Source organism: Muscardinus avellanarius (genome assembly GCF_963383645.1).
Source record: "Muscardinus avellanarius genome assembly, chromosome: 10".
NCBI lineage: Eukaryota > Metazoa > Chordata > Mammalia > Rodentia > Gliridae > Muscardinus > Muscardinus avellanarius.
Window position 1 is genome coordinate 9,186,221 of NC_137796.1, and position 288,358 is coordinate 9,474,578.

Genomic DNA, 288,358 nt, shown 5'->3' on the forward strand with positions numbered 1-288,358 from the left:
GAAGGCTCGCCCCTTGTGGGTGGGATTAACACCATTATAAAAGGCAAGTCCAGCCTCCTTCCTTCCTCTGTTCTCTTTTGACCTTCCACTGTGGGAAGATACATGTGAGCTCGTGCATGCGCGCACGCACACACACACAAAACACACACACACACACACACACACACACACACACACACCTCACCAGATGCTGGCCCGGGAATCCTGGACTTCCAAGCTCCCAGAACTGTGAGTCAGTCAATTTCTATTCCTTTATGCGGCCTGTGGTATTCAGTTTAGAAACTTAAGACGGGCTGAAAGAGAGACACAGGTGACTGGTATTCTCGATGCCTGGTTTGATTTGGGCTCATGGAACTGGCTCCTTATAGGCAGCTGCTGCTTGTCTGGAGACTAAGTGATTGTGTTGGAGGCCACGACTTTGGTTCTTAGGTTAACTTTGGAAGTCGAAGCTTTGTAAATATGCTGTAGGATGTCTTCTGAGTCTCGTCCGAGTAGTGGGTTGATGTTGTGTGATGTTGTTGGAAGAGGTCGCTTCCGAGTAGTGGGTTGATGTTGTGTGTGTTTGGGCTTTTGGGCGGTGGCATTGATGGCACCAGGTTAGAGGTAGTAATAGGAAGCATCACTTTGACAAAGATGTTGGTGTGGTGTGGGTTTTCCTTCGTGGGCTCTGGGCAGGACAACCCAGAGAGCTTCCATCTCAGCTCAGCTGTTGGTTGTTGAGCCCTGTACTTACTCTTTACCATTCAGCGCCAAGACCCTATCTCATGCTGAGGCACCAGGGTTGGGTTCTTCCAGGCACAGTTCTGATATACTTTGGCTGTTTTGTTATTGTTTTCTTTTTCTTTTCTTTTTTCTTTTTTTTTTTTTTTGGTGGGGTAGGGGTGCTAAGGAATGAATTTAAGGACATTCTCTGCCTCTGGACTATACCATCAGCCCTAATTTGTTTTTACTTGGAAACAGGGTTTTGCTAAATCGCTGAGAGCCTTACTAAATTGCTGAGGCGGGCTTCAAATCTGTGATTGTTCTGTCTCAACCTCCCAAGTACTGAGATTACCACCATGCCCAGATTTTATTTTATTTAAAAAAAATATTTATTTTTTGCCAGTCATGGTGGGGCATGCTTGTAATCCCAGCATTGGGGAGGCTGAGACAGGAGAATCGTGGTTTGCAGATAGCCTCAGCTACTTAGTGAGGCCCTCTGCAACTCAGTGAGACCCTGTTTCAAAATAAAGAATCAAAAATAGGGCTGATGGTGTAGCTCAGAGGTAGAATGCCCCTGGGTTCCATCCCAGTACCAAGAAATTTATATATATATATATATATATATATGTTGGTACTGGAGATGGAACCAGAGGTATTCTACCTCAGCCTCCCAAGTACTGGGATTACAGGCATGTGCCGCCATGCCTGGCTTTATTGTTTTTAATAGGCAAATAAACTTTTTAAGAATGCCTGGAGGAAAATAATAGATTTGTTCTAATAGAAAACATACACGTTTCTTTGGAAGCTTTACGCTCCTTGATTCGTGACTCAGTGGTGAAGTTCTTCAGGTGGTTTCTTCGTTAGTTACATAATGCTTAACGCCCCACTCAGAGCCTGCGTTGTTGCACTTTCTGTTTACCAAGAGGACTAATTACTTGCATTAACTCGTGTTTTCAGTCAACAGTTTCTCATTAGCCCCTACTAAATGTCAGACACACCTGTGCAAAGATAGCAATGAGAAGAAATGTCCAATTCCTGAGCTATTGGGTTTTAGGGTGTGGAGAGAGAGGTAAGTATAAGTGTAAAAAATATAGCTTTAAAGCTAAACATGCAGGAGGTATATGGAGCAGTGGGAATTTATAACAAGGATATTTTACGGTGGCAGAACATTCCTTAAGAAGACAAATTTCGATCTCTCCATCTTTCATGGTAACCGAGTCCCGATTTTGCTCAGAGTGACAAAATCCACAGCAAAAGCGTCACTTTCCCAGCCTTTTGTAGGGTTAGGGCATCCATGCAGCAGAGTTCTGACCTATGATTCTTAAGTGACAATCTGTGTGTGTGTGTGTGTGTGTGTGCACGCGTGCACGCATGCCCTACGGGGGATTGAGCCCAGGGCCATTCTGCTTTTAAGCTACACCCCAGACCTTTATTTATATTTTTATTTGAAACAGGGCCTCACTAGATTGCTGAGAGGCTCACTAAGTTGCTGAGGCCGTCCTTGAACTTGTGATCCTCTTGTCTCAGCCTCCCAAGTACTACAATTACAGGCATGTACCACCGTGCCCGGCTCTATGTACATTTTTTAGTGCTGTTGTGGAAGCTCAGAGAAAATTTCCCCAAAGGAATCTGGATTAACTGAGATTTGATGAATGGTTAAGGATTAACTCGATGAACAAGAAGAGAGTCTAAGCAGAGAGAAAAACAAGCATGCGTGCTTGTGCTAGGTGGGAGAGAGGTGCCTGCAAAGAGTGGCAATAAATTCTAGACCATGTATTCAAGCATTTTCCAAAAGCAATTTTTATTTTTCTAAGCAGTTGGAAAGCCATCGAAGGCTCTGAAGGAAGGGGGTAGTGTGCTCATACCTGTCCATTGTTAGGCAGATACAGTATGTGCTTGTGAATTATATAAGGTATTAACAATGCACAGAGGAATAATGTGTTTCAGGTGCTCAGGAAGGTCACTATTGTGCTGAATCTCTTAGAGGGAGAATTCCATCAGATACAAATGGGAAAAAAGGGCTCTAGACAGAGGAAAAAGAGGTACAAATAGAGTGTTTCTGGTATGCATTCACGGTGCGTTTCAATGCCCATAAAGTAGCTTAGTCCGTGTTATGGTTTAGATATAGACTGTTCTCTAAAGAGCTCATGTTTCGATGTTCAGAGTTGATCTGATTAAATCAAGAGGGTTGTAGGCCAGGCATGGTGGTGAACGCTTGTGATCCTAGCATTTGGGAGGCTGACACAGGAGGATCGTGGTTCGCAGACAGCCTCAGTTACTACTTAGTGAGGCCCTTTGCAATTCAGTGAGACCCTGTTTCAAAATAAGGAATCAGAACATAGGGCCTGGAGTGTAGCTCGGAGGTAGAATGGCCCTGGGTTCCATCCCCAGTACAGCAGGGAAAAAAAAAAAAAGGTTGTAATCTTATCAGTGGACAAATCCATCAGTAGATTTGCTGGGTGGTAACCTAGCAGGCTGTGTGTGGCTGGAGGAAGTGGGTCACTGTGGGTGTGGTCTTGGGACCTGTGCTCGTGCCCTTGAATCCTCCTTGCTTACACGCTCTTGCTTCTGGACTCCGTGAAGAGAGGGCAGAGCCTTTCTTCTCTCCCTTTTTCTACCTCCCATCACTGGTGGCCTGAACTTCACTGATGTAACCAACCTAAAATGGACTTAAACCCAGAAACATAAGTCTCCTTCTTCTAAGTTGTGTGGTCAGGCTTTTTGGGTCATAGAGGTGAAAATGCCGAGTAAGACAGTCTGACTCTAGGGTGGGGTCCTTCTATGGGAGGAAGAGAAGATGAAGCTTACGATGTAGGTGCTGGCAAGATGATCAGGCCTTAAAAACAAGGCAGGCCTGGGTGGTCCTTAGGACATCCATATAATTTATTATCCAGGCTGGGACCATTCGAGAGCTAAACGTGATGCTAAAGAATGCATAATTGTCATTCCTCAGCACTCCCCAGGGAAAGTTGAACAAAATGTGTAGTGACCCTACATGGCTGAATAAATATGTTGGACAACTGGAACAACTGGTTTTTAGTAAGTCAGAGTTTGTACCTGACCTCCTGAGAGACACTTAAAAATGAGTGTCCCGTCTCCCCTAGAAAATGCACAGATGCTGAGAACCTGCATTTGGGATTGCATGCCATATATCTGATTTGTAGAGCTCAACAGTGTGATTCTGACTTCCAGACTTAGAAGGGATGGTCTCTGAGCTTCTCTTGACCAGTTATGAGCTTCCCCCACCTCCTGCATTGCTCCCTAATTTTATCTTATCTCTATGAACACACTTTCTCCTTCAAAGGGACTTCTAGCCTCAAGTCTCTTCGTAGTTTGTATTTATCAGGGTTATTTTGATTGCCAGTGACATACCCAAATTTGGAAGGCATTATGCTGGTCACCAAGCATTCAGTATTTCCCCCTCCTGGATACCTAGTGGAATGCACTTGATAGTCACAGAAGGATGTGATATTTACCATTTTTGTCAGATCATTTAATGGCTGTGGCGACTCTTCAAAGCAGCTCTTGTCTTCCACTGCCAAGGATGACAACATTTCACACGGTTTTTTCCTCTGTCGTCTTGTCAGCATGACCCATGGAAGAAACTCCTTTAGGGCATATAGGGCTTGAAAGTAAGTGGGAAAAGTGAACCATTGCTGTTGAAAACCACACAGTGTCTTGATGGTTGTTATTGCAGCATAACCTAGCCTATCCTGGCTGATGGGCCAACTCAAAGTAGCCAAAACGCAAAGGAGAACGTGTCTTGTGTAGTGCGGAGGAAGTGTGGGGTAGCTCAGGGAATTTAAAGAAATAGAGACCAGGGCCTTGAGGGTTTGGAATGATGAATTGAGCATGAGGTGAGCATGTACACGTACATGTACACACACACACACACACACACACACACACACACACACACACTTCCTCCTTGCCACTCCCATCTTTGAAGACCCAAACACTGACACCAACATGTAAGCCTTACAAAGGCGGGAGCAGAAGCCACCTTTCTCTGTGAAGGGTGTCAGGACGAATGTTCTCTTAAATTCAGCTTCTTGCCCAAATTGTTAGGCTAAATGAGAAAATTGAGAAATGGATTAGAACTCAAGCACACCCTTAGCTCTAAGCGGCTTCTTCACCTTGTTACCACTGCCCCATGCTGGTTGCTGAGGGTGTAGACCCTGCATCAGCTCTGTGCGGCCCTGTCTCAATTCCACAACTTGCTGGTGTGTGCTTCTGACAACTTACCGCATCGCTCTATTTTATTATTTTTCTTTTGTAATATGGAAAAAGTGGAGAGGCTAATTTTCAAGGTTGTTCTGAAGAAGATAAATGAGAATCTTATCAGATTCATCACAGCACCTAGAATGTGATTTGACGGCATTGATGGCTGGGCTTGGTGACACACACCTGTAATCCTAGGACTTGGGAGACTGAGACCAGAGGATCGTAGGTTCAAGGCCAGCCTCAGCAACTTAGCAAGATCCTTCAGCAACTGAGACCCTGTTTCCAAATAAAAAATAAAAATAGGACTATGGATGTAGCTCAGAGTTAGAGTGCCTCTGGGTCTAACTTCTAGTACCAAAGGCGGGGAGGAAAGAATGTGCTAACCATTATGTCTACTCAATATTGTCATTGTCTTATGAAGACCATGCTTATGTTGGGGCTGGCCAGGGTCAGCCATATGTGATTGCAACTCCAATATATTTTAAAGTTCTCCATCCCCCAGGGTACACCTCTTTATTGCCTGGTAAAGTCTGTTCTCCAAATATGTCTGCACTACCAGTTTGATTAAATCCAGAATATTTCCTGTCAAATTCTGCCATTTACACAAATCAACCTAGTTTGAATAACTGTAATGAACATACACGTGCATCCACATTGACCAGAATTCAAGCTTTATTACTGTACAATAAACAGAACTAAAACTTAATTCCAAACATATGTAGATAAAAATTTTGCAGAGTGGGATATTATTCTGCACCCAAATATAAAGGCAGAGGGTACTTATATGAAAGACAGAATATATTTAGAATTGTTTGCTTCTAAAAAGCCCACTTTTTCCTGAGTCTAAACTTTGTAATTCCATCTTAAGCAATGAAGTTATTTTATACAATCGTGTTAATGGAAATAGCATCTGGCAGGATAAAAAGAAATTGCCTAGGAGTGTAACTCTAAAATAGTATTATTTAAATCTAAATTCCAACTTCCAAAGATAGGTGGCTTCTAATTGACTTAAATATATAATGTTGCTTGAAACAACATTTGAGTATATAAAGAAAGTTAAAAAAATTCCTCGCATATATAAAGGAAGACGGTAAGGATGCAGAGCAAATAGAAAATAGATTCCCCCTACCCATGTGCTTTTCCCATACAATCTGCCACTCTTGGTCAGCTGTAGAGTTACTCATATAAGCTAGAAGTCAGAATGTAATGTTGGGAGTAGAGTTGATCAAGTATGCTGCCTCATCTTTTTTGGGGGCGGAGGGTGATCCTGACTGGGAACTTTAAAAAACAATCTGGGGTCAGGGAGTCGGAAGAGTGCAGAATTCAATAGAACCTCTTCGGACAGTCTTGTTCTGATGGGGCAGACAAGATGCAGAGCTGGTCAGGGGATGAGCTACTGCTCACAGAAAGGGTCACGAGCTAACAAGGTGTACCACCGTGATGGAGCAGATCAAGCATCCAAGTGAAAAGGTTTTGGATAATGTAGCACCTGGAATCTCTGATTTAGGAACTTTTCATTCATTGAATACACACAGCCATGCATCTCATAACAACGTCTCTATCAGTGATGGACTGTGTACAAGAGGGTGGTGGTCCCATAAGATTGTCATGGAGCTGCAAAAGTACTACTGCCTAGATGCTGCACCTGTTCCAATGTTGTAGCACAAGGCATTACTCGTGTGTTTGGGGGATGTTGGTGCGAAAACCCCACTGCTCTGTCAGTTATATAAAGTATACACATATATAGATACACTGCATAATACTTGGTACTGATAATATACGATTGTGTCGCTGGTTTATGTAGTTACTATATGCTATGGCTGGAGGTCGTTTAATTTTGTCCCCTCCAGCAATTCCCAAAGTGGCGGTGTTGGGAGGTACTGTGGACATTTAAGAGGTGCAGCCATATAAGAGCTTCTTAGATCATCAAGGGCATGTCTTCTCAAGGGTTTGTGGACCTTGCCCAGCCCTGGTCTGGTGTGAAATGCCACCTTCCACTTCTACTTGAGTTCTTCCCACGGTCTGCCGTAATCTGCCACCCTCAAGCAAGCCAAGCCATGGGGCTCGGTAATCTTGGACTTTGAACTATCCAGTGATCTGGGTAAACCTCTCTTTACTTCTTATATAGCCTCTGTCGGGTATTTTATTACAGTAATGGAAAGCTGACTTATCAACTATTTTTATTGCTATTTTAGAATGTATTTCTATTTATTAAAAAGCAAGTCTATTGTAAGTCAGTATAAACCAATATGCCATGTTACACCAGCAGACTGCTCAGGCATCCTGTTTTCTGTATGTCATTGTATCATGAAGTCATGACATGTTACACCCATGTCATCTAGGTTTGTACAACTACGCACCTGATGTTCACCCAACATAATCGCCTAGTGATTTCTCAAAATGCATCCCTGCCATCCAGCAACAGATGACTGCACTAAACTTTTGAGAGAAAAATCTTCCAGGTTACACAAGCTTGGTTCTCTGGATTGAAGAAATTCATGGGTATTATATTTTTAAAATAGACTGAATCTATACAAGCCAGGAGAACAGAAAAGGGAGAAAGAATTTGATAGCTCATTTACAGAAGTCACTAATAGTGTGCACAGACCTGGATCACTATTTTCTGTTCCTTTATGTCCCACGGAAGGTCAAAAAACATCACAAATTTGGAAGCAAAATTATCTGACTCTGTATAGCCGTGGGACATGTTGCAATTTTGTAGTTATTAATTACAATTTTGACTTGCTCCAAGGGACCATCAGCCTATATGTCACCTCCGATCTTGCTTAGAGAAGGTCCCGTTAAGGGATGGTAAACTCACATATGTACCTCTTGCTGCTACGACAGACCTCGTCGCTCCATTTGCCCTGAGCTGATTGGGAAAACAGGACACAGTTTTCCCGCTTGCCACCATTGGGCTGTGCACGGTCCCAGTTGAGGAAGGAGACGGCAAACCCGTGGACATCAAGGAACTTGCCTTCTGTGACCATGTCGTTGATGCCCACCCAAAAGTCATTGATGCCTGGCAGGCTCCTCTTGCCATAATCTCGGAGGGCGTTGATTTCGTCAGCGTTCCTGGGGACCACCAGGGTCCCCCCCTTGGAAATACAGTCTTCGTTGGCTTCATGGAAGTGCTTCAAGCCTTCTGAAGCGAGGTAGCATTTCCTGTGAACCTTAGTGCCTCGGAGACAGACTGTAAAGGTGTGAGATTTGTTAAATAAGACAAAATATTAAGTTGTCTTTTGAGGGTGATGTGCTTAATACTGGATGTGACGCGTAGTGATAAATACTGGTGGAACGAAGAATGTGTGGGGATAATGAGTTAACACTTGCTGATGATTTTTTTTAAAGTGCCAGACATTGTGTTAAGAAATTTACATTAATAAACTCATAATCCTGAAAGCTCCGGCGAGTGGTATTTTATTACTCTCATATTATGATTTGGTTCTGGAATCCCCCTCCCCCCAAAAAAGCTCATATGTTGGCACAGCGGCAATATTCAGAGGTGAAATAATTGAAGTGTGAGGGCTCTAACCTTGTTAGTAGATTAATTCATTGGAAAGAGGAATTTGTTGGGTGGTAACTGTAGGCAGGTAAGGTATTTCTCTATGATCTACTTATATCTGTCTGTCTGTCTGTCTGTCTGTCTATCTATCTATCTATCTATCTATCCTCTCTGGCTGCCATGAAGTGAACACTTTTATCTGCCATAATATTTCAGTCTTGGAGGTGGCTACTGATCATGATTCCAACCTCTGAAATTTTCCTCATCTAAGTTATTATTGTCAGGTATTTTGGTCATAGTGAGGCAAAGCTGATGAATATACCCCCATTTATCAGGATACTGAGGCTTACAGAAATTGTAACAACCCAGCATGTCAAAAACGTAACTTGGCCGGGCGTGGCGGTGCACGCTTGTAATCCTCGCGCTTGGGAGGCGGAGACAGGAGGATCGCGCAGGTTTGAAGCCAGCCTTGCTGGTTTAAGAGACCCTGTTTCCAAATAAAAATATAAAAAATAGGCCTGGGAGTGTAGCCCGGAGGTAGAATGTTCCATTCCCAGTACCACACACACAAAAAAAGTAACTTGCATTGCATGTAAAATTAGGTCTGCATAAGCCCACGTCTGTTCCATCCTCAAAATATGACCTTAAGTTTCCTGCTTTGATATAAAGATGCATCCAAGTTGTTTCTTTAAGTGCTGAATTTCTGTGGCATTTTTTGGAATTGGGTGGAATTTCATAATCATTATTAAAACAAACAAAAAGCAAAAATATGAGTTTACATGTGGAGAAACTGTAGTTATGTTAAGCAGATAATTGAGACATAATGTTTTTAGGTCATTTGGGTAAAGCCAATAGAGTTTTCGGGAATGGTATGGAGTGTCAGGGCCAGGACCACAGAGCCCGGATTTCTGTTTCCTCTCTGACATCTACTAGCTGTGTAGATGACAAATTATCTGATTTCTCTGTGTTCCATTTTTCTCATCTGCAAAGTGAAGATGATCATCATAGCAGAAATTATTGGAATCAACCTAAGTCATTGGAGGAATGGTTTTCTAATGGTATAAAGTATCAATAGTATCAGATAGTGGTTTAAAGGTTGACAAAACTCTTTCCCCTTCTACATGGGCATGTGATATTATTTGAACTTTCTAATTTTGTACTCCCGGAAATCTGATAAAGGGGATATGTCATCCATTTACTAGGTATCATCGCTTTTAGAAGTGGCCCTGGATTGGTAACATATATCCAGCCTGGAAGTTATAAGTATTTGATGGAAAGCCATAACTTCAGTCATCCCCAAAGGTGGTACCTCGTACTTGGGCCGGTCTCTCATGAGAACCTGTAACACTCTGCTCTGGGAGTTGGTACAAATGATATTGGCTCCTAGTATATAAGTCTGGAAAGCTATATATACCCAGAGGAGCTCCTGGATAGTAGTCTGTGTGGTTATAGGAGGTGAGAGAAGAGAGCTCTTCCATGAAAAAGACAGGACACAGCCCAGTTGGCAAGCGGTGGCTCTGACCAGGTCTTTCCATGTTTCTTTGATGGGAAGCAAGGCCTGGGAGAGTCCTATGTGTGCAAACAGTTGAATCTCAGGGGCTTCCCCAATGGCGCTTGGTTCCTATCCAATCAATGCTTCATTTTACCCACTTAATACCTATATTACTCTGTTTTTCTGTTTCTCCACTTACTAGAGAATATAATTGTGGTCTGATTCCTAAACTATCCTAAAATGTATTTTTGAGCTATTGATTTTTATTTTTCTGCTGCCCATGCATAGTAGAAGGGGTTGGTAAATCAAGCTGACTTTTTTTTTTTTTTTTTTTTGCAGTACTGGGGATAGAATCCAAGAGCATTCTATCTCAGAGCTATAGCCCCAGACCTATTTTTTATTTTTAATTTTGAAACAGGATCTCATTAAGTTTCAGAGGGCCTCACTATGTAGTGGAGGCTGTCTGTGAACCTGCAATCCTCCTGTCTCAGCCTCCAGTGTTGGGATTACAAGTGTGCGCCACCATGCCCAGCTTCAAGCTGACTTTCTAAAACAGTCATCTACCAGCTTTTGGGTCCTCTGACTTAAGACACATCTCTGATTTATTAATGTTTCTTTTAAGCCATCACCCAGAACTCGACATGTGGCCTAGATGAATCTACACCACGGGCTGTGCCCAGCCCTCCTCCGCCCTTCAGGGTGAGGCACTGGTGGGGCGGGGGTGGGAGGGTCTCACCTGTCTGCAGGGCTTGCATCTCCTTCAGAGCATTGACTTCTCTCCAGAGCTTTTCAACCTGAGACTTGAGATCTACATCCTTTTCTGGAAGACATTGTAGGGTGGGGTAGATGGAAGGAAAAGCATATGCTTAAAATAAAGTTTATGAAAATTTAGAAGGCAGAAGCCAAGGCAACGGTGGCTTTGATGAGATCATGCATGAAAAACGAGAAGATTACAAAGGTCGTGCCTGAAAATAAGAGGATTCATAAGAGCCTGCTGAGGATGACAGCACTGGAAGGCCCTCCTAGGGATGGAGCTCTAGCCTCTCCCGCCAGGCCCCTCCCATGATGCTCCTCCGGGCATTGGGCTAGTTGGCTCTCAGACACTTGGGACAGCACACCCTGCCTCCTGTTCCTGGGTGTGTCCTCTGCCTGGATCCCCAAAACCCTCGTCTCTCTCCTTATCAAGGTCACCCATCTCCTCTTTTGCAAAGACTTTTCTGATTCTGCTCCACGTTGCTATCCCTTCTGCCAGTCTCTTATCTGAGTCTTATTTATTTTCTGTGGAGCATCTTCTCCAATCTATATTTTACCCATTTAGTTTTTTGCAGCACTAGGGATGGAACCCAGGGGGCATTCTACCTCCGAGCTACACCCCCAGCCCTATTTTTTTATTCTTTATTTCGAAACAGGGTCTCACTAAGTTGCAGAGGGCCTCACTAAGTAGCTGAGGCTGTCTGCGAACCTCCTGTCTCAGCCTCCTAAATGTTGAGATTACAAGCATGTGCCATCATGCTCGGCTTTACTCACTTAATTTTCTGTCTGGTTCTCTGTGTTATATCTGATGTCTAACATGAAGCTGGGTGACTATTTATGACATGTACTTTGTGGTATATAAAGCACTTTTATGTTATTTTAATGTGCTCTTCAAAAACAGCTCTGAAGGTAAAAACCTGGAACTGAGATGCTCATTAAAGAATGAGGATGGGCCCACTGAGCTAAGCGATGTGGCAGGTGTGTGCCAGGACTCATCGATGCTCAGAACGATTCGGGTGTCCATGTCTCCTGTCTCTAGCATCACTACATAACCAACACAGCAAGTGATCATGACTTAGAGGGGAGAACAATACAGGATTATGTAAAAAAAAAAACAAAACCTTCACCTAGGTTAGAGATTTGCCACTTATTATGTCTTGAACGTTCCTGGCTGGGGCTACGGATCTTCCTGACTGCCCTTGACCCACCGTGACTCCAAGTAAGTGACAGAAGATGAGCAATCTTGGCTAAATCGAGATTCTAGAACTGATGGGGACCGTCTTTGAGGCTGGTCCCTTGAGAACTCTTCAAAGGCAGGAATTAGAACAAATCATAATAAATAGCAAAAGCAAAAAAAAAAATTATTAAAAGCTATCGTATACTGTATTCCAGATAAATTCCTTGCAGAATTCCCACGAGATAAACATTATCATTATCTCTATTGTACAGAAGAAACACAGGCAAAGGAAACACCTGAACCAACACGCTGAAGGTCACCACACCAGGACGGTGCAGAGCTAGGGTGGAGTTTTGCCTGGCTCTTCCCGGCCTGGTCCTCTTTGTGCACTCTGATCGTCTCTACCTCCTTGGTCCCAGGCATGTGGCCTTTGACACAGCAGAGGCTTAAAGCATGATATGAACTGTTCCCAGCTGTCACTTTTGTGGGGATGTCATACAGAGGATATGTTTTGTTTTTTTTGTCCTGAGTCTTTCAAGATAGACCAAAATCTAAATGTATTAATCTGCCGTCCTCTTGAACATGCTTCACAAGCCTTGTTTCCACATTGGGGTTAGGAAATTGACTTCTGAGGTATCCCGGGCTCACCCCAGCTGAACATCAATTCTAAAAGCAGTTAACAGCTCAGCTCAGAAATACAGCAACCCCTAAATTTCTCTCCTCTCCTCTCCTCTCCTCTCCTCTCCTCTCCTCTTCTCTTCTCTTCTCTTCTCTTCTCTCTCTCTCTCTCTCTCTCTCTCTCCTGGGAATTGAACTCAAGTGTATTCTACCTCTCACTACATCTCCATCCATTTATTATTATTATTATTATTTATTATTTTATTATTATTATTATCGTATTGGGGATGGAACCTAGGGGCATTCTACCTCAGAGCAACAGTACCTGGTCTATTTTTTTTTTTTTTTTGGTGGTACTGGGGTTCCCGGAAACCCTTCTACCTCCGGGCTACACTCCCAGACCTATTATATATATATATTTTTTATTTATTTATTTTTTTGGTGGTACTGGGGTTTCTGGAAGCCCTTCTACCTCCGGGCTACACTCCCAGACCTATTTTATATTTTTGAAACAGGGTCTCTTACGCCAGCGCGGCTGGCTTCAAACCTGCGCGATCCTCCTGTCTCTACCTCCCAAGTGTGGGGATTACAAGCGTGCGCCACCATGCCCAGCTATATTTATATTTTTAATTTATAATTTTTTGTAGTGCTCTGGATTGAACTCAGGGGCATTCTACCTCCAAGATAAGCCCTCAGACTGATTTTATTTATTTTTCATGTGGAAATAGGGTCTCTCTATGTTTCTGAGAGCCTCACTAAGCTGCTGAGGCTGGCTTTCAGTCTGTGATCTTCCTGTTTCAGTCTCCCAAGTAATGGAGTTACAGGCATGTCTATCATGTGTGGCTGCCATTTTTATTTTGCAACAGGGTCTCACTAAGTTTCTGAGAGTTTTGCTAGGTTGCTGAGGTTGGCCTCGAACTTCCTGTCTTCCTGTCTCAGCCTTTTAAGTACTGGGATTACAGGTGCATCACCATGCCCATCTCAAAGATATTCTTGATGGCACCATTCAAACTGGAATAAATGAAAGGGCACATTTAGAATGCAAAATTACTGGGACCGGGCTCGCAAGCGCTGCCGAAAATGTGGTTTCAAGTTTCAAATTGTCAACTGGACAAATGTGATCCATCCCCCATCCCTCTCAGCTTCCTGCTCCATCTGTTTAAATAAGTGGCCTCTACTGGGAGACTATAAACATTGTAATTACCAGAAAGACACATGAATTAGTATTGAGCTCCTGGGAGATCATCATGGAAGTCATTATCCAGGTGACTTGGCTTCTATTTGCATCCATTGTTGCTGTTGTGGGTGAACAAAGGGATTATATTGAACAACACTTTCACTGTAAAAATTGCATTTTTCGCTGGGCGTGGTGGTGTACAATTGCAATCCCAGTACTTGGGAGGCTGAGACAGCAGGGTTGCAGGTTCCCAGCCAGCCTCAGCAACTTTTGAGGCTCTCAGCAACTTAGCGAGACCCTGTTTCAAAATAAAGAATAACACAGGGCTGGGCGTGTAGCTTGGAGGTAGAACGCCGCTGTTCAATACCCAGTACTGCAAATATATTATATTTTATTCATTAATGCAACACATCACTTTTTGAAAACTGTGAAGAGCCAGGGGAGTCCTGTGCTTGGGATCAAACAATTCAGTTGCCATTTTGAATCTCTTAAAAGCTTCTCTTTTATTTTTTGATGTCACTCTCCAGAATTGGATCTAGACGTGCAAAATAAATTTCCAGAAAAAGAATGACCAATAAAACCACAGTATGATGTTGGGTTATCAGTTGTGTGGGAATGGTTATTCTTTTACACTGAAGATGGACCATGGACTGCTACTATCATTTGAAGAGACCATTAGAGAGTCTGATTAGCCGGCAGTTTTTCTTTTAGAAATGTACCATAACATCCTAGCACGGGGATCAGTAGATGTGTACAAGGCATTCCTCGGGAGATATCGTATCATACTGAGATGCACTGGAAACCAGATAAAGGTTTACCAGGAGAGAAAGAATTAAGTCATGATTCACCCAAACAATAGAACAATATCCAGATGGAATAAAATATGCCTTCATTGATAGCTGTCCAAGATTGAATGGAAGGGATAAATTTGTTTGCCCACCAAATATTTTGCACAGCCGATATGAGAATATTATCACTTAAGAGTTAACAGTGAATAATGCTGTGCAGAGGCCTGGGAGCTTGCCTTTTTTATTTCGTAAACGTAGGAATTAGCCGAGCGTAGTGGCGCACGCTTGTAATCCCTGCACTTGGAAGGCTGAGACAGGAGGATCGCACAGGTTCAAAGCCAGCTTCAGCTACTTAGTGAGGCTCTCAGCAACTTAGTGAGACCCTGTTTCCAAAGAAAATATAAAATAGGTCGGGAGTTTAGCCCAGAGGTAGAAGGCCCCTGGGTTCCATCCCTAGTATATATATATGTGTGTGTGTGTGTGTGTGTGTGTGTGTAGGGGTACTGGGTGTTAGGGGTACTGGGTGTTGAATTCTGGGGCATTCTTTCTCCAAGATATACCCCCAGCTCTATTTTTTTATTTTTATTTTTTATTGGTGCATTGTAGTCATACATCTTAATGGACTACAGGACGGTGGAGGCATACATGCACGCATCACCTAAATAGCCCTTACCCAATTTCAACCCCAGGGTCTCGCTAGGTTCATAAGAGTCTCGCTATTTGCTGAGGCTGTCCTCTAACCTGCGAAACTACTGTCTCAGCCTCCCAAGTACTGGGATTACAGGTGTGCCCCACCATGCCCGGCTCAAGGTGCTTTAAAGTATTAAAAAGAAGCCAGGCATGGTGGCACACTCCTGTAATCCCAGTACTGGGAGCCTGAGACAGGAGGATTACTGGTTTGCAGTCAGCCTCAGCAACCCAGTGAGACCCTCAGTATCTTTGTGAGACTCTGTTTTAAAATGAAAAATAAATAAATAAAATAGCACTGGAGATGTAGCTCAGAAGTAGAACACCCCTGGGTTCAACTCCCAGTGCCACCAAAAATATATTGTATATACACATATATTTGAAAGGTATGTGAATAGGTGGGAAAAGAACTGCTTAGCAAATCTAGGCTTATTGCTGTAACCTCTACTTTCATAGACCTGATGGAAAAAATTATTTTGGGGAGGTCCTATTTAAGTATATTCAATCAGTAAAACAGATAAAAATGGGTGTGCAGAGAGAGAGAGAGAGAGAGAGAGAGAGAGAGAGAGAGAGAGAGAGAGAGAGAGAGAGAGAACATCCCCATACCCATCCTGCCTCCCTGCATCCCCGTGGGTGGTCACCACTCTTGGCTCCTTCCTGGTGGTGGAACCAGGTGGCAACACAAACATGCCACGTCTCGCCTCTCAGTGCCTCCTGTCCCTCCTTCCCCATCCTCACTGTCTGCAGTGTCTTACCTCTGCCTCGAGAACTATTTTAACTATTCATTAAAAGAGGGAAACAGGAAAGTTTTTTTTTTTTTTTTTTTTTTTTTGTACTGGGAATAAAATCCAGGGGCATACTACCTCTGAGCTATACCCCCAGTCCTATTTTATTCTTTGTTTAAATTTTGAAACAGCGTCTCACTAAGTTGTGGAGGGTCTCGCTAAGTTGCTGAGGCTGGCTGTGAACCTGCGATCCTCCTCCTGTCTCAGCCTCCCAAGTACTGGGCTTATAGACACGCATGACCATGTCTGCTGGGAAGTATACTGTTTTATAAGGAAAAGACTCTGTTTAAGAAGTCTTCCATTGGACCTAAAGTTCATAAACAAATACCCCTGGATAATCACCAAAGCAAAACCCAAGCCATTCCCCCTCTGGATCCTGTCTCATGTCAAATCTAGACCTTAACCAGGTTAATATTTTTTTTGGTGTGTTTCTTTCTAACAAAGTGAAATTGGTATTAGTGTCATTATATTTATCTTGACATGTCCTGATACAAAGATGACTAAGAGGATGAGTTAAAACTTTTCCCTGTGTCTTGATGCGCTTCTCTTCTGTTTTGGCTTCCACATCCAGCGAAGTCATCATTATCAGTCATTCTTTACAACTTAAAAAAAAAACAAAACTCTTAATCCTATTCAAACCACCCAAGTAGAGAATTGGTCGGAGAGAGTCAGTTTTGTGTCTCAAATGTCTTCAAACACTATACAACTTTGCATGTTGATGTGTTCCTAGGTTAAAGAGAGGTCCCATTCTCTGTTTATGCCATGAAAAATTAATAGATAGTAGATACTCAAGACTGCCAATTATATGGAAATATACCTACATAATAGCCAATGACAAAAAAGTCACAGTTAGCAGTAGTTTTATCCTTTACCATACATTTAATAAGATTATAGAGATCTTGCATATGTATGTGTGTGTGTCTTTTTTTTTTTTTTTTTGGTGCTAGGGATTGAACCCAGGGTCCCTCTAACTTCAAGCTATACTCCCAGCCCTATTTTATTTTTTATCTTGAAACAGGGGCTTGCTAAGTTGCCGAGAGCCTCAACTAAGTTGCTGAGGCTGTCTGCAAACCTGCAATCCTCTCGTCTCAGCCTCCCAAGTACTGGGATTACAGGCCTGTGGCTCCACACCTGGCTCTTACATAAAGGTTTGAATAGAACTATTCAATAGCTGGGTATGAAATGGAGCACCTACCTACCAACCAACCAACATGTTGGGGTTGTCCATTGCTCCTCTACCATGTTCCACGTGAGTTTCTTCTGAAGAGCATTGCACATATCTAAGCCCACCCAACAAGAGATAGGCAATCCAGAAACTTTTTTTACATTACAATGTTTTTCTTCCATTTAAAAAAAAAAAAAAGAGGCCCTCCACAACCTAGGTGTGGTGTTACATGCCTGTAATCCCAGTACTTGGGAGGCTGGAAGAGGGAGATCGAAGGTTCAAGGCCAGCCTCAGCAACTTAGCAAGGCCCTCCACAATTTAGCGAGACCGTTTCCAAATTAAAAAAAGAGGGCTGAAGGTATAGCTCGGAGGTAGAATGCCTCTGGGTTCAATCCCCAGCATCCTCTCTCCATATACACATGCCCTTCTACATGATTACTTTAAATATCACACTGTCCCAGAGAGTCAAAGGCCACTGAATCCCCTGCAAAGCCACACACACACACGCACGCACACACACACACACACACACACACACACACACACACACGCTGGCATGGTGCCAGGATCAGGGCCTGTCTCCTGGAGGGTAGAGTGAATGTGGTCCAGCCCTCCCCGCGCTCAGGACTCCTGGAGGTCTGCTGGGCCGCACAGCCCCTTACCTTTAACTCGGCGCTTGCTGTGCTTCCTGGCTTTCAGCCTGGACGCGTGGCTGGTGGTCTGGTCCAGCAGTAAGGTGATGACCAGGATGCAGATGACCAGTCCCTTCTTTGCCATGGCTCGGGCAGGCCAGCCAGGCCAACTCGCCAGCCCCTCAGAGGCAGCAGCTAAGGAGCTAGTGGACGGCACGGCTGCATCTTGCATTGCATGCCTGGGGCCAGCTTTATAAAGCCAGCCAGCCCAGGAGCTTGGCTGCCATCCTGCTGACGGGATGTTTGGATGCCTCCGCTGCCCACGGCACAAGGCGGCTCCTTGTTCCTGGGCTGCGCGTTGGGCTGCTTATTTATTTTTATTCTGTCACTTTTGCCTTCTCAGGGGGCATCAGAGTGGACCCAAAAATGTGTCTGCTTGCCTGTCTTTTTTCTTTTTAACTTAAAGTCTGGGGAGCTTGGGGTCTCCACAGAGACCCAATATGTAAATCTTTGGAGATCTGAAGTTTGTTAAGTGTTCTGGGAAATGGATTTGACTCTCTTTTAGAGTAAGGAAATCTGTCTGTCTCTCTATCTGTCTCTCTCACACACACAGTAACTTTCCTAGCATTATTGTTTCATGAATTGTGCATGTGAGAGAGAGAAAGAGAGAGAGCGGCCACAGCACTATGCATTTAAATCACTGTGTGCACACACTCATGGGTCCGTATGGTTTGTGCAATGGAATTTATGGAGGCGGAAGTGGATACTTCACGATAAATTTTATAAGGCCTCCCTCAGGGTTTTGTGAATGTACCAAGAATTACTTTCTTGGAAAATGCCTTAGAGTAAAAATAAAATTTAAAACATGAATTACTTCCATAAAAATTAATATATGAACAGTAGTTATTTTTCAAATCTCCACTATTCAATACTTTTTTCCTTGAAGCTATTCCAAACACATTAAACCTTCCCCTCCTCTCCTTCCTTCTCCTCTTTATTTCTCTTTCTTTCTTTCTTTCTCTCTCTCTCTCTCTCTCTCTCTCTCTCTCTCTCTCTCTGACTGAACTTAGAGGGAATTTACCACTGAGCTATATCCCCAGCCTTTTAATGTTGAGACAGGGTCTTCCTAAATTTCAGAGGCTGAGGGGCTGGGCTCCAACTGCGATCCTCCTGCCTCGGCCTCCCAAGTAGCTGAGATTACAGGTGTGTACCACTGTGCCCAAGGGATAAATCATATTTTCGAGTGAATTACGTAAATAATAGGAAACCATAATGCAAGGCTGTAATTATTCTTCTCTTAACCATAGGCTTAAAGAGCAAGTGCTTGGGCCAAGTGTTGCATCAAAATTAGCAGGCTGTTCTTACCAATAAAAAGGCCAAGATGGAGTGAGTGAGGCCCAGGAGAAGGCTTCTAGATATTCCACTTGGGTATGTGGGCAACCAGGTGCAGACAGAGGCTGCTGGCTGCAGAGTTAGAAGGAATGTCTAAAGGCCTTCATCTCACTCTCTTTTTTTTTTTTTGAGACAGTGTAGAAGGAGTTAGGAGACTGCAGTGTGTGTGTGTGTGTGTGTGTGTGTGTGTGTGTGTGTGTGTGTGTGTGTGCTGGGAATTGAACCCAGGGACATTCTACTTCCCAGCTATACCCCTGCTCCTTCCTATTTTTATTATTTTAATTTTGTTTTAAATAAAAATAGAGCCTTTCTAGGTTGCTGAGAGAGAGTCTTGCTGTGTTGCTGTCCTCAAACCTCCTATCCCCCTGTCTCAGCCTCCCAAGTACTGGAATAACAGGCACGAGCCACGGTGCTCGGCTCTCCTGCATCTTAGCGAGGATCCAGTCCAGACCCTCTTTATTTCCTCCCGACAAAGATGGCTTCATAACCTGTCTGTGGGTTAACACCCAGGGGAGGCCACTGATGCGGAAGTCTGACCTGGTTCAGCACTGCAAGGGTGAAATCACAAGTCCAGATGTCACCTACTATCTCAGTGAAGACGGGCCGTCTCTGAGCGGCTTTGTAAGTGTTCTGCAAGCAGGCTGAGCTTCATGTGCTAGCATCGCCAGCTCTGGCTCTGAGTCCTTGTGCAGGGCACTTCTGTGAGCCTTCTCATCTCAGCAACGGGGCCGGGAATGTTCACTTTCCTGTAGGAAGGTTTCCATGAGCTCATGGCTTAAAGCACTTGGCACAGTGTCTACTACTTAATAATAAGGTCCTCACCGCCCATCACGATGGATACAAGTTGTGGATGTCCAGTCATTTTCATCTTTCAGAAGACGATGGGTGAAAAATTCCCTCCATTTTATCTGCAATTGAAAATGAGCCTCAGTCGGGCGTGGTGGCACATGCCTGTAATCCCAGTACTTGGGAGGCTGAGATAGGAGGATGTAGGTTATTAGCCAGCCTCAACTACTTAGTGAGCCCCGCTGCAACTTAGTGAGACCCTGTTTCAAAATAAGGAATAAAAAATAGGGCTCAGAGGTAGAATGCCCCCTGAGTTTCATCCCTAGTATCATGCACACACGCACGCACACGCGCGTGCACGCGCACACATACACACACACACACACACACAGAAAATGAGACTTGAAATGTTCAGTAGTTTTGACGAGGATCCCAAAGGACTGAGTAGAAACTACAGTCTATTTCTGTTTTGTTTTAATTTTATTTTTTAATTTTATTTTTTGGTGGTACTGGGGTGGAACCCAGAGGCTTTCTACCTCTGGGCTATACTCCCAGACCTATTTTTTATATTTTTCTTTGGAAACAGGGTCTCACTAAGTTGCTGAGAGCCTCACTAAGTAGCTGAGGCTGGCTTCGAACCTGCGCGATCCTCCTGTCTCAGCCTCCCAGGCGCGGGGATTACAAGCGTGCGCCACCACGCCCGGCTCCTGTTTTGTTTTTGTGTCGGGATCTCTGTGTTTCCCGGCTTGGTCTCAGATTGTTAATCTTCCTATCTTGGCCTCCTGAGTTGCTGGCATTATAGGCATACACCGACATACCTGGCTTACAGGCTATTATTATTATTATTATTATTATTATTATTATACCCAGGGGTATTCTACTTCTGAGCTATACCCCCAGCCTATTTTATTTTACTTGAAACAGGGTCTCACTAAGTTGTAGAAAGCCTCACTAAGTTGCTGAAGCTGGCTGCGAATCTTTGATCCTCCTGTCTCAGCCTCCCAGTTACTGAGATTATAGACATATACCACCATGCCTGGCTATTACAGCCTCGTTTCAATTGACTCCAGAAGACCTGGGCTGTGAACGTGTGGTTTGATTTGAATATGGGGGAAAAATATTAATGTGTAAATCGTTGCTCTTACGATGGATAAAAATGCTCTTTGTCATCTTTCCAAGTTCTTTACCATAAGAACAAAATTTAAAGTTATAAAATGGTAGAAAGCCAATAATTTTTCTTAGAACTTTAATGTGTTAGGCTCAGATTAAACCTATAAGAAAAATGTCTTTTTTCTTCTAAATTAATCTATATTGTTTTAAGCCTCTTTTTCCTTTCCAGTAAGGCCTCTGATGACTTTTTGCTTTTCCCCCCTTTAGCCTGATCCTAAAGCCCATGCTTTCTTCTTTGTACATTAAAATAAACTAGTGTTTTGTTTTAGTGTAAATACACCAAACTAGTGTACTTTCAGTGCAAATACACTAAACTACTATGTTTGTTTAGAGCATTTTTTTTTGCGTGTGTGTGTGGTACAGGGGATGGAATCCAGGGGCATTCTACTTTTGAGTTACACACCTAGTTTGATTTTATTCTTTTATTTTGAAACAGGGTCTCACTACGTTGCAGAAGGTCCCACTAAATTACTGACCTTGAAACTGCCTTAGAGCCTGCGGTCCTCCTGTCTCAGCCTCCCAAGTACTGGGATTACAAGCGTGCATCACCACACCCAGCTAGAGCAGTTTTTAATTTACAGAAATATTGAGCAGAAAATACAAAGGGTTCCCAAACACCCCCTCTTCCTGCCCCACCCCCATAGTACTTCCTACTATGAACACCTTGAATTACTGGGCTGTATTTGGTACAGCTTATGAAAACACGTTGATATATTTGTATTTACTAAAACGTGTAGTGAACAGCAGGGTTCATTGTTAGTGGTGAGCATTTTGTGGGTTTAGACAAATATATAATGACATGTATCCACCGTCATAATATTCTATATAATGACTTCACTAAATCCCACTCTTTAGGTTCTAATTGAACATTTGAGAATTTACATCTTCCTGACATCTTCTGCCTGGTGCCCCTCAGACCCCTCTGCCGGCTGCTTGAGTCCCCGACCCTCTCTTTAGACAATTGGATTCCTTCTCCTGGTTTCAAATTCTCTATCTGGGACTCTTCCACCTAGCTCCCTGATTGGATCTCCTCTTTTTGGGCTCAGAAGTCCCAATTCTTCACTTGAAAATTTTAGCTGGATGTCTCAGAAACACTGCAAATCTATGATGGTTAAAAATTGAGTTCTGAGCTGGGCATGGTGATGCACACTTGTAATTCCAGTGCTTGGGAGGCCAAGACAGTAGGAACACAGATTTGAGACTAGCTTCAGCAACTTAGTGAGATCCTGTTTAAAAAATATTAAATAGGGGCCGGGCGTGGTGGCGCATGCTTGTAATCCCAGCTTTTGGGAGGCTGAGACCGGAGGATCATGGTTCGCGGACAGCCTCGGCTACTTAGTGAGGCCCTCTAAAACTCAGTGAGACCCGGTTTCAAAATAAAGAATAAAAATAGGGCAAAGGGTGTAGCTTGGAGATCCAATGCCCCTGGGTTCCATCCCCAGACACACACACAAAAAAAAAATTTAAATAGGGCTGGAGGTACAACACCCCTGGGTTCAATCCCCAGGACCCCACCCACCCATGCATACACACACCTTGAGTTCTGGATTATTGTCTTATGAATGCCCTATGAATTAAAAAGTCTCATTTCCCCCGAGCCTCCTCCATCACAGTGAACGTCTCCATCATCCACTCAGTGCGCCACTCTGAGTGTGTACAAATGACCTTACAAGGGTGTACGACCCTCACGCCCTTGCCCTCATCCCACCCAGAGGCACCAAAGCTTCTGCTCCACACCCATCTTCCTTCCGCTTCTGCTCAACTCAAATGAGAGTCCTGCACGTAGCTCACATGCCACCATTTTCCTACTTAAAACCCTCCAAATCTTTCCATTGTGCTAACAGCAAAACCCAGACTTCTTATTGTTTCTGTGGCCCTCCTACCTGCTAAGATCTTACCTGGTTCTTCCTGGTGACTTTTTCCCATTGCGGAGACTTTTTGCCATTATTTGAACTATATCTAAGTTGTTCTGGGACTTCCCAAATGCTCTTTCTTTGCCCCTCTACCCCACCCCTCTCATACTTGAACTCTTGGTGTGCATTAGTTTGACGATGACTGACTCCTTCTTTTTCTGCCAGTGTGAATTCCACGTCACCGATGCCTTCTCTATTTAGATGTTCTAGAAAGTTCTTACACTGCCGTTCGCCATTAGAATACTCTGCTTGGTAGTCTTGATCACGACTTGGTACTCCCGTAGAGGTGTTTTCTTATCTCACATGCTTGCTGGCTGTTGGTCTGGAAGCTCCTGGAGGCAGGGGCTCTGTCTGGTTAGCTTGACCAGGCATGTAACGTAGTATCTGCCACATCACATTTACTTAATAAATATCCACGGATCCCTGGCAGGACAGCTTTGACTTTGCTTCCCGGGGATCCTGCCTCCTTTCTAAGGCTCTGGCTACAAGGTACCAGACCAACCAGGGAACACAGAAAACCCATAAAAGAGTAGAGAGGCCAAGATTCGTGTGTGTGGATACGGGAGTCCTGCTAAGAAATGGTCACTCTCAGCTCTGGGATGTTCTCGTTGTCATGCAGGTGCTGGGCCCTGAGGCCAGGCAGAGATGGATACGTTCCTTCAACTTTTCTTTTTTTCTGTAGGAACTCCAGATCCAGCCCAGCTTCCTTCAGATAAAAAATATCACAGAAAATAAAAACCAGATGCTTCCCCTAATTAGCAAAAACTAGGAGGAAAGGGGTAACAGGAGCAGGTCGAGTTGTAGAAAGGGCCCTATAGCGAAGCAATTAAGGTGACCAATCAGAGGGGATGGGATGGGGGATGATGGAACCGCTTTAAAACTCAGGAGGTACGTAAACAAATGTATCAAAGATAATCACCAATCAAGCATGGGATGGAGGGAGGGGGAGGGAATGGGATGGGGATTGGATGATGTGTGCTTGTATATCCTCTCAAGTCTCGTATTCCAATGTGATGTATGATTACAATGCACCAAAAAAAAAGAAAAAAAAGCAGAAGAATTAAACTAAGTGGCTGGCACAATTGGCTAGGAGAAGAAACAGGATAGAAGTCTAGGGGGTTGAGTTGGACCTGAGTCCATTTTCAAGTTAAGGACTTTTGTCACAAAGACACCAGATGTATGTAGCCTGTCCTTATAGGTGAGCCTCTTCTCCCAAAACCTCAAAAGGAGAAGGCCACGGATGGCAGTGATCTGGGAAGAATCACATCAAGAACTACCCATAAACCAGGTGTGGTGGTGCACACCTACAATCCCAGTACTTGGTAGACGGAGACAAGAGGATCCCAGACTCAAGGCCAGCTTTTGCAATTTGATGAGGCCCTCAGCACTTTAGTGAGACCCTGTTTCCAAATGAAAAATAAAGTAGGGCTGCAATTGTATCAGAGGTAGAATGCCCCTGGATTCAAGCCCCAGAACCCAAGAGAGAACTCCCCACACATCAAAGATAAGAGGCCAGGGTGGCCCCTTCCCCTCTTTGTCCTTGGGAGGGGGGGCAGCAAGCCTGTGTTCTATCAAAGACCAAATAATTTCTTTTTGTGTGTGTGGAACAGGATGATGTCACCAGCCTGTCTCCCGGGCTGGACCTGAGCTTCTGAAAGAGCCATTTAAGAAGAAGTAGACATTTATAAGCCAGGGAAGAGGAACTATAAAAATATTACCTTTAGCCAAAACGTGTTTTGACGAGGACTTAAAAAGTGTCAGCAGGGCTCTAGTTTCTTTCATAAATGGTGACTTGCAACACGCCTCTTGACCACCCTGTGTAACTGGTGTGTTTATTCCACCGGTTGCTATTTTAAAGTTGCTCTAAGCTGTTTTCCAGAGTCTCGAATTCTAACTAACAAATCCATCCGGCCTCAGTGCTATTTGTCTATTAATACTCAAGGCTGGGCCGGCTGGACGGCTGTGTTCAGGGCTCAAGGGCAGCGTTTGGGGGAGGTCACAAGACTGAACTTGGATGGGGCAGCCGGAATGCACAGAGGAAAGATTTGTCACGGTATAGGCGCACAGTTGCTTTGTTATTGACCGTGGCTATTAATCGTAGCTGTGCCTGTTGGAAATGTCACGGGATTTGAAGCATTGGTGACTGGTTTTGGGGAAGAAGGTGACGAGACTGATAATTTGGGGAAACATTAAACAGAGCAAGAACTTGGATAGTTGGAGTTTAAATTTTCTTTTTTTTATGGTACTGGGTGGGGATGGAACCCAGAGGCATTCTACCTCCAAGCTACACCCCCAGCTCTATTTTTTATTCTTTATTTTGAAACAGGGTCTCACTGAGTTGCAGAGGGCTTCACTAAGTAGCTGAGGCTGTCCACAAACTGCGATCCTCCTGTCTCAGCCTCCCGAATGCTGGAATTACAAGTGTCCACCACCACGCCCTGGCTTGAGGTTGTCATCTTTTGAACCCTGGTGTCCTCGCCTGTTTTGCAGAACGGTTGAGAAAACTAAAGCATGTGTATATAATGTGCAGAGCCACGTATTGTCACAGTCAGTGGTCAGCTGGAGGGGGACTTGGCTTCCTTTGCTATCCTGTGGATACAGAGACATCATATCAACCCAAGGTTCTAAGACAGACCTGTGCTTTAAACCCAGCCTCACAAACTTGGTCTTGTTGATTCCACAGTGATCATTCTTCTATCATAGAACATCTAAAACATGTACTTTTAATTAATTAATCAACTAATTAATGTATTTATTTTTGTGATACTGGAGATTGAACTCATACACATTCTACCTTTGACTACTACCCTAAGCCCTATTTTAATCTCTATTTTTAATTTTTATTTTTGTTGTACTGGGGATTGAACTCAGGGGCTTTTTATCTCGGAGCTATAACCCCAGACCTATTTTTTTATCCTTCATTTTGAAACAGAGTCTCCCTAAGTTGCAGAGGGCCTCATTAAGTAGCTGAGGCTGGCCATGAACCTGCGATCCTCCTGTTTCAGCCTCCCAAGTCCTGGGATTACAAACATGTGCCACCATGCCTGGCTCAATTATTTTAAATGTATCTTCTCCTCCTGCCCCATATTTGACCTTAAACATAGACCCTGTCTTATTCTCTTCTGATTTTCTAGACTAGTACTGTCCAACATAAGTGCTTAGTAGCCAGGCTGCCATATTGAATAGCATAGTTCTAATGTCTGACAAAATATCTAATGCTTAGTGGGCCTTTCCTAAATGTCTATTACATGAAGTGGTTCAACCAAGAGGTTTTGTAATGGAGGGATTGCTAATTTAGATTCAGTGGCTCCTGGGTGTCCTGCTAGGATTTTTTTTTTATTTCATGTAAATCCAGTAAGGAAGTCATTATCCAGCTTTATGAGAGTGAAGTGGCTTTGCTTAGGCTTCTTAAGTTTTAAGTGTTGGTCCAACTTAAATCTCTCCTTAGTGCTTACTAAGAGGTGTGGTACACCTGGAGGTGGAGGGGATTTGAGTCTTCCTGGGCTGACCCAAAAGATCAGTGTAAATGTTTCTGGTAAAGTCAGAGTCGTGGGATAAGAACAGCCATCTCAAGTTCAGAAGAGATAGGCAGGCATCAAGCTGGGTCTGATATCTAAATTCCTGATGTATAATCCCTGGCAAGTCTCTGCGCCCAATCTTCCCATGATGGAGGATTTGACACCTGGCTAGGCAGCTCATGCCATTGCTAAAAATTTCTGCCTTGCCCAGCAGGATTCCTCCTCCTCCTCCTCCTCCTCCTCCTCCTCCTCCTCCTCCTCCTCCTCCTCCTCCTCCTCTTCCTTTCCCAACTTCTTAAGAGGAGTCCTCTTTCTTGACCACCTCCAAGGGAAGATTAAAGCCCCCAGTTTAATCCAAAAATGACCCTTAAACAAAGGTCACTTTTCCCTCTACCACAACACCACGCTCTTTGGATTCTCATGATTAATTACCCTCTGCACTCCGGTTGAGCTGCACACACCTGGCTATGGCTTTTCTGGACTGCTTTCAAATGTGTGATATCATCTTAAACTAGTTCCCTCTCCTTTTAGGACCAAGTGTTCCCCAAGCTTCTAACCCTGATGCCTGCTTGCAGGACCTCTGGGAGGCGGTGCTGAGGCCACTCTATCCTTGGCCCCAGAAAAACCAGACACCTCATTTATTTCCCCTCTATCCACACCAACATGCAGTAGTGGAAAGTGACCAGACGACATTACACACACTGGAATTGAATCACGGCTCTCTCATTGGCAAGTTCTGTGATTTGGGCAAGCTCATTGACCTCTCTGGGCTTCATATTCCGGTAGGGTTGAAAAAATTTCAAAAGATGCCCTGAAAACAATTAGCATAGTGGCTGCTACTCATTACAGATGTTTAATATGTGGACTTACTATTAATAAAAATATCATCATCATCATCATCATCATCATCATCAAAGAACTATCCAAGTACCCTTACCAACTCCACACACACTGAAGCTCATTCCTTTTCTACCAACTAACCTGTATCCATCTGGCTACCCCCATTTCCCAATCCTTCAAAAAGTAACTCCAATGAAAAGTCCACTTTTTTAAGAAGGCAAATATTGGGCTGATCTGTTTTTTCCTGGGTGTACAGACAGTTCAAATTTATTGTGCGTTTTGCCTGGTCCTGCTGCCAAGATAGTTCAAGAATACAAAAAAGTCAGTATTCACTAGCCTTCCTCCAAAAGCCCAGGCAGCCCACAGTGGAAAGACCTGCACAGTTCCTCTCTGTGGGTCTCCCAGGGTTGGACTTGGCGGAAATAGCTTTCAACCTTCAGGTGACGGGAACAGCAAGGTCCTTGTTCTTCCTTGGGATTCAGAAGCTTACTGACTTGCTTATATTTGGAGCAGAGTGACGAGAGTTTGCAGAATGAAGCATTGGGAAGGTTTGCCTTTTTGGGCAATAACCAATTTTACTTTCTTTCTCTTTTTTTTTGATACTAAGGATTGAATTCAAGTGCATTCTACCTTTGAGCTACACCCCCAGCCTTTTATTCTGGGGAAACTAAGAATTACTTTTTGGTTACCATTCCAGCAAATGCCTCCTGAGGCTAAAACTGAGCGGAAACGTGAGGAAATGTCCTTATGGGTAAACCAAGGAAACTGTGTCCATGACTCCCTGTTTCTTTATATCAGGCATATATGCTTCCCTTGAATCCGAGTTTAATAAGGATAAGAAAGAAGCAAAGCGGCAGATGAGGGAACAGAGGGATGGAAGCAGGTTTGGTATTGTGTAATTTGGCTTTGAGTTTTTCATGGGAGACTCAGCTATATGTGTTTAGCTGATGACTGGAAATAAAGGTTAGGCACTTGAATAATAGAAGAGAGTTGTGTTAGCCGGACATGGTGGCACAGGCTTGTAATCCCAGTTCTTGAGAGTCTGAGACAGGAGGATTGCAGGTTTGCAGCCAGCCTCAGCTACTTAGTGAGGTCCTCCACAACTTCCTGAGACCCTGTTTCAAAATAAAGAATAAAAATAGGGTTGTGGTGTAGTTTGAAGGCAGAATTCCCCTGGGTTCAATCCCTCATACTGCAAAAGAGAGAGTTGTGTTAAAGAAAAAAAAAATCACGTGTTACTAGAATGCCAATAAAACATTAATTGTGTGAAATTCTGATAATGAGTATAAAGCCGTGACTCTTCTTTCTTTCTCTTTTTTTGTGATACTAAGGATTGAATTCAAGTGCATTCTACCTTTGAGCTATACCCCAACCTTTTATTCTTCTTTTTCTTCTTCTTTTTATTAATTATTAATTTGGTATTGGGAATTGACCCCAGAGGTATTCTACCCCTGAGCTACACCTCCAGCAATTTTTTTTAGTGTGTGGTACTGGGGATAGAACCCAGGGATATTCTACCTCTGAGCTACACCCCAGCCCTATTTTATTTTTTACTTTGAAACAGGGTCTCCCTAGGTTAAGGAGTCTCACCACTTGCTGAGACTATCCTTGAACCCGTGATCCTCTTTTCTCATCCTCCCAAATACTGAGAGAACAAGAGCGTGCCACCTGTAATCACACCCGGCAACACTTTTTATTTGGAAACAGGGTCTTTCTAGGTTGCTGAAAGTCTTACTAATTTGCTGAAGTCAGTCTTGAACCCATGTTACTCCTGGTTCAGCCTCCCAAGTACTGGGATTATGGGCATGTGCCACTCTGCCTGGCTTGAAGTGAGGACTCTTAATATAGAGAAACAAGACTGCTCAAGGACAAATCCTGGGACCCAAATGTTTAGGGAGTGAGAAGAGAAAAGGAAATACATTCAGTCATGAGGAAAGTATTTTATTTTCAAGCAAAGATGAAGCTTTTTCGGAGAGAAAGGAAGAGACAGAAGAAGCAAACATGTCCAAGAAGTAAAACAGGAAAGATACTAAAATAAATCAGAGATTTTTGAAATTAGAAAGTTACTTCAAGAAATTTCTATAATGTATTAGATATAGAAGCCAGATTACAGGGAGGAAAAACAGTAATTAGAAGAAATACACTTAATTTTAAAAATGATAAAACGATGGTATAGAAAAACATTTTTTCTGAGCTTGGGGTGGAGAAGATTTTCCAAAAGAAGCCTTCGAAAGGAAAAAAATACAAAAAGGAAAATTAAGAAATTTGACTGCATCTGGACTGAAATGTTTGAGATGACAAATTTTTATTAAAAAATGAAAACAAATTAAAAAAATAACTGGGATGACTAGGCATGGTGGCTCATAACTGTGATCTCAGTACTTGGGAGCCTGAGACAAGAGAATCACAGGTTTTGAGGACAGACTTAGCAACATCGCAAAACTCAGCCACCTCATGAGACCCTGTTTAAAAACAAGAAATAAAATCTAGCCAGGGGTGTAGCTCAGAGGTAGAATGCCTGGCTCTTTATTTTTACCTTTTGAAAGAGCATTCCTTCACATCTCTCTATAACCTGTAATGTGAAAATAAAAGATGTAATATGCAATCATGGGTAGATAGTGATAAGGTTCTGAGATATAGGTTTGATTCAAGAAAGATACGTTTTTGGCGAGGGTCTGTGGTCCAGCCCAGCACATTGCAGAATTCTCTGCAGTGGGGTTTAAGACACATGCTCTGTACTAGCAAAGTAGGCCCCTTAGTCCATTCACCCCTTTTTCTAGTGCCTGGAGGGGGAGAGGGTTGCTTGAACCAGAGTTGTCCTCAGGTGCTTCTGTGTTCTCTAATCACGATGCCATTTCTTAAAGCTCTCAAATGCCACAATCACACATAAGTGTATTAAAAAAAGAAGATCCAGGCATTGTGGCGCACGCTTGTAATCCCAGCATTCGGGAGGCTTGGACAGGAGGATCCTGGTTCGCAGACAGCCTCAGACACTTAGTGAGGCCCTGTGCAACTCAACGAGACCCTGTTTCAAAATAAAGAATAAAAAATAGGGCTGAGGATGTAGCACAGAGGTAGAATGCTCCTGGGTTTCATCCTAGTACTGCAAACAAACAAACAAACAAAAGAGAAAAAATAAAAAAATAAAAAGAAAGGATATGCATGCAAATTTTCCCACTAAGAAAAAAAAATAGAGGTAAATTTCAGCTTTGTTTTCTCAGAGCTATGGACCATCCTTTAGACGAGGCATGCCTATGTGGGCTTAAAGAAGGGTAGTGCTGTCATCTAGAAAATACTGGCTTTTTTTTTTTTCTCCCCAGAAGCAAAAGTTTTCAGGGCTTTAGAAAATGAAGCAGCTTTTCTTTCCTTTCAGGAAACCACCAGCACAACCTTTCTGAATGTCTGGTAAACAGGGGAGGAGGCAATGTTCTATTAGTGTCTAGTTTTCATCCCAGGAATCCTTTCAGTTTCTGCCTTTCCCCACCATGATCAGCAGAGGGCCATCCAATTTCCAGTGGATGCTGGGTTTTGCTCAAGGGCTCCTTCAACTTGAAAACCAGACAGGAAATACTCCCAGAGCCTGGCTGCTTAGATGAGGAGCCAGAAAGTCCGGGGACAGGCTAATGCTTCTGAAAGTCCCCCATTCACCATGCCTCCCTCCTTTTCTAATTTATTCCTGCCTGAGGAGATTCGGCCACTCTCCAAAATATATACTAGATAGCCGAGACTGTTGTTGAGCGACTCAGTATTTGCCTTGAGTGTCTCTTATTGAAATAAAAGGGTAAATATCAGTCTTTGGTCTGAGTCTGTTCATGGGTGTTTAGGAGTCCGTGACATAATTATTTCTAATAACAAAAAAAAATCAAAAGAGGATTACTCAAAGGAGATTATTGTATTCATCTTCTAGTCTATTCTGCTGTGAAAGAACATTGATCAACACAGAAAATGCCCATAGAATATTGGAGAAGGAGGGAAAAACCAGTTGATAAAACAGGATGTATAGAATGGAAAGTCAGGAGTGATGGCGCACCCTTGTAATACCAGCATTTGGGAAGCTGGGACAGGTGGATCTGGTTTCATGGCCAGCCTCAGCTACGTGAGGCCCTCCGCAACTTAGTGAGACCTTGTTTCAAAATAAAGAATAAAAAATAGGCATGCGGGCAGGGCTCGGAGATAGAATGCTCCTGAGTTCAAACCCCAGTGCTACAAAATAAGACAATGAGCCGGGCGTGGTGGCGCACGCTTGTAATCCCAGTGCTTGGGAGGCTGAGACAGGAGAATCGCACAGGTTCGAAGCTAGCCTCAGATACTTAGTGAGGCTCTTGGCAACTCAGTGAGACCCTGTTTCCAAATAAAATATAAAATAGGTCTGGGAGTATAGCCCGGAGGTAGAAAGCCCCTGGGTTCCACCCCCAGTACCACCACCAAAAAAATAAAAAATAAAAATAAATAAATAAGACAATGTATGGGATGAGGAGTAAGGGCTCTGGAGAGATGTGGGCATCTGTGTATTAGAGATGGGACAAAATGATAATAATAGTTACTTTTGGGTGCAGAGATTATTTTTTTCTCTCCTGCATAAACATGTATTAACTATTTTCATTGAAATGAAATATACACAGAAGCATGCTCCAATTTGTGTGTGCATGTGTGTGCGTATGTGTGTGTGTGTTACTAGGGATTGAGTTCAGGGGTGTACTACTTCTGAGCTAAATCCTCAGCCCTATCTATCTATCTACCTACCTACTAATTTATTTTTTATTTTTCTTATTGCACACAGGCCTCGAACCTGTGATTCTCCTGTTTCAATCTTCCAAGTACTTGGGTTGTAGCCATGTGCCACCATGCCTGGCGCCCTAAGCATTTGACTTTCTGCTTTTTCATCAAATAAGCACACTGCGTTACTCATACTTAGGTCAAACAGGCAAAGCATCCCAGCTCCCAGGTGCTTCCTCAAGTCCAGGTTTAGTAACGACTCGCAGAGGGTCAACCGCACTGGTGGCTTTGGAAAGCTTTGGCTCAGGCCGGCTCAGCTTGGCTTCCCAGAATCCCCTTCTGGGAATGTTTCTGCTGATAGCAAAGCATCAGCTTTTCCAGTCTGGTGGCCACACGGTTACAGTAGAAGGTGGTGAGAGACTGATGAGGTACCAGCCCATACCCATGGGTCCTGCTGGTCTCCTTTCCCTTTCCCCCTTCCAGCCCCTGGACCTCAAGTTCCCCCAGTAAATGGGGATCTAGTAACCTTACATGGTTAACCAACTCTCACAATTATGAGAGGTCTGATCTCTGCCATGAACCCTCTAGTGTGTACACATATGTGTGCACATGCAGATACCTGTTTATCCCCCAATGGTTTTCCTCTTCTGATCAAATGCTCTTTGACACAGAACCAGAGGGTAGGCGATGGTGGACACTGTCAGAGTTGGCTCACAACAGCTGGACCTCATTCCTTGGGATTTGTACACTGGAGAAAATCTGGTCTCTTCTGCCACTGAACAGGAATGGCCGTGACCTTGTAGAAATTGTAATATTTGGAGCCCACTTTGCCTGTCTGCTGGTTAGAGCTGATGCTTGTACGTGGTTGTGTGAGGGTCAGAGGCAAGGGTAGACTAGACAGGAAGGCTATGTGCAGAAACTAAAATACTACCAAAATGGAGACCATTATCACGTGGAAAACTGGGTAAGAAGTTTGTGATGGGGTTTCTACTTCATGTCTGTCTGTGTGTGTATTTCATAGGGAATGCATGAGAAATATCTGTGAAGTTTATAATACAGTTTTACCCATCCTAGATTTTCTGAATATGAAACTTCAGGACTGACTGAACACTGGGATAGGGGTATGTGAAACCTTCCCCCCTCCCTCGTCATGAGTGAGATTTAGGAGAGCACATTGAAGGGGCGTCATCAGATGTGGGGCCGTGTATAAGTCACCCCACCCCATCCCACTCTCTGAGCCTGACTCACCATTCAGAATGACATTGCTGAGGATCTGTAGGGATCTTTTCCAGTTCTGTAAGATGAAGTCTTATTTACCTCCAGGGCCCAGCAGAGGGCCTGACAACACTGGAGTGCTAGACAAACTAGCTGGCTTACTTAAGACGTTTGGAATGAAGAGGAGGTTGAGATAAAGGAGCAGAGAGTCCTTAACTGACCACTAGGTGGCAGGAGGCTTAAAGCAAGTCCAAGCTGGGTTCCTGGCTGCAGGGTCTAGGGTGGGTGAACCGGACCTTCCTAGGGAGCCTAGACTGTCCTTGCTGGGGCCTAATCACAGGGCTGTGGGTGGACCTTTTTTATAGAGGGTTGTTTTGCACTTAGACTATTTACCTTGTCTTCAAATGCATTCGTTTATGTTGTCACAGAAATTCAGAGATAGGATTAAAAAAACTTTTACAACACTGTAGGTCCGTATAGCTTTGTAAATGTGACATTTGTAAATTTTAAAGAAAATGTGTGGACAATTCTAAAACAGAAATGGTGTTATAGTTTGGGGTTGGAATGTTCCCCCAAAGGTTCGAATGTTGAAAGCCAGTTCCCAATGCACAAAGGTTCAAAGGTCAGGCCTCACGGGAGGAGGTGAGCTGCGGGGGAGGGGCCCTTGGGGACTCTCTATGTCTCTGGTAGCTTCCTCTTGTGGTCTCTGCTTTCAGCCACTATGACCGAGGGCAACTTGCCTCCACCATGGTCCCTGCTGTGTGGTTTCTGCCTTGGATCCTGCTGGCCACAGACTGAACCTCTAAACTCATGAACCTAATAAACCTTTGTTCCTCTAAGTTATACTTTGGTCACAGTGATGAAAATACTGAGTAATACAGGCTGCAAGCTCTCCTCCTTTCTCTATCCCAGGCCCTCTGAATGCTGCACCCCTGACCTACAGGCTGGGTGCAGAACAGGGGCCTCCTTGCTGCAAAATGATGCTGACTTGTTGTAGGAGAAGCTTGACTTCTAGCAAGTATTTTTCAAACCACAGCTGGATCATCTGGGGCTAGTACGTATAAAAGTGCAGAGTCCCAGGAGCTACCAGATTCCCTGAAGCAGAGTCCGCACAAGTGCCTTGGTCTGCGGTTGTACTGGCTTTTCACAGGCTTCCCAGGTACAGTGGAAGTTAGAAGAACATGCCCTTAAGATTTCCCAACACAGCTGAGTGTGAGAGCACATGCCTGTGATCCCAGGTCTTGGGAGGCTGAGCCACAAGGACTGCAGGTTCAAGACTAGCCTCACCAACTTAACAAGACCCTGTTTCAAAATAAAAATAAAATAGGGCTGGGGTATAGTTCAGAGGCTTCCTTGGAGTCAATCCCTAGTACTACACATACAGCAGCCTTTCTGGGCTCTTGGTAGGCCTCTCAAAGGTCCAGAGGGGCTTCAGTCATCTTCAACTACACACACACACACACACACACGCATTTATGCAGAGGTTTTTTTTGTCTTCTGTATTACCTGCATGATGCATATTTATTATACAAATGCACAGATTATGAAAATAAACACAGAAAATAGAAATCTGTACTCTTTAGATCAGAGAGAGTTACAGTTAGTAATTGATATTTTATTGCCTCCAATCTGGAACTCTTTTCCTATTTAAGTACTAATATATAGCAAGGGATTTTATTTTATTTTTTTTACTCTAGAGGAGCTTCAGAAAGCAAAACAAGGGTGTTTACCACCATTTAAGAAATATATCCTGGCTTCTTTATGATAAAATCTAGAGATTTGTTTTTTCCGTCCTGAAGAAATCAAAATTGGATCCATCTCACTGTGGATCTGTGGTACTGGGGGGTCAGAATCTCCCCCCTGAAGTTGAGATAGGGCTCTGAATTTCTTTCAGGATTTCGAAGGAGGTGTAACAGAATCTGTAATAGAGGCCCAGTGACTTGTTTAGCACATTAGCCTATGTTATTGGGAAACGACAGAGTCCAAATTCTGGTACTTCTATGACACAGTTTCTGCTTTATAGGAAAGTTTAAAGTTTGTAAAATATATGCTTGTCATTGGGATCTTTTGAGCTTTCCCTCTTATACTGAGGTTGACACTCTGGTATGCTAATGAGTCAAGTTTTTTCTATGAGCCAATCATAAAGTCAAGTGCTTTGTGTACATGGTATCAACTAATCCTCTTGACAATTCAGTGGCTGGAGTTGATTATTATCTTCATTCTACATATGAGGAAGGTGGTATAATTATGTAAGATTATGACAAACCTGTCCAGGAACCCACAGGTGAATCATGATGTAATGTATGACATCCATACAATTTGACCTAATCTATATAGTTGACCTGACATTCAGTACTTTTCCTTGCTGCCCATGGCAAATCATAAATCTTTACTATTTTTTCCAATGGCAAATCATAAATCTTTGCTATTCTTTCCAAGGGAATATTAATAATCCTTTTTACTCATTCTGTAGAATTTCTCAATTCTCTCAACCTTATTGCAAGATGGGTGTTAGTCTTCTTGCCTTGCAGATAAAGGAACTGATGCTCAGATAGTATGATTGGCAGATTTTTTTTTGTGTGTGTGAAACTAGGGGTGGAATCCAGAGGCTTTCTACCTCCGGGCTATACTCCCAGACCTATTTTATATATTTTATTTGGAAACAGGGTCTCACTAAGTTGCTGAGAACCTCACTAAGTAGCTGAGGCTGGCTTTGAACCTGTGCGATCCTCTTGTCTCAGCCTCCCAAGCATGGGGATTACAAGCATGCACCACCACGACTGGCTTGATCGGCAGAATTTTAAACTTTTCTATTGGTATCCACACTGTGTAACCCCCCCCCCCCCCACCAAGTATGATTTGTTTCAACTCAATGGATTATATAAAACAAAAGTGAAAGGATTTTGCAAATATAATTAAGGTCTTTAATCTGTTGATTTCGATAGAACATTTGTCCTGGCTGGGACTGGCCTAATCTGGTGAGCCCTTTAAAAGATGGACTAGGCCTTCCCTGAAGAAAGAAATGTTGTTGGATGGCTGTTAGGCTCATGAGTGTAGAAAGAAACCTTGGGCTCCAGCAGGTAATCCAGCCTGCTGATACCTTGATCACAGGCTTGGTATCTGTTTTAATCAGAATTATCACTGCTATAATCCAAAATGACTGACCACACCACTTAGAAGGAGGCTGAGGTCTATGAATCTCAGGCCATGGTGGCAGAAATCCAAGAGAGGAAGAGCACACAGGCTGTGATCCTCAAATCACAGTGGCCTGCAGCAAGAGAGAGCCAGCCAGCAAGGGGATTCAAAGACACCAGCACGGTCCCTACAGCCAGCCCCCAAGGAACTCACTTTCTCCAGCTACAGCCCATCTGCCTAGGTTACCACCCAGTAAACCCACTAGGCTGGATTTGTCTACTAATTGAGATTACAACCCTCATGACTCAGACCAGTTTTTGAGCTCTTCAGGGGACATACTCTATCTAACTATAGATAACTATAGTATGCTGTGCAAAGAAACCAGCTCAGCTGTGTTCATATTCCTAATCAATGGATACCAGGGCTTAATATTTGTGCCTGCATTAAGCACCTTAGTATGTAGTCATTTATTTGGCAGCAAGAGAAAATGAATATGGAGGTGTTCTATGAATTATCCAGCATTCTATAGCACAGCTAAGGGGTGGAGTCTTCAGGTAGAATACCGTAGCATCAGAGAACCAGAGCTGATATCCAACCTTATGTCATTATCTGGGCCCTTCCAGGTGACTAGAACATAATAAAAAAAGTGCTGGATGAATAAAGCCAGAGTTTGACCCATGACTGTCTGTCTCTACAGAGTTGGCCCCGCCCCTCCCATCATAGTTCTGATCTAACATTACGAGTCTTGTTCTGCACTGCAGCTGTGTATCTGTCAAGAAAACATAGCTCACCTTTGAATTTCATCTATCAGTCAACACACCTGCAAGTATTTACTGAATGTGATTCAATTCTCTGCTGCACTTGGGGAAACAAGAAAAATAGGCCTGGAATGAGAGGAGTTTTTTTTTTTTAACAAAAGACCATGAAGCTGTATAATTACAAGATAATTACGAGATGGGGTGTGTTTAGGTGGTGCAGGGTGAGTGGAGACCATTTGCCAGGCTGAGGGTCTGGGGCTTCTAATTAATAGACCTGGTAGACCTCAGCCTCCTTCTAAGTGGTGTGGTCAGTCATTTTGGATTATAGCAGTGATAATTCTGATTAAAACAGACACCAAGCCTGTGATCAAGGTATCAGCAGGCTGGATTACCTGATAGTCCTGGTAGTCAAGATAGTGCTGTGGAAATTAAATTCTACATGTCCATTCATGTTTGGAAAAGGGAAATGAAAGAATTGCTGGGTGCAAGGTTTTCTTTTTTTTTTTTTTGGTGGTACTGGGGTTCCTGGAAGCCCTTCTACCTCCGGGCTACACTCCCAGACCTATTTTATATTTTTGAAACAGGGTCTCTTACACCAGCGCGGCTGGCTTCAAACCTGCGCGATCCTCCTGTCTCTGCCTCCCAAGCGCGGGGATTACAAGCGTGCACCACCACGCCCGGCAAGGTTTTCTTTTTTTAATGGTAGACTTTCTCAGGGTCTTTCTTCTACAGTAGCTTCCCTGGAATCTTCTGGAAGGAGTTCTAATACTCTGTGTGTGTCTGTGTGTGTACGCAAGTGCATGCAGTGCATGCACGCGTGTGCTGCAGATTAAACCCAGGGCATTATACCTCTGAGTCACGCTCCCAGCCCTCTTCTATATTTTATGTTGAAATAGGATCTCGCGAGATTGATGAGAATCTCACTATTTTCTGAGGCTGTCCTCAAATCTGTAATTCTCCTGTCTCAGCTTCTCAATTACTGGTATTATATAGACCTGTACCACTACACCTTGCCCCTGTTCTTTATAATCACTTGTGGGGTTCTCTGCCATCTTCCTAAAGCATACTTTACCCAACCAGCTGCCTCAAATTCTGAAATGATCTGGAAAGTGTTAGGTGTGTACACTTTTGTGGAAGGTTCCAGAAGATCTAGATCTCAATGATAGAGCTGATTCGTATAGCCTGATTGTTAATCTACTTATCTTCAGAGCCAGAGGTTGGGTTGTGAATTTGGGTCCTACCAGGTACAGAATTTCAAAATTTAGTAAAGAGAGATACAGAATGAATATCCAATTGCAGTGGAATTCAGATAAACAGCAAATACACTTTTTTATGTAAGTATGTCTCATATAATATTTTTTGGTACTAGAGATTGAATCCAGAGACTTTCTATCTCCGAGACATATCCCCAGCTCTTATTTATTTATTTATTTATTTATTTATTTATTTATTTATTTATTTTTGTTTTGAAACAGGTTCTTAATAGGTTACTTGATATTGGCCTTGAATTTTTTTTTATCTGTCTCAACTTCCCAGGTACTGGGATCACTGGCCTGTGCCACCACACTCAGCTTCGTGTAATATTTGGAATATACTTGTACTGAGAATACTCATTGTTTTGTCTGAAATTTCAGTGTAACTTGGGAGTCCTGTATTTTATGGGGACAACCTTCCGGCAAGCTGCCTATTTCATTTCCTGTGGGGTTGCTTAGTTTAGTGGTTGAGAGTTGTTCAGCACATGGACCTCAGAGACAGATGACTAGGGTCTAATTCCTGGCACCACACACTGGCTGTTGAACCAGGGGAATTATTGGTATTATAGGCCTGTACATTACGCCTTACCCTTGTTAGTTCTTTCTAATTGTTTGTGTGATTCTCTGCCATCTTCCTAAGGCATACTCCACCCAACCAGTTGCCTCAAATTCTGAAATTATCTGAAAAGTGTTGGGTGTCTACACTTTTGTGGAAGATTCCAAAAAATCTAGATCTCAATGATATAGTTTATTCCTATAGCAGGATAGTTAATCTACTTCTCTTCTGAGCCAGGGGTTGTGGCTCAGAACTTAACTTCCCCTGGTCTTAGTTTCTCTCTCTGTAAAATGAGACCATAGTCTCATATGATGCGAGAATTAAATAGAAGAATTCTTGCAGGTGGGTTTGCAGGGGACTTTCCTTTTGCCCACTGATAAATACTATTTGGGATCCCTAAGACTCTTCCCAGTACCACCCTAAAAATTTGATGATGTGGTCATGGAAGTTGATGCCAGTAAGATTTAGCCTTTGCAACATCCTGGGGGTCCATTTTGGGGAACCCTGTCTCAGTTCAGGGACCACAGGTGCTTGACAGCTGGAAATGAATCAGAGGAGTGGCAGACAGATGGTTTCTCTTTCTGTCAGAATCCCCTGGTGGGAAGGAAGCATAACTTCTGTCCCGCTGATTCTGTGGAAGCTGAGTCTAGCCAGTATTTAACTAGAAATGTCTGGCTATAGCCTTTAAAAATATTGTTGCCACCCAGAAGGGAGATGTGCTTTGGAACAGTTGTGGGAAAAGTGGATTTCTTAATGGACAAAACCAAGGTATTAAATTATATACACTGGCACAGCACGTTGTCTGTCAAGAATGCTGTAGGGAAGTCAGACTGCCCTGGCCTCAAGCCTTCCCCAGCTTCCAGCTGCTCAACAGAGCCTGTCTTCTGCAAGCCTTGTTTGCTGGATAAAAGTGTTCTCCAGAGTTTAATACTTATCCTCCGAGGCACACACAGCAACACTGGGGACCCCAGCGGGGATGCTATTCCCTCTCTAATGCTCTTGATTGCGGTGGCAAAGAGGCATTCTAATTTGATACGGGCATGTCTTTTAAAATCTTTCTCAAACTTGCTAATCTCTTTTTTATTAACAGGAAGCTGGCCTCAAGCGCAGAGACTTCAATGGCAATAGTTTTTAACAAGACATTCATATTTTTTGCATTACTTTTGTTGGGGTCTTTTTGGTGATTTTCAATTTTAATATAATTTCAAACTTAGAGAAATGTTGCAAAATTAGCATCAGGAACTCCTGTACACCTTATACCCCGACTCACCTACTGAGTAAACTTTGGCCCATTTGTTTTATAATTTTTATTTAATCTCTCTGTATTACTATTTTTTGAACCCAGAGAAAATTTTGGAGACATCATTCTTTATTGCAACTAAATATTTAAATGTGCATTTGCTAAAAAATTTCTTACATACACAAATATAATTATCAAAATTGGGCAGCATAATATTTATAAGATGCTAGTATATAATCTGCAATTCACCAAATTTTATCAATAGTCCTAAGATTTCTTCTTTTTCTTCTCCTCCTCCACCTTCTCCTCTCTTTCTCTTCTCTCTCTCTCTCTTTTTTTTTTTTTTTTCAGAACTAGAGATCGAACCCAGGGCTACTCTACCACTGAGCTACACCTCCAATCCTTTTTACAATTTTTATTTTGAGACACATTCCTAGTAAGTTGCCCAGGCTGACCTCAACCTTGTCATCTTCCTGATTCAGCCTTCTGAGTAGCCGAGATTACAGGTGTTCAGCACCACTCCCAAACCAATAACTTTGATCAAGGTTTTAATGTGCATAAACAAGTATTTTATGTGCATAAATTCACTGAAACATTTTTAGTTGCATATCATTATGGGGTATACTGTGGTAATTCAATACCCGTATATAACATGTAATGATCGCAAAAGAATGATTATCATCCTCATCTCCTTATCCTCTTCTTGTGTTCAGAGTCTTCAAACTCCTTTTCTTCTAGTTCTTAGATTTTATTTTTTATAAAATCTCTAATAAATTGTTGCAGCCTATGGACACCCCATAGTTTGTTGAACAATAGAACCAGGAATGGTCTTTAGAGTTCCACCTGCCACCCTGCCTCAGGCCAGAGTCCAGTCAGTATCAAGAGTTGCACTTGATTATCACGTCTTGTGTTGCCTTCCTCTCCTTTATTTGAGAACAGTCCTTCAGCTTCTTTTGGCTTTCTTAATCTTGCCATTTTTGAAGAGTACAGGCCAGATTTTTACATTTTTGAAAATCACTTTAGAATGTTCCTCAGTCTGGGTGTGCCTGGCATGTTTTCCTGGAAAGATTCAGCTGTGCACAGATGGGCAGGACTCCTCCAGAAGCAAAGCAGCTTTCCTGGGCCGTCACATCCAGAGCACAGCCTGGTGGTTTGTCTGGATGGCTGATGTCACTTGTGATCACTCAGTGACGGGATCGTCTGCCCAGTGTCCCCACTTAAAACTACCAAGGGTTCACTTTGCAATTAATAAGTAATTTCAGGGGAAATGTTCTGAGACTGGGTAAATCCTCTGTTTCTCAGTAAGTTGTTTTTTTAAAAAAACATTTCTATTTGTTTTTATTCAATATATTCAACTCTATCTGTAGACTCCTGAATTTTTATTTATTTATGGGCTATGTTTGCTATCATGATTTATTTTGATGCTCAAATTGCCTCACATCTGGCCAGGAGATCCTCATCTTGCTCCTTGTCTGTACTGTATTCGTTTATGATTTCCCTTTCCTCCTTCCCCTCCTCTCCTCCTCCTCCTTCCCCTCCTCTCCTCCTCCTCCTTCCCCTCCTCCCTCCTCCTCCTTCCCCTCCCTCCTCCTCCTCTTCCTCCTCCTCCTTCCCCCTCCTCTCCTCCTCCTCTTCCTCCTCCTCCTCCTTCCTCCTCTCCTCCTCCTCCTCCTTCCTCCTCCTCCTCCTCCTCCTTCCCCTCCTCTCCTCCTCCTCCTTCCTCCTCTCCTCCTCCTCCTTCCCCTCCTCCCTCCTCCTCCTTCCTCCTCTCCTCCTCCTCCTTCCCCCTCCTCTCCTCCTCCTCCTTCCCCCTCCTCCTCCTCCTCCTCCTCCTCCTTCCTCCTCCTCTCCTCCTCCTCCTTTTCCCTCTTCCTCCTCCTCCTTCCTCCTCTCCTCCTCCTCCTTTTCCCTCTTCCTCCTCCTCCTTCCTCCTCCTCTCCTCCTCCTTCTTTTCCCTCTTCCTCCTCCTCCTCCTTCCCCCTCCTCCCTCCTCCTCCTTCCTCCTCTCCTCCTCCTCCTTCCCCTCCTCTCCTCCTCCTCCTTCCCCTCCTCCTCCTCCTCCTCCTTCCCCTCCTCTCCTCCTCCTCCTTCCTCCTCCTCTCCTCCTCCTCCTTCCCCCCCCTCCTCCTCCTCCTCCTCCTCCTTCCTCCTCCTCTCCTCCTCCTCCTTTTCCCTCTTCCTCCTCCTCCTTCCTCCTCCTCTCCTCCTCCTCCTTTTCCCTCTTCCTCCTCCTCCTTCCTCCTCCTCTCCTCCTCCTCCTTTTCCCTCTTCCTCCTCCTCCTTCCTCCTCCTCTCCTCCTCCTCCTTTTCCCTCTTCCTCCTCCTCCTTCCTCCTCCTCTCCTCCTCCTTCTTTTCCCTCTTCCTCCTCCTCCTCCTTCCCCCTCCTCCTCCTCCTCCTCCTCCCCCCCCTCCTCCTCCTCCTCCCCCCTCCTCTCCTCCTCCTCCTTCCTCCTCCTCCTCCTCCTCCTCCTCCTCCTCTCCTTCTCCTCCTTCCCCCTCCTCTCCTCCTCCTCCTCTCCTCCTCCTTCCTCCTCCTCCTCCTCCTCCTCCCCCCTCCTCTCCTCCTCCACCTCCTCTCCTCCTTCTCCTTCCCCCTCCTCTCCTCCTCCTTCTTCCTCCTCCTTTCCTCCTCCTCCTTCTTCTTCTTCTTCTTCTTCTTCTTCTTCTTCTTCTTCTTCTTCTTCTTCTTCTTCTTCTTCTTCTTCTATTTCTTTGTGGTATTGGAGATGAAACCCAGGTCCACTATAAATCCACAATAGTAAAATGATAAAACCAAGAGTAGGTGTTTTGTCAGATGAGTGGATAATGAAAATATGGAATGTATACACAGGGGGATTTGACTCAGCCATAAAGAACCCGATGATCTAATTTGCAGGAAAATGGATGGCGCTAGAGAATGCTTTGCTGAGGGAGATCAACCAGTCTCAGAGAGCCAGGGGTCTTATCTTTTCTCTCATATGTAGAAGCTGGAACAAAACTAGGGAACGAAAGGGACGTTAGTTGAATGAGAGGGGAAACAATAGAAGTGGAAGGAGATGTGAGGAAGAAGGTGGGGAGAGGAAAGCTGAGAACCGAGAAAGAGAACAGTTCAAATAAGGTGATGTTCATACATGAAGGTGTCACTGCCAATCTCTCTAACATGTGTGGGGAGAGAGGCAGGGGGAGGGAGGTGGAATATGGAGGAAAAATAAATCAATAAATGTTCTTTTATACTTAAATAGTGAGTTGATTTAAAAAGAAATATTAATACGATAATTATACATACCATATAATTATATATAATGTGAACAAATATTAAATGATACTTGGGAATGAGGTATGACAAAAAAAATCTAGAAAACTTTTTATGCAAATAGCTGAAATTTGGAAAATGTTATTGCGGTATTTTATTGTGATTATGCCGGCTCTAGTGTTTTTTCTTTCTTACACTTCAAATATTTCACCACTTTGTCCCAACTGAAAACTTGGAATGCTTCAGAAGTATCTATATTCTGGCATTCATACTGTTTCTTACACCACTTCTTGTCTGCGATGCAATGAAAATTCTTCGCCAGCCTACATGTCCTGACTTTGCTTTATGACATAAAGGGTACATCTATATGAATGCAAGCAGGAAGCGGAGCCATCCCAGTGATAACCCAGCCAGTTATTCAAGGCACATTTCAAAGGAGGTCTTTTCGTCAGATAGGGCTCTTTGGTTGCATGCAACAGAAATCAGTCTAGTTAGCTTAAGTTTATAACTTAAGAATCCAATGTGGTCGAGAGAAAACAATAAAACTGGGAGCAGCTTTGGGGATCTGGGTATCAGGGACTCATGGGGAGTCTCTCTAGGGTACCACTTTCAGAATGAGAATACCCATCTGGCCTTCCCTGGGTCATGAGCCCATTTGGTTAGGGATAGGCAAGATTCCTTCTTTAGCAGAGTCATTATGCCAGGAATAAGGTCCTGCTCCAAAGCAGGATTGAGTGCAATGGATAGAAACCTCACAGTTTCTAGTGTTTGTTATGTGACAGGCACTTATTTAAGCGCTTTACACCTGCTGACTTGTTCAGTGTATACCACAGGCTGGTATAGTGAAAGGTATACCTGGTCTACCACAACCAACTTTAGTTAGAGGAAAATGTTGGCTTAGAAGTTGAATAACTTGTTCACGACCATGCAGCTGGGCACTCTAAATCTGTGCCACATCCCCAGCCGTTTTTATTTTTTTTATTTGAAACAGGATCTCACTGTGTTGCTGAGAATCTTGCTATGTTGCTGAGGCCATCCTTGAATCTGGGATCCTTCTGTCTCTGCCTCCCAAGTAGTGGGGTTATAAGTGTGCATCACTATGCCTATCCTAATTCTAAAATGTCAAGATTTAAACCCAAGCCTCTGTCTTCAGAGTCCAAGCTTCGGCTCACAGAGCTATAGCGTCCAGTCAATTCTTGGCAGGAAATCTGAATCCATTCCACTCTCCTCATAGACTTTCCTATTCTTTGCCTTCTTATAATCTCTCCCAATTTTAATTTTTTTTTGAGGTACTGGGAGTGGAACCCAGGGTCTTTTCTACTTCTGGGATATACTCCCAGACCTATTTTATATTTTATTTGGAAACAGGGTCTCACTAAGTTGCTGAGAGCCTCACTAAGTAGCTGAGGCTGGCTTTGAACCTGTGTGATCCTCCTGTCTCAGCCTCCCAAGTGCTGGGATTACAAGCATATGCCACCACGCCTGGCTCTCTCCCAATTTTACATGCCAGAGCCCCATGCATCTCTCTCTGCTAGCTCTCTCCTGGTGAAGGGTATCCAATCTCCCAGATAGTGGGCTCTTTGCCAGCTGTGTCCGGGCCATGTTTATCTCTGAGTCCTTCAGGACACATCAAGCAGAGCCTTGCATATAGCTGAAACACAGTAAATATTTGCTGTATTGATCAAATCTCCTTAATAATATTTGCCTTAATAGGGAGAGAGAGAGAGAGAGAGAGAGAGAGAGAACGCACTGTTTTGCTAGACTCTTAATTCATCTAGTTAATAATCATATGCTCTGAGTGTCAATTTGATGGTGCCCTGACTTCCTGGCATGCTGAGTGATTAACCTCAAAGAACTATTAGAGATTCCCAGACTTCTGCCCCTAAACAAAGACCATCATTAGAGTAGCTCATAATAGCAGCAGCCAACCTGAGGATCAGCTAGGGCGCAGTCACTAGACGTTTATGCTTGTTTTGCAAAGGGCGAAGAGACCAAATATATTGTATCTCTTTATATTGGTCTGATGCCATTTCCCAGCTCAACCTTTTAGCTCATCAGGGCTGCTGGGCTCCTCCTGCTAGCCTTGGCTAGAGTTCTCAGAGGTTGGAAAAAAACAGCAATAATCCCTTCTTACTCCCTGGGAAGGCTTTGAAAAACTGAGAAGGGCTGGCCCCAGAAGTCCTTTTAATTATGACACCAGCTTAGCTTTTGAATAATTTTTTCCGACTTAAGTGGCAGTATGTATTTTCAGTGACTTGGCTGTTAGAAAGAGAGCTTGGCTTGAATTCTGGGCCCGGAGTCTGAAACTCGGTCGCTAGCTGTATAGTTTGGGGTATTTAATTTAACTTCTCTGATCTTAATCATCAGTAAAATGAGGATGATAGCCTTACTTTTGGGGGTCATTGTGAGTCGTCGGTAAGTGAATACAAATGCGATCTTATTTGGTGTCCACTAAAGACAAGGATTTGGGTGAAAGTGGCTTATTTGGAATGTAATCTCAGGAAGGAGGAGTGGGGGGCTTGAAAAATGAGATAAGCAAAAAGAGAAAAGTCAACGACAAGGGAGATGCCATTGTGGGCAACCCGGACTAGACTCTTAAGATCCTACATGATCCATGCTTCCAAGTCATGGCATCAGTGCTACATTTGATTTTTACAGCAATTTTAGGACAATAGATGAGATTACTACCCATCTCATTGTAACAGAATGAATGCCAAGCCATGTGTGGACGCTGAGCCCTGGTTCCTCTCTATGTTGATATCGTGCTCATAGCCGCTGCACTGTGTGGGAACACGTGTCTGCTGTGCTGCTTCTCCAGTCACTCCTCCCTCTCCTACTCCTGGGTTTGGGTGTTTAGGATGCCAGTTTGAGTATTCCAGGGACATACTTCCAGCATCTTTGCCTGGCTGGCAAGAGGAGCTTTACTCATGGCAGAGAATGTGAAACATTTATTTTTCCCCCCACAAACAAATCTGAAAGCCAACATTGAGATCTATGTATTTTCAGTTATTTATGAAAGGAAGGAGGAAGTTATTGAGTAAGTCACAGGTATCTCATTCTTCCCAGCCTTGGCAGTGTAGGGTAGGGGAAAAAAGAATTGTGTTTACTGAGGGCTTAGTGTGTGCCTGGTCCTGTGATGTGTGCTTCAGGAACCTGAACATCATGGACAACTTTCAGTTACCTTTCTGGATTTTTCTCAAACAGCTCCTGCTCCATGTAGACTTTTCTTCTTATCCTCTTCTTTTTTTTTCGGGGGGGGAAGGGCGGGTGTTCCTGGAAGCCCTTCTACCTCCGGGCTACACTCCCAGATGCGTTTTTATACTTTTTTTTAATTTGGAAACAGGGTCTCTGAAGCCAGCACGGCTGGCTTCAAACCTGCGCGATCCTCCTGTCTCCGCCTCCCAAGCGCGGGGATTACAAGTGTGCGTCACCACGCCCGGCTTTCTCATCCCCTTCTTGATAGAGTTGATCTCTTGGTAGAGTTGATACTCTACCTCCCTATTATGCCCTTTATATTGAGTCTTTGAAGCTATGGTGTATATCTTGGTGTCTAATTCTGCCCTTTCTCTAGACCTGCCTGTCCAAAAGGGTAGCCAATAGTCACAGGTGCTCCTGGGCCTTGGAAGTGTGTCTATTTCAAACTGCTCTAAGTATAAAATCCATACCGTAGTCTTGGTATGAAAAATTAGTATGCAAACTATCTCATTATCTTTATGTTGATAATATGTCCAAATGATAACACTCATTATACATTATGTTCCACAAAATATATTAAATACAATTTATTTGTTCCTCTTTACTTGTTTAATATGACTACGAAATTTAAATGTTCTCAAATTATGTTTCCATTAGATAGCACGGCTATAGACTCTTGAATTTCTTGAGTAAGTGTTTTTGTCTCCCCACCCCCATGACGCATAACAGGATCCTGCACTTTGGAAATGTTCCTTTAAACCATCTTGGTAAGTCAGGTGTAATAGTACACACCTGTAAAGTACTTGGGAGGCTGAGACAGGAAAATTAAAGGTTTGAAGCCAGCCTCAAATTAGCAGGATCCTGTTTCCAAGTAAAAAAATGAATAGGGGCTAGCAGTGTACCTCAGAGGTAGAAAACCCCTGGGTTCACTCCTGAGAGGGAAACGTGTGGTACTCTAATAGAGAGCTTCACATTTCTTTTTCAGACCTTAATGAAGAAGAGACTTGAAATTTGGCAGGAAGACCCCAATGAGTTGACACATCCTGGTGAGATAGATGGGGAGACATTTTGAGTGTCTCCTCTAAGTAGAAACTCTACTCTTCAAGTGAAGAGACCAATAAACAGAACAAAATACAAAAAAAGAAAAAAAAGGGGGGGTGATCTGAGCTAACTGGATACCAGAGGAGGATAGTGACAGAGTTGTTAATAAGATTCGACTATAGCTTGAGTAAACCCTCAAAAGCTTCCTTTAGAATAAAAGTGAATTCCCTAGACAAGTTACAGCATGAGCTGTGGGCACTGCTTCCATACCCCTTACTGTCCTTGGACAGGCCAGCAGCTTCTTGTGGCTCCCTATCAGAGGCCATTGTCCAGCCATAGCAAGATGCTTGGTTCCTACTGGGGCCAAGACAGGAGTGACAGGGATGCAGGACCTTTGTTGGGGGTAGTTTTTGCCTGTCAATGTGGGAACTGATGACAAGGGTGACGTCCTTCTTGCCCATCGGTGGACACAAATCTGGCTCCAGGTTACGTTCTCCCTAGTGGTGAGTGAGCAGCTCCTCAGAACCCCCACGTGGGCTCTTCCTTTGGGGTTTTCCTTTCCTACCTTTCATCAGCGCTTCTAAGAGTTGATCTCTCAACACTACTTACATCCAGTTCTGTGTTTTGGTGTTTGATTTCGCAGGACCCGCTCCAGGGCAAGAGCAGTCAGGGCATTTGATGTCTGAGAATTGCAGCACATGCCGGTCAGAGACATAGACAGAGGTTTGTTTAGGAGGGTAGGAAATATATATTCAGGGGAGAATGGGAGCTATCTCAAGAGGGATATGCATTTTGGGAGTTCACGGCTCTTCTTTGAAAGGAGACATGTGAGAGGATGGGAAGGCATGTGAGGGTGAATTCCTTCCTGTAGTCTTGAGGCAGTTTTTTCTGGGCTGGTCATCCTTGGGGTCCTGGGGTTTATTGAGGTCCTCTAAATTATAGATTTCTCAAGATAACGTAACTATTTTGCTAACAGTACACAGGGAGATTATATTTTTATTATTAATTCTAAGATCTACATATTCCCCAGAAATTTGGGCGAGATAGGTCTGGGAAGGAGAAGTGGTTTGGGGAGTAAAGGTTGAGACGCTTTAGCATCAACTTCTTATATTAAAGTTATATTTTCTACCTATTTATTTCTTCCACATCATTCTTCCCATCTCTGCCCTGAGGCTTCAGTTGCTTAATCTTAATGGCTAGTGAGGGGTGAACTTCTGTCTTCTATAGCTGTTTTGGGCTGGCAAGGGATCAAAAGTCTTGTCCTAACTGATCTAAAAGAGACAGAAAGAAATTGGTCTCAGTTGTTGAGGTGGGTTCTTTACGGTTTGGTAACAAGTTAACACACCACTGAAGGACACAGTCTCAGGAATGTGAGGCCAATTTTTTCCATCTCCCTTAGCGCAGTTAGGGTCGATACACCACTCCTCGCCAACTTGAAGTAGGTACAGAATATAGAACTTTGGCCCTCTGACTCTAGATCCTCTTTGGGCTCGCCACCCTCCCCCACTGAGCCCTGCGTTTGCTCTTAGTGATCTCCTGCACGTCCCACGTCACACAGTTGCACATCCTCATTCCTTTGCCCAAACATCCCTGATTGTCTGCTTAGCATTAAAAGACTCTCAAACCTGGTACCAACATTTTTTTTTTGGTGGTGGTACTGGGGTTCCTGGAAACCCTTCTACCTCTGGGATACACTCCCAGACCTATTTTATACTTTTTATTTGGAAACAGGGTCTCTTAAGCCAGCACGCCTGGCTTCGAACCTACGCGATCCTCCTGTCTCCGCCTCCCAAGCGTGGGGATTACAAGCGTGCACCACCACGCCCGGCTGGTACCAACTTCTCAGTGGAGAAATCCACTGAGCTTCATCCTGAAGCTCTTCTATTTCTGCAACACTGTTTTCTACATTTCTTAAATATACCCTTCATGTTTCCCACCTCCTTGTTTTTACACAAATGTTTCCTTGTAACTCTAATGGCTTTTGAAATGTTTACCTCCATTATTACCCTAATCTCATCCAAATGTCTAACAAGGAAAAAGATAAAAGGATAAAAAAGGCCTTCTTCGTGGCCTCAGAGTTATTTTAAGTCAAGATGTGGGTTTCAGAGCTGGGCATGGTGGTGCATGCCTGTAATCTCAGTACTTGGGAGGCTGAGACAAGAGGATCACAGGTTCAAGAGCAGTCGAGCAGTCTCAGCAACTTAGCAAGGCTCTCAGCAACCTAGTGAGACCCTGTTTGAAAACAAAAAAATAAAAAGGACTGGGAGTATAGCTTGGTAGTAGAATGCCTCTGTGTTCAATTCTGTCTGTCTCTTTCTCTGTGTCTCTGTCTCTGTCTCTCTGTCTGTCTGTCTCTCTCTCTCTCTCTCTCTCTCTCTCTCTCTCACACACACACACACACACACACACACACACACACACACACACAGATTTCAATTTATATCCCATGTTTGTTTGCAGACTCTGTTTCAGTGTGGTTCAGTGTGGCAGTGCACCAGTATTGGTCATTTATATCCATGAGATTTATACCGAGAACACACGCATCACAGGAAAGTACAGGAGAGCCTCTTTAGGATGGTGACTTTTAAGAACTTCACTGATAATGTCGCAGACCTTTCCACTTTGTCAGTTCAGATTGTTCCAAGAGGCATTTTATCCAAATGGAGCCTGCTTCTAGTTTGTTGACTACTTGCTGAGAAATAGGTTAAAACACAGTACAGCTGCCCGGATGATGAATTTTTCTTCCGTGAGATCCTAGCCCTTGGAAATGTACTTTTATGTATCTCTTTGATAACCTTGAGAATTTTTGATCCTGCAAATGAAAACTGTTAAGATGTGTCATGGGACGCTAGGATGGAGGGCCAGGGAAGAATTAAGCTTCTTGACACACAGATTAGTTGCTACAAAGCGGAACAAATCTACAAGCATCACCTTGAAATCAAGGGATGCAGATTCCCTGAAGAACTTGCATTGAGCCAGGGGTGGTCACAGGAAATGATCGTCTTCTGCCCTCTTTGAAAGTGCAAGGCGGCGTATAGGTGGTTGAGAGCTTGAGTTCTGGTGGCAAAGGCTGGCTTGGATTGGTGGAGTTCCTGTGCCCGTCACTTAGGCGACAAGCAGAAGAGACCCTTGTGCTTTGGTCTTGTCAGCTGTAGATGGGCATAATGCTAGGCCTCACCTCTTAGTGCTCTTGGGAAGATGGATAGATTGGTACATGCACAAGTCTTCTGGCAGCACACAGTAGGTGCCTTTGAATGTTTGCCATTATGATCATTATCATTATTATTATTGATAGCTATATCATCAGCAGCAGCACATGATATTGTCAGGGCTTCTATTTTCTAACTGTTTTACTTTCTTGCTTGGGGGAAACTGAATGCCTTTGTGTTTAAAAATGTGTGTGTGTGTGTGTGTGTGTGTGTGTGTGTGTGTGTAAGATAGATAGATAGATACCGGTGAATTGAACCTACCTTTGTGCTACATTTCCAGCCCTATATTATTTTTTTACTTTGAAATATTTAGTGTCTAAGTTGCTGAGGGTTTTGCTAAGTTGCTGACACTATCCTCAAACCTGCCATCCTCCTGTCTCAGCCCCCCAAGTACTGAATACTGAGATTATGGTTGTGTACTACCACAATCCAGCTGTCTTCAAGAGTTTTTTTTTTTTTTTTTGGCAGTACTGGGGCATTCTACTTCTTAGCTATACCCCCCCCCCCCCGCCCTATTTTTTCTTTTTTCTTTGAAACAGGGTGTTATTGAGGTGCAGAGGGCCTCACTAAGTAGCTGAGGCTGTCTGCAAACCATGATACTCCGGTCTCAGCCTCCCGGATGCTGGGATTACAAGCATGCGTCACCACTCCCAGCTCTTCAAGACTTTTTAAACTGACAACATAATTGTATATGCTTATCACGTACACCGTGATGTTTGGAATACAGCCACACTACATACAGATTTGCATATTCTGATTCGCATATGCATCAGCTCACATACTTATTATGCTAAATGTCTTTTTAAAGGCGCCTCTCATTTCAGCCCCTGCTTCTCTGTGGGGTCTTTAGCTTTCACTTAGGGATGCCATCTCCTCCAGTTACTAGGGCTTGGATCATAACAGTGGTCTGCACATCCAACAACTTATTATTATTATTATTATTATTATTATTATTATTATTTTGTGTAGTAAATGATGTCAGAAGAGGTTATGCTATGCTGAATACTTTATTTATATCTTTTATGTAAACATAATTTGCTTTGTAGGCACAATATAACAAAAGCTCTAAAGCCACAAACACATTAGACAATGTTTCTGTCCACTCCCATCAAACAGAGAAGCCTTCACAGTTCCTTTAAGGCAAACTGAGACATTCCTTACTCTTCCTTCAGAAAAATAACCATGAGACAGGGGAGAAGGTGCTTGAACCGAGGGTGCAGGGAATGGGGGATTTAAAAGTCTCCTTCCCCTACTCTTCATGGTAGAAATTGTGTTACGGTCAGACTCTGTTTTCCTTATTCTGTCTTCTCAGGAGAGGAGGAATTTTTTTTTTTTTTTTACCAACTGGTATACCATGCGATGACTGGATTTATTTTGCTTGTTAAAACAGGTCTGGGGAAGGTGACTATTCATGTCTCTTGTCTACTCTTAAAAAGGACCAATCTGGATTCTGACTGTGGCCAGGTTGCCTCTCCCCTGGGGAAGGAGATCCCTCTTAGGGCCAGGGACTCTTGACCCTCTAACCCTAGAAAATGACATCTCTGTCCCCCTTTCTAGGACTGTCATTGGGATTGTGGTTCTTATGAACCCATTTTCAGCAGGGCCATAGGAGAAACATGACCCATAAAAGAGTGTTTGGCAAAGATATTGGAGGATAAGCAGCCCATTATTTCTCTAGACCTTTCTCTGGAGTTTAGGGTAGGAAGAGAAGGTGAGATTGGTATTCTCTTTTGAGAGACTCTCCTGACTTGGCCTATCAGCTGGCAGCAGCCTTTCCTGTCTTCATATTTTACATACATTCACAGTGAGGAGGGAATCCTTTCAGATAAATATTTGGCATAAATAAGTCCTCATGACAAGCTTGGAGCGAGGGGATCGTGATGGACGGGGTGATAGTGGCTACAACAGAACTTTGGGAACCAGATAGGTCATTGTTGAAACGCATTCATTCCCATCTCTAGGGGGAAGGATGGGGTCCATTTTAAAGCTTGTTGGTAGAGGACCTGGGCAAGTCGAGAGCCCACTGACGTCTCCCCAGATGCAAAGAAAGTTGGCTTGCTAATTACAGGGTCACATGGGAACCCACTTGATCTTTCATAACACAAAATATCAACAACTAATTGCATGGGCTCCTTGTGTTTCTGGCTTGGCTTGTGACAGGTAGAGTTAACCATTTGGCTGAAAGAACTGGATAGAGGGAATGAGGAGTGTCCTTGGACAGGCACTGGGACTTTTCTTTCTCCAGGGTAACTGTGTCCACCTCTCAAGCCCAGTTAAACCAGGGAGGGCTGGGGTTTCTGAGGGGTTTAGGAGCTGGCAGATTGAACATACAATCAAGCACGTAGGTCCCTGATTTCCTTTGAAAATCAGGGCCCAGCAGAATCCACACTTCAGTTTTTATGTATGGGGAGGAGATTGCACATTTGGTGTCAAATACTCAATGGCAAAAAGTTTTCTTTACATGCTGGAACATGCTTTGGCAAGACAGAAGATACTCACTGATTTTTTTCCCCCCAAACAAAGAAGCTCTTCCTTGGGGGAAGGTGAGGAGCTACAAATACAAGAGTTGGAAATACTGATACCGAGTACAGAAACGCAGTGAGTCTCAGCGATGGCATCTGAATTAGTCCTACACGTGCTAAGTTTTCTGAAAACAAAAACCTATATGGTGGTGAGAAGGATTCTGCTCAAGAGATAGGGCTTCAGAGGAGAAATCTCTGTTCTGGTCCTCAAGTGCAATCGTTGACCCATCTCGTATTATGAGAAATCCAGACCTGGCCCCCTGTATTTATGAATTAGGACCAGCAAAAATATGTACCGCCAGAGGGTCAGAAGAGTATAGCCCAAACCTTACAGTCTTGAGTGAAAAGGGTAAACATAAGGGCTTTGCTTTTAAAGGGAGAGAGAAAAATACTGTTGGGGGCGTTTGTAGAGTCCTGGGCTCATGAATTTCTCTCCTGGCCTACCCTCTTTCTGCCGGCCAAATTAGCAAGTGCACTGGGCAGAGGCACGGGTGGCTAGTGGCAGAGAGTGTCATTGGCCTGGAGTGTGCTGGGCCTGGGTAGTGTTCTGTGATGACAATCTTTTGATCCAAATTCATCCTCGCCTCATATCCTGTCTCTTAGGCTTTGGGCCTGGGGACTTGCATTATTTTGCAAGGCTATTCTAGAACCATCAAGCAAGACCCAAAGATGGATGACCATTATTCAAGGGTGAGTGTTAATGCACAGACCGGGAAGGGACATAATACCACGTGGAATGGGGTTGGCACTTAATTCCAAATAACAAAACAACACAAAACAAAGAAAACACAATAGCGATCAACACAGCTTCTTAGCTCAGCTGACTGCAGACAAACACAACACGCACTCGACTACGGCGTTTGTTCACTGGGGCACAGAGGGGTTTTTGCAGCCGATCCTCTTCCTTCAAATGGTTGCTCACGTTCTCCCGGTCGGTCGGGATCCTGCGTTACTGGATGAAGGGCATCCGCTCCTTGTTCTCACTGTCGCCCTCGTGGTCCTCTTCCTCCTCCCCGGCCTCGCTGGTCTCTGTGCTGTCATTGGCCATCTGTAAACCAATGGAGAGCATTGTGGAATGGACATCGGTGAATCAACAAAGGACCTTACGGGGGGCTCCACTACCCACCGACACCTTTTCTGAGCATCTTTTAAAGTCACCCAGGGAGGACTTCCTTGAGAGTGGTCACTCCCGGAAGAGGAAGGGCCTCTAAAGAGCTCTCCAGAGCCAGGAGTAGTAGTACACACCTGTCATCCCAGTACTTGGGAGGCTGAGACAGGAGGACCACAGCTTTGAGGTCAGTCTTAGCAATTTAGTGAGATTTTTAGCAATCTAGCAAGACCTGGTTTCAAAACAAAACAAAACACTAATCAAACAAACAAACAAAGAAACAAACATTAAAATGGCTCGGGGTGGTGTAGCCCAGAGGTAGAATACCCCTGGGTTCAATCCCTAGTACCACAAATAAATAAAGGGCCCTCCAGTCCTCTTCACCAATACCTGCTGAACTGCACAGGAAGTCACACATCCCTGTGAGCTTTGAAATTGTGCAATTGACGTGCCCATCAGATACTAACTCTAGTAGTGACCTCACTGGCCATCGTGGGTCTCAGGATGTTGTAAGCGAGGCTGACTTCCTGCCTACCCTCCCTCCAAGCCTACTTTTTCATCTTAGAAGGGCTGTGGCTTCTCCACCCTAAGCGTGATGCTAAAACCTATCCTATATGTCACTTTGTTCAGAAATTCAGGCGTGGTGACACACAGGCTTGTCATCCCAGTACCTGGGAGGCTGAGACAGGAGGACTGCAGGATCGCAGCCAGCCTTACTTAGGAAGGGTTTTTCCTTTTTTTTACACCCAAGTATTGGACCTCTATCTTTTTCAAAAAAGAAATAACTAGCATGGGATGGTGGTGCACACCTGTAATCCCAGGATTTAGAGGGGTCATCTGCCACTTAAATCCTGTTTCCAAATAAAAAATAAAATAGGACTGGGGGTATAGCTTCTAGGGTTAATGGCAGAATGTCCCAGGGTTCAGTTCCCTCACCACACCTCTACACTCAGTCTTTAGAGGTTCAGAAACAAGGACAATAATGACCTACGTCTGGGAGGTCCCCAATTCTTAGCCTAAAAGGTGGGCTTTTTAGCACCTGCTGTGATGAGAAATCCCAGCATGATTTCATGTGTAACAGAGGGAGTGCCTCTGGGGTCGAAGTCAGTACCAGTGCCCATTACTTGGCTTAAAAGCAATAGCTGGTCCAGGATGGCTTTAGAGCCTACCTCCAGCTACGGGGAGGCTGAGACAGGAGGGTCGCAGGTTTGGGGACAGCCTCAGCAACTTAGCGAGACCCTGCTTCAAAAATACATGAATAAATAAAATGGATAGGGCTGAGGGTGTAGCTTGGAGGTAGAATGACGCTAGGTTTTTTATTTATTTATTTATTTTGTGTGTGTGTGTGTTTGTGTGTGGTACTGAGGGTGGAACCCAGGGGCTTTTCTACCTCTGGGCTACACTCCCAGACCTATTTTATACTTTATGTGGAAACAGGGTCTCACTAAGTTGCTGAGAGCCTCACTAAGTAGCTGAGTCTGGCTTCTAACCTGTGCGATCCTCCTGTCTCAGCCTCCCAAGCGCGGGGATTACAAGTGTGCTCCACCATGCCTGGTAGAACTGGGTTTTGAACCTACTCAATAAGACTGTGCGTGCGTTGAGCAGTACCCTACACAGCCTCCCTCTAGCAGCCCTTGCAAGGGCAGATGGGCTGAGATGCTTCTCTCCTAGTGGTCCTGCCTGGATGTGTAAGGGTTTTATCCTCACAAAAGAAAACAGAATCAATGGTATCCCAAGGGATCATCACAGAGGCAGCATCATCATTCTGTAGGGTGCATGGATGTGAATTTCTTAGAACTTACCAGGACCCCTCCCCTTTGGCGCAGTCGGGAGATGGCACCTGCAATAGGTCTGGTCCCCCCCCCCCCCCGCCCCATCTTTTCTGTCTTTGCCCTTAGACTGCTCTTAGGATGCTCACACCAAGATATCTGCCTACCCTCCTTGGCCTTCCTCTCACTTTCTCATTTTGGAAGCATCTGAGTACCCTGGCCTCCTTCCAGCCCACAGGCTGCCTCTGTTCCCTTCTGTTCCAAGCGTGTCTGTACCTGATAGCCGCCCTGATCCACCTCTTAGGTGGAGCTGAATGATGTCCTCTGTTTTTTAACTCACCAGTGGAGTCGGGGTCTTTTCTACATCCAGAATCAACTTCCCGATGTTCCCTCGGTCATGGATCCGCTGCATGGCTTCCTTTACCTGAGAAAAACAGGTGAAAAATAATACGTAGAGAGATGCCGCCCAGGTGCAAAAGGGCCTGGGGAAGTCAAGTCACCAATTTCCCACCAGAGGGCGCTGCGGCACAAGCTGTTTGTCGAGGCGCAGATAAATTTTAAGTGTGCAGTTCACACACTCCGGTCTCGGGCACGTTTCTCCTGGGTTTAAAAAATGGGAGCGGTTGCTTCTGAAACAAATTAACGAAAACTTCTTGTAAGAAAAGGGTAGGTGGAGGGAGGGAGGGAGGCTCTCTGGAAGTTCCTAGAGTTACCTGCTACAGGGTGGCCGTCTAAATCACAAACTTGTAAAGGAATCTCTTGGACTGAATTTTGAGCAATAAAAGTATTTTTTAGTGTCTCTCAGCCTCGCTTCCTTCAGTGTCATATAATTCTGATTCACAGTTTGGCTACATAAACCCATTGCCCAGGGCTGAAGTACACTCCAGCAATTTTTCATGATTCTTAATTATTGGGAGAAACTTTGTTTTCACCGAGGAGAAGTAGCCTTCAGAACCAGGATTTAGAACCTTAGAAGACTGTTTCTTTTCCTATGTCGAGGATGTCTCAGATCACTGGATTGTCTCCTAGAACCCATGAAAGAGTGAGGGAGCACACAGTCCAGTTTGTAGTTCATGCTGGGATTGTGCCGAAAACGAACTGTAGGGGGCGATATGGGGATTCAGTGAGATACAGAAAGGTCAATGTCAGAGCCCAGTTCTGGGAGGGGGTAAGTCCTCTGTATCTTAGTGAAATCTAAATGGAAACGAAACATCTCTCTATTATAAAAAAGGAAAGCATAATAGATCTAGCCCAAATATTTTTATGTAATGAGTCTAGCCCTATTTTTCTCTTAATGCCCTATATTTAAAAAATTTTTTTCTTAATTCATTCAGTCCACATGTATTCAGTGAATGTGGCTTCTAGGCTAATTTAAATTTTTAATTAAAAATATTAAAAACAGTAAGCCACAGTGCCCGCCTTTGAGGGGCTCAGCCAGTGGCGGATAGAGCAGCCTTTGTTTATATAAAAACAAAACCTGCTACTCCTGTAGATACATATTTGATAGAGCCACGAAAATGTTTGTATTTGGGTTGCTTTTCCAGAGACATGATTCAATTTCTGGGGGGAAATACCACCTAAAAGATATCCTACCACAGCTACATCTTTTAGTGGCAAAGCTCTGAAATATCTCATATCTCACAGAGTAAAGGGATGCTTAAGCAAACAATCAGCTCCTTCGTTTATCTGCTGAATGAAAATGTTATGTAGCTGTTAAAGAACATAAAGTTATCCACAGCTAATCGTAAAGAACGCACAGCGGGATCCAACACGCTTGTAATATTGCTAAATGAGAAAACCGACAGGCATATTTTTATATGCATCTCTTTAAAAAGATGGCTATTCTAAGATAACTGGAAAGGGATACCCATATGGGATGAAATGGCACGTAGGGGAAATGGGTGCCTGGTAATTCTAGTGTCCAAGCATTGCTATTTGGTGGCATGTTCTCAAATCAACACTTAACATAAATGCAGTCTTTGGATAACTTAGCATGGGTTCGTCTCCACCTCTGTTTTACAGACTGATAGTGCTGTGTCATTGTTAAAATTTCTGATTCTAATACCCAGTCCCGTAGAATCCCAGGGATTCGATTTCTTTTCTTTTCTCCTTTGCATAGGGATGCTTTTAGACCTTTACTGGTTCATGGCAACTTTACATCATACTGAGGAAGAGAGTGACGGAATACACAGGCGCACCGCTCTTGGGGTGCTTTCTTCCAAATCTCGCCCTCTCCCGCCCCTTCCCAGTACCCATCATTGAGATTAGTATTGATAATTTCAGCATTATCTAAACTGTTACCTTCATTACATCTCTAGGCCTCCTTCTCCATCCCCTGTCCCCCCTCTGTCACTCCACTGGAGTCTCTATTCCTTTATCTGAGGGATCTCTCTCCTCTCTCCTTTCCCCTCTCTCTCCTCTCCTCTCCTCTCCTCCCCTCCCCTCTCCTCTCCTCTCCTCTCCTCTCCTCTCCTCTCCTCTCCTCTCCTCTCCTCTCCTCTCCTCTCTTCTCCTCTCCTCTCCTCTCCTCCCCTCTCCTCTCCTCTCCTCTCCTCTCTCCTTTCCCCTCTCTCTCCTCTCCTCTCCTCTCCTCTCCTCTCCCCTTCCCCTCCCCTCCCCCTCCCTCCCTCCTCTCTCTCTCTCCCTCCCTCTCTCTCTCTCTCTCTCTCTCTCTCTCTCTCTCTCTCTCTCTCTCTCTCTCTCTCGATACTGGGATTCCTGGAACCCCTTCCACCTCCAGGCTACACTCCCAGACCTATCTTATACTTTTTATTTTTTTAATTTGGAAATAGGATCTCTTAAGCCAGCGCTGCTGACTTCAAAATTGCGCGATCCTCTAGTTTCCACCTCCCAAGCCCGGGGATTACAAGCGTGCGCCACCACGCCTGGCTCTGTGGTGACACTTTTGAAATGCTTTTAGAGCCAGCCGTGGTGGTGCACCCTTGTAATCCCTGTGCTTGGGAGGCTAAGACAGGAGGATCGCACAGGTTCGAAGCCAACCTCAGCTACTTATGAGGCTCTCAGCAACTTAGTGAGGCTATGTTTTCAAATAAAGTATAAAATAGGTCTGGGAGTATAGCACAGAGGTATAAAAGCCCTTGGGTTCCACCCCCAGTACCACACATACAAGAAAAAGAAATATTTTTTATAAAACTCTATAAAATATTTTTATAAAATTTTAAAAGTTTTTAAAAAAACGTTTATGTTTGGCGACAGCAATAGCTGTCCTAATGTCCTCCACTATCTGTGGGGCATTGGTTCCAGAACTCTCCGTGGATTACAGAATCCGTGACTGCATGCCCCTTGTAAGAAATGGCAGAGCATATATTCACATGTAGCCTACACACATTTCTCCATGTACTTTAAATCAGCTCTAGATTCCTTACAGCACGATGCCAGTGCAAGTAAATAGTTGCACTGCTTAGAAAATAATTACAAGAGGTAAAAAGTCTGTACCTGTTCAAACAAAGTTTTTTTCTTCTGGATATTTTCAGAGAAAAATCTGGCGGACTTCGTAGAAGAAGAGGACTGGCTGCATGTGGTGGTGGCAGTTTTTAATGGCTCTGTCACCACTTCCCTTCCTTTACTCGTGTCCACGTGTAATCCTTTCCTCCTGAGTATAGGCTGGGCCTAGTGACCAGTGTCCAGCCAACAGAACACAGCGGGCCTGGCCAAGACCAGGTGGTGGGATACTGTAGCTTCCATTCTGCAGCCCCCTCCTTCTCTGTTTCTTCTAGCATTTCACTCTGATGATGCAAGCTGTCATGTCGCGGCTGCCCCATGGCCCACGTGGCAGGGAGCCGAGGGCTGACTCCAACCAAGAAGGATCAGAGGCCCTCATCCCCAAGGGCCTCCAAGAATTGAATCCTGCCAACCCCAAGGGAGCCCGGAAGCAGATCCTTCTCTGAGTATCTCTAAAGGAGACCACAGCCTGGCTGATTCAGGGGTGACAGTCTTGTGAGAAATGAAGGGATCCCCCCCCCCCCCGACAAAGCCAGCCAGGTCCTTCTCTATAGATCTGGGAAATCACACATACTATTTAAGTCACTAAGGCTTTTTTTTTTTAAATTTTATTTTGTGGTACTGAAGATGGAACCCAGCGGCATTCTACATCTAAGGTATACCCCCAGCCCTATTTTTTATTCTTTATTTTGAATCAAGGTCTTACAGAGTTGCAAAGGGCCTCAATAAGTAGCTGAGGCTGTCTGTGAACCGCGATCCTCCTATCTCAGCCTCCTGAATGCCGGGATTACAAGAGTGCGCCACCACGCCCAGCCTAAGTCACTAGGTTTTTTTAGGAGATAAATGCTGTGCTAGATATTTAATTCTTACCTTGCATATAGAATTCTTAGCTTGAAAGATGCATATTATCCCCACTTTACAGATAAGTATCCTGATGCTAAAAAATCCAAGCAAATTACCCAAAGATTATGTGGCTATAGGTACAGGACTGGGATTCAAAGTCAGGCTTTTGGATTTCAAAAGTGATGCTTTATGCCGGGCGTGGTGGCGCACGCTTGTAATCCCCGCACTTGGGAGGCGGAGACAGGAGATCATGCAGGTTCAAAGCCAGCCAGGCTGGCTTAAGAGACCCTGTTTCCAAAAAAAAAAAAAAAAAAAAAGTATAACATAGGTCTGGGGGTATAGCCCAGAAGTAGAAGGGTTTCCAGGAACCCCAGTATCACAAAAAAAAAAAAAAAAAGAAAAAGAAAAGAAAGAAAAAGAAAAAAAAAAGTGATGCTTTGTGGATGGTCTTGCCTATACTCCTAGTACCTGGGAGGCTGAAGCAGGATCATAACAGGTTCGAGACCAGTCTTAGCTACTTAGTAAGAACTCCAGCAACTTGGTGAGATCCTGTTTCAAAATAAAATGGGCTGGAGGTAGAGCTTGGAGGTAGGGTGCCCCTGGGTTCAATCCCCAGTACAAAAAAAAAAAATCCAGAATAAAACAAAACTTTTCTTTAATTTTGTCCAGACTAAGCGGCTCCATTTGGATCTTAAAGGCAAAGGAGCCCGGCAGGTAACACTTCACATAATGGCTCCCCACAATTCAGCTGTTTATTGTCCTGGCAAGTCATTAAGCATTTGGAAATTCCGTGGAGATTAGGGACTGTTTTTTAAGCTGTTTGTCTAATAAGATAGAGCTCAAGGAAACAGAAAAGCTGTTTTCTCACCAGTTAGAGCTTATCGTGAAGCTAGGAAAGCCCCCGGCAGGGCCGCCTCTAATCTGCATATTTGGGGACATTTCTTTCTGAAGGCAGCTGATTCCTTCAAGTTTCCTGCTCTAAAGATGGATAAAGGGCCAGCAGTATGGCGCAGGGGCCCTTTAATGAGTCCTCCCTCTCCAGTCATGCAGTTAGAGTGTCCATCCTCTTTGGAGGCTGCGTGCAGATGCGAAGGAGCCTTTCTGATAGCAACTTAGAGGGAAAGAAAGCTTTGGTTTTGATCGATTCTTTATCGGGAAGGGTGTGCCGTGTTTTATGGGTGTTCCCGAGTTATTCCACACAGGGCCTCTTAGGAGAATATCGGCATCAGCCCTTCACAGGTGAGGGATCCAGAGACAAGACACCCCGGGGATCTGCCCCTGACCACCACCTGAAAGGAACCCTGAGGCTAGGGAGAAGGCAGCTCCCCCTTTTCAGAAGTCTGGACAAAACCCAGGCCAGGCTTCTGCTAGGTTCACCCCAAAACCCAGGCCAGGAATCTGCTGGCCACAGCCCCAAACTGTCCTCAAATGGCATCCTGAGAGAGTGAAACGTGCAGACAGAGACTTAGCTCCCCAGCTACCAGTTGATAAGAGGGACCCTGGTGGGTGACATCACTCAGAGACAGGCTCCAGACAGCTCAGCTGCACACGGAGACGGGAGAGACTTGTCTCCCTCATACTGTCAGAGAGGATTTTATGAAGTTTCCTTCTGCTACCAACCGTCCCCCTGGTAGTCAAGAGGGAAGCCTGGTAGACTCACTGAGTTGGCTTTCAGGACCAGGGTGCTCCAGGACGAGAGCTGGGCCATAGTGGAGGACCCAGGGGGCCACTCCAAGGCCGCCGGTCACATGTGCAGCCCAGCCCTGGAGTGGGATGAGGTGAGTACAAATCGTCGTGTGCTCTCAGGGAACAATATCCCCAGACCTCAAAGACCTGGTGATCGCAAAAGAGGACACCAAATGGGTCAGCAGGGGTTGCTGACAGAGATTAAACGTTGAAATGACATTTAAAATATAGTAGATCAAAGCCTGGTGTGGTGGAGCACGCTTGTAATCCCAGTACGTGGGAGGCTGAGACAGGAGGATCACAGGTTTGTGGCCAGCCTCAGCTAGTTAGTGAGGCCCTCTGCAACTTAGTGAGAACTTCCTTCAAAATAAAAAGAATTAACATAGGGCTGGGGGTGTAGATCAGAGGTAGAAAGCCCCTTGGTTCAGGCCTTAGGCACATGTATGCACACGCACGCGCGCACACACACACACACACACACACACACACACAGAGGATCAAATAAAGCATATCAGAGTTAATTTCTCACGCTTCTCTGAAGGTAGCTACTGGAAGATATTTTTGGATTTTTAATTTAATTTAATTTTTTATTGGTGCATTACAGTCGTGCATTTTAATGAAATACAAGGTGTAGAGGCGCACACGCACACATCACTCATTTAGCCCTTCCCCAAATCCCTCCCCCTTCCCTCCTTCTCATGTTTGGCTTAGTGACTGACTTTGATATGTTTGTGAACGTACGTCATGTACATTAGGGAGTCTCCCTCTCCCCCTCCCATCACACTCAGTCAGGTCATTCATTCCCCTCCCCAATGATCATTTTCTTCTTTATGGATTTAAAATAATGAGTGTCTGCGGGGACTATGGCTGGGCTGGGTGCTCTAGGAGCTGAGGTCTGCTGTGTCTGTGGCTTTACTGCTCCACTCCACCCTCACAGCCCCACCCCACCCCTCGGGATGTCTCTGAGCCCCCCCCCCCCCTTCCCGCCGGTCCTCGACTATGTCCCAGCCCCCTTCCTGGAACACCCTGGTCCTGAAAGCCACCTTGGGTTTGCCCTCAGCCATTGACTTAGACGTGAGCTCGTCCAGTCACTGGCCAGTAATGTCCCTTCACCCTCAGCCTTGAAACAGAAACCTCCGCCTCAGCCTCTCCTCTGCATTGCGAGTCGGCGGAGCCGCACCATCGAATACAAATACGAAGCGAACCGTGAGTGTAACCACAACTGTTCTAGCTAGCCGCACGAAGAAATGTGAAAAGAAATGATGAAGTGCGTTTTAATCATGTCTTCTCTTTAACCAAACAGATTCCCGTTTGCTTTGTAAGGTCATGTGATTTCAGGTCCTAGTGATGGAGAGGTAAACATCTCGGGGGACCATTATTATGCCTTTCATGGGTTTATATCTACCCCGTAGACAGGTGTTAAAATCGACGGGGATGATGTGCGCTCGGCGTTCGGCATGGTGATGGTCACAACATAAACAGACGGTCCCTAATGGTCACCTTCTGTCTGCTCAGAGCAGATACTTTGTTCTCCATTAGGAGAACACCTGAGGACCAGGCCTTCTACTGGATTTCTGAAAGACATCCATGTTCCCTTCTTCTTCAGCCCCAAGGTTATTCCCTTCTTTGTGGAATGCCCCACCCACAGTATGTCCAAGGTCACTTAATAAGATGTCTACTTTAGCTGGTTCATGTCTGAATCCACAGTCAGAGAGAGGCTACACTCTGAGGCCAGGCACCCCTCTCTCTGGCCTTTTCCTTCCTGCAGTTCCAACGGCAAGGTTAGAATTCTATGGGGCCAGAGGCACTGCCACCCAAAGCCAAGGTTAGGATTCTATGGGGCCAGAGGCACTGCCACCCAAAGCCAACAGCTTCCCACCAACAGACGTACTTGTGGTCCATGCTCTGGGTTCCTGAGTTTCTAGAGTTTTCTGCCCAAGTAGCTTCTGAACCATGGGGACTTTCCATCACATTTCTTGGCGGTGAAGGTGGGGCCGGAGGGAGAGGAGAGAAGGGAATGCCTGTGGGCTGGGCCTCCATGTGCACTCTAGTAGGCCTCGGGTCCTGCGATGTGACAGGCAGGTCTGGCACTGGACACAGTGTTTGTGTAGTTTGACTAGCATGACCTGATGGCCGAACACAGAGGCTGAGGGCAGAAAGACTTGAGGATAGCTCACAGCTGACCCGCAAGAGGGTGATGCGCTGAGGTGCTAGGCTTGTCAGAATGGAGCGCCCACTGACGAACTTGTCACGGTGCGAGGTTAGTGCTGGGGTTAATAATAATCTATTCTGTTTAGTGCCCCCACTATTGTCCTCGAACCCTTTTTTGGGCACTGGAGATGGAACCCAGGGGCATTCGACCCCTGAGCTACACCCCCAGTCCTATTTGATTTTTTATTTGGTAACAGGGTCTCACTAAGTTGCAGAGGGCCTCACTAAATAGCTGAGGCTGGCCGCGAACCTGCGATCCTCCTGTCTCAGCCTCCCAAGTGCTGGGATTGCAAGCGTGTTGCACCACACCGGGCTTGTTCAGGTGATTTAGTGAGGGCTGAAATGGCCAAGTGTAATGGACAGGAGCTAGGTCACCATGCACCAAGGACAACAGCCCTCTGTGGACCTCCTGGAACTACCATCTTCTGCATCTGTTGCCCCATATACTCACACCCAACAAAGACTCTTGTTCAGCAAGCCCATCCTTTGTGCAAATAGTCTCAGCTGGTTCCTTCAAGGTTACAGTTAAAGGCCCCAGCACAGAGGTCACAGCACCCCCACTGAGGCTCATGGAATAATTTAGTTAAATGTCTTTGGCTGTGTGTAGACTCATTAATGCAGAGTTCCCGGTTTCATTTGGCCCCGCAGCAATGCTGCCCAGCACGGATGGTCCTGTGTTGTTGGTTCATGGTATTAATGGGGTCTGCTGAGGTGCAGTGCTCAGAGCGTGACCCGGGGGAAGATGTAGCTGGCTCACATCTTGTACGTGGAGGAGCATGGTATGGTCATCCTCATTTCTGTCTGCAAGGGAACTAGAAAGGAAAGGGTTTGCGGAAGCCTGCGGAAGGGTCTTGGGCTGCAGTCTTGGTGTTCTGGTTATTTGTGGGATGTGGCTCTAGTCTTCCATCCTGGGCCCTTCTCCTGCGAACTTTACCTACTGGGCCCCTTGTCCAATGGCTTCCAGTTGCAACTGGCTGATGAGAAAACCTGGCAGATGACCAGAGGGCTGGAGGAAGAGCCCGGGTATTTCCTTCTTTGTCCTCACCTTGACACAGGTATCTCTGTCACTAGAGCTACTGCCTGGGCCCAGCTCCCACTCTGTCATCGTTTGATACTTCTTCTCATGTCTCTTCAGGTCCAGGGTGGGTAAGACCTTCCTACATTTGCTAGTTTCTAGGCATCTCAACATCCCTGTTGATTCCCTTACTACCGAAACTTCTTGGATACGCCCTTCACTGAAAATTCTTCACAACATCAGTTAAATGTGCTGCTTGTTACCTGAAAAAACACCGATCGATACACCAAATCACAATCTTCCTTTTTTAATTCAGCCAGTGTATTGGGCATGTACTCAGTGCTAAGTGTAGTAAGAGGGTGTTGAGGGGACCAGACATCTGTAAGATCCACTGTCCTGTTAAGCTTGGTCTTTGGGGACACAGGTTGACCTAAATAAGAAAACGGTAGACTCTAAGACCACCACTTGATAATTGATGATCGCTTAGCTGGTATTAAAAGAATAAAAATTCACCTATGGCACGAGGGAAGAGAGAGACTGTTCTAAGCAGCGGGAGAAGAATATTCAAAGAAAACCTGTTAGAAAAGCCGATGGCAACCAGGTGTGATGGCACACGCCTGTGATCCCAGTACTTGGGAGGCTGAGGCAGGAGGATTGCAGGTTCAAGGCCAGTCCCAGCAATGTAGCGAAACCCTGCTTCAAAAGTAAATAAAAAGGGATGGGGGTATATAGTTTGGAGATAGAATGCCTCTGGGTTCAATCCTCAGTACCAAAAATAAATAAATAAATAATAAAATTAAATATAAATAAATGGCCAGTGGCCTTGGGGACCAAAAAGCAAACGTGAGTGTGAAATATGATCCAGGGAAAGCGGGCTGTGGCCTTTGGAAATTCATCCCTAGTGTTGCCAAGGCTGTAGCATACAAATTTAGAATAAAGGTGTATCTCCACTCCCCTCAAACTTAGTGGTTCATTCCTTTATACTTGGGCAATGAGGGTTAAGAGTCCTCAGTCTTTGTTTGGGGTCTCATTGAATGCTTTCTGATACTCAGTGTCCCTTTAAATGGGTGTGAAAGACACAAAGCCATGAGGGTACAAACAGCACCACTTAATAAACATAGCACTCGCCCTGTGTGATGGATTGTAATAAGCACCGCCATCGGAAATAGGAAAGAAAATAAAGAAGGATAATTCCACGGATCACCGTGCCTATTAGATGACAAATTAAAAGCTTGGAAAACAAAGCAGCGGGTAATACTATAATTAAGAGGCACATCTACCAAAGTCATTTGTGGAATGTCACTCGTATTAACAATGTCCATCTCTGGGAGCGACTGACAATCGCTTAAAATCCAGAGTGGGTGTTTAAATGTAACCGGTTCATTTCAAGTAGGCTGGGAATGTGGAATTTCTGGGTTCTGCTAAGTAGCTGTAGGTGTCTTGAAGGTAAATGAGCTCCACGATTTTGCTGGAAAAAGAAAATGTTGGGCCCATAGATTGACTCATTGGGAAAAAAAAGGGAAGGATTCAAATACTCTGCTCCTTTTTGGGAAAATTGACTGTGAGGTCTTGGTGATAATGCAGGGCACAGACTAGGGTGGGCCAAGAGAGGAGACTAGGGTGCAAAATTTAAGGAGGTGGTAATTCTCAGAGTCCTGCAATGTGGGGGCAGCGTCTGAAGGCAAGTCTTGTCTTAAAGTTTGCACCTTTATTGTCTCTCTTAATTTTCTCTAGTCTTGGCACTTCAAAGATATCTATTCTTCTTATTTACTTTTAAATTTTTTTTGATACTGGAGATTGAACCTAGGGGCCTTCTACCTCCAAGCTAGATCCCCCAGCTCTATTTTATTCTAAAACGAAAACTTACTAAATTTCTGAATGCCTCGCTAAGTTCCAGAGGCTGGCCTGGAACCTACAATCCTCCTGTCTCAACTTCCCAAGCACTGGGATTACAGTGGCCCACCCTGCCGGGCTTTGACTATGAATCTTAAAGGAAGGGAAGAGTAAGGTAGCTATTATAAAGGAAGTCTCGACTTGGGAACAGGACAGCTGATAGAGTTGCTTCAAGAAGGCTTTCAAGGGGCCATTAATAGGAGCATGGACTTAGGAGATAGAAGGCACATTCTGAGAATAAGAGAAAAGGGAAAGCAAAAATCAGGCAAGACAGTTGGGATGGGGTAGCTGGTTCTTTTGCCCTGGGTGGCTGGAAGACACCAACTCTCACACTCAAATATACATCATAGTCATAAGATGTTCAGATAAATTAAACACTGAACACAAGGCAGAGGATTCTGCAGAAGCCTACTTAGCCCATAGGCAGGCCAAAGTGTACGGTCTTGTCCTAACTAAAGCATCAGATGAGAGAAAAAAATTCTAGTGAATCACCCCCAATATTTGTTCTGTTGGCAATGTTTGATGATGGTGAATTTGGATGGCTGGATAGGACTGAAGTAGACACTCACTGGATGTTGCCTGGTGAGGATAAGGGGTGACATGGTGCTTCTTCTGGATTCTCCACCTCTCAGAAAGAACTGAAGAGGAATATATTTGTTGTGCAGGTTTTTGTTGGTTTGTTTGCTGTTTGCAGTGCTGGGCTGGAAACCAGGGCCCCACACATGCCAGGCAAGTGCTCTGCCACTGAGCTGCATCCCCAGCTAGTTGTGCAGTCTTTAGAGAGATGCTCAAAGTCTCATGGGCACAGGAGAGAAGGCAACCTGTTTGGGGTAGGAACCAGAGAAAGCTATGGAGGAGAAGGATCTTTGAGGCTGGGACTTGAAGGTAGAGTAGGAGTTTGTCACTTAGCCAAATAGAAAGATAGAAACCATTGAAGGAAATACGGCTCTTCTCAGAAAATGTGGGGTTAAAATAATAACCTGAGCTCCTACTGCTCGGGAAATTCCATGAGACATTAGGAGGAGAACTTAGAGAATATATTTTAACTTGTTTGTGCTCTGAATCTTCTAGAACAATCTTCATATCAGAGAGAGGGATGCTACATTCCTGCTTGGAAACCTCAGTTTCTTACTAATGATGTAACTATCTTGTTTTATTTATGTTGGTTTTATTTATTCACAGATTAACAATCCTGTCATTTTATGATGCCTAAAGATTTTTATTTTTACTTGGAATTGTCGAATGTGAGAAGGTATGGAAAGGGTTGAAACTGGAAGGGGTCTGAAGGCCTTGCAAGTTTCCAAGTGGGTCCTCATCTTTGAAAGGGTGACGGTCAGACCTAATACTTGGAAAGGCCAATTTAGGTGACTTTTCCTAAGACTTGGGGGCAAAAAGGGACGGGATGGCAGAGATTTGGGGATATTTAGTACGTAAGAGCATTAAGATATGTCGACTCTGTCACTTAAACATAACTAAATACAAACAGCATGTCACACAGACATAATGGTAGGGTAACTAGTATGCAGAACGGAGGCAGATTTCAAACCTGGCACCAGTGGCCCGGGAACTGTGGAATGGTCTAAAGTATGGAATGGAGACAGCAGAGTGACCCTGTTTGCCTTAGAAGCATTTGCGACCCAAGTGCTCCTGTAGGAAGCGGGTCCTCCCTGCATGGGGTAAACAGAGGGTTCCTACTGGATCTTCCTGCTTGGAGAGGAAGGATGGAGCGGTTGAGAGACTCTGAACCTAAAAACATAGTCTTATGAAAGTCACCACCTGGCCATAGGTTGCAGAAGAGAGCTGAACCTTGAAATCAGGTAAATGTAAAGGACAGGGCAGGGGCGGTACACCCAAGGTTTGCTGGAGGATTTTCTCATCACTGTCACAGCAGCTGACATATGACAGGTGCTCAGCAGGTGCTGTCACCAAGCAAAGCCCCTTCTCTGCATCCTCTCTTTTTGTTACATCAACCCCGTGAGACAAGTGGGAGTTTGTCAGGCTGTCAATCAGGGCTGTGCACAATCATCCCCCCTCTTCTTCTCGAGTCTCTGTTGCACATGGAGGAGAGCTAAAAGAAGAGAGAAGTCTGGGGAGATGAGTTGCTCATCCAAGGTCAAACAGTGGAGTAGGAAGACGCTGGGCTTCCAGCCCAGCTTTGTGCAATGAATGGTAGCGGTTCAGGTACTATTGGCTTATGAATGGAATTGGGAGAGGAACAAAGCTTGTAGGATGCTAGTACCACATCGCGGGACCAGCAGTGCGCAATATCCTCTGTACTTTCGTATGTGCCACGAATATTCCTGGCTCATTACATGTGTTCTGTTTCTTCTTGCATGAGCACTCAAGTCAGGTAATTCTTTGTCAATTCTTTGTCTTGGGCATCACAGAATGTCTAAGAGCATCCTCAGTCTGTGCTCTCTAGATGCCAACAGCAATCTTTAGTTGTGATGAACAAAAATGTTTCCAAGCAATTCCAAATGTCCCTTCGTTGAAAAACTTCCTTCAGGTGAGAACTAGTGTCATGGGGACGTTTTGCCCATCTCCATCCTTTCCACGGGCCTGTGGGCTCCTCGCGGACAGGTGCTTACCTCATCTTAATCCCCACAAGTCACTGTGGTCGTGGTCCGGGACTTGGCCACAGAAGATTTGGTTTTTCCCTGTCCCCAGGGCTAAGAGGTGGAGACACACACAACTCACAGCTCAAAGGGTGCTCAGTACAGAACACAACTTGGCCTCTGACTTCAAAGTGTTCCTTGGTTAGATGAGTTTTTCTCAGAATATGGGCTGAAGGCTGCTCATATTAGAATCTCTCATGCTGCTTTAACCAAGTAACAAGCTGGTCTCTCCCAAGGCCCCTTTTTTGAGACTGGTAGGTGGTTCATTTCCTTTGAATTTATCATATACTGACTGCCCACCATGAGCAAGGCACTGTACCTAGCTGACTTAAGGGAGGAATAAGAAGATAAGCTCCCTGCTAAGATCCCCGAGAGGGTGAGGTGATCAGTATCTGGATAAGGTCTAGTTTAATGACTGGCTTAGTATTATACCATGTTGGAAAATAGCAGAAAACCATAGTTACAGCTCCTTCCACCCCAGGGCACCAGAGAAGGAATCTCAACTTTGGTGCCTCACAGACAACAAACAATTAGGTTTCTGCTCAGTGTACAAAGAAACCCTCAGGATATTGTTTTACTATTAACTAAACCCACTCACTGTCTATGCATGGCTCCTCCAGGGACCCGGTAGCTGAGCTTCTCCTGCTTATGGTTTGGGGGGACTGATCCCTGTGATGCTGGAGTAAAAGGATATGTGTGTTAAGTTAGAACTGGAGAATTACTAGAGGAAACCAGAAGTTATGATCCAGGTCATTCTGTGTTGTGAGTGGAAATATTAAAAGCAGAGCTGCATGCTGGGAATGCAGCAGGGTGGCCTGTCTCCTTTCCAGGGAGGAAACAGCAGGAGCTAGTGAGCCAATAGCTGCTCGAGATGCAAATTCTTAAAGTCAGAAATGCAAATCAGTGCCTTGCCAAGTGCAAAAAGAAAGTCCAGAAATAAATTTGTATTTGGCTATCACAATGACTAGGTAAGTACTTGTTTGCACATAGACAGGGTCTAGAAATAATACCTTGAAAGTGACACTCGGTGTAGAGCTAAAACACATCATTTGTTTCATTTTTAAAAAGTTATGAGCACAGGTCTTTCAGTCTACATCCTTACTGCTGCCATCCAAAACAACTGACCACTGCAACTTAGACAATGAAAGATTTATTTGCTCACAGTCCTGGAGATTTCAGAGGTTCAGTCCTGACATGGTCAGGTTACATTGGTGGCAGAAAACAGAGAGACAGATAGACAAAGAGAGAGAGAGAGAGAATGCTCAAAGGCTCTGCCTCTGCTTTCACATCAGCTATGAAAGCCAGAAGCCAGACAGAGCAAACAAGGGAAGGCAGGACCACCATATATAACCTCCAAGACCACACCCCCAGGGTCCTCTACTTGGCAGCCAAGCCACACCCAATCTGTCTAGGTTACCACCCAGTATATATCCATTACAATGAGTTTATCCACTGATGAGACTACAACCTGCATGATCTAATTATATAAACTCTGAACATCAATACCTGAGATCTTTCTGAGGGCATTTTATATGTAAACCATAACAACATGGTAATATCTGGGAAGTATATTGGTCTCCTAGGGCAGCTATAGCAAAGTACCACAAACCAGTGGCTGAAAATAACAGAAATTCATTCTTTCAGAGTCTGGAGGCCAGGTATTGAAATCAAAATGGCAGCAGGGCAGGTTCCTCCTGGAGGCTCTGAGAGAGGCTCTTCCATGTTTCCTCTCTAGTTCCCGGTGGTTGCTAGCTCTCTTTGACGGGTCTTTGGCTTGCAGATACATCTATCTTTATTTTTACATATTTTTCTCCTTCGGTCTGAGTTTCTCTTCTTCTCACAAGGACGCCAGTTTACTGTCTGAAATATCGCCACATTGAAACACATTTCTAATGATTCTCTTTCCAATAAGGCTATATTCTGAGGCTCAGGGAAGGACATACACTTTTTTTTTTTTTTTTTTTTGGTGGTACTGGGGTTCCTGGAAGCCCTTCTACCTCCGGGCTACACTCCCAGACCTATTTTTACATTTTTATTTGGAAACAGGGTCTCCTAAGCCAGCGCGCGTGGCTGGCTTCGAACCTGCGCGATCCTCCTGTCTCTGCCTCCCAAGCGCAGGGATTACAAGCGTGCGCCACCACGCCCGGCAGGACATACACTTTTGAGGGACCGCTACCAACCCAGTGCGGGGAGTAACGACTTTCAAAGTTTGTTTTCTTCTAATTTTTTTGATTCTGTTTTAGATTTTTAAAAAATCTTTTTATTATAAAATAAAACCTGTGTTTTATTTTGTAATAAAAAGTTATTTTTACTTTATAACAATAAGTTACATAGCACAAAACAGAAAATATGCAACATATATAACAGAAAACATACAACAGAAAACTACACAAGACACATACCTAGTTTGTAATCACCCAGGTCAAGAAATAGAACTTTGCTAGCCACCAAAAGCCCCTTGTGTACCCTGCCCTGCACCTCGCTCCTGCTCCTTTCTGAACGCCTCCACTGTGATCTGAACTTTGATGGCAATCAATGCCTTTGTTTTTTTAACTTTCACCCAATTGTGCGTGTCCAGGCACATACCATAGTTTTGTCCTGTATACACACACACACACACACACACACACACACACACACACACACACACAAAGTTTTAAGTCCTTTTAGATCTATAAGTTCTTCCATTTCATTGCTGTCCCTTACAAACTGTACTAAAAAGCTCAGGTTGTTTGATTCATGGAGTTTCCCAACTCTGCAGGTAGTGGGTGGCAGATGGCCAGTGAAGTCCAACCTGCCCCCTGTCCTCTGTCTTTTCTCCAAGTCGGTAGGAGTTTTGATCAGATGAAAAAGTTCCTTTTTACCAAGCCCATAGGCACTCTTGTGTCCTCTCTCCAAGGGGCGCACAAGAACTGGATGGCTCTCTTTCCATGAGAATAGCTTAGTATCTAGATCCATTAATTTATTTGGGTTTGTAAAAAGTGATATTATAATTCTAACATTTTGTTTACATGTATTAGCTGTAATAATTTCATAAGACATCAACTCTCCTTTCATTCTTTATTTGATTACAAGTGTTATACAGTTCATATAGGAAAGGCAGGATGGGGAATTGATTATTTCTTTAATGTTTATCAGTAACAACTGCCTTTTAAGTAAATAAGAGTGATGGAGTAGGTGAGCATGGTGACACATGTCTGTAATCCAAGTATTTGGGAGGCTGAGACAGGAGGATTGCAGCTTTGAGGACAACCTCAGCAACTTAGACTCTCACAAACCAAGAAAGACTCTATTTCAAAATGAAGGAAAAAATAGGTTCAGTGTTTATCTTGAAGGTAGCATGGTCCTAGATTCTAGTTCCAGTAGCAAAAACAAAACGATTCAAGAAATAAAAAAACCAAAAAATTTAAAACGTAAAACAAACAAAAAGAATTGTGGAGTAAAGTTTTATGAGTAAAACATTCACTAATAGCTATTTCCTTATTTGATATTTGAAAACAATGAAGTGGGAGCTAAATTTTCATCAGGAGCAGGACAATTCAGGGAATTACAGGATATTCTTGTAAGATACCCCTCCCCATATCTTATTGACATAATTATCAGAATACTTGTATTTTCAGGATGGATCACATCTATGTAAAGTATACATAAATACAAACAAGAAATTGTGTCAGCCTCATAACCATGGCTATATCTGAGTGGTAGGATTAGAGCTAATCTTCATTTCCTCCACTTTAATTTCTCTGTGCTTTCAGAAATGCTCACAATGAGCAGGTGTTCATTGCACACAGTTATTAAAGGGCGGTGAAGCAAACATGAACCTCACTTTGCTGGCTGGGTTGCAGAGCTGGGGCTGAGGGAAAGCTCACGGAGTAGGTTGGTTTGGAGTCTTTCCTAGGGGGATGTGTAATTAACTCTAAAATAAAACCAAGATCCAGCCTCCTGCTTCCTAAAGGGCATAACAAGCATCCCCGTTTTCATAATCTATGGCCTTAGGTGCCAATTCTCGTTTGTAGGATCTCCCCTACCTCCTCTCCCCTGAACTTACTCTCTTTAGGCCACCAGAATCTAAACTTGACCTAGTGTTTAGTGCAGAAGGATGTCTCCTGCTGCAGTCAATTACTGGGAAACCTGTGCTCGAATCCCTGAGCCTGTGTTTTCTCTACTCTCTGTCCCTGGCTGATTGAAGGTCTCATGATTGCTCTGCAGAATTCTCCTTCTAGCCTCCTCCTTGGTCCACGAGGTCCCTGCTCCTCCACATTCCAATCCGCCCCTATTCTGAGTCTTGATCCCTGAGAGCGTCTCATCGTCTTTCATGTCTCAGATGCTTTGGACTGTGCTATAAAGTCAGTAGTACTAGTGCTAATGTTAGTGATTGTTATGGCTCATTCTGACCATTCCTCACACCAGCCGGGCAGGTGCTGTGGATGCAAAGTTTCTCCTCTTACTGGGCTCTTGTCCAGTAGATTTCAACAAATGCAATCCAAGAGCTAAAGAAGGGCATGGAAACATGCGAGTTTATTTGTAAGGCATGGAAAGATGGAAAATAGAGAGACAGACTAGTTCTCACACAGAGGAGGGGCTCTCTAAAGGGCGTAGCTGTTGAAGATCTTGGGAGGTGAGTGTTTGTACTTTCTTCTGGTTCTCCATCTGCTCTTTCATTATTGACCAGAATTGGGTCTGGGGGCCCAAAGCCTTTTGCCTCATTTCAATCCTTTGTTTGAATCGCCTTATTGTCATCTTGTGGGCTGGTGGGCTCTCATTTCCTGGTGCCACTTGTCTGCCCACCCTTACCCAGATCCTTGTTTACATAGGTTGTCCTCAGGACACAGCCCACAGAATGAGTTGAGATTTTTTTTTATTTCAGTAGTCTTTGCTGGTCATTGTTACCCTTATAGCTTATTAATGCTCCCTGTTTTTGTTCTTTATACAGATGGCCTTTTTTAACCCTTCCTGTTCCTGGGTCTTCTGCCCTGCCCCACTGGTAGGTGGTCAGTGTGCAGTAATCCATGTGTTCCTCATTATACTGCTGTGATGGATGTAATAAATAATAATAATGATAATAATATATGACTATAATAATTCTCACTTTACATATATAAAAAGTGAGGATCAGGGAGGTTAGCCTGTCTATGGTCATAGAGATATTAGGTAGAAGGGCTAGAATTTATTGGGCTTGTATTGATTATTAGTAAGAGCTGTATTAACTGCTAATAAGAACAAGCTTTCACACTTAGGCAGAACAATAAAATTATTTTCTCTGCCTCTAAGCTGTCAGCCAAGAGCTGCAGTCAGGATTGACCTTGGTCAGCTAATACTTGTCTGTTAGCAAAGCTGAACACTAGAATTATATGAATTTTTACAATAGTTTAGGCTAAAGTTAAAGATGAAAAGGCAAGCTATATTAATACAATATTAATTACTAATTACATAAAATAGTTGTAGCTCAAAGACTTCGTACTTTTAAAAAAGACTATATTCCTGTGTCTTTCTTTTCTTTACTGTAAGACAAGTTTTTAAATGTAATAAACAACTTTTAGCAGACAGAGATAGGAAAAGGCTAAAAACTCACCAAGGACATAGGTGGACAGTTACATGCTTTAAAACTAAAAGTCAAAGCGGGCTTCTTCCATGTAGCCCCTTGACCTTGTTAACCAAGTAACACATTTTGATCAGTGATGTCAGACCTGTCTGCCCCTATGAGGTTGAACAAAGGCTAACATAGAGGGCTTGCACAGCAGAGATAACTGGCAGGCTTGCACCTGCATTTGGTGGGAAAAGATTATTGGCTAGACTATGTAAAAAAGAGAGATGGTGATTTCTTATAAAAAATGCTACATGTTCAGAGACTTCAGTGTCTTACCTTCAAGGCACTCCACTATGTTTTCTCTGACGTCGTGCTTTATGGATCCCTTCTTTCTACTTTTGTAATAATAAACTGTGCTTAAGTCTGCAGTAGTATAGTTCTGGCTGTTTTTTCTAAACTAGCTAAGAACAAGAACCCACGTCAACATCTCGAACTGTTGCAGATAATGATATATGCCTATAGTAATTCTCACTTCACGTATATAGAAAGTGAGGATCAGGGAGGTTGGCCTGCCTGTGGTCATAGTAGGTAGAAGGGCTAGGATTTCAACCTATACTGTTTATAAAATATTTACAAGCCAACCCTGGTGGTAAATTCCTGTATTCCTAGTACTTGGAAGACTGAAACAGGCCAACATCAGCAACTTTGCAAGACCCGCAGCAACTTAGCAAGACTCTGTTTCAAATAAAAAATAAAATAGGACTGGCATGTAGCTCAGAGATAGAATGGCTCTTGATATAAACCCTTAGTAACTCCCAAAGTGCAGATGAAATGATATTTTATCTGAGATTTACCCTACAATACTCCAAAAAAAAAATTTAGTGAGGACAGGAAGACAACAAAAGAAACACGAATGTCCATTGCGTTAGGGACCAGGTGATGAGGACGTGATGTGGGAAAAGGGGAGTGTATGTGGGGGGCGTCAGTATCCTTTTATTGCTTTTTTTGAGTAGGTTTGGGATTTTCCAAAAAGTTTACCAAAGGTGAACTTTAGATCTTCTTCTCCCAAACAGCTATAACAATCACTTCTAGCATCCAAATGTTCAACCCTTCTATGAGAGTGCCAGGGATCCAGTATATTTGTTGGGGGAGGAGAATGTAACACATGGAGGGCTTGGATGTCTTAGGAATTTGGTGCTGGAGAAGTTCAGTGTGTTCCTTCCACCTCCTCAGACAGAAGAATGTATCCTTTCAGCCAAACAGCCCACCTTTACAAAGGGAAAATCATCTGCCCACTGAGAGCCAGGCAGCCTGCAGAGGTGAACACAGGCAGCCCCTGCCCTAGAGTAGCCCACAGGCTGGGAGAGGAGAGGAGGGGACCAGGGAGGCAGGAAGTTCCCGTAGAGCGTGGGAAGAGCTGTATTGTAAGTATGAATGAAGAGGTACATGAGACCAAGGGAGGAAATGACTCTATGAGAGAAGAATGGCATTTGCGGTGGGTTTTGAGGAGTGGGAGGCAGTTTCCCAGAAGAGAAGCTGTGCACAGGGAACTCACGCACAAGAGCAGAGTTCTGAAGGGAAAATGGCCGGTTCATTCAGGAAAAAAGCCATTAGTGTGGGTGCCACGGTGGACCCGAGGACACTGCTCAGAGTTGCAGCTGTGTGGGTCATTTTCAATTGCACATCGAGGGCGTGATCCAGGAAGACAGCCCTGAGGGTGGTGGTACAGGTGGACCCTGGGTGAACAGAAACCTGGAGACCCCTGAAAATTGAGATTCAGGGTGCTGGCCAGGTGGAGTTGGTGTGGGCTATGGAAGCCCAGTGCATAGTCCCACTTGATTCAAAAGGGTCATTTTAGGCTGTTTGGAAGTCATATAATTCCCTAAAGGGTGGAAGGTCCTGTGCCATAAAGGATTCTCCATCAAGAAGATCAGAGATAATTTGATTTATCCTCATGCATTTTAATTAGCATTGGAAACAGATGGGCCTTCTAGCCCTGAAACCTTCCTCTTATTCCCTCTGTCAGTGTCTGTGTGACTCTAAAGTCTGATTTTTAATTACCTCTGCCCATTTGTGCGGGCATGGGAGGGAATCAGAGACACACTAATCTTTTCTTTCCCGAGTCTTTCCTACTTACCTGTCAGCTGAGTTTTTTTTTTTTTCCCAGACAGCACTGAAAAATATCTATTAGCCTAGAGGTTGTGTTACCATGGTGATGAGACCAAACCAGGTCCAATATATAGAGAATTAAAGCAAAGAGTAGAGGAAGATGCTAGCTTCCAGAAACTTCCTATTCCAGCTCAGAGCCCAACTGGACAAAATGTTTGGGGGGCATGGCCAGGCTCCAGCTATTCTTGTTCCAAATTGGGGTTCATTAGGTGGTCAGATTGGGCTGATCTCTGAGGCATGGTTTAATGGACAGGAGTCAGACCCTCTGAATTCTGTGAAAAGATGAATCTAAGAAGGTTCCCATAGCAGACAAAAGTTTGGTAGAAGAAGACAGGGGAGGTGGGTGGTAATTCACCCACAATAATAAGACACTGAAACTATATCTTCTCTGAGCAGTGTAGAACATGTTTGTAGAATCTTTAAAGGGTCTTCAAAGCACCTTGCAAGATCCTTAGAATTCTTAGACCTAGTAATTCTATTTGAGAACATATTCCAAAGAAATAATCTTCCATCTGGAATGTTTCTTTTTAAAGAAAGCTTTATATTCAAAATGTTTGCAGTTACAAACATAAAAATGAAACAGTAATCTAGATGTCCAGAAATAGGGAGATGGTTAATTAAACACTGCTATCACCATTAGTTAAAATGTTATGGAGGACAAAGGCAACAAGGATTCTGACAGGTGAGCCTTCTAGAAAGTTCTACTGGCATAGATAGAAAAAAAGAAAATGTAGCCACTATAGTATAGAATGCTTAAGAGAGTACACAAGAAGAAAAAAAGCAGTTCACAAAATTAATACATAGTATGATTATAAGTGCTTGCCTGGCAAGTGTACCACCTTGGGTTTGATCCCTAGTCCAAAAAGACAAAAAAAGACCCCCTTTAAAATATGTCAAACCCTATTGTTATCAGATCTAGAGTGGTCCCTGAAGAGCAAATGTATCAATGCTCAGTAATCTCATCAATGGGTAAATCCACTGTAATGGATTCACTGGGTGGTTACCTAGGCAGGTGACAGTGGCTGGAGAAGGTGGGTCCCTGGGGATGTGACCTTAGGGACTGTGCTTATGTTTTTGAATTCCCTTGCTTGCTGGCTCTCTCTGGGTTCTGGCCTCTATGATATGAGAGCAGAGCCCTTTCTCTCTCCCTCTCTCTGCTTCCTGCTGCCATAACCTGAGCTCCGTGGTCCCCGGCCTCACATGGACTGAACCCCAAATCTCCAAGAAAACCATGAGCAAATAAATCTTCCTTCCTCTAAGTTGTGTGGCCAGGTCTTTTGGATTATAGCAGTGTGAATGCTGACTGAGATAAACCCTAAAACAGAAGCAAAATCGAATCCTATATGCACACAAATAAAATGTTGGAAGAAAACACAGTATCTAAGGGTTATTGTTAGTAATGGTAATGCAGGCACATTTTTTAACTTTTCTTTTTTAAGGGAGTATAGTTTTAAATGCCTCTGTATTCTACCTCTGAGCTAAACTTCCAGCCTTATTTTTTATTCTTTATTTTGAAACAGGGTCTCACTGAGTTCCAGAGGGCCTCACTAAGTAGCTGAGGCTGGCTTTGAACCTGCACAATCCTCCTGTCTCAGCCTCCCAAATGTTAGAATTACAAGCATGCGCCACCATGCCTGGCAGCTACGTTTTTATTGACCACCCCCAGGAAAATAAGTACTCCAATTTGGAATTAGCCATATTCCCAGGTGAATAAATTTATGGTATTATTAGGTACAGATGCCATAAACCATTTTTCTTCTATGTACCAGGCTTTTTCTAGGCATCGTACAAGATACAAAAGCAAATGACATGAATCGAATGGTGCAGCTGGGTCATATGGTGACTCCGTTCCTTGTCCTTTGAGGAACCTTTATACTGATCTCCATAGTGGTTTTCCTAATTTACAATTCCACCAACATGTCTTCACTCCTCAGTATTTATAAAAAAGAATTGAAGTCAGCATGTTATAATGAGACACGTGTACCCATTGTAAAGGCACAATTTACAATAGTCAAATGAAGGAACAGGCTAGGTGGCCATCCATAGAAGTATGGATAAAGAATATGTGATACACACACACACACACACACACACACACACACACACACACACACACACACTGGGATTTTATTCAGTCATAAAGAAGAACAAAATTGTGTCATTTACAGGAAAATGGATGGCTCTGGAGAACATCATTACTAAAGGAGGTAAGCCAGACTCAGGAAGTCAGGAGTTGTATATTTTTTCTCATACTGGAAGATAGAAGGGAAACAAGGAAAAAAAAAAAGAAAATGGAAAAACATAGTAGACTAGGGGAAGGGTGTCAGGGAAGAAAGGAAGGAAGAGAAATGAGAGAATACAGGGAAATGAAATTGACCAAATTATGCTTTGTGCCTATACAAATACATCACAAACACATCACAATGAATCTCACAAGTATGGATAATTATAATACACCAATTAAAAAAAAGCAAATGATAGGGTGTCTTTGCCCCCATAGATTTGACAGTCCTGATCGGTTGGCTTTGGGATGGTTCCAGATTTGAGCACTCTGAGTGGACTTTAACTCAAGCCAGATGATCTGTGTGAACACACAACAGACAGGTTTTTCTAAAACACTGGGTCTATATTTAGCCTCATTGCTCGCTCTTCATTCTTTGGTATCCCAAGCAGGCTTTAAAGAAATGAACCCCTGGGTGAAGCGAGCTTGGGAGAGCATTCTGTTTGTCTCTGTGTTGTAGATGGAATTAGCAGAAATCTGCCCCCGTGAAGGTCCCATCTGCTCAGAATATTTTCCTTTCCTTAGCAATCAGCACTGAGTCTTAGCACAAAGAATAGACAGGTACAGGTGCCTCTCAGCCACCCACCACTGTCTAAGAGACTGAAATAGACCTAGAATAATGGGGTTGATGCACATAACTGTTTTGAGCTCTGGGGATTGTAGGCGAGAGTAATAATGTTGATGGTAATGACTGTGTTTACCAAGCACCTACCCCATGCCCGCAGCAATTGGTTAGCTGGTTTACAGGTCTCATATCCCCTAATCTTCACCATAACTATCTATGAGATGGGTGCATTATTTTTGTTTTAAAGGTGATGAAATTGAGGATCCTAGAACTTACTATGCCCAGGGTCACCACGTGCCTAAAAAATTGAAGAGATTGAATTTAAAAATGGTCATCTGTTAGGCACAGTGGTGCACTTGAGTACTTGGGAAGCTGAGACAGGAGGGTTGTAGGTTTCAGGCCAGTCTTAGCAACATTTAGTGTATCTGGGCATGTGCTGGGCCCTGGGGTAGGGCAAGTTTAGTAGAGACATAGTGTCTTTGGAGTTCAGTCCCAGCCTCCTCTTATCCAAACCGGGGAACCTTCAGTAGGTTGCTCAAACTCTGAGATAAGGGGGTAAAGCTATAAACATGTAACCTGGCATCTAAAGGTACTTAATGAATAATAGAATATTATTACAATATGCTCAAACTCCGAGATAAGGGGTAAAGCCATAAACATATAACCCGACACCTAAAGGTACTTAATGAATAATAGAATATTATTACAATAGAATAGAATATTATTACAATAATAACTCTCCTCTTTGCCTCATAGGGGAGGAAAGCTCAATGTCATGGCCAAGACAAGAGTGAGTTTCAGTAGCAGGGAGATGACTGGGGCTTCCTGGGAGCTTGACTTTATTAAAGGTCTGGCAGATAAAATAGTTTTTCTTTCTTTTTCCCCTTAAGTCCCACTGGGGGTGGGTTTGGATCAGAAGATGAGTATCAACAGGGAATTAAGGCCAGATGGGCAGGGCTTCAAGTGCCATAAAGTGTCTCAGGCACAGGTGGTAGAGGGGGGATGCTACGCCCTCTTATCTGACAGGATGCTTGAGGACCATGCACAGGCAGCTCTGGCATGGACCGGGGGCCAGACTTGCTAAGCCCTGCGTTCAGACTCCACCTGTGTTGATTATCAGCTGTATGACCTCAGAAGAATCCTATCTCCTCTCTGCTCTACAATGACCTGTCTGCAAAATGTTGATAACCATTTTCAGCAACCACAGCCTTGGGTGTTTGTGTGAGATGACGGGTAGACGTGCTCTGCCTGGTGCCTTCTGTGTGTTCCCAGACCTAATGCAGGCAGTGGCTGACTCCAGCGGTGTGCTGGAGCCGTCCACTCCACGGTGATGTGCTGTTTCTGAAGAGCTGACCATGCACATTTCTCCCCAATGCCGAGTTCAGTGCCGCCAGGTTGGCAGCTTGAAATGAGCCATGGAGGGAATAGGGATACCACGGAAATTGGCAGGGATTCAAACCAGCAATGGATACAAATGAACACATGCTGGAACATTGCTGTGGGGATATAAATCTGGGTGGGCAGGAGATGACCAAAGTAGAGGCAGCTGGTATACCTCACCTGCTCCCGGGCCACACTCTGTACCTGAAGGGCCCTAAAGCACACCCCTTAGGAGGCTGAACCTCAGAGTTTCAACTGCAAGTGACTTTCTACACCCAGGTATCACCTTAGTAGAAGAAGCATATTCAGTAACAAATAAATAGATTTTTTTTTTTTTTGTGGTGGTGGTGGTACTAGGAATGAAACCCAGGGGTATTCTACCTCTGAGCAACACTCCTATCCCTATTTTATTTTTTTATTCTGAAACAGGGTCCAAGTTGCTGAGGCCTTGCTAGCTAAGTTATTGAGGCTGGTGCCCAACCTGCAGTCTTCCTGTCTCGGCTTCCCAAGTTGCTGGGAGTGGGGGTGCGTTCCTAAAATCGAGTACTTCAGAGGCTAAGACAGGATGGCCACAGAATTGAGTCTAGCCTCAGCAACTTAGCAAGGCTCTCAGCAACTCAATGAGACTCTGTGTCAGAAATTAAAAATAAAATAATAGCCGGGCGTGGTGGCGCACGCTTGTAATCCCCGCGCTTGGGAGGCAGAGACAGGAGGATTGCGCAGGTTCGAAGCCAGCCGCACGTGTTGGCTTAGGAGACCCTGTTTCCAAATATAAAAATGTAAAAGTAGGTCTGGGAGTGTAGCCCGGAGGTAGAAGGGCTTCCAGGAACCCCAGTACCACCACCAAAAAAAAAAATAATAATAAATAAAAATAAAATAAAATAAAATAAAATAAAGCTGGGGATGTAGTTCAGAGGTAGATTGTCCCTGGGTTCAATTCCTAGTACCAAAAAATAATATAATAATAAATAAATAAAATCTGGAAATACTAGTAACATGCTTGCTTGCTTATTTATTTATTTAACCCAGGACATTCTACTCCTGTGCCCTATTTTTTATTCTTTATTTTGAAACAGGATGTTACTAAGTTGCAGAGAGCCCCACTAAGTAGCTGAGGCTGGCTGTGAACCTGGGATTCTGTCTCAGCCTCCTAAAGTACTGGGATTACAAGTGTGTGCCACTGTGCCTGGCCTAGTAGCATATTTAAAAGAAAACCCTCCCCTACTTCCATATTTGAAAAGAAAAATCAGCATTATTTTCCACAAAGAGCTCAACACAGAAAATGAAAAGAAGCAATTTTATCATATTCTAGCTGGATACTGTTGCTGGCCCAAGGACTCTGAGCCTGAGGTCTTTTTTCTCTGTTGAAAGGAAGAGGGAAAACATTCAAAAGGCATTACGGGCTTGATGGCATATGCTTGCAATCCCTGCCAACCAGCCTATGCCCCACAATGCTGGCCACTGAATAGTAGGACTTCTCACAATGGAGCAGTGACATTTTATGGTGTTTTACCACAAAGCACATGGTTTTATAAAAACATTCAAGTCAAAATATTCGTTAGAAGTGATTCAGAGATCCCAATCCATTTTCCTATTGTTTCATACTTCACAAGTCTAGAATATGTAGGAAAAGTGGATGGCTTGTCTTTTAAAAAAGGGGGGTTATGGCACCTTCTGGAGACTTTACTCTTGATGTAATCAGGAGGAGAAAGGGGGAGAGGAGGGAGGGAGGGAGGGAGGGAGAGAGAGAGAGAGAGAGAGAGAGAGAGAGAGAGAGAGAGAGAGAGAGAGAAAGAGAAAGAATATCAATCTTCCTGCCGGGCATGGTGGCGCATGCTTGTAATCCCCGTGCTTGGGAGGAGGAGACAGGAGGATCCTGCATGTTCGAAGCCAGCCGCTCTGGCTTAAGAGACCCTGTTTCCAAAAATAAAAAGTATAAAATAGGTCTGGGAGTGTAGCCCGGAGGTAGAAGGGCTTCCAGGAACCCCAGTACCACCAAAAAAAAAAAAAAAGTGTCTTCCTCATTGGTATGGACAGTGTGAAGCATCTCTCTTTGGGAAATACAGATGAGATGTTTGATGCTGAGAGATTTGAAGGCAGTGAAAATCCATTAATTATTATTATTATTATTATTATTATTATTATTATTATTTGAGCATGGATGTATCATTGAGCTGAATGCAAAATTTGTATTAACACCGTCTCCAAGTCAGTTTCTGCCTTGAAATACCTGGCTCATACTTGCTCATGAGAACCTACAGTTAAATTTTCAGGAAGCTAACAAGTCCATGGATAGCATGTTGGTGACTTGAAATTGTCCATGTGGGAATCTTTACACTTCAGGAATCATCAGACAATGCTACAAAGATCTCTACTCTTGAGATCTGGTTGTTAAAACAGTCACTAGCATATTATGGCTAACACTTTCATGCCATTCGAGCTTGCTAACAGGCTTGCGGCTATGGCCTTGCACTTAGAGTTATGCACTCTCTTTCTCCTGCCTTGGGAGACTTTGTGTGGACCTACTTGAGATGCACCCAGTGACTTCCTTAGAGTCTCATTATCTCATTTCCATTATTGCATCTTTAAGGAGAATGATAGAAATGACTGCTGAGAAATGTGCTGTAATTGATTATTGCAGATAAAGTAGGCTAACCGACCTCCTTCTCAGCCTGCTCTTTTTAATGAGCTACCTTAGTGCTGGCCCCGCTAAATGTTTGAGATTTATTGTACCCTGGAAACTCATCAATTTCTGAGGGTTTAATGACAATTAGGCGGAGGAAAAAGAAAAAAAAAACCTTTAAGATAAGATATAAGACAATTGACTGCGGACATTTAAAACCCTATTTGTATTCTCTCAAGTTGCTGTTATTTGATTTCCAGCCTTTCTTTGCATCTATGGCCTAGAATCTTAAACTTTTCAGTTTCTATTCTCCAGGAAGCTCAGGTTGATGGATATCAAAGGAGAGGTAGGCCTTTGGAATTATGCTCCTGTGTGATTTTGTTTTTTCCTTTTTTAGCACACAAATGTCACCACTGGCGTGACGGTGAACAGGATCTCTGGGTAGGAAGAGCCCTATTTGTAGCACTTGCTGACACATTACAGTCCTTGGTGTAACTGCTCCCCATCCTGAAGATTTCAAGCTCTGAGATGCATCACTGATACATGGCTGGAAAGAGATGTACACAATCGCCCCTCAGGCACTAGTGTATTCTGGCTCGCACACAGCCCTGAACATGGCTCAAATAAATCTCCAGTTTTCTCAGGGCTTCAGATAACATGTAAGCGCTCCAGTTTTCTCAAAGTTTCAGATAACAGGTACCAAGAGATGCAGGTGGGTATTTCCCCAGAATTGTCTCGGAGAGGTAGAGACCAATTCCAAAAGCCACGCAAAGGTTACCTCCATGGTGCCCCAGCAGAAAGCAGGAATGTGCACGCAGGGCGGGAAGCGGCCAGAAGGAGGACAGAGCCCTGGTCTGGGTCTGAGCAGTCCTGGTGGGTGCAGGTGGGAAGGGGTTGAAGCTGCATTTCAGTAGCTGGGAAAGGAGCAGAGACACCAGCCAACACAGTCTCTTCTTAGGTCCCCCCTTACCTTCCTCCATGTTTTCCTTAGCATTGAACACAATTTCTTTTAAAAAGGTGACAACTTACCTACTCATTATGTGAATCCCTATTTTTCTCCCATTTACTTACCCCACCTGTGACCTTCCCACTTGTCCAGAGTAGAATAGAAGCTCCCCCAAACAGAGTCTGTTTTTTTTTTTCTTCTAGTTTCATTGATGAGTATATCTCAAGTGTCTAAAATAGAGTCTGAAAACTAGTTGCAATTCAGTAAATACTCATCAAATCAGGATCCAAGAGGCAAGAAGGACATAAGATAGGAGCCACCAAGGAGCGGTTCTTGACTCATGGTATACATTAGGGCCACCACGGAAGGCACGTTAAAATGAAAGTCTCCCTGGGCATGGTGGTGCATGCCTGCCATCCCTGTACTTGGGAGGCAGAGGCAGGAGGATTGCAGGTTTGAAGACAGTCTTAGCAACTTAGCACCCTCAGCAAGCTAGCAGTACCTTGCTTAAAAAATGGTTAGGGGTGCAGCTTGGAAGTAGAATGCTCCTGGGTTCAACCCTAGTACTAAGGAAAGAGGAGGCGCTAGGGATTGTCTCAGGACTTCTGAATCCTTAGCTCCAAAGTGGAGCTTGGGAACTGGCCCAGTGGCCCGTGCTTGGAGGATCTGTCTCTGTAGCCAGAGGGTGTACCAGTACAGTGGCCAGGGCTCGGAGAAGTGGGCTCTGCTTTTCATGCCTGTTGTACCCTTTCTGGGCAGTGTCAGGAGGCCGAGTGGCCCCACCAAGAATACTCAGTCAAACAGGCGAGTCACGTTGTGATCTTTGCTTTGGTTGGGTTCAGGTCTCCTTCAGTTATTGGTCGGTGGCTCTTCTGGTCTTTCCCATAAACATTAAATAGACTTGCTAATAAAATATCTGACCTCCCCACCTGTTCTGAACAGTGCTTTTTATTTGCACCTTTTGCCAATTCTTACACCTTCAATGATTTGCTATCTTCTTTCAAAGCACTATGAATCTATCTCGTGGCTATGAACAAATTCCCGTAGGCAATTTCCAACTCTGTTTAAATATCTCCTGAATCCTCACTTAGCAAGGCATCATGGTTAGTTTAAGGCTCAGATTGTCTCCTGCCTTTATGTAACTCTGGGGAGCCAACATGCCTCATTAATGAGAACTTTCTCCTGGCCTCAGAACTTGAAACTGCTTTCTTTCTTGTGCTGTTGTGTGTGTGTGTGTGTGTGTGTGTGTGTGTGTGTGAGAGAGAGAGAGAGAGAGAGAGAGAGAGAGAGAGACAGACAGACAGACAGACAGACAGACAGACACTGGGGGTTGAACCCAAAGGCACTCTATCTCCATGCTATACTCTCAGCCCTTTATTTATTTATTTTTTGTTTTGAAAAAGGGTCTAGCTAGATGGATGAGAATCTCACTAAGTTGCTGAGGCTGGCCTTGGACCTGTGATCTTCCTGTTTTAGCCTCCCAAGTACTGAAATTATAGGCATGTGCCATTGTGCCTCATTGTTTTTGGATTTTACGTAACTGTGGGTGCCCCATGCAATGTGGCAGAAACAGTTGCCCAAATGGTTATTTAAGAAGATCCAGGCTTCTCTTACTGGTTTAATAACCCTGGGCAAGTCATACAGCCACTCAAAGCCTCAATTTTTTTCACTCTAAAATTCAGATACATATTGTCCCAGAGGGTTTGTGAGGATGAAATATGGCTACAGAAATAACAGTTCTCTGTAATCTGAAGTATCAATATAGCAAAATAATGTCCAACTTTCCCCTCTAGACTATGAGGCTGGAAGCTGTCAGTGCCCAGCAAGTCTTTCCCCAGTCAGTCCAGTCCATGAGAAAAATGTTAGGCTCTACTGGTTATAGTGGCACACATTTACAATCCCAATACTTGAGAGGCTAAGATGGGAGGATTGAAGGTTCAAGACCAGCTCTGCAACTTAATCAGACCATGTTTCAATATAAAAAATAGGGCTGCAGGAATATTTCAGGGGTAGAATACCCCTGGGTTCAATCCCCAGTACTTAAAAAAATATTTAGGTGCTAAAGATCTCCCTACAACTTTATCATGCCTTCCTGACTCTTCTTTTATTTCCAGTCCCCCTCTCCTAGGCATATATCATGGAAGAAAAATATCAAGGAGAATTTGGAGAAAGAAACAGAGGCAGGATGCTCTGGAAAATGAAATTAATACTTACTAAGCACTTACAATATTTTGGATAGTCCTGAGTACTTTTTATTTTATTTCTGTGGTACTGAGATCGAACCCAGAGACATTCTAACTCTGAGCTACACTCCCAGCTCTATTTTATTTTGAAATAGGGTCTCAATAAGTTGCTGACGGTCTCACTAAGTTGTTCAGGCTGACCTTGAACCTGCAATCCTTCTGTCTCAGCCTCCCAAGGACTAGGATTACAGGTGTTCACCTCCACATTCAGCTTGGGTGCTATTTATCATTATTATTATTATTATTATTATTATTATTATTATTATTATTAATTATTATTTTGGTGGTACTGGGGTTCCTGGAAACCCTTCTACCTCTGGGCTACACTCCCAGACACCTATTTTTTTATATTTTTATTTGGAAACAGGGTCTCTTAAGCCAGTGAGGCTGGCTCCAAACCTGCGTGATCCTCCTGTCTCTGCCTCCCAAGCGTGGGGATGACAAGCGTGCGCCACTACGCCCGGTGAGCTTGGGTGCTATTTAGATACATGATCACATAAGAATTTCCAATAGCTCTGCAAACAGGTATTTTTATTCTAATTTGAGGGATTAAAAATATCCAAATCTCAGAGGGCTTAGACATTTTCTTCGTGGTCATACTGAAAGTTTATGCCCCAGGTAGGGGGCTCAGATTTTGTCCAGCTTAACATCACCGCCAGAGCTGACTTCCTGGGTAAGTCTTTCTCCGGTGATGACGGTGTACAGGACCCAATGTCTGAACCTCTTCACCTTCCTTACATCCCTTGTGGATCCTCATTCCTTCCCTCATCTGCATCCTTCTCTGTCTCCCTGAGACTTGGGATCAGGCTAGATTTTTATTCACAATCATCACTGAAGGAAGAGTGGAGGAAGTGCTGATGACGAGCTCCTGCTTCCAAGAAGGTGTTAAGAGAAACAAACGAATAAGTACCCGGTGCTTCAAAGAGACTTCTCACTTCCCCCAAAGTCATAATTCTGTAGAAACATCAGTTCTGTGACCTGCACTGCCAATTAATTTCATTATCCCTAATAAACAACAATGACATTTTCTAATTGCACTCCATAAAAATCTCCACAATCACTTGAGAGAATCATGTCCGATTAGATGAACAGCCATTTCAGATGATCAGAAAGAAATTTCACTCCTTCAAGTGAATATTTTTTTCTATTTTTTCCCCGAGATGCTACATACCCTAAGAGTCATCTTGCTGGCTCCAGTAGAGAGTCAGAACCAAGTGGATAAAGCTACATTTAGTGGTGTGAACCGAGAGAGAGGGAAAACGCCTGCCTGGAGGGCCCCAGGGGGACCAGAAGCCACGAAGACTTTTTCTCTCCATTCTAAGATGAAAAGTAGACCCATCCCTTTTAGAGGCAAAATGAGACTTATATCCACTGAGCATTCATAAAATTGTTCCCCAACCTGCAAATTCATTCACCAGAAAACCGATTGCTCTTCCTCTTTGGTATTGTTTGGTTTTTGTGGTACTGGAGATGAAGCCCAAGGACATTCTATTTCTGAGTTATACCCGAGCCCTAATTATTTGGAAATAGGGTCTTACTAAGTTCCTGAGGCTGTCCTCAAACCTGCAATCCTCCTGTCTTGGCCACCCAAGTACTAGGATTATAAGTGTGTACCACCATGCCAAGCTTTACCTGCTCTTTTAACCTCTACCATCTTAGGCAGGACCTGCCATAAATTGCTACCTTCTTTTTGTCAGTGAAACTCAAGATATCACACATTTCAGCACTTTACCATTTTTTTTAAGTAAGCAGTAAAGTGCTCTCATCTCCCTCTGTCCTCTTTGTTGTAATTCCTAGTTCTCCATGGGGGTCCCTTGTGTACAGTGTTTTCAGGTTCCAAAGCACTGCTCCACATTCCACTGTATTAGTTTCTTGTTGCTGCTATGACAAAGTACCACAAACTTAGTGCTGACACCAAAGCTTTATGATTTTCTCATCTAGGGGCCAAAAATCCACAGTGGCTTTTACCAGCCAAAAGCAAGGTGTTAGCTGAGGTGTGTTTCCTCTGGATGCTCTAGGAAAGAATAGATTTCCTTACATTCCACCCAAAGCTCCTGGCTTCTTCCTCCATCCTCAAAGCCAGCAGCATCTTCAAACATCTGCCTGGCTCTGGCTTTGTGCATCCCTCTTTAAAAGACCCTTGTAATTCCATTGGGCCCACCTGGATATTCAGGATAATTTACTCATCTACTTTATCACAGCTGGAAAGCTCCTTTTGCCCTGAAAGGGAACATATTTATTGTTGCTAAGGATCAGATCATAGAAATCTTTGGGGACCATCAGCCTAGCTACCACAACCATTATTCTGCTTCTGCCATACATCCTGAATAGCAAATGGTACATGTAAGTTTTTAATAACCATCTGACCAAATGAGTAGATTTCTTATTCCATCAATCCTGCAAAGTAGATGCAGTGCCTGGAGTCAGGAAGATATGGCTTGGGTTCTAGCTTCCTGAGCTAAAGAAGCCATGGGCAAATGAGTTAACCATTCTGTACAATGGTTTCTTGATTGACCATGGGGCGCTCAAGTGCACTTCAGTTTCACTATAAGTTGAAGTGGGACAGAGCAGGTAAATTTCAAGGTGTGATTACTGGAGTATTCTGCTACATTAATCTCCTTCTCTTCTCTTGGTGACTGAAGTTACTACAAACTCAGGGGCTCAAGGTAGAGACAGTTACCCATATCTGGTTCTTTTCTTCCTCTTGGACACTCATGAGGACTACACTTCCCAGCCTCCCTGTGGGGTCATGTGGGGGTCATGTGACGAGATATAGCCAATGAGAGTTGTGTGGAGACTATTACCCCAGTCCCTGGAGCCACATCAGACTGCCCTTATTTGTGTGAAGTTCTAACACTCTCGGGAGTCCTAGCACTCATTATCCTGTGAGCTTTCCGAACACTTCTGGCAAACAAAAACTCCTTTAATTTTTCCTCTTTGGAGGCAAGAATTCAGTTTGTAGGCAGAGCAGAGAGAAGGGTTAGTTTGGGAGCTGCGGCAGCAAAAAGATTGGCCATATCTCAGGGACTGCTTCATTGGAGGCAATACTGTTTTCTCTAGATACTCTGCTTCTGCTGCGGATTCCAAGTAGTGGAAGACTGTCCTCTTTATATGTGAACTGTAAAACTTCCAGGGCTTGACAATTCGATGGTATACACCAGAATTCCATGTTTGCCAAGAAGTCAGTTTTCCAGAGAGTGTTCCAGGAGACACTAGCACTGCTTGGCATTTTATTCAGTGAGATATTACTAAGAAAAAGAATCTTCATGGTCAAATAAGTAGAAAAATGCTGTATAGTCTATCAGCAGAAAGTCCTGCAGGAAAGGAAACTGTTTAACCTAGTGTTTGTTTAGACTTATTTCAAGTTTGTAGGCTACATTTACTGCCTTCCTCTTCCCACTTTGCAACAGAAGAATGACAATCCAAACATGTCCAGCTATGGGCAAGTGAATAGAAACCGAAGGCATGATAAATCACAGCGGACCCCTTAGTCAACCGGGTAGAACAGAAACTCAAAATTATCATAGTAAATATACCAATTTGTTAATTAGGTCAGAAGACTCACATAGCTCTATAGATAACATTTTACTAATAACTCGACCATGTTCCAGGAATGTTCACTAAGACCCATATATTTCTTTTAGCTATGTGATTTTCATATCCCTTTGGGGGATTGTAAGGTGTAACACAGAACCAGGCTCTATGATTTCCTGCTAGAATTCCACTGTATGACATCCTATACTTACATGAATAAATCATTTGCCTCAATAAAATCATCTTCTAAAAAGTATAATAAAAAGTAATTCTCTTGCATGCAGTTTCTTTTTAAAACTGGGTTAAATCTCATAGAACCAGTGATTGATTGTTATACATCAGCAAATGTAGAATTTGATCCCCAAGCCCTTCTTTTCCTTTTTCTGAAGTATCTTTTAATAACTTTCTGTCCTTAATCTTCCATGGAGCACATATATTAGAAAAATCCGACATAAAGTTAACTCTCAGTAGGTCACTGTTGGCTTGTTATTTATTTATTTATTTTAAGAGATAAAACCTCTGATATCAGCCACGTTATTTCTTCTCTCTGGGTCTCAGGTTCCTTATAAGGAAAGGTTTGTTGAAATAATGAAAGCCTAGGATCTTTCCCTCCAACCTTTGTTGATCTGTGCATGCTGATGTGATTCTTCATGATTCTACATGCCCCATACTCATCCACCTGTCTCCACAGAAGAATGTTCTTTTAAGATAATAATTGTGATCTGATAGGCAATTCAATCAAAGGATGGATCTGTTGGCCCTAGAGATGTTCTGAGTTCAAGCTACAGTTCCACCATGGATTGGCTGTGTGCTCCTGAGCAAGGGACCACGATTTAGACTCATTTGCAAAATGGGGGTAATTCTATTACCCACCTCTAGAGTCCTGAGCCTTAAAGGAAATCGAATTTAAGGTTCTTAGTAATGTGCCTGGTACATCACAAGATCTCAATAGATTATGTTGATTATGATGTGTCAGGATGAGTCATGGCTAAGTCAGAGAGAATGCAGTAACAGAGACCAGCTCACCTTTACCAACCTGCTCTTTCTAGAAGGACAAATACAGCCAGGCGTTGTGATGCATGCCTGTAATCCCAGTACTTGGGAAGCTGAGACAAGAATATGGCAGGTTTCAGGCTAGCCTCAGTAACTTTAGACCCTTAGCATTCTTAGTGAGATTGTGTTTCAAAATGAAAGTTTTAAAAAGGGATTGGGGTATAGCTCAGAGGTAGAGTGCCCCTGAGTTCAACCCCCAGTATAAACAAGCAAACAAGTCCTCTAGGAGGGAAAGAGAAAGGGTGCCCATCTGCGTGTTTCCTTGGGCAGCTCTACTCTAGGGGCAGGCCAGTTGGAGATGCATGTCTCCTGGGAACAAGAACAAAGGGTTTTCTTAACCATCAAGGGTTTTAACACTCCAGGATTGGAAAGTCTGCATACAAAAAAGGTAGTCTATGCCTTGCCGAAAGTTTTTTACTGGCTACTAGGAATTCACCCTGATATGCAAACAAGACAAGAACTGGGAGCCCTTCTTGAACATGGGATCAGGGTTAGGGGCATGTTGCTGACATACCACCTCCTGGGAACCTCTCTTACCAGCCAGAGGGCCAGATTAGACTTTTTTTTTAATCTGACAAAAACAAATTTAATCCTTCTTAAACATGGTGGAGCTGCATGGATTGAGATGCTAATATAGCCCTCTGATAAGGAGGGCCAAATTAAATTTTTAATTTGGCAGAGGGCCAGAGTCAACATTTTTTTTAAACCCTGTATTCTGTGGTGAGAGAGATAGGACTGATGGATGGAGTAGGAGGAGGAGGAGACTACTGGGGGGTAAACAGCTGAGCCAGGGCTCCCAAAGAGCCCATCAGTGGTGACAGTGGAGAAAACCTAGTGGCTGCCACTGGGGGAACACATGGCCAGGGAAGATGGGCACTGTGGGCTGGGTATAAAATTCGGTGGTTCATTCCAGAAACAATGAAGAGTATGGGCTAGAGGGTGGGTGTTGGTGGTTCATTCCAAGAAGGATAGAGAATTGAGGCCACAGGTCTGGTTTCGAGGATGATTTGAAGCAAAGCCACTTTTCTGGGAGGAAGCATGCTATATTGTCTATGAGTAGTGGAATTGCTTTGCCGATTTGCATTGCCAGTTCTACTGTTTACCAGCTGCGCCTCCTCTGTCCCCTTGACTCCTTGTCATTCTTAAGTTATGGAATGAGAATGGCCCTAGATCCTTCCTTTGTCACCTCTCCTGTAGTGAAGCGCAGAGCAAAGGTGTCTTTGTTTCTTTCTGTACCTGGGGAGGGGTGTGTTCTAGCTCACCAAGAGTACCCATCCGACTCTCTCTCTTCCTCCTTCTCCATTCAGAAAATGGCATCAGCTTGAAAAATGTCTAGTATCTGGGAAAATAGGTCCCTTTCCTTCTAATCGAAAATTGCTTTTATATCTTAAATGTTCTCCGGAACACATCCATAATTTGCTGGTGCTGAGAATTGCCACTAAGGCTTTATTTATGAAGTCTTAAACACTGGAGGAAATTCACCATGTTCTGAGGCTCCTTAGGGAATAGCACAGATCTATGTACTTAAAAATGCATCCACAGAGAGCTGGAGAAACGTTCTTTCTACCCATGTTGAAAAATGTCACTGGTCCTCCCTCACGGATGATTTCCTACCTGGAAGAGAGGACTCCATTGTTTAGGTGGTGCCAAGTCAGGAGTATAATTATTGAAGGAGAAGGAGGGGAGTTTCTGGAGAGAAAGAACCAAGTCACGTTCTATTGATCTAAACAGATGCAGAGTTCACGTAAAGAGCATTCAAAGTGCATCAGCATAGCATGGCATAAAAAATAAAGAGTACCTTGCCTTTGCAATCCAGAAGCTTTCAGTGCTCATTTGTAAACGCATTTCTTGCTTCCCTGACTCCTCCATCAATTTAAGATATTTTACGCAGCTGCTTTTGTAACTAATTTTGGTGAATCACACCAAACACGTCACTGAAGAGGGGTTTTCATTTGAGTCGTACTTCTTCATTCGTAAAGATTTCTTTAAATAAAAGCCCCCTTTTCAAATGTCACACATGGGGGGGGGACTGTCCCCCACTGGGATGCTGACTGTCAGCTGATCAGGACAGGGCAGTGTCTCTGGGTAGAAAACAAAGGATTAGTCAGAGATCTAGTTGCAGGAGCTGGGTTTTTGTAATGATGATTGAGGGTGAGGCTGGATGAGGGCTGTGAAGGTGACCTTATTATTATTATTATTATTATTATTATTATTATTATTTTTAATTCTGAAATGCTCTTTGGAAAACCTGGCTCCATTTCCATGCGGTTAATTAGCCCACCACATCTTTGAGTGTTCTGTTTATCCCCCCCCCTCCCTTTATTTTTAATGGCGGGCCATTGGCAGGAAAGGATCAAAGGAACACGAGCCATTGATCATCAAAGGGCCGAATGAGGCATCTTGTCAGTTTCATGGTCAAGGGCTTTCAAAGCAAGAAGGGAGCAGACTTAAAGAAAGAGGATGCTTCTGGATTTTTATGTTGTTTTAGAGATTTCTGCAAAGGCACCATCCTGTGACCCAGCCGCGACTCTGCAGGCCCGCAATCTATTTTATTTTTTCAATTTCTTTTCCTTCTCCTCTTGACTTGACGTCATCCTCCGGGCCAAGGGAAAGCATAATTGATTGGAGGCAGAGAAACCGTGAGAGATGGTTCTGCACCAGTCTTCTCTCCTGCTGAGTTCATTTTATTAAATGAAGCAGAACAAACACTAGTACCTGGGAAGCTGAGATGGTCCCTTTTTTTTATACGGACTCTGGGCAGAGCAAAGCAGCGTTTGCTGAATGAAATTTGCTGTGAGCAGAGGGACAATTTAAATCCCCTTGACTTTCCTTTCCATGAGGTTTGATTAGCCTCATACTATACAGAGCAGGCTGAAACTCAAGCAATTTGATCAAGGTCAAATAGCAGCTGTTTGTTAAATATGGGTCAGATTTACATCTGTCAGATTCAAATCCCAGAAAGTGCAGACAGTGGTAGGCAATCTCGTCACCAGGCTCAGGACTGGGGTAAGACAAGAAAGAGACTGAGGTGTGCAAAATGAAAGGCGGGCCAAATTGAAAAGGTGCAAATTGTAAAGGCTGGATGGGAACTTCAGGGTGAGACTCTTCCTTAAATCGTGTATCCGAGGCACCCTGAATTGGCCTCACCCTGGTCTTTCCTGGATGTGAACCCCGAATGCTGGCAGGGGAAGAAAATTAGCTACTAACTTTGAATACCTCCCATGAGCCAGACACCCAGCCCACACCATCACCTTGACCAACACCGGTGAGAGGGAGCAGGTAAACAGGTGATTTGATAGAGAAAAGTTTATACATCAGAGTTCCTCTTATGGGGAGGACCTTATGTTTGGAAAAGCATCATTTAGCAAAATGAAAAAGGACAGAGACCGAGTCTCCTCTGCATAACCAGCTCGTAGGCTGCTCAGGGCTTGGGTGCTTGCTGATTCCAGGTCAGGAAAGGATGAAATTGCTATACAGAAGGAAGTGACTTTGAAGATCTTAGAGGCTAGGTTAAAGGAATCTGAAAAGAAGAGGAAGTGGGTGGCAGCTTCAAGAAGGCTGAGTGTGTGTGTGTGCGAATTAGATACATACATATATATTATACACATACAAATACATATATATTGTGTGTGAGTTATATACATATATACATACATATACATTTATATACACTATTGTGTGTGTGTGTGTGTGTGTGTGTGTGTGTGTGTGTGTGTGTGTTACTGGAGATTGAACCCAGGGGCATGCTGCTGAGATACATCTCCAGCCCTTTTTTAAAATTTATTTTGAAACCAGATCTTACTAGGTTGCTGAGTCTCATTAAATGGCTGAGGTTGACCACCAGCCTGCAATCCTCCCGTATCAGCCTCCTAAGTACGGGGATAACTGCTATGCTCATTTTGCTGTGATCCCTTTCTGCCCTACGTGTAGGGCAACATTGAAATGTTTGATATGTGTATTTTTGGGGGGATCTTCTGGGACATGTGTTAGGAGTTTGGTGCTGAGGTGGTTCTAGGTGCAATGGAGAGCCTATCATTTTACAGATTAGGAAGCTGAGGATCAGGGGAGAAAGAAAGCCAGGGGACCCTGTAGGAGGCTGGCTCCTTAAAAATAATAAAATCAGAGATGTTTCCTCAGAAGATGATTCTGTAAAGATGATTCTACAGAAACCTGACACAGGAGGCACTCAGCTAGTTATGTTAACTCCAGTTAACATAGAATCCAAGGTGGTGTCTGTTTGTGTGTTTTTTTATTTAGTTTTATTTTTTTGTGGTACTGGGAGTTTGAATCCAGGGACATCCAATCTCTGAGCTATACCCCCAGCCCTATTTCATTTTCTTAACATTTTCAAACAGGGTCTCTCTAGGTTGATGAGTCTCATTACTTCCTGAGGCTGTCCTCAAATCCAAGATCCTCCTGTCTCAGCCTCCCAAATACTGGAATTACTTTTTTTTTTGTGGTACTGGGAATGGAACCCTTCAACCTCTGGGCTACACTCCCAGACCTATTTTATATTTTATTTGGAAAGAGGGTCTCTTAAGCCAGCGAGGGTGGCTTCGAACCCGTGCGATCCTCCTGTCTCCACCTCCCAAGCGCAGGGATTACAAGCGTGCGCCACCACACTGGCCTGGAATTACTTTTTAATGGGTGCGGTTGGCCCTGCCCCTAGTACCCAGCTACTGTTACTGTTGATTAGTAAACCCACAGCTGCTCTTTCTCCTAGAACTGTCCTCTGGAACCTGAGATCCAGAAGGTCATGCAGGTTCCAGGAGCTGCTGGCATCGAGGGAATGTTCACTGTGGCCAGGCCTGCCAGCTTAGAGGGGCTGCCAGGTACTGGGCAGTAATTCTCAAGATTTAATACCTGTGGAAATCAACCAAGATTCAGAATGACTAGGTCCGGGTTGGGGCCCCGACTCTGCATTCTAATACTCCCCAGGAATTGCAATGCAAGAGGCTGCCAGGACACAGTGTGCAGGTTACCCATACAGTGACGGTCACGCAGCTTGGGAGGACAGATGAAACTGAGTCTGAATTCCAGCTCCTGCGGATGAGTTTCAACCCGCTACACCTTGGTTTCTTCACCTCCCAACAGGAAGTATTTTGGGATGTGCAAGCCACGTGAGGCTTTGTCCGCAGTCCGGTACCCAGCAATAGCATAGTCCACTGTGCCCGCCCCCTCCCCGTGCCCCTGGCTTCCAGGCTGAATTTTCCTTCTCCCTCACTGAGTCCCGTCCACGCTGTCACCTGCCCCATCTCCCTGCTCTCGCTAACACTCCCAGCCGTGACAAGCTGCCAGCAGCAGCCTGTCTTTTCTTTATAAAGAATTCATCTCCTTTCGTTTGGAGGTGAAGGCAAGTGAAGAATGCCCCCCTATAGCCATTAATAAGCTGTGCATTTTTTTTTTTTTTTTTTTTTTTACAATGGCTCAGGTTTCTTTGTCTGTTCAATGGAAACGTGTCTAGCCCGGCTGCCTGATGGAACTGGCCTGGGTAATTACTGTAATTCTTTATCTCTGAGTAGGTCATCTTGAACAAGTGCCTTTTAATTCCAAGGCCTAGTAAGAGCTGCATGAACCTCATGCGTGCATGTGTGCGTGAGCACACACAGATTCACAGAAACATGAACATACACACACATAGGGAAAGAGTCTTCATTTATCAAATATAGCATTCCACATGCTATATTTCCCTCAATAGGTGCTAATCTTTTTAAAAAACGTTTTTCTAAAATGCATGCAAAGTCTTGGTCATTATTTATTCAAGTAGGCTATATATTTGGTACTGGTACTGGAGATTGAACCCGGGGCACAATACAACAAATGATTTGCAAGTACGTGCCCAACCCTCTGTATTATTATTATTATTATTTTTGTGTGTGTGTGTGTGTGTGTGTGTGGTACTGGGGATTGAACCCAGAGACATTCTTCCTCTTAACTCTACCCCTAGTTCAATTTTTTATTCTTTATTTTGAACAGGGTCTCGCTAAGTTGCAGACGGCCTCAAAAGTTGCTCAGGCTGGCCTTGAACCTGTGATCCTTCTGTCTCAGCCTCCCAGGTACTGGGTTTACAGGCCTGTGCATCAACTACCCCTAGCTCTTTTTTACTTTTTGTTTTGATACAGGGTCTTGCTACGTTGCTCAAGTGGACCTTGAACCTGTGGTTCTCTTGGCTCAGCCTCCCAAGAACTGGCATTACTGGCATGTGCCACCACACCCAGCTACACTGTGTGTGTGTGAGTGTGTGTGTGTGTGTGTGTGTGTGTGTGTGTGAGAGAGAGAGAGAGAGAGAGAGAGAGAGAGAGACAGACAGACAGACAGACAGACAGACAGACAGACACTGACTGGGGATTGAACTCAGGGATATTCTACCTCTGAGCTACATAATCTTATGTTTTGTTTATGAAATGGGGTTTCTCCAGGTTTATGGGCTCACTCCATTGCCGAGGCTGTCTTTTAACCTGCAATCTTATTCCAGCCTCCCACGTACTGGGATTACGGGTGTGTGCCACCTGCCTATCACCACTCTGTATTCTTTGAGACAGGGTCTTCTTATGTTGCCAAGGCTTGTCTCAAACTCATGATCTTCCTGTCTCAGCCTTCTAAGTTGCTGGCATTATAGACATGCATCACATTGCCCAGCTCTTCAGCTAGGATTTGTGATCTTTTAGAAAAATACAAATGTCTAAAAGTCTCAAATGAAATGGTCAAATGAGAACAAAGAAACTATTAACAGAGGTATACAGTTAGGTGGGGGGTCAAGTCAGCAGGTAGGATAACTGCAAAGGAACCTGGGTCTGCATGCAATGAGTGTATAAATGCCCCCATACCCAATGCAAGGAGCCATTCAACTGTATTGCAGGATTTGTGGAGCTCAGAAAACTGGAGCAAACCGGTTTCTCAAGAGAAACACAGTTCTCTCTCTGACTGGATATATTTCTTCCACAGGTCCTTATAAAGAGAATCTCTGCAGCAGATAATGTTTTCAAACTCCCCTATGAGATACACAAGAGATTTTTTTTTTTATTGCAGTACTCCTCAGTGCAAGATAGGGAAACCTCAACACACCGTACACTAAAAGCAATTCCACGGGGAGTCCAAGCAATCATATCTTGATTTATAGTGTTCTTGGGCTCTGACTTGCTTAAATGAGAAAAGAGCAGGAAGCCTGCCTTGCTTCTGTGTCGAGTGCCATGACACTCATACTTATCAGTCATGGCCCTTCTTACGACAAAGCAAAGATTGACCTTAGAAACTTTCCTAACACAGATCTGCAGGTTGCACTAGCCACCCACTGAAACTGACACGAGATAAAACTGACTGCTACTTCCGATCTACTGCAGTAGGTATTTGTGTTAACTGCATGTCTGTGTGCATGTGTGTATATGTATTAACATTTTATATTACTGTCATGTCCCTTGAACTCATGTATTAATATATTCAGAGTTGATATAATTAAGTCATGAGGAATATAATCTCCTCAGTGGATAAAGCCATTGTGATGGATTCACTAGGTGGTAACCTAGGCAGGTGTAGCGTAGCTGGAGAAGGTGGATCCCTGGAGGCGTGGTCTTGGAGACTGTGCTTGTGTTTTTGAATTCCCTTCCTCTTTTCTTCAGCCCTGCTCTTTCTCCCTCTGTCTCCCACCTCCAAGCCCCGAGCTCTGCTGATGTAACGAGCCTGACATAGACTAAATCTCTCAAATCTCCAGAACTCTAAGCAATTGAATCTTCTTTCTCCTATGTTGGTCGCTTGTTTTAGATTGGAGCGGTGATTATAGTGATTGAAACAGATAATATACATCCATATATATATATATGTACAAACAGACATATTATGCACAGACACATACATTTAGAGGCTCCGTCTTCTGAGTCAAATTCAGTGGGACTTTTCAAGCATTAATGAAGCACATGGCACTACCTAGCGCCCACTACAAATGGCAGCGGTGTCTTGGTGTGTCCCTGTGAGGGCACTCTGAGGTCTGCTCTGCTTCTTCCTGCTCCCTTCCTGGGCTCCCGGGTATCACTGTTGGCAATGGCAAGTGAACCTGCTTCTATCAGTTTGTTTCCTCTGCCTTCTGAACCTCATATGCCATATCATATCGGCTTCGAAGCACCCCAGGCTTGCATCAGCTAGAATTGTGCAGAAAATCAAAGTCCCAGTAACTGAATAGGGTCTTGCTTGACCAAGCGTGGGTTTTGGTAGCTCTGTGCGGTTCCCAACAGAGATAACTTTTGGTCTTCTTTATGGAGTTTGGGCTATGTCTGGAGAAGGTTTGCTTTATATTTAAAATGAGATATATTAAGCCTGTTTTCCTACTATCTCTTACCTTCTAAACTCTCACCTTCTGAACTCTTGCTCTGCATACCGAGAGGCATAGGAGACTTGGGTAGTGGAGGGTATTTCATAATATTTTTCTCCGTCACAGCCACCTTTCCTCTATTTTACAATACTCCCTTTATCTCATGCTACCTGAAAAGCAGTACTTGAAAAAAATGGGGTCTGAGAGGGCAGTTCAAACTCGCATAAGAACACTCAACTATTCCCACATCCTGCCCACCTTGTCCCAGCGCCGTGAAGCTGGGAATGGGGTGTTCTTCCATTCCTTGTATCTCTATCTCTTATGAATCTTAAATTGGATGCCTGTCATTGCTGTGGCAGAACATTTCATGTTCCAGCCCCCACCTCTATTTCTGTGAATTGGAAAGTGTTTCCTTTCAAAGAATCAGCCCAGCATCCTTTCCAATCAAAACAGCAACCTACTCTAGGTCCAACACCCACCAGTAGAGGAAATGGTGTTGATTGCAAATCAGGAAGCACGAGGGCTTTCTGCTTCCCCCTAGACACCCTAGGCTGCAGGCAAAGCGTTGAGAAATACAAGCATGTGCACGCGCGCAAACACACACACACACACACCTCAAAGCTGCAAAGAGACTAATTTTAGTCTTTTAGTAATAACTGTTTTCAATGCCCTTCCCCTCCTACACCGGCATAGCCTCTGCTAGGAAGCAGGGATGGATGCCTTAGCATTGTGTATTTAACCAAGGTTCCTCTTAAATAAACAAGAAACTAGGTAGGAAGGAATGATGGATGATTCTTGCCTCCTGCTCAACTTAGTTTTAACTAATAGCCATACTAAACTCACAAGAGAAAGAACTTACTTCATAGAACAAGCATTAATTGGGAGCCTGGCTATACAGTCTGGACCCTGAAAGAAATGAGGGAAGGCTTCTGAATCCCAGGAGCTCTGGGATGGAAATAAGAGAAAGATAGGCAGTGTAAGAGGTCCATCTGGTCAGCTTGGGAGGAAGGGTGCATCTCCTTCCCATTTTAAACCCATCTGTTCAGGGACGAGGCTGGATGTTGAATGACCGGAAGAGGAGCTTTCCTATCCTCCCTACAACATGGGTCCGCCAAGTGCATCTTGGAAAGAGCCTTTACCCCAAGTAGGTGCTGGGTCCTAATGATCCAGAGTTGGTCACAGCAAGGCAAGGAGAGGAAGGGGTCAAGAGAGGGGGTGGAAGGCATGAAGACAAGCAAGCAGTGAAGGGACCCAACAGGGAAAACAGTGGTGGCATTGCAACAGCAGCTGCAGATAGAAAGGGCCAGATTCAAGACGCATTTAGAGGGAAGAATAAATAAAATATGCACTCGACTACGTGTGTGCAGGGAAAGAGAACCCAGCCTCGGTTTCCTACGTGGATGGTCGCACCATTAATTGGGATGTAATGAGAAAAACATTTCCCGGTATCTCCACCAGGGCTTAGCTTACTGAGCTTCCTGTATCCACTTTCTCTGGATTCTGAGACAGCACAGAATAATGAGCTTGCTGGGCTAGCGGGTTTGAGGAGAGCCAGGGAAACTCCTTATTTCTTGAGCCAATTAGCAACTTTCCCAACGCCTTTGCTTCATAGTTCCAGAACTCACCATCCACATACTTAGTGGACATGGAATTTTTCAAAGCGCATCTTTTGACAGAGGACATTCTGGCGTATCTCTTCTATTTCTCTGCCTAGCTGGGTGCCACATAATTGGTGGTTTCCCAGTGTGATGGGGAGGAACAGCCCAATCTAGCAAGTCTCCTCTATCAGAAGTTCTGTGTCGGGCTTCAACTGATTTCAATTCCTGGAACTCCCCAAGCCTAAAGGCTAAGGGCATCAGGGGATTTAGAATTCTTCCAAACCAGCTATCTCCCCCTCAAAGGCAGAACAGATCATACACCCGCTTCATCATTCCTGAGTGTTCCTTGATACTAATCTCTCCTACTTTCTGAGAAATTCATTGCAAGCAGAAAGGCAGGATGACCGAGCGGAGAAATCCTTAAATATTTTAGCTGAAGTGCAAATTTCTGCTCCACCCCTATCAATTATTTTTGAGCCTCAATTTTATTAGCCACGGCCCTGTGAGCTGCCTCATAATGGATGCGATACACAAATCAAAACACAGGTTAGTCCTCTGAGCTGGATTGGAAAGTACCTTCTTAATTACAACAATTTGAAATCAAACAGGGATCTTTGGGACTGAATTAGGATGGATTTAATTATCTCTGATAAATTTGCTGTGGGACCCGAGGCCTTTTAGTGTTTTTTTTTTATTAAAGGGGATATGATTAAAGGTAATGCTTTAATGAAAGGTAATACACTGAAATTACAAGGTAGGTTATTTTTTTCCGATAGCAGTCACATCTGAAGAGTTGGGGTTACTTTAAGCCCCCCTTTTCCCATCTCTTTTCTTCTTTTCTAATTTTTTCTCCCCTTCTGATTCCACCTCCTGCCTCTCATCTTATTCCTAGCCGGGAAGATGAGCTTAAATTTCTTCTGATCTAGTCCCCTTTCGACTCCTCTCATCCTTCCAAATGAGTCTTTAATTAATGAAGTGGGGCTTCCAGGATGACTTGTGAGTCACGGTTAGATTTTAGTCTGCATTGGGCCAGGGAGACAAAAGGCTCTGTCTGCACTATCATTGAAATCCTTCCGGTGCTGAGGGTGCGTAATAAACTTTGATTCACCGAGTAATACACAAAGTAGATTTTTTCTTTTAAAATCAAAGCAATGCTTGTCAGAACTCAAGTGTGCAACAGGGCTGTTACCATGCGAGTGATTTATATCTCTGGGAGAGCAGTCGGCACTGATCACAGGGTGTTCAGTGCCCAGGATGCCAACAACCAGGGGAAAAAATGACAGAGCTCACTTTGAAGAGGTGCCTTCCTTATAAAAACCAGAGCAAAACTCAGTCTAGCATGGGGAGGGCGCCTTTGGGGGTAGATGAAAACCCCAAACAAACCGACTTTGCTGTAGATCCTTCTGAAAAATCTTATTCTTTCTTTGTTGACATTTTGACATGTGATAAAAATAACAAAATGCTCATTTATAAAACACCTTTGTATATAGTCTGAAGCTCAAAACAACTGTATGGGGAGAGTGGAGCTCTTCTGATTTTACAGAAGAGGAGGCAACAGGAACTTCATAGTCATGCTGCTAAGTGGCCTGGGAGGACTTGAACTCTTGTCTTCTGACCCTCAGGCCCTTGCGCTTTCTGCTGGCCCATGCTGTAGGGATCCCATCGCAGTGAGAGTTCTAGGAAGGCAGCATTTTCCAGGATCCTTCTGTTCTTGAGAGTATGCAGTGAATCCCTAGTGTCTGGGGCACTAAGCCCACGCTGGCTCTGAGGACAGTGGAAGTCACTCCATTGTACTGGACCCACAGCCAGCTGCCATCTCTTTATCTGGGTGCCTTCCTAGGCTGATGCTGCCCCACAGCAGGTGAGGGGGCCAGGGCACCAATATTCCCCACACTGGGGACAGCTCTCGACCAAGGACTGGCGAGACTTAATCTTCAATTGGCCAGCTCCCTCATCCCCAGATGGGACCGCTCACAGCTGCCTCTCATGGTGCCCAGTGGGGCCGAGCAGCCACCCACAGGAAGATGGCTTCATGATGTCCCTCACGGCGGTCCTGCCCCTTCCTTTGTCTAGCTTTCCCATCCCTACTTCCAGGTGCTCTGGGGCCCCAAATATGCATTTTGCATTCGAATCCCTGTCTCTGGGTCTTCTGACTTATTAGACCCTCTTTCTAGCTCCCTCCCTCCTTCCCTGCTTCCCTCCCTCCCTCTCTCTCCTTCCTTTCTTTTTCTGTTTGCTATTTTTTTTTTTTTTTTGGTACTTGGGATTAAACCCAGGGACATTATACCTCCAAGCTATACTCCCAGTCCTATTTTATTTTATTTTATTTTATTTTTTGCAGTATTGGGGATGGAACCCAGGGGAATTCTACCTCTGAGCTACACCCTCAGCCCTATTTTTTTTTTTTTTTGTTTGAAACAGGGCCTCAGTAAGTCACCAAGGGTCTCACTAAGTTGCTGAGGCTGGCTTCTAACCTGTGGTCCTCCCGTCTCAGCCTCCCAAGGACTGGGATCACAAGTGTGGTCACCACACCTGGCTCCATCTCTCCTTTTCACTTGCCATTAGATCTTCTCTGGTTTGCCCACTGCCACAGGTTCCATCCTGGCATTTACAAAGTGCTGAAATGCCAAGAATGTTCTCTGCCTCAGGCCTTTGCATATGCCGTGCCTACCCAAGTTCTGAACCTGTCATCTCCTCTTCTTCCATTAGAGCTTTGCTAAAATCTAGTTTCTCTGTGAGGCTTTCCTGGGTGCCAAGGATACACTCACCAGGCCTTCGGCGGCATTTCCCCGCCTTAAACACGAAGTCATATAGTGCCTAGTCCCCTTCAAATAACATTATATATTTTCTCTTCCTCTAACCCTTCTTTTACCTATACCGTTTATTCCCCCTCTAAATCAACTTTAAGCTTCTGTGTATCAGGATCATGTTCACCGCCAAGAGGGCATAAGTAAACATTTAACCAGTGACTCTCTGAGAAAAAGGATCCATATACGTACATACAAAAGTTTATTACAAATTTTATTGACATGGAGATTGCGTAATGCACGATGTACAAATGATAACAAAATATACAACGCTCTTATTGTACTACATGGCTGATTTATTCTCAGAAAAGACTTTTATTGATTTTTGCCCAAACTCTTTGATCTGTAGCCAACTTATGGGTACAATTCAATCATGACTTGACAAATTGTGTTACACCCCAATCCAATAACTCCTTGCTCAAGAAATTTGATATTATTAAATTTGATATATAGCCGGTCATGGTGGCACATGCTTGTAATTCCAGTACGTGGAAGTCTGAGACAGGAGGATCCCAGGTTCCAGAGCAGCCTCAGCAACTTAGTGAGACCCTGTCTCAAACTAAAAAGTAAAATAGGGTTGGAAGTGGAGCTCAGAGCAAGAATGTCCCTGGGTTCATCCCTAATATATACATACATATGTATATATGATGGATCAGATACCAATCACATATCAGCTACATATCAACCATATATCACATCTGGTCCATGGTCAAGCTATATCTCACCCTCATCTGTTCAGCACACTACTGAACAGGATTGTGCTGCGCAGCAGAGACACATGCAGGGATTGAGATTACTCAGTTTCAGCACGAGACACGGCAGATTTTAAAGTTTAATTTGCATTATTCACCTTTCCCCCATTACTGTTTTACGTCTATTAGAAAAAAATCCAAATCATAAACTAAGCCCCGACTGTCGTGCATACCAATTTCCATGGTGTAAATATTCCTGCTAGCTATGGCTGATTTTCAAGATACCAAAGTGAATTTCTTGAGCATCACTTTGTAGCTAGGATGTGGTGCACGGTAGCAACCAGGGTACCACACTTCCATGTAGATACAATAGATGCAAGTAACAAGAGCACAGTCGAATGTAGTAAAATAATTAAAAAGTAATGAATTTTAAATATTAAAGCACTATTATTACCTTGGATTTTAATAAATAATTTAAATGATAAGTTTATATACTTTAATGTTTTACCTAATAGCCTGGCTGAATAGCTGGCTCACCAAATTCCTGGATATTTAGCGCTGGGTTCTTGTGAGACGGTGTGAGTCTGCCTCAGCCCCAGCACACCACTGTGTCTGCTTTAAAACTCAGAGTGTCTACTACAGTTCTGGGCTGCAGAAAAACTCTGTGAACCCTTGCTGGGCGAGTGAGCAGCTTTAGTTTTCAAAAGGGCAAAAGAACAAAGAGCTTGAGAAAATAAGACTGCTTTCAGACACTTTCTCAGTAGATGGTGTTACTAAATCACTGGCCTCTACAGAGAGGAAGCCCTCCTGTGGCTTTCTCTTCCTCAGGAAGCTCATAAACCTGTTTCTCAGTTGTTGTTGTTTTTATTTTTATTTTTTAGCTTCACCTACCTTACAGCCCCAAATTCATAGCATTTTGCATGCACTGGTTTACCTGATTTAATATCTTTCTCTGTTTCTACTAGGGATTGAATCCAGGGACATTCTACGTCTAAGATACACCTCCGGCCCTATTTGTTTCTGTGTGTGTGTGTGTGTGTGTGTGTGTGTGTGTTTGTGTGTGTGTGTGTGTATTTTACTGAAGATTGAATCCGGGGCATATTACCTCTGAACTACATCCCCAGCCTGATCTTTTTATTCTTTATTTTGAAACAGGATCTCACTAAACTGTGGAGGGCCTCTCTAAATAGCTGAGGCTGTCTGCGAACCTGCATCCTCCTGTCTTAGTCTCCCAAGTACTAGAATTATAAGCATGAGCCACCAGGCCCGGCTATTTGTTTCTTTCTAAATTTTAAACAGGGTCTTGTTAAGTTGCTGAGGGCCTCACTAAGTAGCCGAGATTAGTCTTGAGTCTGTGATCCTCTTGTCTCAGCCTCCTAAGTTTTGGGATTAAAAGCATGTGCCACCACACCTGGCCTGATTCAGTTTCTGACTATGGTCTCAAACTTCTTGCCATCGTGACCCAATGTCCATTCTTGTCTTGGGTAACTGCTGACTTGTTTCCTTTGTTACAATGGACACTGACACATTGACCATGTCTTCTTCTAGCCTTGCTGGGAGGAACCAGTGCAGTCTGTAATGTTCCCATAGGAGTTGCCCTCAGGAGGAGATTGAGCATGCGGGACTATGTTGAAGGGAAGAAACAAATGCAGGCCTGGAGACTGTTAGCATTTCAGTGACGTGGTTCAAATCCTGGCTCCATCACTGAGTGGATATGTGATCTTGGAGGTTCCACCTTCTTACCTAGTACCCTTGGGCTGGTTGTGAGTCCATCACATGACAATTCAGCACTTAGCGCTCCCCAAAATGTTACTAACCTCACTGCAGAGAAGCAAGAAAGAAAAGTACAGAAGGAGGTAGGACTTAGATTTATAGAAGGTCTTGAGAAAGCACCGTCACTGCCTCATTAAAAACAGTTGCTTAAATTTAAGTTATCTTTTGTGTGTGATACTGGGAATTGAAGCCAGGGTCATTATGTCTCTAAGCTACACTCTAGTTCTCTGTGTGTGTATGCACATGCACGATATACTGGAGATTGAACCCAGGGTCATTCTACCTCTGAGCTCCACCCCCAACCCTTTACCATTTGTTTTTAAATTCTGAGTCTCATGAAATTGCTCATCTTGCCTTGAACCTGCTGTGACTCTGTCTCAGCCTCCCATAAATGTAAGTTATTTCCTTACCTTTCAAATCTGTGTTACCTGCTGGGTGTGGTGGCGCACGCTTGTAATCCCCACACTTGGGAGGCAGAGACAGGAGGATCGCGCAGGTTCGAAGCCAGCCGCGCGCGCTGGCTTAGGAGACCCTGTTTCCAAATAAAAATGTAAAAATAGGTCTGGGAGTGTAGCCCGGAGGTAGAAGGGCTTCCAGGAACCCCAGTACCACCAAAAAAAAAAAAAAAAAACACCCAAAACCCCCCCAAAAAAACAAATCTGTGTTACTTTGGTCAAGCCATTGTTTCTCTGTGCCTATTTTCTTAGTTGTGCAACAGGGATAAACAATACCATCTGTTTCCTATGATTTTTGTGATGATTAAATAGAATATGGTGCCAGGTGTGGTGGCACATGTTTATAATCCCAGTAGGGTGAGACCAGAGAATCGCAGGTTCAAAATCAGTTTCAGCAACTTATCGAGGCTCTCTATATTATAGTAAAACCCTGTTTAGAAATGAAAGAGTACAATAGGGTGTAGGGGTGTAGCTCAGAAGTACAATGCCTCTGGGTTCCATCCCTAGTAACACACACACACACACACACACACACACACACACACACACACACACACAAGAATATAGTCCACATAAGGTGCCTAGAACAGTGTCCAGGATACAGCCAGCGTTAATGTGTGTTGACTATATTTACTAACATCATCTCTGCCCACATCCTTCAGTGCTCCCTCAGTCACTTCTCCTTTGCTTGTTTTAAGCCCTTGAAAAACCATGGCTGCCTACTCTTTTGTAGGTTTAGCAGGTATTTCTTTTTTCTTTTCCCCCTGAACTCTGACAGCTCCTGTTTCTGGGCTTTTCACTTGGCAGCTAATCACGGGGAGCCTTGTGATAGCTTTTCTCCTGTTGGTGAAGCTGCGACTCCAACCTTTCATTGCTTTTCTGTGCTTTTATTACCACTCTCCCTATGCAGGCACTAAAATCACGGAGAGTGAAAGATACAACCCTGGGCTTTTGCTTTCGCAGATGTAAGCAGCCCAGCTCAGGGTCCCCATGACACTTGGCACCACTTAGTACAGCACCGTGGGCGAGGAGGAAGTGAGGAAGGGGGTGGTATTTATGAGGCTGCAGGCACCTGAGACTGTAAATACAACGCTACAGATATGAAACTGAACACGTTGTTTGTGCCTGCCTGTACAAAGCTTAGAGTTTGGCGGGAAAGATGGACAATAAAAAAGGCAATTATTCTCCATGTCAAAGTACAGAGCATTGGGAAGATAGAGGTGGGGCTGGAGCTTGGGGATGGGTGTCCAAGAAATGAGAACTAAACAGAGACCTAAAGAATTATGCGGAAATGAGTCGGGTGTGGTGGCGCATGCTTGTAATCCCAGTACTTAGAAGGCTGAAATAGGAGGATCTCAGATTCGAAGCCTGCCTTAGCAACTTAGTGAGGCCCTGTTTCAAAATAAAAAAACTAAAGTTGGCCTGAAGATGTAGCCTCGGGGTATAGTACCACTGGGTTTAATTCCCAGTCACTCACACACACACACACACACACACACACACACACACCCCTCTAGAATCACCCCCAAATGGACTTGAGCAAGCCTGAAGTCTGCAGATGCTGAGAGGTTCTACTTTAAAAAATAGTTTATAGCCGGGTGTGGCGGCGCACGCTTGTAATCCCTGTGCTTGGGAGGCGGAGACAGGAGGATCACACAGGTTTGAAGCCAGCCGCGCTGGCTTAAGAGACCCTGTTTCCAAATAAAAAGTATAAAATAGGTCTGGGAGTGTAGCCTGCAGGTAGAATGGTTTCCAGGAACCCCAGTTCCACCAAAAAAAAAAAAAAAAAAAAAAAGTCTACAGCAAACCTTTTGGAAAGTTCTAAGATTGTTTCTCCCAGTTATTTTATACCGGGTGGTCAGTAAGAAAAGTAACCAGGGTGTTATAGTGAGATATAAGATGTCCCCCAGAGGGCTCACTTATCAATATTCAGGGCTGATATAGTGGAGTCACAAAGGGTGTGATCCCAACAGTGGATAAAATCCATTGAAATAGTTTTATCTGGGTGTTGGCCTGGGCCAGCAGAAGGTGGGTCCCTGGGGGTGCGGCTTTGGAGTTATATAAATGGTAAATGGTTCTTCCTCCTGCTCTCTTTCTTGCGTCCAGCCTCCATGATGCAAGCACAGCCCATGTGCTCTCCCTCTCTCCGTTTTCTGCCGCCATTCCCCGGGATCTATGGTCCCCGGCCTCACATAGACTAAACCTGAAACCCGAAGAAAATAAATGTGCTCTCACCTAAGTTATGTGGTGAATCTTTTAGCTTACAGCCGCCGCAAGAATGTTGACCAGAACACAGGGTTTCTGCACACGGTAGACTAGGAAACATGAGCTCTCTGCCTGGGGAAACGCACCACCTAAAAGCTCATACTGTCTGGCAACCCTGCAGCACATGGCTCCTGCGGGGCTTCTAGACACTTTAGAGGAAGCACACGCGTGGATGAGGACAGTTCAAGAAAGCGGGTAAAATTTGCAAACACAACACAACAGAGAGAGAAGTACCCACAACAGACTCAGCAGCCCTACGTGGCATCTGATGGTGTCAACAGGGACTAAAGGTGCAGGGAAGCCCGCCAACCCAGGAAACAGCACACGGAGAGTCAGCCTCAGAGTGAGGGGCGCAGAGGACACTGGAAGAAGGCAGCCCAGTGGAAACCAGAGCAGGAAAACAAGAACACAGACATGGACCCAGCTCAGCCATCTCAGCGGGACTAGCGGGAGGGAAGGGAGCCCTGCATTTGCTCTCAGAAGCTTTCTGCAGGGAACCCTTGACGAAACCTTCTTGTCAAACTGTGCGGCATAGAAGAAAAATTAAGGCTAGAATCTTGACAGGAGGAAAAGGTCAGAAAGAATAACTTCAGGCCTCTCTTCTCTGCTGTTATTTTTTTCAGTCTTGATGTGGCCTTAAATTCTTTTTTTTTTTTTAAAGGAGAAGTTGTTGACAACAAACTCAATACTATCTCTCCCTCTCCCTCTCTCTTTTAGCCATAGGAAACTTATTTCCAGATTCATAGTACATAAAACTTTTTTTTTTTTCAATATCAGGGGTTGAACCCAGGGACCTTCTCCCTCCGAGCTGTACCTCCAGCCCTACATTTTATTCTTTACTTTGAAAAAGGGTCTCACTGAGTTGCAGAGGGCCTCACTAAGGAGCTGAGGCTGGCCAGGAACCCCGATCCTCCTGTCTCAGCCTCCCGTCTGCTGGGATTACAAGCGTGGGCCACCATGCCTGGCTTAAAATGTTTTTCCAAAAATACTTTTATTGGCTGGGCGTGGTGGCGCACGCTTGTAATCCCCGCGCTTGGGAGGCGGAGACAGGAGGATCGCGCAGGTTTGAAGCCAGCCGTGCTGGCTTAAGAGACCCTGTTTCCAAAATAAAAATACAAAATAGGTCTGGGAGTGTAGCCCGGAGAAGGGTTTCCGGGAACCCCAGCACCATCACCAAAAAAAACCCCAAAATCTTTTATTGGTGCATTGTAGTCTCACAACATAATGTAGCTCCTGGTGATGGTGACGTCCGCGCACACAGCACAGGCGGGCTCCCCCGCTCCCTCCCCACACGCCTTCCTTATACAGGATATTGAGACCGACACTGGTGTTCTCACATGGGCACAATGGACGTGATTCCTTCCTTCATCCTCCCTCCCCTCCCCTGAACCTCCTCCCTGCTCCATTGGGATTTTTTCTCTCCATTACCGAAAGTCCCTCTTGTATCCTGATTACTCCCAAGGGTCAGCATATGAGAGAAAAACATGTGACCCTTCACTTTCTGTGACCGGCTGATCTCACTTAATATAATGTTCTCTAGGTCCCTCCATTTTCCTGTAAATGGCATGACTGTGTTCTTCATGGCTGAGTAGAATTACAGTGTGTGGGGAGCCCATCATTTTGTAACCCAGTCTTCTGCGGATAAACACCTAGGCTGGTTCCATAAGTCGGAGGACCTAAAATTTTTCATTGTCCTTACAAATTGCCAATGAGGGGCATGTTAATAAAGTCCAATACATGAACAGAGAGAGGGCAGTTTAAAAGTATCTTTCATAATCACATAGAGCTGAGTTGACATTCTTTTATTGGCCACTAGTATTTATTTATTTATTTATTTATTTATTTATTTATTTATTTATTTTTTGTGGTACTGGGGTTCCTGGAAGCCCTTCTATCTCTGGGCTACACTCCCAGACCGATTTTATATTTTTTATTTGGAAACAGGGTCTCTTAAACCAGCGAGGCTGGCTCCGAACCAGAGAGCGGGGATTATAAGCGTGCGCCCCCACGCCCGGCGGGCCACTAGTATTTCTTTTTCTTTTTTTTTTTTTGTGGTACTGGGGTTGCTGGAAGCCCTTCTACCTCCGGGCTACACTCCCAGACCTATTTTTTACATTTTTATTTGGAAACAGGGTCTCCTAAGCCAGCGCGCGCGGCTGGCTTCGAACCTGCGCGATCCTCCTGTCTCTGCCTCCCAAGCGCGGGGATGACATGCGTGCGCCACCACACCTGGCAAAGCACTAGTATTTCTGAAGATCCTCTTTTCTTATTGAACTTGCAGCACTGTGTGTGTGCGTGTGTGCGTGTGTAGAATGAGGTTATTTTTATTTCGCTCTTGCTGGATCATTTCTCCATATCAAGTGGACAGTTATCCGCTTAAAAAGAAAAGAAAAGAAAAGAAAAACAACCAAAACCATAGTTCTCACACTCTCTTTGGTTTGGGAGAGAATTATTACTGAATTTTAATTATTGATGTGCACTTCTACTTGACCAGCGGTGTTCTCCTTGTGGGTCTTTTGATTTTCTGTCTCTTCAGAACCTTGCCCCAGGCACAGAAAACATGGGGTCAATAAAGGCGAGTGGGTTTACAAGTGAATGAAAAAAGCCCAAGCGCAACTATATGCAAAACTGGAAGAAAATAATTTCTTAAGTTAAAACAAATGGGCCGAGGAATGATTTCATATGTCGTCCCAGTTATGTTTATTGTACATTTCTTTATCCAAAATTCTTATATTAGCTTGGAAGAAAACAAGGATGAATCTAAGTCTCTTCCTAGGGAATTTCAGAAGTGTTATAGATTAAATGACCGTGTTCCTTCCGGTTCATATGAGCAAATCCTAACTCCCATTAAGAGTATTTGGAAAGCGGGGTGTGGTGGCGCCCGCTTATAATCCCAGCATTTGGGAGGCTGAGACAGGAGGATCATATTTAAAGGACAGCCTCAGCTACTTAGTGAGGCTCTTTGCAACTCAGTGAGACTCTGTTTCAAAATAAAGAATAAAAAATAGGGTTGGGGTATAGCTAAGAGGTAGAATGCCCCTGGGTTCCATCTCCTGTACATACAGAATAAGAATAAGAATAAGAAGGAGGAGGAGGAGGAGGAGGAGGAGGAGGAGGGCTGCCTTGGGAAGTATGGGTGAAACTTAGGGTTCAATGAAACCCCAAAGGTGGGGCTCTCGCAATGACTGACTCAGTGCTCTGCTAAGAGTACATCCCCCCAATAAAATAAAAAAGAATACATCATAGAGGCAGGTATGGTGGTGAACACCTATAATCCCAGTACTTGGGAGGCTGAGACAGGAGAATCACAGGTTCAAGACCAGCCTCAGCAACTTAGTGAGACTTTCAGCAACCTAGCAAGACCCTGTTTCAACCGACCAACCAACCGACCAAACAAACAAACAAACAAACCAACAAAATTTAAGAAGGGCTGGGGGTATAGCTCAGAGAGAGAATACTCCTCGGTTTAATTCCTAGCAGCCAAAAACAAACAAACAACAAAACAGTATACACCAGACAGCTCCCCTCTCCTACTCCATGTAATCTAGAAGCCAGACAGAGAGGCCCCATCAGGACCCTCATCAGCCCTTGACAGGGGGCTTCCCAGCCTCTCTAAGTAAGAAAAACACATTTCTATTGTTGAGACCACCCGGCCCATGGTACTTTGTTATGCAGCCCAAGCAGAAAGGAAATACAGCAGCAAACCCCAAACATTAAAACTAAAAGCAGGAAGGAAATAAAGCAAAAAGCCCCAAACATTAAAACTAAAAGCTCTTAAAAAAGCAGAATGTAAATGAATTCAACCTCAGAAGCGATAAACCACATCGATAAACCATTGGTGCCATTTAATAAAAGAAGAGAGCAAATCAATAGCACTAGAAATAAATAATACATACCTAAGTGGGGTTTTAAAATGGGGAAATAGAGTTATTCTGTTACATGCTAGGAGTTGTTAAATGTAGTGGAACGGCGTGATTGTTTTTAAAACTATAAAATATTTGTGCTGACCTCCAAGGAACTGGGATTTTCAAAACTAGCTATAATAATTTTAAGATTTATTTTTGCCGTCTCTGGTTTTTTTGTGAGACATTTGTACCTGTGTTGTGGTACCGGCCCCCAATTTGTGAAAACTATGACCTGTCTAAATGCCTGGCTTAGAATACATATTCAGTAAAGAGCGGAGCTATTATTTTAAATATCTGTCATAAGTGTTGCATATATTGATTTTCTCTTTCGCAGAAGCTCACAGAGGTGTCATATACGCAAGCTACTCATTGCAAAGCGTATCTCCAAAATTGGTTTATTAGGCCTCGGATTTCAAATTAAAAAAATTACATTTTCTGCGCGTTTGCTCTGAGATAAGCCTGTTGTCTTGCGTTCACAATTAACGGGTGAGGAAACTACAGCCGAGTGAAGGTTCATTTCCTGCCCCCAGAACTTACTAATAAATAGGTCTGAAACTAAACTCAGGATGCCCATATAAACATAGATGCGAGATGTATCTCAGTGGCAGAGCTCTTCCCTAGCATACGTGAGGCCCCGAGTTCGATCCCCAGTACTGCAAACAAAACAAAACCCAAAGGAAAAATATAAAGTCTTCTTTTTTATTTTTTACTTTTTTTTTCTTTTTTTTTTTTTTTTGGTACTGGGGATTGAACCCAAGGGCATTCTACCTCAGATCTGCATTCACAACCTCGTTTAAATTTTTATTTTGAAACAGGGCCTAAGTCGCTGAGGTTCTTACTAATAAATTGAGGAGGTGGGCCTTGAATCTGTGATCCTCCTGTCTCAGCCTCCCAAATCCTGGGTTACAGCATGGGTACCACCACACCCAGCAACAGAGAAGCATCATTCTTGAAGAAATTTTTAAGAAAGAAAATGCCTCACATATAACAATATCATGTTACAAGAGTCTGGGGCATGAGCTTTTATTCTTTAATGTGTTTGTTTAGTTACTTTTTATGTGATTATTTTATAAATTATTTCCTTCCTCCCTTCCTCTGTCCCTTACTTTCTCACTACTGTTTCTCCTGGCATGGGCTGTCTTCACCTTATATAGCACATTGAAAATCTTATAATTTTCCACTAAATATATTTTTTGGCGTTTTGGTTTTAAATTATCTTTTAAAGCATTTATTTTTTTTCTTTTACATTTTTTATTGGTGCATTATATTCATACAACATATTGGGTAAAAACCTTGTGTGTACAAACATGTACTCATCACTGATTTAACCCCTACCCAATTCCCACCCCATTCCCTCCCCGTCCCTCCCTCCCTTGCTTGGCTTAGTGGTTGACTTCGATATGTTTAAGTACATTGTGAGCTTTAGAGATTTTCCTCTTCCCCCCTCCTTTCTCCTGAGAGTTAGGGAGAAATGGGTCATAGGAGGAACTCTTTAAAGCGTTTATTAAGAAAAAGAAAAGATTGCAGGTTGGAAACCAGCCCCAGCAATTTAGTGAGACTCTGTTTTCAAATAAAATAATGAAATAGGGCTGGGTGTGTAGCTTGGAGGCAGCTTGCCTCTGGGTCCAATCCCTAGTCCTGGAGAGAAAAAAAAATAAACTTAGTGATTGAATTAAAAAAATAGTTGTTGCATTTCACCAAATGCGTCAGCATCTATTGAGATAATTATACAATATTTTTATGAGAATGTGTCCAGTTATATAAATAACTGGATTCACTGTTGTCTGCTGTTGTGCACAGGTGATGTTAATTACTGAAAATGAATATTATCATACTTTTCTTATTTCATCCACAGTCCCTGATTTTTTTTTAGCTGATGAGAGAGGACACAAAGACAAGGAATCAGATGAACTGACCAGCCAGTAACCTATACAATGGTGTACACTTTTTGCCCTCTACTAGAGAAAATTCTAGAAAGTTATATATACATATATAATATATTATATATAAAATATATGACATATAATACATAATATATATTATACATATAATATATATGGTCAGCTCTCTGTTCCTGTGGGTTTCACATCTGCAGATTCAACCAACCATAGACTGAAAATAATTGCTCTGGTACTGAATGGATACAGAATAGTTTTCTCATCATTTTCCCCTAAACAGTACCTCAGAACAAATAGAATTTATACTGTCTTAGGTACTGCATGCAGTCTGGAGATGGCTTAAAGGATGCTGCAGGGGTCCCTCGGAGCCACCCCCCTTGGAGACCAAGGAACAACAGGACAGAAGAAACTTGGAGGCTTTTAATACATTGTTTTCAAGCCCTAAATTATGACTGGTGTTTATATTGTGAACACGCAAGATTAGAGTTTGAAGAATTGTGAATGGCTGTAGGCTAAAATCTTGTGGCTGACTGCTTTTCAAACGTGGCTGCTATGACAGCTGCTTCCTCGGCAAACTTTAAATGAGGTGACTTATCCTGGGGAAGATAAGGGTGAGAACATCGGTGGGAGTGCTTCTGGAAGCTGGCTGCTTTTGCTCAGCCCACTTTACCGGCCTAGTGACTTCACGGTTAGGGGCAGGGCTGGCCAGTAGCATTCATCTATTGCAGCCCCGTGGAGTGCCAGTGGTCGCCTGGAGTGTTCAGCTAAGAGGGCTGCCACCAAGATGGATCTAGTGGAAAAGACTGAGGCTGGCTAGGCATGATGGTGCATGCCTAGGATCCTAGGACTTGGGAGACTGAGACAGGAGGATCACAGGGTTGAGGCCAGCCTCAACAGCTTAGCGAGACCCTTGGCAATGTAGTGAGACCCTGTTTCAAAACAGAAAATAGGCCGGGCGTGGTGGCACACTCTTGTAATCCTAGTATTTGGGAGGCTGAGACAGGAGGCGTGTAGGTTCGTGGCCAGCCTCAGCTACTTAGTGAGGCTCTCTGCAACTTAGTGAGACCTTGTTGCCAATAAAAATAAAATCAGGCTGGGAGTGTAGCTCGGAGGTAGAATGCTTCTGAGTTCAATCACCAGCACCACACACACACACACACACACACACACACACACACACAAAAGAATGAAAGAAAAAGACAGACAGACAGAAAGAAAGAAAGAAAGAAAGAAAGAAAGAAAGAAAGAAAGAAAGAAAGGACAATGGTTTAGTCTAGGGTAGCATGACTGTAAGTGATCGTTTTTGTTTATTTCCCTTTGTCCTAAATGTTATATGTTGTGTTTTTATGATATTCGTAGACTTTATTCTCGTAATTGCAAGAAAAAATATGGTGGGGAAAAAGGCAAACACATAAGCAGAGAACATATCAAACACAACATCTATATAATCACATATCCACAAATACACATATACACGGACACACACAAATACAACATCTATACAAACACACACAGTCACAAATACACATATAAATGGACACACACAAACACAACATATAACAAACACATGTAACCACACATATACATATAGATATACATGGACACACACAAACACACATACACAAATACACATATACACTAACAAATATAACATCTATAAAACACAACACAATATATAGAAATGAACACAAACACACCACATACACAAACACATATGTATAGAAACACACATAAACACAATATATACACAAACATAAGCACAAAATATATATATACAGAAATACAACATCTATACAAATACCAACAAACACACATAGACACAAACACAGCATCTACACAAATATAAATATAGCATATATGCAAACACACAACATAACATATGTACAAACACATTCATGAATACAACATATACACAAACACACATACACAGATATACATATATACAAATACAACATATACACAAACATAGCATATACAGAAACATATACACAAAGACAACATCTATACAAACACACACATCCACAAATACACATATACAGAAACACACACAAACACAATATATACACAAACATAAGTGCAGTATATACATATACACAAACACAGCATCTGTACAAACATCCACATACACAAATACACATACACACACAAACAGAATATATATACAAACACATACACAAACGTAACTTATACCCAAGTAATATATACACAAACACACAAAATGCATATAAAGACAACACATGTACAAATATACACATACAAAACTATGTACACACAAACATACACAAATGCATACAAACACCACATATACATAGCCACATACAAATGCAACATAGTCACAAATGCATGTATATATATACACACAAACACACATCTGCACAAACACAACACACACACATAGACGAAGTTCAGAATAAGAAGCCGGGCTTGGATTCCTGATTCAACTCCATTGAACAAATCTGTCTTTGTAAAAATCTGCCCAGTGGTCTCTCGGCGCTGGCCGGCTGTGTCCCGGGTCCCCGGGAAGGCCAGTGATGCGCTGTGCGGTGGGAGGCCTCTGAGCACAGAGCCCTCGCCCTGGCTGTCCAGCGCAGCCGTGCTGCAGCAGCATGGGCGGCGGGGGCTCATCGGCCGTGCCCTCAACTGCCCTGCAGTAAGAACGCAGCGGAACTAGAACTCAGCGGGTCGGTGGGGCGCAGCCACTGGGGCGGAGGACGAGGCTCAAGTACTGGCCGTGAGTCCAGGGAGCTCGTGCGGCCACTTAGAACGGCGCGATCGGAGGAGGCAGCAGCTCTCAGCATCGCGTCTTCTCATCCGACATGTGGGCTGAGCTGAGCCAAGCTGAGTGCTGGGGCTGCGGGCTCCTGTTCTTGGCAAGGAGGCTTAGTCTCCTCGTCCCCAGCCTCACCCCCCTGGTGTTGTGCAAACTCGCTGAGTGATCACACATGTGAACGTGTAAGGGAAACTGTGAAAATGGCACATGTTTTGGAAGAGAAAGAAAAAGGAATAAACTAAAGTTGCTTCAAGCACCTCTGTGGCACTTACAGGGAGCATGCTGCTGGCAGCTTACAGGGTGATGCTTGCAACAGGCGCTGCAAAGGGCAGGGAGATCCAGGGTGATTCCCATTTTATTGGTGCAGAAAATTAAGACATAAGATGCAAGGTCACTTGAGTGTGCTCAGGGAATGTTAGGATGGATGAACAGGGTCTTGAAGCCTGGTCTTTTTCCATTATGGTTGGCTGTAGAGCTAAAGAGCTCATGTATTAAGGTACAGGGTTGACATAATTACGTCCTGAGGGCTGTCATCTCAACAGCGGGTAAATCTGGATTTGCTGGGTGGTAACCTAGGCGGGTAGGGTGTGGCCTTAGGGGTTGTGCCTGTGTTTTTGAATTCCCTTGCTTGTGGGCTCTCTCTTCTTCTGGCCTCCATGATGTGAGAGCAGAGCCCTTCCCTTCTCTGCTTCTCACCACCATGTCTTGAGATCCGGAGACCCCGGCCTCACATGGACTGGACCCAAGATCTCCAAAAAACTGTGAGCAAATAAATCTTCCTTAGTCTCTAAGTCGTATAGCCAGGTGTTCTGGATTTTATCAGTAAGAATATTGATTGAAACACCCCATTAAAACAAAATGCCCCCAGTCAGGGGCAAAGTCTTATGGCCTCAGAGCAAAGTCATCCCCCACTCTTGGAGTATCTGGAGGGCAGAGGGCTTGGGTGTGAGCATGTCTGCAGGAGAGAGCAAGACAGAGGCAACTTTGGGCTCTGCTGCTTCTGGGTGGTGTGATCCCCTTCCTCCTGGTCACTTATCCCTCTCTCTGAGCCCCAGTTTCCTTCATCTGTAAAATGGGGGAAATAATAGTCTCTTCTGGCTGGGATCAAGGATGCTCATAAAGCGCTTGGCACCGGGCCAGGCTCGGGGGCCAACATCACACCTCAGCGCCTCCCGTTACTTCGTCACTGGTCCGGAGTTCCATGGGCAGCTGCTCACTTGGTGTTTGTGAAATGACTAAGCAGAGCCTGGTACTTCCCTGGCAGCTTGTTCCCCAAACAAACTCACGGCTTAGTAATCAGAGACGGGCTGGCTGGAGGAAGGAGGAATGCAAACACCAGCATGTGTTTATCATTTGTGCCGTGAAGAGCTTCTGTTCAACAGCGCGGATCGCAGATGCCTTTGGCAAGGCCTGGAAGCATACGGAAAGACCACCAGAAAGCCTGGTGGGAGCAGCCGGTAGCAAAATCATAGAGGAAACTATGAGACCCAGAGATCTCAGGGCAGGACAGCAGACACACCCCTCCACTTCTCAGGTCATAGTGGGGAATTATTTCCTTTTTTATTTTTTTGGTACTGGGGATTGAACCCAAGGACATTCTACCTCAGGCTATACCCCCAGCCCTTTTCATCTTGAAACACAAACTCCCTAAGTTGCTGAGACTGGCCTTGAACCTGCGATTCTCCTGTCTCAGCCTCCAAAGTACTGGGGATACAAGTGTGTGCCACTGTGCCGGTCTCTCATGTCTCTATTATTTTATACTTTATTTTTTGGCGCGCTGTAGTAAGTTTACACCATGTTGTGGTCTAGAGCAACAGTAGCATACGTGCACAAAGCTCTTGGTCTACTATCTCCACTTTCCATAGAGAAAGCAGATGCTCAGAGAGGAGGATTGATTCCAGAAAGTGGGGCCAGAGGCAAGAGCCACGGCGTGTTCACCTGCCAAGACGTGACCTTTATTCCTGCATTCTCCAATTCAAATGCATGTTCTAGTGTTCAAATGACTCTCCGTCTGCTCCGCAGCCCTCCATTTTATCTATTCTAGTGCTTTGGCCAGGATCAATGACCAGCCTATCAGTACAGATACTTAATACCTAAAAATGGTCCTCTGTTGCCCCCTTGCAAATAAGATTCGTGAAGCAACTTCTCCAACAACTTCAAAGGCCAACTGAACATCTCTAGCCATTGGAAGCTGCAAATTGCTGGCCTGGGCATTTTACAAACACAGCCAAGAGCTGTCTGTGTCAGCAATGTACCTGGTTCATGAAGAAGTCCAGTCTTGTGATATATTTTCATCCAAGAGATGTGCATGAAGGCAAGAGTGGTCATTTTCTTCATTACAGGGATGTGTTCAGAACTGAGCTCTCGGGTTCTGAAGTAGATGCACTGGGCTCTGAATAGCCCGAATCCTGCAAGGCACTGTGCTCTCTGGTACAGATAGAACTATTTGGTTCCAGGCACAGTGGAAGATGCTGCACCAGGCTGATGGGAATGCACACCCTGAGGCCCCAGAAGTCTTTTGCAGGCTACCTCCTGTGTTCTTCTTGCTTGCTGCCTTGTGGACCAGCCCCTGCCCTCAAAGATCTCAACTCTACAGGGAGATACATTTGCAATGCACTCTAATGATATTGCTAACTTTGATCCTCCTATCTGTCAAGCAGTAGGTTTGGCACCTGTGACACAGGACATTGCATTTCTCCAATTAGGAACTGAAAGAAGGTGCCATTATCCTTTCCATTTCTCATAGGTGATGGTCTGTGGACACTTCAAAGAGGGAGGCAAGCCTGTGGGGTACAAAAGCAGAGCTTTCTGACCCAGTGCTGGGGTAATGGTGGGAGAGAAGGGTGTTTCTACAGAATTGCCACCATCAACATACCTGAGTCTTGAAAGGTGACCAGGTATTTTGCACAAGAACCAGGGTAGGGGGGGGGATCATGGGAGACAGGGTTAAGAGGAGGGACAAAGCCAGAGAGAGCCAGGACCACACATGTCCAGTAAAGCTGATAAAAGGGAGGAAGCTGTACAACTGGCAAGAGTTCCTATTGTCCTGTCTCCTGTCCCCTCCTCTCAAAGTTGGCCTCCCCAGCCTCCCCATTGCTCTATGAACTGGATGATTGTGACAACTTGTCTCTTCTCTCTTTCTCCAGCTCATAGGCCCAGCTGTGTGCTAAGCCTGGGCCTCACCTCCACCCTCACCCAACTCTCTTCCTTCATCTCTCTTCCTGTGGTGCAGCTGCCTGGCTGATCTCTCCTGCCATGGCACCTGCACCTTGAAGGCCCACCTGGGCCTCCTCATTTGCCATTGTGTTTTCAAAGCCCAGCCAATGGCTGCTGTACAACCAGCAGGCACTGAAGAAATAGTTGTTAAATGGATGACATATTAGTTTCCAGTTGCTGCTATAACAAACTACCACAGATATAGTGGCTTGAAGCAAAACAGATCTATTTTGTTGTAGTTCTGTAGGTCAGAAGCTTGAAATGGGCTAAAAGAGCCAGGCGTGGTGGCGCACCCTTGTAATCCCCGCGCTTGGGAGGCTGAGACAGGAGAATCACACAGGTTTGAAGCCAGCCTCAACTACTTAGTGAGGCTCTCAGCAACTTAGTGAGACCCTGTTTCCAAATAAAGTATAAAAAAAAATAGAGCTGGGTGTGGTGGCCCATTCTTGTAATCCCTACTCTTAGGAGGCTGAGACAGGAAGATGGCGCAGGTTCGAAGCCAGCCTCTGCTGGCTTAAGAGACCCTGTTTCCAAAATAAAAAATATAAAATAGGTCTGGGAGTGTAGCCCAGAGGTAGAAGGGTTCCATCCCCAGTACCACCAAAAATAATAAATAAATAAATTTAAAAAAGGGCTAAAAGCAAGACATAGGCAGGGCTTGTTTCCTTGCCCTCCCCAGATCTCATGGACTTCTCTCTTTCCTTGTCACATGGCCCTTCTCACATCCCTTTTCTTTTAACTCTGGTCCCTGGCCTCTTTACCAGGAATCATATGTTTTACATTGGACTCATTTCGATGATTCTAGGTAATTGCCTTATCTCCAAATCCTTAAGTAATCCTATTTGAAAGGTTCCTTTTTGACATAGAAGGTGATATGATTTGGATTCTCCTAGACCTCATGCCCTAGATAAGACAGACATGTTTGGAGGCAGGTCTTGGTTGCTTCTGAAGTGTTCCCAGGAGTATGGCCAGGGATGGTATTTTCCCAGGCCAGCTGCTGCAGCTTCCTATTCCTGTATCTCTTGTTTCCATGAGATCACACAATCTCCTCCCCTCCCCCTCTGCTTCCTGCCAGGATGCCCTGAGGACCTGCAGCTTTGGCTCCAACATATAAGCTGATATAGCATGGACTGAAATCTCCCAAACTGTGAGCAAATGAAATTCTTCTCCCTCTAAGTTTCGTGTGTCAGGTATTTGGGTCACAGCAATGAGGATGCCGATTAAAACACAAGGTGACATAATCAAAGCCTCTAGGGATTGGTATTTGGGCATCTTTAGGGAGCCATGATTCAGCCTATTACAGGGCAGTAAGTGGAACCAGAGCTGTGCTCATCCTAGGCTGTTGGAGAACGCAGAGCAGGGCTCAAGCAAGCTGGTACATGGTAGGGTTTGGGGTTGTGATGGTGTTGATGTGTTTGAGCAGCAGAAAACGTGTGTGACTGGGACATGCTGGGAACGTGTGCCTACAAATCAGGAATGTGTGGGGAGGGCAGGAAGATTATGTTGAACTGAACACACTGAGGATTCCATTTGAGAAACAGGAGAATATGCAGAAAAGAAACAAGGGAGAGTAGGGTCATGGGGCAAGCAGAGCAGCTGCTTTGGAGCCTCTGTTTCTTCATCTGAAAACTGGGGGGATGGACCAGTTGCAAGGCTGTGCAGCTAAGATATTAGTAAGGACTGGGGCAGGGATCTAGACTTGCCAGATAGTACCTCTTCCTAAGACTCCCCTCCTCCCAGTGCTAAAGAGCCTTTCAATCACTTTCTTTCTCAATGTATAATATAGTGTGTGCGTGTGTGTGTTCGCATGCATATATGATATCTATAATGTTAAGTCTAAATATAACTGACGTACCGTACAAGTCACCCATTTAAAGTGCAGTCCAGTGACTTCTAGTGTATTCACAGAGTTGTGTTATCATCACCACTTTGAGTTTTAAACAGTTTTATCCCTCTGAAAGCCAATCCCACACTCTTCAGCAGTCCCTCCCTATTCCTCTCAATCCTCTCATACTCTAGGCAAACTCTAATCCATTTATTTATTTATTTATTTTTGATGCTGGAGATTAAGCCCAGGGGCATTCTACCTCTGAACTTTACCCCTCAGCCCTTTTTATTTGGAAACAGGGTCTTGATAAATTACTGAGGGTCTGGCTAGGTTGCTGAGGCTGGTCTTGAACCTGTGATCCTCCTGTCTCAGCCTTCTAAGTACTGGTACTGCATGTGTGCACCATTGTGCCTGGCTACATGAACCTGATTTTTAGACAGCGGTCCCTTCAGGCCACTTCCCAGGCATCTGTCATGTTCAGTGCCAGGTAGAAGGGCTCTCTTGCTTGGCTGCCAACCTGTCAGACCCGCACATTCTTTCTCTGACCTTTTGCTATCACACTTCTGTCCCCATTTTTCTACTGAAATGGTTTCCAAAAGGTCCACGTGAGCTCTGTGCCCAGCCCAGAGGTTTATCTTCTATGTATTTCCTGACTCTACGGCAGCAGCTGACCCAGGGAGGGCCAGAGTGGTCCCCCTCACAGTGCCTGCCTATGCGTGAAGGGTGGGATATTGGGGTTCTAGCCTTTCCCTCCATGGTCCTGGGCATGGACTTGAGAGTCAGACTCTCCTGGTGTCAGTTCCCGCTTGCTATGTGCTGACTGTGTGGCATCTGATTCATCTCTGTAATCCTTCACTTCCCCATTTGCATCACGGTGATTGTAACAGGACCCACTTCTCGCAGATGAACTAAGTTAATTAATGTTAAGAGCTTGATGAAGCACTTGATTCAGATAAACCTGCGACGCTAAGTGTTTGCTAATAGAACGATTTTGCTCCATCTTTTGTTCAGTGAGTTTATTCATTGCCATTTTTTTTCTCCTAAAAATTATCTCTGTGTTAGACTTCCCTGGGGTTCCAAAGCCTACTGAATTCAATTAGAAGCAGGAACTTTGGGCAATTAAATCTCTCCGAAGCCTCATCTTTATGATCTGTGAGATGAAAATAATAGAACCTGGGTCTTTGGGTCACTGGAGAGTGTAAATGAGTTAGAGCATGAAGAGCTTAGCGTCCGGCCTGCAGCAAAACCTCTAGAAACATTAGCAGAAGCAGCTATCTGGACACCTTCTCTGACCTCTGTGTGCCCGTGGGTGTGAGGTACCTGGAGACATATCCACCTGATGCTCCAGCATCACCTTAAACCAAACTCACGTCTAAGCTCGTCATTGTGTTCATGGCAGCTTCTGTCCCTGTAAACGAACAGAATGCTGCTGATACCCCCGCCCCAGGTCTCCCAGGTTAAGAGACTCTCGGTCGCCTTTGACTCTTGGTTCTCCTTTGTCCTGTATTTCAGAATTTTCTCATTTTCAAGAGCCTCTGATTTGCTTATTTTGCCTCATTCCACTGTCCTTACTGTAGTCAGCAGCTTATCGAATTCATGCTTAAATATTGCCTCTGCCTCCTGGCTAGACAAGCTGTCCCCAGAACCTCCTCCAGTCTACTGTGTACAACATATGTGGGTGCTTTTTGGAGTATTCGTGAACAATCTTCTCACCTGTAATGATTTGGATTTAGGATGCCCCCCTACCCTCACAGTATCATGGTAGGAAAGTTGAAAGTGGGGGTCTCCTCTCTCTCTCTCTCTCTCTCTCTCTCTCTCTCTCTCTCTCTCTCTCTCTCTCTTTCTCTCTCTCTGTGTGCGTGTGTCTCTGTCTCTGTCTCTCTCTCTCTCCCCACCATGCCCCGAACTCTGCACACCTAGCCTTACATGCACTTAACCTGAAAATCTGCAGAACTCTGAGCAAATGAATCTTCTTTCCTCTGAGTTGTGTGTGGCTAGGTTTTTTGGATGATGGAGGTAAGAATCCTGTCTGAGATGCTACCCTGTTCCTCGGAAGGAGCTCTCAAACCCTTATTGAAGCTTGTTATCCTCTGCGGTGATTATAATGGGCTTCCTTAAATCTTTGCTGCTTAGTTTGGGTTGGGGCATCTATATGAGGCAATTGTCTTCAATCTCTCTTAAGTTCTCATTTTGGTGTTGGAGTTGAACCCTGTGGCTACTTTAAAACTGACAATTACCCCACCCCAGCAAAGCCTTGTCTCCCGGGTCATGCCGTCCTCTCGTCACTGTGCTCCGCATCAATCTTATGCTTTCCCAAGTCTCCCTGTTGTCCCGAGAAGAGGACCAGCCATACTCAGCACCACATTTTCGCCTTTGTTGATTCTTCTTAGACAAACCTATCTTCGTTTAGGATTTGCAGTGGCGTAGAATGAAAGACAAATATAATTTAGATGTAACTGTTAACCTGGAGGTAAAAATACAGGCATTGCATAAGGAGAGGAGATTAGGGACACTTTTGGCAAATGAATGGCTGCGTTTGGGCCATGGCCTTCCTTGCAGTCAAGGCAGAGATGGATATACAGGAAAAGGTGTAACTAATGTAATGAACATGATTCACTAAGAGGAAATTGTGCCAGGATACCAGGAAGACACATTACCCCCACCTTCAAACAGGAGGGGGCATTCTCTCATAGACCAGCTGTACTAGAACTTTCTGCAGTGATAGGAATCTTGTTATATAGCTCTGCTGGCTTGTAGGGCAGCAATTAGCTACGTGGGATTTTTGACTTGAAATGTGACTGGTGTCACTAAAGAGCTGCATGTTTTAAAGGGACCTCATCTTAATTCAACTTAGTCTTATGTGATGAGTGGTACCACACTGGAGAATGTAGTCAGAGACTTTTATGTAAACAATGTCATAAGATACTACACAGAACATCTTCAATAGAGGGTTTAAGAAGTTACTAAGGTCTCCACGCCATCCTCGGTGTGCTGAGGTGGCATCTGTCTGTAGGCAATTGCAAATTGGAGGCCACAGTGGTACAGTCTGGGCACTGATATTTACAGGGATGGTATGTAGAACCAGGGTAGCCTCAGGGAACTGAGAGAAAGGGTATGTTCTACTTAGATCACACTGTCCCTTCACCCAAAATGTCAGCTCAAAGTCCCCTGTCCAGCAGCAAGGGTGTACGTGATTTGACTCCATCAACCAAGCCAACCTCATTTCTTCTCTGTCAACGCTTCACCTCCCCCTTCTCAGTCCTTTGATTTAGTTCACACTGTCTCTCCAGCTTGTAATATCTTTTTCTGCAACTCCAAGATAATCCAAAATTTCTATCCTTACAATATCAACCTAAGCTCTATTTCATTTTTTCTTTCTGGTACTGGGGATTAAGAGGCATTCTACCTCCGAGTTATACCTCCCTAGCCATATTTTAATTTTTTTTGGAAACAGGATCTCACTAAGTTTCTGAGAGCCTCACAAAGTTTCTGAGGCTGGCTTCAAAACTGTGATACTCCTGTCTTAACCTCCCAAATACTGATATAACAGGCCTGCCATGCCCAGCTCATTCTTGAAACTATCTCCAAACATTCTTAATAGATAGTGAACATTATGTCCCAAACAAGGTGCAGCCACTTTTATAAAACAAAATCTTTGTGGCATTAAGTCACATATAGATCCCAACACAATAATACTGGGAGATTTCAACACATCTCTCATTCCACTAGACTGATCTGCTAGACAAAAGGTCAGTAAAGATGCCTCAGACCTAAAGAACACCATAAACTAAATGGACCTATTAGCCATATACAGAATATTCCACCCAACTGTAGCAAAGGTCACATTTTTCTCAGCTCCTTACGAAACCTTCTCCAAAATAGACCACATCCTGGGCCATAAAGTGAATACTAGCAAATTTTAAAAAATGTAATATACTCCCCTGTGTCTTTTCAGACTACAATGGAATGAAACTAAAAATCAGCTAATAAGAAGACGAAGAGTAACCACAGAAACACGTGGAGACTGAACACCACATTGCTGAATGAGGAATGGGTCATAAAAGAAATAAGAGGAGAAATGAAGAAGTTCCTACAAACAAACAAAAGTAGAGATACAACATATCAAAACCTTTGAGACACCTTGAAGGCAGTATTAAGAGAAAAATTTATAGCACTGCGTGCCCACATAAGAACAGAAAAATCTCCAAATAAGTGATCTAATGACGCATCTAATTTTCAGATCCAGTGGAAACCAATCCCTCATGATGGATGATTAAATTATCTTCTAATTGTTTCAAAGTCCTAAGTTTTGTTTGAAAACCTAAATAAGCTCAGCGGCAGGGAACATATTCAAATGACTTTCATAGCTTTGATAGCCACATGTAGCATTAGTACACATTAGGTGCTCAACAAAGTTCCCACTAATTGGTTGAAAAATTCAAGTATTTTTCCATGTGTTTCCCACCTCTATCTGTGAAGTTAACTCCTTTCAACTTAATGTACAGCTGCACAGTTAGTATCTAGAAGCAAACCTGAGGCCGCAGTATCCCTGCTCTTCTTTGTGTATTAAATTTACAATCAAGTCAAAGACAGATGGCTAAAAAGAAACCTTAATCGTCTCCGAGATTATTAAATCTTCTAGTCTGAGGGCTCAGAGAGCCCAAGAAAATTTTCTTTTAATCCCTGTAGGCTTTATATTCCATAGATGGAGTTATAGAGCTGGACTGAAAAGCAATTTTGTGTAATCATTTACCAAAGGGGAGGGAGAAAAATCATTACTGTCCTCCTCCTGAGGTTCGCAAGTAATAAACGTGCTCTACTCTCTTTAAGCCCAGCAGAGCTGTGTGGGCTTGATAAATAGCCATGTTTGGCTTAAGTGCGGCTCTAAACAGCTGTCTGTAAATATTGTAGAAACGAACCCTCAGAAAGTCTGTGGGTGTTACAAATAGTGGCTGTGCATGCTTTCGTTGGCAACCACCAGCAGCCGTCGTCTCACCCTTCCATGGAGGACCAGACTGCGGTAGTGATTTGGAATTCCTTTACTTTGCTTTGCTGGGGACTGTAGCAACCATCACAGCTTCTTTTAGAACACTAGTTATCAAGTAGGGTGATTTTGTCTCCAGTTCTTATCCCACCGAGGGGAGGCATCTGACTATTTTTGTCCTGTCCCATCAACTTGGCAGCAGTTAAGTATTACTGGCAGCTTTTGGTTAGAGACCAAGGGTGCTGATAACCATCTCACAGTGCACAGGACCACAAATCCACCCCAACAGAGAATACTCAGCCCCAAATACCATTTTTTTTTTGGCAATACTGGGGATGGAACCCAGGGGCATTCTACTTCTGAGCTATACCCCCAGCCTTATTTTTAATTCTTTATTTTGAAACAAGATCTCACTAAATTGCAGAGGGTCTTACTAAGTAGCTGAGGCTGTCAGAGACCCCATGATATCCTACTGTCTCAGCCTTCCAAGTACTGGGATTACAAGCATGCACCACCACACCCTACTGCAAATACCAATCTTGCTCAGGTTGAGAAATCATGACTTTTTCTTTTGGAGAAAACTTGTGTTAAAGTAATACCATTCTCTCTCTCTCTCTCTCTCTCTCTCTCTCTCTCTCTCTCTCTCTCTCAGCATAGCTTGTTCATCCATTTGCAGATATTATTAAACCACAAGAGTATCCAACTACTCATATGTCTGTGTGTTGGTGGACTCATTAAATCATGCATACAATCTGAATTTCAGGAGTACAGACTGCCAGGCACTGGGGGCTGGGGCATGTAGATTGGTTTTTTTTTATCACCCAGAATTTACATTCTAGTGGAGGCAAGAGTTTAAACAAGTCAGCAAATAAATGCACATGACATTTTCAAGCAGCAGTTAAGTATAATGGAGTGCATCAAGCAGGCAAAAGGGAGAGAGAAAGAGTGACCAGGGCAGAGGTGGCATCTTTTAAGAGGTGGGGTTGGGGTAGGGCTCTGTGTATACTTCATAGTGAAGCTGAGGCATGAGGAACAAAAAGAAAGTAGACTGGCAGAATGCTGGAATAGGTGTGTTCTATGTAGAGCAAGTGGCTGACTCAGAGGCTCAAGACAGAGAAGGTTGGGTGGGTTCAAGGACCAGAACCCTGGACACTTGAATAGAGGGGAGGTGGATGTGGTGAGCTTGTAGAGATGGGCAAGAATTACGACAGGGTCTCAAGATCTGAGTAAGGAAGTGAGCCTGTATTCCAGGATCAGAAGGAACCAAGGAATTTAGGAAGAGCAGAGCATGAACTGGTTTAGGTATCATTCAGTACATTTTAGAAATTGGCCAGAGAGCCCCAGAGAAGGCAAGAAAGGAATGAAGGAACAGCCAGGAGGCTGCATACAGGATGGAGTCCAGTCTGAGTGGAGGCAGAAGGAAGTGTGTGGGTTGGAGGGGAAATCACAGACTTCCTTGCACGTGATCCTCAGATCCATCAAGAGAGCTGCCAGCATAGGTCCAGAGGGCCTTTGCTCTATATCCACAGTGGAGTCCTTCTTCTCTCAGTCCTTACCTACAGTCAACCTGTGTGGAACTCAGGTGTCCCCAGCAGTGAGCATTGTGCTGGGTCCCGCCGGCATGGAGACCCTCCCTACGGAGACTGAACTCCTCACTGTACCACCACGAGGCCTGCGGGCCAGAAGCTCAGGGCGCCCTTTCCAGTCCGTAAATGGATTGAGGTCTTGAATACCATACTTCTGTACTTGCCCAGGACTCTGGCTAACCATCCCAGCTTCTCCCTGGTGGATGATTCCCTTGCGATCCTGACGTGGCAGCCCCTGATCTTGACACATCAGCAGCCTCCCATGGTACCTAGGGTAAAACCGAATTTCCATCTGGCCCTCCCTTGCTGACCTGTCAGGCTCTTCTTGCGCCGCCCCCTCCTGGCTCATAAGACCCTCATGGAAGTCACCCAAGTGCTTCTTTCCTTTCAAGGGTCCCCCTGTCTTACATATTCTTCCTTCAGTCTTTGCCACCTTTGCATCTCAGAGTAAAGAACATGGCTCTAAGAAGCCATCCTTCTTTAGAGTATCTGTGCAACAGGTATTGCCAACAGGCATCATCTTGCTCCAAAGAGGTTGGTCCTTGGGGGATGAAAATATCTTAGTATTTTAATGCAAAAAGCATAGATACATAGAACATAAAAACACAGACACACATAACATATGTGTGTGTGTGTGTGTGTGTGTGTGTGTGTGTGTGTGCATATACTCACATATAGTATTAACTTCATGGAGGGGTTTATTAGGCAAAAAATATCTAAAAAGGAAGTTAGGGGAGCCATGAGGAAAAAGAGGGTTGTGAAGCACCTCTCTGTGGTAACTAAGTCTCCCCACTGCACCAATCAATATACTCCCTTCTTTATTTTTTGAATTGGAGATTAAACTCAGAGACACCTCTGAGCTACAACACCAGCAGTCCTATTTATTTCTGGTTTTGAAACAGAGTCTCACTAAATTGCTGAGAATCTCACCAAGTTGCTGAGAGTGGCCTTGAACCTGTGGTACTCCTCTCTCAGCCTCCCAATCACTCCAATCACTGGGACTACAGGCGTGCACCCTCACACATGGCTACCAACGTATGTATATATCTCATCTTCTTCCAAGAACTTGTTACGATTGGCAATTACCCTGCATATTTTTGCTTACTTCTTCAGCGTTTTCTGCCCCTTTCCATTCTCCTGAAGTCCAGGGATCTTGGTCATCTATTGCCCATTGTATCCTCAGCATTGATACAGTACCGGGCACATAGCGGCTCTTCAGTCAATATTTGGTGATTTAATTAGCACTGTGACCAAAGAGTGATTTCACATACTAGAACAAGCTCACTCACTGAGCCACCTGGACCCCTGCTTGGATTTCAATTTTTGCTTAAATGCTATTAGATTTGTTGGCTACCTGGGGGCAATGAGTTTAAGCTTAAGTCTCTGCTCTGTGGATGAGTTCATCTCTATGACGGGGAGTCTGGGTTGTCAACTTGACTGTATCATGGAACACCTAAGATTGTGCACCTCTGGTTATATGGATGAGGTGATTAGCTTATGGGATAGTAGATTGAAGGGCAAGTCCTGCCCTGAATGTGGGTGGCACAGTTCTGATAGGTGCAGGACCTGAATAAGAGGAGAAAGCTGAATGAAAGGACCCATGGTTCTTCCTAAAGAAAGTATATCTGCTCTCATCTGCAATATCAGCCTTCAGCTCTTCAAACTTGACCTTCATCAACATCTCTCCAAAGAGATTTCTGGCCTTTCTATCTTGGACTGGAATAGAATTAGTGGTGGCTCCGATTTTGCGACTCCAGCTTTCGGACTACTTGACAGCTGCTGGTCATCCGGTTCTCTGTGTGCAACAAAACACTGCTTTGGACTCTAAGCTGATTTGATAAACCTTACCACATACCTTTCCTCTGAGCTCTGTTGCTCTTATGATCCCCATCCAATACAATATCTTAGCTCTGGTCTTGACTACTCTCCGGGTTTCTCTACTTGACACAGAATCCTGTCCCCATGTAGCTCAGCCCCTCTCTGTTCCGCGGAGATGCCACCGTGAACACATGGATGTCTGACTCGTTAAATAACCATTTTCAGAAAAAAAAATGGTAACGAAAGGCTAACCGTTTTGGAAATTACACAGCGGAAGGCATGCGGGATTGTTAACTGATTTAATCTAGCAGTAAATTGAATCACGGCAAGCATCTGTAATAGAACAACAACAAAAAAAGACTGGACGGAAGCAGAGAGAAATGGTAATGCCATTATCCTTCTCTGGAATGTGGGCTTGTCATGTATTTTCTCCTTATGTTTCGAGTTAACTTAGGAATTTCCTGTAGTGTGTATGTATTTCTTTTATCAGGTACAAATAAGAGCTTTTTAGTGGCCATCCGTGATGCTTCAGTATTAGACATAAGATAGACACATTTGTGGTACGCAGATCCAAGACTGGTTGTATTTCATTATGCAGTTATTCTTCCAACCCCATAAAGCCTTTTGGGGGTGATTTTTGCACTGGGGTCGACTTAGTCCATCAGACAATAGTAACGACAGTTTTGTTGGGTCAGAGAAGCCGACCCATTCTCTGTTCCACAAAACTGAATGTTTGCTACAGGTTGAAAGGTATCTGTGACTCTCCAAGTCACGAAAATGTCCTCACATCATCAGGCATCATGCCGAGGAACAAAACAGAAATGAAACAAACAAAAACCGCATCTCACGTATTTTAAGGTATTTTCCAAGGCCTCCATGAAGCCAAGCTTATAGACTCCCAACCTGGGAGTATTTTGCAGTGAAAGCCCTCTTGACGCTCACGCCACATCCTTCATTTCTTTCTACAAGAAGTTGCCATGACCCAGGCCCCAAGTGCCCAGACCTTCCTTCATCCTGAAGAATTTTCTAAGTCGTGCAAATTCCTTTGCAAGTCCCACATGAACCTGTTCCATCAGTCCATGCTTCAGCATAGGCAAAGGTTACACTCAGGGTTTAAAATTATTATTTTTTTGCGATCCCAGAAATGCTGCCAGATACCACTTTTGCCAGGTCCATCCACAAGAGTCCACCCAACAAAAGACCTCCTAAATTTAGCAAGAACTATGATGTCCGTCGTGACAGCTGACAATGTCTTCCAGGGGCTCAAACATCTGGAACTCAGCACACAAATCATTTCAGCTCCGAGCTACTGTCTGCCGTGACCATGACATCTTATATACTGACAAGGCGTCAATAGACACGGCACTGTGACATTGTGCATGCCCCCTCGTAAACCACGTGAGTTCTAGACCTCCGTCCACATTCAGTGGTCTAGTTTGGAAGAAAGGGTTCATACCCAGGGGGTGTGGCTAGGCACGACATGAACAAACTACTGAGGAACTTAAAGTTGTTGGCTCCAGATTCCAAAGCTCTGAGCCACAGGACAGTGACTTCAGGACTCTTGTTTCAAACAAGCCTACCTAGAGAAAAATCATGAGTAAGATACTTAAGATACTGCATTTGGCTACGTAGACCTGCCCGGATGAAAGAGGAGAAATCCACCACTCTTACCTCCTCCAGGGCCCACAAGGAGTCCACCACGGGCTTGATCTTCTTCTGGTTGTACAACGCGAGGAGTTTCTCCACCACTCCCCGAATGAGGCCCGCCCGGCCCTGTTTGAAGAGCAGGTTTAGGAGGGAGAACCCTGCAATGACTTTGTTCTCCTCGTACAGCTTGATGGGGTTCACTTTCTCCACCTGCCACCACTGGAAGAGAAATGGCGCCGGGTTACAAAGGCTTAGTACCAGGCCCTGTTCACAACACCCCCGTGCCACCGAGTGCCACGGGGGGCACGGGCTGTGGCTAGGAAGATCGCAACTGGCCACCCATTTGCCAGGTGCTCCTGGGTGTGCACAGTATAGCAGACAGCGACACTTATGTGCAGCTTAGAATCTAGGTGGGAGAGACCCCTAATCATCCCCGATCTCCCCAATCCAAAACCCATGGTGCTCTGAACTTTGAAACTTTTGAGTGGTAGCATAATGGGAAAATTCTACCCCAGAAATCAGGGGACAATTACACTATAGCCCCCATAAAGTGGTAACTTTATGGCATAAAGTTATCTTTACAGCTGGGCTCTGTTGCACGCCTGTAATCCCAGTACTTGGGAGGCTGAGACAGGAATACTGCAGGTTTGTGGCCATCCTCAACAACTTAGTGAAGCCTTCTACATCTAGGTAAGACCCTGTTTCAAAATAAGTAAAATAAATAAATAAATAAATAAATAAATAAATAAAAAGGGTTGGGGAATGCAGCTCAGAAGTAGAACACACCTGAATTCAATCCCCAATGACACACATACACATTATTTTCCGGCTAGGTATCTAAAGTATATATGGCACATAAGTTAATTTCGTGTTTAAATTTATATCTTAACACCAAGCTATCTCATTATGTCTATACAAATGTTCCAAAATTAAAAAAATTCTAACATCCAAAATACTTTTGGCTTCAAGAATTTTTTTTCTTTTTTGGTACTAGGGATTGAACCCAAAGGCATTGTACCTCCAAAAAAAAAAAAAAAAAAAAAAAAGCAGCATGAGAACCCTCTGTATGATTCTAACACCTTTCTTGAATGTTCAGAATGTCAGAATGTTTTTCCTTAAAGCCTTTCAAAATGATCATTGCACTCTTCATAATACCTTCTCTTCAATTTAGTTCTAACTGACCAGGATCCAGGAGCCAGACCTCTTGGCAGGAGTGAGAAGGATAGCCTTCCTTCTTGACGTCCCGCTACAAAGCATAACGAAGACCCCTGCTTGTGTGTCTATGAATTGACTGCCTCCCCTGAGCATGGGGTGTGCTGCAATTATTTCATTAGTGCTCTGTGCTGGGATTGTGTGTCTAGGGGAGAAAAGAAAACACTGCTCACACTGGTATCACACATCAATTCCAGTCACGGCAAAGCAACAGCTGCGAGTGGTACACAGCCTGTCTCAGGGAAGCACGGCAGACAGCATCCGTCAACAGGCTCTACTCTTGATCTTTCTGTAGACTCTGCAGTTTTGATGGTCCTTGACCCAGACCTGATGCCAGTGCAAAAGGAGTCTCTTTAATTCTGACCCCCTAGATGCGGGGAGCAGTAGCCTTCCAGAATCAAGAAATGTTGGGGTGAGGCTTCCGGCAGCTGGCGTTGGCACTGTGAGAGCATATGAATACCCTCTCCTACCCTACATTCTCCTCATGGCTTTCCTGACTGCTCTGTCAGAAAGGGTCCATCCCACTGTTTTCTTCTTGAATAGCCTTGTTTCTATCCCCTCCCAAGGCTTGATGGCCATTTATAATTGTCACTCACATATCACTTAATTTGGGTCTGCCTTCCTCATTAGAATATGAGAGCCACAAAGGCCCCCAAAGCTCCTCCTCTCTTGTGCACTGTGATACCTTGATGATTGGTGCTCTGCTACTAGGTGTTAAGAAGATGCTCATACAGCTGGACGTGGTGGTACATGCCTGTAATCCCAGTACTTAGGAGCCTGAGACAGGAGGATCCATTGAAGGTTTGTGGCCAGCCTCAGCTATGTAGTGGGACCCTCTGCAACTTAGTGAGACCCTGTTTCAAAATAAAGAATAAAATATAGGACTGAGGGTGTAGCCTAAAGGTTCAATCCACAGAAAGGCAACAACAAAACAAACACAATCAATCAATTAATTAAAAATTAAAAAATAAAATAGGATGGGAGATGTAGCTCTGAGCTAGAACACCCCTGGGTTTAATTCCCAGTACAAAAGTGAAAAGAAAAAAACCATACAGTTATTGAAACTATCACAGTTGCATTGAAGGGACAGAAGGCAGAAGAGCAAGTACTGTAAGCAGCCTCAGTCCCCTGCTTTGGTGGGTGGGGTAAAAATAAAAGCACAGATCCAAATTCACTCCACCTTAGCACTGCATAACTCCAGGTGGGAATACACCTCCAAGCAGGTGCACAGTGGGGGATAGGTAGAAGGCTTCTCCATGGCAGACAAAGCAGTTGTTTTTTCAAAGCTTGGTAAAGCTGTGGAATCCTTATTATTATTATTATTTTTAAATCTCCAACTCAGTAGAATGAGGACAACAGACATCTCAGTTAACCCCAGAGACCCAATCAGAAAGTCTGGCCACCCTATGGAGCAAATAAAATGCACTAATCCTATGTTCACTTTTGACTGACAATTAAAAACACCAACAATCAGCCGGGCGTGGTGGCACACACTTGTAATCCCCGCGCTTGGGAGGCGGAGACAGGAGGATCGTGCAGGTTCGAAGTCAGCCGCACTGGCTTAAGAGACCCTGTTTCCAAATAAATAAAAAAAGGTCTGGGAGTGTAGCCCGGAGGGAGAAGGGCTTCCAGGAACCCCAGTACCACCAAACAACAACAACAACAACAACAACACACCAACAATCAAGTGGAAACTGCTGAAATCAAAGCAAGGCTTTCTTAAATTTCACCGATCCTCCCACACCTCTCTACTTCACTTAGACAAAAGTAGCTTAAGTCCTGGTCCTGCCCACATGTGGAGAGCAGGACAGGGAGGTGTGCTTATTGAAAATGAAAGATGTAACTGAAGGACAGACAAGGTTAGGTTGCTGTCCTCCCAGGAAGGAGGTTGCAACCTGCAAATCTGGGCACCACCATAGAATACTAGGGATGTGCGATACTTACTGATTTTGCAAAGCTAAAGAAGCTCTTGGTCTCTCCAGTTACCATGTTGGATGAACCTGGAAATGAAAGAGTCCCAAGTCAAGCAATTGTTGATGTGAATCGGCATCTCTTTTTATGCATGGGAAGATGGCAGTGGTTTGTGAAGACCTGGAAAGAGCTTAAGAACAAAGGTAATTCATAAAAACGAGGAGAATGGGAGTGGGTATCAAGTCAGCTATTTTAGCTAGGTATCACTGGATCAAAGAAGATGAAGCAGTCTTTGTCATTGAATCAGTCATGACAGTTGTATTTATTTATTGGTAAGGGTATTGAACCCAAGGGTATTCTAGCTCCAAGGTTACATTCCCACCTTCTTTATTTTTATTTTTTATTTTATTTTGAAACAGAGGCTTGATAAATTGCTGAGACTGGACTCAAATTTTCAATCCTCCTGTCTCAGTCTCCCCAGTACTGGGATTATGGATGTGAGCCACGATGCCCAGCTGGTGACTGTTGAATGACTTTGGAAAATTGGCCATAAAGCAAATGGCAATGTAGGCCAATGCTTGAATGAAACGAGGAGTCACTGGAACACCTTCTTGGTTCTGTTCTTTGAGAGTTACAAATAAACTCCTAGAAGATCCTGCTTTATGGATCTGAACTTGACTCCCTAGCTCAGGGCTCTGACCTACGCTGGGCACTTACACAGTGGAGGGAAATTAGAAGGATGGAAAAATGTCACACAGAAGAAAGAAGGTAAGGGTCAAAATAGATTCAGAAGTCAAGGAAATGGTGTGACCAGTAACTCAGCTCCAGCAAGGACTGGGTAGGGAGGTGAAAGTCATATGAGACAAATAGTAGAGAAATTAGGTTTGCCAGTTGAAACAATCTTCAGATGGCAGATGGAGAAAAGGAACCAAGAAGGGTTTTTAAGATGATCATAAAGGGAGAAAAACCCCTTAGTGGGTGGGGGATGAGAGAACTCTTAACAATATAGAAAATATTCAGATACTACATTGGTGCCTTTTTAAATATTCCTTCTGTCCTATCCCCAAAGATTTGGGAGTAAGTTCTCTAAGAATAGTTATTTAATGAAAAATCAATGTGTATTTTAAACTTAATTATTGGGCCTGGGTAAACTAGTAGCCACCTAATTAACCACTGCTTCTATTTTATGGAGTGACTACCACCAGACATCATGGTACCAAGTTTCTCGTACTTAGTAACCAAGTAATCAATGCCATGGATTAGACAATTATGTGATAATCAAGTTGAACTTCCCTGAAATGACATCATAAAATTGGGGCAAAAATAGAAGTGGGTAAATGATAAGGATGATTAAACTGTTCGTCTGCATTTTGGAAGGCATATTCAGTGTCCCTACAATGCTTGAAATCTCTCATGGGGTCTCTTGCCAATAATAATAAAAACCCATATATCTAATTCCAAAGAAATGTGTGGACACAATAAAAATCATCAGAGAGCTCTGGTCATGGAATATTTACCCACCTCTGGTGAGCTCAACTTTCTTTCTGTTCCAATGCTCTGATGATGATAAAAAGATATTTATACCCTCAAACATTTCATTACTAAGTTTCTCAGAAATGAGTAATTTTTTTCTGAGCTACCCAGAGTTAAAGCTCAATTTTTATTATGCCTACAAGACACAGAGTTTCCAGGAACCCGAAACATCAGCTAAACCCAATATCATTTTGCTTTGGAATCTGATGTTTGCCCTCATGCATGCCTGTTTTGACTTTGCAGAGACTGGTATTTATATTAGCTTGCATCCCTGTGACAGAGAAGAGAGAGAGGGAGAGGGGAGGAAAAGAGGGAGAGGGCAAGGGAGAAGGAGAAGGAGAGGGAGGGAGGGAGGGAGGGAGGGAGAGAGAGAGAGAGAGAGAGAGAGAGAGAGAGAGAGAGAGAGAGAGAGAGAGAGGTCTCATCTGGCTGGAAAAAACTTGCTTCCAGTTGTTTTTAATAAGTCTCCCTGCACTTGAGAGCTTAGAAGGATAAGTAGATGCAGAGTGGGTGGGTCTAAACGTGGGGTCCATCCATCCTGGCTGCCATTTTGATGGGGTGTCTAGGAGGGGTCTAGATGAAAGAAGGGCAGCTATATCTTACAACTTCACCATGGATGGTGAAGAGTCCCCTTCCAACCTCCCTTATTCTACCCACTCTCCTCCATCCTGTTATGGGTCCTTCATGCCTTCCTGTTTTGAACTTCTTCTAAGCCATTAGTACTTTTCACCTGAGCCACCTGCTGTAGACAAAGTCTTGATGGCCACACTCATCTCAGAGACCTCATTGGCTTGGCCTTGCTTTATCATCCTCTCTCTTTTTTAAATATTTTATTGATGCATTGCAATCATATATCATAGTGAAGTTCAATATAATTTTTGTTTCATATCTTATTGGGCAAAGTGCTTTCAATTTTTCACAATTTGCAAACAAGATTGAAACATAATGAACTGCCCTGGATATATCTTAATATATGTGGGTGTACACATCTGAAGTGTACCCAGTGACAAAATTGTTCTTGACACAAAATGGCTGAAACAAAGGGTATCCATTTCACATTATAATACATATCACTAAATTACTTTAACACAATTAGAATTCTAAGAATATTATACCTTTCCAAGAGCCCAGAACTTCTCCAGCCCATATTGTCCCCAACACATAAGAACTCTTAAATCCAACATTTAACTTTTATCAATTTATCTCTTTTAAAATGATAGAATTTCCAAGTATTGTGTGCAATAAATATATCACTAACACAGTAAAGTATATTATGACATGTGCCTATAATGCACCAATAAAAGTGTAAAAATAGGATTATGCAGTGAGTACATGAATTATTTTAGCATTGTAAATAACCAGCAATAACAATATGATAAAAAAGTAAGCACTCCCAGCCTCCCCACCACAACATATCAACACACTTCCTCCAGAATCTTTGTCTTCAGCACAGGGCAGCGACCCGGCTGACCACGCCTGGCTTTCTGGCAGCACTCACCATATAAAATGTAGGTTCCCAGGGGTTTGAGCAGGCTGAGACCTTTGCCAGTATTGTCCCCACACAGGCAATCCAAGACGATATCCACGCCTTCCACAGAGATTCTAAATGATGAGAAGAAAAGAAAAATACCGACTTTCATTAGGAACCACGGCCTAAAGCCCTTTCTTTTCCTGTGTTGTACCATCTGACATAGAGCCAGGAACAGTGAAGTCCCCAGGAGGAGCCTGAGAGGTGGATTTGTCCTCCTGAGTCAATCTCCAGGTGTTCCTTGATTTGCCACAGGGGTACCTCCTGATATGACCACCATAAGTTGAAAATATCAAAGTATCATGAGCCAAAATTTTATTGAAACCATCTGACCCACTGAGCATGACAACCTGGCAGTGCTCTCATGATCATGGGGCCATCGGGGAGGTGTGACTTTCTGTTGCTTCCCAATTTGTGAGAGTATCATACTTCATAGGGCCATCCCAGGAAACAATCAAAATTTAAAAAGTAAAATATTTTTGGTACTGGGGATTGAACCCAGGGGGATTCTTTCTCTGAGTTATACCCCCAGCTTTTTATATTTTTTAGTTTGAAACATAGTTTCACTAAGTGGTTGAATGTATCACTAAGTTGTGGAGGCTAACCCTGAATCTGTGATCCTTCTGTCTCAGCTTCCTAAGTACTGACAGGTATGTACCACCACACCTGGCTTCAAAATTTAAAATTTGAAGTACAGTTTCTACTAAAAGTATATTGCCATCTTACCCACTTAAAGTCAGAAGTTCTAAGTTGACTATTGTAAGTCGGGGGTTATTTCATGAAGCTGCAGGCAGCTAAGAATGTGGATGGTGGCTGATCTCAAGAACTGTCCTGAGCTGGGCTTGGTGGTGCATGTCTATAAAACCAATACTTGGGAGGCTGAGACAGGAGGATTGCAGGTTCTAGATCAGCCTCGGCAACGTAGCAAGATGCTCACAGCAACCCAGTGGGACCCTGTTTTAAAACAAAAACTAAAAAGATCTGGGGATATAGCTTGGAGGTAGAATGCCCCTGAATTTGATTCCTAGTACCACAAAACAAATGGATAGATAGACATACATACATACAGATAGATGATAGATAGACGGATAGATAGACAGATGGATAGATAGACAGCTATGTAGATATACAGGTAGGTAGAAGACTGATAGATGGATAGATGGATAAATAGATAGATCTACTACTCTAGAGTGGAAAAAACAACATGGCATAGGAATCTGAGCTCATATCTAGCCACCTTACTCAATTCCCCTACATCTAAGCTTTCTTTCTTGTAAAACAGAAATAGTAGGCTTCTTTGTGGTAAGAATGCAACGAGGTAACACATAAACTGTTTGTCCCAGGCTTATCACAGACCAGCCATTCAGTAAACCAGTTGAGGATTCCTACTCATGGAGTTAGTGAAGAGCCAGGCTCTGTCCAAGGTGCTGAGGTATAGTCGTGAACCACCCAAAGTGTTCCTTGCTTTTGCGGAGCTGCTGGTCTCAAAGGAAGCACAAGCATCTAACTGACAAGCTTCTCTGTGTCCAATCCTTAGGGGAAACCTAAAACTAATTCTTAGAGGAAGAGGATTAAATAGAGAGGGTCTTCCTTTAACATTGCAAGATGGGACAGTAGAGAGAAACCACATTTCTACTCCACTGGACAGATAAAACACTGGCTCATCTTTTTTATTTCCTATTCATTTATTTGTTCAAAAGCTACATGAACATAGATCCACACTTTGAGGATGACGGCTCTCAGCCAGCTCTTTACAAGCCAAACCAGCACTTTAAAATGAATTAGCTTGTTCATTAAATATTTAGTACTGGGCACTGTTGTACTAGGTGGTTGGGAAGATAGTAGTAAGTATAAACGGATTTGATCTCTTTCCTCTTTGGAGCTTATATTAGGCAGACATTAATTAAAAATTACCCCCCAAACCAGGTTGAAACTGGGTGTTGAGTACCACAAAGATGCTATAAAACTAGGTAAACAGAGGAGTTTCCTGATGAGGACACCAGAGAAGGCATCCCTGGGGAAGTAACTAGGAAGAGCCATGGGGATAGTTGGTTCCAGGTAGAGATAAAAGCCTGTGCAAAAGCCCTGCGGTGGGAGGAAGAGTGGGAGGAAGCCAGTGTGGCTGAAATAGAGGGAACTAGCTGGGCCTTGTTTCCAGGTAGGGCTGAAGAGGAAGGTGGGATTGCGCCAGCCGCAGGCTGGTCTCGCGCACCTGCTGAGCAGGTCACCCTTTGTCCTGGGGCTGGTTACGCTCATCTATAGCATAGGTATGTCCTGGCACCCTCATCTAGGTATAGGTATGTGTTCTGCTGTATTTACTGTGAGAGTGGGCACTTTCTCTGTTTGACCTAGCCCTCCTCTGTGTGCTTGACATTTTCCCAAGATTTTCTCCCATGACTGCAGGATGCCCGCCTGGGGTCAAGAGCAGCCTCACCAATATCAGACTGTGCAGACTTCCCAGGATACCTCTGATGGACCTGCCCAGCCTTAGCTTTTTGCTGCCCCCTAAAGCTCCCCACATCTGTACTGCAGTTGCCAGTCCACCTTCCCTCCCACAAACTGACAATCAGTTACACTTCTGTACAGCAGGGGAGCCACCTGGACCATGGCTTTGTCCTCTGGACTCTTGTTCTGCAGAAAAGCAATTCATGCTCATGAGCTCCTGCCTACGTCCCCATCCCACTATCTGCTCAAGGTATTTGGGCCTTCCTACTCTTGATAGAAATCTTCTACCCCAGGGTCTTTGTACTTACTGAAATCACTGCCTATAGAACTTTCCCCCAGCTGACTGTAGGAGAAGCTTCTCACCTGTCAAGTCTCACTCACGTATTATCTTTGTAGATAAGCTATAATCAACCAAGCTCTACTTCTGAGAGCTGAAACCCTGACCCTTAGTCAATCTCTAGGTCCCTTTATGCATCAGTGTATACACTGGAGAAACTCTTTAGTATACATCATGGACTATCATTATTTGCCTTATTTGATTACTTATTGCTGGACTGACTGACTCTTCCACCAAAATATAAGCCCCATGATTCTGGTTGGCACGACCAAGAGCGGCCATGGGGGTGCTAGGGCAGGGGCTGGGACTTATGGTCAGTGTAGCACCAGGCTTAGGATCACGAATTTTGTTTCAGTATTAAGCATTTGGTTCTAACACTTGCTGTGTGATTTCAAGCCTGTCACACAGCCTCTCTGTGCCTGTATTAACTCACCTGTGGAAGGGGGTGCTGGCAAGATGTGCTTTGTATAACCTGTAAGAACCGGTGCAGGTAGAGTATGGAGCTCAGCTAGCAGGAAGCCCTGGGTCCACTGCAGATCTATGACTTCTTGTGGGAATGGCCCAACTTACAGAGGGCCTTTTGGATGAGTAACAGGCATGATAAGAAAGAGGATGTAAAACCTCAACAACCCAACACTCAACTGAGGCAGCCTTTCAGGGGGATGGAGCCATCAGCCCAGAAATGCTGACAGCTGAGGACAATGCCGTTGACCTTCCCGGAAGGCAGTAAGTCTTAAATTCATGAGCACTTACTGCATCCCAGATACAGAGCTGAGGAAACCCAAGCACCCATCCATTTATGCCTCACTCCGTCCCTGTCCTGACTCCAGGGCCATCATCACCCCCATTTGATGGACGAGGAAGCCGAGGCTCAGGGAAGTCAGGTGAGTTATCCCGGGGTTCATTGCAGAGAACAGGAGGGAGGACCTCATTGTGATCCACAACAGCTAGAAACCAGAGGCAGAGGAGGGTTTTACGGTGACCCCTCCTGTCACTTTCAGGTCTGCAGGCTCCCAGCAGGGGCTTAGCAAAACAGGAGGACCAGTCGACTGGGCTCAGGGTAGAAAGAGACTGAATCTGCCTATGTGTTCAGGCCATCCATCCCTCCTGGGGCCTCTCTCGGTCTCTTTACAGCTCAATCATATAAATCATATACAGTAGAGTTCGTACATGTGTGAGAGTCAAGAAGCTGCACGGCTGTGCTCTCCACCTTCCATTACATCTTTATTTTTTGGTTCTGAGGATTGAACCCTGGGGCATTCTACCTCCAACCTAAACCTTAGCCCTGTTTTATTTTTGAAGCAAAGTCTTGTTAGATTGCAGAGAGACTCCATTGCCAAGACTTGGCCTTGAACCTGTGATCCTTCTGTCTCTAAATTCCAAAGACCCGGATTACAGCTACCTTGCCTGGATGGCATTGGGTCTTTCTGAAGGTCAGGGAGTGGTAGGGGTGGGGAGATGGATTCTGAGAGGGAGAAGTGGAGTAGAGGCAGATGTCATTCGCAGGGTCCTGAAGTTAAGGGTGCCTTGGCCATTTCTGTTGATCTGGTCAAGCAGGCAATTGCTCCTTTTCAGACCAGAAACATGCCTTTAAGTAACAGCTTCCATCCCCATCCCCATCCCCATCCCATCATTATGAGCTCAGATAAACAAAGCATACCCATTTCCATTTCTTCATTACTGGCTCAGATAAACAGAGAACACCAGTACAGATCCTCACTGAACTGAACTCAGGTCTATGTAAAAGAGCATTCCTGGAATCCCAGGATGGGAGGCTGAGACAGGAGGATCACAGCCTCAGAAACTTAGCAAGACCCTGTTTTCAAATAAATAAAAGTAAAATAGAGCTGGGGTTTAGCTTGAGGGTAGAAAGCCGCTGGTTTTAATCCCTAGTATCAGCAAAAATAAAATAAAATAAAATAAATGTTCCAGGTCCCAGACTTAGGACTGTCCCTCCCCCACTCCTGCTCACTCTGGAAAGCACCTTGGCTGTCATTCTGGCAGAATCCATCAGGAAAGTCACCCACAGAGCTGGACAGCTCATCAGAGGCACAAAGCCATCCTCATCCCCATCCCCCCATTACTAGGGGCTTGCACACTGCCCTCTATGTGTGCAATAATTGCATATGCAGAAAGGGTCGAGGCAGAGGGCCAAATGCTTTATGGTTTTATGTCTGCTTTCTCTAGCTGTCATAAATCTTTGTGGATTTAAGAAGCAAGCACAAATAGCCACCGCTCAGGGATGCTCTGGGCCAAATTCACCAGTGAGATGTTTGGGAATTGCTGACCCAAGACCTTCATGTCTGTCCTTCCTTTGTCCCCTTCTACCCCCAGCCCCCCACCTCTCAGCCCTCAGTGGTGAATGCCACTCTTTGTTTCCCACCCACGTAGAACAGGGAAGAATTTCTGCTGGGGGATGAGGGATGGTGGGCTGCACACAGCCACTGCCGGGAAAGAAACCCTTCAGCCTTGCCAGGATGGGCATTCCTCCTTGTTGTGACCGGGCCCCCATCAGATCCGCAGCCCTCCCCTCAGCCTCCTTTTACTGAATTCCCTCTTCTCTGAGGACTCATCGGTGCCAAAGCTTTAACCAGTGTTGGTACACAGTAGGCTTCGCATGGGTTGGGGCCTGGCTCTGGGTGCACAGTAGGCTTCTTACAGAGGGTTGGCCATGTGCTATGTGCACAGTAGGCTTCTTATGGAGGGCTATACTCAATGCCCAGTGTACAATGAACCTGTTACAGAGGGCCAGGCATGAGCCTGGTGCACAGTAGGCTTCTCACAGAGGGCTAAGCATGAGCCTGGTGCACAGTAGGCTTCTCACAGAGGGCTAAGCATGAGCCTGGTGCCCAGTAGACTTCTCACAGAGAGCTGAGCACGGTGCCTGTGAACTCTCAGGGAGCCAGGTCCTTCCTTCTCAGGGTGCTAAGCACAGTGCTGACACACAGTAGGATTCTCAGTGATTTTTTACTGCTGGCTTCCAAGTATACTTAGCAGCACCACCTCCAGGAATCCCCCCTGGATCTCTTTCTCTTCCTTCCAGGCAATTAAATGTATTTGTTTCCACTACTGCTAATATTAATTTCCACTGGTATTTAAATAAGCACCTACTCTGTGCTGGGCATTGGGCTAGGTACTTAAGGTGGAGAAGAGCGGGAGGTTGGTATAATCTCTGCCTTTTCCACAGACCACAGTCACGGGGCCAAGCAGCAGGTCCCCTTCTCGGTCTTTGTGCTTGGGTCCATTCTCGTCTTTTTCCCCAACTACAGACAGTGTGTAGCAGTTACTCAGCCAGCGTGAGAAAGGGGTTGGCTTTTACTCACCCCACTCCTGTCCCTATCTTTCCCAGGGGTCACTGTATCTTGCCCTCCTTCAGAGCCTCAAGTGGTCCTGTTTCCCCACTGCCCCTCTCTGCATGCACTTCCCTGGACCTTGGCGTCCCCTCTCCACTTGTCTGCACCCCACAGCTGGGCCAGTTTTCATAGGTTCGTCTTGTATAACAGGGTGTAACTTCAAATCTGCAGAGGACTCTGTTTCTGACATAATTCAATGTTAACTCCACTTAAGAGATTTCAGGAGTCTCCTCAATCTAGCCCAGTGTTTCTGTTTACAATTTTTTTTTAAATTGTCTTAACTGCACACATAATAACTGTTTATAAGTGTGGGGTATAGTGTGACATTTTGATACATGTATAGAGATTGTAACAGGCAATTCAGGGGGATTAGTATATACATCACCTCAAAGATTTCTCACTGCAGTAGTTCTTAACTGGGGATGGTTTTCCTTATATCCCCTAATGGGTCATGCCTAGAGATATTTTATGTATTTTACAGAATGCATAATATCTAGAGATATTTTTATTTTGCATATTTGACACGAGGGCAATGTCTGGAACTATTTTGCATATTTTACCCAATGAGTAATGTTGAGATATTTTGCATTGTCACGTCTTGTGGGGAGGGAAGGCAGGTGCTACCCAGCTAAGGAATAGAAAGCAGGGGTGCTTCTCAGCATCCTTCAATACACAGGGCCGCCTCCGAAAACAGAACTGTCCCACCCACTCAGAAAAAGTACAGAGGACAGAGACTGAGAAGCCCTGGGCCAGCCCATCCTGCACCCCGGTCTCTCACACTGCCACGTGTGTTAGTACAGGCAGCTCGGCTTCCTTGCTGGCTTGGGGCCAAGCCACATGCAGACAGAGTGTGGGTGGTGGGGTGATCATCAGCTCTGGAGTCAGAATGCTGCGGTGTTCAGTCCCAACGTGAGGGGCAGTGAAGCTGGCTGGACCAAGGTGTGCCCTGGCTTCCCCCCTTCAAAGGTGACTGTCTACCTCATAAAACGTGTAAGGCTGCAAAACGAGACCCCACCATTTGGGTTCTTGGAGCCCGCCTTTGGATTGGTGCTCACCTGTGTTCCCCAAGTGCTCTCTGTGCACTTCCCCAGCAGGTGCTCACCTCCCTATCTCGTAGGTGCTCATTTAATGCTTTGTCTCTGCTCGGTTGGCTAGCTGGGCTCATGAGGATATATGTAGAATATCCCCACGGTATCTGTGTGAACCATTCATAGGCATTAATAACACTCGAATGACTTAATTAATTAGCATAAGGTCTGAGATAAGATTGGGTACCATGTCTCACACCCAAAAAAGATATTAAATGTGTGATATTATGTTATTATTTTATTTTTGTGGAACTGGGGATTGAACTCAGGGCAATTCTAGCTTTGAGCTATGCCCCTAGCCCTTTTTAACTTTTTTCCCCTTTTTTGTGGTACTGGGATGGAACTGAGGGACTTTTTTTTTTTTTTTGATGGTACTGGGGTTCCTGGAAGCCCTTCTACCTCTGGGCTACACTCCCAGACCTATTTTTTTTTAATTTTTGGAAACAGGGTCTCTTAAGCCAGCGTGGCTGGCTTCGAACCTGCGCGATCCTCCTGTCTCCGCCTCCTAAGCGCGGGGATTACAAGCCTGCGCCACCACGCCTGGCCAAACTGAGGGACTTTTTATCCCTGGGCTACACTCTCAGACCTATTTTATATTTTATTTGGAAACAGGGTCTCATTAAGTTGCTGAGAGCCTCACTAAGTAGCTGAGGCCGGCTTTGAACCTGTGTGATCCTCCTGTCTCAGCCTCTCAAGCACAGGGATTACAAGCGTGCGCCACCACGCTTGGCATTTCCCCCCCTTTTGAATGAGGTCTCACTACATTGCTGAGAGACTCAGTAAATTGTTGAGGCTGTCTTCAAATCTGCGATCCTCCTGTCTCAGCCTTCCAAGTACTGGGATTTCAGGAGTGCATCACCATGCCCAGCTTTAAAATGTATGGTTTTTAAAAGGCTTCTAGAATCAGCTTTATTGAGACATATATAACATTCAATAAACTGTACACATTTAAAGTGTGCAGTTTAGTGGGGGCATAGTTCCACACACCTGGGAGCCATTGACACCACCAATATAACAAACATAACATTCCTGTCCCAAAGTTTCCCCAAGTCTTCTTGTAAACTGAGACAAGTTTTTGTCAGAATTGAGAATTCATAGAAGTGCACACTTCTGAGGCCAAACCTGGTCCTAAGTCTCAGTTCCCTTCTCTGTACAATGAGGAGATTTTGCTTGCAGGACCGTTCAAAGCGCACCTAAAACAGTCTAATGAAACTCCTGACACAGTGGGAGGAGTCCAAGGAAGAATGGCTTCTCAGCCTGCCCTGCCTGGGCTCCCTTGGTCCAGCCTTCTCTCCTACTTTCTGTAACCTACTCAAACCCTACTCGCCCTCCTTTGCCTTCCAACAAGACGTGCCCTCTGGACATTCTCTGATTTTTTCCTTCTTTGTTTCTGAAGCCCTGGTAGTCAGATGCACACAGATCCAGGTTTCTAACTTCTGTGCTCAGTATCCTCTGCAGTATTTTCTCTTTTTCCAGACAGAGAGAAGGCAACTGATATAAAAAGGTTAAATCTGTAGCATAAATATTTTTCTCCATTCTCTTTACAACACCTGGCTCATAGTTGAATGTGCCTTCAAAAGAGGCTTGCTGGTTGACTGGTTTATAAACAAGTTTTTCTCTTAAAGAGTTGTACTGCTTTTTTCTAGTTCATTGTACACATAATAGTGTAATCTTATCTGTGAGTAAGAAATGAAGAGGCTGGACATGGTGATACACACCTGTCATCTTAGAACTTGGGAGGCTGAGTTGAGAGGATCATAGGTATGAGTCCAGCCTCAGCAACTCAGTGAGACTCTTTTTCAAAATAAAAAAGGGCCAGGTATGGTGATGCATCCCCGTAACCCTAGTACTTTGAAGGCTGAGAAGGGAGGATCACAAGTTTGTGGCCAGCCTTAGCAACTCAGCGAGGTCCTCTGCAACTTATTGAGGCCCTTTTTTGAAATAAAGACTAAAATAGTGCTAGGTTGCAGATCAAAGGTAGAATGCCCCTTGGTCCCCAAGGAGGGGGGGGGATGCAAACAGGATCCAGGTGTGGAGTGCATGCTTGTAATCCCAGTACTTGAGAGGCTGATTGCAGGAGGAGGATTGCGGGTTGGCAGCCAGCCTCAGCTACTTAGCAAGGCCCACTTTCAAAAATAAAATAAAAGCCGGGCGTGGTGGCACGCTTGTAATCCCCGCGCTTGGGAGGCGGAGACAGGAGGATCGCGCAGGTTCGAAGCCAGCCGCGCTGGCGTAAGAGACCCTGTTTCAAAAATATAAAATAGGTCTGGGAGTGTAGCCCTGAGGTAGAAGGGCTTCCAGGAACCCCAGTACCACAAAAAAAAAATAAATAAAATAAAATAAAATAAAAAGGGCTAGAGGTAGAGCTCAGAGGTAGGTTGCCCCAAGTTTAATCCTCAATCACCAGTCCCCTTCAAAGAAAGAAAGAAAGAAAGGAAGGAAGAAAGGAGAAAAAAAAGCCGGGCGTGGTGGTGCACGCTTGTAATCCCCGCGCTTGGGAGGCGGAGACAGGAGGATCACGCAGGTTCGAAGTCAGCCACGCGCGCTGGCTTAGGAGACCCTGTTTCCAAAATGAAAATGTAAAAAATAGGTCTGGGAGTGTAGCCCGGAGGTAGAAGGGCTTCCAGGAACCCCAGTGCCACCAAAAAAAAAAAAAAAAAAAAAAAAAAGAAAGGAGAAAAAAATATAAAGAGGAATCTCCCTGCCTTACCTTCCTGTCTCGTGTTAGTGGTTGGATATTTTCCCTTTCATTTTATGCCCAAATGTGCTGAGAGTTTGTAGAAAGCTGCAATCACAGTGCAGCTGGAATTTGGCATTCTGCTTCTTCCTCTCAATATGCTACCGAGAGTTCTTTTTCATTTTGTGACGCAGTCTTCATAATTACATTTTTTCCAGGGCCTGCATCATTCTTGGGCACGTGGAAGCTGCCTAACCTAAGGAACTGTTTCCTTTCTGCGGTGAGGGCGGCTGCTTCTGAATCCCCCGCGCCCAGTACAGACAGCGCTAGACTCCACCCTCCACCTGTGCTAAGCTTCCACGGTGGACCAGAAGCTGCACTCGGTCTGCCATGGGCAGCTCTGCTGTGGCTTTAATCTTTTCCCCCGGTTATTTCCTGAAGTAGGATTTCTGGAACAGAGCCTATCATCACACGCATGGCTTCTAGGTCATTTTTAGTTCAACCCCAGGGTCATCACTTAAAATCGTAATGAATCAGTGCAGTGCAGTGGCACACACGGGTAATCCAAGTACTTGGGAGGGTGAGACAGGAGGATCGCAGGTTAAAGATGGTCTTGGCAAATTAGTGAGACCCTCAACAGCCTAGTGAGACTGTGTTTCAATATAAATAAAATAGGACTGGGGATATATCTCCAATACCACACACAAAAAAATATCACAATGACCCATGGGAAGTAGGAGGAGAGGAAGGTGGGATGGGTGGGTCTCAGTGCTGCCCCGTCTGGTCTCCTGACCTCACAGAAATCACTGGTTTGGGGGATAAAGAAGCAGATAAGTCAGTGAAGGGCTACAGAGTGGGGAAGGCAAAATCCCCTGGTTGTGGGACTTTTTCTAAGAGCTTCTCTCTCCTAATGCCCTTCTCTTACTACAACCCATATTCTCCTGCCTCCAGCTGCACCAGCCTCCTCTCACCCTCAGGACTTTAGCACCTGACACTCCCTCTACTTTATGGCTCTCTTCCCCTGGCTGACCTCTTCCCCTCAACTCTCAGCCAAATCCCAGTCTCTGGTTGACTGTCTGTTTTTCCCACATACATACATCCGCTAGCACTTTGCATTTCTCTACCAGAGCATACATCAAAAGTGTGAATCAGCAGGTGAGGTGGTGCATGCCTGTAATCCCGGTACTTGGAGGCTGACGCAGGAGGATCGCAGGTTTGAGGCCAGCCTCCGCCACTTAGTAAGACCCTCAGCTGTTTAGCAATACCCTGCTTTAAAATTAAGAAACAACCCAGCCATGGTGGCACACACTTGTAATACCAGGATTTGGGAGGCTGAAACAGGAGGATTGCAGTTCTCCGACAACCTCAGCTACTTAGTGAGGCCCTTTTGCAACTCAGTGAGACCCTGTTTAAAATAAAAAGTAGCCGGGCGCTTGTAATCCCTGTAATCCTGCGCTTGGGAGGCGGAGACAGGAGGATCCCACAGTTTCGAAGCCAGGCTCGCTGGCTTAAGAGACCCTGTTTCCAAATAAAAATATAAAATAGGTCTGAGAGTATAGCCCGGAGGTAGAAGGGTTCCATCCCCGGTACCACCAAAAATACATACATACATACATACAAATAAAAAGTAATAAAAAATAGAGCTGGGGGTGTAGCTCAGAAGTAGAATGCCCCAAGGTTCCAGTCACAGTACCTGAAAAAAAAAATTAAGAGATAGTTTTTTAAAAGGGCTAGAGGTGTCAAAAAGAGAAAAGAAAGAAAAGTGTAAGCCAATTAACTCTCTTTGTAGCTTTGCCTTCGGTCTCCTCTCCCTCAACCAGAGCCCAAGCCCTACAGGGCAGTGGCTCTCAGGATGGGGACTGCCAGCTCTCCTCCCAGCACGGCACTTGGCCCATCGGACTCTCGGCACATGTTTATGTAGCAGAGGTCTGCAGATAATGAAACAATGCTTCCAGAAATCTCACACAGGGGGGCAAAAGAAAAGATGGCTGAAGGGAGGGAACAATGGGAGTGGGCAGTCGTCCACCTTCCAGATACAGCTTGAGGGACGGAGTTAAGTATAGGGAGAAATACCACAAGCTAGGGCACGGGGCCAGGGGAGCTAGTCTGCAATTTCTATGCATCTGAGAAATCACTCCTCCTCCTCCTCCTCCTCCTCCTCCTCCTCCTCCTCCTCCTCTTCCTCTTCCTCCTCCTTCTTTTAGGTGCTGGGGATTGAACCCAGGGACATTCTACCCCTGAGCTATACCCCCAACCCTATGTTGTGTTTTTTTATTTTATTTTATTTTATTTTATTTATTTATTTATTTTTTTGGTGGTACTGGGGGTAGAACCCAGAGGCTTTCTACTTCCGGGCTATACTCCCAGACCTTTTTTATATTTTATTTGGAAACAGGGTCTCACTAAGTTGCTGAGAGCCTCACTAAGTAGCTGAGGCTGGCTTCAAACCTGTGCGATCCTCCTGTCTCAGCCTCCCAAGCGCGGGGATTACAAGCGTGCACCACCACGCCCGGCTTGTGTTTTGATTTTAAACAGGGTCTCACTAAGTTGTGGAGGCAGGCCTCGAACCTACAATCCTCCTGTCTCAGTCTCCCAAGTCCTGGGATTATAAGCGTGCGCCACCACGGCCGGCTGGGCTAGCTAGCTGTAAAGCTGCTCCTCGTGTTCTGCTAAAACTGGGGACAATCTTAAGTTTTATCTATAACTCTCCATTCAAGGTTTAAAGCACATTCGGAACTTCAGACCATTTGAAGACTTTCTTTTCCAAGGATTTCCTAAGTGTCATCAAAGCTGATCTCAATCTGTCCCCCGACAACCTGTTCTCACCCTCTGGTCTTCCATTTTCCTATATGAGTTCGTGATCTGAGAATCATGGTTCCTTTATTATGATGCTGGCTGGGCACCTTCATAGATTTGCACCTTACCATGGAATGCTAGAAAATGAAATACTGCAACAGTGGCTCCCGGCCATTCTGAATCCCTCCCGGAGCTAGCTGTGAGCAAATCATCTCTGAGAATGAGCACTCTTCATGGAGTCCCAAGCAGTTGCCAGGGTGAGACACATGAATCATCCGAAACTGGCAGCAACTGGTTTTGCCATCTGATTCCTGTGTTCACATTCATTTGTGTACACACACACACACACACACACACACACACACACACACACACCAGCTGTAGGATTACATGTGGAATGAGGACCAGCCTATAAACCAACATCCCATCCCTCCAGGTAACTGTGACAGCCAGCAGATGGACGCCCTGCCTCCTGTCCATTCTCTGCACCCCCAGTGACTGTTCAAAACCCAAATGTGATGATGTCGCCCTGTGAGTCCTTGGCTAGCTCCTGATCACACGTAGGTTGGAGTTCACACTTCCTAAGTTGTACAAAGTCCTTATACGCATCTGAAACCTGTCTCCTGCCCAGCCTGTCCTCATAGCCCTCCATTCCTTCCTCCCCTGGCACCCCCTTTGTCACTATGAGATAGCCGACACCTCTAGATGTGCCCCCATGCACTTCTCCCAGCCCCAGGCACTGTGTTTCTTAATACGTGTCCCCTCCTAGCCCCCTTCTCCATTCTAGTAACTTAACATATGCATAGCTCTCTGTATGATAAAAGTGTGGGCTCCTGGTCACAGTGCCTGGTCTGAATCCAGCCTCCCCCATGGACGCCTGTACCAGGTCTGCCTGTGTGCACAGATTGATAATGGTTCCCAGGTGGCTTCCAGTGAGGTGTGTGGCCAAAGACCTGGGCACTAGCAATCGCCTACCCACAGGATGTGTGTTCTCGTTGAGGCCTTCTGGGACTGACCCATCACAACCTCCCATGCATGACCGTTTGACATTCTTTTCCCATTTGCCAGCCAGATACAAAGGACTCTAAGACTCAAGACAGTGGTGGAATCTTAAGGTGAAAAGAACCTGTATCTCCTTTTAGAAGAGTCCTCACCCAACATCCTCCTTGGACAGTTAGGAAGGAATGTGAAGTCCACTCCTACGTGCTTTGACAGCACCTAGCATTGGCTCTGTGAATGACTTAATGGCTTTATTCCTTGGGGATACTAAGAGGGTTGTGGAGAGGGTTAGATGAACTAATATAAGTAAGACATCAGGCACAGAGCTGGCAACACGAAGCCCCCAGGATGTGTTTACCATTATACGAGTATTAGACATCCTTTAAATGACCGCTGTTGTTCTTTGAGAGAAGAACAAAGCCCGTACCTTTTGACTTCTTGCACGTAATCTGCGTTCCTGTCAAAGAGGTGAGTCAAGGAGTCTTTGATAGCCTCGTGCTTGAAAGTAGAAGCTGTCCCAAAGACGGTCACGTTGGGGATGGTGGAACACAGCTGAGCTACAGCTTGACCCTGGAAACGACCCACAGAGATGCAAGTCACACACACAGGAGAACTACCCTGTTAAATGAGGTATTATACGACACAGACCAGGGACCACTAAGAAAATGTGAAACTCACCAGATACTCAATAAATCTTAATTATCTTCCCTCTACCCCTTAGGGGCTTATTATATCCAGAGGTAAGATGCACAGGCATCTAGAGAAAAGGTCAACATCAGTTTTAAAAATTAAATGGTCCAGGGGGAATTACAAATGCAGTCAGGAGTGGGTGATTTTCCAATATGGTTGAAATCTGAGCCACTGAACGTAATCCCGTGACCATGCACGCTCGCTCACAAACCTTCCAGTCAAACTCAATTTGCTGGTAATTAAGATGCATTTCAAAACTGCTGTCTCTTTCCAGAATCCCATCTGCCATTTTAAGGAGGAAAATTATTCTACCAGAGTCATCCAAGATCTTCATTTCTGTCTCTTATCTTATCTGCATGTCTTCATGTTGGTGGATAATTTGGGCCGGCAGGTCAAATTGATGGAAATGTTATCTTATCACCATTTGCAATTAGAGGCAATGTGCAGAGACTCACAGAATGTCAGAGTTGGAAGATCATCCAGGTGCCTCCTCCCTATCATTGTTTTCAGAGGAGGATAAGGATGCCCATGGGTAAAGGTCACCCAGATTTTTGAGGCTCATCTGAGATTCAAAGCGAGGCCTCCTGACCCTAGGAGTTATCACCATGCCCATTATGTCCCGCTGTCTACTGACTTTGACATTTTCAGCTAATCAGACTTCTAAGTCGCTGCCTAAAATAGACATGTCACTGGGACACTGAAACAGATGTCAACATTTCAGCACCAGGATATGAACCCAAGACCTTAGACAGGCTATTCTGTTCTAAGAATAGCTTTGACATTTGCTTAATTTTTTTAAAATCTCAGATTGTGTAGAACAAAGAAGGTTCTATCTTTCCTAGTGAGCATAAATATCAGCAACTAATGCTACAATGCTCTAAACTCCACTGGCCTCTTAGAAGCTGTGGTTACAGCTCCTTATCCAGAGGGCTGGAGCTAAACTTGTTACCACGGAGAGAGGAAGTTAGAATTAATTCCTATATCCTTGGAGTCCCTCCTGTCCTCCGGCCTTGGGCCATTATGACTTTTATTCATTTCTAAAATTCCCGTCCTACAGTGGTCACATCATACTATGGAAGCCAGAGTGTCAGAGACGGTTGGCACAGGCTGCCCGCTGAGTCCTGAACTGGGACCTGTGACTGTTATTTAGACACCTACTTCTACCTGGCTTTCCCCAACACGGCACACCAGCCCATCCCATCCAAACGTTAACTCATGACCTTCAAAAAAGCTGCTCGTTGAATTTGTTTCCTAGACTTGCTATAATCAAAGGACACAACTGAGAGCCTTAAATAATAGAAATGTCTTCTCTAGCAGTTTGGGGATTCAGAATTCAAAACCTCAAGGAGTTGGCAGGGTTGGCTTCTTCTGAGGGTGTGGAAGGAAGGGTCTCTCTTAGGTTCCTCTCCTTGGCTTGTAGATGGTCAAATTTTTCCTGTATCTCTTCATAGCCTTTCTGCTCTGCCAAAATTTCCCTTCCTTATTTTATTTTTTGTGTGGTATTACTCATTGGTATTATGAACCTAGGGGCACTCTACTTCCAAGCTAGAGCCCCAGTCCTTTTTATTTTTAAACAGGATCCCTTGAGGTTTCCAAGAGTCTTACTAAGTGGCTGAGGCTGTCCTCAAACCTGTGATCCTCCTGTCTCAGCCTCCCAGGTACTGGGATTACAGGTGGTGCAACCAGGCCTGGTTTTTGCTGATTTCTTGTGTCTACATTTTCCCTTCTTACAAAGACGCCAGTCACATTGGATTGTTTTAACATCATGACCTCATGTGAACTTGATTACCTCTCTAAAGATCCTTCTATAGCTTGGATCTTAAGTGTCCCCTGAAAGCCCATGTATTGAAGGCTTGTTATCCATAGTGGGATAATGGGAGGTTGTGCAATCTTAAAGGGGTCTAATGAGTGTTCTCAGGTCACTGTGAGGATGTCTTAGAAGGGGCTATTGGAGTCCCAGCCCCTTACCCTCTCTCTCTGTGTTTCTTGGCCACAATGGTGAGCATTTGTGCTCCATCATGAGCCCCCAGCTGTGAGGTTCTGCTTTATCATAGACCCAAAGGATTGGGGCCAGTCAAGGATGGACTGGAACCTCTAAACTGGAGAGCCAAACTGAAACTTTTTTCTTTATATGTCCATCTATCTTGAGTAATATCTGTTATAATATGGAAAACTAACACAGACCCTAACTCCAAAACGAGAGCCAAACTAAGCCTTTTTTCTTTATAGGTCTGTCTACCCCAGGTATTATTTGTTGTAATGATGGAAAACTATCTAACACAGACTCTACAGCCAGATAAGGTCACATTCCGAGTTGCTGGGGGTTAGGTAGAAATTTTTATTTTATTTTCATGCCTCTCTTAGTTAATTTCCTTGTGTGAATTGCACTGACTGTTTGCCTGATGATAGCCAAAAATCTGGGTATGATGCTGTGTTCTCTTTCCTCCTCCCTCACCCACAACCAATTAGTCAGCTACTGCCTTATTTCTTTCCCCTCTTTATCCCCTGTGACTGTCCCTTTATAGTCTAGGTTGTCATATTTCCTCCTCTGGATTAGGGCAAAGCTCTTCTAAAGGGCCTGCAGCTTGCATGTCTCCTCCTGAGGCCACAGTGATTCTTCTCAAATGTAAGATGAGAATTTTGCTGTTTCACATCTTCCTGATGCTTGGCAAGGCCTTTCAAGTGAAAGGCACCCTTTAGTGGATCAAGGACTGCCGTCTGTGACCTGACCCAAAGACCCGATTCATGTGCTTCTTCCCACTTCTGCAATATCTCCTTCCTCTCAGTGCCTGGAGGTTGAGCCTCGGCCGGTCATCATTTCCCATGAGCCTGGCACCATAGGATCCTCACCCCACACCCTTCAGAGGGAACCTTGATCCTTGTTCTAGGGAAGGAAGCTGCAGTGGACACAGGAGGCTCCTTCTTGGAGCCTGACCTGCTACACAGCTGGCTGCCTCAGGCTCCAGCCAGGCCACACACCAGCACTTCTGTTCCCTCACCTCCAATCTGTGGACAGAGATGCTCTGAGCAGTCCAGGGGGTGTGGTGGGATTATATGAGCGAATGCACAAAAAGCTCTGGACGGCAAACGCTCCATATGTGTTTGTTCTCCTTATTTCAAAACCACCATTACTACTTTTCTTGGTTCTCTCATTACATCAGGAGGAGCGGCATGACCGCTGTCTCCCATCGACCCCTGAATGTGTCGTCTTTTGAGCAGCGACACCAGCTTTCTGCCACGCTCCCACGAGCCATCAGCCCCTTACTTCCTCTGCTTTAGATCACAGCTGCCTCACCCCCTTGGGTATCTCAGCTTCTAGGAATCCTTCCCAGCATCCTGGGCGGAATCAATATCTCCACTTGTGGCCCCCACGGTCACGTGGGTCCTTCCTCCAGGACAGTGGCCAACAAAGCCTTCTAGGGCCGCCTGCTGGACCTCCTGTGTGCCCCAGGAGGCCAGGGACTGTGTCTCCTTGGGCTGGACACAGGACTGGGCACATAGCAAGGGTTGGGGCAGCTTTCTGAATACCAGAATGAGAAGCTGGAGGACCTTGGGTCTTGGGGCAGCCTTCTCCCCACAATCGCTGTGCAGCCGTTAGTTTTGTAGAGTTGTAATAAAGCACAGGTTTTAAAAAATCATTTTATGTTTAATTGGCACTTATTTATGGGGTGTGACATTTCCATACAGATGCATAATGTATCACATAATGTGTAATGATCAGATGAGGGCAGGTGATGTATCTATCACCTTAGACATGTATCATTCATTGTAGTGGGAATACTACACTGTGAATACTCCCCACTGGCTAATTTGAAATAGGCAGTATATTGTTGTCAATCAGTTATCCTACTGTGCCATAAAACCTTAGCTAAGTCTTCCTGTTCAACTGCAACCCTATACCCATGGACTATCCTCTCTCCTTCCTTCCTGCCCCATAACCTTCCTGGATATTCTGGTAACCACTATTTTGCTTCCTCCTCCTCCTCCTCCTCCTCCTCCTCCTCCTCCTCCTCCTCCTCCTCCTCTCTTCCTTCTCTTCTCTCTCCTACTGGGGATTGAACCCAGAATCATTCTACTTCTAAGCCATACCTTGAGCCTTTTTATTTTAAAACAGAGTCTTGCCAAGTTGCTGAAAGCCTCCCTAAGTTGCTGAGGCTGGCCTTGAACCTTCAATCTTTCTGTTTCAGTCTCCCAAATACTGGGATTACAGACGTGTACCACTGTGCCTGGCTCCATGTTCTATTTTCTGCTTCTTGGAGATCAATTTTGTAGCTTCCACTTATCAGTGAGACTTGCCTTTCTTTCTCCCTCTTACTTCATGGAACACAACGGGCTCCCGTTCCATCCATATGGCTGCAAATGACAGAATGCCATTCTTTTTTAAATTTTTGCGGGTCTGGGGATGGAACCCAGGGGCATTTGACCTCTAGCTACACCCCCTGCCCTATTTTTTATTCTTTATTTTGAAACAGGGTCTCACTACAATGCAGAAGGCTTCACTAAATAGCTGAGGCTGTTCGCGAACCGTGATCCTCCTGTCTCAGCCTCCCAAATGCTTGGGATTACAAGCATGCCTGGCTTCAGAATGTCATTCATTTTATGGCGGAATAATATTCCATTTTTCACTATAACATACTTTCTTTATCCCTCCACCCGTTAATGGGCACCCCACCCGTTAATGGGCACCTCAGCTGATTCCATAAGTTAGCTGTAGTGAATAGAGCTGTTATACACATGTGAGAGTAGCTGTCTCTTTACACTCTTACTTCATTTCCTTTGGGTGTCTACCCAGTAGTGGGATTGCTGGATTACTCAGCACTTCTATTTCTGAGAAGCCTCCATCCATACTGTTTTTTGTAATAGCTGTACTAATTTACATTCCCACCGACAGTGTATGAGAGCTCCCCTTTCTCTACTGAAGCATAGATTTAATTAACATACGTTGTCTCGGAAGCAGAATTTTACCATTTCTGTTTTAAAAAGGCAGATATATGTGGTTAAAAAATGAGATGCCATAATTCATCTGGGTTACGTACACACAGCCTTACATCACTAACTATGAGGATACCTAATATATCATTAGGTGATTTTTTTCCCATTGGGTGACCTTGTCAACATTCTGGTGTATACCTACACAAACCTAGATGGTATTGCTCAGTTGCTTGACAGGACAGTGTGTGTGTGTGTGTGTGTGTGTGTGTGTGTGTGTGTGTGTGTATTACTAGGGATTGAATTCAGGGGCATTCTACCTCTCAGCTACACCCCCAGCCCTATTTTATTTTATTATTTTTTTGTTTCAAAACAGGGTGTCAGGGGCCGGGATGTAGCTCAGTGGCAAAGTACCTGCTTTGCAGGTGTGGTGCTCTGGGTTTGATTCCCGGTTCCAAAAGGAAAAAAACAAAAAAATAAGAACCCCTTTAAAACAGGGTCTCACTGGGTTGCTGAGAGGCTCTTTATGTTTCCGAGGCTGTCCTTAACCTGCAATCCTCCTGTCTCAGCTTCCTAAGAACTAGGGTTACAGGCATGTGCCATCATACCTGGCTTGGTCTTGATGCAATTAAAAGTTGCAGTGAACATGAGATAAGAGGCTGCTGTCCGAGTAACATGGCACAGTGCTATAATAAAACTTTTTCCCTCTTAAGTATAGAATAGTATGTACCTAAATGAGTACAACACTGATTAATTATCATTACCAATTATGATATACCATACACAGTTGTTTGTGCTACACTTTTTACATGACCAGCAGTGCAAGAGGTTTGTTTAGATCAACATAATTACAAACACTTAAACAATGTGTTACACTACAGTGTCTCCATGCCCATGACATCACCAGATGATAGAAAACTTCCCCCTCCACTGTAATCTTATGAGAGCACCATCATATATACGGCCTGTTGTTGACTGAAATTTCATTATGCAGGCATGGCTCTAAATTATATTCTATATAAATTATATTCTATATAAATTATATTCTATATAAATTATATTCTATATTATATGGTACTTATGGATGGCAAGTAATATGTGCATATAACATATATTATAAAAAATCTAGCTGGGCATGGTGGCGCATGTCTGTAATCCCAGTACTTGGGAGGCTGAGACATGAGGATTTCAAGTTTGAGGTCAGCCTTAGCAACTTAGTGAGATTCTCAGCAACTTAGACACCCAGCAACTTAATTTTGCTTCAAAATTAAAAATAAAAGTGCTGCAAGTGTAACTTGGAGGTAGAATGCCCTGGGTTAAAAATAAATAAGTAAATATATATGATTGTATAAATGTATATGATTATAAATAAATACATATAATTAAGCCAGGCATGGTGGCGCACACTTGTAATCCCCGCGCTTGGGAGGCAGAGGCAGGAGGATCACGCAGGTTCAAAGCCAGCCGCGCTGGCTTAAGGGACCCTGTTTCCAAATAAAAAAAAGTATAAAAATAGGTCTGGGAGTGTAGCCCGGAGGTAGAAGGGTTTTCAGGAACCCCAGTACTACCAAAAAAATATATATAATTATACATAATTAGAATTATGAAGAATTAGTATTACAAATGATATTTTATGTGCATGTATACAATTAGTATTACGTGTACATATATAACATTTAATTAGTGATGTTTATACTAACAGTATATTTATACTACTAATAATATGACTCATATGCTATATAGGTATTACATTTCTACTACTACTAATATGATCTATATGCCATATAGGTATCATACATAATATAATTTACATGATTATATAAATAGTGATGGTTGGAAAATACAAATTCAGTGCACACCTATTTGCAGCCTTTTGGCCCCTAACTTTTGGGCAACGAGAAACCCTTCTAAGATTTTCTTCTAGTGATTTTCTTAAGGTAAATAATGCTCAGCGTTCTGTAGTTAAAGCACTCTCCCTCGAGTTTAAAGGAAATCTGTGCGCCCCCCCGCCCCCCCCCGCTCCCCAGGTAAGTGCGGGGTCGGCAGCTCATTTGTTCTCAGCTCTCCTGGCGTCTAGCAAATAGCGTGGACTCAATAAGTACTTGTGGGAGATGGAATGAATTTTCAGTAAGAAAGGATTTTGCAATTTACCTGTGGCCCCGGGATTTGAAGTGAACAAGACCATCCATTCTCCTGACAGCAGCAGTAAATGGAGATCTGCACGCACTTGTTTTAATTGACTCTCCTTCCCTCTTTTGCACATGAGAATTCTGCACCAAACCCCACCTTTCCTCCCTGTAACTAAATATACAGCATTAAGAGCAGCCTTAGTTCTCTTTGTCCCAACCTGTGCCAGGTACTGTGCTAAAAGGCTTTGGTAGATCCTTCTATCAGCTGTAGATTAAGTATTTTTGTTTCCTACTTATACTTAAAAATGGACACTTAGAGCCGGGCGTGGTGGTACACACTTGTAATCCCAGCATTCAGGAGGTCGAGACTTGAGGATCATGGTTCACAGACGGCCTCAGCTACTTAGTGAGGGGCTCTGCAACTTAGTGAATAAAAAAATAGGGAAGGGGGTATAGCTTTGAGGTTCAATATCCCTGGCTTCCATATCCAGATCCGCAAAAGAGAGAGAGAGAGAGAGAGAGAGAGAGAGAGAGAGAGAGAGAGAGAGAGAGAGAGAGAAAGAAGAAGAAGAAGGAGGAGGAGGAGGAGGAGGAGGAGGAGGAGGAGGAGGAGGAGGAGGAGGAGAAGGAGAAAAGCAACCTGCCCACAAGTCACCTGGCTATAAATGATGAAGCAGGCATCTTTAACTCCAAGATCACTCCACCATTAGTTTTCTTATCTGTCTAAGCACACAGGTGGTTGACATGGGAACCGAAGTCTTAGAGGAAACCATGGGTCTTTGGCATCAATCTGGAAGCTCCATCGATCCTGTCTTTGGACAGCTCTGACTCTGTGTTATCTGGGTGAACCGATTTTCAGCCAGATTTTGGTCAGCCAAATGCTTATCCCCCAGCCCAGCAGGGGGTCTCTTCCAGCATAGCACAGATAAAAGAAAATCCAGCGGCGGTAGTTATAAGCGGGATATTTTGGTTCCTGAGATATGACTCTTAACAATAGATAGACTGGCAGTTCAAAGCAATATCCCATTCCAGAAAAGTCAGGCAGAGTACAAAAATGATCAAGGGAGTGAATGCATTTCTAGAAAAGGCTTAGTGCACTGGGTGGCCCACAGGAAGTGCTGATAAGCGGCTTTTAATTTTTTTCTATCACAGTGTTGGAATTGGGATGGAGCCTGGCCAAAATTCTGGTCACCTGGTAAATGGAAATTTAAGATAGATGATTTTGTCTGTGTGCTAAGATTCAAAATTCAGCAACAGACTCAACAAGAGAAAAAAGGTTTGGCTTGGAAGGGTCCCCAGAATGTAGACACCACCTCCTTCCCCAGCCCATGTTTCCCCCCATAAGTTTCCAACTTTCCGACTATAAATTTCCCATCAAGGTTTTAATTTTGATCACAGGGAAGAATACCCCATTCTTCCACAGTACCATCCTGTCTCTCACCACAGAATCTTTGCCCATGCAGTTGTCCCTGCCTGGAATATTTTGTCCTGGCTGATTCCTCATTACCCTTTGAATCGCAGCCCCTCTCTGGCTCCCCGGGTCTTTCATTCTGTCCACAAGGGCAATGAGTGTTGCCAATGAGCCCAACACGGTGAGAGACACTGGAAATACAGAAGTCAACGATCCATGTGAGGTCCCGCCATCCTGGAGTTGGCATTTTTTAAAATTTGTTTTCTTAGTGCGTTATAGTCTCACATCAAAATGTAGATCATGTTGACAGTGGCATACATGCATACAGTTCTGGGTGTTCCAGTGCCTTTCCATTCCCCTCCCTCCCAATACCAAGTGTGTAGGTTAACGATGCCGTATTCACGTGCATACACAGTGCCGCAGGTGGCATTTCCACTGACCTCAGCCTTCTTCCTATCCTACCCTTCCTCCTTGGCTTCACTGAGAATGGCAAGCAGAAAGAAGTCAAGCAATAATAAATGTTGGTACGTTGGCAAGGATGTGGGGAAATAGGAACTCTTCTATACAGTTGGTGGGAGTGCAAACTGGTTCAGCTGCTATGGAGATCAGTGTGGATATTCCTTAGAAAACTGGGAATGGATCCACCATATGATCCGGCTATATCACTCCTGGGTATCTTTCCAAAGGGGTTGAAATCAGAGAACTACAGTAATATATGTTACATACCGCTGTTCATAGCAGCATAATTCACCATAGCCAAACTATGGAACCAACCTAAGTGTCTGTCAACAGATGAATGGATTATGGGAAATAAATTTTGAAAAAATTATGGGAAATACATATAATGGAATTCTACTCAGCAATAAAGAACAAAATTATATTATTCGTAAGAAGATGGAAAGACCTGGAGAACATTATGTTAAGTGAGATCAGCCAAGCACAGAAGAGGAAGGGACATATGTTTTCTCTAATATGCTTGAGCTAGGAAGTATTTGGGATACTAGAGGAACTCCAGATAATGGTGGAGTTCACATTTTAATGGAGGCAATAGACGCTAATTAATAATAATTAATACAAGTACAGTGCCATACTTTAACCACGAGGGTAAGGGCCCCCGGTTACAGCCACTGAGCCTCTGGGCTGAAACTTTATTGGTATACTATGTGTTTGTAAATATGCAGAAAATATGAGTCATGTATAGAAGAATGTGGGTACCTATGGGGAGAGAGACTAGGTAATGAAAAAATAAAAGGATGCTCCCATGGCCAAGTTAGTAGTTCTTAAACGGTCATGTGATAGGGGCAAATTAATTTCTCTAAACTTCAGTTTTATCATTTTTTTATGACACTGGGAATTGAACCCAGGGCCATCCTACCTCTGAGCTACATCCCCTTGCCCTAATTTTTATTCTTTATTTTGAAAAAGGGTCTCACTAAGTTGCAGAGGGCCTCATTCATTAGCTGAGGCTGGCCATGAACCTGCGATCCTCCTGTCTCAGCCTCCCAAATACTGAGATTACAAGCATGTGCCACCACATCTGGCTACCATTTTAAAAACAGGAACTTAGGGTGACTGGTTCCTCAGCTGGACCAAGCATAATCTATTCGAGGAAGCCTCCCCAAAAGGATGAGAGTGGACTCATTACCCTAAGTTTGATGCAAAATGAAACTCTCACTAACTTTGACAATTTCTAAGGTAATATTTTTTTTTGATACTGAGGATTGAACCTAGGGGCTTTCTACCTCTGAGTGTGACATTATCACCGCCATCCTACTTTTATTTTGAAACAGAGTCTCGCTAAGTTGCTGAAGGCCTCGCCAAATTGCTGAGACTGGCCTCAAACTTGTGCTCCTCCTGTCTCAGCCTCTCAGGTACTGGTATTGCAGCTCAGCGCCACCATGCCTGGCCTTCTGATGTTCTCTTAATCTGAAAGAATAGTAGACACATTCTCTGAGGAGACTTGGTAGATGGCATCTTTTATGCTTTCTCTTTTATTCACCATGTAGAATAGTGTGGTGTCAGGACCTGGGTCATTCTCATCTAGGGACCCACTGAAATGCAAATTCTTAGGCCGATCCAGACTTAAAGCCTTGTAGCTCTTAATGGGGGCCTTGTAGTCCCTGTTGTAACCAGCCCTCCAGGGCGTCCTGATGCAGCTCAAGTTAGGAACCACTGATACGGATCATCTTAATGGCACACTCCACAGAACCAGAAGAGACGGTTTCTGTGATGTTCCGAATATCTGAGTATCAGAAGTGTCCCTTAACACCTTGACAGGGCCTGAGCATCAGTACCTCATTTCATCAGCTTCTCCGGGGGGGGGGGGGCTCTCGGTTATAGCCAGTGCTGAGCTGCCCCCACTCCAGTGAGCCCCATGATCCTCCAATCTGCACCACGAGGACATACTAACCCTCCACTTCCCCTTTGCCTAATTGAAGGTGACATCACAGCCCGTGGGCTTAGTGTGTGGGAGCTCTGTAGATGAGGGCATGACTAACATGGCCTCCTGTGACCCAGAGCTGCAAGACAAGAAAACCAGCCCCCTCCACCAGCAGGGTGGGAAGCTCCTGATGCTGGGGGCTGCCCAGCCTCCTTGCTCCCTGGAGGTACCCCAGCTACCCCAGACCAGGCTTTCCAAACCAGCCCTGGCTCTGCCTCAACAACAGACTGCTCTTGTGACTACTTAAACATTGCCCTCTACCCTTTATCTCTAGGCTCACTGCACAGGCACTGGGTCAAGAAGGGAGCCGGATAAGGTGAAGAGTGTAGGTTGATTCATCTGATCTGCATAGGGCTTGCTGGGTGCCAGGTGGGGCTCAGTGTGATCCACAAATAACAGTTCATTCAATACTCAGATGACCTCCATGCGCTGATACCATGTAGGTGTCTGCTCATCTTCCTTGTCCAGATAAAGCATAGAGACAGAGAATTAAAGGAACTGCTTATATTAGTCAGCTAGACCGTGTGGGTAACCAGAATACCTGGCTGGAACAGTGTCAAGGAGGAAAGGAATATTTAAACTCATGGTTTAAGACACTTGGTCTGTAATCAGCTGGCTCCAAGGCAGAAACATCATGGCGACATGGTGAAGGAAAGTAGCTCAACTCATAGCAGTTAGAGAGAGATAGAGATAGAGATAGATAGAGAGAGAGAGAGAGAGAGAAAATGGCCAGGGAAAGTGAGTCCTCCAGGCCACAGCCACAGTGACCCACCTCCTCCAGCTCCACCCCATGTGCCTATAGTAACCACCTCAATTTACTAATCCATCAGTGCAATTATCTACTGAGGAGATCAAAGAACCATTGTAATGATTTCGCCTAGGGACACTTTCACGCTGTCAACACGTGAGCTTTCCTGGGGACATGCCACTTCTAAACCACGAACACTGCTCAGAGTCACATGGCAAAAGCAGAGGCAAGGTTTGAACCTACACAGGCTGGCTCAAGCTCCCACATTTTTAACCACACTTCCCTGGGCTATAGGACAGCAGTGAGTCTGTAGGATACAAAGAGAGATAGGAGGGAAACATCTCTTTCCATGCTGGCCTCCTGCCACACATTGTGTGGTACCCTTCCATCTTATTCCCATCATGAAGACAGGCTCATAAAGGGCAGCTGTACTTCTTTCAAGTTGTCTTGTCAGTAATTGGAAACCGAGGCTCAGGAGGTCTAAGAATTAGCAACTGGAAGTGATGGGATTTGAACCCAAGCATCCTTGACACTAAACTCAAGGTCTTCATGCTTCACTGTTGACCTCCTAGATGATGAAAGGGAACAGGAGACAATGAGAGAGAGACTACAGAGCCAGGGAGGCCCAGCTCCCAGCTCCATCCCTGCATCCATCTTGAGCCTCACTACCTGGTGCAACTGCTTGACCTCAGGTTCCTGCTCTTGGCACCATGTATAATAATGGTTATTCCATGAGGTCAAGTGTGGATCAAGAGAGATGACACGTGTACCAGATTCACCCAGGGTCCACCAAGGGCAGTTGTGAGTATCACATTAAGCCTTGTGCATCTCGTTAGTGAGAGATGCTGTGCATGGTTACAGGATGACCCGCAGCTCACAGGTGGCTTCGATGCCTCAGAGGTGGAGTCCAGTGGCCACGAGACTGGAATCCTGGCCAGGGAGCAGCCCAGCCCAGCCGATGGTGAAGTGTTCTTCTCAGGGTTCTAAACCTCAGGGTCATAGTCACTTCCAGCCTGGCTGATGTCCACGCGGTGCATCTGGACGCATTCCCTGGATGACTGCATTTGCACTGTGAGATGCAAGATTCGCCTTTCTAGCCAAATTACAGATTGTACTCAATTCGGAGCTGTGGTTTTAATAAATGGAACTCTTTCAGCCAACCAAACAACAACAACACAAATACTATTTAGCAGAGTGACCATATAAATTTATGGTTTAAACTGGGACTCTTTTTGAGTGTGAAAGTGGGTGCTATTATTCATTTTCCTTGATCATTAGGCATCAAGTATAAGTGTTTTGGGTACATTGGGTCATAGAGTCACTCTATTAAGATGAGGAAAAGAACTTAATGGGTGCCCAGGAGAGAAGAGCATGGGTGAAGCGTGGGTTCTCATCCCTTATCACTTGAGGGGCTTCAAGCTAGTTATTCTGAACAGATGACCCTCTCTATAAAGCCAGGGTAACTTTACCTGACATCACTGGAGAGTCAGATATGCATAGAACTACAGAGCTTTCACAGTATAGAGAACAAAGCTTAGGAGGTAGAAACTCTCCCCGTCCTTGTCATCGACTACAGTCCTGCTCCCTAGATATGAGACTTTGTGAATCAATGTGGACCAGCACCCAGTAAAGACACCTCATTACCCAGGGCTCATGACAGGAGCTAGAGCCTGACCTGGCTTTCAGTGCCTTCTGATGAGATCCACGGTGTCAATCGAAAGTACCCGCTTCGGGCAGACACGACTCACACTGCACTCCCTGCTCTGTCCCCGCTGCCCTCCGAGATCAGACATCAGGACTCTTTTCTGTGACTTCAAATCCTGCAGCTGAGGTTCTAAACGGAGCAAGTCAGGGCCTGTCACAGCTGGAAGGAGGCTTCCCGATGCTTCTGGATCAGAGAAGTGTAACGAGGTCGGTTCTGTAGGGAACTAACATGCAAGTGGCAGTTCTCCAGATGGAGGTTCTCACAGGGTGCCAGTCCCACCTCAGATTTTCCATTCTCTGTTCCCAGACATGCTTTCTCAAGGGAACATTTTCCCAGAGCATCTGTCTTGCCATTTTATGGTAATGAGAAATGTTCAAAACAGCTGGCTTTCTTTGTGACTGCTGCAAGAATAAAATTATTTCACTCTTTGTGTGTGTGTGTTACTGGAGATTGAACTCAGGGCAATCTGCCTCTCAGCAACACCTCCCCCAGCCCTATTTATTTATTTATTTATTTATTTATTTATTTGTTTTTGTTTTGGAACAGGGTATTGCTAAGTTATTGAGGGACTTGCTAAGTTGCCAAGGCTGGCCTCAAACCTGCAATCCTCCTGCCTCAGCCTCACAAGTACTAGGATTACAGGTGTGCACCATGGCACCCAGTGCTATTTTATTCTTAATATCATTTATTAAGCCACACCAATGCTCTCTCTTTGGGCACCTCCTTCCTCAGAGCCCCCAAAACAGTGCCAGGCACCTGGAAGATGTTGCTGAAAATGGGGAGATGAGTGAATGAATGAAGGGATTGATGAATGAATGATCATCTCTTTTCATTTCTTCCTTCTCTGATGTCTTTGGATGGTGATACTGTTATTTTTATAGTACCCTCTATCTCACAATATTTTTTATTATATTTTTATTTTATTTGAAAACAGGGTCTCACTAAGTAGCTGAGGCTGGCTTCTGGGATTACAAGCGTGCACCAGACCTGGCTACTATCTCACAATCTTACATGTTTGCTTCTTTCAGTCAGTGAATATTGATACCATGACTGTAGGCCATTCCCGGTGCACCCGTCTCTTACCCCAATCTGTGCCAGGTCCTAGGGATACCGAGTGGCATGCTGTGGAGAGTGATTGTCCATGGATCGACCCGAGGGACTGACCTGACAGTTGGACGTGGGCAGGTTGTGGAAGTGTTTAGAACATCAGCATTCTCACTTGTGTGTGAACTGGTCCCTCCTGAGATGCTGTACGGAGTGCAGCAGGTGACCCATGTGCAGGGTGGAATACACTGCCTAGCCCTGGCTAATGGTGCCCTAAGGACTCCAGCTCCTTTTCTGTCTCCTCAGCTAGGTCCTGGACCAGATAACCCAACACAGGAGCCAAGAAGAGAGAGGCATGTGGAGCACTGTAAGCACGGGTAGGGACTCTCAGGCCTTCTCTTCCCAGTCCTGTTCATCCCCTTCAGTTCTTTGGCAAACAGAGCTATGTCCAGCAGGCGGTGACTTAGAGAGTGATAATCCTCTTAACATGTGGTTCAGGGAGGCCACATCCCTCCCCATAAGCATCGGTCATTTTACATATTTCTGTGTTTATAGTCTCCTTTGGTATCACAGGGTGTGGGGTAGCATAATTGAATGGATAAGAATGCTCAAAATAACACTTAAAAAGTCAGGGAGGGATTGTGCTGCACTTTAGCCACAGAGTAATAACCTCTCAGCAGCCTGCATGAAGCAATACTCCCTTGGTTTTACCATCTGGCTTTGGAATTGCTTAGTGGCTTGACCGTGTTCTTTTGTACATATGAGCACAAGACACAAATCTGGCCTGGTCTAGTCCACAGGTGACCTTCCAAAGGCAATAGCTTCAAGTTAGGATTCTCTTTCCAGTCACAGAAAGTTGTATGGGGTACAGTACCACTTCTCCAAGCTCTATCATGGCTACACTCTGATGGACAGGTAAGACATGGATCCTCAGTTGTGTGAAAAATCAAATTTGTGATGATGATGTGGTTAGCAAATATGGTGATCCATGCAGGTTTTTGGCCAGCCTCACCAACTTAGACTCAACAGGTCTGTTTTCAGACCCTCACTAACTTAGTGAGACTTACTGAGACTCTGTTTTCAAATAAAAATAAATTAGGACTGGGGGTATAGCTCAAAGGTAGAAAATACCCCTGGGTTTAATCCTCAGCATCATATGCACACAAAAAAAATAATGTGGTGATCCAAGGTCTTGAGATGCACTGCTGGCACCCAATAAGGGCATTAGGATACTAGGACCACAGGTCAGAGGCATGGGAATGGAGAGAGGCCTTGTTGGCTTGGCCTTTGTCTCTGTCTTCTTCTGTCTACCCATGGCTTTGGTCATTAAATGTCTGCAGGTTGTAATCAACCAAGGATTAACGACTAATCACTCACTGTTTCGGCTTCCTGTCTGCTCCCTCATTCCCCAAAGGCTGTTGGCCTGACAGCAATTATTTCCCTAAGCCCAGCTCAGACTATGAGCGTGTGAATGCATTCTGCCGGTACACTTAAGCATGAGGAATAAATGCCACATTGTACAGCACAGGGATCCACTCAGAGTTCTGTTAAGCTCTTTAAAAAAAGTGCTATTATAAAACAAACAAACACATGTTCACACCCATTGTAAAGAACAGAATTCTGAAAATAGGGAAGACCATAAAATGCCAACTATAGTCCTATAAATCCTTTGCACAACTCAGCTTATTTTCTTCCAGTAGTCTTCCAATATGTATTATTAATGTATTTGTTTATCCACAGAATCAGAATCACACTGAACAGAAAACTGTGTGTACCCTGGTTATTTTTTTTTTTCCTTTCTAAGAAGCTTACACTGCAAGTGTTTTGGTGAGCCATGAGAAATTTTAATACCGTCATTTTTGAATGACTGGAATATTTTATTGTATGGTTATATTCTAAAGCCTTTTAGCTGATCTATGTCTTCCAGAAAATTATAATGTTCTATATTATTACAAACTATATTTCAGTGAACATCTTTGTAGGCTGCAAAAGGCAGTCTAAATCTGTTTTTTTTTATCTCTAATTGTATACTCTGTCTCTAGCACATTGTTGGACAGACCACAGGTGCCCAGTGTTTGAATAAAGGCTGTCTGCTTGACTCTCAAACTTCTTTGGAAGATATTGTCAGTAGTTGAGGTTGTTACTGTTTAGACCGGGACAGTCCCCCAAAGTGTCATGTGTTGCAAGCTGGGACCCCAGTGCAACAATGCTCAGAGGTGGGGCTTTGGGGAAGTGACTGGGTCATCAGGGCTTGGACATCCTCAGTGGGTGAATCCACTGGTAGTGAAAGGACTGTTGGGAGGTGGTGGAGACTATAGGTGGCAGGGCTTGGTTGCAGGAAGTAGGTTACTAGGGGTATGCTCTGGAAGAGCATTTCTTATCTCCAGCCCTCCTTTTTTTCTCTCTTTTTTTTCAAGCCACCATGATGTGAACAGTTATGCTCTGCCCACACCCTTTCTCCATCTATGATGGTACACCTCATCTTAGTTCCAAAGTAATGCAACTGGCTGATCACAGACTGATGAAACTCTGAAACCCTGAGACTAAATAAGTATTTCTTCCTCTAAGTTGCTTTTTTCAGGCTATTTGCCTCAAGAACATAAAGCCAAGATGTCCATCAACAGATGAATGGATTACAAAAATGTGGGATATGTACACAATGGAATTTTACTCAGCCATAAAGAAAAAACAATTACATCATTTAAAAGGAAATGGATGGAACTGGCGAACATTATGTAAGTGAGATTAGTCAGTCACAAAAAATAAGAAATTGGATGCTCTCCCTAATATGTGAAAGCTAGGGAGAAATTGGTCATAGGAGGAACTCTAGATAAAGAAGGTTTCTATAGATGAGCAAATAAGGTGACCTGAGAGGATGGGAGGGGGGAAGATGGAAATTCTCTCTAATATACTTTAACAAACATATCAAAGTCAATCACTAAGCCACGCATGAGAAGGAGGGAGGTGGAAGGAATGGGGCTGGAATTGGGTAAGGGCTAATTGGGTGATGTGAGCATGTATGTCTCCACCATCTGGTATGTTAAGATGTATGACTACAGTGCACCAGTAAAAAATTAAAAAAAGAAGCTGGTTAATAAGTTAATACAACATTGCATCTTATATTTCGTATATCAGTCTTTACCAGTAGGAAAACTTGAAATCAAAGCGCTCAATAAAGTTTTCTTTTAGAACTTCTAGACTGTTGGTGGGATTACAGGAGGTTTAGGGCATTAAAGCAGGAATTTCGGTCTCTGTGGACCACAGAGGGATAACGTAGGGCCTGCTGAGGGCTATTTTTGCTTCGAAGAATACATTTGGCATTGGGAAATCAAACCCATCGAACCCGGTCACCACCATAATGGCTTACAAGCTGTTTTAAATAATGAAATGGTGTCCATATGTGGCTCACATTTCGATGATAGCATACTCATTTATTAATTCTACATACTTAATGCATCCCCCCCTGTGTAATTAAGAGCCTCATTATCCTTACACAGATGCTGTCTGCCTAGCACAGGTGAAGTTTATCCATTTAATTTGATCCAACCCTTGCCAAGCAACAACTCCATCCAGAGCCCGTGTTATGTGTTGGAAGCACAGATATATTTAGGGCTCAGCCTAACTTCAAGAAGAGCCACCTAGCATAGGTGGATTGATGGGTGATTGTGGGGTACTATCACCTGCAACATGAAGGCCTTTAATCCCTAGCTTTTGGACAGATGGATGAAATCTGATGCGGACAACATCAGAAGCCCTTCTAGACTGTTGGTAGGATTGCCAGTTAGTGCAGCCACTATGGTGATCCGTGGGTAAGTTCCTCAGAAGACTGGAAATGGAACCACTGTATGACCCAGATATACCACTCTTAAGTATCTTTTCAAAGGGAGTGAAGTCAAAATATTACAGTGCATATCCCTGTTTATAGCATCATAGTTCACAATAGCCAAATTATGGAACCAGCCTAGGTGTCCATTAGCAGGTCACGTGATTATTATGAAACAGTGTTATGTTCATACAACGAAGTTTTACTCAGCTCTAAAGAGGAGCAAAATTATGTCATTTGCAGGAAAATGGATAGAACTGGAAAACATTATGCTCAGTGAGACTTGCCAGTCTCAGAAAGTGAAGGGTTATATGTTTTCTCTCCTATGTGGTAGCTAGAGAGAAATCGGGGAACAAATAGAGAAGATATCTGTTCAACAAATAGTCTAGATAGAGAAGCAAGGAGAGTTAGCAAAGGCTTCAGGTTGGAAAGTTTTAAGATAGAAGAGGAGGGTCAGAAAGGCCCAGCTGGACATAAGACAGCTGGTGAGAGTGCCGTACAAGGAGGGATGCTTCTGTGAACCTTTGATTGGTCATGAAAGTTTTGTTCAAGAGTTTGGGGTTTCCTAACAGTGTGTTCTAAGATTAAAATGTGGGTGCATATAGCTTATTTGGGAAATGATTTTGGGAAATAACAAGCAGGAGTGAGTTAGAGTCAGGGAAGAGTGGAAGGCTAGAAAGAGATGCTCCCAGTAAACAACAGAGCTCAGTTCCAGGGAGGACCCTCTGGGGACCATATAGAAGGAAACTCATGATTCTCCCATTGAGGAAGAGGCAGCTCAGTACTTGGTCCCCTGTCTCCCTTCCCAGCCCCTGCACTTGTTAAGCTGTGCTCCTGGGGATGTTAACTCCAGGGCACCATCAGCCTGTCCCGAGCATTGGCATTGGCCAGGATGCACGTAGCAATCTACCTTAGGCAACCTGCTGGCATGGACTAGGCAGTCCACACCAACCTCAGGGCTGGGGATGTGGGTTTTCTGCTTTAAAGCCCCACAGGCAACAGCCTAGACCTCTGCATGTAAACACTGCAAATGGACAGGAAGTTAGCTGCTTTCCTGTTCCAATGACTAAATCCTCAAGTCAGCAAGTAGCTTCCTTCTTGCTTTTCATACACCTGCCTCCTGTCTCTGGTACATTAACCATGCAGTGAGGCACCTTTGAGAATTCAACAGATACAAGTCTTCTTTTTATTTGTGGTCCTGGGGATTGAACCCAGGGGCATTCTACTTCTGAGCTATACCCCCAGCCCATTTAATTTTTGTTTGGAAATAGGGTCTTGCTAGGTTGCTGAGTTGTTGAGGTTATCCTGGAACCTGTGATCCTCCTGTCTCTGCCTCCCAAGTACTGGGATTTCAGGAGTGCACCATCAGGCCTGACTCTTTCTCCCTTTCATAAGGGATGCTAAATCTACCAGAGAATCTTGATCTCTTTCTTCATTTAAAAAAACATATATAAGAGCTGGGTGTGGTGGCGCACACTTGTAATCCCAGTGCTTGGGAGGCTGAGACAGGAGGATCACACAGGTTTGAAGCCAACCTCAGCTACTTAGTGAGGCACTCAGCAACTTAGTGAGACCCTGTTTCCAAATAAAATATAAAATAGGTCTGGAAGTATAGCCCAGAGGTAAAAAGCCCCTGGTTTCTACCCCTAGTACCACCAAAAATAATAATAATAAATAAAAAAATATAAAAAAAGAAAAATGCATATATGTATATATAAGAAATATGTATATATGTATATGTATGTGCGAATATGTATTATTTGTACACACATGTCATCTGTACAGATGAATATATTTGCTGTTTGGCTATGTGCCTGTTCTGTCTTTATCTTCCAGATACCTACCATACTGCCTAGCACACAGTAAGTGCTCAGTAAAGGCCTCGAGGGTGATTGAGTAGTGTCTACCATCTGCCCCATGCACTCTCTGGCACAGAAAGGCCAGTCCCCTTCCTTCCTCCCAACTGACCCAAGCCTTTAGGTCTAATCATCTGTCTGCAGCATGGTGGCCACGTGGGTCGGGAAGAAACCCCGCTCTTTGTAGGGGAGCCCACGTCTTGGCACAAACACTCAGCCCTTTTCTTTCTGTGGGGCTGCACTCTGGAGAACAGGGCTTCTTTCAGTTTTCTGCCCTCCAGGCTTAAAATACTTGACCTCCTTAATGCATTCCTGGCTGGCTGAGCCTCCTAATCACCTTAGATCCCAGCTTTCAGCCTCAGTGGTGTAATTAATCCCCTGGAAGATTTATGATTTTCTGTAAGAGATATTAGGAATCTGTGAGAAATCAGGTCCCCAGATAAAATGTGTATATGCTAAAGCTAGCAACCCTACGGGGACTGACCTTCTGTTGCGGTGCTGGAGATGACGGGCCTAATGTCCTTTCTAAGCCGGGCTGGCCAGTACATGCCCTCCATCTAGCCCAGCTCCATGAGCTTCATCCCTGTACCCCTGCTGCCCAGCTGGCCTCTCAGAGGCCAACAGGACTGACCATGCCATAAGAAAAGACAACTTGTAATGAGGCACGGTGGACCCATACCTATAATCCCAGTACCTAGAGGCTGAGACAGGAAGATAGATTGTAGGTTCATGGCCAGCCATAGCAGCTAGGGAGGCCCTCCACAATTTAATGAGATCCTGTTTAAAAAAGTAGAAATAAAATAAATAAAATAGGGCTGGGGGTGTAGTTCAGAGGCAGAATGTCCCTGGTTCAATCCCTAGTACCACAAACAAACAAATTACAACAGCAATAAAAAGATAGCTTCAAGCCAGGTGGCTTTGGTGCTCCAAAAATAGGTTATGTGGTCAGAAGCCAAGAGCAGATGGGTAGACCTGCACCTGCTGTCTCCTTCTTCCTTGTTTCCTGACCTATCTGTGTGGTTTAAAACCCTGATTTGAAGAAAGACTCACCCGAGTATGGATTTTACCTCCATCTTTTCTGGCCGTGTGACTTAGTGTATATCTGGTTTCATTTCAGTAAACCTCAATTGATTAATGATCACAGTCTATACCTCATAACGTTATTATAATCGTAAATGAAAGGATAGAGGCACAGCCACTCACAGCCTGCCTGTAAAAAACTGAGCACAGACAGGTAACTCAGAAATTCAAGGAGAACTAGACACACCATGTGGGAGGGAGCCACAGTACTTACAGTCCATGGAACACACAGTGTATTGGCACCCACCGAATCTGATCCAAAAGAATGTTTCTATTAAAAAATCTATAAAGGCCGGGCGTGGTGGCACACGCTTGTAATCCCTGCGCTTGGGAGGCAGAGACAGGAGGATCATGCAGGTTCGAAGCCAGCCTCAGCTGGCTTAGGAGACCCTGTTTCCAAATAAAAGTATAAAATAGGTCTGGGAGTGTAGCCCGGAGATAGAAGGGTTTCCAGGAACCCCAGTACCACAAAATAAATAAATAAATAAATAAATAGAAAAATAAAGAATCTATAAAGAATCTATAAATGGGCAAGTCAGCAGTAGATCATGTCTTTCTGAGATAGAAATGAGTAAAATGGCATTCTACATGATTATTTTTGTTGTTGTTATTATTATTATTATTATTATTATTATTATTATTAGTACTGAGGATTGAGCCCAGGGACATTCTAACCCTGAGCTATACCCCCAGCCTAATTTTACTTTTTATTTGAACTTTTATGTTGTTCAAGGTCTCACCAAGTTGGTAAGGCTGGCTTCAAACCTGCCATCTTCCGGTCTCAGCCTCCTAAGTACTGGGATAACAGGCATGCCCCACCATGCCCAGCTTTTACATGTGATTATTTATATTTGAAGATCTTACTTTTAAAATCTGCTAAAAAATTCAGGTAATATGAATCCATGTAACCTTGATTCTTTGTAAAGAAAAAAGTTTGTTTTTATTGACACATGACATTTGTATGTATTTATGAGGCACATCATTTTATTTGTAAAATGTACTGAGTTCTGCTATAAATTTCTAGTATGTAATAAAGAAAACATTATAGTAAGAAAATGAGAATGGAAAAACACTGCATGCTTAATGTTACACATTCCTTATGCATATAAATTTACCCAGTCAAATTTGAAAATTGCCACTTGGTATTATCTTGAAATTCATTCATTCCTCACTGTAACTCTTCAGAGTTAGAACTGAAATTTAGTGGCACTTGGCGTCTAGAGAGTGGAGAGGCTTGGGGAAGCCATCACCTCTCTCACTCACCACCACCTATTTTTTAGCCTTGGTTATACCCAACATTCACAGCTCAAAAGGATCACACTGTGTGAAGCTTTTGTACCACATTTCCTGGTGACCTGGAAACTCCTATTTATGTTTAGAACCCTGTTAAACTATTTCTCCCAAATATCACACTCTCACTCTCTCTCTCTCTCTCTCTCTCTCTCTCTCTCTCTCTCTCTTTCTCTTTCTCTTTCTCTTTCTTTTTTGAGGTACCAGGGATGGAACCCAGGAGCATTCTACCTCCTAGCTATACCTCCAGCCCTATTTTTTAATTCTTTATTTTGAAACAGGGTCTCACTGAGTTGTAAAGGGCCTCACTAAGTAGTTGAGTTTGTCTTTGAACTGCGATCCTCCTGCCTCAGCCTCCCGAATGCTGGGATTACAAGCGTGCACCACCATGCTCAGCTTGTAGATAGACTCTGTACTCCATTCCCACGTCTAGTTGCAGTTGGTCTTTACCAGAGTTGGCCGCCATTTTAGTATAAGGGCTGTGTCTTACCATTTTGGTCTCTGCAGAGCCTCCTACAGGCCAGACCCAGATTAGGCATTCATCTATGTGACTGTATTTCAATAGATTCTTAGGTCAGTCAGCCCCAGAAGGAGTTTTGCACATTTCCCCTTTGGAAACAGCAAGTAGCTGGATTTTGAGTTTTGGGTAGGCTCCCCTGATCATCCAAGCTTAGGTGCCACTGCACCTCTCAGAAGAGGCAAAGCTGAGACTTGCCCTTGTGAGAAATGAACCCCCCCCCTTTTTTTTGGTGGTACTGGGTTTCCTGGAAGCCATTCTACCTCCGGGCTACACTCCCAGACCTACTCTTTATATTTTTATTTGGAAACAGGGTCTCTTAAGCCAGCGCAGCTGGCTTTGAACCCGTGCAATCCTCCTGTCTCTGCCTCCCAAGCGCGGGGATTACAAGCATGCGCCACCACGTCTGGCTTGAAACTCCCCCTTCAACACCACATTCCAACCCCACAATGAGCTCAGGAGCATTGTCTCCAAAGGAAATAGCTTCTTCTATACTCTTCCAATTATGCAGGAAGCCCTGCTTATTTCTCTTTGCCAGACCAATAAAGCCCAGCTCTAAAAACACAAGGTGTTTCCAGGAGTAGTGACACATGCCTGTCTGTAAACCCAGTAGTAGGATGCCCTTAGAGTCAATTCCAAGTACCCAAAAAAAATAAATAAATAAATAAAAATTCAGTGTGTCTAAGAGACAGGACAACAGTTGGACTGACCTTCCAATGAGCTCTCTGAAATCTGACATGGAGGACACTCTTGTACACAGTGTGTAACACTGAGGAGAGGGAACAGAGGTATAACATATCACCACATTGCCCAAGACCACCATTAGTGGGAGAGATGATCTGTTATAGGCAGTGGTCAACAGGCGTGGGGGATGCAGGTGGACACTCCTCCTGATACTAGAGTTCTATATCAGCCTTGTTCAATGCTCCTGAGAAGCAAGTTTTTGCTGCATACGGGGGCATTTGATTTAAGGGTTAACTTTTATATCCATGTAGCTCGCTGAGGGTTTGGAGCTGGAGTCAATGTAAATCCAATTTAACCTGAACATGAACAGAGTGAGCAGAATTGTCAAACAAGCATGTTTATATAATTAGAAGATCTGCCTCTTTATATCCATGCTGGGATGGTTTAACAAGATCATTTTCCAATACTACAGACAAAAATAGCTAAGTGGGTATCACAGGCCAGACTCGTTGCTAATGACTCAATATGCACAAAATGAGATTTCTCGCTTTACAAGTGAGTTAATCTGAGATTTAGAAAGGTGGATTCACAAATCGGTAACTAGCAGGTCCAGGAATTGGACACCTGTCTGCCAAGCGTAGATCCCTAAGCCATTTCTCAATACTGCCACGTTAGCAAACATATTCTTTGCTAGGTTTCTATGTACTCTATAAATTCAGTTGCCACAGAAAACTGAATGCATGGTCCAAGATGAGGAATGGGTCTGAATGCCAGAGATGATTTATGGACACAAAATTACAAATAATAATAAATGCTGGTGAGTCTGTAGGAAAATAGGATCTCTTATATACCGATGGTGGGATCGCAAACTAGTGCAAGCCACGATGGAGATCAGTGTGGAAGATTCCTCAGAAAACTGATAATGGATCCACCATGTGATCCAGGTATACCATTCCTGGGTATCTTTCCAAAGGAACCGAAGTCAGAATATTATAATGATCCATGCATATCCATGTTTATGGCAGCACGATTCTTAATAGCCACATTGTTGAATGTGTCCATCAACAGATGAATGAATTACAAAATTATGTGATATACATACAATGGAATTCTACTCAGCAATAAAGAAGAACACGGCTATGTCACTTGCAGGAAAATGGACGGACCTGGAGAACCTTATGTTAAGTGAGACTGGCCAGTCACGGAACGTGAAGGCTCATATGTTTTCTCTCATATGTGGAAACTAGTGAGTAAATGGTACATAAGAGGGATCTAGATAATGGAAGAGAAACCCCAGTGGAGCAAAGGAGGGGGTCTAGGAGAAAATAAAGGTGGAAGGAGAGGAGGAAAAAGTGCTATAGGAGACACTTCCATTGACATTAGCTACAAGTGTGAACTCATCAGTGCCAACCTCAATGTCATGGGAAAGCGAATGGGAGGGGAGCTGGGGGCATGCGGGTGTGATCACTCTGAACTTCATTATGGTGGGAGACTACAGTGCATCCGTAAAAGCATATTAAAAATTAAAAATAAAGTGAAAGATAAACATTATCCAGTGCTTCCTAAGGGCTGCCTCTCCCGTTATCTTACACTAAGAAATATTATAGATGCTCTTCTCACTACTGGCTTCATGGTACAGCAAGAATTGGGCCCTTCCGCCAGCTGGGCACAGAGAGATTTGGACAGAGCCACTCAAGTGTGACACGCAGAGGTGCTGTTTATTTTATGAAGACTTCCTTGCCAACCCCTCTTTCTGCAATATAAGCAGGGTCACCCAAATGCTTGTATTTGCAAACCCCAAAGTATGTACAAGATAACTATTCTATTACCTATTGTCTCTGAAGCACAAAAGGATTTGGACATAATCATAGGCACCAGGTACCAGGAGCTGCTGTTGTATTCATATATCTATCTCATTAAACTTCATGGAAACTTAAGGAGGGAGGTGGTACAAGCATGATTTTGCACAGAAGGAAACAGTCTCAGAAGGATAAAGGAATTTAAGATTATATAGCAAGTCGAAATCTAGGATGCAAATGTAGGCCAGCCTAACCCTAAAGATTCTTAATATCTATGTCATAATAAAGATAAAATGTCATATACTAATTCAGAGACTAGAAATGAATAGCAATACTTTTTGTGTGTGGCACTGGGGATGGAACCCAGGGGCATTCTACCTCCTAGCGATACCCCCGGACCTATATTTTATTCTTTGTTTTGAAACAGGATCTCACTGAGTTGCAGAGGGCCTCATTAAGTAGCTGAGGCTGTTCATGAACCGTGATCCTCCTGTCTCAGCCTCAAAAAGCTGAGATTATAAGTGTGTGCCACCACACCTGGCTTACTTTCTTTAAGTGTATATTTAATGTGCTTTACATGTTATAAATTGCATAGGGACCATGATACCCAACTTTTATTGAACATCCTCTGGGTTAGTTTTTTTCTTAGAGTTCTGTGATGTGGTTCTCAAACTGGACCATGCATAAGTCTTCTGGATGGCTTGTTAAAATACGGATTACTTGCCGGGCATGGTGGGCACGCTTGTAATCCCCGTGCTTGGGAGGCGGAGACAGGAGGATCGTGCAGGTTCGAAGCCAGCCTCGCTGGTTTAAGAGACCCTGTTTCCAAATAAAAATATTAAAAAAATAGTTCTGGGAGTATAGCCCGGAGGTAGAAGGGTTCCAGGAACCCCAGTACCACACACACACACACACACACACACACACACACACACACACACACAAAACCCAAACATATTACTGGCCCTCCTTGAGCATTTCTGCCTCTGTGGTAAGTCTAGGGTGGGTCCCAAGAACATGCATTTCTTTCAGTTTCGAGGGTGATGCTGCCGGGTGTGGTGGTGCACACTTATAATCCCCGCGCTTGGGAGGCAGAGACAGGAAGATCGCGCTGGTTCGGAGCCAGCCTCGCTGGCTTAAGAGACCCTGTTTCCAAAATAAAAAAAAAATATATAAAATAGGTCTGGGAGTGTAGCCTGGAGGCAGAATGGCTTCTAGGAACCCCAGTACCACCAAAAAAAAAAAAAAAAAAGTGATGCTGATGGTCCAGAAACCACATTTTGAGACAACATTCACATGGACACTTCAATCCTCATTATGAATTTGTGGAAGCCAAGGTACAGGGAGGCCAATCAATCTGACCAAATAAAGAAACATACTTCTTTCATCTTGTATTTATCCCCTTCTTCATTGAGTTGAGCCCAGGATAACTTTGCCCCTTCTCTTTAGCTCCATCATGAGGGGCTAGAGCCAGGGACAAGGTTACCCAGCACAGGATCACATTGCAAAGTTATTTTGATGTTTTTGTTGGCATATATCCTGGGTTTATTAATACTGGGGAAGCCCAAATGGTGCAGGAGGATGCAAGTATTCATCAGCTTTCTGGTCCACCTGCCTCTTCAACTCATTAGCATTTACCAGTTTCTTCCAGGCACATAGCAGAGTTTTAGGCAATGTGGAGGATTCTTAGGAATGAGAAGGTGAGCTTTCTGAACCATGTAAGCTTAGAGATAAGTAGTAGGGTCTAAATGATGGAACCAGCCAAGATGTCCATCAACAGATGAATGGATTACAAAACTGTGGGATATGTACACAATGGAATTTTACTCAGCCATTAAAAAACTCAGTTACATCATTTTCAGGGAAATGGATGGAACTGGAGGACATTATGCTAAGTGAGATTAGTCAGTCACAAAAAATAAGAAATCAGATGCTTTCCCTAATATGTGAGAGCTAAGGGGAAATGGGTCATAGGAGGAACTCTAGATGAAAAAGGAAATCCTATAGAGGAGCAAACACGACAACCTAAAGGAGGAGAAAGGAGGGGGAAGAAGGAAAATCTCTAAAACACACAATGTACTTAAACATACCGAAATCAACCACTAAGCCAAGCAAGGGAGGGAGGGATGGGGAGGGAATGGGGTGGGAATTGGGTAGGGGTTAACTCAGTGATGTGTACATGTTTTTTTTTTTACATGTACACAGGTGTTTTTTTTTTTACCCCAATATGATGTATGAATATAATGCACCAATAAAAAATTTAAAAAGATAAATGAAGATCAAGATAAATGAGGAATCTGCTAATGGTCTGGGCAGACAGGAAGTTTTGAGCTGTGGAAGGGAGGCAATCAGGATTACCAGTGGCTCATCTGGGAGATGTGGTACCCAGTGCAGGGACCAGTAGCTGGCTGAGCATCAGTCAGAGCAGAGACCACACGCCCCAGATGTAATGAGGTGGCTGCTTTCTACACATCTCACTCATTTGTTACTGAACTGATTCTCCTTAATAAGGCAATAATATTCTGAGAAACAACTGTGGCCTTTTGGGTATGTCACGGGGGAAGTGGATGGGTCCCTGGGGTCATATAAACTCAGCAAAGGGTTTGGAGTCCTTGGCACCTGTCCAAGGGGACAGAGCTCCAGAGCAAAATTTTCCTTCAAGTTTAATTACGCAGTATATGTTCAAGGAGATGGATGTGTGGAAAGGGTCTTGTGGGATAATTTCACTAATCCACGAGAATGCTAAGCATCTGGTTGTCTGGGAAGATACAGGAAGGGAGATGAGATAGATGGGCTTTATCTGCCCTCACTCTGGGTTACAACAGCCAGCTATGCTTCGTGCTATTTGTAGCTCTCTCTTGCTTCTGGCTATAAATGCCAAGGTATCATTGAATAATGTTTTCTAACTGGATAATGATAGTAATAATGTCTTGATAATCATAACAGTAGTAGCGGCAGCTAACATTTGAATTCTCTGCTTCAGAAGGGATACTGATCCTATTATACACACCCCGCTATAAAATGCCACATAAAAACTACGAGATGGGAATTCAACTTATCCTTCTACAGGTGAAGAAACAAAGCCCAGGGAAGTTAAAGACTTGCCCAAGGTCACTCATCTAAAAGCTGGAGAAGCAAGGCTGTGCACCAGAGACAAGACCCTTAAGTCCTGCACCTTCTCCGCGACTACAATGTTGCCTTTGTGTCCCCTCTCTTCATCTTTCCTTGATTCAACTTTTCTACAAATATTTATCAAGCTATAGCAATGTGATGGGTTCTGGGTTCAGTGGTGGAGATTCAGGGATGAATAGGTACCATTCTGCTTTTATGGCCAAGGCAGCCTGGTATTTAGTTGCAGCTAGAATGTCACGGTCAAGGGCAGCTCCAGTGCTAAATTTGCCTATCTCTTCCAGAAGGAGACTGTGTCAACCAAAGATCTGGCCCTGCTTCTCAGGACCTCTCAGCTCCTGGGCAGCCCCAGCTTGTTTTCAGTTTGTGGAGAATAAATCCATTCTATCTCCCTCCGAGCTGAAACAGGGCTTCTCAGCACAGCCTAGCGTTCCAAGACATGGGGTCTGTATCCCCAAAGACTTCACACACCAGCTATCGGTTTTAGTGACTGTGGCTGGGAGCAAGTGGCCTAACCCTTCTGTTCTTCAGTTTCTATTAGACATGTTAGAAACGTTTCAAATGCCAATAAAAGGTAGCCCTTCTGTTATTGTGGCTGCCTGTCTGCATCCTTGATTAATCATATTTAATTAAAATATTGAAGCTAGCCCTTAAAAATAGGGATGTATTCCAGGTGTGATGGTGTATCATTGTAATCCTAGACTTGAGAAGCTGAGACAGGCGGATCTCAGGTTCAAGTCTACCCTCAGCAACTTAAAGAGACTCTGTTTCAAAATAGAAAAAAAAAATAGGTGTAGGGGTGTAGCTCAGAGGTAGAATGTTCCTGGGTTCAAAAAGAAAAAAAGTGGGGGATGTATTCATATTGATATCATCGAGAGTGTATGGATATGTATGGATATGAATGTATGGATATGACTGGACTCTGTTTCATCTATTCTCAAGAACTGATGCTGAAATACGATTCAGCTAATATTGAGCAAGTGAGTACTATCTCAGAGGGCAACTTGCATAATATTGATGATGAAGGTAGTTTCTTCAAGCCAATCATGATTTACCATAAAAAGGAGTTTGAATGAAGATCAAGTGAGACTTCATCAGACATAGACATAGCTTAGAAGAAGTGTGTGTGTGTGTGTGTGTGTGTGTGTGTGTATCAACCCACAGCATACTGCTGGAACCAAGACTCCAGCCCCTGGTTGTTGGTATCAGAACACTGCAGGTGAGAGGTGACCTCTGTTCTATGTATGTCCTTACCCATCCCCATCCACGGCCCCGCCTGCCTGCCGATGCAGAGATGCAGTTAATCCTTGTCCCTTTGATTATTCATGAAGGACACAAGGGATCCACTTTGTTCTCTTTAAAATTTAAGCAGTTTCATTTCCTAATCTCACAGGCCTTTGGGGACTGAGTGTCTTGCTATAGTAAAATCTCTCTTACTCTGAGTTGCAAGGTGGAACGGGCAGGAGAAACGAGGAAATGTGTAAGAGGTTTGTGAGGACAGTGCTGTGGGGTGGCGTCAAGAGCACTGGTGTGGGAGTCCCTGGCCCTAAATTTGACCCTCTGACTAATAAGCACTAGCAGCCCTGGGACTCTTAACCTGAGAGTCTCTGATAGCTGAATTAATAACTCTTAACCCGAGAAACTGTAACAGCTAAATTGCAGTGGGCATTGACTGGTGCCCAGCCTCACTCCAGGTTCAACATCTGAGGCTGGCAGAGATGTTACCCCCACTTTGCAGGTGAGGAAACTGAGTCTTAGACTGTTTGGAAAGAGAGGACTGGGATGAGACCCAGGGATGCTGATCTGAGAACTCTTCTGATCTTCTTGCTGTCCCATGCTCTCCAACAGGGGGTCCCCAGTGAGAGTTCCATGAATAACATTTCAGTGGCCTGGTGCCCAGCTGGGGATGGGCAAAGTTGGTAATGGTTTCACGTCCTTCCAGTTCTGTGATCTTGTGAATGTGCCTCCTAGGTGAACCCTGCAATGATGTGAGTTCAGCATAGCTGGCCCTCAGGATGGTGGAGGGGGGCCTGGGTAGGACAGGCACAGATGCCATGAAAGGGGACCTCATTCAGTTAATGCTATACACCAGATGCAGACCAAACAACCTGGGGAGGATGCTTGGAATGTTGGCTGCAGGAGCAAGAGCGTCAAAGACTGCTTAATAGATTGAAATTTATAAGATCTCTGGGAATGGCTTTTCCTCCCGGGATTAATTCAATGGCAGGGCCCTTCTTAGCTCAGCAAATAACTCTTGCAGAATATTGAAAAATGGCTCATGACAGCGTTTGGACTCGTGCATATTTACTGCACTTATGTGCCAGAGACCAGGCATACGAAAATAAGATCCAGATGCTCTGATAAGGGCTTCTTGGTTGGGAAAATGGGATAAAATAAGCAAACCAACACCACTAATAATCATGATAGCTGACACCTTATGCCTGGTCCTTTTCTTTGTGGAGTACCGCCTAAGCACCAGCTCATTTAACATACATAGAGACCCTCTCGGGACAGCTAGGTTGTTAATCTTTCCATTATGTGAATGAGGAGACTGAGAAGTAGCTGCCCAAGGCAGCGGGCTTTGGACAGGCACTGTCCGACTTAGCCAGAGCCCTTAGCTCTTGGCCATCACCATTAGGAGCACAGAAGAACAAGATGTACTGCAAGTGGGGCTGAGGGAATACCAGCTGCAGGAACAGGTGACAGCAGGAATCTGAATGATCAAAGATAATAGTAGTTTCTTTTCTTCCCTTTGCTCATATAAAGTCCACATGGCCGTGGGCCAAGGGACTGGATGGCATGGGGGGAGTCAGCACCCAGGGTCTCAGTCTGATGCAAATGGTGCCATATTGAATGTGGGCTTGAGCTCAACATCTATAAGGAACCAGAGAGTATGATTCTGGAGGATCTCATGGGAAGGGATGGGCTTAAAATGGCCATGTGCATCTGCCCACATTCCACCAGCCCAAATTTGAGCAAGGGTCAGAGGGCAAGCAGGGGGTACTGTCTTCACCAATGGGACAGTTTCCCAGAAGACACAGAGTACAGTGCTGTGTAGTCAGGACATCATCTGCCTAACAGAAGCTGCTATATGACCAAAGTAAAGAGGGATGGGAAGAAGCATCAGCCAGAGAGGGGGAGGACAGAGGAAGGAAGACCCAGATGATGTGGATCTGTAGACCATGTATCCTAAGAAGTTAAGGAGAATAGAACTCACCCAAGAACAGTGGGAGCCATGGGAGATTATAAGCAAGGAGTGGTAAGAACAGATTGGGAGAGGAGGAGCTGAGAGGACCATACTGACTGCAAGCAGAGAATTAGAAGACAAAGAGAGAAAACTGTGGGCAGAAGGCCAGTTAAACAGCTGCTGAAGTAACCTGGGTGAGAGATATTGGGGATACATCTAAAATAGCCACAGATGGGCAAGAGAGGGAGGCTAACATAGGGAGATGGCCTAATCCCTGGAGTTCTTGATACGAAGGGTCCTACATATACCATCCTGTGAAATCCCAGCTCACTTCCACTTCTAATGAAGCCCCCGCCCTCATGCATGGCATCCCTCTACTTCTCATAAAGCCCTCCACCTGCACTCTGCTGAAATCTACCTGCATGTAATCTTAAAATTAGGGGGGCAAATGGCCCTTCCCTAGGAAAGCTGTTCCCTGATTCCATACCCTGCTCTAGCCCAGGTTTGTTCCGTGTTATTAATAGTCATATCAGCTTGACTCCCTTCCACAGCAAGCGGCCAAGTTATCCAGGTGGTGAGGTGATTAATATGTCCATCTGTGATTTATGGTACTTCTTGTTGATTGGAGAGAATCTGTCTTATACCTATGGAGTTCCCAGTGCCTAATTCAACGTCTTGAGCAAAAGAGGCCCTTGCTGTCTATGTGCAGGATGAGTGGAGTGTATAAATAAAAGAATAAATCACAGGGCGCAGAAACTCGTAGCAGGTTTGACAAGAGCTAAGTGCGACCTCTGGGTTGTTGGCGTGAGTAGTTGGGCAGATAATGCTGGTGCTTTTCATGATCAATAGTGGTTTTGTTTCCAAGAAAATGTGCTCCTACAGGAAAATGGCAGAGGGTCATACCTCTTGTGCTGAAATCGCTCCTAAATGTCAAAATCTTTCAGCACGCCGAGAGACTTTACTTACTCAGCCTTCTTAAGGTTTTTATGACTAAGTGATACATAGCTCATTAGTCATCCAGGAAGACCACCAGCACCAGGGTCAGCGATGACGTGGTGGAGCCTGAAGAGGCCCCTTTGTAGACTTCATGCCTCCCTCTGGGGTGACTCTTTTTATAGAATGACGCTAGAAACTGCCTCATTAATAATTTGTGGGATTGAATCATTGATGGTGGCTATTTAACTCTGAAAGTTAAACTGTGCTTTCCTTTCCAACACCTGTGGCCCAGGTCCATCTGCTGTGGACGTGGTGGCTTCTCTCAGCCTGCCTATCTCTTTCTCCAAATGTCATAGCTGGGTGCCTGTGCAGGCACGCTCAGCTGAGCCCAGGGCTGAGTCAGAGAGGCTTCATCTAGTCCTTTCCATAATTTGTGATTATAGTCAGACTGGAAGAACAGCCAGCTGTTTATAGCCTGTCTCCAAAATGTCCTCTGGCTGGGAAACACCAAGGCAATGTTGTGATCAGGGGTAGAGAAATGTGCCTGGGTGAGGGTGAGACATTCAAAAACGCATCTGGCTGGGCCAAGAGTCCCTGCCTGAAATAGTGTCTGTCTCTGTCTCTCTTTCTCTCCAACTCTTCATCTTGGAATAATTTGAGTTTTACAGAAAGGTTAAAAAGATAGCACAGAAAAGTCTCACCTGCTCTCTGCCTAAATTTCCTTAACAGTGTCACTGTACCTTGTTATGGTATGCTTACCTAAAGTGGCTAATGAATATCATATTATTAATGAAACTGCAGGCTTCATTTGGGTTTCATTAATTTTTTTTTCACTATGGCCATTTTCTGGCCCAGGATCCAATACAAAGTGCAGTGTTTCCCTTTCTTGTTAGGGTTCCTTGGTCTTCCCTGGTCAGGCAGTGTCTCAGTCTTTCTTTTTTATTTTTTTCATGATCTTGGCAATTTTGAGGTGTACTTGTCAGGTAATTTATAGAATTTCTCCAGTTTGGGCCTTGAGTGATGCATTATTATGATTAAACTAGAGTTATGAGTCTGTAGAAAGAATATCAAAGAGGTTAAGTGCCTTCCCATTGCGTCATTTCTGAGAGTGTCATAGACACATGGAAGTCATGTCTTTTTATAGCATCAAATGTTTGGCCAGAAGTCATTAAATTTATTCTGTCCCTGCTCTGGGGAAAGGTTGTACTCAGTACTGTGAATATAAGGAAATATTTCTCCCTCTCTCTTTTTATTTCTCTCTCTCTCTCTCTCTGCCATTTATAGGCTATATATCAAGTATTATGCTAAGCCATTTATTCCCTCCACTTAATCTTCATATAACATAGACACTGTCATTTCTATTTTACAGAAATTAAATTGCCCACACGTGCCCAGCTATTAACTGGTAGAGATGAGGGTTAAATTCAGGTTCTTGCTACTGCACAATGATGCTGTCTATAGATTGTGGCTCTGGCCATGAAATGCTGTTCATAAGATGAAACCCATACACAGATGGAAAGCTAGAAGGATTCTTCTGTAGTTTTCATGAAAGAGTGAAGGCATCATACAAAGATCTACAGCATTGCCAGGTGTGGTGGCGCACACTTGTAATCCCCGCGCTTGGCAGGCTGAGACAGGAGGATCACACAGGTTCAAAGCCAGCCTCAGCTATTTAGTGAGGCTTTCAGCAACTTAGTGAGACCATTTCCAAATAAAATATAAAATAGGTCTGGGAGTATAGCCCAGAGGTAGAAAGCCTCTGGGTTCCACCCCAGTACCACAAAAATAAATAAATAAATAAATAAATAAATAAATAAATAAGATGTACAGCATGGCCTCTCAGAGGAGGTGACATTGGAACTGGGAGAGAAAATAATTCTGGAAAGAAGAAACAGTATATGAAAAGGCACAGAGGTTCAAAGAGCTTGGTGTGTTCTGAGAAAAGAGAGAGAGCAGTCCAGTGTGGCTGGAGGGGAGGGTCCAAGGAGAAGATGCTGATCTTGTGTTGTATCTTCCAGGCTCATTTTATGAAGAGGCATGTGTTATGGTTTAAATATAGAATGTCCCCCCAAAGAGCTCATGTATTCATGTTCAAAGTCAATACAATTTAATTATGAGGGCTCTAATCTCATCACTGGATAAATCTAAATTACTGAATTTACTGGGTGGCAACCTAGGCAGGTGGGGTTTGGCTGGATAAGGGGGGTCTTTGAAATAATGTGGTCTTAGGAATTGTGTTAAGTCTTTGAATCCCCTTGCATCATGCTCTCTGCTCTCTTCTGTCTTCTTCTTCTTCTTCTTCTTCTTTTTCTTCTTCTTCTTCTTCTTCTTCTTCTTCTTCTTCTTCTCCTTCTCCTTCTCCTTCTCCTTCTCCTCCTTCTCCTTCTCCTTCTCCTTCTCCTTCTCCTTCTCCTTCTCCTTCTCCTTCTCCTTCTCCTTCTCCTTCTTCTTCTTCTTCTTCTTCTTCTTCTTCTTCTTCTTCTTCTCTCTCTCTCTCTCTCTCTCTCTCTCTCTCTCTCTCTCTCTCTCTCTCCTTGCCTCTATAATGTGAGAACAAAGCCCTTACTCTATCCCTTTCTTTGCCTCCTGCCACCTGAGCTTCACCCATTTAACCTAGCCTAACACGGATTGAATCCCTGAAATCACCAGAACTGTGAGCCAATAAACCTTCCTGTTGATTCTAAGGGCCTGGGTGGCCGAGTAGCAAGAGCAGCAAACACACAGTCAGGAGGCTTGTGGCAAATTCTGGTGCTGATATTTGTGCCATTTTGACTCCTCCAAGTATGACCTCCATCTTCTGTCAAATGGAAAGGATGCTCTGCCCAGTTACTACTGCTCGAATGATATGAGGGTCAAGGGAAGAGGGCTCTGAATGCTGGGATGGGAAGCATCAGATGTCAGATGCACATGGCCACATAGCAACAGCAATGCCACCTTCCAGAAACCCAGGCCAGCCCCAGGCAAGATGATCCAAGTCGCAACATCACTGACAAGGCTTGTTAAAGGGGATTGGCAGCAAGACCCCATGGAGTTGCTGCCAAAAGTCCCACTTTGCTGCTTATGTTGTTATTTTCCCTTTTAAGGGACCATGAGCCAATTTTCAAGCAGTTTCTGAAGATTTGATTAGGGGCATTAACATCTCAGGCCATCTGGTCATGCTAAAATCAGTGGGAAACAATGTCTTCGAGATTTGACATAGCCGTGAAGGCATTTGGACAATCGCAGGGGCAGTGCATCCTGCGCTGAGCTGAATTATCTTCCAATGCTAAAGTAAAGCTCCTTAGAGTCACAGCTAAAGTTGGTGATTTTCAGTGCTGTCTGCGCAGTCCCTGTCCCGCAAATCAGACAAAAGACCTGGTACCAAACATTAGGTTTGCATACTCGACATAAAACAATTTAGGAAACTTGATCTTGGTTAGGTTTAATCTTTGTCATCTCATCAGCATCGAATTAGAAAATGTATTCCTGGGACACAGACTTTTAGCTCTTTAAAATCTATATATTTAGCTGAGCATGGTGATGCACACATGTTATCCCAGTACTTGGGAGGCTGACTCAGGAAGATCACAGTTTCAAGGCCAGCCTTGGCAATTTAGTGAAACTCTCAACAACTTAGTGAAACCCTGTTTCCCAGTACAAATAATGCTGTGTACATATATAAAATTATATATGTACCCAGAAAATTATATATGTTTCCTCTGGGTTCTACCCAGATTCCTTCTGGAATCTGGGTAGAACCCAGAGGAAAGCACAGCAAGTATTTTGCAATATATGTTGATATTACTCTGAACTTCATTATGATGTAAAATTATAATATACCAATAAAAGTATATTAAAAATAAAAAATCTGGGCATGGTGGTACATGCTTATAATCCTGGTACTTGGGAGACAGAGACAAGAAGGATTGAAGGTCTGTGGACAGTCTCAGCTACTAGTAAAGACCTCTACAACTTAGTGAGGCCCTGTTTCAAAATAAAAAACAAAAAAGGGCTGGGAGTGTAGCTCAGAGGTAGAATAGCCCTAGGTTCAATCCCCATTACCACAAAAGAATAAAATCCAAAAACAAATTTAAATGGGGTGAGGGCTGGAGATGTATTTCACATGTAGAATGCCTCTGGGTTCAATCCCCAGTACTCCCTCCGCCCCAAGTTACTAATGGGTGAAGGTGTGGAAGGAGCTGGAGGAAGCTCATCAAATGCTTGTAGGTCTCTATCACTCTGAATTACATTATGCTGTGAGCCTACAATGTACTAATGAAAGTATATTTTAAAACATTTATTAAATGAAGGAATAAGTAATGTGTGTTCTCTCAGCATTCTGGGTTGTGGAGTGGAAAGAGAACAGGTTTTGGAACCAGCCGGGTTAGGGTACAAATCCTATCCTCTGCTGCTGGATGCCTGAGTTTTCTCTAGGTCTCTGTTCCTTTCCACAGTAAAGAGGGAGGGAGGAAACCCAGAGAAAGTGTCTGTATTACCTTCTTATTGCTGCTGTAAAATGTTGCCACAATCCTAGTGGTTCAAAAAGATTCCTTATAGTATATTTTTGGAGGTCTGAAGTCCAAAGTGGGGTTCATTTGGCAAAAATTGAGGCATGACCAGGGTTATGTTCCTTTTGGAGGTTCCTGAAGATCATTCATTTTTAGTATCTTAGAGCCTCCTGCATTCCTTGGCTTGTAGCCCCTTCCCCCATCACCAGAGCCACCAGGGCAGCACCTATAAAGCTCTCAATGACTTCTGTACCTTTTTCATTATGGTCTCACACCATAACATGGTTGATAGTGATGGTGACATCCATAGACACAGCTTCAGGTGGGCTTTCTCCTGGCTTCCTTCCACTTCCCCCCATTTCCCCTTCCCCGTACAGGATATTGAGGTTGACATTGGTATTCTACATAGGTACATGATTATGGAAGAAATTTCTTCATTGGTCCTCCCTCTCCTCCTTCCTTTCCCCTAGACCACCTTCCTGGCTCCGCTGAAGTTTCTTCTGCATTATCTGAAGTCACTCTGGTATCCCTATTACTTCCTAACTTCTGCATATGAGAGAAAATATATGCCTTTTCACTTTCTGAAACTGGCTAATCTCACTTAACATAATGTTCTCCAGGTTCATCTATTTTCCTGCACATGACATAATTGTGTTCTTCTTGATTGCTTAGTAGAATTCCACTGTGTGCATATCCTATAATTTTGTAATCCATTCATCTGTTGATGGATGCTTAAGTTGGTCCCATGTTTTGGCTACTGCAAATTATGCTGCTGTATACATGAATATCCATGCATCACTATGATATTCTGACTTTAATTCCTTTGGAAGATACTTGAGTTCTTTTCCATCTTTAAGGACTCATGTTACCACATTTAGCCCACCAAAAATAATCCAAGATTGTAATATTTTCATCTCAAGATCTTTGCCTCAATCACATCTGTACATTCCTTTTTTCCATGTAAAGAAACATGCTCACAGGTGCCAGGGATTCAGATGTGGACATTAGTAGGATAATGCAAGAGGACATTATCCTACTTACCACAGAAACCTTGTAGGTGGTGGCTGTACTTAACAGATTTATGTTAAGCTAAACCATGCCTTTTTGGCTTCAGATATTTGCTTTCACTAAATTTTACTTTATTTTGATGCTATTAGACTATGTTAGGAGTAGAGCATAAGAGAAAACTTCATGGAAATACTTGCATTTACTATAACAATTGTAACAAGGATTCCTCGAGAACTTATTTCTTATGAGAAATCACAAAAAATAGTAGGTATAGTTTTCTCTAGTAATCACTTTGTTTCCACAAATGAACGATAGCTGGCATAGATGATCATTTCCCCCCGTTTGTACCCACTATTAGGAAGCCAAGAGAGAAATGTGTTGTCTACCTACAACAAAGGACGCTACAGCTTGCATTATTAGTATTAACTTATCTTGTTCCCATCATTATCCCTTTTTGCCAGTTCCCTTCACCTATTTTACATTATACTTCTTTTTGTTGGTAGTAAGCCCAGAATAAGGTGTGGTGAACACTTTTGTTATTTCCCAAGATATTTTTTTTCCTCTTATGTGAGATACATATGCCTGGTACATATCTCTTTGTTCCAGGAAAACACAAGTGGAAAAAAAAAACATAAAAGGAAACATCATCAGTAGGAATGTACAAACACTGACCTTGCAGGGCTGAGTCCAGCCCCCCTGTAAAGAGAATGGAGCTTAAGATGACAATATGAAAAAAAGCCTCTAACTCTTTGTATGCTGAGCACACTAAGCTTATAAATGTCAACGTTCTAAATCACTTGCTTGCTGTTAGTTGATTGCTGCAACTGAAATCCTTTTCTTTTCTGAGGGATGTTTAGCTTTTCTTCTATCTTTACCCATGGCCAAGAGACACCAGAAGATTTGCTAATATGACTGAAGATATTCTTCTTAAGGCATTCCTGAACTTTCTGAACTTTCATATCATTGCCTTCATGGTTTTGAGTATGAGCTTGTTTTCTCAGAAGCGAAAACCGGAACTGTGTGTTACATTGCACAAGGCTTTGATAGCTGTAAAAAAGCCAATCTTTTTTTTTTAAATCAATATTAGTAAAACCTCTAGTGACAATATCTCTGAGATATATTCAATCATAAGCACTTATCTACAAATTCATCAAACCACGCAATCACCAAGTCTGAGAACCTTTCAAACACTTATAGACGGCATGCCAGGACCATCTCCTATTGCCCTGTACACCCATAGAGTCTACAATATAGTATGTGTTCGAGTTCATGAGTAATCTCTCCCGTCTCAGAAAGACTAGAGTTCTATTCAAATCCCTGTGGATTGTGATGGGCACAAGGACTTGTCCCGTGCAGTGACGACAAACCACACTGAATGACTGGAACTGAGACATTTGACCCATGGGAGAAGTTTCTGCCATCTCTGATATTCCACAGCAGTTATTTCAATCCCCATCATTTTGTCCTTTGGCAAAGACACGCTGGCCAGATGATCCATGAAGTACCTCCACGTGCAACCTCTGTTGCGGATGTACTTAGGTTCTTGTAAAATTCCCACTGTGACAGTATACTCTCTTTCTACCTTTCTCCCACTCCAGAAAATATACCACAACACAAATGAATAAAAAAGTCATTAATTTCGGCACCATCTCAAATCCACTGCAGTTTATTAAACAAAATAAATCAGCCAGCATGTTGGCATTTTAAATAATAATAGTAGAAGAATGACTTGTGAGGCATCTCACAATGATTGACTGAACTATTCGTCATAATATCATGACTGCCAGTGCTAGTTCCAATGGGAAACAGCCCTGAGACAACTGTTCCTCACATGTCCTCTTAGAGACCTTCCTAAGTCCCAGAGAAATCATCTCTGAGTTTCATTCTATATGCCATGTATCTCCATAAAGGCTCTTCAAACCATGTGAGTTCCAACAGAACTGTGGATTGTTTTTTACTAATGGCCTTAACATGCACAAGGACCCCACTGTTAATGGGGTCTCTCCTCTTCTGCCACCATGACCTTCACGCAGCTGAATCACGAGCAGTCAACTTACCACTCCACCACCAGCTGAGTGCACGAGCACGGACATCCCTTCTCGGAGGTTGGCAACTTCAAAGAGCATCATGTAGGCTGTGACGAAGTTCATGGGGAAGGCGGCAGCCTCGGAGAAGCTCATTTCGTCCGGGATCTTGTAGACAAATTCCACTGGTGTGCAGACCACCTCTGCCCAGGCATTGTAATTGACAAACGCCATGACTCGGTCCCCTATCTGGAATGGTGAGTCACAGGGTTAATGGATGCTAATTTGAAACAGAGGGTCAAGAAAGAATAAAACCATGAGTAGCTGTCCATGGTAGAGAACATCATTGTTTCTCCTAACTTATATACTTGGGACCTCCATCCAAATTCTTCTGAATATTTTATTCTTTGATATAAACAAATAACACTTAAATATATTTTCAGTATTCATAAGTTATGCAACTTATTTTACAAACCATTGACAGCTTTCTATTTCCTGCCTACCTCCCTCAACCCTAGAACTAGGGATGCTGGGTGATAACTAACTCTGTTATAGTTAGATATAGACTATCCTCTGAAGAGCTCACACATTAATGTTCAGAACTGATATTAAGTCATAGTGGTTGTAATTCCATCAGTGGCTTAATCGATCATAATGGATTCATTGAGTGGTAAACTGGACAGGCAGGGTATGGCTGCAAGAGATGGGTCCTGAGTTGTGGCCTCAGAGATTATAAATGATCTTTCCTCCCCTTGTTTGGTCTCCCTCTCTGTACTTCCCACCACCACACGCTGAGCTCTGCATACTTGGCCTCACATAGACTGAACCTCTGAAATCTCCAGAGCCATGAGCAAATAAATATCCTTCTTTTAAGTTGTATTTGGCCAGATGTATTAGGTCACAGCAGTGAGAATTCTGAGACACGCTCTCCTTTGGAAATTCTGGCCATCATGTAGGTGGTAGCAAGAGGCGAGCTCAGTATCAACACATGGAATGAAAGTAGAAAATTATTATCAGCAAAACTACCTTACACCTGACCAATTTGTGCCCCTTTTTAGGACTTCTTGAGAATTTTAGCACGCACAACTAAAGATGAGGAACTTACAACCTACTGGAGAAGGTATTTCTACCCAGAGAGTTTTTTATATGCATATTTGATCACAACACAAAAGACACCATTTACTTCACAACAATGATATACCAGACCCTGTAATTTTCATTTTATGTGACTCATTCAGTCTACATGACAGCTTTGTGGGACACTGTCCACATTATACATATATTGGACTCTTGCCCAAGGATACCCAAGCTAAGACCTGTCTGATTCCAGTTATCCACTCATGCCGTTGCCATGATCCCCTGCCAAGACTGTTTACTAAGCTCCTTCTTGTTCTTAGTTGTGGAACTGGAGATATAAATGTAAATGAGGTACAATTCATGCTTCCAAATTGCTTACATTTCCTGGAAATTTCATGTGGCCAATACCAGAGGACAGGGCTTAGAAAGCAAATCCTTTTGGAAAGGATATTTCAGTAGAGAATGAAGCCTTTTAAGCCAGAGGCACGATGGTGATGTTTCAGACATCGGTCCAAAGATAATAATGAAAATTGTGTTTTTGTATGTAGAGAAGGGCAGCTGGGGACCAGCGAATGCCAGAATAGCTTGGAGGTGAGCTCCCTGGAGCCTTGGGATTTGCCACACTGGTCAGGTCTGTGTATTTTGGCATGGGGCTGTCATAACCTCAGTGTGTTCTGGCATAGCATCTACCAGAACGTGCTTGCCAAACAGCCAGGAAATGTTGAAGTAGAGAGACATACCAATCCTGGCACCTTTTGGACTTGGATAATGAGGAGTTCAAGTGGACGAGATAGGTGTGGGTGGCATCAACAATATTCGGAGTGAGCCTCCATCCCTGTCAGAGGGCTCAGCTAGGCTAATTCTGGAGAGACACCTGAATCCCAGGAGCCAACTTTTTTCCACAGTATGTGTGCTATCAACCAGAGCTAGGAGAACCTGGTATGTTTGCTCTGAGAGAGACAAGTAGTTAGGTAATCAGTGTGATGAGTTGATAGCTGGGCATGGGGGTTTTGAGACTGCCTCCTCACATAGCCATTTCTTATCCTTGGGAAGCTTTGCATAAATACAAACAGGGTCTTCCCCACCTTTAATACCCCCTGAAGCTCTGCACAGGGAGAAGTCTTTGCTTAGACTTATCTGTGTGTTATCTCCAATTCTCCTCTACCTTCTTCTCTCTTCTTTCCCTAGCTCCTAATTCCTGGAATATTGGAAGGAGGTGGCTTTCCACCTTGATAGCAGTAGCAGTCCGTCCCAGAGAAGAGGCAGTTAAGAATATTAGCCTAGAGTGATCAAGGGGGACTGGTGGGTAGGGGTTAGTGTGAGAAAAGGAGAAAGAAGGGCTCAGCCCTCATGCCCGTGTCTCCCTTGTAGCCATCTTGGAAAACAGGCAGAAAAAGATTAGAAAGGAGTATGCTCGTGCCTTTGAACCTGCTATCTGTGCACTTGGCATACCCTTCTTTCATTTCTTTTTGCAAAGTCTTTGATTTTCCTCCCCACTCAGCTTGGATATTTCTCTTTCCCCGATGACCACCCTTCCTGAAAAACCAGAACCAGCCACTCTTCTCCGTGGCCTTTGTGTTTGTATTTATTTATTTATTTATTTATTTATTTATTTATTTATTGTATTTATTGTCTTGTATTTTTTTTTGTATTTGTTGTTTTCCTTTGTTTTGGAGCTAGGTGCATAGCAAATGTCACTGAATTTGATTGCCCAGAAATCCTATATGGGAGCTTTTAGTACGGTCCCTATTTCACAGACTGGAAACAGAAGCTCATAGAAGCCAAACATCTTTCCCAAGACCACACATCTATAAGTGCCGAACGCAGGATTCTATATGCAGCTTCCTGTCGTGCCAATCCCATTAGACTGGGTTGTCCTATGCGATTGGCTTTATGCTCTAAATGGTGAGTTCTCCGAGGACAGAGGTTGGATGTTACTGATTTATGGATTCTTAATGCATGGCCCAGTGCTTGGCTCAAAATTGTGAGCAATGTGTTGTTGTTGAATGTTTATAAGCAACCGAATCTTGTCTAACTTCTCCATATGTGGCATATGGGGAGAAAGTTGTGTCCTAGAGAAAAATCAGAGTCTTGGCTTTGAATAGAACTCCAGGAACCTGCCCCGGCTCTCTTGGAACAGAAGGAGAAATGGCTGCAGTGCTCTGAGCCTGGCCTGTAGTACAGTGCTGCCCCTTGTAGCTGTCTGATCACATGAAGGTACTCAACCTGTCTGTCTCAGGAGAGCCACTGCAAGTCTTATTATGAAGCTTGGGTTATACCTAAAATATGTGAATGTGGCTCTTACCTCTCCTTAAAAAGCCCTCCCTACCCCAGAAGCGCTCCTTCCTTCCTTGTTATCATTTCCCATCACCCCCTTTTATCTCTTTGGAAGGTCTTACCCACCGGAAGTTACCTTGTTCATTCATGTGACAGCTTTGTTATTCATGTCTTCTTAACCCACAATCAGAGTGTCAGCCCCAGGAAGGCAGGAGCCTCTGAGCCTGCTCCTGTTTATTACGTCCCCATGGCTGCAGCAGAGTGGGTTTTCAGTTAATATTAGTTGAATAAATGAATGAATTAATGAAGACCCAGAATATTACTGGGTGCAAAGGGGAGGCCGCTAAAAGTTAGATTTTATTTCAGATTTCAAAATCAAACGGAGACTTAAACGTTTCTTCATCTTTTGGGAGTGATTTCTCAAGTTAGAATCTGATAAAATCTAGTTTCATCCCCAGAAAATGAAGCAGAAAAAACTACCCTCAAATACACATAGGAAGGTATCGCTACCAATCTCAGTATTATGCACAGGGAGAGGTGGGTAGCAGGGTGGGACCTGAAAGGAAACACACCAAGACCTAGGTGCCTATTTGTTTGAATGACTTTGAGCCTTGCTGCACTGTGTGATTCCAATGTACTAATAAAAGAATAAAAAAGAATCCCAATTACACAAAGGAAAAAAAAATACACATACTCTAACCCACCTCCCAATTTTAAGACACTTTGCAGATTCCTTGAAATCCATCTATGAAGACCTTCTAAGGTATCATGGAAGCCAGGTTTCACCCCTCTCCTCTCCAGCATGCATGCTCAGTGCAGGTCACAACACGGAGTTCTAGTGCCAGGCTGTCTTACAGACTTCACCCCCTCATCTAGCCTGCCTATGTTACCGATGAGGTACAGGGGACATTAGAGATCTGCTCAAAGCTGTGCCAAGCACAAAGATCAGGGCTAGGAGGACAATCTGTAATAATTTAATTCCTGCTACCTTATGTGAGTTCCACGCCGATCTAGTTCATCGTTGTAGTTGTGTCAAATATTAGCACGGGGTTACTGATCACAGTCGATGTTAAACCCAGTGCCTTGAAGACTCACGTAAACACAAGTTCAGGAGCCTGAACAGGAGGGACTTGGCTTTGAGTAAAATAGAAGTCCATTGGGAATGTTGGACAGCTGACATTTATTGGACACATATCTTATAGAGGGCAACTTTTCAAGGGCTTTATGTGGATTAGTTTATGTGATCCTTAAAAAAACGCTATGAAGCCATGGCTGGATACTGTGCATCAGTAGTTTACATAGCCAATATTATGAAGAAAAAAAAGTTACCCCTTCGTTCCTACCTTTTTCACTTCCTCCCTTCCTTCCTTTCTTCCTCCTTCCTTCTTTCCTTCTTTGCGGTACCGGGGATTGAATTTAGGGACATACTACTTCTGAGCTACACCCCAGCTCTGTTTTATTTTCAATTTTGAAACAGCATCTAAGTTGCTGTGGGTCTCACTAATTTGTTGAGGCTGGCCTTGAACTCTTGGCCCTCCTGTCTCAGCCTCCTAAGTACTGGAATTACAAGCATGTGCTAGCATACCGTGCTTACAGCATATCATGATTAAAAATGAATATAAATGATGGAACTAATATTAGTAGCTTGTGTGAAATTGCCAATTGCTAGTTAAAATTAAGTCATTCTGATATATGATATGTTCATTGCTTATACTATGGCTTTCAAATGCAATATCTAAATTGCTGCAGTTGGAAGGAATTCTCAGTAAAGATTTTTCTCAGGAAATTTATGACCTTCATAGGTAAGCAATTTAGTTTGCATGACTTTTCTTATAATTTATTCTATTGTTTTATTTTTTGTAGCTTAGTGTTTTTTTTTCCTACCACTACCCAACAATTATAACAACAGAATATCTCTTTTGTGCAATAGCCCACAGAACAGGTGAATGGTCATAGATTTTACAGACATTTAAACGGAGACAGAGATTAAACCATATGCCAAATTCCATGGAGCTAGAGAAAGGTAGAGCCAGAACTGGAATCCAAACACTCTTATTCCAAATACAAATAATTCATCACACTCGATCAAATCTACAAAGAAAACATAAAGTTATATAAGGATTTATAGCACAGAAAGCTAGGAATTCTGGGAATATTAGTTGAACTCTTTAGGTCTCCATTTCCTCAGTTCTGAAGGGGGGATGATATTAGTAAAGGGTCCTATAAATGGCATGTTACACCCACACAATGTGTCTAGCACAGTGCCTTGAGACAAGGAAGGAACAATATGTGTTAGCCCTTAAAGAGAAGAGATTTGTTCCTAATCTCATGAAATTTGCAGATTTAATGATGGAACGCTAAATGCAGGCTCGCTACATCTCATGAAGCACAAGGAATTAGTTGTCTAATGAATGAACTGAGGGGGAAAGAGAGGCTCTCCTACTGGGAGTGTCCCGGTCTCTGGAAGGCCAAGTGATGAATGCCAGGGCACCACCCTCAGTGCAGGGGCTTGAACCAGATGGTAGCTAGGGTTCAGTACTGGGCTCCTCCTCTTCACAGAAGCCTAAGAACCCAGCCACAGAATCTGTATCATAGAGGAGCTGATGGCTTCTGGTGTCAACAAAGTGGAATAAACTGAGTATTTCAAAACCCTCGACAGAAGAAGTCTGACTGGCCACTTTCAAGTGTTTTATTTCATTTTATTCTCAAGAGGACACATGTGGGTAAGTCATAGGACCAGCCTCAGCCTCAGAAACTAAAGCTAGGCATTTAAAATATTTTAATAGAGCTGGGTATGGTGGTATATGCCTGTAATCGCAATACCTGGGGGGCTGAAAAAGGACGATCACAGGTTGGAGGACAACCTCAGCAACTTAGATTCTCTGCAGCCCAGTAAGACTCTGTTTCAAATAAAAAACTGAAATAAAAATAAATGGCTGGAGGTCTAACTCAGAGCAGCACACACACACACAAATACTGCAATGTATACTGTGTATACACACACACACACACACACACACACACACACATACTTACAAATCACCTCATTATTTGATTCTACTATGAAAAAGAAATAATTTCTGACCAAATAAGCCCAAATGATTTCTTTACTACTGGGCCTCTAGCAACACTTTTTCAATAGTCCCCTGCAATCTATCAAACCAAGAGAGCTACCCAGCATTCGGCTGCATGGCATTCCATCTTCAACATGATTTAAGATCTTAAGTTAATATTGTACAGGGAGTCTTGTATTGGCTTTCTCCCAAATCGCATCCAAACTGGAAATGCGTAGGTGGCTTCTTTTATTGGTGTCTTGAAGCCAAAACTCATTGGCAGAGAGAGAGAATCAAGGATGAGTTTGATAGTAAAGAAATCAGGACTGACTAGAAGAAGATAAATTACACTTAAAGGAAAAATATATGTCACCAAATAGAGTAAGATAGTCCTCTAAGCCTAGTCCTATAACATCCCTGTTTACCATTATTTTTTCTTTCTTTCTTTCTTTCTTTCTTTCTTTCTTTCTTTCTTTCTTTCTTTCTTCTTTCTTTCTTTTGGTGGTACTGGGGATAGAACCCTTCTACCTCTGGCCTATACTCCCAGACCATATATATATAACAGGGTCTCTTAAGCCAGCCTGGCTGGCTTTGAACCTGCGCAATCCTCTTGTCTCTGCCTCCCAAGCATGGGGATTACAAGCGTGCACCACCACGCCTGGCCTTTACCATTATATTCTAAGATAATTGGTTATTTATCCAATGCTCAGGGTTAATGGAGTGAGCAGCACGATGTTTTCCTTTGAGGTCATGCGGAGGAGTAACAATCAGACTATATATATATGTATGTGTATATGTATGTATTTATATGCAGCACTCCCAGGGAAAGATGGCATGCCTCAGGTTATATTGCTTACCTGAGGACAACTGTAAAGTCACATGACAAAGAAAAAGAAAAACGCTCATTTCCTTTTTATTTCTCAATATTTTTTCTGCTGAATTATCTGAAAACTATTGACAAAAAACCTGATAGGTGGGACAAGGCTTCCAGACATTCATCATGTTGAATTTGGAGGATAGTGATAGGAGGACACTGATATTTCTAGAGTATACCAAGACACCCAAGCACCGAGACCAAAACATAGACTCAGGTACAATTCCAAAGGCACAATGGAATTAAGTTTTATGGGATTTGTTTCATTTCTTCCTTTTTAAAAATATCCTTTATTGGTGTATCGTAATTATACATCATCATGAGTTTCCGAGTGATAGAAACACACATATACGTAGCACTTGGTGTGTTTTCCTCTGAATCTGACCCCGCTCCTCCCCATCTCTGTACATTTTACTGAGATTTGCACTGATAATTTCACATATGCATATAGCATTGTTTTAACCATTTCCTTTATCAAGCCTCCCTCCCTCTCCTTGTTCCACTCCCCAACCTCCTCCTCCATTCCACTGGAATCTCTTTATATGAAGCGTCTTTTGTTTTTCAATTTTTTCCCCCCAGATTCTACATACACGAGGAAACATAGGACCCTTCACTTTCTGAGACTGGCTCATATTAGTTAGCATAATATTGTCTATTTCCATCTTTTTTTCCTGCAAATGAAATAATTGTGTTTTCTTTACAACTGAGTAAAATTCCCTTGTAGGAGTAGACCACAGTTTTGTAACCCATTCATCTATTGATGGACCCCTAGTTCTGCAGTTCTCTTTTCTTGAATTTAGTGTCTCAGCATCTGGGGGATGGAACCAGGAATAAAGACTATGGGATTCTAGGAAGAATAAGAAGGCTCTTGTGACTTAAAACCAGATTCAAATGCTACTTGCAGCCCTCTGACCTCACAGAGAACTATTGAACCCTTCTGGACTTCAGGAGATTGCAACATTCTTTACATTGTAGAGTTTCACTGAAGCTAAAAAAAAAAAAAAAGGAATAAAAGAAAAATTACTTCTTTATGCTTCTGGTTATGTTGAGTTCTCAAATGGTAGCTCCCTCCAATCTTCTCAGGAGGAAAACTTAGGAGTGAGGGCTCTTGATCTTGCTCTGAATTGGGTTTTCTGACTCCAAACAACTGCAATATTAGGGAGCTGATTTGTTCACTGTGTTTCAGTCTTTTAGGCTGGATTCTATTTGCTTTGCATTGGCAGGGTAGGAAGGGCCATGCAACTTTTCTCAAATTAAAAACAAATGTTTTATGGTGGAGATTTTTAGATATGGCCAGAAGTAATCAGAATAATATAATAAACCTTTTTATCCCTGACGTACACAAAAAACATCACTCGATGGCCAATTCTGTCCTGTTGGCAGGTACTTTTCAACTTTGATGTAAGATTCCATTCATTAAGATATGTTATTTCCCTCATTCTTGTAAAATTAGAGATTTATAAATGACAACTTCAATAAATCAACTAAGTGAATGTCTACAGAAACCAAATTTTAAAACATAGAGGTGATTTCTCCAAACGTTTGTGTTTTGTAATTGACTTTTTTGAGAGGTCCTGAGGATTAAACCCAGGAATGGTTTAATCTGATCTGTAATTTTAATCTGATCTGTAATGGTTTACTCTGATCTGTAATTTCAGCCCTATTTTTTAAAATTATGAAACAGGGTCTTGCTAAGTTGCTGAGGCTAGCCTTGAACTTGCAATCTTCCTTCCTCAGCCTTCTAAGTACTGTGATTACAGGTAATTAATTTTTGAGCCCAAGATAACAGAAAAATGGGAGCCATAAATGGAGCAAGGAGTTGTGAACACTTACTTAATTCAGATATTTTTATTTAATAGCTGCATTACATGAATAAAAGGGACAACAAGATTACCTACCCACTTAACCAAATTGCTGCTAGAAACAACCAAGACAGTATCTGGGAAAGGCACACAATCTTTGGAAAGCTCTACTTCTATAAACATTGTTAATCACACCAAATAGTACTATAACAATAAACAGCAGTACACAGCCTAGGTTATTTGAAGCATATTTTTGCATAAGAATGCATTGTCTCAATGGACTCCAGGTATACATTACTCCAAAAGACACAGTCAAAACATTACCTCATATCCTTTCACGCTGTCCCCCAGAGCTTCAACGATCCCAGAACACTCAAATCCCGGCACCAGGGGAGTCTTGGGGGGGTTGTCAATATTCCCTTGTCGTACCATCAAGTCAAGGAAGTTCAAACCACTGTGAACAGCAAATGTGAAAATAAAAATTCAAAATGAGATGAACAAAACAAAACAACAACAAAATCCCTAGCCTATCTTTTTTTCTTTCCCATCTCCCCATCTTTCCTTTCTCTGCTCCTTTCTGTTGAAATGTCTTTAATAGTAATGCCACTTAGCCAGAGATCACTAATAATGCATAATCCAGTTTTCCCCATGCAGAGAACGGATGCTCTTCTGGTGGCGAAAACAGTTGCTATTTCAACTGGAATTCAAAAGACAGCCCCTTTGTTCTTCCTCGGAGTCTGTTTTCTCTGTTTTTAAAAAAACACATATTGACTACTCTGGTCATTAGACATTCTAGCACTTAATCAAGGGTTAAAAAAAAAAAGTGCTCGGAAGTGGTTATAAGTAGACACAGGGAAAGTAGCCAGACACAGAGGCTACCAGCCAATCTGTGGGAAAGAGAGAAAGAGAAAAGACCTAATTTAAAAGGTTGCAAGATAACCAACCATCTCTTCTCTATCATGACAAATGCTTAGGCCAGCGCCATGCATAAACAGCAGCCATTATAGTGACTATGAGCCAGAATGGGACCCTGTTATGTTCTTCACAGGGAAGAGAACTCCAAGAAGAGAGAGCAAAGGGATGGCCCAATTTACATGGGGACATCAGAGAGTTTCAAAAATATAAATTGTCCTGGGATGTGAGGTGTTATTGGGTATCTTCTCTTAATATGCTGCTTTTGAAATAAGAAATTTATTAAAATATATCAATGCCATCTCCATGGAAAGCCATGGACTTGATGTCAACGATGCTATCAATGCACAAAACAATCTTCTTTTCTTAGAATTACTCTCGAGGATAACATTTAATACCTATTTGCTAATCACATGGGGAAACATGTCCCATTGGACAAGCACTTTTTTCCATCAGATATGGTTCTAATGTTCTTCTTATTTTTGTAAGACATCATCTGAGAAAGACTTGGGTTATAGAAACAAAACTTCTGCCGGGAGTGGTGATACATGCTTGTAATCCCAGTACTTGGGAGGCTGAGACAGAAGGATCACATATTCATAGCCAGTCTTGGTATAGTGAGGCCCTCTGTATCTTAGTGAGATCCTGTTTCAAAATAAAGAATATAGGCTGGCGTGGTGGCGCACGCTTGTAATCCCCATGCTTGGGAGGCAGAGACAGGAGGATCAGGCAGGTTCAAAGCCAGACTTGCTGGCCTAAGAGACCCTGTTTCCAAATAAAAGAAATATAAAAAAAGGTCTGGGAGTGTAGCCTGGAGGTAGAAGGGTTTCCAGGAACCCCAGTACCACAAAAAAAAAAAAAAAGAAAAGAAAAGAAAAAAATAGCCAGGTGTGGTGGCGCATGCTTGTAATACCTGCGCATGTGAGGCAGAGAGAGGAGGATTGCACAGGTTCGAAGCCAGCCTTGCTAGCTTAAGAGACCCTGTTTCTAAATAAAAGTATAAGTAGGTCTGGGAGTGTAGCCTGGAGGTAGAAGGGTTTCCAGGAACCCCAGTACCACCAAAAATAAAAATAAAAAAATAAAAAATAAAGAATATTTAAAACTCATCAATCAGTCTCAAGGCCCAGTAGCATCTGGCCATAGCTTCTCTTCCAAGCAAGAAAACTTGAACAATATTTTTTTGGGGGGGAGGGAGATATTGAAGATTGGACCCAGGGCTGTCGCTGCACCCTCAGCCCTTTTGCCCTTTTTATTTTTGAACAACAAACATCTCTCTAAGTTGCTGAGGGTCTTGCTAAATGGCTGAGGCTGGCCTCAAGCCTGGGATTCTTCTGTGTCAGCCTTCCAAGAACTGGGATTACAAGCATGCTCACTGTATTGCTAAACTGAATAATTTTTATCACATCTTGTATACTTCTCCCCTGGCCTTTCAGGGGGCCAAGAAAGTACCAAAATCCCCTGACTTCACTCGGTGGTCTCAGCTACACAGAATGGATACAGACAAGAAGGATGACTTCCTTGAAGTGTCCATTCAACAACAACCACAACTTTCTCAAGGTCTTTTTGACCATGAATTTGGCAAGTTTCACATATTGTCCCAAATGGTGCACTTCTTAAGAATGCCCTCCTTAAAGGCAGCTGCAGGTCTCATATTTCTTTGTTTCCAGAGTGGCTGGCATGCAATTGGTCCAAAGTAATTCAGTAGCGTAGACACTAGAGTAACCTTTGCTGGATGAAGCACTAGCCATCGATATTCACAATGGTGTGGTTCTAGCTTGAGTACTAATCCTTTTTAAAAATCAGAGTAACTCATATATTTCTGAAATGTATGTGTTTGCTTCTAAATGTCCTACTTTGATAGTGAATAGTTATTTAAGTCATTTGTTGACCCAAATGTTCTCAATCAAAACAATATGCTTGGTAAGAGCTTAGGCAGAACCAGACACAATGGTGCATGTCTGTCATTCCAGTACTTGGGAGGCTGAAACAGGAGGATCACAGGTTTACATCCTGCCTCTGCAACCTAATAAGGTCCTTTAAATTAGGGAGGCCCTGTTTCAAAATAAAATAAAAGATAGGAGCTGGGCATGGTGGCGCACGCTTGTAATCCCCGCGCTTGGGAGGTGGAGACAGGAGGATCGCGCAGGTTCGAAGCCAGCTGCGCTGGCGTAAGAGACCCTGTTTCAAAAATATAAAATAGGTCTGGGAGTGTATCCCAGAGGTAGAAGGGCTTCCAGGAACCCCAGTACCACCAAAAATAAAAAATAAAAAAAATAAAATAAAAGATAGGGCTGGGGCTATAACTTGGAGGTAGAATGCTCCTGAGTTCAATCCCCAGTAAAACACACACACGCACACACTCACACACACTGGGGAGGCTTAAGCGCAAATTCCAATTTTACCTGAGCAAGTGAATTAGCTTCACATGCTTTCTTTTCACCATCTGTAAAGTAGAGGTTATGATGGGACTTACTACACAAGGCTTTTGTGAAAATTATTGCTGGGAATCACTTAAGCATGGCGCCAGGCATATAATCAGTATTCAACAATTGGTAGACTTCTTTTTTTCTTCCATTTTAAAAAAATTGGCACTGATAACTAAACTCAGGGATATTCTATCTTTGGGCTAAACCCCTAGCCCTTATTTTATTTTATTTTTTGTTTTTGTTCTTGAAACAGGGTCTTGATAACTTGTTGAGGCTGGTCATGAATCTGTGATTTTCCTGTCTCAGACTCCCAAGTACTGAGATTATGGGCATGTATCACTGCATCCAGCTAACTATACCTCTTCAGGAAGGAATGCAGGTCTGTGTGAGACATTTGAAGAAGACTCCCATTTAAACAAGAAATAACTGGGATGCTGGTGCATTCTTATAATCCCAATACTTGGGAGGCTGAGATAGAAGGATCGCAGGTTCAAGGCCAACGTTGGCTACTTAGTGAAGCCCTCTACAACTGAGACCCTGTTTCAAAATAAAAAAAAATAAGGCTTGGGTTGTAGCTCAGAGGTAGAATAATCCTGGGTTCAATCCCTAGTACCACAAAAAAAGAATAGAATAGAAATAGTTTCATATTTGATGTGGAAAAACTTCAGCTATCTATAAACCTCACTTCTATGAAAGGGTTCATTTTTCAACACAGCCAAATAAAGAAGGCATCGCTGTGTAACAGTCAAAGGAATTTCTACATCCCCAATCAAACACTCCATCTCATTCCAGGCATAGTTCAGCTTGCTGTGTTTTCCACTGTGTAAAAATGTATGATTTCCCCAGACCCTGGTGGAAAACTGCCAGCAGAGATGACTTGGTGGTCCTACAAATATAGTGACCCTCTGAAGAAAGATGCCATGGGCAGATCTAGAATGCTCTCTCAAGAGCTCATGTATTCATGTTCAGAGTTAAGCCATGAGGGTTGTAATCTAATTAGTAGATAAATTGATTGTAATAGATTCACTAGGTGGCAGTGTAGGCAGGTGGGCTTTGTCTGAAGAAGCTGGGTCCCTGAGGGTGTGGCCTTAGGGACTGTGTTTGTGTCTTTGAATCCCCTTGCTTGTTTGCCACTGTGATGTAAAAGCTGAGCCTTTATCCCTCTACCCCTCTTCCTGCTGCCATTTCCAGAGATCCAGAGACCTCAGCCTCACATAATCTGAACCCAGAATCTCTAAGAAATGCTAAGCAAATAAATCTTCTGTCCTCTAATTTGTGTGGTCAGTCTTTTTGAATGATGGCAGTGAGAATGTTGAGAGAATGGGTCCAGATGAGATGCTCATTACATGGTTCAGCAGGGCTGTCTTCAGCCACATCCAGCATGAACTGCACCTGAAGATTGGAAACTGACAGCCAGCCACTCATGTCTCCGTGATAAGGGTGAAGGCTGTGTCTATAAAGCCTCTGCTCCCATGTCTTCTGTAAGATACCATGTTTCTTTTGGGCCATGGCAAATGCCACTTATTTTCAGGAACCAGCTATATCTCAAGTGGCAAGGGACAGGCCAGTATTGTTTATTCCAACACAGAGCAGGTGAATACTCATGAATGGAGTATATTTTCCTATTGAATCAGGCCTGTTCAATGATATTGACCCATCCACTTTCTCCTTTCGTAGATACAGCTAACATTTACTCAAGACTTAACTTGTGGCAGGAACTGTGCTGAATAATCTTAAAATTGAACAATCATTGGTTATGTTTTATGTGTGTGTTGTACTAGGGATTGAATCCAGGGACATTTTATCTCTAAGCTACACTCCTAGTCCTTTTCTTTGTTTGCTTTAAAACAGGGTCTCACTAGATTACTGAGAGTCTCACTACTTGCTGAAGATGTCCTCAAACCTGTGATCCTCCTGTCTCAGCTTCCTAACTATGAACATTACAGATGTGTGCTACTTTGTCCAGACAAGAAAAAATGATTCTTAATCAATTCTAATCAATGGGTTATGAATTGTCATACTCATTTTTCAGATGAGAAAGTCTGAGATGCACATGGATTAAGTTGCTTGCCTATAGTCATATCTTAAGAAAATGTGAAAGTTAGAATTTGAATTCAGGCAGAATATACACTTGAACCTATAAAAAACATACTTTACCTCTTCTCAATGGGACCTTCTTCATCCAGTACACTGAGCAAAAGGGCACATCACAGGCTCATATTTATAACTCCTTATCGCTTCTCCTATTGACCACTGACTGTTCTCCAGGGGCGGGCCCTAGGCTGGAGGAGTGGCCATTCATAATCTAATCAGGAGATCATTTCCTAATATGAATAAATGAGCTGGTCCAAGAACTCCCCAAAGCTAGGAATTGTGACACACAAAGAGAGAACAATTTGGTTACAGAAAGGATGTTGGAAGATAAAACTGTGCTGGAGGGACGTTACTGAGCTTTGGAGAAAACTAAGTGAAAAGCCATTAGTAAGGGAATTAAAAGAAGAGAAAAAAAAGTGTAAAACCATCAATCCTACAACCTGAACTGAGAAAGGTTTTGCAGGTTTCCATTTCGGAATTATCTACAATGAGAAAGTCTGGTCTCTAGACTGGGCAAGGCCCCGCCCTGCAATGGCACCTGCTCTCTGAATTTCTTTTCTGTTTTTTTCACAGTTCACAGGTCTTTTTTTTTTTCAGTACTGAGGATTGAAACCAGAGTGTTCTGCCTCTGGTCTACACCCTCAGTCCTATTTTATTATTTTTTAAAATTTTGACACAGGGTCTTATTAAATTGTGAAGAGCCTCACTAAGTTCTGAGGATGGCTGCTAATTTGCAATCCTTCTTACTTAGCTTCCAAAGTACTGGGATTACAGCCATGTACCTCCAAGCCCAGCTCACAGGTCTTTATAATAGATTGTCTTTCCCTGAGTCACCTGTGTGGTCTCCATTCCAAGAGGCCAGAAATAAACCAAATTAAAACAAGTTCCATAATTGATCACTGCTAATACCCCATCTAGACAAATATTTCTATCATCTATCTATCATCTATCATCTTATTCTCTCTCCCTACTCCCATGTGAGAAAAGTAACACTGTTTAGAGATACTAAGATGATGATACATAGACAGTGAAACACAGAGATATAAACTTGGGTCTATCTCATGCTTTTATTTTTTTTACCACAGCAGAAAAACACATAGTTCTATAAAGCTGTGCATTTTCATGTTTATAGTCTCCAGTATTCTCTAAGATAATTTCAGTTTTACCTGGGAACTTTTGGCAAGTGGCAGTGACTATGTCTAATGACTCAGAAGCACATGGGGGTAATCTTCATATCTCTCCCTTCCTTTATCTTTATATAGCTCTTAAGCATTTGAGATCATTGCAAAAAATAGTGTTGGAAAGTACTTGACATAATGTTCTGCTAGGTAATCTTGTTTTTCTCAAAGACTGGTATAATTTTAGTAAATACAATATGACTATTTTATTTTTCCTCTGTCACTAAGTTATTAGTCAGAGGCTAGGTGTTAAGGGTTATTATTGAAGACAAAGAGTAAAGATGGAGGTTTGAGAAAGGGACTCTAAATTCACACCTGTAATCCCAGTACTTGGAAGGCTGAGACATGAAGATCGCATGTTCAAGGCCAGCCTCAGTAACTCAGTATGACCCTGTTTCAAAATAAAAGGGTGGGGGGGGGGCTAGGGGTATATCTTGAAAGGTGCAATGCCCCTGGGCTCAATTCCCAGTACCACATAAAAAAAGATAAAAAATAAAGAAAGGAATCGCAAACACAAAAATCTCAAAATATGTGAAAGTATATATAGGAAATTTGGGGAACAGTCCTTTTAATAAATAACACTTTCTTATATTTGCATAGCCCAGCACAGTTTAAAATGTGCTTTCATACAAATGTCATGTAACTCTGCAACAATCCCAGAGAAGAAAAAAAAGTGCAGATATTCTTATTCCCATTACATAGACATGCACATTAAGACCCACAGAAGAAATCTGACTTGGCAAAGGCAAAGTCACACTAAAGCTGAGACTCAAAGGCGCCATGCTTAATAGTGCATCCCATGACATCATAAAATCCCAAATGCAAGGAAGTCAAATGTTACAAAAAAACCAATATTTTAGGATGCAGAGGCATGAAGACTAAGATGAAGTGGAGAACGAATTAGATGTAGGTACATGGATTTCAGTGTCTGCGTGACCATCTGTCAGCTTGGACCTTGGCTGGGTCTCTAAGCCCTCCTCCACTCTCCTTCTCTGTTTGTTTGACAGTCCTTTATTCTATGGGCTTAAAATAGTATCAGAATGAAAGTGTAGGAAGAGAGGGAGGGATGCTTGGTGACTTGTATAAAGACACTCGCGTGGATGCTTGGACTCTATGCCAAAGCCCCAAGCTGGCCTTGGTCTCACAGGAGATGTGTAGCTGTCTTTATCGTGTGTGATGACAAAATCAACAGACATCGCTTCCATGGTGACCAGACTACCTGTAAGGCACTGAAGGCATGGGCCATTTAAAACTCTACTTTCTACAGAAGGAAAGTGGAGCTGAGAGAAGATAAAATAGCCTTTCCAAGGCTATATTATAGGTACCAGAACTGAGACTACGAGCCCTTTTTATATGACTTTTGGCTTGAACTTTTGACTGTGGGGCACTCATTCTATTATCTATAAACCTTAGCACAATGGTATGTGTATTCTTTTCCCCCAAAGCTTGTCATTTCTTGGTATGCTAATAATCTCCAGTAAAGACACATTATTTCTTAAAAGATAGCACTAAGTGACTGACAATCCAACCAGCCCAGCTATACTTTATTAACTTTCCAGCCTGAGATGCAATGTGGACCAAAGTAGATTACCAAAGAGGAGGTGGGTTCCTGTAGAGGAGGTCCCTTGTCTTTTCTTCTCCCAGGGAAAGGAAGATAGGGGATGACCTAATGAGGGATTTGAGGGCTCTTGCTATTCTGTTCTTTGATCAGTTATCAATAACCTCAGCAGTGACCATTGGAATCCAAATATCAGATCATTTCACAAACACTACGATGAAAACCTCCCTCTTCCTACAACCTAACTTTCTATAGACACAGGTCAATAAAACCCCATCATATGTGTGGATGTTACAGAAATCCCATCTTGCCCCATCATTGACCCAATTAAGAAGCAGATTGCCATAGGAAAAAAAAAAAAACCTTCATAAACCCATTGTTTCACTTGAAGAAAGAAATACTGCTGAGTACATCATTTATAAAAACAGAAAAAAAAAACATCTCTCAAATCTCAGCCCCAGGACTGGTCTAAAAGACTCAGTGTCTTGGTCAGAATTCTCACTGCTCTAATCCAAAACGACTGGCCACGCAAATCAAAGGAGGAAAGATTTATTTGCTCACGGTTTCTTGGAGATTCTGGGCTCATTCTATGTGAGGCCAGGGTCTGAAGGTCAGAGCATGGCGGCAGGAGTAAGTAGAGAGAGGGAGAGAGCAAGGGCTCTGCTCTCACATCATGGAGTCCAGAAGCAAAAAGAGCCAGCAAGCAAGGGGATTCGAATATACAAGCACAGTCCCTAAGACCACACACCCCAGGGATCCACCTTCTCCAGCAACACCCAACCAGCTGAGGTTGCCACTCAGATAAAACCATCACAATGGATTTGTCTATTGATGAGATTTCAATACTCATGACCCAGTTACATCATCTCCCAATACCAATTTATGAACTCCTCGGGGGACATTCTGTATGTAACTGTAACACCCTGTGTAGTATAGAAACTGGTTGTGTTTCTTTATTTGTATTGGCTGTTTAGATTCTCTGAGCTGAATTTTTAGTATTAATTCTCTACATTATCTTAAGTCTCAACTTCATTACAACTTCAGAATGCTCTGAAATTTCCATTGCAAGACATTTGATGTTTGGTTACAGTGATTTCCAAATGTAACCATGTGCCAGAATTCCCAAAAGGGCTTGTTAAAACCCAAAATGTCAATATCTTCTCCTGAATTCCTGACTTAGTGGGTTGGAGGTGATGTCCAAGGTTTTGCATTTCTTTTTCTTTATTTTTTTTTGTTTTGTTTGGTACTGGGGTTCCTGGAAACCCTTCTACCTCCGGGCTACACTCCCAGAACTATTTTATACTTTTTTATTTTTGGAAACAGGGTCTTTTAAGCCAGCGCAGCTGACTTTGAACCTGCGAGATCCTCCTGTCTCCGCCTCCCAAGCGCAGGGATTACAAGCTTGCGCTACCACGCCCAGCAAGGTTTTGCATTTCTAACATGTTTTTAGGTGATGGCAGCTACTGATCTGGGGACCACACTTAGAGAATCGCTGATCTGTCATTTCTTTATAAGCTCATTCAAGTCTGTTTGGAATGAGATAGGGTAAAAAAAATTAATAGATGATCATTAGATAGACATGAGAATGAAAAGCTCCCTGATTGTCCTCTAGGGCAGTTGAAATTTTTTTTTGATTCTGGTCCAGAAGAGCATAGTTATTCTTGCTAAATATGTATTATTAAATTGGGTTTATCATCCCAATTGGTCTATCCTTTCTTGGCTCCTAATTCTTTTATTTAAAAAATTGGTTCTGCTTCCTGGATTTGTGTTCTCCAAAAATGTGGTCAGCAGGACACGGAGTTCTCTTTCCACATTGCTGATTAAAAAAGCAAACATTGGTGAATAGGCTGCCACATCCCTGGTTCCTAAGGATGTTTATGAAAACTGTGAAAGATATCATGGAAGAAATTTAAAATCTAATAGCTGGTATCTGAAATTTCTTCCAATCATGAGCTTTGAGTTTCTATTTCTTTGATTCAACTTAATAGAATTATTATTCTCTGAAATATCCCCAAGACATTTTGTTATGCTTGTGTAATAAGTATTCAATAAAGACCGTGCCGTCTCACTCTTAGTGGGTGATGATAGTCAATTCCCTCCCCCACAGTAGTAATTACGGAGCAGAGGGGGTGCATCTTGAACCTTGAGTACAATCACTTACTCATTTTGGGGATGCATCAGCAAGATCATCCTGGTGATATTTTTTCCTAATTATGCATATCCTGGCCCCAACTCTGAGCATCTCGTTACCCCAGACTCTCATTCTAATTTCCATAAAGGTGCAAAAGACTAATAGCCTGATCAACTGTTCCCATGAATGGGGAATGTTTAAGAAGGAATACATGCTTTCTGAAAGAGCTTCCCCATAGGGAATTGTGAGTTTTAGAAGAGCCCCCCAAAATGAAAAAACTCTGAACACCACTCCCCATCAGATTTTTCTGATGATGGTGCACAAAAAGAAAATAAATCAATGTGTGGCCAGCATTCACTTATAAGGTGTTTACTATGTATCAGGCATGGTGCTAAGTGCTTTGTATCCATGATATCATTTAATTTTTACAACACCCATAAACTACGCTGAGACAAACAATATTATCCCCATTTTACAGAGAATAAAATTGAGGTTTACAAAGCCACTGCGTGATGTGACCAGTGTGAATTCAGAGCCTTGCTCTTCACCAATGTGTTTTGCTTTCCTTTCTAAAAGCCATCACTCAGTTTTCCCAGTAACAAAGATTGGACAATTCTACTCAATTGAAACCTTGAGCACTTGCTGTATACCAAGCAGTATACTAGGTTCTGTATACCCCAAATTAACATATTTTCATGGGGAAAGAGAAGCATAGGAGCTGGTTACAATTTAATACATGTGATGAACACATTTATAAGGTTAGTGTGGCGACCTGGCCAATAGGTGATGTGCTAAGATACAATACAACCATGAAGTGAAAACATTAACCTCCAGGAAGATTTTCCCCAAAGAATCTAGTGGCCCTCTGCAATCACCAAAGCTCAGTTTAAATCCTTCTCTCTGACTTTCTGGCCCCACTTCAAGTGGGTTGCTTGAAAATCTCACAGTTTAGAATAGTAACCTCACTCTACAGGGTGTTGGTGTGAATGGAGTGTGACAATATATGTAAAATAGAATACCTTGCACACCACAAGCGTTCAATAATAAGTATGAAATGCTGTCATCACCATCACCATCATTACACAAAGAAGGTGCTTAGAGTCTTGTGCCTTGGGAAATAGACTCCGAGACTGAAATTTGCATGCAGGGTTGAAAGGGAATTTTCTAGGAAATGATCCCAGATTGATATGAATGATTAAACAAAGGGAGAAGCTGAACTCTACTAGTAAAGAGGTCTCAGTTCATTCATGGGAACTTCCAGAGCCAATGTGGTCTCTTGAACAATTCTGAACCAAAGCAAGGGAACTGGCTTAGATCCCTACATCAACTAGTTATGGGTTGAGGACTATCCTCAGGGAGGGGAATATAATCTTGGGAAAGGAGGCTTGCTCCAGCTGAGGGTGGTCCCTCAGGAAAGGACAAGTGGTGAGCGGTCAGCAACCATCACTCCCAGTAGCTGGAGGAATGAGTACCAAGGTCCTAACATAATGCTCTGGGTTGTGGTCACAACATCCACTACCTTACAAGGGGTGGTGTGGACTCCCCTTCCAGGGTCTTATTCCCTCATGGTTATAGACAACCATATATACTCACGATGAGTATTTATATCCTTTGCAAGACAGTTCTTGGAGAGGAATGATATAGTAGTTCTCAAAACTGATGGTGCAAAGGCAAGAAAAAGAGCAAGATCTTAGTTGGGGACCAGAAAGAATGAGAGGAAAGAAAAATGGAAAAATTAAACAGCTCAAAGACCTGGGCATGGTGGTGCACGCCTGCAATCCCAGTACTTGGGAGGCTAAGATAGGAGGATCACAAGTTCTAGGACAGACTCAGCAATATAGCCAGACTTTTAACAACCTAGCAAGACTCTGTTTCAAAACAAAAATAAAAAAGTACTTGGGTTTAGGTTGGAGGTAAAATGCTCTGGTTTCAATTCCTAGTACCCTCCAAAATAAAACAAACACAAAGCCCAAAGAGTCAAGAAAAAGGGTAGAGACTGAGAAAAGAGGAAACAGAAAAGGGCCAGCAGGCAGATGAACTACAAAACACATGTAAGGTTAGGGTACTACTTGGAGATCTGTGAAAATTTATAGTTCAGGGTTTTCTATATGTCTTTGGGAAACTGATGTCACAGAACACTGGAGGAGACTGGGCATCCGAGAAAACAATGTCAAATTCCAAGTGGGAAGTTTTCACCAGCCCTCCACCTGGTGCACATTAACAATCTATAATAGTTTGGATTCAGGATGTTCCCCTTAGCCCTTATGGAAACTAGGCAGCCATATTGGAGGTGGGACTTGGCTGCCAAGGAGGGCTTCTTGTGGTCTTGAGGATTATATAAGATTCTCATTTATTCTCCTCTCTCCCTCTCTCTCTCTCCCTCTCCTCTCCTCTCCTCTCCTCTCCTCTCCCCTCCCCTCCCCTCCCCTCCCCTCCCCTCCCCTCCCCTTCTCTCTCTCTCTCTCTCTCTCTCTCTCTCTCTCTCTCTCTCTCTCTCTCTCTCTCTCTTCCAGTCTCTATGACATGAGAACAGAGAGAAATTTGTACTCTCTCTCTTTGTGTTTCCCATATCCATCCCCTGAGCTTTGTAGACCTGGTTATTTATGGAGTAAACCTCTGAAATCTCTAAAACTGTAAACAAATCAATCTTCCTTCCTCTAAGTTGTGTGGCCAGTTGTTTTGAATTACATCTGTGAGAATGCTAAGCAAAATATGTTCACAGCATCCCATCTGTGGCAGACTCTCCCAGCCCTGGGAAGTACCAGGTAGAACTAATGTGAGACTTTGACCAAGCAAGGGCGGCAAAGGAAGGCAAGCCTTTCTTTATTCTGATCTTGTCTTTCTGATAATACATTCATCAAAGCACTTAACTCCAATCCACATGGGTAAAAGAAGCAGCTGTTGATTCATTTCCTCATCTCCCTGAGAACTGTAGTTTTCATTTCTGATTCTTAATTTCAACTGATAACTTGAAAATGCCAAGAAAAATAGGCATTGATTGATCTCGTAAAAACTTAATCACAATTTTTTTTCTTTTGCTTTCTTGGTTTTTTACAAGCACTCGTTTCACTATCTTGAGACAAGGGGACAATCTGCTCTTGGAGGAAAACGTTCAATGTCCAAAATCAAAGACACCTTTTACGCTAATCTCATATGGTATCTTATTTGAAGGCAGCCAGAATTATCCTGGATGGATAGTAGGCTAGAAAGTTACCTGTTTCCAACCAAAGCGTAAAAAGAGTGTGTTATAGATGTCTTTCTTCTCCTCTTGGACCATGTTATTTGGACTCCAAGTAATGCTGTCTATCCTCTTTAACCACTAATTTTATATAAACAACCCTGCAAACATGTGAGACATAAAATTCTCTGGCCCATTCAATGTTTTGGTCGTAATCAACCACTTTCCTTATTAAGTAAATAATGCTGGTTTTGCCCCCCCCCATCACTTTCTCCATGGCATACAGAGAGTCATGAGGGCTATAGAACTCTGGATATAGTTATATAAGTCCTTCATCACTGCTGGGTCTGAGAAAGGAAATAGATTCAGATTTATGTCCAAATTAGTATTCAAGACACACTTCAGTAGTATTTCTAACACAGAACAAAATAGCCACGGAGATATATTTAGAATGTAAATATCTTGAGCCAGTTTTCAACGGAAACAGAAAAGCATGGTACAGATGGGTCCACACAAGTTCTCCTCAATGCCAAAACTAATCTTTTTGATTTGGGAATGTAGAGTTATTTTTCTACTGTTAGCCACTCCTGGAGATGCAGGAGGAGGTATTTACTCCCATGATTATGCTTGAAAAGGTTAACCTGTCTATGCTCCCTGCTGGAGGCTGAAAGAAGCATCAACTTCAAGTGGGTGCTGAATAGTGATTGGTTGTATAGAACATTTGGTTTTATCCAATTTAAATTCAACAGACCTTCTGTGTTTTGAGGCTTGGCTTGGCAATAATATTACAACAGTGACAATGACATCTGTGCTTCCCAGGAGTTCAGAGATCAGCAAATAAATAACCACAGAGTGTGAGGACCCACAAGGGAGGCTATATAAGGGTCACAGCTCGTAGAGAAAGGGTCATTCTTAAATCCCTCTACTGGGAGCAGGTACTTCACACAGGAACAAATTACTTAGAAATGGGGGTGTGCCCTTTGCTCCCATTCCCCAATCTTTCCAGCCCCAACCCTCCTCTTCACAGAGGGTAAAAGACAGCACAGAGTGACCATGACTGATGTCTCCCCAGAGCCACAAAGGGGGTATGGAAAAAGAGTCCATCTTAGCTGTGACATACTAATAAAAATAATGCTGAATAAAATAGTTGATTCAATCAAAAATAAAGGGGAAGGAATAAAGATTACTATTCAGTAGAATATCTCATGAGATGGATATGTTATGTATCTGTGCTATCCAGTATGGTGGCCACAGGCCACAGGTGGTCATCAAACACCTGAAATGTGATTAGTGTGATGGATAAACTGAATAATAAATGTTGATTAATTGATATTTAAGTTAACTAGCATAAGAAGGAGAACAACAGAATCGCTTTCTTACTGTCTTGCTAGACTATAAGCAACCCTAAAAATCTGCCTTAACATGTACAAGGCTTAGCATGGGTGCATCAAAGGCTGCCAAACCGATTCAGTAGAGAAAATACCTGGGAGTAATTTGAGCTCTTTATTTCCTTTTCTTTACTGAATCAATTCTCTCTCAGTCCTACATAGTTGGAAGCCTCATTGTGTGCACTGGTGTAATGATGAGGGGAACAGAGAAGATCAAAGACCTGCTTGATTGATGTGCTTTGGACGGAGTAAAGATTTCCTCCTGGATGGTATAAACAAACAAACAAACAAACAAACAAATAAATGTATGTCAAAAGTGAAGACAAGCGATTGCAAGGACAGGGTTTGAAAAGTCTGAGAGTGTTTGGAGAGAGCCTGGAAGAAAACAGTATCTTGGAGATCTTTTTTCTGTAGCCCAAATGAATGCAGCTTTCACATTTTCTACCGGACTCCATGGTTTAACCACGCATTTGAATTCTTTGGGGATGTGGGTGTCTATTCAAGGGTGGACAAGCCCAGCTCTCTTAGGGAAGCAAAAGAAAAGATGAGGGGAAAGAGTCCAAGAGAGAAAGAGAGGAACGGAGTTTGACTTCGGTGCTGCTGGTAGGCAACAGAGATGTTGAGGCTCAAAGAGAGAGAGAGGGCGAGAAGCACCTTTGCTATTTATTTCCTATGAAGTAGAACTCCCAGAGGCATAGACTGCCTCTCTGGGCTCAGAGAAGGTCCCCGAAATTGAAAGCATTATTTTAGGAAGGTAGGCACATTGATGGCTGCTATGAATCCCTGATTCAGGCTGGAAAATGCTGTCAGTTTATTAAGGAGTCCCCAGCCAGGACAATTGTAATGGCTCTAAATGGGAGGATAAAGAGAATCCAATGACCAAGTCACTCATACCAATCATGGGAATGGTGGGTTTAATAGCTCCCTGTTAGCTGACTGAACTAGGTAGAACATACATAAATGGAAAAAAATTCTGAGTTTAGATCAAGGTTTCTTTGTTTTTATTTTTATTTATTTTTAAGGAATCTCTGTAACTTGATAGTCTGTTCAAAGCATTGGGAGGAGAAAGTGTGTCTATGGAATGTAGAGTGTGAAGGTTTCATCAAAGTTCACTGGGACCACTGGACTCATCACCTGGTCTGGGGGCTCTGTATCTATGAAGAACACCTATGTCTTCTGGGAACCACAAATTTTCACCATAAAGGAAAAGTGAATTGGGCAATATCAGCTGGATGGAAGAATCTATGGAAAGCTGGTCGTGGTGGTACATGACTGTAATCCCAGCACTTGGGAAACTGAGACAGGACAATCAGATGTTTGAGGATAGTCTCAGCAACTTAGTGAGATCTGTTTCAAACTAAAAATAAAATAAGGCTAGGGTTATGTCTGAGAGGTAGAGTACCCTGGATTCAACCCCCCAGTACTAAAAAAAGTCTATGGCATTTTAGGAGAAACTAGATATATTACGTTTTTAGTGTATGATTTATACCATATTATTTAAATATGGTATTTGAATAAATTCTTATTCACTGTGTGATCTTCAGTTCTCTCTCTCTCTCTGTCTCTCTCTTTATCTCTCTCTCTCTCTCTATCTATCTCTGTGTGTGTCTCCTCTCATCTCTCTTGTCTCTCCATCTGTAAACTGTTGGTCATCACAGAGATGCTCTTGGCACACTTAGCATCCTGTCTGCAGCACATAAACAGTACTAAGGGCTCTGATGACAATGGTAGAAAGTTGATGTTAGTACTGGCGATTAAACCTGGAGGAGTACTTTACCAATGAGCTATCCTTTTACTTTTCATTTTGAGACTAAGTTGACAAGAACATTCTGCCTTAGCCTTCCAACTAGTTGGGATTATAGGTTCCACAAGACCTTGGACTTTTGAATGTGGCATCTGCCACCACTCAGGCCACCTTTCCCCTGTTGGGGGTTGTGTCTGGGATGAGGCTGAAAGACAGGCAGGAAAAGAGTGAAGGTCTCTCCTCTGTGTTGTTTTGTGGTGCCTGGGTTTGAACCCAGGGCTTCAGGCATGCAAGGCAAGTGTTCTACCACTGAGCTACATCCCCAGCCCTCAGCTCTGTGTTTTATTCACTATGTGATCTCTCTTCCTCTCTCTCTCCTCTCCCTCTCCCTCTCTCCCTCTCTCCCTCTCTCCCTCTTCATTTCTCTCATCTTTCCATCTGTAAATTGTTGGTCATCACAGGGATGCTGATGGAACATTTCGCATCCTGTCTGTGGCACATAAACAGTACTAAGTAAGGGCTCTGGTGACAATGATATTTTAGGACTATCCTTATGTTAGCCACAGACAGTAAAAGCCCGACTCAACCCTGAGTAGTGAAGAAATAGGGACAGATTCTGGGGAACCTCAGTGACTAATAGTGGGAGCAGAACAGGGGCATAAGAAAGGGTCAGAATCAGTGAGGAGACAGAAGAACTGTGTCTGAGTACTCATGTGACATCTCCTAGGAAACTCTTCCAGCTAGCTAGAGAGTGAAGGTTGGGCAGGGGGGCAGAGAAGCTGATGCTGACAAAAACGAGTAGGGAGAGAGTCATGGAAATACTGCTTGGCTTAAAAGGTTGTTACAGCATCTAAGCTGGATATGCTCCAGGTCCCCAGGTACACACGCATTGCGGTAGTGCTGGAGTGAGTGCCCTTGGAATAACAGTCATCAGAAGCAGCAGGTGGGTCCTCTCTGAGAGCCCTGGCCCCCAGCGCTTGATGGAGCCACATGTCGAGGAGGAGAGAATTACAGAGCATGTTGAGAATCAGAATCAGAGAGCCACGTTCCTCAGCCTTGGGAAAGTAGTTATCAGGGAACACAAAGAGCAAATGTGAGTGTCTGCTTCCAGGAAACAGGTTGTGTTTAAGAGAAGTAAAACTCCCTCAAAACATTTTTCCTTTGGTATTCTTCAAAGTTCTCGCTCAGAGTCCTGGAAGCTGGGGTCTGGGGAGAGATTTAATTTTCTTGTTGGGGACAAAATGCTAGAGAGAGATTGAGGTTTTTTTTTTTTTTAAGAAAAAAGATGAGATAATGGAGGAAGGGCTGAGGAACACTCACTGGAATGGTTATGTTAGGGAGGTCGTATTTACTATTGGTAGAAAGCTGGCAATACATTTACTCATCCTACCAGCACTTATTGAAGGCTTACTCTTAAACCAAGCACCATGCTTGGCATTCAACAGTTCAATGATAAAAGAGAAGGTCCCTGGAATTTTCAAGATCACCTGAGATTTAAAACACAATGGGCCTTGATGGTGAAAATATTATCTATGTTATTTAATGGAATTCAATAATTTTGTCCAGAGAAATGTAAAATCATAAGATAGGAAATGAGGCTTCTCTGGTCCCCTCTTTTCATCCTGTGCTTTTTCTGGGCAAAGAAGAGGCACTTATGTATGATGGTACCACTGTGATCAACCCCGTGTATTTCTTATCTATCTTCTGGTCACCACCTTTTATTAATCTTTTAATTTTAGAGTATCTACTCCCTCCTTTTTTCACAACACACACATGTACACACATGTACACACACACACACACGCACACACACACGCATGCATGCATGCACACACACTCTGTGTAGTCCCAGTGGGCTATCAATCATGACTGACTAATTTTTAGGCCAAAGTAAGTGTTAGAAGATAGGGACATGTTCACTCTTAGCTCTTCCTTTCCTTGGTGTGGGGGGTGATGGTGGGGGAGGTGAATCTCCAGAGGTTGGTAGGTGATTCGCAAAGGACCAATTAGATTCCTTCCTTGATGTAAGAAAACTGAGATTAAAACAGTTTTGTTTTTGTATGGAGGCTTGCTGTAATTTGCACAGGGCAGCTGGAGCTAAAGTCTCAAGAAGGGAGCTCCTTGCAGTGTGAACATGTGAGGAAACTCAGGAGAAGAGAGAGGATGAAAAATGGAAGGCAAAGGGGGGGGGTCGGGGGAGGACCTGCAAATCCAAGGGCAAAACCATCGTGATGGACAGCATGACTGAAATAAAAAGGAGAGAAGCCAGGGAGGGATGGGGTGGTCTTTCCTGCGCTTGGCCCAGTTCCTGGCACAGGTAGAAGCACATTACACCTTGGTTCCCTTTTCTTTGCTCTTCCTTCAGAAATTAATTTTGTTTCTTGAATCTGTCATAGCATGGGGGTACCTCTGCCCTGTGGCTAATTGTTATATGAGGGCATTGTACTGTTTGGGGTAGACATGTGGAATTGGAATGGAGGATTCCATTTAAAATATTTTTTTTTATCAAATATGGGAAGGCTTTTTACCCGAATATGGGTAGACTTTTTTCATTTCTCCACCTATAATGTCCATCGAACACAAAGCATATGACACCGACTTCATTCATTCCACCAATATTAAGTATGTCCTGGTCATTGCATCTATTTTTATCCTTAAAATATTGTTACCCCATAGATACTATTATTATACCCATGTGGCAATAAGCAAACTGAGGTTTTAAAGGACTAAATTATTTTCCCAAAGTCACTTAGGTTGCTAAAACAATGAGAGCCAGGGTTCGATTCTAGATGTGTTTCACTTCAAACATGAACTGTTTTTTACCAAAGAGCTCCCATACAGTTTGGGTGTATAGTCTCAGCATCATTCAAAGAAATTTAGCATTATCATTCTGTGTACAGAAGATAATGGTCCTCCTTGAGCTCCGGGGACCACAGCCACTTAGAGAAATCAAGGATAGCAAGACCCACTGCTTTAGCTTGCCAAGGGGGTTCTGACGGGGAAAGCACAGCTTCACATGCCCCTGGCTCCTAGGCAGTGCTGGGGATGAGGCTGAGCCATCCGTGGTGGGGGTGGGGGTGGGGCTCACGGGCAAGATATTGAAGATTGGAGCTGACTGCCTGTTCTTAAGAAGAAAATATCATATTCAAAGATGAAACAGTTCCTTTCTCTGGAGCATCTATTTTGTCTCCTGGGCCATCAAACATAAAAATTCTCTTATTTTAATACCATGGCTCCAGCCGGCTTCCTGTATGAGATCACACACAGAGGAATCAAACTAATTTGAGATTACATGCCTGCTGCCCTTTCCTGTGAAGAGTCTCTTCTGGCTTCTAATTAAACTTTTTCTCCTATGACAAATGCCAAGATGTCGAAAAAGAATTTATCTTGGGAAGGAGACACTCCAGGGAATCGGGATAGTGGGGGGTGCTATTCCTCCACGCCTGAAAGGGTTTTGTCTTCTGTGTTGAATGTCAGTGAGGTGCCCAGAGGTCATGGGGTTTGATACTTTGGAATGAGAGAAAGTCAGGTTCCCAGGTTGCCTATGCATACCCAGGTATCAGGGCAGTCATTGGTGCGGCCACTGAGTGAGCAGCCCCAGTCTCTTCTCAACCCTGGGAATAAGACTCACTCAAAGCCAGTACCCTGGTCCCTGCTGCCAATGGAGTCTGCAGGGAGAACTCAAAACCAAAACTGCCTATCTGGGTCTTGGCTCTGTCTTTTACAGCCCGAGTGACTTAGGAAAGAAAATGACCTTTAGTGAGGGCTCCCTATGCACAAGGTACAGTCAGGACTTTCTCAGACTCTCAGCTAGTCTTAAAACAGAACTTAAAATTGGACATTAAGCTGGTTATGGTGGTGCAGGGCTGCAATCCCAGTACTTGAGAGGGTGAGACAGGAAGATCGCAGGTCCGAGGTTAGCCTCAGCAATGAAGTGAGAGCCCCTTAGCATCTTAGCAAGATCCTGTTTCAAAACCAAAAAAATAAAAGAGAGCTGGGCGTGTGGTTTGGAGGTAGAATGCTTTGGGGTTCAATCCCCAGAACAAAAAAACTAAATAAAAATACAGCAAAGGGGTGGTTCCAAAGCAAGTGGTGATTGGGAAGTGCCAATGATCACAGCCACCGTGAGGTACTCAGGGTCTGGACCCAAACCTCTTGTAATTTCTCATTTTCTCCACTTAATCTCTGAGCCCCAGTTTCTTTTCCTAGAAAATATGGGTGATAGTTTGTGTGTTGCTGACCTCACAGGGTGTGAGGATGGAGGATGGATGCAAAGCTGATGTGCACAGCAGGTGTGTCTCTGCAGAGATGCTGCGGGTGGAGGAGGGTGGGGTGGGCGTGACTGTCAGTCATCCTTGCCTTCACCCGTCACCAGCCACCTGCCATTGGTGTCTGATGAGGACGTAGACAATTAAAATCTGGCTGCTGTTTGTGGAAAACTACTCTATGTCAGGTGTTTTCCAAGGTTTTTATCTCCATGTTCTATGGCAAAGTGAGGCATAGGAGTGCTAAGCAACTCACCAAGACACACAGGGTCAATAAAAGGCAAAGTGAAAATTTAACCGGGGGCTGCCTGAAACCAAAGCCCAGTGCTTTACCAAGGGTAGTCAGCTCCCTATCGACCTTCACTTACTTTTCTACCAAAGCAGGCTGGCCAACCCTCTCTGGGGATCCTTTCTAAAAGCTGAATGAACTTTTTCTAAATGGACACATCCACCATTATTCCTGCATGCACTTGCCTTTGCTATCAGGTTAGGTTTTTCTTTCCTTTTTTTTTTTTTTTTTTGTGGTACTGGGGATAGAACCCAGGGGCATTCTACCTCCGAGATACACCCCCAACCCTATTTTTCATTCTTTATTTTGAAACAGGGTCTCACTGAATTGCAAAGGGACTCACTAAGTAGTAGCTGAGGCTGTCTTTAAACCATGATCCTCCTGTCTCAACCTCATAAATGCTGGGATTACAAGTGTGCAACACCATACCCAGCTTCAGGTTAGATTGATTGATTGATTGATTGATTGATTGATTGATTTTGGCAGTACTGGTGTTCCTGGAAGCCTTTCTACCTCCGGGCTACACTCCCAGACCTATTTTATATTTTTATTTGGAAACAGGGTTTCTTAAGCCAGCGCGGCGCGATCCTCTTGTCTCCGCCTCCCAAGCGTGGGGATTACAAGGGTGCGCCACCACGCCCGGCTTCAGGTTAGTTTTAAGTCTATAACTTTCACGCCTTCCTCACCCTCCAGGAGTTTGAATCCTGGGGACATAACTCCTATGAAAAAGTAATCAGGATAATAGCCACATTAGTAATTTCTTAGCAAATCACAGTGTTCTAAATGGCATCGTGAAGCGATTTGCAATTTACTTCATTTTTATTTTATTGAAATTATTTCCACTTGGATGAATCCCATGCCACATAAAATATTATTACAGAAAATTTTAATTGCACCATCTTTTTTGCTCTCTGCTGTAAATTTTTACCAATTACACCTTCTGTTATTGGGGTTATTCTCTGATGATTGTTACTCCTTTTACTAGCATAATAGGAAACTTGGGAGAAAGAGGGTAGTATGTAGATAGATGGACAGAAGAAAGGCGCTATAAAAAGGGAAAAGATGCTGGGCGTGGTTGCGCATGCTTGTAATCCCAGCATTTGGGGGGAGGCTGAGGCTGGAGGATCGCGGTTCATGGACAGCCTCAGCTACTTAGTGAGGCCCTCCACAACTTAGTGAGACCCTGTTTCAAAATAAAGAGTAGAAAAAATAGGGCAGGGGGTATAGCTCGGAGGTCAAATGCCTCTGGGTTCCATCCCCAGACCCGCAAAAAAAAAAAAAAAAAAAAAAAAAGAGAGAGAGAGAGAGAGAGAGAAAAGACAGAAAGGTCTATTGATAGATCAAAATATTCTCAGGGGGTGGAGGAAGATGGCTAAGTACAAACAGTGAGTTCAAATATGGGGTAAGACACACTTCTTTTTCCCTATGAGATAAAAGATCACTAATTTTGGGTTTCCTCTTCTTTGTGAGTTGCTAGGAAAGCAAAAAGTCCCTGCCATTATTGGGCATACACTACCACCTCCAGCCCTCACCAGCGAGGATACAGTTAAAGAGAACATGCCAACTTCAGCCACCAAGAAAGACTCCTGAGCTAGCAACTCCTTCTTCTCATTACCAAATGAGGTTCGAATATTGCTCAGCTTAGAGCCAGCCTTCCCCATCAAAATCCTCACCCACCTTGCAACAGAGTGATTCAAAACACTCTGGTTTTTCCAGTCCCCATGTCAGAGTGGCTCCTGGCTCAGGTATGAAAGGTTCTCTGGCAATTTCTCAGTTTTGCAAACATCTGTGTCACTTAACCTCGTGGACTCCATTTGCTTATTTGAATAACCTCAGGGAACATTCTTGGCTGTATTTCCTTGGCTCAAGCTTATTAGTGACCGTTTTATGCTGTGTTGTTGGGGGACAGCTTATAATCAGGTTGCTAGTGTAGCCATGGCCCAGTCAAGCCAAAACTATACAGGAAGGAATTCCATCATCTTAAATGGTCCAAAAAAGACTATTAATTAGTGTTAGTATTCTGGGTCAAGAATCATAGCAAGCCGGGTGTGGTGGCACAAGCCTATGATCCCAGTACTTGGGAGGCTGAGACAGGAGGATCACAGATTTATGGCCAGCCTCAACAACTTAGCGAGGCCCTCCTCAACTTAGGGAGACCCTGTTTCAAAATAAAAAATAAAATAGGGCTGGGGGTGTAGCATCCCAAACTTCAGAAGTGTAGGGGGAAAGAATGTGGTTCAGAAACACAGTGGTCCTTTGGGGGCTGGGCAGGATGACATCATGCAATTTTGTTTCTATTATTTCTGTTTCAAATTCATTAAATGCACTCCCTGTTCTGGCTTACACCCCTGTCTCTGTCTGCCTGCCTTTCTTGGTCTTTCATCGTCTGTCTCTCCATCTCCCTTTTGCATTTTCTGCCTTTGACACCGCGTCTTCGACTTCTCTGGCTCCCACATGTGAGGAGCCCAGGAACAAGGTCGACTTCGGTTTGCGCCTGGTCCTTCCACCCTGAAGACTCTCCACATCAGCTTCTTCCTCTTTAAGGAAACCTGGAGGTTTCACACACAGGCCTCTCATTTCCTAGCTCAGAACAACAACTCCATAAACTCTCCATCCTTTCCTATCTCCAGCAGACTGTCCCCTGCCGTCATATTTGTGGCGTCCCCACAAATATGATGGCTTCCTTCTGGGGCGGACAGAGTGCTGCCCTCGGCCCATTGTCAGACCAGCCAATGGAGTCCAAACTGCCTGGAACCATTTTTCATCCAATTGGTCTCTTTCCAGAAGCTTCATATGATCTTTCGCTATAAATCACTCTGGGAGAAATAAATGTCCCCAATCCATTAGTGCCTTGCCACCACATGAGCCAATTTGTGCCACAAATGAGATGAGTCTCCTTAATGGACCCTTAAGTCTCCAGCCTCAGATCCACCATCCCTGTCCCAGAGACACCGCTCTGTGCAAGACCAACAGAAGCAAAGGCACAGATCTGATGCTTATCTGCGGGGCAGGGGGCGAAGGGTCCACACAGCCTCCTTTGCCCAAGATAGTTGCAGCTTGCTCCTGCTACCCCACAGCAATTATCGATGGCGCCCCTTTCACTTTCAATAGAGTTCCAGTTTGAATGAGGAATTATATAGGGTATCTATGGCAACCGAGGATAATAGTTTAGATAATAATAGCTGTCATGCATCGGCCACTTGATAAATGTCGGGCCTCATCATGAAGGTCTAACATGCCACTGTCTCCCTGAAACTTCACTATAAGGCTAAAAAAGGGGAACAAGTCTTTACTCTATGGACCAGGAAACTGAGGTTTTCAGGAGTCCTCCACCATGGTCAACCAGAGGCTGGTGTTTGTGTCTCACCCAGATCCTTTCTAGGGGTGGCACACTCACTTCCCAGCTGCTGGGAGTGCTGGACGAGCATGGCTCACAGCTGGGGAATCAGGCTCAGGTGCATACAAGCCCCATCTGCTTGAGAGATTCCCTGCCTCCACTCAGTAAGCAGCTCACAGCCCAGCACACAGGCTTCTCCCTTCTCCTGGCTTCAAGACCAGACTGACTGCAATGGGATGTAGCTGAGACCCATGCTTGCTTAGCTCTCTTCTTTACCCCAGCTGGTGTTCTGTCAATAAAGTACTCGAGGACTGATCCCTGTCTCAGGTTCTGCCTCCAAGGAGCCAGACCCATGACATCCGGTTAACAAGAAGCAGGGCTGGGCCTCCTGTCTAAGAAGTCTGACTCCCAGCCCTTAAGCAGATGTGACATGGTATTGCCTATATGCCAGGCATGGTTAAAAGGAGACTTCCACATTGCCCGGCCTCTAGGAAGCCCATGACAGATAGGTCTACCAACACCAATAACAGGGGTTGTAGCAACAATAACTACTGCTTATTGAGTGCTGACAACGGACCAGCCTCTTTATGGCATCTGAGCCCCTCAAAGCCACCACAAGGTTCACCATGTTATCTCTCCTCTCTTTGCAAATGACGCACAGAAAGCTAGGTGACAATGAGACCCGCCCGGTAAGGTCACGTGAACAGGAAGGAACAAGGCGCAAGCTGACAGCCAGCTCCCTCGTTCTTCAAAGGCCACCTGCTTGCTTTCTTTTTTTTTTTTTTCTTTCTATTTGGCCACTTGCACCTCTGGCCGTGCAAAGTAATCAAAGGCTAATCAGTGCAATGGGACTGTTCTGCTGTCTCTGTATCCCCCACACCTGCGCAATGGCTCTTTTGAGCTGCATTTAGTCACATGTCTCTACTTTACAGAGAAAGCCATATGACCCTGGGAATAGCCCAAGAATGTTCCTTTAGGCCATACATTAATAAAAAAAAAAAAAAGAAAAAAGCAGAGGATGCTGGGTGTGGTGGTGTGTGCCTGTCATCCTAGCACTTGGAAGGCCGAGACAGGAAAATCAGGGCCAGGTTTGAGGCTAACCTCAGGAACATAGAGATAACCCCAGCAACTTAGAAAGACCCTGTTTTAAAATAAAAAAAAGGCCAGAGGTTTAGCTAGAAAGTAGAATGCCAATGGGTTCAATCTTTGGTACAAAAACAAAGCAAAACAAAAGATTCATATTTATTGAAGAAATGAAAGCAACCATAGGTCCAGAAAGGAAAATCACATTTTTTGTGACTTTTCCACTAAATTAGGCAAAGTGGAATAAAAGGAGAACAGCAGAGATGAGGCAGATTCAAATCCTAAGTCTACTATCCGTGTGATGGTATTGAAAAATTACTCGATGTCCCCAGGCCCCAATTTGCCCTTCCATAATATATGAAAAATATTTATTTCATCAGTCCATGAATGAAAATCTTCTTCCTGCCTCGTCTCTTCTGTTTCCATAAAATCTACAGAGTAACCAACATGAAGCCTCTTTCCAGGTCTGACTAATACTAGTTCAGATGCACTCAGCTCTCGTTGCCAGCAAAAAGCATCTTTCTGTTTGATGATAAAAGGTTTCCATTAAAAACAGAGAGCAGATAAAAGGGGACCTTCATCCATGAGGCCATCGGTTGATTCATAAAAACATAGAATGAGTCATCCTAGATCTCCAGGCTGAAACTTAAAATCAATGGACCTTGTTGGCCAGCCAATCCCAGCCAAGTGGATGAGGAAGAGCTAGCTATTCCCACCATCCCTGGGTAACTGATGAACTCTGCTTCCAGCTTGGCAAAGGAGAATCAATCAGAGCCTTTTGCAATATGGTGGGTGCACCCCCCCATACTGAGGTGTCTTTCGGGATAACTGGGGTGGGGGATTGCAGTAATTCATGTGTGTGTGTGTGTGTGTGTGTGTGTGCATGTATACAACTCCATTATAGAACAGACCCATGCATTTGGCTTTGAAAATCAATCTCCTGGCTTCTGTCTTGACATTTATTATTTCAAAATGTATCAGTTCCTATAAGCACTTATGCAGTTAGCATAGGCTACAAAATGCAGAGGCTAGAGAACACAGAGTTATTTGCACTACGCATGAGGCTCTTTTAAAAGTAACGGCAACGTTTTATTCTCTGAATACATACGCTGATGTGAGCCCTCGATTTGGATGAAGGGTCACGGATTACATGCACGGATATATAATTTGATATATATAAAATTGTGCATATACATATATATTTGTATACCTGCAGCATGTATACATATATTTTTATGGGACTGTTAAAGAAGGAGAATTATCTATACATGGTTTACTTGTATTAGCCAGAAGCTCTTCTTCCAGCAAGTAAAAAATAATAATGAGTCAACAGTCCCCCTCCCAGCCCTTTCTTCAATCCATTAACCCAGTAGTAACGTTTTCAGGATGCCCACGGTGCCAAGCACTGTGTTAGACGCTGGGGATTTACTGGTGGAAAGGGCAGATGTAAGCTCCGCTTTCCAAGATCCATTAGCTTGGTTCAGTAAGAGTTAACAAGAACTGTGTAAGACCCCTCAGTTTGCAAAAGCCTCTCCCTAACCCTGAATTCCCCAGAGAAGCCTCAAAGCGTGTTTTGAGTCAAACAGGACCCGCTGCCTATACTTGGAGCCAACCCCAGCCAAGACCAGCACCCCATGGCCCCCACAGCTGTCCTGTGATCTGGCAATAGGAAAGGAGAATTCCTCTGCCTTTTCATTCCCCCTAGCTCAGGTCTCTGCTTTGGGGTTTATTATTTAACCTGGGAACTGTGCGCTGGCTGCTGCTTCCAGGAGCAGGATCTATTGGGGTCTTCCAAAAGCATAGATGGGAAGGGCTAGGCTCATCTCTGCGAAACAGTTCTGATCATAGCTTGTCACCCCAGGGCTGCATAGCGCTGGGCGCTCAGCGATCCTCTCCCGTCAGCCCTCCCAGAACTTGGGTGAAAGGCTGGGGTGGTTCCTGTGTATATGGAGAGGCAGGGGTAGTTTCTGCATATACCGAGAGGCTCACAAACTCAGGAGGGATCCAGCTGGACGTGGGTCTGGAGAAGTTTTCCCAGGAGAGACAGGAATAGAGGGCCTCTTAGACAACTGGGCTGCTTCTGAGAAGGAAGCAGGAGTTGGAAGGGAATCCATCAGGAATCCCCCTCCTTGAAGAAACATAAAGGATGCGGGGAATGGGGGGCTGCAGCCCTGGTCTCACCCTCACCAGCTTTGCACATTAGTTAACTAACCCTGCATCCCTTTTCTCAAGACAGGCTACAGGGAGGGAAGACCCAACCCTGGACCCCTTCTCCAGCCTCACCAAGACAATAGTGTGGAGTCCTGACCAGACCCCTTAGTGGCAGCTGGCTGATCCTGGTCAAGGATCAGAGCAGCGGGTTTGTCACCTGTAAGGGAGGGAAAAGACGACGCCAAGGATGCTACCTACCTCAGTGGGTCCTAGGAAGTATTAAATAGGACCGCACATAAAACTCTAAAAGACCGTGGCTGGCACACAGTAAGCCTAAGGATTATCGGTATTTTCTAAACCCTTTAACCATCAAATCCCCTGCGTGGCGACTGAGCTGTCCAGTTAGATGGAGAACTCCTGTAGCGCGTTCTTCCAGATGCAGGGTGCTGGGCGCCACCGCCCTCCCGGTGGTCACCCTACAACTGGCCCAGGGAGCGGGGCGGCCACCTCTGGGCTTGCACCGGGCGCTGGCTGGCCCGGGCCGAGCAGACTCTGGGAACCGGGTGTGGACCCGGAGGGGGCATCCGCGGGACCCTCCCAGCCCCTCCCGGAGCGAGCAAGAGAGCAAGGCACAGGGATACTCGACCAGGCTTTGACGCGGATCTTGAGCTCGCCGTCCTGCGGTTCGGGCATGGCCTTCCTGGACAGCCGCAGCTTGTTGAGCCCCCCGAAGCCCGCCAGCACCACGGCGCGCATCTCCTGGGCATCCCCCAGGCGGTGCGAGCCGTCGCCGCCACCGCCGCCCTCGGCCGGCTCCTGGCTCGCCTCCTTCTCAATCATTTGCTCGGTCTCCTCTGCCTTCTCTACGCCTTCTTTGGCCATGGCGCACGGGGCGCGGGGCGCGCGGGTGGCTGCGGCGGCTGCGGCGAGGGGCTCGGGCAGCTCTCCCGCGGGCTCCTCCTGTTGAATGTGGGATGCTCTGCTGTGCAATGGCTGCAGCCTGGGCGAGTGAGCGAGGAGCGGCGCCGCGGTCCACCGCTCCGCCGTAATCCTCGCAGGAGCCGCGCCCCGCCCCGCGCCCACCTCACCTCCCAGCCCAGAGGAAGCCCGAGCTCCGGTTCTCGAAACCAGTCTCAAATGGCACTCTCTGTTTCAGCCCTCCAAACGGATTTTCCCGGAGTATCGCTGATAAAACAGGTCTCCATCGGCCGCCTGGTCCTTGTCGAGCGCGCGGTACTCGGTTATTTACGGCGCCGGCTGGAGCGCCTGGAAATGGACAGAGATGGATGTCTGGGCCTGGAGGAAGCATTGGCGAGGCCAGGTTGCCTGGGCTCTTGCTGATCTGCGGAGACAGGGGGCGGGAGAGCCGGGAAAATGGGCTGCTTCCCAAACCCTGGATGCCCAATGGAAGCAGCGAGTTTGGGGAGGCAGAAAACTAGAGATTGCAGTACGTTCTGAAGAGTCCAGTGCGAAGTCTTTTCCCTTGGAGCAGACCCCACAGGTCACACGGGATGCTCTTTCCCAGGGATTGTCTTAAGACGATGAGTTCTCAGCACCTGTGCTATTTGAGCCCAGCAAAGAGGTTCCGGGAGAGATTTGGTACTGGAACCGGACCCTATTCTTGTTCTAACCTCCAAGGACCAATAAGTACTTTTTGTTTTGTTTGCTATTGGGGCCCTTTGTAAAAAAAATAATAATCTCCTAGAAAAATGTGCATTTCCTTTTATTAAAAAAAAATGAAAGGGAATAGTTTGCCTTGTCCCGGTTTAAGGAAAGGATGCCGCAGAGGAATAGTAGGTGTATATCTTGGTTGCTATGCAACCACCAGGTCTCCGGGCAGCTCATTCCCTCATCCTTTGGAACCTCTACACCCTCATCTATAAAATGGGTGGGCACATTTGGGTTCTGCACTGGATATGCTTTCAGTGATACCTGGTCCTGACCCACGAGGAGCCCAGTCTTAGAACATGAGTCAGGGAGGACTCCACCGACAAGTCGTATGGCACATTTAACAATGTTAAAGCACCTTCTCCCTCCCGTCTCCCTGCCTCTCTGCTTTCACGACCCTGGCCTTCTTAGGCTTCAAAAAGAGCTTGTGTCAAGCTAGATGTGATGGTGCACATCTGTAATTCCAGTACTTGGGAGTACTTGGGAGGCTGAGACAGGAGGATTGCAGGCTCGAGGCTAGCCTCAGCAACCGTAGCAACTTAGGGAGATTGTGTCTGTAAATAAAAAGCAAATAAGGGCTGGGGGCATAGCTTGGAAGTAGAAGGTTTAATCCCTAGTAACAACAAGCAAAAAAGGAACAACAAGAAAACTCTGAGCACAAATGCCAGTTCAACCACCTTGGCCAGCGTAGCCCTGGGCAAGTAAATTGGCTTCACTGTGTGTTGGTATCCCCATTTGTAACGTAGGAGAGACAAGAAAACTCTGCACCTGCTGTGCCCTGGGCCTGGGATGTGCTTCTTACGTACCTCTCTCCTCTGGCATTAATTACTCCTTCACTCCCACCTAGAGCATTTGTTTCTTGTCAAAGGCTCTCCAACCCCTAGGCTGGTCTGTGACCTTTCCTGTAACTTTCATGTCAGTTCGTAGCTAACTTTTATGGGTGTACTTGATATCTCAGTTTTCTTCTCCAGACCAGGAACTTCATGTGGACAGGAGCCAGTCTGCTTTGATCCTGCCTGGATCTGGGGCGTTAGCACATGATTGGTTCATAGAAGATGCTCAGGAAATGCCTGCATAAATGATGGAGATAGTGTGTGCAGGTGCTTCTGGAGGAGGCCAGAGGACAGCACTGTTAACTGGTCCAAGAAGAAGGAGAAATCCTTGGGGGAGAAGGGAACATGGAAGCCAGACCTCTAAGCATGCACCAGGTTCTTTGGGATGAGAAGGTCACAAGCACATTGAAACACATAGAAAGGTGAGAAGTGAGCTAGACGTGGCGGTATGGGCCTGTATTCCTAGTACTTGGAAGGCTGAGGCTGAGGACTGCAGGTTCCAGACCAGCCTCAGCAACTTGAGACTCTCAGCAACTTTGCAAGGCCGTGTTTCAAAAAATAAACAAATATGCCGGGCGTGGTGGCGCACGCTTGTCATCCCTGCGCTTGGGAGGCGGAGACAGGAGGCTCGCGCTGGTTCGGAGCCAACCTCGCTGGCTTAAGAGACCCTGTTTCCACATAAAAATGTTAAAAAATAGGTCTGGGAGTGTAGCCCGTGGGAGTGTATCCCGGAGGTGCTGGAGATGTAGCTCAGAAGCTGACTGTCCCTGGGCTCAGTCCCCAGTAGCATGCATCCCCAGTAGCATGCATGTGTGTGTGAGCGGCCACACACGTACACACACACAGGGTAACCGCTGTTGAATACTGAGTATGTGCCTGGCCCCTTGCTCAATCACTTCACTGGGTTAATTTTCCCAACAGTCCTGTGTAGTCAGCGCCATCATAACCCTATTACAGGTGGGGAAACCAACACACTGGGAAGCCAAGTCACTTGCCCAGGGCTACACTGTCCGAGGTGGTAGAATTGAGATTTGTGCTTAGTTCTCCCAAGGCTCTTAAGAAATTGGTCATATTGGTTAATAAATGACCTAAATATCTATTCACTGTCAAAGTAGGGCTGGATTTCTAATAACACACACACACACACACACACACACACACACACACGTAACAGGTAAATATGTTTTTGAGAGGACACTGATTCCGATGATGGCTTTGGCTATGTTTGGCAATTGGGGATGGGGGAAGAGGATGCTGAAGGGTTGGTTAGAACCATTTTTAAAGGGTCTTTCATACCATGTTAAAAATTCTGACATAATCACAGCAGCCCTGGGTACCACTAAAGGCTTTAAAAAGAAACAAAAGCCAGAGACTGGCACTACAAGAGTTGCATTTTAGAATACTAACATTGGCAGCAAGCAGCTGGTGATTCGGATCACAGAATTTCTGGAAATGGGGAGATCAGTGGGAGAGTAGTGCATCCGGGCATGGTGGCACACACCTGTAGTCCTAGTATTTAGGAGGCTGAGATGGGAGGACCTCAGGTTTAAGGACGGCCTCAGCAATTTAACAAGACGCGCAGCAACTTAGCTTTTATAGTTAGATATAAAATGGCTCCTTGAGGAGCTCATAGGTTGGTGCTTGGAGTTGATATAATTGAGTCATGAGGGGTATAATCCCAGAAGTGAATGAATCCATTGTAATGGATTTACCTGGGTGGCACCCAGTGGGCTTGTTGTCAGATAGACAGGAGGAGGTGGTCCCTGGTGGTGCAGCCCCAGTGATTCTATCTGCTTCCTCCTCCTCTGGCTTGCTCTCTTGCTTGATGTGAGGTGCACAGCCCACGTGCTCTCCACCTGCCTCCTGCCGCCATTCCCTAAGATCTGTGGTCCCCGGCCTCACATGGACTGAGATCCAAACTGTAAGGAAATAAACCTCCTTTCCTTTAAGTTATGTGGTCAGAACTTTAGATTATAGCTATAAAAATACTCACAGATACATTAGCTGAGTGCGCACACACACACACACTTTCAAAACTGAAAAAAATAACCTGGGTGTAGTGGTACTCATAATCCCAGGACTTGGGAGGGTAAGATAGGAGGCTCGAAAGTTTAAAACCAGCCTCAACAACTTAGTGAAACCCTCTGCAACTTTTTGAGACCCTGTTTCCAAATAAGAAATAAAATTGGGCTGGGGGTTTAGCTCAGAGGTAGAATGCCTCTGGGTTCAATGCCCAGTGCCACACACACACACACACACACACACACACACACACACACACACAAATAAAATAAAAAGGCATGAAGGTGTAGCTCGGGGTTAGAATGCTCCTAGGTTCAATCCCTAGTACAATAAATAAATACATAAATAAGTAAATAACAGTGCAGGCAAAAACACAATAAACAAGGGTGCAGACTGAAGCAATGGCTAAGGAGGTTGAATAGGTGGCGCTTGGTTAGTGCATTTTACATTGTATTCTGCACCCGATTGCCCACGTCGAGAAACCTGTTTACATTGTGAGAAATACTGTTTAGGCTGGATGCTATCCTGAAACAAGGAGTCATGTGCTAGTAGTTTATTTTGGGGGCAATCCCAGGAAGTGCTGGTTGAGAAGTGGGAAATGGAGACAGGGAAGTGACAGCAGCCAGTGTGGGGTGTGTTAGTGGTCGGGTTTCCACAGAGGACAGACCAGGGCTCAGACCCTCAGGAGATCTTTGACATACAGTGTAAAGCAAGTCTCACAGTTGTCCCAGCAAACCTATAAAAAAATAGCTGCTGATTCACTAAATGCCCGATTGGTTAACAGCTATTTCTGGAGGTGTTTTGGGATTCCCGTCCTGTCCCAGGAGCCGGGGCAGAGAGAGTCCCCAGACAGAGAACTCTAGATTTTTTTCCATAGAAAGCTGCCGTTTTGCAGATGGAATGGTGAATTCCAAGAGGACATGGTTTTGGCCCTGATAATATTCGCAGCATATGTTACTGTTTGGGCTATGGCTCCTTTTCTAGACACATTAGTTATGCTATGCAGTGTGATTCTCAGAATAACCTCAGGAGTTAAGAATTATGACTCCTGCCTAACAGAAGAGGAAACTGAGTCTCAGCATGGTAAGCTGTGCTCAAAGGGGCACATTGAGAACCCTGGTTGGAATGAGACACAAAAACCGACTCCAAGTTCCTGCGCTTAACATCTTACCATGCGCGTTTATTTGGACAAGCCAAACTCGCGATCCTCCTGATTTATGAGACTCTCTGATCCTTGGGATCATCTCTGCTCTTTTCACAGTTCTCTAACATCTCTGTTCCACCAAGGTCCCTCGACTCGGTTCCCAGTGTTTTCCTTTGGCATTAGTAATGTAAATCTACTTTGCAGTCAGCACGCAGCATATTTAAGAGAAAGTGTTTGTCTTCCATAGTGTATTAAAGGGAATATAATTATTCCCTCCAAGGGAATCTTCTGGCTCTTTACAAACCCCAGACTATAATTGGTCGGCAGCTGATTACTACCACCATCCAGAGGGAGTTTACCAGGGCCCTTGCTGCTCAGGGAAAGAGGCTCTCCTCCGAATCTACTGTAACAGTACTATGAAGTAGTCCCAACTCTGCTCCCCGCAGGCAGGAGGTAGAAGGAGCTCTACTGCGTGGTATCTGTCCAGATGAACACAAGAAGCCAATTTTTAATTTATAAGATAGATTCCAAGGGCATCTATTCAAGAGTCACCATTGTGAAAATTTCTGACTTTGCAGGGCAATGTCTAGCGGCGGCCACTGATGGTGAAACATGGGATTACAGCTCAGCTCTCTGAGCTTGTAAATGGCCCTGGAAAGACGTGTGTGTGTGTGTGTGTGTGTGTGTGTGTGTGTGTGTGTGTGTGTGTGTGACAGAGAGAGAGAGAGAGAGAGAGAGAGAGAGAGAGAGAGAAGTTCAGAATGACAAATTAGAAACTCCCCAAGAAAATATCATCTGATGGAACCCAGAAGCATTCTACCTCCGAACCACACCCCTGCCTTATTTTTTATTCTATTTTATTTTTGAAACAAGGTCTCACTGAGTTGCCAAGGGCCTCACTAAGTAGCTGAGGCTGTCCGTGAACCATGATCCTCCTGTCTCAGCCTCCCAAATGCTGAGATTACAAATGTGCGCCATCATGCCAGGCTGGGAAAATTGAATAAGCAGATATGGTAAAAAATATTAGCATGATTTTAGATATGATTTTCTAAATAATTTGGAGTGACTCAGGAATTCTCCAGGGAAGTAATGTACTTCTCCAAGGGTCAATGTCTTCAACTATATCCTTTTAATAGTATTCATGCCATTTCATTTTCTTCGGTATACTTGAAATCATGGTGACACATGCCAATAATCCCAGTACTTAGGAGGCTGAGAAAGGAGGATCACAGATTCAAGGTCAAACTCTGTAGCTTAGCAAGATTATCATCAATGTCGTGAGACCCTGTTTCAGAATTAAAAATAAAATAAAGCTGAGGGTTTAGCTTGGAGATAGAAAGGTCCTAGGTTCAATCCCCTATACCAAAAAGAAAAGAAAAAGAAATTATTTATTATACATAAATTATATTATTTAATCTTCAGAATAATCCTGCCACATAGAAATTATTATCCCTTCTTTGCAGAGAGGAAAACTTAGTATAAACTGAGTAGTCTTCCCCAAATCATCTATTTGGTAGGTAGCAGAGTTGGTGTTTGAAGTGGGAACCATTTAACTCTAAAATGTGGATACTATCAGGATACTGTGCTGTATGTGGCTTTATATGTTGCTTTAGCTTTCATTCCTCAAAATGCCATAAAGCACCCCAAGAAATATAAAAGATAAACTTAGAAGGTCAATAACAGAACAAAGAAGATTCCAACCAATAGAAGATATTAATAAAATCCAGGGGCTTATATTAAAAGATATGTGCCTTTTTATATAATTTATCTTGAAGCCAATTAAAAGCTAATGAAAGCTGGGCGTAGTGACACATGCCTGTAATCCCCGTACTTGGGAGGTGGAGATAGGAGGATTGCAGGTTTGAGGCTAGCCTCAGCAACTTAGATCTTTGAGAACTTAGCAAGTTCCTGGTTCAAGATAAAAAGAAGCTGAGGGTGTTGATCAGAGGTAGAATTGGGCTCCATCCTCAGTACCAACAATTAATAATAATAATTATATTTATTTATTATAATATTATATTATTATAATATATTATATTTTATATATTATTATTATATATTATAATTATATATTATAGAACACGATTGCCATGAACACAGAATACTTCTTCAGAGAACTGGAGAGATATAAGGCGATAGAATTAATCTGACAGATCTCATAGGACCTGTCCTATGCAGCCGCAGTCAACTCTGGTTGGACCAGAGGATGCAAAGAGAGAGGAACTGATGTGCATTCATCATCTTCAGATGCTGATCTCGTGCAATCCCCAGGGCCCGTGGAGCACGCGTATGCACTGAGCCTCCCAATCAGGAGGCAAAGTTAATAGAATTTCCACCAGCTCCTGTCGGCTCCTGGCTGAGCACCGTTTCTGGGAGACACTGACCATCTGCCATTTCTGGCCAGACCTGGCTGTTTGGGAATTGGTGGATAGAGCTGTCCTGAAAAAGTTGCAGATGTTTCCAGTTGGAAGCCACTGATGGTGAAGGTGGAGTATTGACAATTGCTCCTACAGATATTAAACAACAGCTAAAACTTACATCATTCACCAGTTGTATAAGTGCAGGTTCGAGGCCAGCCCTGCTAACTTAGCAAAATTCTATAAAGAAGAAATACAGAATACTCTCTGGGGGCCGTAAAGGGCTTCACTATAAAAGTGATAGTGAAGCAGTAGGTTCAGTTACAAATATAAAAAAGTTAAAAGTAGCTTAAAGATGTTAAGCTCAAGCAGGGCGTGGTGGCGCATGCTTGTAATCCCAGCATTTGGGAGGCTGAGACCGGAGGATCGCGGTTCACGGACAGCCTCAGCTACTTAGGCCCTTTGCAACTCAGTGAGACCTGGTTTCAAAATAAAGAATAAAAAATAGGGCAGGGGCTGTAGCTTGGAGGTCGAATGCTCCTGGGTTCCATCCCCAGACCCTCAAAAAAAAAAAAAAAAAGTTACGGTCAGGGTAGTATGGAGGTTTCACAAAGTCATAAAGATCAACTTTCCAGCCAGGCATGGTGGTGCTACCGATAATCCCAGTATTTGGGATGCTGATACGGGAGTATTGCAGGCTTGAGGTTTGCAGCAACAACGTGGCAAGATACTCAACAACCTTGCAAGACTCTGTTCCAAAGTTATAAAAAAAAAAGAGTAAAAAAGGGCTGTGAGTGTAGCTAGGAGATAGAATGTTCATGGGTTTAATCCCTAGTCTCCCCAAAAGTTCTTTGTTCCTTCTAGCTCCGCGCTTCAGCTCTGAAGGAACTGGCCCCATTATTTCAGCTCAAGATTCAGCATCATATTTGTGGCTTAATCAGCAGGGCGGAGAGAAGTGGGGTGTGGAGAAAGACCACACCATTTTTTTTTTGTTTTTTTTTTTTGGTGGTATTGGGGTTCCTGGAAGCCCTTCTACCTCCGGGCTATACTCCCAGACCTATTTTATACTTTTTTATTTGGAAACAGGGTCTCTCAAGCCAGTGTGGCTGGCTCCGAACCAGCACGATCCTCCTGTCTCCGCCTCCCAAGTGCAGGGATTACAAGCGTGCGCCACCACGCCCGGCGACCCACACCGTTTTTTTTTTAAAGATTACTACAGGAGTCTACCATGATGCTTTGCATTGGCCCAAGCCTACTCACGTGGCTGTACCCTGTAGTACCCTGTAGCAAAGAAGGCTGGGAAATGAAGTGCTTTCACAGTTGAGTGGCAATGTCCCGGGTACGAGTTCTATAATTAAGGATCAAGGGGAGAGTTGATATTGGAAGCATAGCAATATCTTCCTCAGATGACACTGAAGGAAGGAATGACAGACTTTGTGGAGAATAAAAGGAAGTTTCTAGCCCCCACTTTGTGAAGTTCAATATTACCCAAGGATCCTGGTGCCTTGGACTCAACGCTGCCCTTTCAACAGCTCCTCTTAATATTGTTTTTACCCCCATTGTCTTTTCTCCTCTATAGGCAGTCACTGCAATTTTATAATGAAAACTAACAGGAAAGCCTCAATTCCCTTCCCATAACCGAAAGGTATTAGTCATAAGACACTGAAAATTGCTTTAGCTCTGTGTCACCCAGATCATGGAGAAGGAGAAATAAATTTTGAATTATTCCACCTGTTCTTACCCTTCTGTTCATGAACATCCATTATCCACGGAGAGAGAGTTTTATCGACTGTTTCGTATCATTTGGTAAACATGGTTGGCCAAGTGTGGAGAAGAATATACCACATCGGGCTGAGTAAGGAATCTAAATGAAGTGGTTTATGGTTTTGAAGCCTCTTCCATGGTCAGAGATAATTTCTGAGTGATTTCTTTTACCCCTCTTACCCTGCGTATTATCTAGGGTTTCCCCCCAGAGTGATGCTATATGATTTTGTATATGAATCATCACGCAATAATGCAGTCTGCTTCTCCCAAATGCTGCGTAGAGCTGTGTATTCTCCAAAGTGCTTTGCTATAGGTCACTGTGAGTAATAGCCATGAGACAGGGATGTAAAATCTGGGTTCAGAAGTAAACAAAGCATTTGTTCCTCAAATAGGGTTCAAGAGAAACTAGACCTAGGCTGGGAGAATTCCTCCATCTACTGTTTTTTTTTTTTTTTTCATTCTTTCTTACATGCAGTGAGAATTGCACTATAAATCAGGATGAACTGCCCTCCAGCTAACTCACTCTCTTATTTCCCTGGTGTCCCTGGTTTGAGCTAAGAGATGATTTCCCTTAGAGTTTTGTCTCCTTTATTATTGAATTGGCCCATAGCCAGTCTGTTGGGGCTTTCTTGGAGTAATGACTGTGTGAGGCTCTAAGACCTGGATGTAATAAAAATGCTCAATTTGAGAAGGGCACATTTGGCCTTTCCTTTCTTAATGTTAGAGATGGCTTAAATCCCAGGAGATTGGGAAATATTTTTCAGGGAGAGGAACCCTACCTCATTCCTGTAAGTAAGTCTCTCCTCTTCATGGAGCTTATGTGGGGAAGGCTTTAAACAAAGTAAGTGAGCAAGAAGTATTACCATCCATCCATCCATCCATCATCCATCCATCCGTTTGTCTGTCCAGCCATGCATCCAATTGCTGCATCCTTACTATGCACCACGTAAGATGTGAGGAACATGTACTTTGTCCCCAGGTCTTGTACACCTTGCAGGCTTTCCACTGCCTAGCTTTGCACATTTCAGCCTTTGAGAGGGTAAGAGAGTAGCTGAGGTTGCCTTGCAGTAGGAATACTCAATCCTTAGACATGATATGAAAAAAAGCATGCAATATCAAGACATACTCTTCCAAGTCTGATTTGAGTTCATCAATGGACGATAATTCCCTTTCTTCTTCCTTCATGAGTAAAGCCTGCTATATATCTCTAGGGACAGACAGACATGTTAGCACCATGACGCTGCATCCCTGGAAGAGAGGACAGGTGGCTAAGCTCTTAGGCCCTGGGTTGAGACAGGCCATGTTCCGATCTTGGCCTGACCACTTCCTAGCTGTATAACCATGGCCAAATTCCTTAATCTGTCTGTTGCTTAATTTTCTAATATGTAAAATGTGGATACTGATCACACTATCTTTACCAACTTGTGAGGAAATTTAAGAGGTAATGCCAGTAAGTGTCTACATTTGAAATAAAAAAGAAACTCTATTGTTACTATTTTTGTGGTGATGTGGATTAAAATTAAACCAAGGGACTCGGGCATGTTCGGCAAACACTCTACCATTGACCCCGTAAGAAATTCTCTTTACATTTTAGTATTTTGTGACTGCCTTTAGCACATCACTCAATAACCCAACAACTGTTTAATTTTAAAAGGTTAGATAGCTCAACCCTTTCCAAAGTCTTTTGAACGGAGTAATGATCTCTTAGGTTGATGGTGCAAAGTTAAGGGTGATTCTATAATCATTGTAGCTTGGGACATTCTGATTTCCAGTGTTGGTTTCTTTAGAGCAGACTTAGAGCCTTATGATAGTATGAATTCTGCACTTCCAAATGGTGATATGGACTAGGTTCTTCAGCCAAACTTACTTGACTTCCAACCCTTCTCCCTGGATATTTATGAGACTCGCATTCTGCAGGTGATCTTTTGGCCACGGCTGCTATACATAAATTGGTGCATAAATATTTCTGAGTGTCTGCTCAGGGTCAGACACTACAAAAGAGACAACAGAAGAAAATGGCATGACCCTGCCCTCAAATTGCTGAGAGGCTTACTTGAGAGAAAAATAGACCCACCAACAGTGTTCCGAAGACCTAACTTCAAATGAGAATCGAGAAGGTGATGAAACAAAGTGGGTTTGGTGTGGGATAATAGGAAGCGATGAAGACTGACAAACAGGAGTGTAGATGGCGTTCCAAAGGAGGAAGCATCCACTCAACTTTGAACCATCTTTGCCACGGGAGAATGTGAGCTCAGATTCTCCAAATGTTTATGAGATTCAGAAGTACGGGTTTTCATGTGAGATACATAAACAAAATCCTGACACATTTGACATAGGATGAACAAAATATACCTGTGAGTCAAGTTGGCCCCACATGGCTCTGATTTGCAATTTTTGTTCCCTTCCAATGGTTCTCAGCAAAGGGAGTTTGCCCTTGGAACATTTGGCAATGTCCCAGTACACTTTTTGTTGACACAATTGGTACAACTAATGGATAAACTGCTAAACATCCTACAACACACAGGGCAGGCTCCTACAATAAATCATTATCTAGCCCCACATATCAGCAGCCCAGGGTTGAAAAGAAAATCCCGCTCTAAGCCATGGATCTTTAGATCCCAGGAGAGAGGAGGTCTGTGGTTTTCACTTGCTGCCTGTGTGACTTTAGAAATGTCCTTGTTCTGGTTGGGAAAAGAAGGTACTTGGACTAATTGATGCTCAAGGGGCTTTCCAGCCCAGAGGCTGAGGCCACATCAGTCCTCTGTGTTGGCAGTGACCTGGCTCAAGGACTTTCTCTGCAGAAATGACATTGATCGGAAATGATAGCTACCAATGTGACAACAGATGCCAGGGGAATGTCCCCAACCTGGAATACCCTTTGTCCTTGTGATGAGATCCATCGCCTGTTGTTTTCAGGTCTCCCTCTGGACAGTGGAATAAATTTGAAGCTGATGTCCGAAGGCTACAAAAATCATTCTGGACAATTTTGTTTTAGGGACTGTTTGTATTATGTTGAGGAGGTAAAAAAAAATCAAAGGACTCACTTTAATTTAATATACCACTGCCATTTCAAATAAAGACAGTCTCTCCGATATTGATTTTCAGCTTTGGCATTGCATGTGCCTGTTTATCTAGTTGTTTATCGTGAGCAGGGCTGTTCTTTTAAGAATTTAATTCAATCATGCCCATGGTAGAGTTGAGGCAGGCTGTGAGACGTGGAGTGTGGGGGAGGGTGATGTTTTGACCAGAGTAAGCAATGTTGGAGAGGGACAGACAGTACCAGAAGGTACTGAAGACTAGAGTCTCCAATACATGCACCTAGGACATGCTCTAATGTCCATCTCTAGGCACTGTGAGTCACTCGGGCTGCTTTGTGAGATTGCCTGGGGAAGCTGGAACAAACTGCCAGAGGTTGAGTGGCTTGTAGAGAAGAGAGATTCGTTTCTTTTCTCTCTCTCTCTCTCTCTCTCTCTCTCTCTCTCTCTCTCTCTCTCTCTCTCTCTCTTTGGTAGTACTGGGGATGGAACCCAGAGGCTTTCTATCTCTGGGCTATACTCCCAGACCTATTTTATATTTTATTTGGAAACAGGGTCTCAGCTAAGTTGCTGAGAGCCTCACTAACTAGCTGAGGCTGGCTTTGAATCTGTGTTATCCTCCTGTCTTAGCCTCCCAAGAGTGGGGATTACAAGTGTGCGCCACCACGCCCGGCGAGAGATTCATTTCTCACAGGTCTGGAGGTGGAAGTCTTGGATCAGTGTTTCAGCAAATTCCATGTCTGGTCAGGGCCTATTCCCAGTTCATGGAAGGGGACCTTTTAGATGTTTTCATATGGAAGAAGGGACAAGGAGTTTCTTGTGGCCATCTTTTATTTATCTTTTGATACTAGCATTTTATCTCTGAGTCCTACTTCTGAGCTACATCCCCAGCCTTATTTTAATCTTGAGACAGGGTCTCACTAAGTTGCTGAAGCTGCCCTTGAACCTGTGATTTTCCTGTCTCAACCTCTCAAGTAGTGGGGTTACAGGTGTGTGCCACAGTACCAGGCTCATGGGCCTCTTTTATAAGGGCACTGGTCCCACTCAGGAGAGTTCTGCTTCCATGACCTGATCACCTCCCAAAGCCTCACCTCCTAATGCTATAACTTTGGGAGTGGGGATTTCAACATTTGAATTTGGGGGTGACACAGATATTATTTGGATTGCCCTTGTATTTTGATTAACTTTCTCACAGCTATGGCCTAATATGTCTGACCACGCACAACTTAGAGGAAGGAAAACTTATTTGCTCACAGTTCTGGAGATTTCAGAGTTTCAGTCCATGTCAGGCCAGGTCTGCAGAGCTCAGATTGTGGTGGTGAAAAGGAGGGCAGGGGGCTCTGATCTCAAATCATGGAGACCAGATGAGAAGAAACATTATATAATCCCAAAGCCACTCCCCTAGGGTCCCCCTTGGCCACCAAGCTGTACCTCCAACATGGCTGCCTGGTTTCCATGAGGGGTAGGGAGACATTCTAAATCTAAACTATGACATCTTGAAATGATATCACTGCTTGTTTCTTCCACATGCTGCAGAATTTCTCAAACAGGGGTGCATTGCCAAGGGAGAAAGGCTTTCAGTGACACTAGGGAGGAGAGGCAGTGATGTTGTTTAGGGATTTTAGGTGCCGACCCTATTACCCTTCCTAGAGCGGTGTGGCCTTTGGTGATGCTGAGTTTTATTCAGGCACCAGGGAAGTCAAATGTTTATAGCATTTGCTTTAATAGCTGTGTATAGATTGTACAGTTAGTTCTGAAATGGGGATACAAGACTGAGGATAAAAGAGTCATGGCAAAGCAAAACCCTGTGCCATGTGGACAGTGCTGTTTGCACCTGACCCCCTTTCAGGGTCCCTCGGACCCACAGCAACTGAACCAAAGTGGGTTACATCGGCCCCTTCTCTGAGTAGCAATCATTCTTTCCATAGCATCTAGTACTCTTAGTTTATCAAGCTGAGAAATCAATCTACTTGTATTCTACTTGTATGTCAGGCACGTGAGCAAATACAGTAGATCCCTGTCAGTCTCTTGCATGATTGAATGCAGTGTGTGAAGAATCACTTTGCAGGAGAACGGGCAACTTACTTTGGGTTTCCCTGAAGGCAGATCCTGCTCTAGCATTTGAGGCCAACTAGTTTATTTGGGAGAGGATACCAGGAAGCACAGTACTGGACTAGAAAAATTAGACAGGAAAAAAGAGAAACAGAAAAAGTGAAAATCAAATGAAAGGGGACCCAGGGCTTGTCCCCACTGGAGAATTCCAGGAGATGGTATGGGACCTGTTTTTGTGTTATCCCAAATAGCTGCCAATGAAACTGGGATATTTATGTACCAATAATTCCCCCTCTATTATGTGTTGAAGGCTTCTCTCAGAATAACCTTTTAGAACTGCTGTCTGGACACACTTTCAGAACAAGCAGGCTCCCATAGCAAGAGTTAAGAGTCTGAGAGTAGCAGGTATTCACAGTGAGCAACTTTAGGAGAGGAGAGGTGTATGCTGGCAGTGATGGGTTGAGAGGGGTGGCACCTGCAGTTGTACATTGATTTAAATTGTTATTATCATTGCACTACTTGTATAAATGCAAGCCAATTGTAATAAATTTATTCTGATAGCTCCTACAAATATCTCTAAAGAGCCGAACATGCTAGAATATTACATTTTCGAAGCAGTAAAATGCAATGCAAATGTGCTCACATATTACATTTTTAAGGCAGTAAAAAAAAGTAATGCAAGTCACAATAACAATAACTCAACATGATGTGTGTGTTGTTTGGTCGAATGGAATCAGGGTTTACAATGCAAATATGGTACTGACTACCAAGAGGCAAGTTGTTCTGAAGCCAACACGCTCTCCTGCACTATAGCAGCTGGACTCACTCCAACTTTTCCATCTCACAGCTGCTGCAAGGAGTCAATGCTGCAGCTATGGGGTCACGCTGTCTTCACTCAATCTAAGTGCATCATTTCGTATTAAAGTTTTCTTTTTGTCAGAATATGTTCTTCACTGAAATTGGTTGCTGCAACTTGTTGAGGAAGAAAACTGATGGAAAGGTTACTGGGCAGCTCACACAATCCCTGAGAAGTCTGTAGACAGATTTGGAGAAAGATCACATCGGCATAAAACCAAGAAAGACCAAGATGTTTGCTATGATTACATATGGTTTGCTATGATTTGCATATGAACATAAATTCGTGTCCCGGAAGCTTGGTCTCCAGTGTGGTGGTGGAGCCATTGAGAGTTGGGTCCTATTGCAAGGTACTTAGTTAGGGCATGGAAGCTCCCTCTTAGAAGGGGTTCATGCTGACCTCATGATGTGAGTTTGTTCTCACAAGAGCAAGATTGTTATAAAGCAAGCCCCCCCCCCCCGCACACTTGTCCTCCTGTTCATGAAACCATTTCTATTTCCACTTCTCTGTCATGTTGTGATACATTCAAGGGGCTGTCACCAGAGGCTGACAAATGGGGCTGCCCAACCTTGGACTTTTAGCCTTGAAACTTATGAGCTAAATAAACCTCTTTTCTTTATAAGGTACCCAGCATTATGTATTTTGTTGTAACAACATGAAGCAGACTGGTGCAGTATTTATGAAACTACCAGAGTCCTACAGGAAAAAATAATTGCTAGGGGAATATTGACGGTCTTTGCCCTGTAAATAAAACTGAAAGAAATCTATTAAACCAAGACCCCTTGAGCATCTATTCTCCCTGGATTTATTGATTGATTGATTTTGGTGGTACTAGGGATGAAACCCAGGGGCCTTCTACCTCCAGGCTACACTCCCAGACCTATTTTTTTGTGTTTTAATTGGAAACAGGGTCTCACTAGATTGCTGAGAGCCTCACTAAGTAGATGAGGCTTGCTTCGAACCTTTGTGATCCTCCTGTCTCAGCCTCCCAAGTGCTGGGATTGCAAGTGTGCACCACCACGCCCGGCGTCTCTGTGGCTTTAAAGATGTAGAGCACTTTAGTTAAATAGGTAGAAAGGGGATGAAGATTTTTGTATTTTTTGATACTTTATCGGTACATTGTAATTATACATCATAGTGAGGGTCAAAGTGATATAAACATATGTGTCCAGCCCTTGGTACAATTCCTTCTGGCTCCCACCCTGCTCCTCCCTCCTCCCAATTTGTGTTAGTGAGATTGGTAGTGATTCCTTCATACATGGACAAAATCTTATTTAGGCTGTCTCCTTCATCGGTTTTCCTCTTGATTATTTTTCAAAGGAAATTTATAGGGACACAGGTAAATTTCCTCAACCAACTTTTCGCTAAATATGTAAAAATAAAAAGAATTATTCCCAGAAGAGGAATATTAGAAACAGATGGGATGCATAATATAGTGGAGATCATTTTCCATCTATAATTTCATGCATCTGGGTATCAGCTTGGGACTCCATGGAAAGGCACAGGCTCAAAAGTCAAAACCATTTTTTCCGACTGATCAGCTCAAGTGAGAAGACCCTCCCATGCACAGAAAAGGCCCATGAGAGATATCAAGACAGGACAGTCGCTTAAGGATGTTCCAGCCGGTTAGCCAGAACTATTGGAAAAATAGGCTCAAATAAAATGAGCATTTAAATCCTGACCACCTTCCTATTTTTGACCAGGAAGTCTGAAGAGTGTGTGTTTGTGTATCTTTGAATGTGACACAGAAATGTGGTTACACAGCCAGGGTAGGGAGCCTGGGTTGGATTATTTTATTTTAAAGAGATGTCAAGTGATATAAATATTTGGGAGGGTAATCTGAGCAAACAAATGCCTTTAAGATATAAAAGATTTAGCAGGGTGTGGTGGTACACAGTTATAGTCCTAGTACTTGGGAGGCTGAGACAGAAGTATTGAAAGTTCAAGGCTAGCCTCAGCACCTTTAGAGATACTCTCAGCAAGCTAGTGAGATCCTGCCTTCAAACAAACAAACAAACAAACAGACAAACAAACAAACAAACATGGTCAGCGTGCAGTTTGGAGGTAAATTCACCTGGGATTAATCCCAAGTACTGGGATTGTAGGAACACACCACCATGGCTGAGTGGCTTTTATGTATATTATTTCATGAATTAGCACAATGATACCCTGTGAAGTAGATATTACTTTCACTGTAATTTCACTTTTTTTATAGTGTTTGTGGTACTCGGGATTGAACCCAGGGCATACCTTATGTTAGGTAAATGTTCTACCACTGAATCACAGCCCATCTCCACAAAGTTTGTATCGCTTTGATACAGATGAAATGATTTCATGTGTCTAGAGGGTGGAGAATTTGTCCAAACTTGGCTGATGGCTTCCAAATCCCATATTATTTTTGCCATGCCAGCTGCCACCCAGGTCCCAAAGGATCTCCCAGGGGACTTTCTTACCCTTCATTTGCCAAAATTATTTCCTCAATTTTCTTTGAGAAGCAAATCCTCTTTTTAGGGGAGGGGGGGAGAGAGAGAGAGAGAGAGAGAGAGAGAGAGAGAGAGAGAGAGAGAGAGAGAGAGAGAAGAGAGGTGTGGAGAGAAAGGGATTACTTCCATCTCTGCCCCCATTCTGAGATAACAGTGTCTAGTATTAGGATAATAGTGTCCAGTTAGGACACAGAGTGGAGAAGGATCTCTGGGTCAGCACTGCTGGAGACTCACTCTGGTCAGCATAGAACCCAGGGTCCATAGCAGACCTGCGTCTCTATTCCCAGTGAGTCCACTCAGAAGAAATGGATGAATAAGTAAGTCTAGTATTGAATGAGAGAGAAGTGGAGAGATCGAAAGGGCTGGGGAGAGAGGGAATGGAGATCTTTTTTTAAATCTTCTACTTACAAAATAGTGATTAGGCATGATGGAAGGTCCTACTTTTACTCAGTTGCAGGGAGACTGGCCGCCACATTGAATAGGGGAGACATTGGCTCTGGGCTTGGATGGCACATCTCAAGCCCGAAATGTAGGACTTTTGGGCAAATATTAAACTATGTCTCACATTGCCTTGAGTGTGTAAGGGGGACCTATCCACCAATGTTGAGTCGTCTGTAGATTGTACTGCCCTTCTCTTCTTGTCTTTGTTGATTTCATTTTAATTTTTAATATGTGGGACATTATCCAGAAATCAAAACTATAAAAACCTATAGAAACTATAAAAACTATAGAAATCAAAACTATAAAAAGATATACTCAGATAAGTGTTTCTTCTGAATCCCTTATACCCTCTTTCTCTTAACTACTCTCACAGGTAACCAATTTGACTCTTTCTGACTTATCCTCCGTGTTTCCTTTTGAAAAGATTAGTACATATATATGTACGTTTTATTTTTTCTTCATCCCACACAAAAGGTCACATTCTGTGTGTACCTTCTGGCACTTTGCTTTTTTTTCTCCCACTTAACAATATCTCCTGGAAATTGCTCTACAATCACTTCATAGAAATTGTTCTTATTTCTTTTCTAACTGCCTACTAATCCAAGGGCAAAGGGACCAACGTTTAATCTTACTGAATTTCTAACTCTTGACAACTAATTCAATTTTTAAAATGGAATAAATCTCATTGGTGAGCTCTGAGTTCTTGATCTCTGTCCGGGGCATTTGTATAGGGTTGAAAATGTCTCTCACAAAGAGAGGGCCCCGGGGTTGGGCGATTGGGGAACAGAAGCAACCAGATCCAGACCTCCCAAGCCTGAGAAAGAGTCCCGTCCCACGAGTAGTTGAAACTGTCACGGTGTCCCCTCATATTGCCCCAGGGAGGTATTTGACAGACATTGGAAGAAAACTGCTGTGGGGATGGGGCTTCCAAGGGAGCTGAGCCCTGGCCATCGGAGCCTCAGCCTTGGCATACCCTGTGCTCAGCCAGGTATGGGAGCACCAGCGAACACTTTCCTTCAGGGAGCACATCAGTGAGGACCAGGTGCATCCTGAGCGAGCAGTCTGCTCTTTGGAAGACTCTTAGGCTTTCTCAACCAGGAGAGAGGTCCAGAATTGTATTTTTTGCTGTTCTGGTGGGATTAGGGATCAGCATAGATTTTTTTTTTCTCCATGCAGAGTCATCCCTCAGTATCTGTGGGGGACTGGTTCTAAGGCTTCCCTCAACTCCAAAATACACAGGTGTTTAAGTCCCTTTTTTAAAAAGTGTAATATTGCCGGACGTGGTGGCTCATGCTTGTAATCCCCACACTTGGGAGGCGGAGACAGGAGGATCGTGCAGGTTCGAAGCCAGCTGCACTGGCTTAAGAGACCCTGTTTCCAAATAAAAAATATATAAAATAGGTCTGGGAGTGTAGCCCAGAGGTAGAAGGTTTCCAGGAACCCCAGTACCACCAAAAAAAAAAAGGTGTAATATTTGCATATAACCTAGAAATGTCATCTCATGTATCTTAAATCATCTCTTGGATACTTATAACAAATGATACAAGGTAAATGCTGTACATGTTCAGTACAGATGTGTTTTGTTTCAAATATTTTTGGTCTGCAGTTGATTGAATACATAGATACAGAAGTTGTGGAGATGGGGAGTGAACTGTATTCACTTACCTGTTCCTAGCTGATGGGTAGAAGGCTATTAATAGGTTAGATGTGATTCAGAGAAACAAATGTGACATTTCTTGACACTGTGTATTGGAGTTAAATTTATTCCTCCTTCCTATACACTACCTAATTTGATTCTTACAGAATGATTGCCAGGAAAATATTGTTTCAGCTTTACAAGTTTCAAATCTGAGATCAAGAGATACTGACTTTCTTGCTTAAGACTGCACAGCAAATAAATCTCAAAGATGGAATTTGTACCCTTGTCTAACTCCAAAATACAGAGTCTGTCTTTTTTATTTTGGTGGTACTGGGGTTCCTGGAAACCCTTCTACCTCTGGGCTACACTCCCAGACCTATTATTTTTAACATTTTTATTTGGAAAAAGGGTCTCTTAAGCCAGCGGGCTGGCTTCAAACCTGCGCCATCCTCCTTGTCTCCGCCTCCCAAGTGCGGGGATTACAAGCGTGCGCCACCACGCCCGGCTCAGAGTCTGTCTTTTAAGGAAGGGTAGCACCTTTCAGAATGTTGAAACCTAGAGTAAGTTCATGGTCACAGGAATCATACTTCATCAAAGAGTTAATAAATATGCTCTCATGAATTTTGTTCTTTCTATTCAAAGTTTAGAAAGTACAGAATCTAAAGTATAATATGCAGTAGAGTCTGTAGAAGCAAATCTGCACACACCCAGGTATGTTTTTGAACAAGCAGATGAAGCCGTCCTGCATATTTATTTTCAATCTTTTGAGAGTTACCCAATTCAACTTTTTTTCTTGGTTGGGAGAGGGGGAAATTTGCTTCAAATGGATGGAGAAGGGATAAGACTGATAATAGGAAGGGTTTTAAAATGAATTAATTAGATTGGGAAGCAAAACACCTTTTGCTTTTTCATGACTGTCTTTGGTTGCAGTAAAAGAGACTCTTTGACAGTGAGCTTAAGAAAGAAACGGGGTGGTGTTTATAGGAAGCCGAGGGTGGACAGGGAACGGACCAGGGGACACTCGGAACATTGACCCCATTTTCTCAGCCTCAGTGGGGCAAAGTGGTGTTCGAGCTGTGCTTGGCTCCCCAACGTTGCTGACTTTCTCCCGCTTTGAATTTCTGTGCAGAGGGTGAACTGTCATTGTTCTGGTCCTCAGCCTACTTCCCCTCAGATCCTCTTATGGACAAGAAAGGAAAAAGGCCAGCTGTAAAAGCCTGCCGCAGCGAGTGAACGAGAGCTAATGCATTTCATAGAAGATGAAGAACCCAAAGGTGACGTTCCCTTCCTGAGCTCTCACTAGCCCTTCAGCGCAGCAGGATTGGTGCTATGGTTTGGCTGCCATGTAACCCTGCAAAGGCCCCTGTGCCAGGAGCTTGGCCCCCGGGGTTGCAGTGCTGGGGTGGTGTGGGGCCTTTAAGGGGTGATAAGGGAGGTGTTAAGACCAGCTGGGAGTGTAAGTAGGAGGTGCTTAGGCCAACTGGGAGCATGTCTGGACCCTTCAGCCCTCTGGACTCTTGGTAAAAGTGCTCCTGAAGTGGCATTCTGATCCTCGTTCATGCTAACCAAGCATCTGCCATGTGTATAGCACATTGTTAGGCACAGAGACAGTGTTCGGGAGTGAGAAGGGTGGAAGGTTTCCTTTTTCCTCAGTCATGGACAGGAGTCTCATTACTTGAGCTCCTCTGGCTGTCATAAATGATCCTGGGGACCCGGGCTGTGGTGGCGCACGCTTGTAATCCCCATGCTTGAGAGGCGGAGATAGGAGGATCATACAGGTTCAAAGCCAGCCGCGCTGGCTTAGGAGACCCTGTTTCCAAATAAAAATGTAAAAAACAGGTGTCTGGAAGTGTAGCCCAGAGGTAGAACGGTTTCCAGGAACCTCAGTACCACTAGTAATAATAATAATAATAATAATAATAATAATAATAATAAATGATTCTGGGAACCTTGCCCACAGTCTTTTATTTTATCCTTATAGCATCCTACATGGGGTGGGGAGACTGTGCTTTGGGTACTAGTGGTGTTATCAGCCAGTATACACATCCCAATATCTCACTGCTCACCACTTCTCTGGAAATACTATTTTGGTACTTGTTCAAAAGAATTGGGATCAGAATCTCAAAGATGCTGAGGCTTAAAGACTCGGTAATGTGCCCCAAATCACACAGCTCCTATGTTCTAGAGCTAAGATTAGAACCCAGCACTTTGACCCTAGATGCCTTCCTCTTAGCATCAGGGTCCTGCATGGTATGGTGGTTAAGAGATTTGTTCACAGGGAAGAAGAGGATTTGAACCCATTCTCTTTCCTCTATACAATGATACATATCAAAGAATGCAGTGTTTGGTAATCATAGAACCTATATTTCTATTGAGTTGGTTAAAGTAACAGGAAAAAGGTACAGGACCAAGACGGGAATGAGAGAGAAAAGAGAGTGATTGAAAATTGAGATGAGAGCAAGCAGTGAGGAAGGATGGCCTGGAATTTGATGTGGTGGTTGTATGGAGCAGGCTCTGTAGGGTAAGGGACAACGTGAACAAAGGTTTGGCTGAGGAGGGCAGCATGGGGCTCCGACTGAAGAAGAATCTAGATGGCTTGGTGCTGCCCATGCATACTGGCCTTGACCATCTCTGTAGGGAGGACCTCTTGTGCTTGTTCAACCTGGGTCCATTGTATAGAGATCTTTCTTCTGATATTGGGCTCTGGGTTCCTACCTCCATAGCCACCTGTCACATGAATCTTCTGTCTTTAGGATTTTGTTTTTGTTTGTCCGGGGTTTTTTTTTGTTTGTTTGTTTGTTTTGCTTTGGGTACTAGGGATTAAACTAGGGACATTTTGTCTCTGAGATATACCCCCAGCCTTATTTTATTTATTTTTTTACTTTGAAACAAGGTCTTCCTAAATTTCTGGGGGACCTCGCTAAGTTGTTGAGGCAGGCTGTGAACATGTGATCCTCCAGTCTCCACTTCCCAAATACTGGAATTATAGCTCGTGTAATCCCACTACCCTTAAGTTTTCATGAACAAAGGGTTTGCTGGAAAATCCAAGAGCAAGTAGAAGTTACATAAACAGAAACTGGAATTTTATCCGCCTAGAGAACTTTCCCTGTCTTTCCTGGGTGGGTGGTGGTAGGGACGGACTTCTGGGAGCTGGCGCTGACGTTGCAATTATCTCCAGAAGGGACAAACTTCTTCTTGATACATGTCGTCCAGGAGATCAGATAGGTTCCCTGGCTTTCTTGGAAGAAAGCAAGTTTGGTTTTTTATGAGGGGGGTCATTGTTAGAGTTAGATATAGAGTGTCCTCTGTAAAGCTCATAAACTGATGTTCTGAGTTGATTTAATTCAGCCATGAGGGTTTTATCCAATCAGTAGATGAACCCATTGTAACCTAGGTGGGTGGTATTTAGGCAGGTAAGGTGTGGCCAGAGAAGGTGGGTCCTTGGGGGTGCTGCCTTGGGTACTGTATGTGTTTCTTCCTCCCCTTGCTGGCTCTCTGTTTCTGGCCTCCGTGACGTGAGAGCAGAGCCCTTGCTCTTTCCCTCTCTCCACTTTCCCCCACCACTACCATGTGCTGAGATTCATAGACCCCGGCCTCACAGGGACTGCACCTGGAATCTCCAAAGAACTGAGCAAATAAATCTCCCTTCCTCTAAGTTGTGTGTCCAGGTCTTTTGAATTATAGCTGTTGACTGAGATAGAGTTTTTTCTTTTTCTTTTTCTTTTCTTTTCTTTTCTTTTCTCTTCTCTTCTCTTCTCTTCCCTTCTCTTCTCTTCTTTTCTCTTTTCTTTTTTATGAGCAATATGCACCATGTGTCAGGTCCTTTTTTCTGATGCAAAGAACATCATGATTTCCATATCTTCTTTCTTTGATGAAGGGAAAAATCTGTGGACTTGGCATTATTATTATTTTTTTTTGTGTGTGTGTGTATGTGTGGTACTGGGGATGGAACCCAGTGGCATTTTACCTCCAAGCTACACCCCCAGTGCCAGAGCCAGCTGGCAAAAGTACAGGTTTTGAAGAGAGGCGTGAGGATGAAGAATTCAACTTTAAGAATTTGATTATCAGAATATTTAATTTATTCTAATGTGGGTGGGGGGCCGCCAGCCCACTATCTCTACCGGCCAACCCCTGCTCCTGGGTCAATATTTTCTACTGGTCGATGACTACTCCTGGGTCAGTATTCTCTATTGCGCTGGTGCTGGGTTTGTTTTTCCAGAGGTATTTATACAGTTACAGGTCAATCAATATCCTCATGTTACCACCACCAGAATACAATAAAGACCAATCCAAAGCACATATATTACAGATAGGTTAATCAGTATCCTCATGACATCACCATCTGATCTTCTCCCAGACCTTTTACTCTGAACTTTCCATGACCCCAAACCTTGTTGACTCTGGGTGAAGGACAGTCAGCTGAGTCAGAAACATTAATCTAGGGGAAAGCCTTAATGGCTCCCCACACCCCAGCCCTATTTTTTATTCTTTATTTAGAAACAAGATCTCATTGAATTGTGAAGGGCCTCACTGAGTAGCTGAGTCTCTCCTTGAACCACGATCCTCCCATCTCAGCCTCCCAAACGCTGTGATTACATGTGTGTGCCACCATGCCTGGCAAGGGCTTGGCATTTTTTATCACCTCTTTGCAAAGCAGCCTCTCAAGAATAGTAAACAAGTAAATACCCGACATGTCTACTGTGTACATAGGGCTCTAGCACTTTTGCTCATTAGTATAATTATTAGGAGGTATGACATTGTTAGTTGATATTCAGCAGGTCATTGATCTCCATAGAATGTAGAGTCAATGGGCTGAAGTGGGTGAGAACTGGGCCAGTGTTGGATGCAGTAGGGGTGCCATTGCGTCCTGCTGACTCTCAGCTGCCATCGTCATACTTAAATTTGGTAGCACATTACACTCCATTTGGCTCAGTGGCAACCATGTGGGAAGAGCTGAAGAAGTGTTAGCTGTAAAACACGATGCATGCTGGCAAGGCTGCGGAGAAGTTGGAACCCTTGTGTGCTGTTGGTGAGGATGCAAAACGGCCCAGCTGCAATGAGAAACAGACAGGGGGACTTCTCAAAAACTTAAAAATAGAGCCACCATATGGTCCAGCAATGCCACTTCTGGTTATTTATTATTCAAGAGAGTTGGAATGGGGATCTGGAAGTGGTATTAGCACACCTGTGCTGATTACACTCTTAATGATGGCCAAGATGCAGAAACAACCTACATGCTCATCAAAAGATGAATGGATGAATAAGGTATGGTATATGCATGCAATGAAATGGTTCAGCCTTGAAGAAGGGAATTCTGTAGAATGTGACAACCCAGATGGACCTGGAAGGTGATACGCTAAGAGAAATAACCCAGTCACAGAAAGACAGGTAGTGTTAGGTGCCACTTATATATGGTATCTAAAATAGTCAATGTACAAAATCAAAGATTGGAATAGTGAATGTCAGGGTCTAGGAAGAGGGCAAATTGTACATCACTAATTAAGGGGCATACTGTTTCTGGAGTAAATTCTAGAGGCCTATTAGAAAACACTGTACCTATGCTGGGTGTGGTGGGGCACACACTCGTAATTCCAGTATTTGGAGTCTGAGGCAAGAGGATTGCATGTTCAAGGCCAGCCTCAGTAACTTAGTGAGGCTCCATTTCAAAAATGAAAAAGTAAAATAGGGCTGAAGGTTCAATTCCTAGTTATACACACATGCACACACACACACACACACACACACACACACACACCACATACACACATGCACAGTTTACCTATTATATTATACAATTAAATTTTTAAGAGGGCAGAGCTCATATGAAGCATTCTTACTAAAAGAAAATAAAATTAATATAGTACAAGAATTTCATGAAGCCCTATAAAATTTTTACCTAACATTAAAGTTGTTTTCAGGAAGTAAAGAAAGGTTAATCTGTCATTTTTTTTACGTACTGTGGTTGTCATCCTTCATCTGTGTTTCACTGAGGGGTTTACCCCAGCCACAGGCATTCTGGATGAGCCCACGTGAAGAGGGCGGTGTTTACAGCCATACTGGGATTTGTGTTGTCTTGAGTGGGTCATTTAATCCCTCTCACCCTCAACTACTTTAATAGGATGATGAGGCAACCATGAGTACCCATCTTCTTAAACTGGAGATCACTAGATCACTGTAGTGCATGATGCCCAATGTGTTAAAGAAAATGTAACAAAATAAAGTGGATCAGAGAGAAATAGAAAATGGCATGGTGCATTACAGGCAGAGTAGAGCTTTATGAAATGTATATATGTGTAACCTGTACTACAAATAAAGCTAGGCATGGTGGTGCATGCCATGCCTGTCATCTAATTTCTTGGGATGCTGAGACAGGGAGATTGCAGGTTTGAGACCAGCCTTAGCATCTTAGTGAGGTCCTCAGGAACATAACGAGACCGTGCCTCAAAATTAAAAACAAGGCTGAGACTGTAGCTCAGAAGTAAAATGTGTCTGGGTTCAATCCCCAGTACCCAATCCCCCCAAATAAAGCACTATAAAATAAATTTCTTTTTGTTTGTGTGTTGTGCTGGGGATCGAACCCAGGGGTATTCTACTTCTAAGCTACACATTCAGTTCGATTTTTTTAGTCTTTATTTTTGTAACAGGGTCTCACTGAGTTGCAGAGGACCTCACTAAGTAACTGAGGCTGGCTGTGAACCCGAATTCTCCTGTTTCAGCCTCCCAATAAAATGAATTTCTTATTCTGGGCAATACTGAAAAGTTTTAGGGAAACTATTGTAGACTAGAGACAACCTAGGTAGAGAAGTGAATTCTAGCCACATAGTGATATCGAATGACTATTCTCATCATGGCCATGTTCTTCTTTGACGTTTCCATCCCTAGATAAGCCAGGAGAATCCAAGTCTGTCTATGCACATTGAGTCAATCCCCTATGGGCCACTGATCTCAGCCAACCAAACACTGATACAGATGAACAGGCAAGTGCTCTGTAGTCCTCCTGACCATCAGAACTCCTTGGAGATGCCCAATAAAGGTAGATGACCACCACCAGCACAACCTTCTCAGCCCGAGACCTGCTGGGCAGAAAACAGACTGAACTTGTCTCGAAGGAATCAAGGTGCCTTCCAGGTGTGCTGGGCCAAGAACGCTCTTGTCACTTAATACTGGTGTCCCCTCTCTACTTCAAAAAGACTCGGAACTACAGCTGGCATGCTGATTACCAGGGAATGGCTGCACCCCCTAGATCCGATCATCTGCTTGGAACAGAACATCCTGTTACTCTGGGTCCCTCTTTCTCTGGCAGTTCGACCGTGATGTTGCATTTGATCGACATTGGGCACACATTTATTCAAACACCTCTGTGCACTGAGAAAGGTAATTTAATTGTGCTGAGCTTCTGCAAAAATAATCTCCACGGGGTCAGCAGAATGACTTTTCTTCCCTCTGGCCCTGCTTTTGTGAATGCCTGACTTTAACCCTTTAAGGGGGTGCCGATTATTTACGAAGTAAACATCAGGATCTTTGGTGAGGCATTCTAACATGATGTAAAATTAAATTGCACCCAAAACCAATCAATCAACCAATTAACCAATCAAACAAATAAACAAAGAAGCCCCTCCTACTGTGATTCTTATGAGTCTTGTTGAGTCTCCATCTCCTGATCATCTAAAAACCCAGAACTTTTAGCCCCCTAAATAGGTTCTGTGTGTTTTATACTTTCTTTCATGCTTTGTCAAATGCTATTTCTACTGCTTGGTATGACTCTCCCTGTCGAGGTCATTTGCTAAATTTATAACCCTCTCACAGGACTCAGCTCACCTCTTTTGTGAAGCCATCAAGGTTCATTACTTCCTTCTATTGGAGACATATGCCCCTAAGAGATATGTTTATTAATACTGGATAATGATAGATTATAGTCAATTTATTTACTTTCCTTTCTCCATGAAGTCATCTTCAAATGGGCATAAATCAATTGTGACATCCAACAAGTGAGAAAAAAAGGTGACCATTTTGATTCAAGACATACTAAGTGGTAAAGTAGAGACTCGGGTATAGTAGGATGCATAATGGCCCCCAACACATGTCACCCTTGGAATTTGTGGATTTTACCATAAAAGGAACTTTCCAGACTTTGAGGATCTTCCACTGGAGTTGTTATCCAGGGTTCTTCTGGTGGGCTCTACACGTGACCACAAGTGTCCTCTGAAGAGGTGAGATCCAGGACAACAGGAAGACTGAAGCAAGATGCTACTCTGCTGGCTCTGCACACACGTCAAGGAACCACGAGTCAAAGACTTTGGCCCTATAGCCTGCAAAAGGCTAAGCGACAAGACCTCTGGGGATAGTATGGTTTGCTAACACTTGGGTTTTAGGGCCGTCAGTAGTTCAAGGGCATAAGTCTGCACTGTCATAAGTCACTATGGTGTGGTGATGTGTTATAGCAGCAACGGGAATGGAATAGGTGGTGTCCTATGGTTGAGATACAGAATGTCCATTGAAAAAGTTCACATACTGATGTTCAGAATTGATATAATTAAACCATGAGGGCTCTAATCTCATCAGTGGATAAATCCATTGCAATGGGTTTATTAGATGGTAACCTCGCCTGGTGGGATGTGGCTAAAGAAGGTAGGTCACTGGGGATATGGCCTTAGGAATGTGCATGTGGCCTTGGACCCCCTTCACTAGGGGTGTCCCTGGTCTCCATGATGTGAGAGGCTCTCTCTCTTCTTTCCTCTGTCTCCCACCATCATGCTCTGAGCTCTGCAGTTACAACTGGCCTACCATGAACTGAACCCCTAAAATCTCCAGGATGGCGAGCAAATAAATCTTCCTTTCTCTAAGTTGTATTGATCCACTTTTCTGGATGACAGCAGGGAGGATGCTGACTAAAACATCATGTAACATGTATAGCAAGAAAAGCTGACAGCTGATAATAATGGAGGAAAGTAGGATAGAGCAAGGCGACAACTCTGGTACCCTTGGGAAAATCACAAGCAGTCTTGTTAAAGTGTGGATTACAGCTCAGTAGATCTGAGAACGAGCTTGAGATTCTGCTGCCTCCCAAGCTCCCAAGCAAGACTGATGCGACCTGTCTAGTACCACACTGTGCACAGTAAGAGAATGGAGATCAGTGAGTGAAGATAAGCCAGTCTTGCCTAAATGAAATCCAGAGGGATGGGTGGGTGCAAAGAGAGACAAAAACCATATGAGACTGCCATGGGAAAAAGATTGATTACTTAATTCGGGATCACCAGGCCCCTTGGTTTACATGATGGGAACATATTTCAACATGCACCAGCCTTATTTATTTATTTATTTGGGAAAATAAGAAATACATATTCAAGGGAGAACACAGACCACCCCAAAAGTGAGAGAGGTGCTTTTCTTTTGTGGCTGATGTCTTGGACTGCTGGCTGGTATTTATATAATACATAATAGAGAAGAGCTTTCACTCTACCTCCTGTTATACTCACCCCCTCAACCCATTTTTTTGGAGGCGCCTGTTCTAGTCCCCAAAGGTATCTTTCTTGCCTAGGACAGCAGATATTACAGAATCGTAGAGAATTAGTAATGAGGAAGAATCCTATTGTAGGCACAATTGGGAAACTATTGTAGAGCTGTTAAGAACACAAATTCTAGCCAGGCATGGTGGTGCATGTCTGAAATCCCAGCACTTGAGAGAATGAGACAGGAGGACTGCAGGTTTGAGGTCAGCCTCAGCAACTTGGAGAGGCCCTCAGCAACTTAGTGAGATCCTGCTTTGAAATAAAAAATAAAATAGGGCTGGAGGTGTGGCTCAGAGGTAGAACACTCCTGGGTTCAATCCCCAGCACCGCACAAATAATTAAAAAAACCGAAAAGCTCCTCTAAATCCTACAGTTAGAAGTGGACTGAGCCTCAGCTGCCCTCCAGGTTACTTAATACTTTTCAAGTTTGGGCTTCACCATCTGTAAAGTGGGAATGGAAATTGCATCAGCTGACCTCTTGGTCTTGGTGAGAGTAAAATCCCAAAATATTGAGAGCATTTACACTGGGATTCAGCACACATGTTCTGTAAAGGGCCAGACAGTAAATATTTTCAGTTTTGCAGGTCCTAGGTCTCTGTGGTGTGGCGACTCTTCCATTCTGTCCACATAGAGCAAAAGCAACCAGGCCACATGCAAATGAAGGGGGATCGATGTGTTCTGCTAAAACTTTATTTACAAAAAAAAAAAAACAGGGTTTGGAACACAATCTGCATATCTCCACTTTAGAACATTACCAGCAAGCCTTCAAAAATAGCGAACACAATTACGGTCCTATATTCGTATTGTTAGAGCATTGTTAAATCGACCTAAGCCTTATTCTTCTGGCTAGCAGGCTCCCCAAAGTAGAGGCTGACAGTATTCATTTTTCTCCTTCATGGAGAATCATTTTGTGGAAGTGCTGGGAAACAGGGTGGGGGAGGCTTCTTTTTTGGATTTTAAACCTGCCAACAGAATTTTTATAGTCCAAGTGTTTAGGGTATTGCTTTTTAAAGATGTTGGTCTCTTGAAGATTTAATTTTTATTGATCAAACTTTAGGGTGATAGAGGATAATCCAGGAGATAAATAATACACAGCATGGTTCATTTCTCATTAACTCGGCCCAAGTCAGCTGCAGAGCAAGAGGGGTAATTATATATGAGAGCAATTAGCTGCCAAATGCAAGTAGATGGAGATAATTTAATTGTTTACTTTTGGCTATCCCTGAGGTCTGAGTGTGTAGAGCCAAGAGAATTCATTTGATGGATTTAGTTGAAGATCCGCAACTTTATTTCTCCTCCTTACTGAGCATAGGCGTCAGTTTAACAGTGTTGTATGCCCTGCAAACATCGATGGCCTCACGCTCCAAATGAAAACGTTCATTAGCGACCTTATTTCCTGATGTGTTGTGAGCTGGGAGCCAGAATTAATGAATTTTGTCAGATTGCCTCCAGTAGAGAGAGGAAAGGATGGAATTCTTTGGCAGTCAATTTCTGTCCTGTCATCTGCTTATTGTTTTGTTTTTGACATCACTCCCAAGGATTTTCTGAACTTAGCATGGCCTAGAATTCTCAGTGCTCAATACCATTATACTTCACTACCTCCATAATGTTTCCTTCCTTCCTTCCTTCCCTTCCTCCCTCCCTTCCATCTTCATTTTTTTCTTTTTTCTTTTTTTTGTGGTACTGGGTGATTGAACCACCAGGGTCATTCTACCTCTGAGATAGACACCCACCAGCCCTTATCTATTTATTTATTATTGTTTGGAAAAAGGATCTCTCTAGTTTGCTGAGTCTTGCTGTGTTGCTGAGGCTGTCCTTGAACCTGTGAGCTATATTCCTGTCTCAGTCTCCCAAGTAACGGGGATTGCAGACGTGTGCCACCATGCCCGGCTCATAATGTTCTTTAAACTATCTATAGACCTGCGGCCCCGGTTGGAAAAGCAACACTGAGGGTTCTATGACAAGAGCTGCAAAAATAATGGCTATGGAATGCCAAACGTGTTGGTAATAAATGCATGTGCCGCTAGGAATCTTAGACTTGCAGGCATTTGACACATGGGCTAGTCGGTCCTCTGCATCTGTGGATTCAACCACCTGTGCATTAAAAATATCTTTTCATACTTTTATTGGTGCAACATGATTATACATCATAATGAGATTAGAAGTGATCCAAACATAACGCGCACACTTCACTCGGTGTATTTCTCTCTGTGCACCCGTCCTCCCTCCCCACGTGAGTTAGAGAGACTGGCAGTGAAGTCTTATTTGAACTGTTACCTTCCTCCATCCTCTCTGTGCCTCTGTGAAACATACGGGCATTTTTGTTCCTGTCATTATTCCTGAAACAACACAGCATCTACATTGTTTTAAGTATTGTAAGTAGTATACGCTCTATGAAAGTATTAAATAGGTTATGTGTAAATACTACCCATTTTATGTAAGGGACCTAAACCTCTACGGCTTTCACTTTCTGTTGGGCGTCCTGAAGCCCATCCCCTATGGACACCAAAGGACAACTGTGTAGGTTCTACTACAGCAGTCCTCATCTGAGCAGCCTTGTATTCTTGGGCAAACATTGAACTTAAAAGGCATAAAAAGGTTTGCACTATTTTTTATTTTTCCCATGATACTGAGGATTGCACCCAGGAACATTTTACTTCCAAACTACACCCCAGCCACTTTTTAAGTTTTTGTTTTGAAAAACAGGTTTTGCTAAATTACTGAGTCTTGCTAAGTTGCTGAAGCTAGCCTCGAACCTGCCATCCTTTAGTTTCAGCCTCCCAGGTACTGGAATTACAGGTGTGCACCACCATACCTGGCTACTACTTTTTAGTCATAATATATAATTTTGTATATAATTGTCCATATCTAGCCATAATTTAAATCCATATCTTCCGGCCAGGATGCTCACAATTGTGGAGTGCACTTGGCATTTTGTATATTTTTTCTGCCTTTCTGGTAGGCAAGTCTTAGGTGAGGAACTTGGGGTATATTTAAAACTTGCTTAAGACAAGAGAGCTGCAGGAACCTCAGAGCCTGCAGAGGCGACATACTGTCAGTGTTCTGAAGGTGCTTTTTTTTTTTTTTTTTTTTAACACGGAAACTACTAAAGCAGCGGGAGAAACACTCACCACCACAGTCTATCTTGAGCCTCGATTTTCTTTTGTTCTCCCAGTTTCTTCGGCCAAGTCTCAACTTATTACCTTATGATTTCTGGGTTGTTTTTCTCCCAGGGAACCTGTAACTTGTCTTGGGGTCTGCACCAAGCTCTGGGATGCCTGGGAGTTTCTGGACCTTGCTTTTGGCCAGTTCCAATGGGCTTTCCCAGGATATGGCTCGGCCCCCGTGTGTATGAGCTGAAGTCGGTGTTTACTCAAGGAAGAGAGTGGTCCCCACTTTGCCCACCTTCTTGGCACTTAGAAAACCTCAGAAATCGTAAGCGTTTCAGATGCGGCTAATTTAAATGTGGAGATGTGAAGATAATACACTGGGGTGTATCAGGGTGAGTGTGGGGTGTGCGAGGGATGGGAAGGAGGGAGAGCCATAGAAATGTGGCCTCAAACCATGGAGGGTCCATTGTGGGGTTACCTGGGCAGGTAAAGCCATGCATGCCAAGGATGTGCCAAGGTCTCCTTTTATTTCGTCAAACTACCTGTATTCAGTAGCTAAACTATCGGGTTTCAGGATTAGAATCCTTACTTTCTATCTTCTTTTATTTAGGGATTAAGATTGTTGTCTTTAATTTAAAAACTCTCTCTTAGCCAGATGTGATGGCACATGCTCGTAATCCCAGTACTTGGGAGGATGAGAATGGAGGATCAAAAGTCTGTGGATAGCCTCAACAATATAGTGAGATTCTCAGCAACCTAATGAGACCATGTTTCTAAATACTTACATACATACATACATACATACATACATGCATACATACATACATACAGGTTGGGATGTTGCTTGGAGGTTCAAGTCCCAGTACTACAAAAACAAAAACAACCCCATCTTCATACTCAAACATTCCAAGTCCCTATATTTTGTAGCCTTTCGAACTTTTTGTTTTTCTGCTTCTTCTGACTGTCAAAGTAATGCATATGCATTTTAGAAACAAAAACTAGGAAAAAAGAAAAAATCCCACCCAAACTCAAAGAACAAAAAGAGTAGTCATAGTCCTAGCTGCAACCCAGCAAAAGATATTTTAGCACCTTGGTGAATATCCTCTTAAATACAAGGCATGAATCAAGTTATTTAACAAAAATAGAATCATGCATGCCTCTCTAGAACTTACTGTAATTTATGTAAACATATCACAAGTTGGTGTCTATGTTGTCTCGATTTTTTCTGATGTATACAAATAAAGAGCTGGTCTAATTAGCTGAGAGTAAATTAGACAATTTTTTGTAATAAATACATTAGCAATTATAAAACATAATTAAAGAGGCATAAATGGTTATAAAATTAGCCCATGTGGGAGCAATATCATTATAAAGATAGTAAAAAAAATAGATGTGCATTGCCTGGAAATGTATTCCTATGTTTTAACCTAATCATTGATATGATTTCCTTGTTGTATTGATCCACTTCTTTGTGATGAAGTGACTCTGACCATCTAGTGTTCAAAAATATTCATCCATTCAAGAACCTAACATCAGCCAGCCATGGTGGTGCATGCCTGTAATCCCAGTACTTGAGAGGCCAAGACAAGAGGATAACAGGTTAGGTTTGAAGACAGCTTCAACAATTTAGCGAGGCCCTTTGCAACTTAATGAAACCCTGCTTCAAAATTTAAAAATAAAAGAGGGCTGAGGGTATAGCTTAGAGGTAGAACACACCAGGGTACAACCCCCCAACAACAAAGATCCTAACATCCTAACATTTGAGTTCCTAAGAAAGAATAAAATATAAGGAATGGTCCCATCATTCACAGAACTTGTCTTTTCATGTGAGAGATAGAAAGAAAACCGAATAGGGAAATAAGTACACCACAATATTGGATATGGAAGTAGAATTGTGGAAATTCAAATACAGGTGTGGAAGAGAGAGTGCTGTCAGGGTTAGACTCTTCCAGGAGGGAACAAGGGTCCTGAGAGGGCACGTGGCTGGTGGTAGCAGGGTGAGGGCAACTTGGGGAGAGGGGACAGAGGGTGTCAAAGCCCTCTGGAAGGAATGGGCTCTGCCTGTTATGGGAAGAGAAGGAGGATCAACTTGGTTGGAGCTTAGTGGCTCAGGGGAGTCCAGAATGGGCCACTTTCTCCGTTCAAGGGAGAAGGGTGAATTTCATTATGGCACCACTGGAAAGCACCAGGAGGTTGAAGCCAAGGATCCTGCTGCTTGCATCTCTCAAAGATCACTCTGGACTTTGAGTGAGGGATGGAGTGCAGTGGGCAAGAGTGGGCATAAGGGGTGATGGGCCAGGGAAGATGCAGGTCCAGGAGGGAGGTGAAGGAAGCCAGGACCAGATGCCACAAGGGGAACTGGGATGAACTAGAGACGGAATAAACAAACCTGCTGCTTAGGGCAGGTGGGAGCAGTGCCCAATCAATGAGCTGGGTATGGGGGCACCAGCCTGTAATCCCAGTACTTGGAAGGATGAGGCAGGAGAATCGCAGATTCAGAGCTGGCCTCAATAACATAGTGAGACTCTCAGCAACCGAATGAGACCTTATTTAAAAATATAATAAAATAAATAAAAAGGTCTAAGGGGAGGGGGCATCTCAGAGATAGGATGCCCTTGGGTTCAATCCCTCATACCCACCCCCTAGAAAACAACATATAATCAAGGACAAAGTCTATGGGGCTACAGAGAAGCATGTTTTGTCTGGTGGGCACTTTTTGGAGAAATGGAACAACACACTTGAGCACCTGTAATAACACGAAGCTAAGTTTAAAAAATGCTTTCTGATGATGATGATGATGATGATAATAATAATAATAATAATAATAATAATAATACTTTCCCTTTTTGAAGTCTCGACCATGTACTTAATACATATCCCTTCTTCCTTATAGTGGCGGTGGGTGGGGTTTACCAAGACGTACATTGATTTAAATTCTATCCTTTCTACTTTACTAAATTACCAAATAAGCCATGTTTTCCATAGGCCCTTTGCCCCTCTGAGGATTGCATTGCCACGGAAACAGATTGTTAAGGAGAAGAACTGCAGCTAAATCCTATTAAACGTGCAATAATTCAAACAAAATGCACCAAGCCAACCGGCGCTTGGATTTGGAATACTGGCCTTCAGATGTCCCCTTCCTTGTGCCTGACTATATATTTAATAAGGTTCAACATTTAGATGCCTGTATAATTCTACCCAGAGTTGCAGACTTGTACATTCCTGCCCCAAATCCCTGCCCTGAATGTCAGCATTTTTAATTAACCTTCCCACATGGTATTTCACATCATAAACTCTCTGCATGGCACTAGCTTCAAACGGTAGGGAGGGAAAAAAAAGTGGTTCTTTTCTTTGTCTCAGTCAGATTTTCCTTTTGTAAAAAAAGAAGCAAAACAGCTTATGGGCCTGCACATGCTGAAATTTGACTGCAGGAAGTCTGGAAGGAGAGATGTCGGAAGCGTCCAAAGTCTAGAGACCAACGAATTCCGATCCGTTTCACGCTCAAGATACCTGGGCTTAGCAAGACCGATTTATTCTCCAATGTCACACAGCTTATTAATGGGCAGCACCAGAGGCAAAGCCCACTTCCCCTCCTGATGATCAAATGTTGGGGTGTGTGTGTGTCCAGGTTGTTCCTTTTACCAGTGTCCTCCTAAAAATCGTCTCCACTGTTTCTTCGGTATAATCTTCACGTCTTATGCACATCCTTTGTACCCCAGTCTCCTTCACTGACAATCACCCTATACCCCCACCCTCTCAGATGCCCCAGACTCACTCTTCAGATACACCAGGTCTCACATCTAATCTCCTGCACCCCCATCGTCATTTCTCCGGCTCACCTACCTCCTTGCAAGAGAGATGGATTTATGCATCACATTGCGTTGTGCACAAATATGTTTCTCGAGCCAGCGCCTGTGGGTTTTTCCAGGAGACCATTCTCACTTGACCCTTGTCATTTCATTAAAAAATATTCAGTGGAGTGCGAAAAAATGTAATTGGAACCGGCGTACCACAAATGAGCGCTCATTTAGGAAGGCTCACCGCTAAGCTCATCGGGCGCAGAAGATGGCTCCTCACGCACAGGAGAGGCAAAGAGTCAAATGGATAGCATCCCTGTTCAACAGGACGGAGCATCGCTCTAGCGGTGGGAGTACAGAGAGAAGAAAGAGTAGGGCGAGGAAGTTGAAGGCACTGCATCAGCCTGGAACCCGATCGGGCAGAACGGACAGGACTTTTTAAGGACAAAACCCTCCAGGCTATTCAACTTTACATTCTGCTCCTAGATTTTGCCATGGAAATCCACCTCAATAGTCCTATATCTCCAACCACAGTCACTAAGTGAAGGGCCTAAAGGACATATTAATTAAAGCAGAGAAAAGCAGTCTCTGTCCTGGCGTGGGGCTGACACCAAGGTCAAGGGGTAGATTAAAGAACTTGAGATGCAAAACCAGGATCATTGAAGATGAACAAGGAATCAAAGACGACTGGAGAAATGGGAGCCCTTATTCAGGACTGGAATCAACCTTGAGGAGCACGGCTGAGCTTTTGGCACTGGGATTACAATGAGGATTGAAGCCAAGAGCATCTATATCTGAGGGAGATGGGCGCCCAAGCCCACGTTGGGCATTAGTTTTGCAAAGATGACAAGGATCTCTTTTTGGCCCCTAGTAGTTCATAGAACACTGGGACAGTTAAGTATGGAAATAACTAATAACAGGGCCAAATTCTGGTGGGAAAATAGGAGCTACTCAAGTATGTCCATTCCAATAGGAGCTACTCAATTGTGTCCATTCCAGATAGGGTACTTTATGCACAGTACTCTAAGCAGTAAAAGGAGGGGGGGTGATTCAGAACAATGTTGGACGACCCTAGCTTGAACCTTTTTCAGATAGACTCTTGGGAAGAGATTGGGTATTTCTTAGCTCACTGCTTTAATAGGTAATGAAACGGGCTCTTTGATTAAAAAGAGCTATGTCATATTTAGTTGCATTTTTTCACTTATTTAATATCCACTGAGCAAGTGCTATTTACCAAGTGCTGTGCCAAGGGCTTACAGTGTACAGATGGACTAAAGTTAAGATGTGATCTCGCTGTTATGGAAAGTTTGATCTGGAGGAAGAGTATGGCATCATCAGAGAATCAGGCAAAGGGGGCATCAGTCACATCATGGAAATTACGAAGGAGAGGTCCATGGTACCAAGAGAGCTTAAAACCAAGGGAAAAACCTAGTTAGGATGCCAGAGGAGGCTTCCCTGAATGATGAATAAAAGTTAATAAGGCAAGCCAGGTGTGGTGGCACACACTTATAGCCCCAGCATTTGGGAGGCTGAGACAGGAGGATCGTGGTTCAAGGACAGCCTCAGGTACTTAGTGGGGCCCTTTGAAACCCAGTGAGACCCTGTTTCAAAATAAATAATCAAAAATAGGGCTGGGGGTGTAGCTCGGAGGTAGAATGGCCCTGGGTTCCATCCCCAGTACTGCCAACAACAACAAAAAGAGTTGACAAGGCAAAGGAAAATGGGAAATCATTCCAGATTGAAGGATCATCTTGTGTAAGAGTCCCGTGGCATCTGTGAATGGAACCCAGGCTAGTGTTGGAGGCATGAGATGAGCAGGGAGCAGGCACCCAGTACAGCAGGCAGCTAGAAAAGCAGGCAGGATCTAGGAGTCAGGCCTTGAAAACTCTATTAATTGTTCTCATAAAAAAAAAAAAAACATGAAAGCCATTGGGTATCCCAAACAAAACATCATTGTATATAAGTGTTGAGTAAGTAACTATTATTGTAGAGGAAAGATGGTACACAGAAATATACCAGATAGAAGACCTAGGCTTGGCTTATCATAGGGCAGATTAAGTAGGATTTGTTGACAGATTGGATACAGGAGAGTCTTAGCTTGAGTTTACCTAGAAGTGAGCCCCGAGACAAAGATTCAGGTAGTTTATTTCGACTATATAAGGTACATTGGTGTGGGAGCTGGGAAATGAGATGAGAAAGGAAAGACAGCCAGTAAAAAAGGTATTAATCCAGCTACCACAGCAGGTAACTAGAGCTTAGTCTGCTGGGGAGTGAGTACAGAACTCAGAGTTAGAATTATCCCACCAAGGGGTGAAGATGCTGGGCTATTGAAATACCAACTCCCATCAGCCACTTGTTTATATGGGGGCATTCATTCCCTGACACCTCCAGCTTCTCGCTGAGAACCTGGGGGATGCTTCAGGAACAGCGATGCAAGTACTGGCTGTTGGAAGCAGTCTGGAGCTCACTGTGAAGATGGGCTCCTAGGATATGGTCCTAGGTGTCCTGTGTTACAGAGTCAGAGTGACAGCAGACGGTATCAACAGCAACTCAAAATGTTGAGCCCAGCCCGTGAGACAAGAAACATTGGAAAACATTGCATGCCGGCACAACTAGGCTTTGGGAATTCCAGGGAGGCACAGTCTCAGCTTTCGTGGCACTTACGAGTTTAGCAACTCAGCTCAATTGTAAGAAAACCCAAGGATGTGTCAAAGAGAAACGTGACCAGCATGAAGATGTGAGAGGCCAAGAAGAATTGGTGTGTACGTGTGTGTGTGTGTGTGTGTGTGTGTGTGTGTGTTGTGTGTATGTATACAAGAACTTTGGTCCTAAGAGAGGTGACCACTAATTCTTTGGTGTCCAGATGAGGCCTCTAAAGTATTACTGTCCAATAGAAATGCATAGCAAGCATTTAAATTTAAAATTTTCTAGTACTCATAATTAAGACAGTATGAATAAAGATAATTACTTAATTTATGTATTTATTTTGGTACTATGGATTTAAACCAAGGGCATTCTACTACTGAGATACACCCACAGAACCCTCTTTTTTCCTCTTTATTTTGAAACAGGATCTAACTAAGTTGCTGAGGGTAGCCTCAAACCTGCAATCCTCTTGTGTCAGTCTCCCAAGTACTAGGATTACAAGTGTGCATGACCATGCCTGGTTAAATTAACTTTAATACTATATTTTATTTAGCCCAACCTCTCCATAATGTTATCATATCAGCATGTAGTCAACACTGAGTTCTTGAAATGTGGTGTGTATTTTACCCTCATGATATCTCAAATCAGACTAGCTATGTTGTGTCTAGTGGTTGCCATCTTAGAAATCACAGACCCAAAGTCATTAAGATGGCTTAGCTCAAACCCCAAAACTAGCCCAGATTTAAGCACTATCAGCAATTTTGACTGGGACTTAGATAGGCTCACTTTGGCTTTGATTTACTAAGGCATCCGAAAAGAGATGTGAATGACATATAGGTTATCTAAGACTTATGTGAGTTGGCCAGGGTCTCCAGCATCCCTTTTTCCTTGTGGTTGTCTGTAGAGGAGTCATAGAGGCAGCTGTGAAAGGGGCAGGGTGAGAAGAGCTAGGCAGGCAGGAATCCTTTCCCCTTTATCCCCTTTATCTAGCAGAGCAGCTCCATTTACATATGTGGCTGGCACTGGGCTTCCCAGTATGCCAATCTTCTTTGTTGTCTGGGGCTGCCTCTCAGAACAGAAGTCAAAATGCCACATGCCCATTTTTTCTCTTTTTCTTGCAACTAGCATATGGCCTGATCGGTCCCCTGGGCCATACAGCTAGGGATAACAGCAGAATCCTAACCCTGGATTTTCTGTAGACCTATTCTGTGTTTAAAAAAAGAATAGATTGAAAAGCCCCCATGAAAAGGAATGAGAAAAGAGAAGAGGAAGAGTGTTAAATAATGTAAAGATCTGTACTTGTGGTGTGCTAGGACACTTCAGAAGAGAGTTATGGAAATCTTTCTAAGTGTGCATGCTAGGGAATTGTATTCTAATGGTTGGAGGTATTTCATAGAAACCTCCATCTCAGAAACAAACATCTAGGGAGGGACTCCAACACCCTCAGGGCTCCCATTGCTCCGGTTCCATTGTGGGCATTGACTGTGTTCTTCTCTCTCATTGCAGACAAACTTTCTCTGTTTCCCAGGGCAAAAAATGACCCACAGAAACCCACATATGATCCCCTCCAGAAACAGAAAGCGTCTGGTGCCGCTCAGTCCTAATTCCAAGGGGATTTCTGAAGGTATAAATCGGATTAACTGAGTCCCGGCTGGGTGCCAATCCCTGGACAGTCAACAGTGCCTGTTTTATGTGTATCCTGAGATGGGAGGGAGTACTCCCCATTTCATACCTCGAAATGGGGAGCTGTTTAAGAAGGAAGGTGAATACAGTCCTACGGGTATGTTAATAAACTACTGAAAACTTAAGATCTTAAAACAATGGGAATGGATTATTTCACTGACCCCACAGGCCAGAAACCAGAAATACAACCAGTTTCAGGAGAGGGCCCTTCCTGCCTCTTCCAGGGTCTGGTGGCTCCTGCTGTTGCTCGGCTTGTGTTAGCCCCACTCCAATCCGTGCCTTCATTTTCCTGTGACTTTCTTCCTTATTGTTTCTGCATCTTCATGTCTCAAATGTCCCTTTCTTTTCAGTTATCAAATTGAGGGCCCATTCTAAATCCAGGGTGCTCTCATCTCAAAATCCGTAATCACATCTACAAGGACTCCATTTTCAAATAAGGTCACATTCACAAGTACTGAGGTCAGGATTTCTATCTTTCTCTTTGGGGTCATGGCCCAATTCACTCAGATGGATTGATGCATGTTTACAACAGGCTAGGAATTCTAGCAAAAAAGATTCCACTATCTTCAATTTATCGTTCAGTCTGATGTCTGGCCACAAGGATTGATAGTCAGAAAGAAAAATGTTGGCAGCTTCTCAGAATGCCTTTTGGGGTCCATGGAATGTGGCAGATTTAGAAGGAAAAACGTAAGGCTGGTGGAAGGAAAATGAAATGAGCCCAGGGCAAAGAAACATATATGAATTGATAAGGGAGTAGAAGAAAATAAGCAGAAGGAAAATGAAATTTTCAGACTGATGATAAGTAAAAAGAAAAACAACACAAAAATGATACTGACGGCCACGATAGAGTAGGAATAAAAGCTTAAGATGTAAAGAAGGAAAAAGAGGACAGTTATCGTCAAGGAAATCTCAAGCCAAGTCTATATCTATCAAATAAAAATGCACAGACTCAAGTATCAAGTCTTAGAAAAGGACCTTGAAGATATGTCACAAAATATTTCTCTTCCTTCCAGTTGTAACTGGTGGGACCTCTGTCATGACAACCACTGCTTAAACTAAAATAAAGACATATTTCTACCAATTATTGGCCAACTAACCATTCAACTCAGGCTTGTTGGGCCAAAATATGTCCCAAACATCTATTTTCTGGAATAGTTTAAAGTTTTTAAGAATTCTCAAAAATTCAAACCATTTATTTAAGTTAAGATCAAAGAAGTCATAGATTACTGGTTATTAAATGAGGGGCTACCTTCAGGTTTGTCATTGATTCCTGGTCCATTTAGAAAATCTTATAAATTTAGGCCAGTTATTTAGGTAAGACCATGCAAGTCATATATTGCCACTACATTAGGGGCTACACTGGGGGATTGGCCATTGATCTCTGTTCCATTCTTTGGAAAAATCTCATAAATTTTGGCCAGTAATTTAAGTAAGATCAAGCAAGTTGTAGATTATAATTATAGAAGGGGCTCCCTTTGAGCTGACCACTGACCCTTGGTCCATTTGCCTGAAACCTGGGGAAGTCAGACTGAGGATGTCTTATTGTATCTGGATATGTTCCTTCTGGGTCAAGACTGTGATAACCAAAGAAATATACCTAATACAGATATGCAAAGGGGTGCGATGAAGTAGTGTCCATGCTTTAAAGTGGGGATGGTTGAAGAATGAATGGGTAGATGAACTGACCTGCTACATTTGAGCCATGTTTAACAATGGAGGTACAGGGATGTGACTGGGTGCTGGGGGCAATCATAATTCTGAATAGAATGTCACCACTGACCCCATCAGTGGCCCCAAATATGCCACGGCTAAGACAACTGGACTGTGTAATGATTGTCCCGGAAATTTCATCAACATCTCATGGTATTCTCAAGAAAAAAATTGAGAAAGAGAAAAAAAGAAAGAAAAAATCCCTTGAGTTGTATTAATCATCTTGTTTAAGGGGTCGAGGAATGTTTCCCTATCTTAATGCTTTAGCTGGAAATCTGGGCTATGACCGAGTTGTTAAATTAACAAGTTCACCAAGACTTTCATTTATTAATTGGTATGTTCTATTTTAATTAAAATCACCCCAATGTGCAATGTCAGCTGAAAAAGCTGTAGGATATGATTCAGGTAAAAATAAACTCTGCACTCTCCAGGTTATTAACCTGGGGCTGCTTTACCTTCTGCAAGTGGTGATTCGAGGGAAATGTAAATTTAACCTTCCATGTCTGCCTCTGCTTGGAATAAGTCGATATGGTAAAGAGAATATGAGCTTTGAGATGCATACCTTTGGGTTTGAATGTTAGCTCTGCCATTTAAGAACCGTATGACCACAAGCAAATATTTGACCTCTTCAGTTTTCATAACTAAATGTAGGAATAGTAGTACTCACTGCAGAGAATTGGAGTGAAAGTCTGAGAATAAAGTAGGCACTTAATAAGTGTTTATCTCCATCATCATCACCACTGTTCCACTCACCTGGTTGGTAGTGTCTCTACATCCATCAATCAGGGTCAGTTCAGTCATGATGTACTGCTGGGCATTAATGTCCTTCCTTTCTTTGTGGGGTTGTCCCTATCATATGACTGTATTTTTTGAATCTTTTATTTACCCATAAGTCAAACAGGTGCACACTATAAGTGTACCTTGGGATGAAAACAGTATCTTTCTTTTTGGGTATGTGTATTTTCAAATGGCTACCAACTTAGCAGGAGGTAAACACTTATTAAGTTGTTTGGATCTATCTACATAATACATGAAATTGTTAGGTGCCTCTTTTGACACAGATGTACTTTGAAAAGATTACTGAGATGTTAAGTGCTCTGTGAACAAAAAAAGTGCTGAAATCCCTGTTACAGGAAAATAATAAAACCTTGTTATAGATACCATTATATGATAAACACCTATTATTTCCCAGGCACTGTTTTGAGAACCTTGGAGCTTTAGAAGAAAAAGGTCACACACATTACCTGAAAGCCCAAAGATGGAAAGTTTATTTCTCCTTGTTATAAAAGAGGAAACTGAGTCTTAGGGAGAAAGGGTCACTTGCTGAAGGTCACAGAACGGGTGATAGGGAAAAGGGTATTCATACCTAAGCATCTTGACTGCAGGCTCAGGGCTATTAGCCACTTCTTTGCCAAGGCTATGAAGCTGCAAAGAAGAGAGTTAAGCTTTCTGGATGGCAGACTTTGTTTATAAATTTAGGGGTTAAGAGAGTAGATGCTTTGAGCTGTCCAGTAGCCCACATGGAGTTCTGCCCTTGAACGAGCTCGCAGGTGACTACACCTGCCAGGTGGCCCACGACAAGCCAGATGGAGCCTTCTCCAAGGAACTGGTTTCTGAGGCACCAAGTTCTCTTGCTTTTCTCTCTGCATCAATCAATTCTAACAGATGGTTCTCCTTCCAGTGATGGCAGGATGCAGACCAGCAGGTTTACAACCTCTCCCTTTGGAGGTACTTAGCTGTGTGTGCTCCCCACTGGGGCTGATTTTGTTCAGTAGTTTTTTGTGGATTCCCTGAGATCCATACTTTGCCAATAACTTCCTTCCATTTGATCCAGCTTTGATGTTTAATTAGAACCCTGACGAGATGTCATAAAATGTATGACTAAATAGACAGGGGGAGGTGATGCCTCCATTGCTAAGTACCCAGCACTGTGAACTGGGTATCCACAAGTGTCTCTCAGACTAGATGTCAGCTGGGCCAGCTCCTCTCAGGATTCAGGCAGGTCTGTGCAGTTTTCATAAATGAATAGTTCAGAAGTGTGACTTTATGCACTGCCAAAGAGGTCAGCCATCTACCCAGCAATTACGCCACTGTCAGGCAGTAAACACACATTTGCAAATGCCTCTCTAACTGGTGAGAAACCATTAAGGCCCGTGCACGCAGGCTGGTTACAGAATGTTAATGGAGATGCTCGCCCAACATCTGCTTTCGTGGCTCCAGCCAGAGATGGGCAGTTGAAACACTTCTGGGTATACAGCAGAGGATCAGATGTCGGCCTCTGCCAATTTCCAGAAAAAGAAAACTCAGCAATACTGGACAGTTGCATGGCAGATCACTGGGTTGAGTGTGGGCATCGTGTCCTCAGATCCGGCCAAATCTTACTAAGAATGGTTTGGCTCGCTACGAGTCTAATCACGGTCCGCAGCAAGATGTGAAATTGGCGTCACAGAGCTGTGGCTGTACTGTTTCAGCACTGGCCTCTCTGACCTCGTGCACAGTGATGAATTTCATAATTGAACAATGAAATCCCTGCTGACTCCAACGCATGACAGTGGAGATGCCCAGAGAAAAGGGGGTGGTTCTTTGGGCATAAAAGTCAGAAAGTTTGTCCTTTTGACTTTCCACTTGTGGCATGTGTTTGAAATCAGTGTTTTTCTTGTTTTTTTTCAGGAGGTTTTTCTTTACATACTTTGGTACATTGTAGACTCACACTGTAATGTAGTTTAGAGTGGTGGCGATATCCATGTACACAGTACGTACCATCTTGAAATATATATATGGCTATCTCTCCCAGTTGGTAGGCATACAGGCTTTTTGTGTTCTTTCTCGATTTCAGCTGCTCTGGATGATGTCTGCTGAACTTCAACATCGTCCCTAGGCCAACCTCTGTATATGTAACAGAACCTAGAGGTCATGAGCCTCGATGGGGATGCAAAACTCCGTTTGCAATGCCTCATGCTTGAAATAATCTCCATCTAGCCATTTTCAAGTGTTACAGTGTATTATTTAGGGGTATAGCAATATTGAGACAAGCAGGGCCCCAAATTATAGCGGCAGCGAGATGACAAAATTTGACTCTTCTCTCTGGTGACACTGAAGTGAACAGCTCATGCTGGGAGGCTGCTTTGCTCCCCACAATGATTTGAAGACCCCAGATCTGGTGTTGGGGATGCAGCTCAGTGGTAGGGCAGGTGCCTAGCATGTGTGAAGACCGAGGTTTAATATCCAGCACTGAAAAAATAAAAGTCTATCATTAAATCAGATTCATAAAGTCATGTGTCATGCTATGTGGAAGGTAGAGAGAAGAATGAAAGAGAGAAAGAGAGAGAGAGAGAGAGAGAGAGAGAGAGAGAGAGAGAGAGAGAGAGAGAGAGATCATGAAATAGAAAGGACACCAGTAGAGAAATAACCAGGGAGAGGGTGGAGGGGAAGGAAAGGGAAGGTACTGGGGAATTAAACTGACCAAACTACATGCACGTACAAAGATGGAACAAAGAATCCCAGTATTATGTGTAATTACAGTGCACCAATATGGTTTTCAATTTTAAAAAATCCCCACGTCAAGGACCCAGTGCCTGTCATCTCTGGTTTTGTCACTGCCCCATGATGTTTCCTTACCTATATGGTCAAGATTGGGTTGCAGAAAAGCCCATATACAGCTCACTGGAGGGTCAAGAGGGGAGTTCCAAGAGAACTGGCTTCTCTCTTAGACAGTACATGACCTACAGGTCATGTTCACCTATGTCACATTGGCCTAAACTATACCCTGGTGGCCCTGTTAGTGGCAGGGGATCCTGGGGAATGCTGTTTCTACCTGGGAAGCTGGGACAAGGCTTAGAAACTGCTGTCACAGAAGATAGCCAGGGTAGGTTCTGGTGGCTGACCCAAAGTTTTTTTTTATCATATATAAAAACAACAGATTAAAAAATACATTGCCTCTTACAAATAAATGACACATGATTACATATTTGACAAGTATTTATCAAGTGCCTGTTATGTGCCATAGGCTCTTGCCTTGATGTGTAAAAAAAATTCTCACACGTGGTAAAGGACACTACACAACACTTTATGTAGGTTTTTTGCTTTTTTTTTTTCATACTGGTGATGAACCTAGTGGCATACTACCTCTGAGATATGTCCCAGTCCTATTTTATTTTTTGTTTTGAAACAGGGTTTTGATAGGTTGCTGAAAGTCTCACTAAATTGGTGAGGCTGGTCTTGAACCTGCAATCCTCCTGTCTCAGCCTCCCCAGTACTGGGATTACAGGTATGCACCACCACACCCAGCTATTTTTCCACTTTTGCAAGATGTCTACTTTTCCAGACAACAGAAGGCAACTAGAGAAAACATCAAAATTTTACCTTCACGATACACGAAAAATATACACATCTGTCCAATTCCAATACCAGGTGTTATTGATCTGAGCATGTGCACACATAAAGACATCTTGAATAATGTTGAGTTTTGGTCTCATAAGTCATAGCTTGCTGGTAGCATATTTATGAAGGAAGGTCTTTTCACAAGATGATATTAGATCATCGAGATTAAATTCAATCTCAAAGGTGGGTTTTTCCCTCAAGATAATTAAGGCAACCAACACAGCAATTTTTGCAGTCATCCCGTTGATTAGGTAAGTCACACCATCTTCAGGGTTTGTGTACTTGAAACAATGAATAATAGAACAACGTCCAGATTTTATGAAGTAGTGCCGGTGGTAGACCTTCGGGTGTAGGAAATAGTCCAGCGGCACCAGGAACACATCCTTAACTTCATCAGGATTCGGCTGGGGATGGAAGCTGGGGTCTATAAAACCCACCACCGGGGTTATCAATGTCTCTTTCTAAAAGCAGAAAACAAACAAAAAAACCAAATTAACCTAAAAGTATGGTGCTTTAGTTTTAAATGTTAAAAATCTCTGCTACTTCTATGAAGGTGAGGCTGGTCTTGAACCTGCAATCCTCCTGTCTCACCCTCCCCAGTACTGGGATTATAGGTATGCACCAGCACACCCAGCTATCCATCCATTACAAAACCATCCATTAAAAAAGTAATGGAAAAGCCCAAACCATCCATTACAAAGGTGGGTAGTAAAGGGGGTAGAATTTGCTCCAGAAGGAAAGTTACATCCCCCATGTAACCAGGGTAGTTCCTGTCTTGCCCGAGGTGGCATTCATGAGATGACTCTGAAAAGGGAACCTGTTGTGAGCATGAATTGGTACGATGGTTTGGAAGAGCCATATGGCAATACTATAATACTTCCCACTTTGACCTAAGAGTTGCATTTGTGCGAGTATAATTGCATTAAAAATTCCTCCCAACAAGGAGTGATACACGAACAAGGTGTAGGCATTAAGGGCAACGACTGCAATCTCACGGAGAGGTTGATCTCTATAATTTGCCTTAGAGGTAATGTCCATTAACTCTGCAGCTGATGGAGATTAACATTACATCAGCTATAGTGATAGCTATAGACTGGATACGGTGTGGCCTTTAAAAAGTATTTGATAGAGCTGGGCGTGGTGGCGCACATTTGTAATCCCAGCATTTGGGAGGCTGAGACAGGAGGATCGCGGTTCACGGACAGCCTCAGCTACTTAGGCCTTTTTCACCCCAGTGAGACCCTGTTTAAAAATAAAGATTAAAAACAGGGCTGGGGGGGGGTATAGCTGAGAGGTAGAATGCCCCTGGGTTCCATCCCCAGTACCTCAAAAAAAAAAAAAACACTCTTCCCTCTTGGTAAAGACCAAGTTGTGTTCTTTTATCAGCAGAGAAATGATATAATATTAACTGTGGTATATTCTCATTTATGGAAAAAATACATATAGATGTGTTGATAAAAATCATGTGCTTTATATACATGTTATTAGATATGTTATTTTTCATAACTCAGCTGTTTATATCATGGGGAGGAATTTCTGTGTACAACTACAAGTTCTTGAGAATGTGTATGAGCTCTGTGAGATGAAAAGCCTTGGGATTCTCCCAGAAATTTTGAGCGGCCTGGGCTGAAGGTAGGTTCAGGAGCTGCTAAGAGATGCAACCTCCAGTTGGAAAGCAAGCAAAACGTGGCGTTCCCAAGCCATCCACACAGAAAGAGGTTGGGGAAAGCTAGGGTAAGGGATGATGGGCATGGACCAAGGGGAGGTCCAAAAGGCTGCAGGAAATTCTCAGAGGAGGCCCAGGAGAGCTCAGAAGATTCACGGTACTAATGGTGAAAGCCTGTGCTTGCACTGGGAAGGGATGGTGGAATATAGACCCCGATGTCCCTAAGACAGGAAACCCGAGGCCAGAAGTCCCTGAGGGCCTCCCCTCACACCTGGCACTGGGCATACGCTGTCTCTGGGGCTGTGGTCCTCAGCTGAAGGCTTGGATGCAAGTGGTTTTTCAAGAAAGCATGCTTAGGAGGAGCTGGCAAGAGGCAGGGGGGGGAATCCATGCAGATTCAGGAGGAAGGCAGGTGAGGGTACCATTGGAGTATGTTTCAGAGTGTAAACTACCCCGGGAGTGTGCCCCGGCTGGAGACCAGGGCACTGGGCTCGCAGGCTCCTCGTTCACAGGCCCTGGGCACTAGTTGAGGGCTGACCTGCCGGAAGTAAATTCACAGGGACTTCCGGCTCCCTGTGCAGGATGGACAGACCAAGGCAAGGCAGCTCAAGCTGCTGAAGGGCACGAGCCAGAAAGAAGGATACAGAAGAGCTTTCAGGAACTCAGAGGCAGCAAGAGGGATAGATGAAGGGGTCTGTACACATCTGCGGCTACTGCTACCATTTAGTGACCACAGCCTCTGAGCCCCTGCTCCAGGACCCAGCACCCTCCTTCTCTCTGATTCCTCACAACAGTCTGATCTCGAAAAAGCTTTAAAAACTGAAACCCAAAGCACCGAGAGACACTTGCTCAGGTCACAACTAGCTGATAGGTGCAGGGAGCAGGACTAGAAGATGGCCCATGGCCGTGCCCTGAGATAGAGCTTAAGGTCAGCGCTATCACAGCCCTCCAGCCGTGGCCGGATGCTGCTGGGCTGAGTGCCTTGGGCTGCATCTCAGACAGGGGAATCCTGGCCATTGCTGTACGGCTGGACTGCTGGACAAGTGTGTGGACATCTGACTTGATGGGACCGGGTCTGGCTCTCAAAATGGCTCATCGGAGTCAGTGGAAGTTGATGTTGGTGATGGTGGGGTGGCTCTAAGGGAGATAATGTTTCAGGACCAGATGTTTCTTGCAGATGGAAAGTCAAACATATTCACATTGTTTAAGCTTATAATATTAACAGAGGACTTTGGATATTTGTGGGTATAGCAGCATTTCTGGGCTATTTTATTTTTTTGTAAGTAAAAAAGGAGACCCATAGCAGACATTCTAGGACCCATAAAAGTCCACATCTTGCTCAGTTACAGAGCTGGAATCCTGTGGCGGGGCTACATCTGTGGGACTGGGGAAGAGACAGACTTCAGGGCCTCTGGAAGGAGCTACCCGCTATTAGAAACACACCCAGGAAGTTAAAACACACAGCATGTTCCATGAGATGAGGGTCTGGAGGAGAGTGGGTGAAATCATATGGGTCATATATCAAGAAAGAAGAGCAGGCAATGGTGGCACCTACTTGTAATCCCAGTGCTTGGGAGGGTGAGACAGGAGGGTCGTAGGTTCAAGACCAGCCTCGGCAACCTAGCAAGACCCTGTTTTGAAAGAAAAAAAAAAAAAGGTAGGACTACGGGTGTAGCTCAAGGTAGAATGTCCCTGGGTTTCATCCCCAGTAACACACACACACACACACACACACACACACACACACACACACACAACTCAGGGATATAGCTTGGATGTAGAATGCACACTTTAAAAAAAGAGAGAGGAAGGAAGGAAGGAAGAGAGAGAGAGAAATCTTATCATATGGGTCATATACCAAGAAAGGAGAGCCATCGCATAGTTACATTTTAGAGACCTTTGCAAAGAGAAGCGTGTAAATGTGTGACCAAAGGGCTTGTTGGGTGGGGTTCTGGGGGGCCACCGCCCACCTACAATGGTTATTATACGAGGTAAGAGAAGGGCCAGTAACACCCACCCAGGCTGAGAACACTCCAAAACATCTCCAACCACCACCAAATGTCCCCTGGAGGCAAAAAAAAAAAATCATTCCAGGTTAAAAACCATCAAATTAGATCATGCTAATAGGTGATAAATAAGTTATGTTTCTTGTAACACAGTTTAAAAACAAGTGAGAGCTAAAATACAAAAAAAGAAAAAATAATGTCCCCCCTTCGGGACTTTCAAACACAGGGCCACAGGACACCTTTCTTTCTGGAGCTTTAGCTCATTCTGATTTCTCAATAATGTCATTTTAGAAATCTGCCCCAGAGATGTTTGGGCCAAACCCTGAGTTTGTCCTGGTGAGCTCACAGTAAGTCAGATCTGGCTGCATCCACTTAATTCCTTTTGGGTTTTCTGCATATGATATATATATATATATATCGTCATTTTGGTTTATACTATCAAGGAAATCATGATTCACCCTGAAATATAGCTACAAGTAGCCACCATTTCCGAACAGCTTACCTGCTGGATTGCTGTGATAAAAAGCGGCTAAATCCCGTGGTGTGGACAGAATGAGTACCATCAGGGTGAAGGTGATAGGTTACTTCTCTCCAGGGGGATAAAGTTTGGTACACAGCACACTGGAGCACATATTACATTTTCAAGTGAATTCTCCAAATAAATATATACTGGAAAAAAGTCAGTGTGGACTGAATACTAAAGAAAGGTTTTCAAGCGCCTCTGAGGCTCTGTAGCACCTTGCCCACAATGCGCTGACAGAGTTCAATCTCCCAGTTCGGGGTGGGGAGAGAGCAGCTTGCTCCTGGCTACGGAGCCCACCCTGACTTGGCTTTATGGGCGGCACTCTTTGAGGTCACGGTTGGATGGATGTGGGATCCTGGGGGCAGCAGGACCCCTAGGAGCTCATGCGGGTTTATGGAAATTCTTACATCAAGCAGATAGGGCACCAGGCGGCAGATGACCTCCACTTGGCAAGGAAGGAGCCCCACTTCCTCCTGAGCTTCCCGGAGAGCCGTGGCGGTGTCATCGGGGTCCGCGGGGTCCCGCTTCCCTCCAGGGAAGCAAACTTCTCCAGGCGACCGCCTTAGCTGGACATTGAAATGACAGAGCTACAGTGTGCAATTCCAACTTTGGAACCATTTGTTCATTCATTGGACATTTACTGAACGTTTCTTTTTATTTTGTAATAATGTTCTTTTATTGGTGCCTTATAGTCTCACGTCCTAATGTAAATCAGTTGACGTGACATACAGGCACACCACCCTCGGTGGCTCGCCCTCCTCTGCCTCCCCATGACCCCAATACGCAGGACTGAGACTGATGAAATTGACATTGGTATATTCACATAGGTACACGTAGTCAATGCTAGGATTTCCACTGATGAACCTCAGTCTTCCCGTCCCCTTCCCTTAGAACACCTCCCCGGCTCCACTGGGGTTTCTCCTCCAATGTCTGGAGTCCCTCTGGTATCCCCATTACTCCCTAGCTTGCACATATTAGAAAAAGCATATGACCCTTCACTTGCTGTGACTGGCTAATCTCACTTACCATAATACTTTCATTGACCATTCCTGCCCTGGAGGTATTAAATGGTGAATAAGACCCCCCCCCCAATAAGTTTTTTCTTAAATACTTAAAAAAAATCTACAAATTTCCTTGATTCCTAATTTTTCTCTACCTGCTCCCCAAAGATACCATACACACACATACGGACTAATACTGATGGGGGAAAAATTCGAAAGAAAGAATAACATAAAGTGTATTAGCCAGGTGTGGTGGTGTACACCAATTCTATTGGCCAGGTGAGACAGGGAATTGCAGGTTGGAGGCCAGCCTCGGCAATCTAGTGAAACCCTGTTTCAAAACAAAAAAAATAGAAAGAGCTGGGAATGTAGCTCAGAGGTAGAATGCCCCTGGGTTCAACTCCTAGTACTAAAAACAAAACAAACAAACAAAAAGAAAGTGAGGAGGCACTATTATCCACACCGTGTATTTCTGAGTCTTTTATTGAGTTCTTTCATGTTCTAGACCTGCTGCTTCCCAAGGTTATTTCTCCCTGACGCCTCAGTCTTATAAGCTATTATTTTCAAGTGTTTTTTTTTAATGGACTGAAATTCACATACTATAGAAAGAAGCACTTTTAAGTGAACAGTTCAGTGAAATTCAACATATTTACAATATTTCCAGAGTAGTTTCACCGTCCCCAGGTCTTCACCATCCCCCACCAACGCACCCAGCCCCAGACACTTTCTGCCTCTGTGGCTTTGCATAGTTGTGACACTTCATGCAGATGAAATCCTGTGACATGTGACCTTCTGTGTCTCCCCTTAGCATGTTTCTGAGGGTCTTCTGTGTTGTAGTAGGTATCAGCACCTCCTTCCTTTCGTGGCTGAATGAGACTCCATTTTTTTGTTTATGGGTATCAGAGTTTGTCCATCCATTCACTGGTTGCCAACTACTATTATTATTTCCACTTTCAGACAAGGGAACAAAAGCTCAAAAAGGTTAAATGACCTGACAAAGTTCCTACAGTGCCACATCCCCGGGCAAGATCTAAAAAAAACACCAAAACTTTTATTGGTGTAGTACTGGGGATTGAACCTCATGGCATTCTACTTTGGAACGACACCCCCTAACCCTATTTATTACTATTATTATTATTATTTTATTTTGAAATAGGGTCTCATTAGGTTGCTGAGGCTAGTTTCGAACTGGTGATCCTCCTGTCTCAGCCTCTCAAGTACTGGGATTACAAACGTGTACCACTCTGCCAGGCCAAAACAACACATTCTAAAGTTCCTCTGTGCTGAAAACTCAGGAGAGCTTCAGAAATTGCTACAATAAATAAGTCCTCCTACCTCCCCACGTCAATGCTAGTTAGGAGAATACAGCAAGGAAGGTGGACGGGCTTGTTTCTCCTTTCTGGAACACTCTCTACCCACTGCAAGTGCTTCTCAGGACACACGGAGGACAGAGACCTAGTGCTACATCACCTCTACAAAAATACTTTATTGTTAGCCTGTTCAGGAGACAGGAGTACCTGCAAAACCTCTAACCTAAGATGAAAATTAAAGGCTTATGTGATAACCTTTGCATTGGCAAAAAACGCTGTTGTCCCAGTTACAGTGGACGGCAGGGCTCCTGCTAACGCTGAAGTCCACGTAAGGCCCACGATTACAACTCAAGGTAGTTGTGGCAAGCTCACGGAAAATCAGATCTGCCTATATCGGTGCAGAATTCAATTTGCTTTTCCTCCTTTTTTAATATATGGGCCTGATTTATAATGTGTTTTGAAATCTTCTCAAAAAGAATTCAGGGCATACCAATTCAATTCAAGTGGCCTCATCTACTTCTTCTAATTAATCAGGAAAAAAGAACAATTTGGATCCGTGAGAACTTTATTCTTATGCCGGGCGTGGTGGTGCATGCTTGTAATCCCAGCGTTATCGAGGCTGAGACAGGCAGGAGGATCATGGTTCGTGAATAGCCCCAGCTAGTTAGTGAGGCCCTCTGCAAATCAGTGAACCCTGTTTCAAAATAAAAAGAATAAAAAAAAAGGACTGGGGGTGTAGCTTGGAGGTAGAATGCCCCTCAGTTCCATCCCCAGTACTGCATATATATATATATATATATATATATATATATATATATATATTATGCTGCTGTTTGGAAGAAACCAGGTGCTTTTCTAAAACTGACTCTTCACAAACCATCAGTACCCAAAAGGACCCTAAGTACAGAAGCTCTCAATATTTTTTTTAATTTTTTCTTATATATAGTATCCATTTTTTATTAAATCAAACCTTATGACATTCTTCTCAGAGGCCGACAAAGGTCTCAGCCTAATTTCCTAAAACTTCAATCTATGTTTTTGTTCTTGGATTTTTCTCTTGCCCGTTTCAAGCCTTGGAAAGTGGGAAAGAGGAGGGGGAGAGGAGGGGAGGAGGAGGGGACGGGAGGAGGGGGAGAAGGCGATCCGGAGAGCGGCCGCCTCCTAAAAGCCACCAGCAGGTAGCTCTGAGGGTCTGAATGTCTGCGCGTGGTGCGTGATGGGGAGTGGGCTTGGTGGCTCTTTGCTGGGCACGAGCCCCGGGACTCTGAGAGGTGTCCCTTAACCAAGGTGGTCGCTTGGAGGAGTAGGAAATGAAACACGGGGAAGAGTCAGGATCAGGAGCACGCCCATCGCTCACTCTGAGCTTTTACTCTCCTAACCACGCGGCCGTTTCCCATCTCTTAAGGGATGAGGCCTGCGCTGGTGAAGAACTCCACGGGGCTGGCAGAGAGCACATATCCAAGCGGTAGAGACCAGTGGGCCATGCTGCCTCTCCATCCTCCAGGAGGAATCTCCTGGGAACCCCCCGACACACACACACACACACACACACACACACACACACACACACACACACGTGTGACCCCGGGAGGCAGGGGAGCTCCAGCAAGGCCCCAAAGGGAACTTCTTGTCCTGTTCCCCCAGCCAGACAGGACTCAAGGTCAGATTTAAGTAGATTTAAATCTTTTTCCCCCCTAAAGTGACCTTAACAATCAGTAGACAAAAGGTGCTCTGGATAAAGCAAAATCAGAGACATGTTTGCTTGGAGGCTTGGTCTTACCTAGATCTCCTACTTTATTATAGCTTGTCTGATAATTCAAACAGTGTATTTAATATGCCTCGCCTGGGCTTAATTTAGGCAGAGCTGGGAACACACCCCGGCTCCTTGGCCCTCAGCGAAGCAGCTCCCTCAGGAACGTAGATTTTCATTGTTGTGTTTGTTTGTATCACTGGTGCCTGTCTCAGAGCAAAAAGAATCCACGTAAGTCTACACTTAAGTGCCGGGAATGCCAGCTGAGCCCTCGGCTTTCTTCATTCACTTTTCCAACAAGATAACTTTTCAATTTTCTGTTTAAAGAGTCCTATTAGCTAGGGGTGGTGGTGCATGCCTGTAATCCCAATACCTGGGAGGCTGAGAAAGGAAGACTGCAGGTTTGAGGCCAGCCTCAGCAACTTAGCAAGGCCCTCAGCAGCTTCGTGACGGTTGCTGAGGGCCTCGAAATAAAATAAGTTTTTAAAAAATGGGGCTGAGGTTGTAGCCCAGAAGTAGAATGCCCCTGGGTTCAATTTGCAGTAACCCCACACACTTCCTTTGGCAGGTGAATAACCTAGTAATCACAACTTCCCCATCTCTTCCTGGGGAGCACCCCCAATAGCAAGGGAGGGTGACTACACCTGGGGGTGCAGGGAGAGCCAGGAGCCCCACTCCAGCCCAATGCCTCTTTCAGGTGAAATCGTGCACCTTAAAAGTTCATACCGATCATTGAAAACATATACAATAGTAATTGCTGGCGAGGATATGGAGAAGTAGGAACTCTGGTACGCTGCTGGTGGGATTGCACATTAATGCAACCACTTTGAGAAACAATGTGGTGGATCCTCAGAAGAAAGGGAATGAATCCACCCCAGGACCCTGCTATCTCGCTCCTGGGTATGTACCCCCAAAGAATCAACACCAGACTAACATGGCAATGCCTGCATATCTGTTTTTTTTTTTTTTTTTTTTTTTTTTGCGGGTCTGGGGGTGGAACCCAGGGGCATTTGACCTCCGAGCTACAGCCCCTGCCCTATTTTTTATTCTTAAATTTTTTTTTTTTTTTTTGGTGGTACTGGGGTTCCCGGAAGCCCTTATACCTCCGGGCTACACTCCCAGACCTATTTTATATTTTTGAAACAGGGTCTCTTATGCCAGCGTGGCTGGCTTCGAACGCGCGCGATCCTCCTTTCTCCGCCTCCCAAGCTCGGGGATTACAAGTGTGTGCCACCACGCCCGGCCTTTATTCTTAATTTTGAAACCGGGTCTCACTGAGTTGCAGAGGGCCTCACTAAGTAGCTGAGGCTGTCCGCGAACCGCGATCCTCCGGTCTCAGCCTCCCGAATGCTGGGATTACAAGCGTGCGCCACCACGCAAGGCTCATATCTCTGTTTAAGGCTGCACAATTCATAATTTCCAAACTACAGAACCAGGTGAGAAGTCCATCAAGAGATGACTGCATTACAAAACGATGAGATACATACACATTGGAAT

General features: G+C 43.9%; 3 protein-coding genes across 3 annotated transcripts in view; all 3 read right to left on the minus strand.

The window, feature by feature from the left end:
- Positions 1-7,727: 7,727 nt before the first annotated feature.
- CLEC3A (C-type lectin domain family 3 member A) lies at positions 7,728-17,850 on the minus strand (the record flags this gene model as incomplete). The annotated part of the gene is made up of 3 exons (XM_080702596.1): positions 7,728-8,119; positions 10,660-10,743; positions 17,736-17,850. 3 exons carry the CDS (start codon positions 17,848-17,850, stop codon positions 7,728-7,730), a joined length of 591 nt encoding a protein of 196 aa, XP_080558722.1.
- A 36,496-nt stretch (positions 17,851-54,346) lies between these two features.
- On the minus strand, positions 54,347-232,358 carry VAT1L (vesicle amine transport 1 like; the record flags this gene model as incomplete). The annotated part of the gene is made up of 9 exons (XM_080704536.1): positions 54,347-54,445; positions 56,615-56,698; positions 133,889-134,083; positions 137,021-137,076; positions 140,019-140,122; positions 154,171-154,313; positions 194,693-194,908; positions 204,067-204,196; positions 232,123-232,358. 9 exons carry the CDS (start codon positions 232,356-232,358, stop codon positions 54,347-54,349), a joined length of 1,263 nt encoding a protein of 420 aa, XP_080560662.1.
- A 46,345-nt stretch (positions 232,359-278,703) lies between these two features.
- Positions 278,704-288,358, minus strand: part of NUDT7 (nudix hydrolase 7) — a gene marked incomplete at both ends in the record, with an annotated part of 13,802 nt that continues 4,147 nt past the window's right edge. The window contains 2 exons of the mRNA XM_080703467.1: positions 278,704-279,066; positions 283,208-283,366. Of these exons, the coding sequence (XP_080559593.1) occupies positions 278,704-279,066; positions 283,208-283,366 (522 nt within the window). The remainder of the gene's footprint in view (positions 279,067-283,207; positions 283,367-288,358) is intronic.